This window comes from Salmo trutta, chromosome 28 (genome assembly GCF_901001165.1).
Source record: "Salmo trutta chromosome 28, fSalTru1.1, whole genome shotgun sequence".
NCBI lineage: Eukaryota > Metazoa > Chordata > Actinopteri > Salmoniformes > Salmonidae > Salmo > Salmo trutta.
Window position 1 is genome coordinate 35,500,195 of NC_042984.1, and position 288,358 is coordinate 35,788,552.

At 41.9% G+C, this 288,358-nt stretch overlaps 10 protein-coding genes across 30 annotated transcripts; 6 read left to right on the forward strand and 4 right to left on the reverse strand.

Moving 5' to 3' along the window:
* Positions 1-3,525: 3,525 nt before the first annotated feature.
* Positions 3,526-110,904, forward strand: espn (espin). Of its 4 annotated transcripts, XM_029719800.1 has the most exons (15): positions 3,526-4,616; positions 13,593-13,786; positions 27,784-27,970; positions 29,044-29,226; positions 33,299-33,430; positions 38,787-39,036; positions 41,621-41,901; positions 69,792-69,953; positions 72,541-72,772; positions 83,885-84,030; positions 94,815-95,177; positions 107,230-107,309; positions 107,478-107,486; positions 107,675-107,686; positions 108,477-110,904. In XM_029719800.1, exons 1-15 carry the CDS (start codon positions 4,323-4,325, stop codon positions 108,622-108,624), a joined length of 2,673 nt encoding a protein of 890 aa, XP_029575660.1. In that variant the 5' UTR covers positions 3,526-4,322; the 3' UTR covers positions 108,625-110,904. The 4 variants fall into 4 exon arrangements, with proteins under 4 accessions (XP_029575660.1, XP_029575659.1, XP_029575661.1 ...); XM_029719799.1 differs by lacking the exon at positions 107,478-107,486 and having other exon boundaries at positions 107,666-107,686; XM_029719801.1 differs by lacking the exon at positions 107,478-107,486.
* Positions 110,905-111,883: 979 nt separating this feature from the next.
* On the forward strand, positions 111,884-147,186 carry arhgef16 (Rho guanine nucleotide exchange factor (GEF) 16). Its single transcript, XM_029719803.1, has 15 exons — positions 111,884-112,034; positions 117,079-117,745; positions 118,603-118,654; positions 120,092-120,249; positions 122,101-122,157; positions 126,039-126,199; positions 130,219-130,371; positions 130,741-130,870; positions 131,557-131,631; positions 134,812-134,904; positions 135,095-135,249; positions 137,651-137,836; positions 143,757-143,821; positions 146,335-146,436; positions 146,807-147,186. The coding sequence occupies exons 2-15, from the start codon at positions 117,164-117,166 to the stop codon at positions 146,944-146,946; spliced, it is 2,109 nt and encodes a 702-aa protein (XP_029575663.1). The 5' UTR covers positions 111,884-112,034; positions 117,079-117,163; the 3' UTR covers positions 146,947-147,186.
* A 102-nt stretch (positions 147,187-147,288) lies between these two features.
* On the reverse strand, positions 147,289-154,192 carry ybx1 (Y box binding protein 1). Of its 2 annotated transcripts, none has more exons than XM_029719806.1 (8): positions 153,898-154,192; positions 152,141-152,204; positions 151,841-151,874; positions 151,616-151,705; positions 150,603-150,878; positions 149,837-149,922; positions 148,309-148,580; positions 147,289-147,611 (listed from the first exon to the last, which is right to left on the reverse strand). In XM_029719806.1, exons 1-7 carry the CDS (start codon positions 154,175-154,177, stop codon positions 148,334-148,336), a joined length of 1,077 nt encoding a protein of 358 aa, XP_029575666.1. In that variant the 5' UTR covers positions 154,178-154,192; the 3' UTR covers positions 147,289-147,611; positions 148,309-148,333. The 2 variants fall into 2 exon arrangements, with proteins under 2 accessions (XP_029575666.1, XP_029575664.1); XM_029719804.1 differs by having other exon boundaries at positions 150,540-150,878.
* A 7,431-nt stretch (positions 154,193-161,623) lies between these two features.
* On the reverse strand, positions 161,624-200,604 carry ppih (peptidylprolyl isomerase H (cyclophilin H)). 2 transcript variants are annotated; one of them, XM_029719826.1, is made up of 10 exons: positions 200,423-200,556; positions 197,741-197,817; positions 171,798-171,862; positions 171,514-171,537; positions 165,537-165,581; positions 165,149-165,191; positions 164,717-164,809; positions 164,456-164,543; positions 164,323-164,363; positions 161,625-162,373 (listed from the first exon to the last, which is right to left on the reverse strand). In XM_029719826.1, exons 3-10 carry the CDS (start codon positions 171,848-171,850, stop codon positions 162,305-162,307), a joined length of 456 nt encoding a protein of 151 aa, XP_029575686.1. In that variant the 5' UTR covers positions 171,851-171,862; positions 197,741-197,817; positions 200,423-200,556; the 3' UTR covers positions 161,625-162,304. The 2 variants fall into 2 exon arrangements, with proteins under 2 accessions (XP_029575685.1, XP_029575686.1); XM_029719825.1 differs by lacking the exon at positions 197,741-197,817 and having other exon boundaries at positions 161,624-162,373; positions 200,423-200,604.
* si:dkeyp-100a1.6 (uncharacterized) lies at positions 173,681-178,410 on the forward strand. The gene is made up of 2 exons (XM_029719812.1): positions 173,681-173,762; positions 176,570-178,410. Exon 2 carries the CDS (start codon positions 176,664-176,666, stop codon positions 177,735-177,737), a length of 1,074 nt encoding a protein of 357 aa, XP_029575672.1. The 5' UTR covers positions 173,681-173,762; positions 176,570-176,663; the 3' UTR covers positions 177,738-178,410.
* A 176-nt stretch (positions 200,605-200,780) lies between the features above and the next one.
* Positions 200,781-203,638, reverse strand: LOC115166117 (transcription initiation factor TFIID subunit 10). Of its 6 annotated transcripts, none has more exons than XM_029719823.1 (6): positions 203,549-203,638; positions 202,280-202,439; positions 201,793-201,950; positions 201,482-201,546; positions 201,243-201,357; positions 200,781-201,079 (listed from the first exon to the last, which is right to left on the reverse strand). In XM_029719823.1, the coding sequence occupies exons 2-6, from the start codon at positions 202,410-202,412 to the stop codon at positions 200,987-200,989; spliced, it is 564 nt and encodes a 187-aa protein (XP_029575683.1). In that variant the 5' UTR covers positions 202,413-202,439; positions 203,549-203,638; the 3' UTR covers positions 200,781-200,986. The 6 variants fall into 6 exon arrangements, with proteins under 6 accessions (XP_029575683.1, XP_029575682.1, XP_029575680.1 ...); XM_029719822.1 differs by lacking the exon at positions 203,549-203,638 and adding an exon at positions 203,457-203,502; XM_029719820.1 differs by lacking the exon at positions 203,549-203,638 and adding an exon at positions 203,282-203,396 and having other exon boundaries at positions 200,781-201,076.
* On the forward strand, positions 202,648-213,113 carry zgc:154075 (Gfo/Idh/MocA family oxidoreductase). Of its 4 annotated transcripts, none has more exons than XM_029719808.1 (14): positions 202,648-202,754; positions 203,906-204,017; positions 204,274-204,358; positions 204,624-204,697; positions 204,892-204,951; positions 205,174-205,281; positions 207,564-207,620; positions 208,010-208,140; positions 208,244-208,298; positions 210,620-210,712; positions 210,923-211,057; positions 211,474-211,575; positions 211,971-212,132; positions 212,536-213,113. In XM_029719808.1, the coding sequence occupies exons 1-14, from the start codon at positions 202,648-202,650 to the stop codon at positions 212,659-212,661; spliced, it is 1,407 nt and encodes a 468-aa protein (XP_029575668.1). In that variant the 3' UTR covers positions 212,662-213,113. The 4 variants fall into 4 exon arrangements, with proteins under 4 accessions (XP_029575668.1, XP_029575669.1, XP_029575670.1 ...); XM_029719809.1 differs by having other exon boundaries at positions 203,909-204,017; XM_029719810.1 differs by lacking the exon at positions 202,648-202,754 and adding an exon at positions 203,214-203,352 and having other exon boundaries at positions 212,536-213,111.
* Positions 213,114-213,308: 195 nt separating this feature from the next.
* Positions 213,309-238,157, reverse strand: LOC115166111 (coiled-coil domain-containing protein 114-like). The gene is made up of 14 exons (XM_029719807.1): positions 237,345-238,157; positions 226,606-226,685; positions 225,497-225,686; positions 224,687-224,809; positions 224,476-224,589; positions 224,312-224,379; positions 223,980-224,167; positions 223,514-223,660; positions 217,085-217,167; positions 215,930-216,098; positions 215,019-215,182; positions 214,649-214,752; positions 214,088-214,175; positions 213,309-213,863 (listed from the first exon to the last, which is right to left on the reverse strand). The coding sequence occupies exons 3-14, from the start codon at positions 225,569-225,571 to the stop codon at positions 213,762-213,764; spliced, it is 1,425 nt and encodes a 474-aa protein (XP_029575667.1). The 5' UTR covers positions 225,572-225,686; positions 226,606-226,685; positions 237,345-238,157; the 3' UTR covers positions 213,309-213,761.
* LOC115166114 (uncharacterized) lies at positions 218,351-223,012 on the forward strand. 7 transcript variants are annotated; one of them, XM_029719816.1, is made up of 11 exons: positions 218,351-218,599; positions 218,718-218,765; positions 219,222-219,320; positions 219,678-219,812; positions 219,892-220,028; positions 220,122-220,258; positions 220,344-220,437; positions 220,576-220,914; positions 221,002-221,185; positions 221,426-221,545; positions 221,767-223,012. In XM_029719816.1, exons 3-8 carry the CDS (start codon positions 219,227-219,229, stop codon positions 220,624-220,626), a joined length of 648 nt encoding a protein of 215 aa, XP_029575676.1. In that variant the 5' UTR covers positions 218,351-218,599; positions 218,718-218,765; positions 219,222-219,226; the 3' UTR covers positions 220,627-220,914; positions 221,002-221,185; positions 221,426-221,545; positions 221,767-223,012. The 7 variants fall into 7 exon arrangements, 5 of the variants coding, with proteins under 5 accessions (XP_029575676.1, XP_029575675.1, XP_029575674.1 ...); XM_029719815.1 differs by having other exon boundaries at positions 218,351-218,765; XM_029719814.1 differs by lacking the exon at positions 218,718-218,765.
* An 18,057-nt stretch (positions 238,158-256,214) lies between the features above and the next one.
* LOC115166119 (ERBB receptor feedback inhibitor 1) lies at positions 256,215-265,212 on the forward strand. 2 transcript variants are annotated; one of them, XM_029719828.1, is made up of 4 exons: positions 256,215-256,671; positions 259,422-259,626; positions 260,172-260,260; positions 261,482-265,212. In XM_029719828.1, exons 2-4 carry the CDS (start codon positions 259,580-259,582, stop codon positions 262,636-262,638), a joined length of 1,293 nt encoding a protein of 430 aa, XP_029575688.1. In that variant the 5' UTR covers positions 256,215-256,671; positions 259,422-259,579; the 3' UTR covers positions 262,639-265,212. The 2 variants fall into 2 exon arrangements, with proteins under 2 accessions (XP_029575688.1, XP_029575689.1); XM_029719829.1 differs by lacking the exon at positions 256,215-256,671 and adding an exon at positions 257,741-259,101.
* The last annotated feature ends 23,146 nt before the right edge of the window (positions 265,213-288,358 follow it).

The following is a 288,358-nucleotide window of genomic DNA, read 5'->3' on the forward strand; positions in this document are numbered from 1 at the left end:
AGTGTCCCAGAACATTTTTGAGTTTGTACTATAGGATGCACATTTTTGTTTGAAAAAGCTAGCCTTAGCTTTCCTAACTGCCTGTGTATATTGGTTCCTAACTTCCCTGAAAAGTTGCATATCATGGGGGCTATTCGATGCTAATGCAGAACGCCACAGGATGTTTTTGTGTTGGTCAAGGGCAGACAGGTCTGGAGTGAACCAAGGGCTATATCTATTCCTGGTTCTACATTTTTTGAATGGAGCATGCTTATTTAAGATGGTGAGGAAGGCACTTTTAAAGAATAACCAGGCATCCTCTACTGACGGGATGAGGTCAATGTCATTCCATGATACCCCGGCCAGGTCGATTAGAAAGGCCTGTTCGCTGAAGTGTTTTAGGGAGCGTTTGACAGTGATGAGGGGTGGTCGTTTGACCGCAGACCCATTATGGATGCAGGCAATGAGGCAGTGATCGCTGAGATCTTGGTTGAAAACAGCAGAGGTGTATTTGGAGGGCGAGTTAGTTAGGATGATATCTTTGAGGGTGCCCGTGTTTACAGATTTGGGATTGTAGCTGGTAGGTTCATAGATAATTTGTGTGAGATTGAGGGCATCAAGTTTAGATTGTAGGATGGCCGCTGTGTTAAGGATGTCCCAGTTTAGGTCACCTAGCAGCATGAGCTCAGAAGATAGATGGGGGGCAATTAATTCACATATGGTGTCCAGGGCACAGCTGGGGGCAGAGGGTGGTCTATAGCAACAGGGAAATGTTTTGGGTTTGGTTTCTTTGGTGAACTTCTATACCACACGTGGCGTGTGGGGTACCACATTCACCATATGAATGGTGTGATTGGTATGATGGAGCCGCAGTTATGGTGGTGGAGAGGACACTGCTTGACGCAAGGCAGGGGGATGAACAAACTCTGAAAGTGCAATTAGCGGAGAAAGTACTGAACAGCGATGTAAAGGACCTTCTCGGAGCCTCACCTGTCCACCATGCCGCCCGTGCTGGAAAACTGACTTGCCTACGTTTCCTCGTGGAAGAAGCGGGTTTACCCGGCAACAGTTTGGCGAATAATGGCGCCAGCCCCGCACACGACGCTGCTGCCACTGGTAACCTGGCCTGCTTACAGTGGCTATTAACTCAAGGTGGATGTCGTACTGCGGTGAGTGGCGTTATTTTCTTGCTACATAGCCTACAGTAGTCCTACATTGCTTTTTAAAAAGGCTAATAGTTCCATAATACAGCCAACATCATTCATCACACAGACCTCTTGTTATCATTTTAAGACCAGTCAGAGCTCAGAAGTCTATAGGACAACTTCTAGAGCAGCAAGGTCGAGGCCTGCAGTTACTTGAATTTCCAATCCATTAGTCCTGTAGCCTAGACCTGAAAAACACAAATTAGGTGTTTTGTCCCAAAAAAGTATTACTTTTTAAAACTATTTGAATACAGATCTCAGAAAGTTACTACTTTTCTAAACTATTTGAATACAGATCTCAGAAAGTAATTACTTTCTAAAACTGTTTTAATACCGATCTGTGAGAGCAACTACTTTTTTTTAATTCATATCTCAGGAAGTGACTACTTTTCTGAAACTACTGGGTTGGCTGCCTTCAACTAATGGCAGGGCTGTATCTGGAACTGCATGTTGGAGATAGAAATCAAATAGAATGAATAGAGTACACACAATCTTCTATACTATTCCAATCTATCTGACAGTCATATTTGATCTACACAATACATTTCTATCTGAATATTCTGTATATGTCCATTCTCCTGAATGTCCAATACCCCAGGTGTACATAATCAAGTCAAACCAATAAACCAATTATATTTTGTAGAGATAAGTGCAAATAAGTTGTAACGTTCAACTACTGTATGACTCTTTCAACATGCCGCTGAAAGGCTTGAAACCTGCAATTAATTTTGTGATACCTGAAAATACTGCATACTAATTCAAAGCCATTAGCAAACAGCAATTTGGATGCTTAGAAAAAAACGTTTTTTGTACTTCTTTGTCCATCTGAGGGTAAGTGTTCTTGTTTCAAACACACACTACACTATATTTAAAGGGATAGTTTACTCAGAATACAACCTAACATGAATTTCCACCTATCTTGGCTGTAGTTGATTCAAGAAGGCAGTTTTGGAATATTTTTTCCTTTCGACACTTAATAGCCATATTTTGTTACTGTTAGCATTCTCAGTAACACTTAACATTAAACTGTTCTTGTGCCTGTGTAATAAAACTGTAATTACTAATTAGAGGATCATTTTATTAGCATGTTGTTACATAATACTTAATTGCATTTTAATTGCATAGCAAGGAGCTGAGCGTTTTTGTAACTACTGTACACAATAGGAATAGTGACTGTTCTTTACTCCACTTATGTAGGGTGTGTTCGTAAATTCAATCTGCAGTGCCAGAGTGCGCTCAGAGTTGCCCTCTGGGTCTTCGTAAACTCAGAGTTTGTTAGATTATCCAGTCATAAATTCAGAGCGTTTTTCTCTCGAAGCGGTCAGAGCGCACACTGGACGCTCTGGCTGAGGAGTAGGGTTGATCGAGCGTTCTGGCCTCACAACTGCTGTCAAGCATCCAAGCTAACTGGCTAACGTTGGCTAGCTTGCTAGCTACTTCCAGACACAAATGAGAGAACACCTCACTCTGACCATTTTACTCGCCCTAGCAGAGCTGATAGGCTGTTTTCATGTTATCTAGAGCGTTGGCGACAATAACTGCAGCTGGCAATAATTTAATTACGCTGTTTTGCCAACGTTAACTGACACCGGCCAGTATTCAACGGGTGTTGAGCGTTCGTAAATTCCTCAGTTATTCTGCGCTCTGGCACACTCAGACGAGTGCTCTGAAAATGGAGTAGATAGCCAGAGCGAATTTACCAACGCACCCGTAATGATTAAATCATTATGCAATTATAAAGCAATTTCCAAAGTACTATGTAACAACAATGTTGCTATTGTAATACTCGCAAAGTTACTACACATATATAAGAACTTCATGTCAAGTGCTCCTATATTACCTTATGTCTCACTTATGAATATATATTTTTTTGTCATGTTGAAGCTGTAAAAGTGGTATACTCTAATGTTGAGGTGATTCCATTATCCTCGTGTATTTAATTAGGCTATAGGACATATAAATAATTATTTCTAAGAGCCCTCCAAACCATGTCCTTATGAATATATATTTAGACTAATTCAACTAACTTTTGTAGTTGTTGGTTCTTCATCAAATATTTGGCAGCCATCAAATACATATTTGGGGTTTTTAAATAACTAAATTCAAATAGCTTCAAATACTATTTGGTTTTCTGAGAGGTGTTCAAAATACTTTCAAATATAATTGGGTTTTCTGAGACCTGAATTTGAATATCAAAAAAAATAGTTCCATTTTAGTTTAAACTCGGTATAAACTATATTCGGCTACCTCAAGTATTTGAAATGTTGGTATGGTCAGCTCTCCTCCTGGAGATCAGCTGCAAGTTTTTGCTCCAAACCTTCTCTAACACACCTGATTCTGCTCATCAAGGTGCTGATGAATATCTCATTAGTAGCAAAAGCCTGCACGATCATCAGTATAGCTCTCAGGGAGGGTTGGCCACCACTGACGTAGGCTACTGTCCCTTTAACTACTGAGACGATTTCAAGCGACGAACATACTACTGGAGTGATCCTCCCCCCTATGGATTATTTATCAAGTGGTAAGTCCCATGTCGCGATTTGCGGCAATTGTGGATACGGGATCCAAGACAGCCGCCCGGAATTATATTCTTAATGTCCTACAACTCCGATAACGTTACCATAACAGTGAAATGATGAAGAAAGAAGTCGATATGAAGACCAAAGAATATCTCTGCAACAGGTGTTTGAGCTATGCGTGTTGAGGCAGAGGAGAACAAGGTAGTCAGCCATCAGGTCAACTTTATCGTTGTACGCAATTATAGGTTACCAGTATGCATGAATTATGTTAACTTTATTAACTCAATTACTAAAATGACTCGTAATTTGACAATTCTGTTGATATTATGTAAAACAACATTTGTTTTTGATAAGTAAAATGAACAAATACATGCTCATTGAAAGACACCTGTCCAAAGAAAGTATTTTTTTCTCTCACTTGGATGATGTATGCAGATCTCTGTCAATTCAACGAGATATGCTTCTAGATAGTGGACACACATTTGTTATCTTACTGTAATGATCACAGGACTGAAATTATATTGGTATCTACGAAGAAAATTGTTCAAGAGTTAAATAGAGGTTAAACCTCATCTAGATGCTGCGTTTATAAATACGGAGGAGTTGTCTAGACGCAGTTATGGTGGTGGAGAGGACACTGCTTGCCGCAAGGCAGGGGGATGTACAAACTCTGAAAGTGCAATTAGCGGAGAAAGTACTGAACAGCGACGTAAAGGACCTTCTCGGAGCCTCACCTGTCCACCATGCCGCCCGTGCTGGAAAACTGACTTGCCTACGTTTCCTCGTGGAAGAAGCGGGTTTACCGGGCAACAGTTTGGCGAATAATGGCGCCAGCCCCGCACACGACGCTGCTGCCACTGGTAACCTGGCCTGCTTACAGTGGCTATTAACTCAAGGTGGATGTCGTACTGCGGTGAGTGGCGTTATTTTCTTGCTACATAGCCTACAGTAGGCCTATATTGCTTTTTAAAAAGGCTAATAGTTACATAATACAGCCAACATCATTCATCACACAGACCTCTTGTTATCATTTTAAGACCAGTCAGAGCTCAGAGGTCTATAGGACAACTTCTAGAGCAGCAAGGTCGAGGCCTGCAGTTACTTGCATTTCCAATCCATTAGTCCTGTAGCCTAGACCTGAAAAACATAAATTAGGTATATTGTTTCCCAAGAGTAGTCATCTTGGACTAGGCCCGAGCCTCTTAGGTCAGTATTTGCTTGACTGTCAAATGGAGCATTTCGCCACATTTACAGCCTGGAAATGACATTCATCACTTCTTCACACCACTTCAGCATAACACAATTAGTCACTCAGACAGTTCATTGACCTGTACTGTAGGCCTAAGAGGATAACCCTTGTCTCTAGTACCCCTCAATGATTTATGTATAGGCCTACACTAGATGACTGATAGGGGGCGCTGTGTTGAAGCCATCTGCCTAAGAGGATAACCCTTGTCTCTAGTACCCCTCAATGATTTATGTATAGGCCTACACTAGATGACTGGTCGGGGGCGCTGTGTTGAAGCCATCGTGCATCATCTTGGCACTCCCCCACCATTGTAAAAAATATTTTGCATTTTATTAATATCTACATTCGTTTTTGCCGCATTTATTCTATTGCAGACAACTTAATGCATACTTTTACATTATATTATGCAAGCTAAACATACAAATAAAACATATAAAAAATATAAAACATTTTCATTAAAGTATCATTTTTAGAGACTACTAATAAAATAATTATATACATGCAATTTTGTCCTTGAAACATTTATTTAAAATACTGTAGAATTCCATTAATTCCTATGGAGGACTGCTCCTACTGGGGTGTACCAATATGGCCGACCAGTGGCTTCAAAGCCTCTCAATGGTCAATACATAGCATCAGACATCCAGGGTTTATATACTGTACATCAGGAACTGCACCACTTTTCTTTAGGCTTGTGCAGGCTTTTGTCTCAATGAACAAACATGGCCAGGATACTTGTGCTACTGTATATAAGGGCTAAAGGCACACCTGTTGCCATTGAGAATACCTGAGACTGTTATTAGTTATTACTCTGTAATTATCATCAATACCCTTTCTAAGGGAAGTGTATCATTACTCACCACAGCAGGCAGTCAGTCCAGTGTACTAAGTTCTATACAACAATGTCAGCTATGCTGGACTAATTTGATATGATTTTTACAACAGCTTGAGAAAAAATTCACCTCGACCCCAGGTCCTCATGCTGACTGTGTAGGGACTGGACCATTTGACAAAATGTGGGGAAAAAGTCATTTTGGTAAAAGCGCATTGATTTCCATACACAAACTTAACTCTGTCTACCCAATGGCACAGGTTACATAAATGTTTGGCCTCACTTCAGCATTCTGGGAAATATAAATGAAAAAATAATGAGTGTAATATTATTGTGTAAAACTGATTTTTATAGGGTGTAAAAGACATTCACTTTCCACCCTCTATATTAATAACAAGAAGTCTGACTTGTCCACATAAAACAGCGTTTCCACCCTCTATGTTAATAACAAGAAGTCTGACTTGTCCACATAAAACAGCATTTGAACCCAGTAATACATATTGGTCATTTCACACTTGAGTCAGTAGAGACATTGGTTACAAGATTTGACAAAATTCTTCTCGGTCAAAGAGTCACAAGGATGTATTCAGCTCTAATCATTATATCTATTAGCAGTAGAGTAGTGGTGTGCACCAATATTGATAATTCGATACTAATCATACGTCCCTGAATATTAATTTACAACACGTACTATAATGTCACACACCCACACTGTGGATCAAACTTCAGGATTCATTGAAATATTTGAGGACATGACATTTGACTTATGAATTACTGAATGGTATTGAGTACACCATTAGTCCAAATCACCTAAACACATGTCTGAAAGTAAACTATATAATGTACCTAATCACAGGAGGTTGGTGGCACCTTAATTGGGGAGGATGGGCTCGTGGTAATTGCTGGAGCGTTATTAGTGGAATTGTATCAAATACATCAAACACATGGTTTCCATTTATTTGATGCCATTCCATAGGCTCCGTTCCAGCCATTATTATGAGCCGTCCTCCCCTCCACTGCTTCTTGTTTTGAAATGTAACCACTGAAATAGTTTGTTTTGGCTCAGTCTAGAAGCATCTGGTAGCTGTGTTATTTCATTTGTGTACTTGAAGAGTGTTAAATCTGTACATGTGATGAAACTCTATATAGAGCACATTCAAATGGGATTACAAGTTTGGAAAGCGGTACGCCCCGATGACATTGTCCGCACAATTAATTAGGTTAATGACTTATCTTTCGATAACTCTATTCGCCATGTTCCAATCACTTAGTCTGGGCTGGGACCGAAAGACACTGGCATTCACACTGCTTTGTTCACTGACCGATTCAGCAAAAATGCGGTCGTAACAATGAGGAATCGATCGGTAGATAAAAGGTGCTCTAAGTTGACCCATTTTGCATACCCCACCATACCAGGAGACATCCATTTCTTCATCATTAGAAAAGATAAATGGTTGAGTTTGATATAATTTAAAAGCTTACAAACAGTGTTGTCAAACTATTTTATTACTTGGAATTTTTTTTAAATAGAAATTGTCCTTTTGAAACCTTTAACGGGAAAACTCAGATTTTTTTTTCATAAGCATATGTTGTAGCTTAGACCCTATTAAGCATCATCTGAGGTTTTTGTGTCATGCATTCCATGGCTTGAGACACAACATTCTCTTGACTATAGGGTGGGTGTCATTTCAATCATAGAAATCGAATTCATAGAATGGACCTATCCCTTCAGAACCCTGCAATTTGTTGGTAAACGATTGAAATGTAAATTCAGTTGAAATTGAAACTTCTAAATACTACCACAAAGATGACCGCTGATAAACTCACGTCGAATGTCAACTTAAATCATCATGTCTATTCTAATAAACTCAGCAAAAAAAGAAACGTCCCTTTTTCAGGACCCTGTCTTTCAAAGATAATTCGTAAAAAACAAATAACTTCACAGATCTTTATTGTAAAGGGTTTAAACACCGTTTCCCATGCTTGTTCAATGAACCATAAACAATTAATGAACATGCACCTGTGGAACAGTCGTTAAGACACTAACAGCTTACAGACGGTAGGCAATTAAGGTCACAGTTATGAAAACTTAGGACACTAAAGAGGCCTTTCTACTGACTGAAAAACACCAAAAGAAAGATGCCCAGGGTCCCTGCTCATCTGCGTGAACGTGTCTTAGGCATGCTGCAAGGAGGCATGAGAACTGCAGATGTGGCCAGGGCAATAAATTGCAATGTCCGTACTGTGAGACGCCTAAGACAGCACTACAGGGAGACAGGACTGACAGCTGATCGTCCTCACAGTGGCAGACCATGTGTAACAACACCTGCAAAACTACATCTGAACATCACACCTGTGGGACAGGTACAGGATGGCAACAACAACTGCCCGAGTTACACGAGGAATGCACAATCCCTCCATCAGTGCTCAGACTGTCTGAAATAGGCTGAGAGAGGCTGGACTGAGGGCTTGTAGGCCTGTTGTAAGGTAGTTCCTCACCAGACATCACAGGCAACAACGTCACCTATGGGCACAAACCCACCATCGCTGGACCAGACAGGACTGGCAAAAAGTGCTCTTCACTGACGAGTCGTGGTGTTGTCTCACCAGGGGTGATGGTCGGATTCATGTTTATCGTCAAAGGAATGAGTGTTACACCGAGGCCAGTACTCTGGAGCGGGATCGATTTGGAGGTGGAGGGTCTGTCATGGTCTGGGGCGGTGTTTGACAGCATCATCGCACTGAGCTTGTTGTCATTGCAGGCAATCTCAACTCTGTGCATTACAGGGAAGACATCCTCCTCCCTCATGTGGTACCCTTCCTGCAGGCTCATCCTGACATGACCCACCAGCATGACAATGCCACCAGGCATACTGCTTGTTCAGTGTGTGATTTCCTGAAAGACAGGAATGTCAGTGTTCTGCCATGGCCAGCGCAGAGCCCGGATCTCAATCCCATTGAGCACGTCTGGGACCTGTTGGATCAGAGGGTGAGGGCTAGGGCCATTCCCCCCAGAAATGTCCGGGAACTTACAGGTACCTTGGTGGAAGAGTGGGGTAACATCTCACAGCAAGAACTGGCATATCTGGTGCAGTCCATGAGGAGGAGATGCACTGCAGTACTTAATGCAGCTGGTGGCCACACCAGATACTGACTGTTACTTTTGATTTTGACCCCCCCTTTGTTCAGGGACACATTATTCAATTTCTGTTAGTCACATGTCTGTGGAACTTGTTCAGTTCATGTCTCAGTTGTGGAATCTTGTTATGTTCGTACAAATATTTACACATGTTAAGTTTGCTGAAAATAAACCCAGTTGACAGTGAGAGGACGTTTCTTTTTTTGCTGAGTTGATCTATCTTTCTATGATTTCAATAGGTTTCCTATGGAGGGTTTACAGTATACTTTAAAACAATGGATATCCCCATTCTAGTCAACATTCTCTGATGTGTGGAACTCCAACCATTTCAATTGTATTCCCATTTTAGTACATTTATCAGCCAAAACGTGACACCCACCCTTTATTCAAGAGCTGTCTCTACCCGATAGCGTCACAACACAAAAACCTTAGATGATGTATAATAGGGTCTAAGCTACAACGTATGCTAATATGGAGAAAATAACTGACGTTTACACGTTTTTTGATACTTGACATTAAAGGTAAAACAAAAAGAAAAATCACCAGAAATGATCAAATAGTTTGACAACCCTGTTTGTAAGCTTTTAAATGATATCAATCTCAACCGTTTTCTCTTTTCCAGTGATGAAGACATGGATGTCTCATGGTATGGTGGGGTATATAAAGTGGGTCAACTTTGAGCATATTTTTATGTTTTGGCATTCAGTTCCAAAAAGTCACTTTCTAAGTACTTCAGAAATAGGCAAATATGTATGGAAGGTTTCGCTCAAATCAAAAGGAGTCCTGTCAAAAAGTGATTGAATTCAAATGGATTTACCCAGTAGTGAATTTGCATAAACGTTTCAAAAGGTCTGAAAGGAAAGATGGAGAGTCTCTCTCTCTCTCTCTCTCTCTCTTTCCTCTGGCTGTTCTCGCATACATGTCCCAGGCTTTAGAGAGAGGGTACATGGAAAGGAGGGATGACTGACTTGTTATAGGGCAATTCCATGGTAATGCGGAGACGCCGATTTTTCACTTTACATGTATGCCAAACAAAAACCATTGATTTCAAAGTTTAATACACCACACAACTCAATGCACAAATACTACTTTTAACAATTTTCACTGAACATTTTACAGAAACATGCACTGGAAGAACTGTGCAGATGCAAAACACCCTTGGGGGGATGGAGTGAGAGTCAGGAGTTGGAAGGAAAGTCTTCAAAGGAAGAGGAGTGCCTGCTGGTCAGGGGAAAAAAGCTGGTGCTGAGTTCTTTTTTTGTGCTTTGGTTTTGAACAGTGTGAGATAGAGAGGAGCTGAGAGAGATAGAGGCTGAGAGAGACAGGGGCTGAGAGAGGGAAAGAGAGGGGCTGGGAGAGAGAGGCTGAGGGAGGGGGAGAGAGAGAGAGAGAGGCAAGAGAGAGGCTGGGAGAGAGAGAGAGAGAGAGAGGTGGGGGGACTTCATAGTTGGCATGCAGTGATTTAAAACATGTGACACCTTTTTATTACAACACATACTGGGCACTGGCATTTGCTCCGAATTAAGATTCAACAATGTCTGCAGAAAGAATGGGGTGTCAGCTATGACATGACACATTGACTTTGAAAAAATATTTTGGGGTTATTGAACTACACTAAGTGAAGTGGATTTATAGCCAGTAACGGAATTTCATCATGGGTCCCTGATCTGTACTACACAGAAATTAATATCCATAATTATGCGTACCATTCTCTTCATGGTGAAGTATCCTCAATAGGTACACAAAGGTATAAATAGGCAATATCCTCCTTTGCATATTTGGGTATTATTCTTCACACTGGCTATTATTTTAATGAGCTCTGCTCTCCAAACAAAACCAAATTTGGTTGGTCCAGGCCAGACCAAATTTGGTTGGTCCAGACCAGACCAAATCTGAACCAATCATAGATGTCTATGTTTCACAAGTTTGGACAGCAAAGTACAGCTCAGTAGAGTAGAGTTTAGTATAGTACATTAGTGTACTAAACTATAGTGTGCTGTACTGTGCTCTACTACACTGAACTCTACTTTCCTTTACTGTACTGTACTCTGCTGTACTGTAGTATGCTGTACTCTACTTTTCTTTACTGTACTCTACTCTACTGTGCTGTCCAAACGTGTGAACCCAACTGTGGTTTGTGACTGCTATAATTTCCCATTGTAGCAAATTAAATTAAATTGCAGAAATTCCATGACAGATCTTTTTCGGGAAATTGGATTGAACTAATATCAACACTTCTATTTAGTTTGAGAAATGTTACTGTCTTCTGTAAGTTTAAGAAACATTGCCTTGTGACTTAATTCCGTTAGCAAAAACCCACATAACTTTAAAATATTTTCACATTTCTCTCTCATGAGGGAGGATAATGAAAGTTCACAGAAGTAACAAGTAAAGGTAGACCAATCAATTAGTTAGTGTTTTTACTGATGTCGATGTTAACGGAATATCGCTTTTTAATCTCTTAATCATTAATAAACAAAATTGATATCAGTAAAAACACTAACTAATTGATTGGTCTACCTTTACTTGTTACTTCTTTGAACTTTCATTATCCTCCCTCATGAGAGAGAAATGTGAAAATATTTTAAAGTTATGTGGGTTTTTTCTAACGGAATTAAGTCACAAGGCAATGTTTCTTAAACTTACAGAAGGCAGTAACATTTCTCAAACTAAATAGAAGTGTTTATATTAGTTGGCAGGGGTCTCTACTTCAACATTACTGTGTTTTGATGTATTTCTAATACCTTTTAAGACTTTTTCTGCTAGATGTTTTCTAAGATTCCTTTTCCATCTGTTTGACCAGAAAGCCTTTGCTTATTCCTAATTTGTAGGATGTTAAATAGTAAAAATAAAAAGTATATATATGCCTTAATAAAAAATCAAAATACTCTTAGCTTTCATTTGACATGCTCCTATAAACTTCACATGTTGGTGCTCATGGGTCCTTTTACATGGAAATGACCTTTATGCCATCAGTCTTACTAATGCTATGCAAATCACCTCTTGAATAAGCTCAGCTAAACCCTCATGACAGACCGTCCAACAACATATTAGGGGGTTAAATGAGCGGTTACTCCCCCCAAACCAATGGAATGTCTACTACTACTACTATTAGTACTACTTTGTCCTTTCAGTATTTTTCTGTTCAATAAATTAGTGCTATAAAAAGGAGTAGACTAATAAGTGCTCCCTTCATTACCGCCACATACACTGAGTGTACAAAGCATTAGGTACAGCTGTTCTTTCCATGACTGATCAGGTGAAAGCTATGATCCCTTATTGATGTCACTTGTTAAATGAGTTCCCGAGTGGTGTAGTGGTCTAAGGCACTGCATTTCAGTGCTAGAGGCGTCACTACAGACTCTGGTTCGATTCCAAGCTGTATCACAACTGGCCGTGATTGGGAATCCCATAGGGTGGCGCACAATTGTCCGGGCTAGGTTTGGCCGTGCTAGGCCGTCATCGTAAATAATAATGTGTTCTTAACTGACTTGCCTAGTTAAATAAAGGTAAAATATTTGTTTTTATTAAATCCACTTCAATCAGTGTAGATGCAGGGGAGGAGACAGGTTAAAGAAGGATTTTTTTTTCTGTTCTGAAGGCAAAAGGGGGTGCAACTCAATATTAGGAAGGTGTTCCTAATGTTTTGTACACTCAGTCTACGTTCACCATTCACTGCTAGGCTTGAGTGGCTGGCTGACCATACAACCACAACAGAGTGTAAGTGATTGGCTGACATTTGTATATGCTCTCTCTTCCCATTAGTAATGTAATCTAGATGAGGATTGACACAGTGGGGGCTCCTTGTTGGTTTCCTCACGATGTCAATGGGTCACTGACATCGCTTCAGAGCATCCTTGACACACACCGCTTGTTTTGTGAAAGTGGTTTCTGGTGCAAACACTTGATACCCGAATCAGATAATAGATTAACGTCTATTAAAGTATTCATCAGGGTTACCCTACACTGAGTGTACAAAACAATAGGGACACCTTCCTAATATTGAGTTGCACCCCCTTTTGCCCTCAGAACAGCCTCAATTCGTCAGGGCATGGACTCTACAAGGTGTCAGAAGCGTTCCACAGGGATGCTGGCCCATATTGACTCCAATGCTTCCCACAGTTGTGTCAGGTTGGCTGGATGTCCTTTTTGTGTCGGACCATTCTTGATACACACGGAAAACTGTTGTGTGAAAAACCCAGCAACGCTGCAGTTCTTGACACACTCAAACCGGTGTGCCTGGCACCTACAACCATACCGTTCAAAGGCACTTAAATCACCCTCTGAATGGCACACATACATAATCCACGTCTCAATTGTCTCAAGGCTTAAAAATCCTTCTTTAACCAGTCTCCTCCCCTTTATCTACACTGATTTGAAGTGGAGTTAACAAGTGACAATAAGGGATCATAGTTTTAACCTGGATTCACCTGGTCAGTCGGTCATGGAAAGAGCAGGTACACTCAGTGTATATCTCTTCAACGATAGTTTCATATTCATTTTTCAATCACTTGTGTCTACTCCTTAAAGATATCTTGAATGCAGAGCATACTGATGATCAATGTCACCTTTGTGATTCAAGACCACGCAGGATGTTACCATTTAAATGAATCAGCATTAAGTCTTGAAACCTGACTTTGATATTTCCTGTGTCTTTCCTCTTTCGCAGGATCGGGATAGTTCTGGAGCCACCGTTCTCCACCTGGCCTCCCGTTTCAGCCATCACGAGATCACAGATTGGCTGCTGAAGAGCGGGGAAGCGGACACCGGGGCATCCACAGACACTGGGGCCCTGCCTGTCCACTATGCTGCTGCCAAGGGAGACCTGCCCTCCCTCCGTCTCCTGTTGGGACACAGCCCAAAGTAAGAGCGCCAATGCTAACGCTAAGCTAACTCACTGACTAGCCATTATCCATCCATATACTATCCACGCTAGGGCTGTGACAAATTGACAGTTTTGCTTAACGTTTAAACTTCCGATTTAAACAAAATAGTTTTGCCGTTAAAATGCAAAAAAAATCATACAATTCCAGACAGTAGAATTCCAGACAGTAGAATTCCAGACAGTAGAATTCTGCTCCGGTGTAAAATGTTCTGTATTCTTTCCCTAACAACATGGTATGGTAGCTAGATGTGTTTTATTTCTACTAAATAGCTTGGTAAGTTACGGTATTTAACAAACTTTAAAGTACTTAGGAGAGAGTTGTCTGCACGCAGGCAGCAGTCAAGCAGGCTGCGTGCAGCAGCTCGAGATTATTTGATTGACAGTTCTGGTTGAAAAGTGATGGATTTGAGTCCGGCTTCAGAAGTGGCATTCCTTTACAGACAATAAAAATGTCAGTTCATATCACCAGAGAAGTTTTCGTGTCAGCATTTTTTTTTAAAACATAGTGTAGCCTACCCTAACAGACAGACAAACAAACATGCCATAGTGGAGGATGCTTTCAAAGGGCCACATTCCATTATGTCTGAAAGCGTAATCAATACAGGCTACGGGTAGCCATTTGTAATTTCATATGAGGCAAAAACGAAGAGTAGGCTAGCCACAAGACTGGCCTGATGACATCGGTGCCATGAATAGGCTAGGGTTTTCTACACGCAACAGACCGAAGACTGAACACACGCTTGCATCATTAGCAAAGACACAGAGCAGGCAGGCCAGCATGAGGGAGTGAGAGGCAAAAGGCAGAAGCCTGCTCATATGTTTTGGTAATTTGCATCACGCAATGTCTTGTCTTGCATGCCTTGCAAATTCACCAAGTAGTCTAAAGTTCACCTCTTCCTCTGGTTTTATTTGAATTACACAACTTCCCCAGGCCTTTAAAGCCTATCGGCTGTAACACGGAATATAATTTGTTTTGTGATAACTGAACTGTGATTTGAATTAAGGTGCGGGGGGGGGGGAGGACAAAAAATGTTGTTTTTCAGTTAGGGATTTTTCTTAACGTAAAGGATCCCAACTTCATTTAAATGTTTTAACGTTTAAACGTTCACACCACTAATCCACACACAGGGTTTATGTAGCTAACCCTGACAGGATTTTGGGATGTTTGAGTGCTATTTATTTCTTATTTTACTGTGATTTAATCGTTACTAACATTTAAAGTTAACCCAAATAGGAGTCCCAACCTCAATCACCCTAACCAATGCCAAGCATTACTTCACAACCCAATATTTGTCCTTGTGTTAACACTTTCCCTGCTCCTAACTCTCACCTCTACTATGAACTTTTTCCTAAGGCTCAACTTAACACTAACAACTAACACTACCTAGACAATAAGGGCCCGTTCAGATTCACTAGACTTGTTACCAGCGGCAGTCTCGTCAACCACCAGATAAAAAAAATAGTGTTGACATTAGCTACACTTACCGTGGCTTCGGCAACGCTACTAAAGACACTGATAACTGCAAGCTACGTGGTACACAATCTTTTCAAGCCATTTTGGGCCATGCTATATGATGGCTGTAGTTTTCAGCACGTATACAGGGGCACACAGCGTCAAACGAGCCGAGCACTTGCTCAAGTCCGGACCGTGGAATCTATTTTCAACATTACCCGTTACTGTTTCTTCAGGGAGTAACAAAGATGAAGTAATGTCATCGCTGAATTCACGCTGTGTTTGCTATTTCATGCAGCTACCGAATAGAAAGCCACCGAATACAATTCACACACGTCATGCGTATCAATATATTTAGGCATGATCATTGATCATACTGACCTGAAGTATTGGTTAGCATCAGTCACAGAAAAGGGATGGGGAAAGGGTAGGCTAGACTCAGTTAATCTGATTTTGTTCATGAAACGCAAATCATTCATCTCTGATTGACAGTATACAGGTATTATTGCATGTTTACTAACCAATCGCAGTGAAATTAGATACAATTTAGTCATGATCAGTTTCATATTTCATTCAGTTAAGTTTTTAGATTGGCTTGATAGCGGCGTTGATGTTGTTGGTTGGCTAGCAAGCAAAACTTGACGTTACATATCATTCACTTTAGCGCAAACTTGCCCAGCCACTTGGTAGCTAGCTATCGTTAGTTCAAATAAAACAAAATTATGTACTAGTATGAAATTGCAATTGTAGACTATAAAGTATAAACTCACCATAATGATGTCGGTGAAGAAGTTATGAGTGAGGTCCCAGGTGGCAGGTCCTGCAATTCACCAGACAGTCCTTGCACTTAGAATACCACTGCCATCTTGACGTATAGCACTGCCCACTTCGTGAAATGGCATGAGATAGTGTGTCTACCTGCACACCTCTAGTACTGTAAATCTCACAGTAGACAGTTTGGAAGAATCCTATAAGAACAGCATCTAAACCATTAAAAACTTCAATAATACAACATGAAATACAGATACACCAATTCACAAGCATGTGCAGACATTTTAAGATTGTTTATTTTTCCATTTGCAAACTCAAATTACAGAACGAGTCAGACACAGCTAGCTAGGTAACAACATTATGACTAGTTTACCACTAGGGATGCACAATATATCGGTGAACATATCGAAATCAGACGATATTAGCTAAAAATGGCAACATCGGTATCATCCGATGTCTAGTTTAACACCCCGATGTGCAAAACCGATGTCAAAGCTGACGTGCATACCTATATAGCGTAGGTACATGACGTAAGGACGCCACGTATGATTTTGCGCTATACGTGCAACACAGCATTCCTAACCTAGCCCACAATGTCTGCTGTGTGGATCGAGCGGTCATTTGAAAGAGTAACAAAATTTCAGTGAGACAACTCAAAGGCGAAATCCATTAAAGCCAAGATAATGGAATTCATTGCCCTTGACAATCAACCGTTCTCTGTCGTGGGTGATGTTAGCTTTCGCCGACTGGTCGAGCACCAGTACACACTACCAAGTGCGCTGTTTTTCAGACGTTGCCCTCCCGGAGTTACACAGTAATGGTGTCACTGCTATTAGCTTCACGACATACATTTGGTTCTTTGCGTGTCAAAAAAGATACAGTGGCACTGTCAAAGCTGTATAAAAAAGTCTGGAAACAAGTAAACACCGGCCATGAATGATGTGTTTACAATACCGCATTGGTAATTAAGCATAATTTGTTCGACCGCAACTTCTGGGCAGTGGCGGTTCTAGACCATTTCAACTGGGGGGGCCAAGCTGGGGCCAGTTGTACTGTTTTGAGGGGCCAGTTACATTAGCCGTTATTGTTGTCATGTCGTTTTCTTCACTGCATTGCAGGCATTAGCAGGCAAAAGACCATGTTCCGCATTGCCACTGTCTAATAACGGATGTAAAAAAAGAACGATAGCAAAACTTAGTTATGTAATTATTATTATTATTTCATACTCCACATTTAGGGGGGCCACAAATGCAAATCAATTTATAACATTTTTGACATGCGTTTTTCTGGATTTTTTGTTGTTATTCTGTCTCTCACTGTTCAAATAAACTTACCATTAAAATTATAGACTGATCATTTCTTTGTCAGTGGGCAAACGTACAAAATCAGCAGGGGATCAAATGCTTTTTTCCCCTCACTGTATCTATAAAGTTAGCTAGCTAACTATAGCTACTGAAACAGATGTTGTGTTATTTGACACGTCAAATAGTGTTATTTGATGTGTATCTTTTTTGACACACAAAGACCCAAATGGCATTCCATAGAAATCCTGGTTGAGAAGGAAACGACTGAACAAATAAACAACGAAACAGCACAGCAAGTAAGTGAAAGAAATAGGTTTTGATTATGTTTTACTGGTAATGGGGACATAGGTAAATACCAACAAAATTACTTTTTGGTCTGTGTGGGTGTGTGTGTGTGTGTGTGTGTGTGTGTGTGTGTGTGTGTGTGTGTGTGTGTGTGTGTGTGTAACCTTTATTTAACTAGGCAAGTCAGTTAAGAACAAATTCTTATTTACAATGACGACCCGGACGACGCTGGGCCAATTGTGTGCCGCACTATGGGACTCCCAATCACAGCCGGATGTGATACAGCCTGGATTCGAACCAGGGACTGTAGTGAAGCCTCTTGCACTGAGATGCAGTGCCTTAGACCGCTGCGTACATTTGTGTGTTAACTATTTAACTACTAGAATGCTTAAAAGGCAGCTAAAATTGTAAATATTGGTTATCGGTATCAGAGTTTTTTTGGCAAGGAAAATATTGGCTATTGGTATCGGCCAAAAATGTAATATCGGTGCATCACTAGGTACCACCAAGTCTAGTTACAGTATATACATTTTTTTACTACAGCTCTCAAATACAGAAATGCATTAACATTATCATACAGTATCATATGCATTATACAGACCTCGGTAGCAAGCTAAACAAATAATGTAGGCTATTCCTCACATAATGGAATAATGTTGCTAGCTAGCTAAACCAGTCATCTAGATTATATTACAATTTAAGCTAATTACCTCCAAAACAAACCAGGCATTGTTTTATCCTATAGTGCAAATCATTCATGTTAGCATCATTAAATGGGATGTAGCTAAGCAACTTGCGCCTGAAGACATCAGCTATTAGCTAATTCAAAGTCTAAGGAGTTGTCTCACTCATTGAGCTATAATGTTAGCACTCGGACGCCAGGGTTTTTTCTGGATCAAAAAGGGGCTTAGGTGGTTGTGGCAGTGAGAGTGGCAGGGGGTGTGGCAATGGGCGCTATCGGTGGGGCAGAATTTAGAATTTCAGAGCCAATTTTCCTGCAATTCTAAGAATTGTTCAATGGAGCTGAGATAAATGTAAGTTAATTTCCTGCAATTCTACACATTTTGCCATGGAGCTTAGAGAACATCTAGCAGTTTTAAAAATAATTTCCTGCACTTCTATGCATTTTGCAATGCCCAATGCTGTTCTTTTGCTCAAACAAAAATCAATACTGTTAAATGAATTGTTTTTGGAATTTGCAATACCCCTGACTTTTTAGCTTTTATTTTGGTGATTGTTAGTTGTCAAAGATTATATAATAAAAAATACATAGGTCCATTATATTTTCTAGTCGTTTAAGTTTACACTGAAAACATTTTTCCATCCCAAAAAGTAATAATAATAATAAATAAATGAAAGAGTATATAATATTGACATGTTAAATACTTTTTACAGTTTAGACTTAGGTGTCCCGAAAAAGGGCTTAGCCAAGAGTTTCTATGGCAGAAAAATCCCTGGATGCACTTTTGCCAGCTGTTTTGTTAAGGCCACACAAACAGGATATTACTGCATTTCAAGGTAAAAGCCAAATAAAACATAAAAAAATATAAGTAAAATGTCTAGACATTTCAGCTGTTTATAAAAACATTGCTCCGCTATTAAGATTTTTACTGTAGGAGCATTTGGCTACACGAGACAATTCTGTTTACATTCGACGGCTCGGAGGGAGGTTACTGTCAAAAAAGGCTTGCCCGCGACCTCCGGAGTTGGCCCAGGAGATGGGACAATTTTGCAAGATTACTGTAAAAGGTCAAGCCGAGTGTATTTTCTCAAACTTTATTGAATCTCTTGCAGTGAGAATATACTTTAAGTGCACACTAAGACATGGCAGCCATATTTTTCTCTTAATTGGTAGCCTACTGTGGGCCTTAGATATTTCCTAAGTCAACAGGACTGCCACAGAATACTATGTTTTCACAGTTATGGGACATGTTGAGCATTTGTGGGGCATTACATGCAGATAATCATCTGCCTTAACTCATAGTTTTCCATAATAACGAAATGGTTAGCGCATAAGATTAATTAAGGCAAATAAGCCAATAACCCTAACCCATTTATAAGCATTTTTAATGACTTATTAATGAAAGCTACTGTAAAGTGATATTAAATACATTACAGAGACTCAGGCTCTGATGCATGTTTTGAATCAGTGATTTGTCTTTTGTCAACACTACGGGCTAACAAGGGATTTTCAAGAGATCACGGATGTTGCCAGGGAATCTGACACTTGCTTTTTTGGCAACAGTTGAGTAAACTAGTCACCTTCAGTTCAAATCACATGATGAAATACTTCCAAAAAGAATACGCTCAACCATGGCCAAATATGACATTTGCTGCCTTTTTTGCTGAATTGTCCTCAGGGGCTAAATGATCGATTGTCCTGGATTAATAATAATGCTGTCACATATAGGACATCCCCTGCTCATCGCTTGATTTGTCATGATAATCGTGCATTGGTTTTGTCGTGTAGAATCTAATTTGTGTGTGTGTGGACATGTGTGTGGTGTTTGTTGTGAGAGAGGTGTGTGTGTGTGTGTGTGTGTGTGTGTGTGTAATGTTATTGAATGTCGGTGCTAATCACTGTTGCACTACAGGACCCGTGGCACAGAGAGAACATGGAGCCATATGGCCTTACGATTGTCATGGACACATGCCAAGGCATTAACAACACTGAGTGCCCATGCAGGGTGTGATATTCAATCAAGGAACTGCAGTCTGTCAACATCAGTTCAATTGTGGTTAGGGTTGAGGAGAGGGTGGGAGATGGCATAAACAACATTTTGTCAATCTACACACTATACCCCATCATGACAAAGTAGAAACAGGTTTTTAGAATTTGTTGCAAATTTATAAAAAAAAAATATATAAACAGAAACACCTTATTTACATAAGTATTCAGACCCTTTGCTATGAGACTCAAAATTGAGCTCAGGTGCATCCTGTTTCCATTGATCATCCTTGAGATGTTTCTACAACTTGATTGGAGTCCAGCTGTGGTCAATTCAATTGATTGGACATGATTTGTAAAGGCACACACCTGTCTATATAAGGTCCCACAGTTGACAGTGCATGTCAGAGCAAAATCCAAGCCATAGAAGGAATTGTCTGTAGAGCTCTGAGACAGGATTGTGTCGAGGCACAGATCTAGGGAAGAGTACCAAAAAATGTCTGCAGCATTGAAGGTCCCCAAGAACACAGTGGCCTCCATCATTCTTAAATGGAAGAAGTTTGGAACCACCAAGACTCTTCAAAGAGCTGGCCACCCACCATAAACTGAGAAATTGGGGGAGAAGGGCCTTAGTCAGGGATGTCAACCCGATCGAACATCTCTGGAGAGACCTGAAAATAGCTGTGCAGCAACGCTCCCCATCCAACCTGACAGAGCTTGAGAGGATCTGCAGAGAAGAATGAGAGAAACTCCCCAAATACAGGTGTGCCAAGCTTATAGCGTCATACCCAAGAAGACTCAAAGCTTTAATTGCTGCCAAAGCTGCTTCAACAAAGTACTGAGTAAAGGTTCTGAATACTTATGTAAACGTGATATTGCAGTTTTCATATTTAATACTCTTTTTGCTTTGTCATTATGGGGTATTGTGTGTAGATTGATGAGGGGAAAAACGATTTAATGTATTTTAGAATAAGGCTGTAACGTAACAAAATGTGGAAGAAGTCAAGGGGTCTGACTACTTTCCGAATGCACTGTATATGAAGAGCATGTTTGCAGAACATAGAGAGAACAGTGTAATATTTGAGCCTATAGCCTAACCAATAGATAAGCAATGGGAATCAAGGCTGTCCAATGGGACTGTTCTGTTCACTTCAACATGCGGCACAGATCACTCACCTCTGCCATAAACCTATAGAAATAAGCTGATAAAATAAATAAAAATTAAAAAGTATGATCTCTAAGAGTGAGAGTGACAATAATGACCCCTAAATGGCTGAAGAGGTGGAGTCTGAGGGCTATAGGCTAGTGTTCTGGCCTTGGTGTTGGAGTTTGGGGCCTACCTACCAGGGACTCCAGTGTTGTCTAGGTGCAACCCAGACAGGTGCGTAGCTCCTGAATCTTTAATTGGCCCCAGAGAGGTGGCTGTGTCTGATAGCATTGCTCCATTCACTCCTGCCTCTTCCCTTCCCCCACCCCTCATGCTATTTACCGCTGCAGCCATGGTGACACACAGTAGCGAACCAGCGATAAGCTAATGAGGGAAAACAATACAGGCATGAAGAAGGGGACCGCTTTCTAGTCGTCTCTGGCATTGTTTAGCCGAGGCCTTTTGCTCTGGGGAGATAGCATTGTTATGTCACGGTTTATTATACGACGTAGAACAGAATGTTATCTTATGGATTTCAAAGGGTAATTGGCCTGTTTGACAGCTGTTACCTTAGCCCTCAGAAATCACAAGGGAGGCAACCCCTCACAAGGGAAGCATTTCTCCTTTATCATACGACACTGTTCCTTCATTTATTTTTATTGAGCACTAGTTAGCGGAATGTAAAAAGCTACATTCAGCATCATGCTTTAGCCCGCTATAGTTTCCCTTTCCTGTTGGTAGTAATCCGACTTAGCTAGCTGCACAGAATGTGGTAAGGATTGGATTTGTTTGGAGTACTTTATTACAGATGGATGGTTTCAAGGCCTTGGAAACCCACATGCTAAACATTTGCTCAATTTACAGTGCAGAAAAAAACATCAAAGGCCCTAGAATCCATTCCACAGATCCCCTTTAAAGCCCTTCGATGATTGACTTCAAGGCAAGCCATCAGTTAGGCTGACCATTCTAAAACTGTACGGTGAAATCGTCAATCTACATCACAGTTCTGACAGCACAACAATCCGTGGGAAGTGTTCCATTGTTTAGCCTAATATTGTACTGTGTTTTCACAAAAAGGATTACTAAAGTTATACAACTGTTTTGTGAAATGGCCGTTTAGTTGTGGTAACTTAGTTAGCTGTCAACTGTTTGTCTGGACAAGAAGTCAGTTCAGTCAGGCACTCCTCTGCAGCTATGAAGTGAAGCCAATTTTATTTTACCTTTATTTAACTAGGCAAGTCAGTTAAGAACATATTCTTATTTACAATGACAGCCTAGGAACAGTGGGTTAACTGCCTTGTTCAGGGGCAGAACGACAGATATTTACCTTGTCAGCTCAGGGATTCGATCTAGCAACCTTTCGGTTACTAGTCCAACGCTCTAACTACTAAGCTACCTGCCGCCCCGACAGGTAGCCTAGTGTGAGGTGTGTGTGAGCCTAGTGTAATGTGAGGTGTGATCAACAGTCAACATGCCAAGTTCTCAGCTGTCAGCAGTGTGCTGCTCATGAGGCTATGTCTGTCTGTCTTTTGTGGTAGAAAATGGGGATAGGGATGCAGGACTGACGCAGATTAAGTTCCTAGACAATGGTCACCAAATGTATGGGCCTGGGCTCAAAGGGCTGAATCTGTGAATTGTACTTCCCTGTCATCCTGTGTCTCCACAAAGCTAACAGGATGACGTGCTGTGTCGCCGCTGATAGTGCTGCTGGAACATAAAGAAAACAGGCGACGAACTGGCAATAAACCTCAGCGAGATGGTTGCACAGACTCACAGAGAAAGAAGGAACATGTTATGCAATCAATTACCACAGATTAAGAGCTTTGCCAGGGCTTAATTGCAGCATGGGGTCAAAAGGGGTGGGGCGACTGCTGCCGACTGAGGGCCATAAAATCTACTTTTGAGACATTATAGATGCCCAAGTGTCATGGTGGGTGAACTTTCAGCAGCATCTCGCTCTCTCTGGGTCTAAAGTAGGGGTAGGCAGCCCTGTTCCTGGAGTGCCGCGGGTACTGCAAGATTTTGTACCAACTAGGCACCACATCTGACTAATTTAGCTAATTTATCAGTTCAATGATTGCCTAAATTCAACACACCTGGTCTTCCAGGTCGGTTAAGTGAAAAACATGAAGTGCCTGCGGCACTCCAGGGTTGCCTACCCCTGCTTTAGACCCAGAGAGCGAGATGCTGCTGAAAGTTCACCCACCGTGGCACTCGGGCATCTAGAACGTCTCAAGTATATTTAGAGTGTAGGATTTGGATTAGCATAATGCACTCCCACTTTTCCCACATTCCTTTTCCATGCTATATTTTCTGCCTAGCCAATTATAGTAGATGGATATTTAGCGCAACTCTGTTAGGGTCATTGTTAGGGTCAAAGGAGGCATAAGTTGAAGGTTAAAAGCTATTTTGGGGGGGGGAATTAGAATCTTTAGCTTTCTCCGAATATATCTTGTTGAGTCTAGCAATGTATTGTTGTGTCTGGATTCATCCAAGTCTGTAAACTGTTATTGATGTTGTTTATCAAAAAACTAATATATACAGTCCCATCTCAAATTATTGGCACCCTTGATAAAGATGAGCAAAAAACACTATAAAATAAATAATAAAAATACTGAGCTATATTGTATGCTCAACAAATGGAAAATTATTTTATGCTTTTACAATTACTCAGAAAAAGAGATTGTTTAACAAGTAAAAAAAAAATCTCAAAGATAGGTGTCACAATTATTGCCCCTGTTTTCAATACTCTGGCACCCTCCCCTTTCGAGGATAACGGCACTGAGCCTTCAAAAAAACGAGATTGGTGAACACATTGGGATGGATATAGACCATTACTCCATACAGAATTTTTCCATATCCTTTATGCTTTGGTCTGCGCTTATGGACTGCCCTCTTCAATTCAAACTAGAGGTTTTCGATGTGGTTCAAGTCCGGATACTGAGATGGCCATAGCAAAATTGTGATTTTTTTTTGGGCCAATTAACATTTCTTTGTGGATTTTGATGTGTTCTTGGGGTTATTGTCTTGCTGTAAGATCCACTTGCGCCCAAGTTTCAGCCTCCTGGCAGAGGCAACCAAGTTCTTGTCTAAAATGTCCTGGGAATTTTTTTGTTACTAACAACCTCATGCTAATCACATTAGCCTATGTTAGCTCAAATCAAATTTATTTGTCACATACACATGGTTAGCAGATGTTAATGCGAGTGTAGTGAAATGCTTGTGCTTCTAGTTCCGACCGTGCAGTAATATCTAACAAGTAGTATAACCTAACAATTTCACAACAACTACCTTATACACACAAGTGTAAAGGAATGAATACGAATATGTACATAAAAATATATAAATGAGTGATGCCCGAACGACATAGGCAAGATGCAGTAGATGGTATAGAGTACAGTATATACATATGAGATGAGTAATGTAGGGTATGTAAGCGTTATATAAAGTGGCTAGTGATAAATTGATTACATCAATTTTTCCATTATTAAAGTGGCTAGAGTTGAGTGAGTATGTTGGCAGCAGCCACTCAATGTTAGTGATGGCTGTTCAACAGTCTGATGGCCTTGAGATAGAAGCTGTTTTTCAGTCTCTCGGTCCCCGCTATGATGCACCTGTACTGACCTCGCCTTCTGGATGATAGCGGGGTGAACAGGCAGTGGTTGTTGTCCTTGATGATCTTTTTGGCCTTCCTTTCGGGTGGTGTAGGTGTCCTGGAGGGCAGGTAGTTTGCACCCGGTGATGCGTTGTGCAGACCTCACTACCCTCTGGAGAGCCTTATGGTTATGGGCGGAGCAGCTGGTGATACAGCCCGACAGGATGCTCTCGATTGTGCATCTGTAAAAGTTTGTGAGTGTTTTTGGTGACAAGCCAAATTTCTTCAGCCTCCGGCGCTGCTGCGCCTTCTTCACCACGCTGTCTGTGTGGGTGGACCAATTCAGTTTGTCCGTGATGTGTACGCCGAGGAACTTAAAACTTTCCACCCTCTCCACTACTGTCTCGTCAATGTAGATAGGGGGCTGCTCCCTCTGCTGTTTCCTGAAGTCCACGATCATCTCCTTTGTTTTGTTGACATTGAGTGTGAGGTTATTTTCCTGACACCACACTCCGAGGGACCTCACCTCCTCCTTCCTGTAGGCCGTCTCGTCGTTGTTGGTAATCAAGCCTACCACTGTAGTGTCGTCTGCAAACTTGATGATTGAGTTGGAGGCGTGCATGGCCACGCAGTCATGGGTGAACAGGGAGGGGGAACACTGATCCCATAGAGGTTAAACTGAGATGAATTTTAAAATGTAGAATGTTAATGCAGATGTGATTTTGTTTGATTTTATTTCTAAGAATCTTTAGGTGTGCCAGTACTTTTGACCCATCTTTTTGAGGAAAAAAAGTATTGCTTAAACAAAATCGCTTTCCAAATTAATATAGTTTTCCAATTTTTTGGATCATTCGATACAGCTCAGTATACATTTTTTCGTCATCTTTATCAAGGGTGCCAATAATTTTCTATGTGATTTTATCTGTTGACTGTATGAGGGTGCAGATAACAGTAAGCTAGAAAAAAACAAAATAGTAACACCTAATAATTGTTGAAAATGTAAGTCATTTTACATTATTTTGGGTGGGGGGGGGTGTATGCTGGTTACAGTATGTAATTTCTTCAGTCCTCTGTAACACTATGGAGGAAAACTTTTCTCGTCATGAGTCACTTAATTATTTAAACAAGAAAAGCCACTGAGAACGCAATCAGCTTTTATCAGGCAAGAAGCCTATTAGTGTGACAACATCACTTACTTTGCTAATAATGAAGATAAGATTGCCCTTTGTTACATACGCTGAACGTGGAGGAGGGGAGAATGGTGTGTATTGTATCCAGTAATAGTGGAGGCAATTTCAAGTTGACAAGTTACAGACGAACAAAATAGCTTGTGTGCGTGTTTTTGTTGAGGGTGTGTGGGACGGGGTATCATCTATTGTCACACTTTGTATTTCTACCCTCGCACAAAGACAAGCCTCTTTATTAAACCCTTCTGAAATCTACACCTGTACTCCTAAAGCAATTCCTTTAGTGGAGTACCTGAGTCTGTGTAGGCTAAAGCTCAGTAGTCACCCTTGTCATGAAGCATCTCACAAGAGCACATAGACACCTTGATGCAGTTTCTATCCAGTGTTAAGGTGTATTTGAGGGGATTTGTGTGTTGCGTCAATGTTTGCATGTTAGTGTCAGGCCCTTTCCATAAACATACTGTATGTTGCGCACCCTCTCCAGACCCCAGGATGCAGGAGAGCTCCGGCCCGCTTTAGTTACACTCATGAATAATGCAGCCACCTGCCTACTTCCTGATGATAGAACTGCAGATTAGGTCCCCTTCCTGTGGTGAAATATTTAAAAGGCACTTGTTTTTACCTGAAACCTCGCCCCAAATGCACCCCAAGGATGCCCCGTTGGTCACGCCTAAGATTTTGGGGCTTTGTCATATTTTCAAGAAACAAAACAAAGGAAAGGAGGTGTTACTTAAGGTGTTACGTTTTGGATCCAGGAAACGTCTACATCGTCCAAATATAGCTTTAGTAACAACCTCGACTCAGTCGAGTAAGTTGTTGGCTTGGGTTCTAACTGCCGTCTTTTTCCGTGAGGGGAAACTGGGTGCAATTGTGTTTGGTTTGAGGGGAGATACCCCTCCCCTTCTACCTCTTTTCCTCCCTCCCTTTGGCCTGTCACCACTTACTGCCGCCTGGTTAACCCTGAGGTAGTGAGGAACAGAACCAGCAGAGTAGTAAGCCTCTTACTGGACTCATTGCCCGCTTGTCAGTCAGTGTCCAAATAAAGCAAGGCTATATGGGATTTAGAGGGGAAGCACTTCACTTCACTCCTTGAACTCCCTCTGTGACTAGGAGATCTGGGGCAAGCAGAGGCATTGTCATTGGATGGGGCAAAGAATTCTCCACTGCCAAGTTGGCCTTTGAGGAACGGGGAGAACAGGGAGGGCGGAGTTTGGCTCCAGGGGGTGGAGTTGGCTCGATGTGCTAATCAGAATACCCCTCCCAGTCATGGCTACTTGGACTGGAGCCTCATGGAAAGGATCCTTAAGGTGGCAACTCGGACCGAGCTTATTCCAAGGGCTGTTATGAAGTTATGTTGACCTGTCAGTGATTAGATTAGTTTGGGTATAAAGAAAACCTCCTAGAATAACATTACTGCCCAATGTTAGCAACCGGACACATGTTTATACACTCTTCTTGGCTAACCCAAAGTAGTTATGTTGTTCAAGAATCACAATGTAATAACATGGTAATTAATTAAATAAAGCTGAATACAGGTCTGTTATTTATTTCTTATTCTCTTTTAGTGTTGTCAATTCCCAAACAAAGAATGGTGCCACACCCCTATACCTGGCCTGCCAGGAAGGTCACCTGGAGGTTGTCCAATACCTGGTGAAAGACTGTGTGGCGGAACCAGGGATCAGAGCCAATGACGGGATGACACCTCTGCATGCCGCCGCCCAAATGGGCCATAACACTGTCATCGTCTGGCTGGTAGGTCAATGGTCCCCACTTCATGCTGTCTTTTGTTATTTCTTCTACTGTATTTGTTGTACTATTTTATAGTATATTTTGGTCCTAGACAAGCGCCAAAGATATCCAGTGTGGGTGTACATTAATATCCAGTAACCATAAAGAGCCTAATTCATGGCAATAAAATGCTAATGATATGAAATGTTATTAGCAACATCAGACAACTGCAATATGCAAATGAAATACTAATATGCTTAAAGCAAAGCAATGCATTATGGTGGAAAACAAGCTATAGCTAAAGGTTTAAACGAATGTTCTAGAAGGCTAGCAGGAATGTCCTACTGGCATACACCAGCGTCACCAATAGTGGCTCGCTTGCAGGCTAACATGTGGTAGCGTAGCACACATGTGGCAAGCAACAAAAAAGATAATGCTGGCAAGCAAGATTTATTGTATAACAGAAATTGCGTAAAACTGCTAGTCCAATGATTGTGCTTGAAATGTGCTCTTCAGTACATAGGCATAAATAACCAATATAGTTTTATAGTTCTTGCATTTGTAATACTCTAATTGTATGGGTAATGAATATTACAAACGGGAAAAAGCAGCTCCAGCTAGGAAACATGGCTAACGCCAATTAGTAAACTTAGCTAACGGCAGCATGCTAACAAAATGTCACCATTCAAACTCCTCTTCCCTGGAACAATAGTTCAAAAGTTATTAACTTACTTTTTTTCATGAACACGTTGGACTGGTTTCTTTGGTTGGGTTTAAGAACAATTAGGTGAGCTGTCTGAAGGTGTTTCCAGGAAAGACACTGAATAGAGACTCTGGGAATTAAGAACAGTGGGCCTATTACTGTATAATTTCAGACACTGATCGGTTTGTCCCACCTGCAATAGCAGACATCGGAGGTTACTCACGTAACCACGGTTCTAATGAACTAAGCTCCGCATTCAGTTGACACATTTTTTGTTTAATTTTCGAAATACACCGTGGGCCGCTTCTACAGTAATTGGCTGGTGGGCTGGATCTGGCCCGCGGGCCGTAGTTTGCCTCTGTCTGGTTTAACCTCTACTGTTGTCCCATTGCAGGTGAGTTTCACAGAGATCAGCCTGTCCGACCGGGATGGTGACGGTGCCACGGCTATGCACTTTGCCGCCAGCCGTGGCCACGCCAAGGTGCTCAGTTGGCTGCTGCTGCACGGCGGCGAGATCATCACCGACAGCTGGGGCGGAACGCCGCTACACGACGCCGCCGAGAACGGGGAGCTGGAGGTGTGTGTGTTTGTGTGTTGGTTGCCAGTTTTTAATGCGCTACCGTATAGATGACACCGGAGGGATGGCTGCTGTTTAATTGGCTCTTAACCAATCATTTTTTCGCATTGTTTAACTTATTTTGTACATCTTATGACTGAAAAGAGCTTCTGGACATCAGAACAGCGATTACTCACCTCGAATTGGACGATTGTTTTTATGAGTTGGACGGGAAGGATATACTCCAAACACCCGAACAGGCCCTCATCCACTGTCATTCGCTGGAGAAATAAACTGAGATTTTGCGGAAAGAGTGGCTAATCTGCCTTTGCCATCCATACCGTTAGCGAACGTTCAATCGCTGGGAAATAAATGGGATGAACTGAAAGCACGTATACCACCACAGACCGATGCTGGCACTAAAACCGCACTCAATGAGCCTTAAGAAAACAACAGGAAAACACTCATCCAGAGGTGGCACACCTAGTGGCCGAGAACTTTAATGCAGGGAAACTTCTCATTTTACCTTATTTCTATCAGCATGTTAAATGTGCAACCAGAGGGAAAAAAACTCTAGACTACCTTTACTCCACACAGAGACGCGTACAAAGCTCTCCCTCGCCCTCCATTTGGCAAATCTGACCATGATTATGTCCTCCTGATTCCTGTTTACAAGCTCAAATTTAAGCAGGAAGCGGATTCTTAGCTACAGGACTGTTTTGCTAGCACAGACTGGAATATGTTCCAGGATTCTTCCGATGGCATTGAGGAGTACACCACATCAGTCACTGGCTTCATCAATAAGTGCATCGATGACGTCATCCACACAGTGACTGTACGTACATACCCCAACCAGAAGCCATGGATTACAGGCAACATTCGCACTGAGCTAAAGGGTAGAGCTGCCGCTTTCAAGTAGCGGGACTCTAACCCAGAAGCTTATAAGAAATCCCGCTATGCCCTCCAACGAACCATCAAATAGGCAAAGCGTCAATACAGGACTAAGATCGAATCGTACTACACCGGCTCTGATGCTCGTCGGATGTGGCAGGGCTTGCAAACTATTACAGACTACAAAGCGAAGCACAGCCGAGAGCTGTCCAGTGACACGAGCCTACCAGACAAACTAAATAACTTCTATGCTCGCTTTTTCGGCAAGTAACACTGAAACATGCATGAGAGGATCAGCTGTTCCGGATGACTGTGTGATCACACTCTGCGCAGCCGATGTGAGTAAGACCTTTAAACAGGTCAACATTCACAAGGCCGCAGGGCCAGACGGATTACGAAGACGTGTACTCTGAGCATGCGCTGACCAACTGGCAAGTATCTTCACTGACATTTTCAACCTGAGTCTGTAATACCAACATGTTTCAAGCAGACCACCATAGTCCCTGTGCCCAAGAACATTAAGGTAACCTGCTAAATGACTACCGACCCGTAGCACTCACGTTTGTAGCCATGAAATGCTTTGAAAGGCTGGTCATGGCTCACACCATTATACCAGAAACCCTAGACCCACTCCAATTTGCATACCGCCCCAACAGATTCACAGATGATGCAATCTCTATTGCAGTCCACACTGCCCTTTCACACCTGGACAAAAGGAACACATATGTGAGAATGTTATTCATTGACTACAGCTCAGCGTTCAACATCATAGTGCCCTCAAAGCTCATCACTAAGCTAAGGCCCCTTGGACTAAACACCTCCCTCTGCAACTAGGTCCTGGACTTCCTGACGGGCCGCCCCCAGGTGGTAAGGGTAGGTAACAACACATCTGCCACGCTGATCCTCAACACTGGGGCCCTTCAGGGGTGCGTGCTCAGTCCCCTCCTGTACTCCCTGTTCACTCATGACTGCATGGCCAGGCACGACTCCAACACCATCATTAAGTTTGCCGATGACACAACAGTGGTAGGCCTGATCACCGACAACGACGAGACAGCCTATAGGGAGGAGGTCAGAGACCTGACCGTGTGGTGCAAGGACAACAACCTGTCCCTCAACGTGATCAAGACAAAGGAGATGATTGTGAACTACAGGAAAAGGAGGATCGAGCACGCCCCCATTCTCATCGACTGGGCTGTAGTGGAGCAGATTGAGAGCTTCAAGTTCCTTGGTGTCTACATCACCAACAAACTAACATGGTCTAAGCACACCAAGACAGTCGTGAAGGGGGCACGATTTAACCTATTCCCCCTCAGGAGACTGAAAAGATTTGGCATGGGTCCTCAGATCCTCAAAAGGTTTTACAGCTGCACCATCAAGAGCATTCTGACGGGTTGCATCACTGCCTGGTACGGCAGCTGCTCGGCCTCCGACCACAAGGCACTACAGAGGGCAGTGTGTTCGGCATAGTCACTTTAATAACTCTACCTACATGTACATTTTACCTCGACACCGGTGCCCCCGCACATTGACTCTGTACCGGTACCCCCTGTATATAGTCCTGCTATTGTTATTTACTGCTGCTCTTTAATTATTTGTTATTCTTATATTCTTATTTGTTATTCTTACATTTGTATTTTTTTTAAACTGCATTGTTGTTTAAGGGCTTGTAAGTAAGCATTTCCCTGTAAGGTCTACACCTGTTGTATTCTGTGCATGTGACAAATAAAATGTTATATGTGTATATAGGGAGTTGGTAGGTAGTGCATGACATTTGTCCACAGAACAGTCTGGGACACTGGGGACGGTTGCACCAATTGGTTGTAAAAAAAGTTGGTCTTAAATGCGTAGCTACGTCAGACTTTGTGATACAAATTTATACCTGTTGCACTAACCGAAAATAAGACTAGTCATAGCTGTCAAGCATAAACAATGCACATTCATGAGATTTGATGCTTCATAATGATGGTTTCTAGGCAGCGTCCATTACTAGGCTGTTACCAGCCTAGCCTAGCTAAGTTGAGGTGGGTGCTCATGATCACCTTGTCTAGTTTGCACATCTTAACAAGTGGATTTTTTTTTTTTTTTCATCTTTACTTGCATAGTAGCCTACTCGTCCAAAAGCCCATGACTTGCCTAATCAATTAATTGATCTCTGACTGGGCAAATAAGTGGAGGTGATGGCTCATCTATTCGTTGGCTCATCTATCATTGATCAGAAACAAACATTTAGCTTGTTAATGTAGCCTAAATCAAGTGTAGGCTATTATTTACTATTGACTCACATATATGCAACGCCAACAGCCCGCAGAGGTTGTGAAATATGAACCCGAGACTCGAATCCTTTTGAAAATATAGATTGCTATACATTTTCATGTGTTTCATGACGATCGTCCCAATTTCACACCCTACGCCTGCTTCCTACTAGGCGCTGAATTTACGCCCAGGTGGTGCAATGGGTATATTAACGGAAGTATCGTTACGACCCACTTACTGGTGTAACCGCCACCTGAAGTCTATGAGGCTGCTGATGTCACACTTGTAGCAGAGGTCAGTGACTGGCAGGATCTGTAGGAGGGGACAAGACAATGGGTCAATGGGTTTAGACACCATATGGGGCTGTGAAGCATGCGTGCGCTTACACAGTACACTCCCATTAGAGATCGCAATCTGCAGCGGTTGACATTAGCTGGTTGACTCGTAAGTTGACTCGTACGTGTTGTGGTGTTTGGCCGATGAGAGTAAAGCCCATATCAGCTTACAACCATTAGCAGGCCCAGGAAGATCTACTGTATTTCTTTTTTTAAAAGGTATTTTTGAAGAGTTCAAGTATTTGAAAGATGGGGAAGATAGGGGGAGGGTGAGTCAAAGGGCAGTGGGCCATACTGTATGTGATGAGAGGGGGTAGGAAGGGAGAGAGGCTAGTCAAGACACCAAGGGGATGGGAATAATGAACAGGTAACTTCATACAAGTACAGAAACTTGCCAAGTGAGAGCGGCAAGTTGAGATTGTCTCCCTTTCTTAGGTTAGACGCCTCACAGCTGTTGTGAGAACTCTCTTTACAACATCCCACACAGTTCTTTTTGTGACGAGCTGACCTCTGTCTTTGTCTCTCTCATTGTCTCTTTCTTCCTCTGTCTCTTTTTCGTGTTTTTGTCTCACTCTCACTCTCCTTCTCCCTGCTCTCTCTTTCTCTCTCAGTGTTGTCAGATCCTGGTGGTTAACGGCGTGGACCTGGGCATACGGGACCAGGACGGCTTCTCCGCGGCCGACCTGGCAGAGTACAACGGGCACGCCCAGTGTGCCAAGTACCTGCGCAATGTGGAGAACATGGTGAGAGACACGGGATGTATTCATTAGGACACACAGTAGCAAAAGCAGAAAGAGCGGGGGAGAGATGGAAATGGGGGAGGGGGAGGGGTGAGACGGGTTTCCCACAAACCTTGGGGAGTCTCAGAAGTGTTTATTTTTTCTCATGCCACCCACAAGGGCCATGCCAGGCAGAGAAGGTAAATAGCAGTAATTGTCATTAGTGGAGAGACCAGTGTCAGTCGGTGGACATGCTGGCTCCTGTGGCTACAGTTCCCACATTCACAATGTGTTGTGTCATCACAGGCTCCCTGTGAAAGGAGTTCACGTGGTGTGTTATGGGAAAGCAATAAGAGGGTATGAGCCCTAGTTTAGAAGAGGGGAGAGTACTATCACCACAAGGCTAGTTGGGTTCTCGCCACTGTCCGTGGGATGTTGACATTTTTAGGCCGTTTTCATTTGTTCCAAGATTTTGTTATGAACACCGGCTCTTTCCATGTCATAGACCGTACAGGTGACTCCAGCTGAATGCTATGATCCCTTATTAACATAATTTGTTTGATCCACTTCAGTCAGTGTACACTGCATTCGGAATGTATTCAGACCCCTTCACTTTTTCCACATTTTGTTACGGTACAGCCTTATTCTAAAATGGATTTAAATTGTCCCGTCCCCCCACCATCATTCTACACAGAATACCCTATAATAAGAAAGCAAAAAACGGGTTTAGTTTTGTTTGCAAATTTATTACAAAAAAAATACATTCACGTAAGTATTCAGACCCTTTATTCAGTACTTTGTTGAAGCACCATTGGCAGCGATTACAGCCTCGACTCCTCTTGGGTATGATGCTACAAGCTTGGCACACCTGTATTTGGGGAGTTTCTCCCATTCTTCTCTGCAGATCCTCTCACGCTCTGTCAGGTTGAATGGGGAACGTCTCTGCACCGCTATTTTCCGGTCTCTCCAGCGATGTTCGATTGGGTTCAAGTCCGGGGTCTGGCTGGGGCCACTCAAGGACATTCAGAGACTTGTCCCGAAGCCTCTCTTGCATTGTTTTGGCTGTGTGGTTAGGGTCGTTGTCCTGTTGGAAGTTGAACCTTTGCCCCAGTCTGAGGTCCTGAGCGCTCTGGAGCAGGTTTTTATCAAGGATCTCTCTGTACTTTGCTCCGTCATCTTTCCCTCGATCCGGACTAGTCTCCCAGTCCCTGCCGCTGAAAAACATCTTATAGATGACCTGGAGCCAGTGGGTTTGGCGATGGATAAGAAGCGAAAGCTAGCCAACGAGAGCATACAGGTCGCAGTGGCGGGTAGTACAGTTGAAGGCAGAAGTTTACATACACTTAGGTTGGAGTCATTAAAACTTGATTTTCAACCATTCCACAAATGTCTTGTTAACAAACTATAGTTTTGGCAAGTCGGTTAGGACATCTACTTTGTGCATGACACAAGTGATTTTTCCAACAATTGTTTACAGACAGATTATTTCACTTATAACTCACTATCACAATTCCAGTAGGTCAGAAGTTTACATACACTAAGTTGACTGTGCCTTTAAACAGCTTGGAAAATTCCAGAAAATGATGTCATGGCTTTAGAAGCTTCTGATAGGCTAATTGACATCATTTGAGTCAATTGGAGGTGTACCTGTGGATGTATTTCAAGGTCTACCTTCAAACTCAGTGCCTCTTTGCTTGACATCATGGGAAAATCAAAAGAAATCAGCCCAAAAAATGTAGATCTCCACAAGTCTGGTTCATCCTTGGGAGCAATTTCCATACACCTGAAGGTACCACGTTCATCTGTACAAACAATGGTATGCAAGTATAAACACCATGGGACCACGCAGCTGTCATACCGTTCAGGAAGGAGACGCGTTCTGTCTCCTAGAGTTGAACGTACTTTGGTGCGAAAAGTGCAAATCAATCCCAGAACAGCAGCAAAGGACCTTGTGAAGTTGCTGGAGGAAACAGGTACAAAAGTATCTATATCCACAGTAAAACAAGTCCTATATCGACATAACCTGAAAGGCCGCTCAGCAAGGAAGAAGCCACTGCTCCAAAACCGCCATAAAAAGCCAGACTACAGTTAGCAACTGCATATGGGGACAAAGATCGTAGTTTTGGAGAAATGTCCTCTGGTCTGATGAAACAAAAATAGAACTGTTTGGCCATAATGACCATCATTATGTATGGAGGAAAAAGGGGGAGGCTTGCAAGCCGAAGAACACCATCCCAACCGTGAAGCACGGGGGTGACAGCATCATGTTGTGGGGGTGCTTTGCTGCAGGAGGGCCTGGTGCATTTCACAAAATAGATGGCATCATGAGGAGGAAAATTATGTGGCTATATTGAAGCAACATCAAGACATCAGTCAGGAAGTTAAAGTTTGTTCATAAATGGGTCTTCCAAATGGACAATGACCCCAAGCATACTTCCAAAGTTGTGGCAAAATGGCTTAAGTACAACAAAGTCAAGGTATTGGAGTGGCCATCACAAAGCCCTGACCTCAATCCTATAGAAAATGTGTGGGCAGAACTGAAAAAGCGTGTACGAGCAAGGAGGCCTACAAACCTGTCTCAGTTACACCAGCTCTGTCAGGAGGAATGTGCCAAAATTCACCCAACTTATTGTGGGAAGGTGGTGGAAGGCTACCCAAAACGTTTGACCCTGTAACGGTCATTGTAGTGAATGGACCAAGGCGCAGCGGGTACGTGAATGCTCATGTTTATTTTCTAAACAAAAACACGGACGACAAACCGTCTTGCAGGCAACACACAGCTATGCAAAGAACAACCTCCCACAATTCCCAAAACAAACATACTCCTAATTATAGGACCTTCAATCAGAGGCAACAATAAACAGCTGCCTCCAATTGAAGGCCCCAATCCCAAATACCTAAACATAGAAATAAACACCCTAGAACAGACAGAAATATACAAACATAGAACATAGACCAAAACCCCGGAAATCATAAATCAAACACCCCTCTACATAAACACACACTCAAACACACCCTGAACCACATAAAACAAATACCCCCTGCCACGTCATGACCAAACAATAATAACAAATTACCCTTTTTCTGGTCAGGACGTGACAGACCCAAGTTAAACAATTTAAAGGCAATGCTACCAAATACTAATTGAGTCTATGTAAACTTCTGATCCACTGGGAATGGGATGAAAGAACTAAAGGCTGAAATAAATAATTCTCTACTATTATTCGGACATTTCACATTCTTAAAATAAAGTGGTGATCCTAACTGACCTAAAACAGGGAATTTTTACTATGATTAAATGTCAGGAATTGTGAAACTGAGTTTAAATGTATTTGGCTAAGGTGTATGTAAACTGCCCGTCTTCATCTGTGTATGGGGCTTTGGATGACGAAACGGTGACGAAACTGTAATAGACTGCATCCAATTTGCTGAGTAGAGTGGTGGAGGCTATTTTGTAAATGAAATCGCCGAAGTCAAGGATCAGTAGGATTGTCAGTTTTACGAGGGTATGTTTGGCAGCATGAGTGAAGGATGCTTTGTTGCGAATTGTTGTGAATCAGGCCTTCATGGTCTAATTTCTGTAAAGAAACCACTACTAAAGGTCACCAATAAGAAGAAGAGACTTGCTATGGCCAGGAAACATGAACAATGGACATTAGACCGATTAGAAATTTGTCCTTTGGTCTGATGAGTCCAAATTTGAGATTTTTGGTTCCAACCGCCGTGTCTTTGTGAGATGTAGAGTAGGTGAACGGATGATCTCCGCATGTGTGGTTCCCACCATGAAGCATGGAGGAGGAGGTGTGATGTTTGATGTTGACACTGCCAGTGATTTATTTAGAATTCGAGGCACACTTAACCAGCATGGCTACCACGGCATTCTCCAATGATACGCCGTCCCGTCTGGTTTGCGCTTAGTGGGACTATCATTTGTTTTTCAACAGGACAATTACCCAACACACTTCCAGGCTGTGTAAGAGCTATTTGACCACAAAGGAGATTGATGGAGTGCAGTATCAGATGACCTGGCCTCCACAATCACTCGACCTCAACCCAATTGAGATGGTTTGGGATGAGTTGGACCGCAGAGTGAAGGAAAAGCAGTCAACAAGTGCTCAGCATATGTTGGAACTCCTTCAAGACTGTTGGGAAAAACATTCCAGTTGAAGCTGGTTGAGAGAATACCAAGAGTGTACAAAGCTGTCATCAAGGCAAAGGATGGCTTCTTTGAAGAATCTAACATATATTTTGATCTGTTTAACACTTTTTTTGGTTACTACATGATTCCATATGTGATGTTTAATAGTTTTAATGTCTTCACTATTATTCTACAATGTAGAAAATAATAAAAATAAAGAAAAACCTTTTCAGTAGGTGAGTCCAAACTTTTGACTGGTACTGTATGCATACAGTTAAAAGTTTGGGCACAGCTACTAATTCCAGGTTTTTCTTTATTTTTACTATTTTCTACATTTAAGAATAATAATGATCTAGGATCATGTCACCCTTGTCCGTGTAATCATATTCATTATAATACAAATGCCGATACTGATCTTGGATCGGTAGTCCTACTCTGACTGAGACGCTTTATAAATAGGGGCTGCAGTCCAAGATATGTGCGTGCTGCATAGCCAACTCATTGTCATTGTCAAACATTGACAAACATAGTAGTTGGCTTAACAACAGATCTGGGACCAGGGTAAAGCTTCACTGGGTTCCTGGATCAACTAGTGAGAGCAGAAATGGGTTGATTGATTGCACAGCTCATCAAACACAGCAGGCACATCCACCTGCAGCCCTCCGACACCTCCTCAATGAACTGTAGTACCTAACTGATTGTCACTCAATGTCACCTCAACATTACCTTGGCGTTGAGGTGACAGATTACGGACAGTCAGAGCGATCGAGACTTTTAAAGTGTCAGTCTCAAGCTGCGTTAAATTCTAAATTGTGTGGCTTGTGCCAGCTAGAAGTCAGCACCTAAAGATGATCATTTGTAATTTGTTGTGGTGTTGTTTTGACTACTGACCTGGGGCCTGTTCAGGAGTGTTAGAGACCCTGTACACTCTGGTTGTTAAACACATTTGACACAACGTTTGGTTGTGATACAACTGATACTGATATTGAAGATTTGCACAAAAATGTTTGCACAACCATTGTACGGTGTTTCCATAAGGCTTTGTGTAATTATTTTCGATATATAACATTTGAAACGTTGAACGCGACCTCCCTGAACACCAGTTACTTCAAGACAAGCAAGCACACACATTTTCTTCAGGAAATGTTCATTTTCAGTCCCATGCTAGGTTAGCGGTGCTGTCCCCTAGGTTCTTGGTTGAGCATGTTTCGTTAACCCCTCATTGTGGTTGTCTTTCTCCAGAGTGTGGAGCACCGCGTGCTTTCCAGAGACCCATCGGCTGACCTGGAGTACAACAAGCAGCCTGACTCAGGTTTGTCGTCCCCCAACAACACCATGCCCCCGTCGGGGTCGGGGCAGGCCCAGCAACCCGTCCACTTCGACATGGGCTCGCCCTCCAGCACTCTGTCCAATTACGACTCGGCCAACTCCAGTCAGTCCAGCACAGGAGGGAAAAGGAGCGGCTCGCCCCCATCGTCGCGAGTCCCGGCTGGTCAGTCACAAACACACACTTTGTCACACATGGAGGCACTTAAAAATGCCAAATCACATGCGCGCAAACACACACGCATGCACGTGTACACACAAACACTTACACTATTTAAATTAACTTCCTGAAGTTGAACCCTGATGAAGATAATAGTTCAGATTTCACAGGAAGAAAAAGTCTGTCAGGCTATGGCAAGGCAATTGTGCCGAATACACCATTGAATACACTATTGAATACACTCTTTGTATGATTTTATGTGCTTTAGAGTGTGTGTGTGTGTCCCAAACATGACATGACATATTTGCTTGGGTAATACACCCTGCACGCTATTATCATAACAATGGTGGGAACTTCAACCGCTCATCTGACTGGAACAAATTCCATGTAACAGTTTGCATTCCTTTGTGTGGTGCCACAGCAGCGCTTTATACAAGTAGTACCCTCTAGTGGCAGATAGATTATTTATCCTGTCTGTGAATCAACCAAATTCCAAAACCCTGCACTCCCTCCAGAACAAGGGTCTGCAAATGCAATCCCGGAGAGATATTGGGTGTGCAGGCTTTTGTTCTACCCCTGCACACCTGTTTTTAAATAATGAAGGTTCAGACTGAAGACTGATTAGTTGATTGTTTGAAAAACGTGTGTCATAACATAATAATAGAATGGATTATTTAGTGTTTTTCCAGGTGCTTAAAGCACTTTACATATTATGTGGATGAAACTTGCATCATCCACCAGCTATATTGTGTAATACCCCACCAGGGTGATGCTACAGTGCCTTGAAAAAGTATTCATCCCCCTTGGCGTTTTTCCTATTTTGTTGCATTACAACCTGTAATTTAAATAGATTTTTATTTGGATTGGACATACACAAAATAGTCCAAATTGATGCAATGAAATGAAAAAAATAACTTGTTTCAAAATATTCTAAAAAATTCAAAACGGAAAAGTGGTGCGTGCATATGTATTCACCCCCTTTGCTATGAAGCCCCTAAATAAGATCTGGTGCAACCAATTACCATCAGAAGTCACATAATTAGTTAGATTGCACACAGGTGGACTTTATTTAAGTGTCACATGGTCTGTCACATGATCTCAGTATATATACACTTGTTCTGAAAGGCCCTAGAGTCTGCAACACCACAATGCAAGGGGCACCACCAAGCAAGTGGCACCATGAAGACCAAGGAGCTCTCCAAACAGGTCAGGAACAAAGTTGTGGAGAAGTACAGATCAGGGTTGGGTTATAAAAAAAATATCCAAAACTTTGAACGTCCCACGGAGCACCATTAAATCCATTCTTAAAAAATGGAAAGAATATGGCACCACAAGAAACCTACCAAGAGAGGGCCACCCACCAAAACTCACAGACCAGGCAAGGAGGGCATTAATCAGAGAGGCAACAAGAGTCCAAAGATAACCCTGAAGGAGCTGCAAAGCTCCACAGCAGAGATTGGTGTATCTGTCCATAGGACCACTTTAAGCCGTACACTCCACAGAGCTGGGCTTTACGGAAGAGTGGCAAGAAAAAAGCCATTGCTTAAAGAAAAAAATAAGCAAACACATTTGGTGTTCACCAAAAGGCATGTGGGAGACTCCCCAAACATATGGAAGTAGGTACTCTGCTCACATGAGACTAAAATTGAGCATTTTGGACATCAAGGAAAACGCTATGTCTGGCGCAAACTCAACACTCAATACTCAAAACTCTCAAATTCTCATCACCCCGAGAACATCATCCCCAAGCATGGGGGTGGCAGCATCATGCTGTGGGGATGTTTTTCATCAGCAGGGACTGGGAAACTGGTCAGAATTGAAGGAATGGTGGATGATGCTAAATACAGGGAAATTCTTGAGGGAAACCTGTTTCAGTCTTCCAGAGATTTGAGACTGGGACAGACGTTCACCTTCCAGCAGGACAATGACCCTAAGCATACTGCTAAAGCAACACTTGAGTGGTTTAAGGGGAAACATTTAAATGTCTTGGAATGGCCTAGTCAAAGGCCAGACCTCAATCCAATTGAGAATCTGTGGTATGACTTAAAGATTTCTGTACACCAGCAGAACCCATTCAACTTGAAGGAGCTAGAGCAGTTTTGCCTTGAAGAATGGGCAAAAATCACAGTAGCTAGATGTGCCAAGCTTATAGAGACATACCCCAAGAGACTTGCAGCTGTAATTGCTGTAAAAGGTGGCTCTACAAAGTATTGACTTTGGGTGAGGTGAATAGTTATGCACGCTCAAATTGTACGTTTTTTTGTCTTATTCCTTGTTTATTTCACAATAAAAAATATTTTGCATCTTCAAAGTGGTAGGCATGTTGTGTAAATCAAATGATACACCCCCCCCCCCCCCCAAATCCATTTTAATTCCAAGTTGTAAGGCAACAAAATAGGAAAAATGCCAAGGGGGGTGAATACTTTTTGTATGTCCATAGAAATATAATTCCTAGAACGGCTGTTGGTCCACCTATCGTCCACCCATCGACTTCAATGGAGATGTCCGTACAAGGAATTCTATTTCCATGGCCACATCAGCCATTTTGTGGCAGAAATCTCACCACTGACCCACCGTGTCCTTGTCACAGGTGGAGGCCCAACGGAGTCGACCATCAATGACATGCAGACCTACATGGACATGCTGAACCCAGACGTAGGTGGTGGAGTTCCCAACAGCAAGGACCCCGCCACCAACGCCGCCACTCAGCAGCCTCCCCCACCCCCGCCAGCCTTTCCACCACCCCCTCCCCCTGACTGCCCCTCCCAACTACCCCCACCCCCCGGCTACCCGCCACCCCAGCCCCCCGAGGACTCAGACGCCGAGATCTACTTGAAGGTGAAGAGCAACCTGAGGCATGTGGAGAATGAGGTGAGCTTTCTCTCTTTCTTTACTGGTGAAAAGCAAACGGTCACGACTCTGGTTCCTCAAGGGCCACAGTCCTGTTGTTTTTTTGTTAACGAATCCCTGGAGTAGAGATGCGCGCGTGCGCACACACACTATCAAGTCACTTGTACATGCAGTCCTTCACATGAATTAATGAGCCTTTTTGAAGACTACATCCTCTGTGTACATTGAGAGAACAGAACATGCAGTATCCAGGAATTAAGGAGATCGATTTCCTCTCAACCTAACCATTTGATGCCATTGAGCCCCCAGTCTAAAAATGTTTGCCCCATTTGTTCTCTCTGGATGCTGGTGACAGATGGCCAAGTCCTCACAGAGGGTGGCCTATCAATGCCAGGCTTTCCAGCTTGTCATTATCCTGATGACCAGTCCAGTGATCAGTGAAATCCTCTAAAAGCCTTGTGGCTAATATTCTAGCGTGAAATAGCATAGGACAGCAATATCCAAGACTCATTATGCCACAAGATGGCTGGACAGGGAGCCATTGGAGTGGTTGGAAGCCCTAGCCTAGTGGACTCAGTTGGTGTGATTGCGTGATTGAACCCTCCTCAGCAGTCTTATCTCAATTAACGAGCAGTAAGCTGATCAAACAGACCCCACTATTAGCCCCCCATAAGAACAAGCTCAGATACAGTTCAGATAAAATATAGGACCAGCTTACCCTCCCCTATATCATAACCTTAACCATTAGGAGAGGGAACACACAGAGACTTCTATTGACAAAGGCAATTGTGTATGCAGGATTTAATGGCTGTACAGATCTGTTTATTACTGTCCATCTCCTGTATCTGCTTGTTTATGGGTCTTAAAATGGTGGCCTGCGGGGCAGATCCAGCCCACAAGCTGGTTTTATAATGGGGCCCACAGTTGTCTTCGCTTGAAGTTGCTCTCTAGAATAGGGTTGGACAGGCCCTTAAAAAACAGCAGGTTGTGAGTGTTAGTGGTTGCATTCTCACTTTATGAAATCAGTAGCTACAACATAGCAATGACCCCCTGCGGATACTGTTTGCTCCACTGAGACGTTTCAAAATGGGGACTGAAAAGACGTTTCTGGATAGTTAAGCGGCTAGCAGAGCGAGGTGTTTAGGTTGCAGGGAGTCGAGGCGCCATTTTCCCTGTTGCGCCGACCACTAATCACTTGGCCAGTCAGTATAACAACGTCCCCTGTTCCCAGCGCGAAGGCAGACAAGAAGAGGGATTCTCCAGTCCACACTATTGTGATTGTACTAACGAGGATCCTCATTACGAGCCGGCCCTCCCCATTGGCACCTCTTGATGAGCAGAGTGATGGGCCCAATGTTAATTCCACTAATTACTCTGGCCACGTTGTGAGTGGGCTCCATAGATCAAAACAACTTCCCTCCGACTACTAAGCTTATATCATTGCCGATTTAAATAAAACAACAACAATTTAAATATATTTTTTTCCTTTTTTAAAGGAATGTAGAGGAGAGACCGATACAGAGGGATACCAAGAGGAAGGGCTGATATGGGATTCGTACCCACGTTGCCAGGAGTATAGGTACAGAGTCTTGGGGGATAACCACTACGCCAGACTCTGACACATGGGAGTTTTTTTGGTCCACAGATGTCAGTGGAGGCTCCTCAGAGGAGGAAGGGGAGGACCATCTTCCTCAGTAAATTTCATAAAAATAGTGAAACATTAAAGTTATGCTAAATACAGTACCAGTCAAAAGTTTGGACGCACCTACTCATTCCATGATTTTCCTTTATTTTTACTATTTTCTACATTGTAGAATAATAGTGAAGACCTCAAAACTATGAAATAACACATATGGAATCATGTAGTAAACAAAAAAGTGTTAAACAAATCACCCTTTGCCTTGATGACAGCTTTGCACACTCTTGGCATTCTCTCATCCAGCTTCATGAGGTAGTCACCTGGAATGCATTTCAATTAACAGGTGTGCCTTGTTAAAAGTTCATTTGTGTAATTTCTTTCCTTTTTAATGCGTTTCAGCCAATCAGTAGTGTCGTGACAAGGTAGGGGTGGTATACAGAAGATAGCCCTATTTGGTAAAAGACCAAGTCCATTTTATGGCAAGAACAGCTCAAATAAGCAAAGAGAAATGACAGTCCATCATTACTTTAAGTCATGAAGGTAGGTCAATACGGAAAAATTCAAGAAACATCAAGCGCTATGATGAAACTGGCTCTCATGAGGACAGCCACAGAAAAGGAAGAAGCAGAGTTATTTAATTTTTATTTAACTAGGCAAGTCTGTTAATCTAACCACACTGTCCGATTTCAAAAAGGCTTTACAATGAAAGCAAAACATTAGATTATGTCAGCAGAGTACCCAGCCAGAAATAATCAGACACCCATTTTTCAAGCTAGCATATAATGTCACATAAACCCAAACCACAGCTAAATGCAGCACTAACCTTTGATGATCTTCATCAGATGACAATCTTAGGACATTATGTTATACAATACATGCATGCCTGTTCAATCAAGTTCATATTTATATCAAAAACCAGCTTTTTACATTAGCAGGTGACTAGCATGTGACTAGCATTCCCACCGAACACTTCCGGTGAATTTATTAAATTACTCACGATAAACGTTCACAAAAAACATAACAATTATTTTAAGAATTATAGATACAGAACTCCTCTATGCACTCGATATGTCCGATTTTAAAATAGCTTTTCGGTGAAAGCACATTTTGCAATATTCTCAGTAGATAGCCCGGCATCACAGGGCTAGCTATTTAGACACCCAGCAAGTTTAGCCTTCACCAAACTCCGATTTACTATTAGAAAAGTTTGATTACCTTTGGTGTTCTTCGTCAGAATGCACTCCCAGGACTTCTACTTCAATAACAAATGTTGGTTTGGTCCAAAATAATCCATAGTTATATCCAAACGGCGGCGTTTTGTTTGTGCGTTCAAGACACTATCCGAAGTGTAAATAAGGGTCACGAGCATGGCGCATTTCGTGACAAAAGATTTCTAAATATTTCCTTACCGTACTTCGAAGCATGTCAACCGCTGTTTAAAATAAATTTTTATGCCATTTTTCTCGTAAAAAAGCGATAATATTCCGACCGGGAAAGCGTGTAAACGTACAAAGAGAGAGAAAATAAAAGCATGCTATCCTCTCGTGCACGAGCCTGAGTCTCATAGTACTGTTACTGGCCACTATCCAAACGCGCTAATGTTTTTCAGCCAGAGCCTGCAAAGCCACGATTCAGCTTTTTGCCGCCTTCTGAGATCCCATGGGAGCCGTAGGAAGTGTCACGTAACAGCAGAGATCCTCTGTAATGGATAGAGATACTCAAGAAGGGCAAGAAATGGTCAGACAGGGTACTTCCTGTACAGAATCTTCTCAGGTTTTGGCCTGCCAAATGAGTTCTGTTATACTCACAGACACCATTCAAACAGTTTTAGAAACTTTGGAGTGTTTTCTATCCAAAGCTAGTAATTATATGCATATTCTAGTTTCTGGGCAGGAGTAATAATCAGATTAAATCGGGTACGTTTTTTATCCGGCCGTGAAAATACTGCCCCCTAGCCATAACAGGTTAACGAGAGTCTTGTCTTTTAAAATGCTGTAAAATAGTCATATGTTTGAGAAATTGAAGTAATAGCATTTCTAAGGTATTTGAATAACGCGCCACGGGATTCAACTGGCTGTTGAGTAGGTGGTAGCCCAGAGAGGTTAAGAACAATGACGGCCTACCAAAAGGCAAAAGGCCTCCTGTGTGAGGAGGAAAATATAGGACAAAACACACATCACGACAAGAGAGACAACACAACACTACATCAAGAGAGACCTGACATTCTGACCAAACCGGACGTACGCATGCACCTGTGTGCGCCATCGCGCATGTTGATTTTGTACCCCCACACCAGACACGATCAGGACACACAGGTTGAAATATCAAAACAAACTCTGAACCAATTATATTAATTTGGGGACAGGTCAAAAAGCATTAAACATTTATGGCAATTTAGCTAGCTGGCTTGCAGTTGCTAGCTAATTTGTCCTATTTAGCTAGCTAATTTGACCTGAGATATAAACATTGAGTTGTTATTTTACCTGAAATGCACAAGGTCCTCTACTCCGACAATTAATCCACACATAAAACGGTCAACCGAATCGTTTCTAGTCATCTCTCCTCCTTCCAGGCTTCTTTTTCTTCTTTGGACTTTATATGGTGATTGGCAACTAACTTTCATAATAAGGTGCATTACCACAACCGACCTCAGTTCATCTTTCAATCACCCACGTGGGTATATGTTCCTAAAAACCAATGAGAAGATGGCAGGTGGGTATGTGCTTCTAAAAAACCAATGAGGAGATGGGAGAGGAAGGACTTGCAGGACATTCTGCGTCACAAATAGAATCAACTTCTATTTTAGCGCCTGGCAACGCAGACGTTCGTTGGCGCACATGAGCAGTGTAGGTGCAATGATTGAATAACATGTCTGTGTACATTTATTTTTCAACGCTCGCGCGCAGCTCGTTCCAGTCGGTAGCTGCAGCGAACTGAAAAGACGAGCGACCCAGGGATGTGGGTACTTTGGGGACCTTTATCAGAATGTGACTGGCAGAACTGGTGTTGTATGTGGAGGATGAGGGCTGCAGTAGATATCTCAGATAGGGGGGGGAGTGAGGCCTAAGAGAGTTTTATAAATAAGCATCAACCAGTGGGTCTTGCGACGGGTATACAGAGATGACCAGTTTACAGAGGAGTGTAGAGTGCAGTGATGTGTCCTATAAGGAGCATTGGTGGAAAATCTGATGGCCGAATGGTAAAGAACATCTAACCGCTCGAGAGCACCCTTACCTGCCGATCTATAAATTACGTTTACGTAATCTAGCATGGGTAGGATGGTCATCTGAATCAGGGTTAGTTTGGCAGCTGGGGTGATAGAGGAGCGATTACGGTAGAGGAAACCAAGTCAAGATTTAACTTTAGCCTGCAGCTTTGATATGTGCTGAGAGAAGGACAGTGTACCATCTAGCCATACTCTCAAGTACTTGTATGAGGTGACTAATGCCTCACAGGTAGTAACAAGCTCTAAACCCTCAGAGGTAGTAATCACACCTGTGGGGAGAGGGGCATTCTTTTTACCAAACCACATGACCTTTGTTTTGGAGGTGTTCAGAACAAGGTTAAGGGCAGAGAAGTCTTGTTGGACACTAAGAAAGCTTTGTTGTAGAGCGTTTAACACAAAAACCGGGGAGGGGCCAGATGAGTATAAGACTGTATCATCTGCATATAAATGGATGAGAGAGCTTCCTACTACCTGAGCTATGTTGTTGATGTAAATTGAGAAGAGTGTGGGGCCTAGGATCGAGTCTTGGGGTACTCCCTTGGTGACAGGCAGTGGCTGAGACAGCAGATGTTCTGACTTTATACACTGCCGTCTTTGAGAGAGGTAGTTAGCAAACCAGGCCAAAGACCCCTCAGAGACACCAATACTCCTTAACCGGCCCACAAGAATGGAATGGTCTACCGTATCAAAAGCTTTGGCCAAGTCAATAAAAATAGGATCGGTGGGTCCCCCGCGGGACGGTTGAGCTAACATAGGCTAATGCAATTAGCATGAGGTTGTAAGTAACAAGAAACTTTCCCAGGTCATAGACATATTTAACCATATTAACCAGGTGGCGAATCGCATCTCTGCATGTCTGGCAGACATATCAGTGTGGATGACGGATCACCACCTCAAGCTGAACCTCGGCAAGACGGAGCTGCTCTTCCTCCCGGGGAAGGACTGCCCGTTCCATGATCTCGCCATCACGGTTGACAACTCCATTGTGTCCTCCTCCCAGAGTGCTAAGAGCCTTGGCGTGACCCTGGACAACACCCTGTCGTTCTCCGCTAACATCAAGGCGGTGACCCGATCCTGTAGGTTCATGCTCTACAACATTCGCAGAGTACGACCCTGCCTCACACAGGAAGCGGCACAGGTCCTAATCCAGGCACTTGTCTTCTCCCGTCTGGATTACTGCAACTCACTGTTGGCGGGGCTCCCTGCCTGTGCCATTAAACCCCTACAACTCATCCAGAACGCCGCAGCCCGTCTTGTGTTCAACCTTCCCAAGTTCTCTCACGTCACCCCGCTCCTCCGCACACTCCACTGGCTTCCAGTTGAAGCTCGCATCTGCTACAAGACCATGGTGCTTGCCTACGGAGCTGTGAGGGGAACGGCACCTCCGTACCTTCAGGCTCTGATCAGTCCCTACACCCAAAGAAGGGCACTGCGTTCATCCACCTCTGGCCTGCTCGCCTCCCTACCTCTGCGGAAGCACAGTTCCCGCTCAGCCCAGTCAAAACTGTTCGCTGCTCTGGCACCCCAATGGTGGAATTAAGCTCCCTCACGACACCAGGGCAGCGGAGTCAATCACCACCTTCCGGAGACACCTGAAACCCCACCTCTTTAAGGAATACCTGGGATAGGATTAAGTAATCCTTCTACCCCCCCCCCACCCTCCCCCCAAAAAAGATATAGATGTACTATTGTAAAGTGGTTGTTCCACTGGATATCATAAGGTGAATGCACCAATTTGTAAGTCGCTCTGGATAAGAGCGTCTGCTAAATGACGTAAATGTAAATGTAACATATCTGATATTGGCAGAAATCTGAAATTATTGTTAATCTAACTGCACTGTCCAATTTACAGTAGCTATTACAGTGAAATAATACTATGCTATTGTTTGAGGAGAGTGCACAGTTATGAACTTGAAAATGTATTAATAAACCAATTAGGCACATTTGGGCAATTTTGAACAGGAATACAATGGTTCATTTGATCAGTCTAAAACTTTGAACATACACTGCTGCCATCTGGTGGCCAAAATCTAAATTGTGCCTGAGCTGGAATAATACATTATGGCCTTTCTCTTGCATTTCAAAGATGATGGTACAAAAAACACACGTTTTTTTCTTTGTATTATATTTTATCAGATCTAATGTGTTATATTCTCCTACATTCATTTCACATTTCCACAGACTTCAAAGTGTTTCCTTTCAAATGGTATCAAGAATATGCATATCCTTGCTTCAGGTCCTGAGCTACAGGCATTTAGATTAGGGTATGTCATTTTAGGTGAAAATTGAAAAAAAGGGGACGATCCTTAAAAGGTCTTAAAGAAGAAAGGGTCTAAACCATCTGACCCAGATGTTTTTTGGGGGTCAAGTTTAAGGAGCTCCTTTAGCACCTCGGACTCAGTGACCGCCTGCAGGGAGAAACTGTGTAGCGGGGTAGGGGAAAAAGAGGGAGGAGCATCGGGGCTAGTCACATTAAAAGGGGTGGGAGATGACGAAATGTTGGACAGGTAAGGAGGCATGGCTGAGTCAAATAGGAATCCTGACTTAATGAAGTGGTGATTAAAGAGCTCAGCCATGTGCGTCTTGTCAGTAACAACCACATCATCAACATTAAGGGACATGGGCAGCTGTGAGGAGGAGGGTTTATTCTCCTGGTCTTTAACCGTTTTCCAGAACTTCTTGGTTAGACCCACAGAGAGAGAACTGCTCCTTAAAGGAACTAACTGGCCTTTCTAATAGCCTGAGTGCACTTATTTCTCATTTGCCTGAACGAGAGCCAGTCAGCCTGAGTATGCGTGTGCCGAGCCTTTCGCCAAATGCAATTCTTGAGGTGGAGTAACGGCAAGATCACGGTTGAACCAGGGGGTGTACCTGTTTTTAATGATCTTTTTCTATATGGTTTGTGTTTGTTAACAATACCACTGAAAATATCAAAAAAGAAGGTCCAAGCGTCGACAGAGGGGATCACGCTGATTCTATACCATTTTACAGAGGCCAGTTCATGAAGGAATGCTTGCTCATTAAAGTTTTTTAGCAAGCGTCTATGACAAATCAGGACAGGTCGTTTCACTGAGCAGCCATTACGAACACAGGCTGTAAAACAGTGATCACCAAGATCATTACAGAAAACACCAGACTGATTATTGATTATTTGTGAGGATAACATTGAGGAGAGTAGCCTTGTCTGGGTGTTTGGAGTCATACCTTGTGGGATTGGTAATAATCTGAGAAAGATTTAGGGAGTCCTTTGCTTTAGGACTTGGTCAGGTGGTTTAAGCATGTCCCAGTTTAGGTCACCTAGCTGGACAAATTCAGACTTAGTGTAAGGGGCCACGAGGGAGCTTAGGGCAGGTAGGGTACAGGCCAGTGCTGATGGAGGACGATAGCACCCAGCAACAGTCAACAAAGAGCTATTTGAAAGTTTAATGCTTAAAACCAGCAAATCAAATTGCTTGGGGACAGACTTGTTGGAGACAGCCGAGCACTGAAGGTGATCCTTGGTAAAGATTGCCACTCACCCACCTTTGGAATATCTGTCTTGCCGAAAAAGTTTATAACCAGAAAGGTTAACATCAGTATTCAAAACACTCTTCCTTAACCACGTCTCAGTAATGACCAACACATCTGGATTGGAGCTGTGAACCCACACTTTCAATTGACCCATTTTAGGTAATAAGCTTCTAGTGTTAACGTGCAGAAAACCCAGGCTTTTATGAGAGGAGAAATTAGTGAAGCAGATATCAGAGCACAAGTCAGAATTAGGGCTAGCAACAGTAGATGGGCCAGGGTGTACATGCACATTTCCAGATATCATCAACAGTAATACAATAAAGGCACAGCAGAGGACAGGGAGAGCTCTGCAGTGTTGATTTATGACAATTGAATGTGCATTAGATGGCAACAAGATCATATTGTACCGCAATTTCATCAGGTAACATGAATACAAAGCCGGCGAGAGGTGGTTAGAATAGGATGGGAGGCCAAAAGTCTGTGTAGCCAATAGAGTCAGAGTCCCGAGTGTGGGAACAAACAGTCTGTCCCACGGTTGGGTAAACAAGAAAGTTCATATAGGAAATAGCAAAATGCATGAGATTTAAAAAAAATATATATATACTGATCAAAAAAATAAAGGGAACACTTAAACAACACATCCTAGATCTGAATGAAAGAAATAATCTTATTAAATACTTTTTTCTTTACATAGTTGAATGTGCTGACAACAAAATCACACAAAAATAATCAATGGAAATCCAATTTATCAACCCATGGAGGTCTGGATTTGGAGTCACACTCAAAATTAAAGTGGAAAACCACACTACAGGCTGATCCAACTTTGATGTAATGTCCTTAAAACAAGTCAAAATGAGGCTTAGTAGTGTGTGTGGCCTCCACGTGCCTGTATGACCTCCCTACAACGCCTGGGCATGCTCCTGATGAGGTGGCGGATGGTCTCCTGAGGGATCTCCTCCCAGACCTGGACTAAAGCATCCGCCAACTCCTGGACAATCTGTGGTGCAACATGGTGTTGGTGGATGGAGCGAGACATGATGTCCCAGATGTGCTCAATTGGATTCAGGTCTGGGGAACGGGCGGGCCAGTCCATAGCATCAATGCCTTCCTCTTGCAGGAACTGCTGACACACTCCAGCCACATGAGGTCTAGCATTGTCTTGCATTAGGAGGAACCCAGGGCCAACCGCACCAGCATATGGTCTCACAAGGGGTCTGAGGATCTCATCTCGGTACCTAATGGCAGTCAGGCTACCTCTGGCGAGCACATGGAGGGCTGTGCGGCCCCCCAAAGAAATGCCACCCCACACCATGACTGACCCACCGCCAAACCGGTCATGCTGGAGGATGTTGCAGGCAGCAGAATGTTCTCCACGGCGTCTCCAGACTCTGTCACGTCTGTCACGTGCTCAGTGTGAACCTGCTTTCATCTGTGAAGAGCACAGGGCGCCAGTGGCGAATTTGCCAATCTTGGTGTTCTCTGGCAAATGCCAAACGTCCTGCACGGTGTTGGGCTGTAAGCACAACCCCCACCTGTGGACGTCGGGCCCTCATACCACCGTCATGGAGTCTGTTTCTGACCGTTTGAGCAGACACATGCACATTTGTGGCCTGCTGGAGGTCATTTTGCAGGGCTCTGGCAGTGCTTCTCCTGCTCCTCCTTGCACAAAGGCGGAGGTAGCGGTCCTGCTGCTGGGTTGTTGCCCTCCTACGGCCTCCTCCACGTCTCCTGATGTACTGGCCTGTCTCCTGGTAGCGCCTCCATGCTCTGGACACTACGCTGACAGACACAGCAAACCTTCTTGCCACAGCTCGCATTGATGTGCCATCCTGGATCAGCTGCACTACCTGAGCCACTTGTGTGGGTTGTAGACTCCGTCTCATGCTACCACTAGTGAAAGCACTGCCAGCATTCAAAAGTGACCAAAACATCAGCCAGGAAGCATAGGAACTGAGAAGTGGTCTGTGGTCCCCACCTGCAGAACCACTCCTTTATTGGGGGTGTCTTGCTAATTACCTATAATTTCCACCTGTTGTCTATTCCATTTGCACAACAGCATGTGAAATGTATTGTCAATCAGTGTTGCTTCCTAAGTGGACAGTTTGATTTCACAGAAGTGTGATTGACTTGGAGTTACATTGTGTTGTTTAAGTGTTCCCTTTATTTTTTTGAGCAGTGTATAACGACTTGGGGCTAGCCATTGTAAGTTCAGAGTCACTCACCCCAACAGTGTGTGTGTGCTGGAGGCGAGCCAAAGCTTTGGAGAGAGGGGGGAGTGTGTTGGGGGTACCTGTACCAGACAGGGGGAGACAGGCCAGGGCAGATGGTGAACAGATCGCCAGGTGGAGTCCAAGCAGCAGTGCAGCAGGCAACGGGAGTAGGTGTCACACCCACTTGGGAGAAGCTTTTATTTCTGGAGGTAGATTTCTTGTAGAAAATGCCAGTGTATGGTCTCTGAACAGCGGGAGGAGGCTTCTAAGGCCTCTGGGTTTTGGTTGGGTAGGCTGTGAGAGACTCCTGCCATTTGTTGGGCTCAAAGGCTTCGACACCTCTCATTTCAACCCTCAGTTGTATCTGGTCTGTCCTAGCAAGCTTGGTAGCCTTAACTTAGCGTTCAGTCCCTATAAAGTAAAATATATCATTGTAATGTACTTTATTTTTTATTACCTCTGCTGCAGAGGATGAATTCATTAGAGTTAACTGCACCTCAGATTGCAGCCCAAATAAAGGCTTCACAGAGTTCAAGTAACAGACACATCTCAACATCAATTGTTCAGAGGAGACTGCGTGAATCAGGCCTTCATGGTCGAATTGCTGCAAAGAAACCACTACTAAAGGACACCAATAATAAGAAGAGACTTGCTTGGGCCAAGAAACACGAGCAATGGACATTAGACCAGTGGAAATCTGTCCATTGGTCTAATGAGTCCAAATTTGAGATTTTTGGTTCCAACCGCCGTGTCTTTGTGAGACACAGATTAGGTGAACGGATGATCTCCGTATGTGTGGTTCCCACCGTGAAGCATGAAGGAGGAGGTTTGGTGGTGCTTTGCTGGTGACAGTCTGTGATTTATTTAGAATTCAAGGCACACTTAACCAGCATGGCTACCACAGCATTTTGCAGTGATATGCCATCCCATCTGGTTCGTGCTTAGTGGGATTATCATTTGTTTTTCAACAGGACAATGACCCAACACACCTTCAGGCTGTGTAGGGCTATTTGACCAAGAAGGAGAGTGATGGAGTGCTGCGTCAGATGACCTGGCCTCCACAATCACCCGGCCTCAATCCAATTGTGATGGTCTGGGATGAGTTGGACCGCTGAGTGACGAAAAATCAGCCAACAAGTGCTCAGCATATGTGGGAACTCCATCAAGACAGTTGGAAAAGCATTCCTCATGAAGCTGGTTGAGAGAATGCCAAGAGTGTGCAAGCTGACATCAAGGCAAAAGGTGGCTACTTTGAAGAATCTAAAATGTGAAATATATTTGGATTTGTTTAACACTTTTTTGGTTTCTACATGATTCCATGTGTGTTATTTCATAGTTTTGAACTATTATTCTACAGTGTAGAAGATAGTACAAATAAAGGAAAACCCTTGAATGAGTAGGTGTCCAAATGTTTGACACGTACTGTATATTCACGTGTCACTAAAAGTCTACAGTAGCCTCAACAGCACTCTGTATAGTAGTACCATGGTGTAGGATCAGATAATTAATCTAGTACTGAAAGCATAAGATATAGCTAGCTAGCACTGCAGTGCATAAAATGTGGTATAGTTGACACAACGAGAGTGAAAGACAATAGTTGAACAGTTTTGAACCAATACATTGCTATAAAATTAAGGAGAAGCGAGAGAGAGGGAGAGAGAGTTAGTTATATGTTGTATTTTTCTCAGTTAGCTAGCGAATGCAGTTAGCTAGTTTAGCCTATTCAAACACTCGGTTCAAACAGAGGGGGATGCAATGTTAGCTAGCTGGCTATGGCTATCCAACACTGAAACTCTTCCAAGTCAAGGTAAGCTTTTGGTTTTATTAATTTATTGCCATTTGAACTGCTAAACTGCTTGCTGACTAGCTAATAGAACTATGTTGACTATGGCGTTAGCTAATATGGTGACAACGATGTAGGCTGTGTGTAGTGGTTAGCGGTAATGATATGAAGATTTGGCTTGGAAAGTTTTTTTTTCCTAGTCTCAGACAGCGGATGTGTTGTGCACTGAAGTCTACAAGCAAAGGGAACAAGTGAGAGGAGGAGAGCGCTTAAATGTGAGAAGGAATTATCCAACGATCAAAGGGCTCATGCTGTTTGTATGTGGCTGCTATTTTACATTTACATTACATTTAAGTCATTTAGCAGACGCTCTTATCCAGAGCGACTTACAAATTGGTGCATTCACCTTATGATATCCAGTGGAACAACCACTTTACAATAGTACATCTATATCTTTTTTGGGGGGGAGGGTGGGGGGGGGTAGAAGGATACTTAATCCTATCCCAGGTATTCCTTAAAGAGGTGGGGTTTCAGGTGTCTCCGGAAGGTGGTGATTGACTCCGCTGCCCTGGTGTCGTGAGGGAGCTTGTTCCACCATTGGGGTGCCAGAGCAGCGAACAGTTTTGACTGGGCTGAGCGGGAACTGTGCTTCCGCAGAGGTAGGGAGGCGAGCAGGCCAGAGGTGGATGAACGCAGTGCCCTTCTTTGGGTGTAGGGACTGATCAGAGCCTGAAGGTACGGAGGTGCCGTTCCCCTCACAGCTCCGTAGGCAAGCACCATGGTCTTGTAGCAGATGCGAGCTTCAACTGGAAGCCAGTGGAGTGTGTGGAGGAGCGGGGTGACGTGAGAGAACTTGGGAAGGTTGAACACCAGACGGGCTGCGGCATTTTGGATGAGTTGTAGGGGTTTAATGGCACAGGCAGGGAGCCCAGCCAACAGCGAGTTGCAGTAATCCAGACGGGAGATGACAAGTGCCTGGATTAGGACCTGCGCCGCTTCCTGTGTGAGGCAGGGTCGTACTCTGCGAATGTTGTAGAGCATGAACCTACAGGATCGGGTCACCGCCTTGATGTTAGTGGAGAACGACAGGGTGTTGTCCAGGGTCACGCCAAGGTTCTTAGCACTCTGGGAGGAGGACACGATGGAGTTGTCAACCGTGATGGCGAGATCATGGAACGGGCAGTCCTTCCCCGGGAGGAAGAGCAGCTCCGTCTTGCCGAGGTTCAGCTTGAGGTGGTGATCCGTCATCCACACTGATATGTCTGCCAGACATGCAGAGATGCGATTCGCCACCTGGTTATCAGAAGGGGGAAAGGAGAAGATTAATTGTGTGTCATCTGCATAGCAATGATAGGAGAGACCATGTGAGGATATGACAGAGCCAAGTGACTTGGTGTATAGCGAGAATAGGAGAGGGCCTAGAACAGAGCCCTGGGGGACACCAGTGGTGAGAGCACGGAGACAGATTCTCGCCACGCCACCTGGTAGGAGCGACCTGTCAGGTAGGACGCAATCCAAGCGTGGGCCGCGCCGGAGATGCCCAACTCTGAGAGGGTGGAGAGGAGGATCTGATGGTTCACAGTATCAAAGGCAGCAGATAGGTCTAGAAGGATGAGAGCAGAGGAGAGAGAGTTAGCTTTAGCAGTGCGGAGAGCCTCCGTGACACAGAGAAGAGCAGTCTCAGTTGAATGACCAGTCTTGAAACCTGACTGATTTGGATGAAGAAGGTCATTCTGAGAGAGATAGCAGGAGAGCTGGCCAAGGACGGCACGTTCAAGAGTTTTGGAGAGAAAAGAAAGAAGGGATACTGGTCTGTAGTTGTTGACATCGGAGGGATCGAGTGTAGGTTTTTTCAGAAGGGGTGCAACTCTCGCTCTCTTGAAGACGGAAGGGACGTAGCCAGCGGTCAAGGATGAGTTGATGAGCGAGGTGAGGTAAGGGAGAAGGTCTCCGGAAATGGTCTGGAGAAGAGAGGAGGGGATAGGGTCAAGCGGGCAGGTTGTTGGGCGGCCGGCCGTCACAAGACGCGAGATTTCATCTGGAGAGAGAGGGGAGAAAGAGGTCAAAGCACAGGGTAGGGCAGTGTGAGCAGGACCAGCGGTGTCGTTTGACTTAGTAAACGAGGATCGGATGTCGTCGACCTTCTTTTCAAAATGGTTGACGAAGTCATCCGCAGAGAGGGAGGGGGGAGGGGGAGGAGGATTCAGGAGGGAGGAGGATTCAGGAGGGAGGAGAAGGTGGCAAAGAGCTTCCTAGGGTTAGAGGCAGATGCTTGGAATTTAGAGTGGTAGAAAGTGGCTTTAGCAGCAGAGACAGAAGAGGAAAATGTAGAGAGGAGGGAGTGAAAGGATGCCAGGTCCGCAGGGAGGCGAGTTTTCCTCCATTTCCGCTCGGCTGCCCGGAGCCCTGTTCTGTGAGCTCGCAATGAGTTGTCGAGTCACGGAGCAGGAGGGGAGGACCGAGCCGGCCTGGAGGATAGGGGACATAGAGAGTCAAAGGATGCAGAAAGGGAGGAGAGGAAGGTTGAGGAGGCAGAATCAGGAGATGGGTTGGAGAAGGTTTGAGCAGAGGGAAGAGATGATAGGATGGAAGAGGAGAGAGTAGCGGGAGAGAGAGAGCGAAGGTTGGGACGGCGCAATACCATCCGAGTAGGGGCAGAGTGAGAAGTGTTGGATGAGAGCGAGAGGGAAAAGGATACAAGGTAGTGGTCGGAGACTTGGAGGGGAGTTGCAATGAGATTAGTGGAAGAACAGCATCTAGTAAAGATGAGGTCAAGCGTATTGCCTGCCTTGTGAGTAGGGGGGGGAAGGTGAGAGGGTGAGGTCAAAAGAGGAGAGGAGTGGAAAGAAGGAGGCAGAGAGGAATGAGTCAAAGGTAGACGTGGGGAGGTTAAAGTCACCCAGAACTCTGAGAGGTGAGCCATCCTCAGGAAAGGAACTTATCAAGGCGTCAAGCTCATTGATGAACTCTCCAAGGGAACCTGGAGGGCGATAAATGATAAGGATGTTAAGCTTGAAAGGGCTGGTAACTGTGACAGCATGGAATTCAAAGGAGGCGATAGACAGATGGGTCAGGGGAGAAAGAGAGAATGTCCACTTGGGAGAGATGAGGATCCCAGTGCCACCACCCCGCTGACCAGAAGCTCTCGGGGTGTGCGAGAACACGTGGGCAGAAGAGGAGAGAGCAGTAGGAGTAGCAGTGTTATCTGTGGCAATCCATGTTTCCGTCAGCGCCAAGAAGTCGAGGGACTGGAGGGTAGCATAGGCTGAGATGAACTCTGCCTTGTTGGCCGCAGACCGGCAGTTCCAGAGGCTGCCGGAGACCTGGAACTCCACGTGGGTCGTGCGCGCTGGGACCACCAGGTTAGAGTGGCAGCGGCCACGCGGTGTGAAGCGTTTTTATGGCCTGTGCAGAGGGGAGAGAACAGGGATAGACAGACACATAGTTGACAGGCTACAGAAGAGGCTACGCTAATGCAAAGGAGATTGGAATGACAAGTGGACTACACGTCTCGAATGTTCAGAAAGTTAGCTTACGTTGCAAAAATATGTTTTACTAAAATGATTAAAATTATACAGTACTGCTGGCTGGTGAAGTAGGCTAGCTAGCAGTGGCTGCGTTGTTGACTTTGTTTGAAAGTGTAGCTGGCTAGGTAACCTCGATAGTTTCAGTGCTACACCTTATCATGATACAAAGGCAGCTATGTAGCTAGCTAACATAACACTAATCAAGACGTTCCTTTGTAATGTATTTAGTTTCTACAATGCTGCTCGTCGGTAATAGTTGGCTAGGTTTGGAAATGGCGTCGCGGGGGACGAAAATAGCTGGCCAGCTAACCTCGATAATTACTCTAAACTACACAATTATCAAACTATGACAAACTATGACAAAGACAACTTATTGACTAAAATTACTAAAATGATACAGTACTGCTGGCTGGTAAAGTAGGCTAGCTAGCAATGGCCGCTTTGTTGACTTTGTTTGAAAGTGTATTTGGCCAGGTAACCTCGATAGTTTCAGTGCTACACCTTACAAGGCAACTATGTAGCTAGCTAACCTGGCTAGCTAACCTCGATAATTACTCTAAACTACACAATTATCTTAGATACAAAGACAGCAAAGACAACTATGTAGCTAGCTAACACTACACTAATGAAATCGTTCCGTTGTAATGTATTAGTTTCTACAGTGCTGCTAGTCGGTAGAAGTTGGCTAGCTCGCTAGCAGTTGTTGACTAAGTAGGAGAACGGTGGCGCGGCGGACGAAGATAGCTGGCTAGCTAACCTCGATAATTACTCTAAACTACACAATTATCTTTGATACAAAGACAGCTAAGTAGCTAGCTAAAAAATTGCTCAGATCAAACAAATCAAACCGTTGTAATGTAATGAGATGTAATATTACCTGCGGAGCGGAATGCAGCACGACTACTCGCTCCAAACACGGAAATAGAAAGTGAACTGTGTTTGCGTGTGATCAGGGGTGTATTCATTCCGCCGATTCTGTTGAAAAACGTTTCTTGAACGAAACAGGGATAAACATATCTGAATTTGTCCAGTAGAAACTCTCGTTTGCAACTGTTGGACTAATGATTACACCCTAGATCAGCTAGATGCAGGCAAGAGTGTGCAAGGCGGTAGGTATTGAATATGTCACTGTCTGTCACCTTGATTACACCAATTTGTCTCAACCTGTGCACCTACGTTGCAAGCTTTCATTCATAGGCTAGGTTGTAGCAACCTCATGGTGGGTATAGGGAAATGTTGAGTATCATGTAGTAGCCTAAACCTATCGATTTGACATTGAGCTGGATGAATGGATGAATGACGTTTATCCAATATGCAGTAATGGAAATAAGGCCATGCTCATAATATGTATCGCCCTCCCTCATCTTAAACTGCACCGACTGGCACTGACAGATGTTCAATTTGCCATAAAACACAATCTATTTTAAAGGTGACCTGTCACGCTCTGACCTAGGAGAGCTGTGTTTTCTCTGTTTAGCTAGGCCAGGGTGTGATAGGTGGGTGGGCATTTATGTTTTGTTTTCTATGTTTTGGCCGGGTATGGTTATTGTGAAGCTCAACAATAGGTTACCAAGTCACATCTCTGTAATAAGTGTCCCCTGAATGATAGAGAATGAAACATGGTTTAGGCTTACAGGTGTTTGATGACTGAGTTACTGGTAAATACCCCAGTCCAATTTACATACTGTAACAACATAACAATCTTGTTGCCATGGCACATTTCCATGGTGTGGTCAGTTGCCATGGTCTGAGTGTGTGCCATTCGGCCCAGGAGGGAGGGTCTTCTTAATGAGCTCCCCTCCCCCTTTCACGGTACCCAGGTGACGAGCCCTGTGCGCACCATCATTAACAATTAAACACACACACAGGAGAGAGGAGAGGGAGACCATAGACACAGGGAAAACAATCTGCCCGGCATGCCATAGAACGGCAAAGCAGGGTAACACTATCCTGGTAAATTGTTGATCTACCTATCAGCACCCATGGACTTATCTTCACAGAAGTTACGTTAAAGTGGCAGTCTTTAGTTGAAACACCCACTTCTTGGTTAAAAGCTGAGGGATTGGGCTAAAAAGCTGAGGGATTAGGCTGGAGAAATGTAACCAGTCTCAAATTCATAGACATAGCTAAGGATGCAAGGACTGACTATCCAGTATATAAAAATTATAGATTCAAGCATGTTTTGAGGCTATACATTGTTGGTTTATGTTTACGATGTTTACAAACAATGGCGTTAAAACAAGCTAATATTTTGTGTTCTGATGGGGTTTGACAGTTTAAAGCACAAGGTATTTATCTATAAGCTACAGTTGAAGTCGGAAGTTTACATACACCTTAGCCAAATACATTTAAACTCAGTTTTTCACGATTCCTGATATTTAATCCTAGTAAAGATTCCCTGTCTTAGGTCAATTAGGATCACCACTTTATTTTAAAAATGTGAAATGTCAAAAATAGTAGAGAGAATAATTTTTTTCAGCTTTTATTTATCTCATCACATTCCCAGTGGGTCAGAAGTTTACATACACTAAATTAGTATTTGGTAGCATTGACTTTAAATTGTTTAACTTGAGTCAAATGTTTTGGGTAGCCTTCCACAAGCTTCCCACAATAAGTTGGGTGAATTTTGGCCCATTCCTCCTGACAAAGCTGGTGTAACTGAGTCAGGTTTGTAGGCCTCCTTGCTCGTACACGCTTTTTCATTTCTGCCCACAGATTTTCTATAGGATTGAGGTCAGGGCTTTGTGATGGCCACTCCAATACCTTGACTTTGTTGTACTTAAGCCATTTTGCCATAACTTTGGAAGTATGCTGGGGGTCATTTTCCATTTGGAAGACCCATTTGCGACCAAACTTTGACTTCCTGACTGATGTCTTGAGATGTTGCTTCAATATATCCACATAATTTTCCTCCCTCATGATGCCATCTATTTTGTGAAGTGCACCAGTCCCTTCTGCAGCAAAGCACCCCCACAACATGATGCTGCCACCCCGTGCTTCATGGTTGGGATGGTTTTCTTCGGCTTGAAAGCCTTTTCCTCCAAACATAATGATGGTCATTATGGCCAAATAGTTCTATTTTTGTTTCATCAGACCAGAGGACATTTCTCCAAAAAGTATGATCTTTGTCCCCATGTGCAGTTGCAAACCGTAGTCTGTCTTTTTTATGGTGGTTTTGGAGCAGTGGCTTCTTCCTTGCTGAGCGGCCTTTCAGGTTATGTCGACATAGGACTTGTTTTACTGTGGAAATAGATACTTTTGTACCTGTTTCCTCCAACATCTTCACAAGGTCCTTTGCTGTTGTTCTGGGATTGATTTGCACTTTTCGCACCAAGGTACGTTCATCTCTAGGAGACAGAACGCGTCTCCTTCCTGAGCGGTATGGTGGCTGCGTGGTCCCATGGTGTTTATACTTGCGTACTATTGTTTTTACAGATGAACGTGGTACCTTCAGGCGTTTGGAAATTTCTCCCAAGGATGAATCAGACTTGTGGAGGTCTACAATTCTTTTTTCTGAGGTCTTGGCTGATTTCTTTTGATTTTCCCATGATATCAAGCAAGGAGGCACTGAGTTTGCCTTGAAATACATCCACAGGTACACCTCCAATTGACTCAAATGATGTCAATTAGCCTATCAGAAGCTTCTAAAGCCATGACATAATTTTCTGGAATTTTCCAAGCTGTTTAAAGGCACAGTCAACTTAGTGTATGTGAACTTCTGAGCCACTGGAATTGTGATACAGTGAGTTATAAGTGAAGTAATCTGTCTGTAAACAATTGTTGGAAACATTACTTGAATCATGCACAAAGTAGATGTCCTAACCGACTTGCCAAAACTATAGTTTGTTAACAAGAAATTTGTGGAGTGGTTGAAAAACAAGTTTTAATGACTCCAACCTAAGTGTATGTAAACTTCCGACTTCAACAGTACCTTCTATAACAATCAATTGGTATACAGTACCAGTCAAAAGTTTGGACACACCTAGTCAAAGTTTTTAGTTTTTTTGACTGTTTTCTACATTGTAGAACAGTTGTGAAGACATCAAAATGATGAAATAACACATATGAAATCATGTAGTAACCAAGAAAGTGTTGGATAAATCAACATTTAATTTATTTTAGATTCTTCAAAGTAGCCACCCTTTGCCTTGATGACAGCTTTGCACACTCTTGGCATTCTCTCAACTAGCTTAACCTGGAATGCTTTTCCAGCAGTCTTGAAGGAGTTCCCACATATGCTGAGCACTTGTTGGCTGCTTTTTCCTTCACTCTGCGGTCCAACACATCCCAAACCATCTCAATGGGTTGAGGTTGGGTGATTGTGGCCAGGTCATCTGATGCAGCACTCCATCCCTCTCCTTCTTGGTCACAGCCTGAAGCCCTTACACAGCCTGAAAGTGTGTTGGGTCATTGACCTGTTGAAAAACAAATGATAGTCCCACTAAGCGCAAACCAGATGGGATGGCGTATCGCTGCAGAATGCTGTGGGAGCCATGCTGGTTAAGTGTGCCTTGAATTTTAAATAAATCACAGACAGTGTCACCAGCAAAGCACCCCAACACCATCACACCTCCTCCATGCTTCACGGTGGGAACCACACATGCGGAGATCATCCATTCACCTACTCCTCATCTCACAAAGACATGACGGTTGGAACCAAAAATCTCGAATTTGTACTCATCAGACCAAAGGACATATTTCCACTGGTCTAATGTCCATTGCTCGTGTTTTTGGCCCAAGCCAGCCTCTTCTTCTTATTGGTGTCCTTTAGTAGTGGTTTCTTTGCAGCAATTCGACCATGAAGGCCTGATTCACCCAGTCTCATCTGAAAAGTTGATGTTGAGATGTGTCTTTTACTTGAACTCTGAAGCATTTATTTGGGCTGCAATCTGAGGTGCAGTTAACACTTAACTTATTCTCTGCAGCAGAGGTAACTCTGAGTCTTCCTTTCCTGTGGTGGTCCTCATGAGAGCCAGTTTCATCATAGCACTTGATGGTTTTTGTGACTGCACTTGAAGAAACTTTCAAATTTCTTGAAATGTTTCTGATTGACTGACCTTCATGTCTTAAAGTAATGATGGACTGTCGTTTCTCTTTGCTTCTTTGAGCTGTTCTTGCCATAATATGAACTTTATCTTTTACCAAATAGGGCTGGTTATCTTCTGTATACCACCCCTACCTTGTCACAACACAACTGATTGGCTGAAACGCATTAAGAAGGAAAGAAATACCACAAATTATCTTTTAACACACCTGTTAATTGAAATACATTCCAGGTGACTACCTCATGAAGCTGGTTGAGAGAATGCCAAGTGTGCAAAGCTGTCATCAAGGTAAAGGGTGGCTACTTTGAAGAATCTCAAATATAAAATATGTTTTGATTTGTTTAACACTTTCTTGGTTACTACATGATTCCATATGTGTTATTCCATAGTTTTGATGTCTTCACTATTATTCTACAGTGTAGATAATAGTAAAAATAGAGAAAAACCCTTAAATGAGTAGGTGTGTCCAAACTTTTGACTCGTACTGTATATTATTAATTTATTCCAAAATGTCCAAAAATGGATGTAGCAACTGCAGATTTCCACTCTAAGTACAATGTTTTAAAAACTCAGAGGGGCCATTTTGTGCTTTGCTGGTGCTATGTAGGTTTTTTTTTTTCTACAGTACAGGTTTGCTTGAATTCAACCCCCCCATTCAGTTTTTTTGTTTTGTGACAGGTGATGTTTTTGTACATTGGCCACTTAGACTCAGTATCATGTATTATGACTGACAGTTTTTATAGGATTGGCTCACTCTACAATTATAACAGTAGCAAAGAAAGTGTTGTCTGGCCTTTCATAGCTAATCAAAATGGAGCCGGCAGGAATTCTTCTAATCCATAAACCCTGGGAGATTTGAGTGTGGGCAGCCATGAGTGTTGTGCCCGCCCTGCCTGGGCCCTTTACTGCTCCGTACTTTGCTTAAGAGCTCAACGGGCGTGTGCCGCGCTGTGGTTGGTTGGTCGGCGGCCTGAAGCGCTGATGTCACGGGTCGCTGTAGGTGTGCCTTATTGATGAGGGCCTGTGGGTAAAGTGAGAGGGCCAGGTAGAGTGACACAGTAGAGGGCAGGGGAACGAGGAGATCTGGAAATGTGGTGACTGCTGCTCTCAGTGCACCTCTGAGCTTCTGGGTCGGATCTGTCAAGACCAAGAGTACTACTGAGGGGAAAGAACTTAAACTACGGTAAGAAGTGAAAAAAGTGACCACAGCCTTTTCTGTGAGTGACTTTGCTGTCTTAAAGGGGAACTGTTGCATTTGAAGTGTTAATGCGAGCAATCTCTTGGTTTATACCGACCTGCGTGGGTATTAGGGGTTGTTTTGTTAGGGGAGGATGTGCTCTTTGTATGAATGGTTGTGTTGTATGGCATCTTTGCATATGGGGAACATACAGTACCAGTGTTTCCCCAGGGCCACTGCTGGTAAATCGTTGCCGCTACTCCCATAATTTTCAGGATGGCAAAACGTTTTCAATGGAAAGAAATCACAAGGGAAACACTGATTACTCTGCATAGGTTCTTAGAGGGTTGTAGATTTGTCATTCCTAGTTGGCTAGATGGAAAAGGAAGCTGACAAGCCAGACAGATATTACTTTGCAAAAATATGTCTCAGACCCCTATCACTTTATCAAATCAAATTAGAGGTTGTTTTAAGGACCAGTCTTATGTTGCACAATGTCTTTTTTTTATTTATTAGTGGAGGCTTCTTCATGCAATGATCCCCTCACTGAAACATACTTCATATGTATGATATACTTGCTCATATCTTTCATATGAGCTACTGAATTATTGACAAAGTATGAACGGACACTTGAACGCTCATTGCTTCTCCAACCATGCACAACCAACCGTAGATGTATGTTTCTGATTTTCGTTCTTGTCCATGCAAATTAGATGTATGTTTCTGATTTTAGTACTCGTCCATGCAAATTAGATGTATGTTTCTGATTTTAGTTCTTGTCCTTGCAAATTAGATGTATGTTTCTGATTTTAGTTCTCGTCCATGCAAATTAGATATATGTTTCTGATTTTAGTTCTCGTCCATGCAAATTAGATGTATGTTTCTGATTTTAGTTCTCGTCCATGCAAATTAGATGTATGTTTCTGATTTTAGTTCTCGTCCATGCAAATGAGATGTATGTTTCTGATTTTAGTTCTCGTCCATGCAAATTAGATGTATGTTTCTGATTTTAGTACTCGTCCATGCAAATTAGATGTATGTTTTTGGTTTTAGTACTCGTCCATGCAAATTAGATGTATGTTTCTGATTTTAGTTCTCGTCCATGCAAATTAGATGTATGTTTCTGATTTTAGTTCTCGTCCATGCAAATGAATGTATGTTTTTGATTTTAGTACTCGTCCATGCAAATTAGATGTATGTTTCTGGTTTTAGTACTCGTCCATGCAAATTAGATGTATGCCACAACGCGACCACATTGACCCGTTCAACAGTAAAGTAAGAAGAAAATACAGAAATCCCCTAAATAAACACAGATCGTGGTGTCTATCAAACAGCCAGCTATCGGTGTGATGGGAGGTGTTGGGGTTAAGGGTGGTTATGGTGGAGTAGGGGTGGTGGTCTTAAGACTTTGTACACGGGTCTGCTACCTATTATGATGTCCCTCAATCCCTCAGAGGATGACCATTAAACCACCTGTGGATTTCCCTTCTCACATTACACACACGTACACACTTCGCTAAGTGCTGCTCTGGGACCTTGTCTTTGGCAGCAGACGTAAGTCAACAATGTAAATACACCCATAAAGCCACATAGGACAAGAAAATATAAAATAAACAACAGGACAATATAAAGGGAAAGCGGGACGTCACAGCCTTTGGGGATCACTGTCAATTATTTCTGCCTGCGTGTACATTGTCTAGGATTTTAGACATCTGTTGGATGTCTCTAGGTTGTGCCTCTCGAAAACGAAATGAATGCGATTCAAATGTAAATGTCGACATTTGCCGGTTGTGATGCTCTTGTTTTTGTGCGATTTGACAGGCAAAGTGAGTGTCTGAAATGAGGACGTTGACCCGGTAGCTTCGAATGTAATCAACCGCCTTCTCACTTTATTCACTTTCTATGAAAATAGTATAATCCTGTATCTGATTGATTGGTTATACTCTGTGGACTATAAACAATATACTTGTCTATCTATAGTGATAAGTACAGAGCCCAAAATAAGAAATTGTTTTCCCATTGTTCTACTGCTTGGTTGCTGGGTGGTATTTCGTAGAGTACAACTATTTCATGTGTTTTGTGAGCATGACTATTTCATGTGTTTTTGTGAGCATGACTTCTTTAAAAAAGCACACACTACGGAGTAAGCCTGGCCAAACTTAACTGAGTTGTGGAGATGGTAAGGAAAGAAAAGGCCCACACATCCCAGCTTTTAATGGTCAAGCAATGCTCTCAATGCAAATAGTCGTAATGCAATACTTTGCATTAGGTAAATACCCCCCCAAAAAAGACGTAGGTGGAAAAGCACTCCATTGGTGTTTAGTACACAAGATTAAAACATATTGAAGAAGAGGTTTGGGATCAACTCATATTTACTTACTTAATTGAAATAAAATTCCACTGGGTACAGGCGCCAGTTCAATGTCTAGTTTTGATTCACATTTGGTTGAGTTGTCAACTAACCGTGAAATCAACAACAAATGTCACCATGTCATATGATTTGGGTTAAAGGTTGGGTGAAAAAAAGACTAAATGCCCTTAGGTTGATGACTTTTTGCAAATCCATTCAGTTTTCTATGTTGATTCAACGTAGTCATATTGTTTGGTTTTTTTGAGGTTGAAATGACATGGAAACAAAGTTGATTCAACCAGTTTTTGCCCACTGGGATTGTCCCGAACCTTGGACTACAGCAGTATCTTCAAAGGTCCTAGCTATCTTTGAAACATGGGTCTATTGTGTCAGGTGTCCAATGAACTTTCTCCTCAACAAGTGGCATAGAGAGCTCGGAACGGGAAAGTGAGAACCCCGGAGATGAAGGAGCCATCCCACTGGGCACACCATGTCATTTCAACGGTGAAATTTGGGTAATATTTGGTTGATGTTGACCAATGAGATTTCAACCTTTATTTACCCACTCAAAAAGACAGCTAGAAGTTTGTTGAATTCCCAATTTGTTATAAGTATGCTTTCAACCATTTAAAATAACAGCCAAATTCCAATAGAAAACTGTATTTTTGGTTTAGTTGTCATCTAAATGTGTTATCTACTCTTTCAACTAGGGCCGGGACGATACCAATATCGTGATACTCGTTAGTATCGTGGCAAGGCAACAAAACAAGAAGCGGATTTAAGTTCTTTAGGAAAATAGCCCTAATGTTGAAAAGAAACATCATTATGTTGTCATCCAGAGTCACATTTATTTATTTTCCAAGCTATAGCACACAATATTTTAAATACAGCATGTTTTTAAAGGACCAAAGAGTTTGGTCTGCTTTGTGTTTTCATTTTTGCCCTGTAAAAAATATTTGGATACTGGTATTGTCCTGGCCCTACTTTCAACCATTTAAAAGCACAACAAAGGTCAAATGGGAATACAATGTCAGATATTTTGTATCTAATAGCACAACCAAATGACCTGGATGCCAGTTGAGATTACACTAAAAGTACATGGTGCAATTTATCAATGCTGTTTGAGATTCTGCACAGATATTTATATTGTGAAGATCTCCAAGGACCTGTAACCTTTGCGTGCCGTCTTGAACATGCATGCTTTCTATGATTATATAAGAAGACATTTATAGTTACAGTAGGCTTACCTCAGTGGCAATGGGTGTGTTACTCATTTTAAGGTTGAATAAATACAGTTACATTAGTTTGTAAGATAGCCTTAACGTTAGGATACTGTATTAGAAAAAGATTGAATTGTTTGGTTGAGCATAGTTTCATCTGAGCCGTGGCTCAATCAAATCTAACTTTAAATGCACTTTAAATAAAGTTTGATTTATTCCTATTCTTTAACTTACATTTTTGGTTTAGTTGGAGGCATGAATCCAACATATAATTTGTTAACTTGTCGATAGGCTATTTACTGTATTACAAAATTGATATTGAATTGTGTGTGGTTGTCAACAAATTCCAGTTTGTCTACAAGTTAATAATGGATATGTTGGATTTACGTCTCTATCTCAACCAAGAGTCAAAGTTGAAGAATAGGACTAAATCAAATCAAACTTTAAATGCACTTTGATATTTGATTGCGTTGACAACTGAAAACAATTCAATATCCAGTTTGTCTACAAATGAATCATTTATATATTGGATTTACGTCTCTATCTCAACCAAAAATGTAAGTTTAAGAATAGGAGTTAATCTAATCTAACTTTAAATTCATTTAAATCAAGTTTGATTTGATTTAGTCTTTTTCTTTAAGTTAGATTTTTGGTTGAGATAGACGTGGATCCAATGTATTAATGATTAACTTGGAAATTACATTTGGAATCGACCAAAGCTTGAATTCCTAGGCCTAGATGGATTGTATATTTTCAGTTGAACCCTGGGTTAAATTTAAACAATAACTGTTGATGACTTTGCAAATGCTATATAGGCCTAAATAGTATCATTGATGATATACTGTGTGACTTATAAAGTATGGTTACATTTCATTTGCTCTGTTAAACCTACTCTTTGGATGACTTTGAAAGGAACAGTGAATATATTTAGTAAGAGGTATATCAATAATCATTATCATGTAACAATTTCTAGATTTTACGGAGTTTCATTAGGCCCTATTTTATGGATTTCACATGACTGGTAATACAGATATGCATCTGTTGGTCACGGATACCTTTAAAAAAAAAAAGTAGGGGCGTGGATCAGAGAACCAGTCAGTATCTGGTGTGACCACCATTTGCCTCATGCAGTGCGACACATCTCCTTCGCATAGAGTTGATCAGGCTGTTGATTGTGGCCTGTGGAATGTTGTCCCAATGTTGTCCCCATCAGTGCCTGTGTGAAGTTGCTGGATATTGGCGGGAACTGGAACACACTGTCGTACACGTCAATCCAGAGCATCCCAAACGTGCTCAATAGGTGTCATGTCTGAGTATGCAGGCCATGGAAGAACTGGGACAGTTTCTGCTTCCAGGAATTGTGTACAGATCCTTGCGACATAGGGCTGTGCATTATCATGCTGAAACCTGAGGTGATGGCGGCGAATAAATGGCACGACAATGGGCCTCAGGATCTCGTCACAGTATCTGTGTGCATTCAAATAGCCATCGAATAAAATGCAATTTTGTTTGTTATCCGTAGCTTATTCCTGCCCATTCCATAACCCCACCACCACCAGGGAGCACTCTGTTCACAACATTGACATCAGCAAACCGCTCGCCCACACGACGCAATAAAAGGCCACTTTAAAATGGGCAGTTTTGTCACACAACACAATGCCATAGATGTCTCCAGTTTTGAGGGAGCATTCAAGTAGCATGCTGACTCCAGAGCTGTTGCCAGAGAATTGAATGTTAATTTCTCTACCATAAGCCGCCTCCAGCATCGTTTTAGAGAATTTGACAGTACGTCCAACCGGCCTCACAACCGCAGACCACATGCAACCACGCAAGCCCAAGACCTCCACATCTGGCTTCTTCACCTGTGGGATCGTCTGAAACCAGCCACCTGGACAACTGATGAAACTGTGGGTTTGCACAACCAAAGAAATTCTGTACAAACTGTCAGAAACCATCTCAGGGAAACACATCTGCATGCTTGTCGTCCTCACCAGAGTCTAGACCTGACTGCAGTTCGGCATCGTAACCGACTTCAGTAGGCAAATGCTCACCTTCGATGGCCACTGGCACGCTGGAGAAGTGTGCTCTTCATGGATAAATCCCGGTTTCAACTGAACCGGGCAGCAGACATGGGACCAACACTTTACAAGTTGCATTTATATTTTTGTTCAGTATGTTATATATTTACTCACTGCTCATTGGCCCCTTTCATGTTTCTACCCAGCAACTGACTCCAGGAGATCACCACGATCGGCTGCGCCGGGTGGACTCCAACAGAAAGTCTCGAAACTTCAACAAGCAGCCCAGCACCGGGGACTACTACAAAGCCCTGGGTAGCGACACGGTCGACAACCGTGGGATCAGAGCCATGGCGCCTAACGAGGAGGTAAGCAGGACCAGACAACAGGGGTTGTTCTCTAACTCCATTCCTGGAGAGCAAACTGGGTGTGCAAGCTTGTGTTCCAGCCCAGCACTATACACCTGATTCAACTTATCATGGTCCAGTTGATTGCCTGCAACAGGTGTGATAGTCCTGGGCTGAAACACAAGCCTGCTCACCCAGTATCCAGGACCATAGTATATTCACTGTAGAAGAGGCAGACGTTTGGGGGGGGGGGGTTCATGGGCTATTCCCCTCTTTTAACATTTTAAATATTTTGTCTGGTGGTTCTGTGACAAACACAAGATCAGTTCTGTAGTAGTCAAGTCAGCCGCACAGCGTTTTCAAGCTGTTGATAATCAAAATTGCTGCCATACCATGCCCCATTAGAGTCAACTGGCTGGCACCAACAGGATTGGCTCCTGTAGCAGTCGGTCAGACCAGTGCATCCCCCAGTGACTGCCCTCTAATCTAGCAGAACTCTGTTTCTCCCAGGCCCTAATCCTCACCTCAACCCAGGTCCTGCTGCCCCACCTGACAAGCCCGCATAGAGCAGCACAACTCTGTCGCGGGACAGAGAAAGAAACTGCTGTCCTAAAGGGCCACAGACGGCAGTGTGTCTCTGTGCAACATAACATAACATCCGATACCAACGGATACCACCTGATCTCCGCCCTGTTGTGAAAAACACAGGCACAAACAAACTGATTACTGTTCCATTATCCTCAAAGTGAAGCTAACCAGGACTGCACTGTACTACCAGGGAAATGACATTTTAATGCAAACTTGGTTTTATAATAAATCTGTGCTTAACCTTTCAAAGGTTGCACTAAGGTATACAATTTGGCTTTTCTTTGCTTCTTAATATTGCTGCTGCTGTAACATTGCTGCCACCCACTATGCGTTGTCTGTTTTCTGCTAGTCCACCACCACCCCTGTTTGGTTCTTCTTTTTGTTCCCGTTAGGGGGATTGGTATAACTCGGTCACTGCCTGTAGTTGATTAATAATGGTAATAATTGACACATTGCTCTGGCAGTAAGCTCCCCTGAATGAGCAGAGCCTAATGCCAAAACCACATGTATTGCAATCTATTTTCAAATAAATGGTTTAACGAATACGTGGGTTTCCTGTCTGAACAAAAAAATATAGTCTATAAAAACTAAAATTGTGTTTTAGATGTTGTGTGCTGAAAAAAACGCGCAGATACATATTTCCACAGACACGCATCATGAGGTCCTGCACGCACAGTCAACCGCCCCCCTAAGGAGTGGCCCCATAATCTCATAGGTATCGACAGTTTGGTGTCGAAGGCCACTATTGGGTGTAACCTACATTGAGCCAATTAGGACCTTGTGAGTCTACATGTAAAATTGGTGTGCACTCGGTGCGCAAATTATGTTCAGAGGTGCTAAGTACTCTCGGCCAGCAAACGCTATTCTGAACCCTTAGTGTCACTCAGTGGTGTAAAATGACTTTAAAGTAGAACTTAAGTAATTTTTGGGGATAACCTTACTATTTATATTTTTGACAACTTTTACTTCACTGCATTCGTATATAGAAAATAATGTACTTTTTACTCTACATACATTTTCCTTGACACCCCAAAGTAGTCATTCAATTTTGAATGCTTAGCAGGACAGGAAAATGGTCCAATTCAAGCACTTGTCAACAGAACATCCTACTGCCACTGATCTGGCAGACTCAACTAAACAACTAAACACACACGCTTTGTTTGTAAGTGATGTTGGAGTGTGCCACTGACTATCCGTACATTAAAATAACAAGAAAATTGTGCCGTCTGGTTTGCTTAATATAAGGAATTTGAAATGGTTTGACTTTTTTTATACCTAAGTATATTTTAGCAATTAAAATGTAGAGATGTTACAAAAATATCATTTTAAATACTCGGACACTTAATCAAAAGCAAATTTTGTTATTGAATCGCACACGCACTACTGTTAGCTTTAAACCCATTCATAAAATGGCTCCCTTTGCCATGGACATCGTAAAAGAAGAAATGGAGCTAATTATTTATTATTTTTGGTAAACATCTCCCAATTTTTGCACCGTCAAAAAAGAAAAGCCACCATGGTGATCTTTCTATCATCTCATTCCTTGACAGCTGGAAAGGAAGTTGTAATAATGCTAGGAGCCAATGAACCGTATCACCCGACTACACAGAAAGACATGCCAATAGACAGTCTAGCAGTGCTTGGCTGGGCCCATAACATTATTGTATGTGGGAGGAAAGGGAGAATGATACTGTGACAGATGTACAGTAGTTGACTCTATAATGACGGCCCAATTAGACACTTGCTGTCTAAAACACCCCGTGGGAATAATAATGCGCGCCCATAATAATGGAGTGAATATGGCATAATCTAGGGTCTTTCTGGGACAGGGACACCAGTGGTGGAAAAAGTACCCAATTGTCATACTTGAGTAAAAGTAAAGATACCTTAATATCAAAAGTAGTATCAAAAGTAAATGTAGAGACCCTTTTGAGACCCTTCATATTTAAGATGGACAGGTATCTGTTGTTTTGACTGGTGGGATACGAACTAACCATTTTATTTTTTATGATCCAATCAGGGTTCTGTGCTATTGGAGGAGCCAGCTGACAGCCCCGCCCCCAGCCCCGAGAACGGCACCACGGAGGAGTTGTCCCTCCCTCCTCCTCTTCCTCCTCTCCCGCCTCCCCTCCCCATCAGCAACCCCACCCCGGCACCCCCTCCTCCCCCACCACTGCCCTCGGAAATGCCCACCTACCAGTACAGCCCTTCCTCAAACACCAACCAGCGACGCCCCTCCTCCTCTTCAGGAAGTGAGTGCCCACTGCCGCTACCTCTAGCTCTTTTTCTTTATTTTGCTGTCCTCGCTTTCACTTTCTCTCTATTTTCACTCGCCCTTTCTTTCTAACATTGTGCTGCAGTTCATTCTGAATAAAAACATGTCATGTTATATTTGCTACTGTAGTTTAAATGGTTTATTATGTCTTTTTTTGCCTGGCTATTGCATTTCACACATGGCAAAACCTGTGCGAAGTGTCAGTAGACTCCTCCGCTTCCCCTGATAGTGCAGTTTTTCCTGGAAAGCTGAGTTGGGGCAGGCGCAAAAACAATGTTATCTCATTCTGTAGAGACAGAGAGATGAGTCTGGCCTTACCGTCCCAGATAACTGATTACAAATGTATGCCCTTGCTCAGGGCTACCGTTACCTTGAGAACCGGTTTAGTGTTCAGCCATTTCCTTAATTGCCCCCCTCTCTCTCTGCCTTGACTGACTGACGCTACCTGACATGGCTGCTCTTCGCCATGGTTGCTCGTCGCCCACGTCTGCTCCCTCTGTTCTAGCTACAAAGATGCTGGTTATTTTCTATGCTTTGGGGGGAATTTGAATTTGGGGAAATGTTCAGTTGAGTATTTATGCTCTGCCCCAAAGCTTGCTTCATCAGGTAGATGTCAAAGAACGTTTTGACCATAGAATGCAGATGTTGCTTGTTTAGAACTGTCCTCAGGTAAGAGGCCGACAAATTGTTCCATTCCAGAGCTTTGGGGATCTATGACGTCAGCCTCTATAGTTTTTATCTCTATGGTTTTGACTTTCTCATATTTGATTTGTCCTCTTGAACGTGAAACTCATCTGTCTTCTACTAATGAGCTCTCTTATTCCTCCTCCTTCAATTGTGTTCATGGTCCCATCCCTCTCCTCCCCTCCCCTCTGGAACACCTGCTATCTGACTGCATGTGTCTGCCCCCTTCTCGCTCTCCTCTTATCTCTCTCTCCACTGCCGCCTCTCCAAGGCGGGGCGTTTCTGTCCCCCTCTCCTCAGTCAGAAGGCGGCCCACTCATGGTGATGAAGAGTAAGTACTGGGAGCCCCAATTCAATCTTACTTTATTTATCCCCTCATGGGCAATTAAGGCGAGTCTCAAATCAACATCCTCGTCCTCCCTCTGGACAGATGTCCTGTCTTTTAACAGTTCACACCGTTTCCTTTCTTCCCCTCCTTTCTTTTACATCCACCTGCCGTGATGCTTGTCTCACTGTCTGCCTGCTTGAGACTGTCTGTCATTGTCGACACAGTCTATTGGGCAGAAAACGACAAAACCAAAGGGGTCGGAGGCTGTATCCTGGTCAGCTGGCAGGTTATAAAGGGTTAATAAGAGTCACATAAAAGTAATAACAGATGGGTGTGGAACAAAGAGACCAGAGAGCTTATTTAAATGAGGTGTATAGACGTATACAGTATACAGCGGACATGATTCCCCTGTTCAATAACATGGCTAAGAAGCGTCGAGCATACCCGTTCTACGGTACTTAAATATATGTATCTGAAACCGCCGAAATAAGTAGCCCCAATAGGATCAGCAACAAGTGTTTCCTCCTGATGAGAGAGGGTTAATGGTGGGGGGTAAAGGGGGGTAAAGGGACTTCAGATGCTTCAATGGCCCTTAGATGCGGCCTGCAGCAGTATAACCATTAGAAATTAACCATAAACCTGGTGCCATTGCATTCCCATTTCTGTACTATTGCGGTCCCATTGCTGTGCTATTGCGGTTCGATTTGGTTTCCATTGTGTTCCCATTAGCGTCACACACTCTCACACTCTCTCTCACACACCAGTCCACACCGTTCATCCTTGCCTCTAGAGAAAATATCACACCACACAAAACTGAGCTTTCTGCATTTGTAGACTCTGAATCGCTAAAGCTGAGCTTGAGCTCCGCAATGAAGATTTGCCAGGACCAAATAGACGAAGGTAGGCTCATCGGCGGGTAATACCATCAGTTGTCAGGGGCCGCTATTTTATGGATATTTTTGTGTATGGTCTGTGTGGATTTATATCTAAATATATATATATGAAACATACGTTGTTAATCTGTCAAATGAATCAGGTGAATGTGGCCTGTAACTTTTTGCTTTAGAATAGATGATGGGCCGTGATGGTGCCTTGGAGTTGAAAGGGGACTGCTTCTTGATCTCGCTTTATGTCAATGGTCAGGCTGGCTGGCTGTGTGTGATCAGGCTTCTCATTGGACTAGGCTGCTCATTAGCTTGCCTGACTGAGTTCTCTCCCTCCTTCTAATCTACCGGCAGTGCTAATGTGAGCAGGGGTGAGGAAGGGGTGGGGCTGGAGGAGGCAAACGGGGGAAGTGGGGTAAGGCTGGATCTTAAATCCAGGCCCAGTTTGGCAAGCTGCTCGCTGTCGGCGCCAATTACCACTGATTCCTTTGGATTTCTCCCCAACTACGACGGGTCCTTTATAGACAGCTGCTCTCTTTTCTCTGGGCGGAGAGGGAGAGGGGGAGAGCGCAGGAGGGAGAGAGGGGGGAGGAGGGGGAGTAAGAAGGGGTGGGTGACTGCATGAGGCTTTGCCCCGGTTTCTCGGTCAGCCTGTTGCCGTTGCCTCGCAGCAAGTCGGGTTTTTGCCTCCCCGGCAGGCAGGAATTAATGAACGATCCATAGTGTACTGGATCGTCAAGTTGAGAGGAGTTTTATAACTTAAACTCAGGTGATGTATCTATCCTACTGTTTTATTTGTTTTGGGTGAGCTTTATGCCTTGTCTGTCATTGGGATGTTAAAGATATGACCTTTGGTGTCTTAGAAAAGGCATGATGAGTCTTGTTATTTGGTTGTGGTAATTCTATTATTGTATAGTTTAGTGTTTGACCTGTTGATTGAGTTGTCAGTCTGATTTGGTTTTAAGGTTTCAGGTAGCCCTTGTTGATTTTACCTTTAATTGTTAATGTTATTTGAATATGTTTGTGTTATCTAAACTGAGTTAGTTGGTTTGCTCTTATTTGTCAGTAAAAAAATATTGAGCTGCACCCCATTTTGCCATTAGAACAGCCTCAATTCGTCAGGGCATGGACCCTACAAGGTGTCGAAAGCGTTCCACAGGGATGCTGGCCATGTTGACTCCAATGCTTCCCACAGTTGCCAAGTTGGCTGGATGTCCTTTGGGTGGTGGACCATTCTTAATACATACGGGAGACTGTTGTGTGTGAAAAACCCAGCAGCGTTGCAGTTCTTGACACACTCAAACCGGTGAGCCTGGCACCTACTAATATACCCTGTTTAAAGGCACTTAAATCTTTTGTCTTGCCCATTCACCCTCTGAATGGTACACATACACAATCCATGTCTCAATTGTAAAAAAAAATATATAAACTTCTTTAACTTGTCTCCTCCCTTTCATCTATACTGATTGAAGTGGATTTAACAAGTGACATCAATAATGGATCATAGCTTTCACCTGGATTCACTTGATCAGTCTGTCATGGAAAGAGGTGGTGTTCCTAAGGTTTTGAACACTCAGTGTATATACACAGTACACCCATTATAGTCACTTAACTAAGTGCCTTTGTCATATTTAAAAACCACTTTACTTGTTCAATATGACAGGCATTGCATAAATACATTTCTCAGGTAACTCAACAATTGTTTAATAACTGTTATTGTGTTAATAGACAGTCACCGTTGTCACTCGATGCATTCTTCAGACAAATCACCTGTTGGCATTGCAGGATGTGTTGTCTATTCATTTCTTTACCAGATAGAAACCCTCTGTTTCTCCAATGTCCTTTACACGAGTACAATGTCCAAACAAAGTGCTTTTGTTTTCTAGATTTAACAATTAATAGAAGACCCAATTTTTAGGGCACTATTCTGTCGTAAAGAGATTGGTGTTTGTGGCAGCGAAACAGGATTTTTTTGGTTTTACACAGTGGACTGTTACGGACGCTGTGCTGGAGCATTCTTAATCTGTGCATCTTGATTGTTTGTTTCGGTTAGTTCGCGTGAAATAATTTGCTGCAGCATTTTCTCAGTTGCAGCATATTGGCAGACTGTGTCAATATATCTCTACATTAGCTCTAGAGTGGTGCAAAGTCTTGTTCTTTCCCTTGGAGCTGCACTCGCAGATTATTTGCAGATTTGCCTAAATATATCATCCGGTGCACATGACCCTTCTGGCCAAAATAGTTTTTCGCTTAGTTTCCAAACCATATGATCATTGGAGATGAATTGAGTAGAACCCAAAAGTGGAGGCTCCATTATGGTCCTGTCACAAGGGTGTCATTTTACTCCCAAGTGGAGCCAAGCAGGCACTCAAAAAATTATACAAAAAAACTGCATCAAGGCTCCTCTGCACTCATCTCCTCTTTTGCGTTTCATACAGGCCTCAGGTCAGTATTGTGTCTGCCACTGACCGATGGGCAGATGAAATATTTAACAGCCAGGTGTCTGCCAGTGCCCAGTGTCAATCGTCACCAAGTGTCTCTCTCTCTCTCTCTCTCTCTCTCTCTCTCTCTCTCTCTCTCTCTCTCTCTCTCTCTCTCTCTCTCTCTCTCTCTCTCTCTCTCTCTCTCTCTCTCTCTCTCTCTCTCTCTCTCTCTCTCTCACTCTTTCTCACTCTTTCTCACTCTTTCTCACTCTTTCTCACTCTTTCTCTCTCCCTCTCCCTGACCGATTGGCAGATGAAATATTCAACATCCAGGTGTCTGTCAGTGTCCCTCGCCACTAGGGCTGTGGCGGCCACATAACTTTGTCAGCCGGTGATTGTCAAGCAAATAACTGCAGGTCTCACGGTAATTGACACTGTTAATTAACATAAACACATTTAGCATCTCTTGGCTTCTACACATATCCTACAAGCCACTGATGTAGACCTTTGGAGCATCTACATTTTTAAAAGTCTGATAAATCCATGTAATATAGCCTACACCTTCACAATAAATCCATTACTTATTTTAGACAGGTCTAAAGAAACATGATATGAAGAAAATGTAGTCTATTGCAGAAGAACAAAATAGCATACTCTGAGTTGTCCTGATCTGGCAATGCCATATGGCTGTGGTTTACACTCATGTAGCAGACAAGATTTGCTTAGAATTCCGTAGCATTAATTTGTAGTATTTTATAGTATGAAGAATACAATTGAACAAAGCTGAATAAAATAGAAAGGATATTTTCTCCAAATGATTTGAGGGAGCTACTCCTATATGCTTAATTTAGAGTTATTTATGTAACTTTAGTTGTAATACAAACAGTGGGCTATATGTAAAAAAAATATATACATTCTAAGGCTGCAAAATGCGACTAATGATGATTTTTAAAAAGTTGCATGAAAGGCATGAGCTCTGCTTTGTTTTTTGTGTAGGCTGTACACACCTCATCAGTCTCTCATTCACAATTTGACAAGCACTTGATAATGCCTCGAATTTCCCAGCGGTATCCCCTTTGTGTGGCCGTAATGCCCCCTAAAAGAATCCATGCCTTTTGCGGCCAGTGGCCGTTTTGCCCTTGGGCTGAATATAATAATTTGTATTCCCTTCTCCATGCGTGCTGCGTGCTCCAAAGCACCTCTCACGCACATGGCTCTCCGTCACGTGATCGGGTCTTTCTCACAGGCTACAAGTGAAGATGGACACATCGGGGACGCAACTGCACGCGTATTTATCCATTTCCAAGGCGCATATTGAAGATATTGGAAGAACTGTCCACACTTCCTTTTCAGCCAAGAAGATGAGTAGGCCTAATGAACGGCAAAAGTACTAGCCTATGTCAATCTACTATCCCCATAGTACAAAAGTTTACCTATTATTTTTTGTGCGAGAAATAAATATTCCAAACATAGTCTGGGACAGGTGTGGGATGTGATAAATGAATACAACCACTAGCATCCCCCAAAAAATGTACGCAATGAGGCTGACGCAACAGATCAGAATGTTTAGCTTAAAATGTTGATCAACTATTGGGTTATTTCTTCACATTATAAGCACAGCAATGCGCACACGGCAGTAGGCTATAAGCACGAATGTTCCATTAGCGGGAAAACGCCATTATCAGAAGTGACCGCAAATGCGATTATGCATGTAATGCTTTTATTATGAAGGTGCTATGGTGAAAATGATCTTCCTCAAACTTGAAACTCATGCGCCGCCGCGTATGCATGTCAGTTAGGCTCTACACCCGTTGTAAAGCGGATTAATGTGCTTAATTTTAAGAAGTTGGCCACTTTTAGTTGTGATATAAACCTTATCAAAACATATAGGCCTATGGACTAGGTAGGCTACATGAGGTGTGGGACTATGATTTTAAAAAGTCGCACAAAAAAGGTTTGCATTGTTTCTTGCTTTACGCTGGGCATCATTCACAAGTGATAATATACAATTGATAATATTGTCACCCATCCCACTATTGTTGATTTAATCTTGTCTTTAGATATACTAAATAATATGTGTGAAATTTGTTTTGATTTAGAATTGACCATTATCATGCACCTGTCTCAAAGCAGAGGCAGGGAAAAAAATACATGTAATCCATGCACTTAAATAACAAGTGGAGGACGCTTTTCCCGTGGTTAATTTTCATGCCAGCCAGGTAGGCTATACTCCTGTTGTAAAGACAAGCAATGTGCTTAATATTAGGAAAGTTAAGATATAAATATAATAGGCCTAGCCTATAGAAAACTGATGGGATCCTCCTCTTTTTAATAGAAGCCATCACTGTTTTCTCATGCAATTGCATAGCCTATAGAAATGTTGCGCAACATGAAGTGTTTGATTCGATTTTTGATTACACTTGCATTGATGTCAGAGTGATTAGAGGGACAATAGAGTGCTGAGTTCCAGGCAGTTAAGTTAGCAAGTATGGTAGGCTACTAAAGACCATTAGCAGCATCAGAGCTTGGCGGTCACGTGGAATTGAACTGCCTTCATGACTCGTGACTGCCGGTGTGGCGGTAATACGGTCACCGTTACAGCCCTGCTCGCCACCAAGTCTCTCTCTCTCTCCCCTCTCTCCTAGCTCTCTCCCCTGAATCAATCAATCAGTCAAATGTATTTATAGAGCCGTTTTTTACAACAGCAGTTGTCACAAAGTGCTTATACAGAAACCGAGACTCAAACCCCAGAGAGCAAGCAATGCAGAGGTAGAGGCACAGTAGCTAGGAAACACTACCTAGAAAGGCAGGAACCTAGGAAGAAACTTAGAGAGGAACCATGCTCTGAGGTGTGGCCAGTTCACTTCTGACTGTGCCGAGTTGAGATTATACTATAAGAGTACATGGCAAATGAGTACATGCTGGAAAGGGTCCGGTGAACAGGTCAGGGTTCCATGGAGGCAGGCAGAACAGCAGAAACTGGGTCAGCAGCACGACAAGGTGGACTAGGGACGGACAGCCAGGAGTCATCAGGCCAGGTAATTCTGAGACATGGTCCTAGGGCTCAGGTCCTCTGGGGGGTGGGGAGATGGGAGGATTAGAGGGTGCATATTTAAGATCACGTAGGACACCAGATATAAGACTGACCCTAGCCCCCCGGCACATAGACTATTGCAGCATAGATACAGTAGACTGCGACGGTGGGGTCGGGGGACACTGGTCCCGTCCAAAGTTACCCCTGGATAGGGACAACCAGGCAGGATATAACCCCACCCACTTTGGCAAAGCACAGCCCCCACATCACCAAAGGGATATCAACAGGCCAGTAACTATCTACCCTGAGACAAGGTCGGGTATAGCCCGCGATGATCTCCCCACCGCATGAGCCCAAGGACAAGAAGGATGGAGATGCGCAAGCAAGCCAGTGATTCAGCCCCCGTAATAGGGTCGGAGGCAGAGAATCCTGATGGAGATAGGGGAGCCGGCCAGGCAGAGACAGTAAGGGAGGTTCGTCACTCCAGTGCCTTGCCATTCGCCTTCACACCCCTGGGCCAGACTACACTCAATTATAGGATCTACTGAAGAAATGAGTCTTCAGTAAAGACTTAAAAGTTTAAGACTGAGTCTGTGTCTCTAACATGGAATGGCAGACCATTCCATAAAAATTGAGCTCTATAGGAGAAAACCCAGCATCCAGCGGTTTGCTTAGAAATTCTAGGAACAATAAGGAGGACTGCGTCTTGTGACCATTGCATACGTGTAGGTATGTACGGCAGAACCAAATCAGCGAGATGGGTAGGCTCGAGTCCATATAATGCTTTGTAGGTTAGCAGTAAAACCTTGAAATTAGCCCTAGCCTTAACAGGAAGCCAGTGTTGCGAGGCTAGCACTGGGGTAATATGATCACATTTTGGGGTTCTAGTTAAGATTCTAGCAGCTGTATTTAGCACTAGCTGAAGTTTATTTAGTGCCTTGTCCAGGTAGCCGGAGAGTAGAGCATTGCAGTAGTCTAATCTTGAAGTGACAAAAGCATGGATGAGTTTTTCTGCATCAATTTTGGACAAAAAGATTACGATTTTTGCAATGTTACAAAGATGATGATAAAAAGGCTGCTCTTTAAATATTTTTTGTTTGTTAAAGGAGAGATCAGGGTACAGAGTAACACCAAGGTCCTTCACAGTTTTATTTGAGATGACTGTACAGCCATCGAGATTCATTTTCAGATCTGACAGCAGATCTCTTTGTTTCTTGGGACCTAGAACTAGCATCTCTGTTTTGTATGAGCTTAAAGTAAAACATTTGCCGCCATCCACTTCCTTATGTCTGAAACGTAGGCTTCCAGAGTCAAGGTTTGGCTTTTCCAGGAGAGGCTTTATTACTGCTACTTTTAGTGAGTTGTGTATACATCCGGAGGATAGGGGGTTGTTTATTATGTTCGACATAGGAGGCCAAACACAGGAAGTGTCTATTTTAGTAGTTTAGTTGGAATAGGGTCCAGTAGACAGCTGGAAGGTTTAGAGGCTATGACTATTTTCAAATCACATCAAAGTTTATTTGTCACGTGCGCCGAATACAACAGGTGTAGACCTTACAGTGAAATGCTTACTTACAAGCCCTAACCAACAGTGCAATTTTTAAGTAAAAAGTAGGTATTAGGTAAACAATAGATAAGTAAAGAATTTTTTTTTAAAAAGTAAAATGACAGTGACAATAACAGTAGTGAGGCTATATACAGGTGGTACCGGGACAGAGTCAATGTGTGGGGGCACCGGTTAGTCAGGCTAATTGAGGTAATATGTACATGAATGTATAGTTAAAGTGACTATGCATAGATGATAAACAGAGAGTAGCAGCAGCGTAAAAGAGAGGCTTGGCTGTTGGGGAGTGGCGGGATACAATGCAAATAGTCCAAGTAGCCATTTGATTACCTGTTCAGGAGTCTTATGGGTTGGATGTAAAAGCTGTTGAGAAGCCTTTTGGTCCTAGACTTGGCGCTCCGGTACCGCTTGCCATGCGGTAACAGAGAGAACAGTCTATGATTGAGGTGGCTCAGGTCTTTGACAATTGTTAGGGCCTTCCTCTGACACCGTCTGGTGTACAGGTCCTGGATGGCAGGCAGCTTAGTCCCAGTGATGTACTGGGCCGTACGCACTATACTCTGTAGTGCCTTGCGGTCGGAGGCCGAGCAGTTGCCGTACCAGGCAGTGATATAACCAGTCAGGATGCTCTTGATGGTGCAGCTGTAGAACCTTTTGAGGATCTGAGGACCCATGCCAAATCTTTTCAGTCTCCTGAGGGGGGATGGGTTTTGTTGTGCCCTCTTCACGACTGTCTTGGTGTGTTTGGTCCATTCTAGTTTGTTGGTGATGTGGACACCAAGGAACTTGAAGCTCTCAACCTGCTCCACTACAGCCCGTCGATGAGAATGGGGGCGTGCTTGGTCCTCCTTTTCCTGTAGTCCACAATCATCTCCCTTGTCTTGATTACGTTGAAGGATAGGTTGTTATTCTGGCACCACCCGGCCAGGTCTCTGACCTCCTCCCTATAGGCTGTCTCGTTATTGTCGGTGATCAGGCCTACCACTGTTGTGTCATCGGCAAACTTAATGATGGTGTTGGAGTCCTGCCTGGCTATGCAGTCGTGGGTGAACAGGGAGTACAGGAAGGGACTGAGCACGCACCCCTGAGGGGCTCCAGTGTTGAGGATCAGCATGGCAGATGTGTTGCTACCTACCCTCACCACCTGGGGGCGGCCCGTCAGGAAGGCCAGGATCCAATTGCAGAGGGAGGTGTTTCGTCCCAGGATCCTTAGCTTAGTGATGAGCTTTGAGGGCACTATGGTGTTGAATGCTGAAATATAGTCAATGAATTGCATTCTCAAGTAGGTGTTCCTTTTGTCCAGGTGGTGAGGTGCTGCCAGTTCTGTGCAGACTCAGGACAACAGAGTTTTTGTTGCCTGGTGTTTTTATTCTCCTCAATCAAGTTTTTGTTGCCATTTTGTTTTTATTCTCCTCAATCAAGTTAGAGAAATAGGCTGATCTGGCAGCAGTGAGGGCTTTTCGTCATTGCATGGTTCCGTCTTTCCAAGCTAGTCAGAAGACTTACAATTTGGTGGAGCGCCATTTCTGTTCCAGTTTTCTTGAAGCTTGTTTCAGGGCTCTGTATTTTCTGTATACCAGGGAGCTAGTTTCTTGGGACACATTTTTTGTTCGTTTTTAGCGGTGCGACTACATATAGGGTATTACGCAAGGTTAAGTTTACATCCTCGGTTAGGTGGTTAACTGATTTTTGTACCACAATGTCCTTTGGTAGGTGGAGGGAGTCTGGAAGGGCATTAAGGAATCTTTGGGTAGATAATCTTTGGTTGGGGTTAAGCAATTTTTTTGTTACCATTCAACATAATAAGATGTGGACTTCTCCATGTGAATATTGAAGTAACCAAAAATGGGAATGTTATCTGCCATGACTACAAGTTCCGATAGGAATTCAGGGATCTCAGCGAGGAACGCTGTATACGGCCCAGGAGGCCTGTCAACAGTACCTATAAAAAGGGATTGGGTAGGCTGCCTAGATTTCTCCCCCCTCTCCCTTTCCTCTCTCCCCTCACACTTTCTTTTCTCTCTCTTTCACCTCTCTCTCTCTCTCTCTCTCTCTCTCTCTCTCTCTCTCTCGCTCTCCTCTCTCTTTTGCTCTCCTCTCTCTCTTGCGCTCTCTCTTGCTCTCTCTCTCCCCCTGCCACACTTTTCCATTCATTTTTTTTGTCCTCCCCAGGCAACAAATCTTTCAACATGATGTCCCCCACCGGAGACAACTCGGAGCTGCTGGCAGAAATAAAAGCGGGGAAGAACCTGAAGCCCACTCCACACAGTAAAGGCTACACCACTGTCTTCTCCAACAGCGGCCCGCCGGGCAACAACGTAGGTGGCACAATATCTACAGGAAAGGGAAAGGGGGATACCTAGTGAACTGAAATGTGTCTTCCGCATTTAACCCAACCCCTCTGAATCAGAGAGGTGCGGGGGGCTGCCTTAATCGACATCCACGTCATTGGCGCCCGGGGAACAGTGGATTAACTGCCTTGCTCGGGGGCAGAACGACAGATTTTTGCCTTGTCAGATGATATGTTCATTGTAGCAGACACTTTATCCACACTCAACAAAGACTTATGATTCACATATTCTGTATGGGTCAAATCCTAACTTCAATTTAAGTCACATTTTCACTTGCTTTGGTGTCAATGTGAGACTAAGTGAAAATTTGACTTAAGTAGAAGTTAGGATTCGCCCCAAGTACGTATTCAAGGAAAAATAGGGTGCTGTTACAAACACCAGCATGCTCCAACCAACTGAGCCATCAGAATGGATAGCGTAGTATTAGCAAAGCAGTTTGACTCATTCTGGAAAATTAGGTTCAGTAATCTGTGTTGTAGGTAATATGGGATCACTAGTCACTTAGTCCTTCATTAAAAGCGACATTCAAACAGCATTCTATCATTTGGTCTGTTGTCGTTGACAATAAGAAATGTTCAAACAAACTGTGCCATCATATCTACTTGCCAACGCAGGAGTTAGCGGTTGTAGCCAGAGTAGGACAGCGAGACGCATCCCCTTTGACGTTGTCCAAAAGTGCTCGTCTTACTACTGACCGTTGGAAAAGCAAAAGCCAAAACACAGAAATATTAATACAAAATATATACTTGTGAGTCAATCGTGACTTTTTAGCTCAGACAGTAGTAGAAGTAGTCAGAACTGAGTATTAGGAGAGACCGTAACTTTGTGTACTGCCAACATAGAATCATTGTTTGCAGTAAGCCAAGGGAAACGGTTATGTCATTATAACCAGGTTGCACAGCTAAGACTGGAAGTAATTCTAGTCAATATCCACAAAGCTACCCCATCTGAAACTGTGTTCAATTGTAAAGGCTTCTGCTGCATAGGCAAATATTTGGATTTGCCCAAAATACTACAGTTTACTATATAATACTGCAGTACTTACTATAGAATTCTGTAGTATACTGTAGAATACTATACTACACTGTAGTATCCCTCGCATGTGTAGTACTTACCACTGAATGTTGTAGTATACTGTAGACTATTATAGTAAATACTACAGTATTATCTGCAAAAGAACATTGTAGTAAATACTACAGTAATGTCTGCAAAAACACTACAGTAAATACTAAAGTATATTACAATCCGCAAAAACACTACATTAATTACTATAGTATATACCTCCGTTTCCTTTTACTACAGTATTTATACTATAGTTAACTGTAAATACTACAGTAAATACTGTAGTATAGGATCCCAGATTGAGTGCACACTGTCGATTGACCCGTGAAACCTCATTGATGTGACTAGACACACTCTGCAACATGAGACCCGCTCGCATTTCACATGATCAACATACACTGTGTGTGTACTGTACAGTGTGACCATTGTCCCTTTGAGACTAACCAGACAGTGACCTCAGCCATTTGCACATATCACAATATGATCATTTAACACATGGTCAAATGATGACTCACTGATGGCTGGACAAACATGTCACTGGATGGTGGCTTTTATTGCTGCTGACTGCACTCTGCTACTGTGGAGAAGAATTGAGGAAGTCTAAAGCTCTGTGACCTGACTCGAGCCATTGTTCTCCTCCTGGTAGCAGAGCTGGCCTGGCCTCCACCCCCATGCTTGGTTGCATAACACAGAGTCAGCCCAAAGCGTCCACTCAGCGAACACAATAAGCAATTCAATACTAGTGGCGCTCTGTGTGGGCGTTGTCTTGTCTTCTTAATTGCCGTGTGACACATCAAAGCAACGTGTTAGGTTCTCCAGTTATTCTATAGGCACTCTGGCTCATTTCAAATACACTCCCCTACGTATTTATTTGGACAGTGAAGCTAAAATGTTTTATTTGGCTCTATACTCCAGCATTTTGGATTTGAGATCAAATATTTTTTTGAGTAGACAGTACAGAATGTCACCTTTTTTATTTTAGGGTATTTTCATACATACAGTACTTGCCAAATATATTGGCACCCTTTCACTTTTCCTAAATAATTCTCTATTTCTTCTAAAATAAGTTGAAATGTAAAAACACTTTAGTTCCTTGTTATTAGATTTGAAACATTTTCAACAATATTTTTGTAAACTTAAAGGGAAATTTCACTGCTGCTCTATTTCACCATATGTCCATTTAATATGTTATTAACATACCATGTGTGTCATAAAAATTGCAACACGCAAATACGAGCGTTTCTGCATCTCACTGGTGTTAACAGACCGTCTACATGTTCTGGTTGTAAGCAAACCACAATATCCAGAATTCATAGCGATTTCAGGACATGCAGAAATATCAAAATGTCTGTGTTTGTAGTTAGCACTTCCAGCCAGAGGATTTCGAAACGGATGGGGTTGCCAGGTGGTCGAAAGTTAAAGTGACGCTATTCCATTGATTTTCCCCTTTCACTTCAAAGAGGAAGGCATGCGATCAGCAAACATCAGTGCAGCAGAAAATAAGTCAAGCGGAGGTAAAGGTAGCTAATGTTACCTAGCGAATTACATTTGTTTTCTAAATCAAAATCTATCTAGCTAGCTTTCATAATACACTGGCTAAACATTCCAAAGCAAGTCAATGTAAATAGCCAGCTGTTATCTGGCGACGTGATTTGAAACGTTGCGATGTGAGCCTCATTAGGTTAATTTCGCTAGCTACGGCCTACCGGACTGTATTTAACCGTTAACTAGCTAGCGATCTAACTACCACAGAGGCTAACGTGATTATGTGTTTAGAGTCCGATCCCATCTGCAGCAGCATCAACATCAAGCTCATCACCAGGAACTATAGTAAGTCACCTTTGTTAAATATTTCCATGACTCCATGATGAGCAAATACATATACTGGAGCTAGGCATAAACATGTTCTGTGTCTTGTTGTCATGGAAGCTACAACTTCTACTGTAGTTTTCTCTATATTATGGCGGCTTAGTTGATCGTTAATGTTTGAAAATGGAAGAGGAGATATTAGGTGTGTGTGACTGACTGGTGTCGGGGGTGAAGGTTAATATGCATGATCTATTGACATAAGGGGTGTGGGTATTGATGGGGACAAAGTAGTAAAATGTTGGCTAATCACTGACTACTGTGTGTCCTACAGACTAATCCTGCTGCTGATGACGATGAACTTAACACCAGCTTTAGTAGTACAGAGCCCGTAGACCCATTGGATGAACGCTTTCAGCCGGGAACAAGCTCAACATCATCTGACTTGGAAACAAGCCAGGACGGCCAAAGGCATTTATGAAAGCACAAATACCCTCTTGAGAAAACAAAATCACCAATACACTAAACTGTCTACAAGCCAAGTGCTCCTCAAACTTGTCACACCCTAGTCAGTTCTTTGGCATGGGGAGAGGGGCTGTTAGTGTACCCTTCTAGCCTATTCACTCCATTGTTGGCAGTGCTTGTCTACTCAACAGCACAACTGTAGGTGCTCATACACAACAATACACAACTAGACTGTCTACATGTCAAGCCCCCCTCAAACTTTTCACATCTGTTAGCAGCCCATCTCAAAGCCCCATTATTGACTCTGAGTGTAACAAAACACATACCAGTCTACGGTTCCATATTGTGTTTACAGATTAACATGGTTTATTTTATGATTATACATCCTCATGATCAGTCGTCATGTCTTTCCAGGATACTTACAGTACAAACAATTATTCTACAAGAGGTCAAAGAAGTGGGTGGTGAAGAAAGTGCACAAGCCCAGAACCCACCACTTCAGGGAGACACTTGTCCACCTGGTTGTGGAGTACAGAAAATAACAGACTGTTGTCTACAAGAAGCCAGACTCACAGCTCCCCAAACCCTGCTAACATTGCCACAGCGCCAAAGCCTGCTAAACCAGCTGACATTACCCAACAGTAGAGGAGGTGCACCAGCTGAAGAACATTCTGGAACCTGCCTGGAACATTCAACCAACACCCATATTCAGTTAGACTGATGTTTTAGTATAATATAGAATACCTAATATGCTCACAACTGCATTGTGGTATAGATATTGCTGCCTCAAACGTTCGTACACACCTACTCATTTTCTACATTGTAGAATAATTGTGAAGACATCAAAACTATGAAATAACACATATGGAATCATGTAGTAACCAAAAAAAGTGTTAAAAAAAATCCTAATATATTTTATATTTGAGATTCTTCAAAGTAGCCACTCTTTGCCTTGATGACAGTTTTGCACTCTTGGCATTCTCTCAACCAGCTTCATGAGGTAGTCACCTGGAATGCATTTCTATTAACAGGTGTGCCTTGTTAAAAGTTCATTTTATGGAATTTCTTTGTTAATGTGTTTGAGACAATCAGTTGTGTTGTGACAAGGTAGGGGTGGTATACAGAAGATAGCCCTATTTGGTAAAAGACCAAGTCCATATGGCAAAGAACAGCTGAAATAAGCAAAGAGAAACGACAGTCCATCATTACTTTAAGACATGAAGGTCAGTCAATCTGGAAAATGTCAAGAACTTTGAACGTTTCTTCAAGTGCAGTTGCAAAAACCTTCAAGCGCTATGATGAAACTGGCTCTCATAAGGAAAGGAAGGAAGACCCAGAGCTACCTCTGCTGCAGTGGATAAGTTCATTAGAGTTACCAGCCTCAGAAATTGCAGCCCAAATAAATGCTTCCCAGAGTTCAAGTAACAGACACATCTCAACATCAACTGTTCAGAGGAGACTGCATGAATCAGGCCTTCGTGGTCAAATTGCTGCAAAGAAACCAGTACTAAAGGACACCAATAAGAAGAAGATACTTGTTTGGGCCAAGAAACACGAACAATGGACATTAGACCGATGGAGATCTGTCCTTTGGTCTAATGAGTCCAGATTTGCGATTTTTGGTTCCAGCCTCTGTCTTTGTGAGATGAGTAGGTGAACGGATAATCTCTGCATGTGTGGTTCCAACCGTGAAGCATGGAGGAGGTGTGGTGGTGCTTTGCTGGTGATAGTCTGTGATTTATTTAGAATTCAAGGCACACTTAACCAGCATGGCTACCACAGCATTTTGCAGCGATATGTCATTCCATCTGGTTTGCTCTTAGTGGGACTATCATTTGTTTTTCAACAGGACAATGACCCAACACACTTTCAGGCTGTGTAAGGGCTATTAGACCAAGAAGGAGAGCTGCATCAGATGACCTGGCCTTCACAATCACCCGACCCAACTGAGATGGTTTGGGATGAGTTGGACCGCAGAGTGAAGGAAAAGCAGCCAACAAGTGCTCAGCATATGTGGGAACTCCTTTAAGACTGTTGGAAAAGCATTCCTCATGAAGCTGGTTAAGAGAATGCAAAGCTGTCAAGGCAAAGGGTGGCTAATTTGAAGAATCTAAAATCTAAAATATTTTGATTTATTTAACACTTTTTTGGTTACATGATTCCATGTGTTATTTCATAGTTTTGATGTTTTGACAATTATTCTACAATGTAGAAAATAGAAAAATAAAGAAAAACCCTTGAATGAGTAGGAGTGTCCAAACTTTTGACTGGAACTGTGTATAATGATGTTTTATATAATATTCTTTACAAGTGTACTGACAGGTGACTAAATGATTCCCGCTGCATCAGAAACCAAGCGTTGACTTCAACTTCTGGTTCAATGCATTGTGATATTCATGAAGTGTGTTTGGATAAACTGGTGTTGTGACGTTGCTATCATTTGTCATGCTGGTATAAAGGATTTGGAGACAGGCGCAGGAATACACAATAGCAGTTTTTGATACACCCAAAACAAACACTACACAAAACACTGGGCTGTACCCAAACAAAAGAGCGAGGGTAAACCTCGTTGAACGACACGGGACGATCTCTGTAAAACACACTATATATAGCACGCAGCATAACAGCTGCACCAACGCATAGGTACTCACACGACCAACGGACATGGGAACAATAACCGACAAAGACAGAGGGCACATATATAACATACTAATCAGGGGAAATGTGAACCAGGTGTGTGTAATCAGACAACACAGTCCTGGGTTGATGATAATGAATCCCGTTCAGTGATGCCTAGAAAGCTGGTGGCGTAGACCTCCGGAACTGGTGAACAGAATGAGGAGCAGTGCCGGGGGGGGTCCATGACATCATTCATGTGTTTGACAGTTATTTGATCAAATCAATTAACTACGTTTAATTATTTTGATGACTAAATTAATCATGTAACAATTCGTGATCTTTTGGCACCATGGGAAAAGTTATTTAACGAGTTACTATCTCCCGACTAAACTCTAAACTCTCTTACATCAGTCACAGTCAATTCATTAATTCTTATTTACCTCATCAGTCTCATTCTGAACGTCGAATAATCCGTTAAATCTGCAGAAACCCTATTCTCCATGATGAATCAGTTTACACAAATTGGCTTAATTATTTATTTACTAACTAATGAAATAATCACACAGAAATACATAAACATGGCCTCCCGAGTGGCGCGGTGGTCTAAGGCACTGCATCGCAATGCTAGCTGTTCCACTAGAGATTCTGGGTTTGAGTCCAGGCTCTGTTGCGACCGGGAGACCCATGGGGCGGCGCACAATTGGCCCATCGTCGTCCGGGTTAGGGGAGGGTTTGGCCGGCAGGGATGTCCTTGTCCCACTGCGCACTAGCGACTCCTGTGGCGGGCCGGTGGCAGTGCACGCTGACACGGTTGCCAGGTGCACGGTGTTTCCTCTGACACATTGGTGTGGCTGGCTTCCGGGTTAAGTGGGCATTGTGTCAAGAAGCAGTGCGGCTTGGTTGGGTTGTGTTTCAGAGGACGCATGGCTCTCGACCTTCGCCTCTCCCGAGTCCGTATGGGAGTTGCAACGATGAGACAAGACTGCAACTACCAATTGGATACCACAAAATTGGGGAGAAAACGGGGGGAAGAAACAAAAAAGAAATTAACAATAGAAATACATAAACACACACACAGGATAGATTATACACTGATTATTAACATGATGCAATGAAAAGTCCCTACTGGACTAACCCGATATGACGGCTTGTTACACAATGAAAGGGGGTGGAAGAAAGTGCAGGAGGAGGAGAGACAAAGGAATTCAACTATCATACATACGGTTGAATAATACGCTCATCGTAAGTATGGATATTTAGCACCCCAACAACTGCTCATTCGTGTTTTTAGAAATGCAAGGTACATATTTACGCTTGTATGTCTTTGTCGTCTCACCCTGTTGAAAACGCCCAATCAGTCTGTGGAGTCAGTCGACAGAAAGTCTCTGTGTAAGTCTCTGGTTGTCCACCAGAGATCACCACGTCTTTTGTAGTCTCAGAGTGTCTGCTATAACTGATCTTCCAGAGGTGTACCACGCCTTGTTCAGCAGTCCTTCTCATTCGCTCTGTTTGTTTAGAATAGATACCCTAGAGATACCTATAGTGGTGAGAGGAAATTGTTCTTTGTTTCTCGTCTTTGGTCGAGGTTCCTAGGCTAACAGTGCATAAACAGCTGCAGACTATATGTCCCTGTGTAGTCTTCGAGAGAGAGTTTCAGAGGGTCTTATCATTTTCTGGTATTGTAGTCTTTAAACCATTTCGTAACGTGTTGAGCTCACTGCACATATACAAGTCTTTAGCTTTAAACCATTTGTGACGTCCAGCTTACCGTCCGTATACTGGTCTAAATGGTTGATTATTCAGGGTACAGCTAAGACTACTGTCCACACCGGCAGCAACCCAGCATGTTTTGGTCTCTAGAGATTCCAATTCTCACCATTTCAAACGTGTGGATGATCCTCACGTTCTCTGGTCTAATGTAAATTTGTTAGGAGTCCTTTTATAAACACTTGGGGGAAAAGGGTGTTCCCTCCTTTTGTCATAATGTCTGTGTCTGTGGTGTGTTTACTGACTGGGTAAAACTTCACATGAAAGACAAGTCTCATTTAGAAGGCTCAAATCACATTTCATCTTCTCACAAATAGTTTCATATTTAATCATATATGTTCCACAGCATTTAGATGTAAATCTGATAACTGGGACAAATACATTTGTAGAGTTACCATTATTTGGTTATACAGTTCTTAATTATATCACAAAACAACAACTTATTTGACATGATTATTGTTTAGAGCCCCACCAACCGTTTCCCACATTATTTACGTTAGAAATATTGTTTCAATGTCCAACCTTTTGATGTTTACAGACAGACATGAAAAACAACAGGTAATCCAGTAGAAAACCATTGAATTCACAAGAGTATAACAAAATCATAAAACAGCAAATTAAAAACATTGACAGGTCAGGGAATCAGCCTCAAAATCCTTCATCAATGATTTAAAAACACCAATCGGGACAAGTTCTTCAAGTTTAAAAGTATTTTGTAAGGCTTTCCAAGCTGATGGCGCAGAGGACATAAAAGCCCTTTTACCAAATTCAGTTTGGACATTTGGAACAGTTAGCATGATAAAGTCCTGTGAATGAAGAGTACCCACCACATTTCTGAAAAATAAAAATGGCCAAATAAAATGGTAGAGTCCCCAAAATGGCTTTCTAAATAAAAGTATACCAGTGACTGAGCCTACGATTGACTAGAGAAGGCCAGCCAACCCTGGTATTTAAAGCGCGGTGGTGTGTGAGGGTTAATTTCTAACACAACCAAAACAAACTGCAAATGCATCCAACAAGTTTGTAGAATTACAAGCAAGCTTGATGTGGTCATTGCGTACTAGGAATATGAAACTTTTGAGTACTTTAATACTAAGTGATTTTTTCCAAATACTTATGATACCTTCAAATGGGGGGATTAGATACATAAAGTGCTTTCATTTCTAAACGGTAAAACATATGTATGAAAATACCCTCAAATAAAAAGTGACATTCTGTACTGTCGCCTCATATAAAACATGTGATCTCAAATCCAAAATGCTGGAGTATAGAGCCAAATTAAATGTTTTAATTTCACTGTCCAAATAAATACAGTGCCTTCGGAAAGTATTCAGACCCCTTGATTTTTTCAAAATGTTGTTACGTTACAGCCTTATTCCAAAATGTAATAGTTTTTTTACCTCATCAATCTACACACAATACCCCATAATGACAAAGCAAAAACAGTTTTTTAGAAATGTTTGGTCATTTATATATATATATATATATAAAAAACTATCACATTTACATAAGTATTCAGACCCTTTACTCAGTACTTTGTTGAAGCACCTTTGGCAGCAATTACAGCATCGAGTCTTCCTGGGTATGACGCTACAAGCTTGGCACACCTGTATTTGGGGAGTTTCTCCCATTCTTCTCTGCAGATCCTCTCAAGCTCTGTCAGGTTGGATGGGGAGCATTGCTGCACAGCTATTTTCAGGTCTCTCCAGAGTTATTCGATCGGGTTCAATTCCAGGCTTTGGCTGGGCCACTCAAGGACATTCAGAGACTTTTCCCAAAGTCACTCCTGCGTTGTCTTGGCTGTGTGCTTAGGGTCATTGTCCTGTTGGAAGGTGAACCTTCAGCCCAGTCTGAGGTCCTGAGTGCTCTGGAGCAGGTTTTCATCAAGGATCTCTCTGTACTTTGCTCTGTTCATCTTTGCCTCGATCCTGACTAGTCTCCCAGTCCCTGCCACTGAAAAACATCCCCACAGCATGATGCTGCCACCACCATGCTTCACTGTAGGGATGGTCCCAGGTTTCCTCCAGATGTGACGCTTGGCATTCAGGCCAAAGAGTTAAATCTTGGTTTCATCAGACCAGAGAATCTTGTTCCTCATGGTCTGGGAGTCTTTAGGTACCTTTTGGCAAACTCCAAGCGGGCTGTCATGTGCCTTTACTGAGGAGTGGCTTCCGTCTGGCCACTCTACCATAAAGGCCTGATTGGTGGAGTGCTGCAGAGATGGTTGTCCTTCTGGAAGATTCTCCCATCTCCACAGAAGAACTTTAGAGCTCTGTCAAAGTGACCATCGGGTTCTTGGTCACCTCCCTGACCAAGGCCCTTCTCCCCCGATTTCTCAGTTTGGTCGGGCGGCCAGCTCTAGGAAGAGTTTTGGTGGTTCCAAACTTCCATTTAAGAATGATGGAGGCCCCTGTGTTTTTGGGGAACTTCAATGCTGCAGATTTCTTTGGGTACCCTTTGCCAGATCTGTGCTTCGACAGAATCCTGTCTCTACGGACAATTCCTTCTACCTCATGGCTTGGTTTTTGCTCTGTCATGCACTGTCAGCTGTGGGACCTTATATAGACAGGTGTGTGCCTTTCCAAATCATGTCCAATCACTTGAATTTACCACAGGTGGCCTCCAATCAAGTTGTAGAAACATCTCAAGGATGATCAATGGAAACAGGATGCACCTGAGCTCAATTTCGAGTCTCATAGCAAAGGGTCTGATTACTTATGTAAATAATGTATTTTTTAAATGTATTTTTATTTGCAAAAAGATCTAAAGACCTGTTTTTGCTTTTTGTCATTATGGGGTATTGTGTGTAGATTGCTAAGGAAAATGTTTTATTTAATCCATTTTAGAATTAGGCTGTAACCTAACAAAATGTGGAAAAAGTCAAGGGGTCTGAATATGTTCCAAAGGCGCTGTACATAGGCGAGTGTCAATGTTGTAGATTCTATGAAGTGTATGTATATTGCAACTAAGCCCATGTAGTTTAAGCCATGGACAAATTCCAGTTTGACTTTTATACCCCTTTCATCCTCCAGGAAGAGAGCCCTACGTCCCCGCCCCAGACCCGCACGGTCAGCCCGCCATCAGCCAAGCCCATGTCCCCGCCCCCTGCTGCCAGCGCCACTTCGCCACCCACCACCCCCAGCCCGGTTGGCACCGGCACGCCCCGGACCCTCTCCACCTCTCAGAGCAGCGAGCAGCTCCTCAATGGGAATGGCAGCGGAGCAGCGTCGGCATCTAGCCTGATGGGCCAGACCCGGAAGGGTAGCCTGGCGGACGTGGAGGCCCTAGTGCCCACACACGATGAGCAGGGCCGGGCCATCCCCGAGTGGAAGAGGCAGGTGATGGTGCGCAAGCTCCAAGTCAAGATGCAGGAGGAGGAAGAACACAAACGCAAGGTAGGCGTGAATGGAGGGGGTGTGAGAGAAAGATAGAAGTCCAAGTGTGATGAGAAAGATTCACAGTTTCAGCTCTCCTTTTTGTGCTGCTGTCACAGAATTGGTGCTCGGGGGAATACCACGGTCAAACGTGGTTAAAAGGGATTGAAAGCACAAGAAGGATGGCTGAAATGTGGGTTGGTGTGCGATTTTGGTGGGTTGGTTTTGTTTGAACGCATGCTCAAGCCTTTGCTGTGTCTTTTGAAAGAGATTGATATGGCCATCACTGCATGTCAGAATATAGTATATGGATTATATTCCTTAAGGGGGGCTAAATTTGGTTTGAGTAAGAACATTTGTAGTGCTTGTAGTGCTTCTGATGTTTTATGGGTGTTGCAGTATCTCATGGTTGAGTTTATAATCTGAATTCATTGTTCATTTTATAATCTGTTTAGAAGTAGGCAGGTTGTAGTCAGATGGTTTGAGGACTTCTACACGAGCAATCTACTTTCAGTCATTACTTTTAAGTTTTAATATACAGGGCCTTCGGAAAGTATTCAAACTCCTTGACATTTTTCATATTTTGTTACGTTAAAGCCTTATTCTAATGTTTATTTTATTTTTTATTTCCTCTCATCAATCTACACATAATACCCCATAACGACAAAGCAAAAACAGTTTTTTTTAAATGTTTGCAAATGTGTTACAAATAAAAAACGGAAATATTACATATACATTACATATACATAAGTATTCAGACCCTTTACTCAGTACTTTGTTGAAGCGATTACACCCTTGAGTCTTCTTGGGTATGACGCTACAAGCTTGACATACCTGTATTTGGGAAGTTTCTCCCATTCTTCTCTGCAGATCCCCTCAAGCTCTGTCAGGTTGGATGTGGAGCGTTGCTGCACAGCTATTTTCAGGTCTCTCCAGAGCTGTTAGATCGGGATCAAGTCTGGGCTCTGGCTGGGCCACTCAAGGACATTCAGAGAGTTGTCTCCAAGCCACTTCAGCCTTGTCTTGGATGTGTGCTTAGGGTCATTGTCCTGTTGGAAGGTGAACCTTTGCCCCAGTCTGAGGTCCTGAGCGCTCTGGAGCAGGTTTTCATCAAGGATATCGCTGTACTTTGCTCCGTTCATCTTTGCCTCGATCCTGACTAATCTCCCAGTCCCTTCCGCTGAAAAACAACCCCACAGCATGATGCTGCCACCACCATGCTTCACTGTAGGGATGTTGCCAGGTTTTCTCCAGACGTGACGCTTGGCATTCAGGCCAAAGAGTTAAATCTTGGTTTCATCAGACCAATCTTGTCTCTCATGGTCGGTGAGTCTTTAGGTGCCTTTTGGCAAACTCCAAGCGGGCTGTCATGTGCCTTTACTGAGGAGTGGCTTCCGTCTGGCCACTCTACCATAAAGGCCTGATTTGGTGGAGTGCTGCAGAGATGGTTGTCCTTCTACAAGGTTCTCCCATCTCCACAGAGGAACTCTAGAGCTCTGTCAGAGTGATCATCGAGTTCTTGGTCACCTCGCTGACCAAGGCCCTTCTCCCCCGATTGCTCAGTTTGGTCGGGCGGCCAGCTCTAGGAAGAGTTTTGGTGGTTCCAAACTTCTTCCATTTAAGAATGATGGAGGCCACTGTGTTCTTGGGGACCTTCAATGCTGCAGACATTTGTTGGTACCCTTTGCCAGATCTGTGCGGCGACACAATCTTGTCTCGGAGCTCTACGGACAATTCCTTCGACCTCATGGCTTGGTTTTTGCTCTGACATGCACTGTCAACTGTGGGACCTTATATAGCCAGGTGTATGCCTTTCCAAATCATGTCCAATCAATTGAATTTACCAAAGATGGACTTCAGTCAAGTCGTAGAAACATCTCAAGGATGATCAATGGAAACAGGATGCCCATGAGCTCAATTTCGAGTCTCATGCTTATGTAAATAAGGTATTTCTGTTTGTTTTTTTTAAGTCTAAAAACTTGTTTTAGCTTTGTCAATATGGGGTGTTGTGTGTAGATTGCTGAGGACTTCTTTTTATTTAATCCATGTTAGAATAAGGCTGTAACTTAAAAAGTCAAGGGGTCTGAATTCTTTCCGAAGGCATTGTACATGTTTTGTGATTAGATGAACAGCAATCCTTTTCAGAGGTTATGTTTTAAGTCTTGTTATGGGTCAATAAGTTAGTATGTGTAGTCGAAGTCTCTGGTCTGCCTGGCTGCTTGGTACTAGTACCTGTGTGAGCTTGAACATAAATGATTCTTCACAATGGCAGCAGTTTTATCATAATACAATTAAAAACATGAATAATTGATTGACATGTTAGAACTGTGCATGTATTCCCCATGGTGAATGTCCCTAGAGCAGTTTGAGGGGTTCTTTGCTCTTGTCCCTCTTTTAGAACTAACAATACCAGTCAAATGTTTGGACACACCTACTCATTCTAGTTTTTCTTTATTTGTACTATTTTCTACATTGTAGAATAATAGTGAAAACATCACTATGAAATAACACATATAGAATCATGTAGTAGCCAAAAAAGTGTTAAACAAATCAAAATATATTTTATGTTTGAGATTCTTCAAAGTAGCCACCCTTTGCCTTGATGACAGCTTTGCACGCTCTTGGCATTCTCTCAACCATCTCCTTGAGGTAGTCACCTGGAATGCATTTCAATTAACAGGTGTGGCTGTTGTTGTTAAAAGTTTATTTGTGGAATTGATTTCCTTCTTAATGCGTTTGAGCCAGTCAGTTGTGTTGTGACAAGGTAGGGGAGGTATACAGAAGATAGCCCTATTTGGTAAAAGAACAAGTCCATATTATGGCAAGAATAGCTCAAAGTAAGCAAAGAAAAACGACAGCCCACCAAGACATGAAGGTCAGTCAATCTGGAAAATTTCAAGAACTTTTAAAGTTTCTTCAAGTGCAGTCGCAAAAACCTTCAAGCGCTATGATGAAACTGGGTCTCATGAGGACTGCTACAGGAAAGGAAGACCCAGAGTTACCTCTGCTGCAGAGGATAAGTTACCAGCCTCAGAAATTGCAGCCCAAATAAATGCTTCATAAAGTTCAAGTAACAGACACATCTCAACATCAACTGTTCAGAGGAGACTGCCTGAATCAGGCTTTCTTGGTCGAATTGCTGCAAAGAAACCAGTACTAAAGGACACCAATAATAAGAAGAGACTTGCTTGGACCAAGAAACACGAGCAATGGACATTAGACCGGTGGAAATCTGTCCTTTTGGTCTGACGAGTCCAAATTTGAGATTTTTGGTTACAACCGCTGTGTCTTTGTGAGGCGCAGAGTAGGTGAACGGATGATCTCTGCATGTGTGGTTCCCACCATGAATGGAGGAGGTGTGATGGTGCTTTGCTAATGACACTGTGATTTATTTAGAATTCAAGGCATTCTTAACCAGCATGGCTACCACAGCATTCTGCAGCGATACGCCATCCCATCTGGTTTGCTCTTAGTGGGACTAGCATTTGTTTTTCAACAGGACAATGACCCAAAACACCTCAAGGCTGTGTAAGGGCTATTTGATCAAGAAGGAGAGGGATGGAGTGCCGTATCAGATGACTTGGCCTCCACAATCACCCAACCTCAACCCAATTGAGATGGTTTGGGATGAGTTGGATCGCAGAGTGAAGTCAAGACTGTTGGAAAAGCATTCCTTATGAAGCTGGTTGAGAGAATGCCAAGAGTGTGCAAAGCTGTCATCAAGGCATAGGTTGGCTCCTTTGAAGAATCTAAAATATATTTTGATTTGTTGAACACTTTTTTGGTTACTACATGATTCCATATGTGTTATTTCATAGTTTTGATGTCTTCACTATTATTCTACAATGTAGAAAATAGTCAAAATAAAGAAATACCCTTGAATGAGTAGGTGTGTCCAAACATTTGACTGGCACTGTAGGTGTTTGTTCATTTATATAATCTATATTTTATTTAAACATATCACTATCAGATTGCTTTGTTTTGACTGGAACGTTAAATATGATTTCAGATACTTAAGTCAGTTCCTGTTCCATGCAAGATGGTGGGCGTTGACTACTGTACTAATATAGTGACAGATTGAGTTCATGGTTCACAACAAATGCATGCATTTTTTTATTTTACTTGACTTTTGTGCTGAACCCAGGCCCTGCAGAGTGTGGTGAAATGGATACTTACAGGCTACGGTGCCCATTCCAGTTCTAGCCCGTTTAAAAGCCTGACATGCAGTAGGATCTGGCTGATGGCTTCACAGTGTGGCTAGTACTCGGAGATGGAGCAGTGCAGCTCTAAGTCGTTACATGCTGATTCAGTGGTGTGATGCAAGGCCTATTCACACTAGCTCCATGTCCATCCATACACTCCACGTTATCTACTTCTTTGAGGATGCTTCTCTGGGTTTCTTTTTTGCTATGGATAAGCCTATTAAAACTCCTATAAAACCAATAGGGATTTATAAAACAACCCTGTTCACACACAATTATAATGAAATACTAACTAGGAGTATAATTAATTTGCCCCAGTGATCAAAACAGAAAGGGAACTTTTTTCATCATGACATAAAACTTGAACATTCTATTTCAAGGTCTGCTTATAAACTGCTTATAACCATTAATTGCATATTTTGTTAACCAGATACATGCATAAGCCTAATCCTCTCCATCATTATTTATTTATACATATACAAATGATATTGAATGATTTACAAACGTTATAATAGTATATAATAAACTATTAAATAATGAATTATAAGCAGTTTAAAAGCAGACCTCCAAATAAAGTGAACCCATACACCCAACCATATTCAGCCAGCAGTTGTGCGCAGAGGATTTTTCCACCCTGCTTTCATAAAGGAGTAGCCTGTGCCCTGACTCTCAGCTAATCTAGGAGTTATGAAGCTTGTACTGAGGCAGTGCCATTGCACCACTAAATCCATGTAAATCCTGTGTGACGAGGAAGTATGAACATGCGCCGTGTGTTAACAGTACACCAGGAAGTGCAAGCTGAAGGAACTTCCCCCTTCCCCCCTCTTTTCTGTTGTTCTTTGCTGTCCCTTGAACTCTAATCTAGTTTGCGGCCTGTGGACACTACCAGCCTCAGGAGTGGCACTACTCTCATGTCCACAATGCCATCCTGGGCCCCTTTGGAGAGCTGATGATGGAGGATGACCTCATCCGCATTGAGAAGCAAATCGAGAACCTGCAGGTCATGCACAAGGTGACGGAGGTGGAAAAGGAACTGGAAGAGTTGGAGCGAGAGCTTCAACAACTTCTTCCCGTGTCTGCCGCCCTCAACCAGGAGCACTTCTACATCAACCCCAAGCAAGTTCACGGGCAAGCGGAAGATCTACCAGCCTGGTGCAGCAAAATCTCAACGCTGCTCAAGAGCATGGCTATTCTCCTGGCCACCCTGGGAGGCAAGACGATAGACATCTTGGATTTGATATCTCCCGGATATGCTCAGGAGGAAGGGAGTAACAATAGGATGGGCCAGATGACCCCAGCAGGGTCCATTGCCACTGGGGTCATCGGACGATCCCAGTCGTTCTCCACTAGGGAGGAGGTGGAGAAGGAGATCAAGCAGTGTGGCGTCTCTGTGAAGAACCTGAAGGCCAACTATGAGATTCAAAACCAGTTCCAGTTTGCTGACGACAAAACGAACCGGGTGTACAAGCGCAAGAGGTCCCTCCCTGTGGTGAGCGAGTCCAGTTATCGCCCCGAGCCGATTCAGGAGGATGAGGTCCCATGTTCCCCTGCAGAGGGTCTCCAGTCCCCTAACAATGGAGACCTTTCTCCAGTCCAGGAATCTCTGCCGCTGGTGGAGGAACCTCTAATCATGCCATCTCATGCTCCTCTTACATACCAGTCTTCTGATGTGATCCCTCAGTCTGATCAGTTCAACCAGGTTCTGTCTACAGACCCTATACTGAACCACGAGCAGCTGACCCGGAGCCTGGAGGTGCAGACGGACATGAGCTACGTCCAAGAGTGCATTGAGATGAGGAAGGAACGCATCGTCTTCTTGTTCCTGGAACACTGGAGAAAGTACACCCTCTCAGAGTCCTACAGGCCAAAGTACACAGGCAAACAGGGAAGTCTAAGGGTGGGTCTGGATGACTATAACCGGTTCACCGCTGATCTGGAAGGAGACACACCGAGTGAGGATGACAAAACACTCCTATTCATGAAGTCCAGGCAAGTGGTAGGGAACCTGATTGGCCACTGGAGGACCATCATGAGCCAGGTGCCCACTCGCCAGATCCGCCGGCTCAGTCGGGCCCAGATGATCTACTGGCCGGAGCATTTCCTGCCACACGTTAATGGAGCACCGGTCAGCTACGAGACCCTGACCCTAGACCTCTTCATGCTGGGCTACTTCCAACTCCTAGAGATGAGCATGTCGCGCAGCGAGCGGAAGTTCCGCCACCTACTGTGCTACGAGATGTTCGACCGCCTCGGAAGCTATAGCTGGGAGCTGATTCGCCAGTTCCACCGTGAGGTCATGGAGGAGATTGAGCAAGGGAAGCGGGACTGGGCGGACAGCTTTGAAGACATTAAGCAAAAATACTTTGGTGATTCTGCGGACGGGGGAGGAATGATGACCGCCTCGCTACTTTCAATTGCTCCTGAGGTGTCGGTAGTGCCAGTCCAGGAGCCGTTGCCTGCCCCAGAACCAAACATGTATTTGCCTTCGAATGCTGTACAGGATAGTGTCCAGCTAACTGCTCAGGACTGCATTGACCATGCAGAGCAGAGTGCAGTGAAGGACACTGTGGAGGACACTGTTCAGGCAGATGTGAACACTTCTGAGCCGAGTCCAACGAATGGGCCTATTCAGGATGCCGTGAAGCCTGAAAGTGTAGCACAAGAGAGTGTTCCAAAAGACACAGTTCAGACTTCTGTGCAGGATTCAGCGCAGACAATTGGGCAGGATACTGTTCAGGAGGCTTTGCAAGACTCAGTAGACCAGGTTGTGACAACTGAGACCACAGTACAGAGTGTAGGGAAGTGTGTGACGCAGGACATTGCACCTGCTCCACTTCAAGTCACCATAGTCACACCCGTATATGAACCTCCACACAGAGAAGAGCCCATTGAAGACTCAATCAAACTGATCTACGAACTGAAAGAGTTCAGCAATGAGGAGATCAGCAGATACATTGAGCGCAGCTTTGCCTTCTGGAAGGAAAAGGAAGCTGAACTGTTTGATATCTGACCATCAGAGATAAGCAGAAGATATGTGGAATAGTCTTTACACAAAAGTGTTAGGCTAAACATGCTTGGACAAAGCAGGCAACAAAGCCACGAGGGAAAGTGTCAAGGAAACTAACCTCCTATGTGGAACATGCTAGGGAGAGAGCTAATCTGTGTTTTAGCCTTGCGGCCTCAGATAACACAAGGAACTGTGACATGGTTTCAGTAAGGAAAGGAGCATCCAGCCTGTGATTGGATGTCCGGCAGTCAAATCACTTTGTCTTGTCAACCACTGATATGCAAAAAACTATCAGATGTAATGATACAGTAGAAGAGGGAGTGCTCTAAATGTGCTACCAGCAATGACTCCCTGAATTCTAATTAGTCTTTGGAACAAATCTTTTTTATTAAAGTTTCTTATCTGTTATTGGTTTGCTAGAGTAGTTTTTTGATATCCAAAGACAGGCCCTAAAGTTGGAGAATGTAGTGTATGAGGTGGTTTTTCAAATGTAATATAACATGTTATACTTAAGCAAGTCCATTTGGACATAATGCAACCTACTGTATGTAACATAATTTGATCAAACAGGAATAATGTCGTTTTTTTATGTCATAATGTAGAGAAGAGTTGGGCAAGGTGCCCCCTGACCCCCCCCCCCCCCCCCCCCCCCCCCCCAAGAAACCGCACCCTTGGCATGCTCGAGTGTCATTCTAATGATATTTATACTAGTGCATTTTTAGGGTGTATGCTGTTTCGCCTTTATTAGTTATTAGTTAAACTTCTACATGAGATACACTATGCTATCATTAAGCAGACACACATACAGTAGGTTGGCCTCATTATATAGAGTTGACAAATATTCCCTTAAAACTCTACAGTTACAATTGACTATCAAGCTCTATTCTTGCATATACAATTATTGATTATGAATAATAGCTTCATATTCAAGAATTATGATCACTTTAGCTTCTACAAATTGATAACCAGATCAGGGCCATATATTCCTTGTCCTCAAGTTTCACACATAATGCTTGACGCACTAGTTGTTGCATGAGCTCAAAGGCAAGGAAAGTACAGTAGGTCTCCAGTGTTAGGTTTAAGTGTTCCTCAACGGCTCACATGCTATCTTTTTACCCCAGCCTGTGACCTTATCGGGATGTATACATTGCACACCTTTCAGTGAGGAGCATGTTGATGATAGCAGGGTTTGTATGAATTATGCTTTTGTTGCGGTATTGTTTTGCATCAACACTTTCACATGCTGATATACCAGCAAACGATTTGGTCAGCCGATTTAATTTTCATTCTTAAATCCTTCAGATTGCTGATGATTCATTGGGTAGAGTAAGAATATATACAGTATATCTTCACACTTTTATGTAGATATTACAGTTTATACTTTTTGATGATTTATTATTCAAACTGTTTTGCATTTAGATGTGTGTTTCTGGAAAAACAAATCTCATTTGTTACATAATTAGTTCCTATCAATAAAGTTTGAGTAAGTAAGTTTTTGTTTGATTTGTTTGACATTTGTATGCTTTGTTTAGGAGCAGGTCAAAGTCAGATTCATGAGGTGACAAGAAGCTGACCACTTCAGTGGGGTGCAATATTCCAAACGTTCCAAATTGAAATGTAATGTGCAGAGCGGCTATAATTCAGTTTTTTTTACATGACAAAGGACCATGTATTTTCTACACAAAACATATCTATCTGATCGATGTGTAGCACCTACATGTAGCACCCTCCTTAATTACCCCCAGACATTTACGTGCTTTTGTCATTAACGATCAACGGTCTAATCTTTCTGCCTGAAACATAAAACGTACTTTTCAAGAATCCCCTGTAGAGCCTGTTCATGATTGGTTCTCTACTGCCTTTTAAAAGGTCATGCAAAGCTCCCCGTTCCCAGTTAGCCTAGTATCATTTGATCCGTGCAATGAGCCTAAATTGAGTAAGAGTATAGTGCGCTTAAAAAACAAATTGTGCTTCCTTTCGCCATACTGGAGTACTACACCAGTATGCACAACAAGGGAGCAAGTCGATGTGGGTATTTCTACATTCGTCAACCAACATTTATTCCTCTACTGCGACAGACAGCCATGGCAGCAAAGACACATTTTGTCATAGCGTTTTCTCTTCATCCAGATTAAATTCCGCCCCCCTGGGCTAGTAACCCTCTTACTGTCACCTGCTGTCATGCTAGTGAGAGGTGGCTTATACTGAAGCCACAAGGAGGTTACTCCTTACAGGGGACGACTTCTGATCTACTTTAAGCCAATCAATCCGAGGTGGGAGGCACTCTTGTCTCGTGGTAACCATAGCAATAGGTCTATACATAGATTTGAGTACAGGATGGAGTCAAGATTGTAGACTGGAGACATGGTTGAGATTGAGGGTAGATGTCCGGAAACCCAACAGACTATTATCTAAGGCAATTTATAAACGCAAACACCGGCACCCCAGCCAAATATTGATTATTAATTTGAACAGAATGATTGTCAATTTACACAGAACAAAAATCTAAACGCAACATGAGGTGATGGCAGCGGATTAATGGCATGATAATGGGCCTTGGGATCTCGTCACGGTATCTCTGTGCATTCAAATTGCCATCGATAAAATGCAATTGTGTTCGTTGTATGTAGCTTATGCCTGCCCATACCATAACCCCACCATGGGGCACTCTGTTCACAACATTGACATCTGCAAACTTATCACCGACGTGACGCCGTACATGCTGTCTGACATCTGCCCGGTAGAATTGAAACCGGGATTTATCCATGAAGAGCACACTTCTCCAGCGTGCCAGTGGCAATCGAAGGTAAGCATTGGCCCACTGAAGTCTGTTACGACGCCGAACTACAGTCAGGCCAAGACCCTGGTGAGGAAGACGAGCACGCATATGAGCGTCACTGAGACTGTTTCTGATAGTTTGTGCAGAAATTCTTTGGTTGTGCAAACTCAGTTTCATCAGCTGTCCAGGTGGCTGGTCTCAGACGATCCCCGCAGGTGAATAATCCGGATGTGGAGGTCCTGGGCTGGCATGGTTACACGTTGTCTGCAGTTGTGAGGCCGGTTGGACGTACTGCCAAATTCTATAAAACGACAATGGAGTTTGTAGTAGAGAAATGAACATTCAATTCTCTGGCAACAGCTCTGGTGGATATTTCTGCAGTCAGCATGCAAATTGCACACTCCCTCAAAGCTTGAGACATCTGTGGCATTGTGTTGTGTGACAAAACTGCACATTTTATAGTGTTCTTTTATTGTCCCCAGCACAAGGTGCACATGTGTAATGAGCATGATGTTTAATCAGCTTCATGATATGCCACACCTGTCAGGTGGATGGATTATCTTGGCAAAGGAGAAATGCTCACTAACAGGGATGTAAACAAATTTGTGCACAAAATTGGAGAGAAATAAGCTATTTGTGCATATGGAACGTTTCTGGGATCTGTTATTTCAGCTCATGAAACAGGGGACCAACACTTTACATGTTGAGTTTATATTGTGCCTGTCGTTTTTCCCCGCTAACGTTACGAGTAACTTCATCCATTCGCCAACTGTTGCTTTTATTATAATTATTTTTAAAACAGTTTAACAATTTTGATGACCGTTGCAAGTTAAATATGACAATATATAATTTTTACGTAATTAGAGGAATTTCCTTGCATCCCCTAAACAGCAATAGTTGTTGTTACTCCTCGAGGTATGCATGTTTGAATGGATGCAAGCCGATATTGCGCGCTGAACGCCTATTCTGATGTATATCCAACCAATTAGTATCCAACCATGTCAATCTAGAATGGATGCGCTCCTGTTGTATTGGTAACATTAAACTGGCTTTGTCTCACTTTCCTTGCATGTCTATCAAATGACCCCCCCCCCCCTCCAATGTTATAATTCCCTGGGGAATCATTAAACATGCAATGTGTAGAGATAAGCTTACCAGGATACTGTTGGCTAGGGCCAGTGAAATGGTATGTGGGGGTGTGGTGTAATAGATCTGTAGCTATGTAAATATTAGAAATCCAAGATGGCTCCTCAGCCCCGCCTCCAATTACGACCTGAAAGAGGGGAGTCGGTCAAGTTTCAGGTAGTGTGTGCACACGCCTCTGTGTGCGTGCACAGTCCACAACCTGTCTGCAATGAACTGGGTTTCAGTCGATTATAAATGTGTCTCTCTATGCCGCAGCCTGGCTGATAGGGTCTTTATACTAGACCTGGGTTCAAATACTATTTGAAAATGCTTTATCCTGTCTGGAGTGCCAGATGGGCGGGGTTTGCAGTTTTGCAACTACTCTATTGGTTACCTTGCACCAGGCAAGCTCAATCAAGCCCAGATAATACATTTGAAATTATTTCAAATAGTATTCGAAGCCTGGTCTGCTCTATACAATATTCATCTCCAGCACCACTTCAACATCAATGTATGTGAAAATGGCACGTTTCTATGTTTTGTAGTAAAAAAGATAGGGGAAGATAAGTGTTTCCAATGACATCGTCATCCAATTAATTAGTAGGCAATGCCTATTCATAATTGGTTAAAATCCCATGATGCACACCAACATAATTGGAAATACTTATCTTCCTGTATCTTGTTTTACTACAATACATAGAAATGTGCCATTTTCACATATGTTGATGTTGGGGTGGTGCTGGAGATGAAGTTGATGCTTAATCTAATTTATGCTTAATCCCATTAGGTGTGTCACCTTTGTGAGCTACATCATAGAAACAAGAAAGGATGGGAAAGTCTCAGTTCCTGGGAGGCTAAAGGGATGACTGTAGTAGTGGAGTTCGAGACGGGCAGGGACAGTGTTACCAGTGGGGCCCCATTGTGACAGATGTTGGCTCCTGTGTGTTTGGTCCTCTGCAGGTGGACGAGGAGGCGGCGCGCCTGGCATCCATGCCAGCGTGGCGGAGGGACATCATGAAGAAAAAGCTTGATGAAGAGAAGTGAGTGAGAGACGGCGCTACCCGTCCCATTCCTCCAATCAGGAGCCCTCGGGGTCTCCACTGTCACTCTGCTCTCTGATTTGTCCTCACTTCTGTCAATTTTTCTGGTTGTTTATGTCTGTCTGGTTAATGCTTTATTTCTTTTTTCTGTCTTTTCCCCACCTCAAGTTCAGTTGGGTGGGTTGATTCTAAAATTTGCAAGTCATGTAGATCCTGAAATGTTTAGAGTATATAGCTAGCTACCTACTGTAACTGCTATGCATTCTTTCCTGTAGTCATTAAGTAATGTAACATTTTGAATGCCATGGATTAATACTGTAATTACTTAAATTCCCCATTGTGCTTATCTTCTCCGGGTCGGGCAGGGAGCAAAAAAGGTAAGAAAAAAACATTTGTTATTATCATTGATGCCATATGGCATTTTTGGTTTCACATCATTGCTGATTGTTGATCAGAGTTAGTTCACTAACACATCAATGCTGCTCCATGAAATACCATACATGCATTAAAGATATAGTTAAAACATCCATGAGGCATAAGTCTATTTACCTGGTATGTATTTATAAATTACACCGTAACGTTGGTTTACCAGGTAGTTACCAGAAGTACCAAAAGTATCCATTGTTACCAGACCTGTGTCAAATACTTGAGCTGTGCTTGATTTGGTACAATGGAATAGTCCCAAACTCCTAGCTAATTCAAGAACACCTCAAATACTTCAATGTAACTTTTTGTTTTTGACCTAGGTCTGATTGTGATCTGGCCTGAAATTCAGAACCTGTTTTGTGTTTACATGCTACTCCTTGTACTCTGTGTCACTCCAAACATGGCAAGGAGTGTATTGATAGCTAAACAGACTGCTTATTGTGACCTTGTTATTCATACAACAGGGCCAAACCGAGCGAGCTGTACTGGGCTGGCCTTGTTACACATCTACCATAGTTTCTGGAACTGAGCTGGGAAGGACAATGTAAAAATAAAATATCAGAGCAATCACAGTACGGTTCGGTTTGGCTCTACAGTGTGACTCAGACAATTATTTCTTAATACCAGCTGAAACAGGACTGTTGAAGGAAGTGTTACCGGCGACAGTCACTTGTTATGGTACACAAGCATTGAATCATTCTGACACCTTGTATTCTCCTTCCCTCTCATTGGTGCACTCAGAAAAGAGGAGGAGCGAGCAAAGAAGGAGAAGGAGAGCGAGGAGAAGACGGAGCAGGAGCGACTACGGACCCTGGGTTACGACGAGAGCAAACTGGCGCCATGGCAACGGCAGATCATCCTAAAGAAAGGAGACATAGCGAAACCGTAGACAGCCCTTCTCCATGGCAACCCCAGGTCCTCGCCCACATCAACCCCAACCCTACTACCATGAAGACCCTAAGTCTTGAATCATATACACTAGCTTACTTTACGTCAAGTTGTTTAACATGACACTTTGTAGGAAGTTCCCACACATTACACTATCACAACCTTGCTCAATGTTGGTCTCTCTTGTGGGGCATTGTGGGAAAAGTAGTTTTTTTACTGTGGTGATTACATCTGTCATGGCTATATGTCCAGCCATTTCTCCTAAATGTCATCTGTTTTCCCTGCATCTGCCACACCCACTACTTACATTGATAACTGAGCTCTTAAACTAAACTGTTGTAGGCTACTGTACGTTTGCTTTTAGGATGGAAAGCGTCATGGTCAACAGCTTGTTGAACATAACCTCCAGTAAAGTGTAATTCAGAGTGCAATGACGCAGCGACGCGATAGTCCGGCATCCCATTGTGACATAGCTACGAGGCTCTGAGGCCACCGTCAGCGGGGGGATGCGCAGCCCGAATGCGCACCTCCCCCATAATTCCCAACCAACGCGGCTCGTCATACACGTCCTCCATTCATTTGAATGTGTTGATAGTTGGAGAAATTGCTTGAACTGTACTGAGAATTTGAAAAGGAGGAAAGCCAACGGTCCAATATTCTAGAACACTGCTGCACGTACACATACACGTTTTGGACTCCGATAGATGCTTAAGACTTTAATATTTGTTTTCCTATGACAGCAGGCATTTCTATACTGCGTATATCCTAATCTGCATTTAATGCACAAAGACATGGAATCAGGCCATTCTACGTAATGATGCTGTTTCTCACCGAGCCCATCTGAACTGCAGAGATATTATTGAAACAGATGGGAAATTGATAGAGGTCCCTCCTTTACATTTTATCAGTGGACATGAATATCATATGGTTTTTAACTGCAACCATAAACATTTTTAAAATGGGTTTAATTTTGCTAGTTCTGGGAAACGTAATTTAACTATCGTATCATCTTAAATGAATAATTAATATATTGAGCATATAACCCTTTTTTATTTTTCAATGAATGTCATTAAATGTTAAGTTATTGTGATCATGGTGAATTGTTTGTGTCTTGCATATTGTGTCTTATGGATGTCATAATTTTCTGTGTTGTCAAAACAAAAGCACGTCTCTTGTTATCCAAGAGAATTGAACACCCCAGACCACATTTCACAACCATGCCAAGAAATATCCATGCAACTTTGAAAAAAGACTATTTAGCAAATCTCTGAGTTCAACAAGCAAACATGTTTTTTAAAGTGATCTGGGAAATATTAGGGGCACAATCGTAACAAGTCTAACCAGCAAACTGAATGTTGCAAAAGTCCCCAAAATACATCAGTGACTCCTGTCCTGTGACCTATATCTGGTTTGCCCCAGTAAACCTTGGAAGTTAATATTTTATGAGCAGATCCCTTTACTAGAGGAGAATGTTCTCTCTTTCTTTCTCTCCCCCTCTCTCTCTCTGTGTGTGTCTGAGAAACACAAGTCCTCATGGATGCCCTTATTCTTTGTGTGTTCTCCGGCTAAAATTAAACACTCCTTCAATTATGCTGCTCTGTGTATAATACCATTATGTGGATCACAGGAAAATGTTGGCTTTCTATTCTTTCTCATTGTTTTCCTATTCACCTACATTATTATTTTCAATCCACCTACAGCTTTTAATTTAGGCAAATTGTGTTTTTTTTGCCAGGGGACCAAACTAAAGGTAACTCGGGCATCATCTTTCTCGGAAATGACCATAGACACATTGTAGGTTTTCTAGGTTGGTAGACTGTGCACTGTAGTTGTTGTGGCTAGAGTTGTTGGACCTCAGAAATGTGCCAGATGTGTCTTTCTGAATGTGTGTATATAACAAATATATGGGAACCCCTCAATGTCAGAAAATGTGCTGTAGGTTTACTTTGTATATTTTGGGTGTATCAAACATATACATTACATACATAATATATTAGGAAGTGCATGGTCCTTTGTTGAGAAATCATTTGGAAATATTCAATTCATTGGATGCCATATTGATGTTGAAATTTAAAACTATGTAAACGTCATTGCCATTAGAAGATTTTCTATACATAAATACTGTATATAGTAACCCTCAATACTTGTTGTTTCATTGTTCCAAAATTGCATGATATTACAGTTCTCAGCCTTGCTTACATAGATTATTGCTTCATTAATGTAAAACTATATTTTCAGACTGTCAAATGGAATTAAATAAATAAATTACAATTTACTGCAATCTTTGATATTTTTCAGTTGATTCTCTACCACTGCCTTGCACATGTAATATAGCTGTAAACACACTAGATGGCACTCCAGTCATAGCAAACTCTTCACCAGAACAGGGGAGACCTTTATCCTGGAGTTGGCCTCTAGAGCAGGTGGACCATAGGGGTTATATAAGGGTCTGTAGGCCTACTAGTCAGTCAAAACATACATCTGTGCGATTTTCAGTCGTTCATTGGCCATTTCAACTAATGAAAATATCAATTTATGCTATAAGAATGTGATTTACAGTATTATAATGCCCCATCATAATACCAAAAATGGGAATCTACTCCATTGTTTTGGTTGCCATAAGAGATTTGTAAACACATTATGGATAGCTTCAAAACAGGTGGATAAATAATGTTGTCATGCAATGTTACTTTTAGCACAGAGACTGCTATTTCAAGTGGAATTTGAGTTTGAAAATGTAATGAAATGCACCTTGTAGGGCAGGCTAAACCCTATTGCTCTTTTGTTTATGTAGGTTTATTGGTGGGTCATATTTTATGGTAGACTAAACAAGCAAGTTTGTCGCTTCAAATTATGTTGTAATTGTTTTTCTCTCAATTTAATCCACTGAAATTAAATTTCAAAGGGATAATCTATCAATTCAGTTACATCGCAATGTCTTCATATTTAACCAATGCTTCTCCGGAAAATATTCTGACATTGTCAAAATCTCGCTGTTTTGACAGCAGATTTAAGGTCGCGTTCACCTGCTCAGACGTTGCAAGCGTCAACCAACGTTTGCGTGTTACGTTATAGACTGTGTCATCCACTGACAGATTGCTATAACATATATGGTGAGCTGATACTTAAAATACCTATCCAGGCATTGTAAGATCTGGTATTCTTCAGCAACGCCTGGGCAGAGGAACGCGCCCTCACACACCTGCAGTGACGTAGCATGCACAGATTGATGGGCTCTGTTATATATGCAAACTGAGGAGGAAGAGAAGGAAAAGCAGTCTTCAAGGAAAGGAGTCAATTTAGGCAACTTTTTTTTTTTTTTTTGAAATTCCGCGACTGTTCTGCTGGACACATGCAAGATATATAACACTTAGTTGTTTGGAAGATGACACATTTTTCCGAGTTGGACAGGTACAGTAGTACTACATTTTATAAATAGTTTTTAATTACGTTTAGTTTAGAGCTATAGAGGCCGTGGACCGTGTGACTGCGACGCTCACATCCTTTCTAGTCCATTTATAAACGGTGAAGTTTTCAGGTGTACCCACCGTGCGTAGGCTATTGTTTTATTGAAATTATCAACATAAAACACGAATGTGATAAATGGGGTTGTTCCAAATACAGCATCGATACACATTCGTATTTTTGTCCTTACAACGTTGACTTTGCAAATTATAGACTAGCTACCAATTTGAGTTCCATAGTCTACAACAAACTATAAGTGTATTTACCATATTTACATTTAAGTCATTTGCATACTTGCATTGTAACTTTTTTTAAGTGTATAGTCATTATGATTTATAAACCTACAGTTACACAATCTACCTGTGTGGTAGGCAGACATGAAACACACAGGTTCGGGTGGTGATTGGCTGCAGTGCAAGTCGTTTTTCCCTCAAGGCTATACATGCCTCGGTAAAGTAGCCTACTCGGTTTATTACATGAACTGTTATAAATGCAGTTGTCAGTTCACAGATTTGTGTTGGATGTAGGTAGAGGGTAGGCGTGAACGGTGAGTCATGGGTTGATTGCCATGTTTTTCTGTTGGGAACGAGCACGGTTAAAGTTGCAATATGTAACTTTTTGGGCGACCCGACCAAAATCACATAGAAATGGGAGTTATAGATATACCATTTCACTTGAAAGCAAGTCTAAGAATCGGTAGATCTGTTCTGTCCAATTTCTATGCTTACCATTCTTACGTCTTTGTTTTTGCTTCTTTTTTACTTTCGGTTTCAAACAGCTGAAAATATAATTCACAGCAGTTTAGATGGTACAATAATTCTCTACACTATACTATTGGCGTTTTAGCAACCAGGAAATGGCAGAGCGATAGAACAATGACATAAATGTGAAGCATCCGCTTGGCGTTTCCACTCACTACCAAATATGGTAGTGAGGAACCCCAGTGGCCGGTAGTGGAAGAAGATTCATTTTGGCCGACATTCTGCAAACAATGAAACATTTGATCTCCGTGCAGTTTTCTGTTCCCAAAACTAAATCTGCTTTGGACAGAGTGGACTACTTTTTGTAGACTTTACCCATTTCCAGAGTTTTACAAAATCGCAATGTTTAGAAGGAATGCAAAGGCGAATTGAGTTATTGCACACATGCACTTTACACAGTAGGCGTTCCCTAACGGAAATATGCAAATGTGGCTAGGACGGGCCAATAGGATCTCAAATTCAATATTATTCTTGATCAAATAACATACAAAAACTATTTTTGTGTGGTATTAATTTACCATCCTTACAAACCACTTAATGTACATTACTGTATTTTACATAGACTGGTCATCTAGGTTTGTACCTGTAGACTTTCCATTGTCATGAAAAAAAACTCTCCATAATACAGTAATTGAGTACAATGAGACAAGTGGTTTGTGATGCTGTAGCTCAGTTGGTATAGCATGGTGCTTGCAATGCTAGGGTTGTGGGTTTGATTCCCATGGGGGACCAGTATGAAAATGTATGCACTCACTACTCTAAGTTGCTCTGGATAAGAGTGTCTACTAACATGGAAAAGGAATGAATAGACCATTTCAGTTTTCACATAGAAATAAATTGGATTTGCAAAGTGTCAAACTGTAAAACATAATTTTTTTTTAATATTCCACAAGTGTTTTCAGATTAACTGTTTTGTACAGATAATTATCAGACTTACAAATGTTGGAAAACACTCATACATTTAGTATTTAAAAAATAAAAAATAAAAAAAACGCAAAAATACTGCACTGGGCCTTTTAGTAGTCCTGTATTAGTGGACCGATATAGACGTCTTCAATGCAGGCAATTTTCGGCATCCCCTCCCCCAAATCACTGCACCCCCATTCCCAAACTGCTTCCCGTGGCTATGTTGCCATCATTGGTCGCTCCAAAAAAACAGGTGTTGTAGAAAACAAATGAATGTATATCCAATCAGAGTATCAAGCCAATGACACATTTTCCAAACACTGCTGTACCCATGTGTTCTGGCTCTGACCCAACATACTGGTTTCGGGGACCAATCAGAACGGTTAGAATGTGTTTTATAGAAATCGATGGGTAGCGCTCGGATGGGTAGCGCTATCTGGGATCCTTGGGACATGCCTACCCTAACTTTAACCCTTACCTAACCCCAATGGTAACCCTTATGTAACCATTTTAGGCTGAACAAAATATATACATTTTCTATACCCTCAAAGCTTATTTCTCTCACATTTTGTGCACAAATTTGTTTACATCTGTTAGTGAGCGTTTCTCCTTTTCCAAGATGCCACACCTATCAGGTGGATGGATTATATCAAGAAGCTGATTAAACAGCATGATTATTACACAGGTGCAGCTTGTGCTAGGGACAATAAAAGGCCAATAAAATATGCAGTTTTGAGGGATCATCTGAGGGTTTGCACAACTGAACATTTTCTGCACAAACTGTCAAACTGCTTGTCGTCCTCATCAGTCTTGACCTGACTGCAGTTCGGTGTCGTGACTGATTTCAGTGGGCAAATGCTCACCATCGCTTGCCACTTGCATGCTGGAGAAGTGTGCTCTTCTGTACCGGGCAGATGGCAGACAGCGTGTGTGGGAGAGGGTTTGCTGATGTCAACAGAATGCCGTATGGTAGAGTTATGGCAATTTGAAAGCACAGAGATACCGCAACAAGATCCTGAGGCCCATTGTCGTGACATTCATCTGCCGCCATCACCTCATGCACAGCCCCATTACGCAAGGATCTGGACACAATTCCTGGAAGCTGAAAATGTCCCAGTTCCTGCATACTCACCAGACATCTCACCCATTGAGCATGTTTGTGATGCTCTGGATTGACGTGTCCGATAGTGTGTTCCAGTTCCCGCCAATATCCAGCAACTTCACACAGCCATTGAAGAGGAGTGGGACAACATTCCACAGGTCACAATCAACAGCCTGATCAACTCTATGCGAAAGATGTTTCGCGCTGCATGAGTAAAATGTAGGTCACACCAGATACTGACAGATTTTTCTGATCCACGGCCCTACCTTAAGGTACAGTGCATTCGGAAGTATTCAGACCCCTTCCATTTTTCCACATTTTGATACATTATAGCCTTATTCTAAAATAATTTAATACATTTTTTTCCCCCCCTCATCCATACACCATAATGACAAAGCGAAAACATGTTTTAGATTTTTTTGCACATTTCTTAAACAAACAGATACCTTTTATTTACGTAACTATTCAGGTCCTTTGCTATGAGCCTCAAACTTGAGCTCAGGTGCATCCTGTTTCCATTGATCATCTTTGAGATGTTTCCACAACTTGATTGGAGTCCACCTGTGGTAAATTCAAATGATTGGACAGGATTTTGAAAGGCACACACCTGTCTATATAAGGTTCCACAGTTGACAGTGCATGTCAGAGCAAAAACCAAGCCATGAGGTTGAAGGAATTGTCTGTAGAGCTCAGAGACAGGATTGTGCCAAGGCACAGATCTGGGAAAGGTACCAAAACATTTCTGCAGCATTGAAGGTCCCTAAGAACAGTAGCCTCCAACATTCTTAAATGGAAGTAGTTTGGAACCACCAAGACTCTTCCTAGAGCTGGCCAAACTGAGCAATCAGGGAAAAAGGGCCTTGGTCAGGGAGGTGACTAAGAACCTGATGGTCACTATGACAGAGCTCCAGAGTTCCTCTGTGGAGATGGGTGGTCCTTCTGGAAGATTCTCCCATCTCTGCAGCACTCTACCATAAAGGCCGGATTGGTAGAGTGGCCAGACGGAAGCCACTCCTCAGTAAAAGGTACATGACAGCCCGCTTGGAGTTTGCCAAAAGGCGCATGAAGAACTCTGACCATGACAAACAAGATTCTCTGGTCTGATGAAACCAAGATTGAACTCTTTGGCTTGAATGCCAAGCATCACGTCTGGAGGAAACCTGGCACCATTCCCACGGTGAAGCATGGTGGTGGCAGCATCATGCTGTGGGGATGTTTTTCAGCGGCAGGTACTAGGAGGCTAGTCAGGATCGAGGGAAAGATGAATGGAGCAAAGTACAGAGAGATCCTTGATGAAAATCTGCTCCAGAGCGCTCAGGCACTCAGACTTGGCCTTCACCTTCCGACAGGACAATGACCCAAAGCTCACAGCCAAGACAGCGTGGGAGTGGCTTCGGGACAAGTTTCTGAATGTCATTGAGTGGCCCAGCCAGAGCCTGGACTTGAACCCGATTGAACATCTCTGGAGAGACCTGATAATGGCTGTGCAGCAACGCTCCCCATCCAACCTGACAGAGCTTGAGAGTATCTGCAAAGAAGAATGGGAGAAACTCCCCAAATACAGGTGTGCCAAGCTTGTAGCGTCATACCCAAGAAGACTCGAGGCTGTAATTGCTGCAAAAGGTGCTTCAACAAAGTACTGAATAAAGGGTCTGAATTTGCAAACATTTCTAAACCTGTTTTTGCTTTGTCATTATGGGGTATTGTGTGTAGATTGAGGGGAATTAAAAATATTTTTTAGGTTAAGGCTGTAATGTAGTCAGACTGACTTCACTTTGTTGCTTTCCGAATGCTCTGTTCAAACTCAGTAAAGCCTTTGCAACAATTGCAAAGATGTTTTATACTTTTGTTCAGTGTACACTTTTAAACTTTCAATGTGGTAGGGCTGTCCCAAGGATACTGGATTGCAAGGACCCTAATCAGATCCAGACTCATTGCAAGGAACTAATGTCCGTGGGAGTGGCACAGCGTTTGGCCGGTGCAAAGGGTTTGGGTAACCAGGGAACATCGGTTGTCTGGCATTTGAGCAGAAAATGAAAGCAGGACATTCACATTCAAAGCCTCTATCTATTTCCACCCATAATTACCACATTCCATGGAGTTTAATCTTTGAAACATTAATGCCATAGTGAAACAAATGTTTATTTTTATAGTTGCATTCAATTGCAAAACTGAAATCCCCTACCTGGTTCCAGTTGACATCCTGTTTTTGTCCCAACAGTCTCTATGCTGCTATGGTAGCCTGATGCTGCAGAGAAAACCAAGCTCACAGGCAGACGTTGAACCAACGGGACCACAGACCAGGAATGTCCAACAGACAATCAGACGGCTCCATGGGCGACCACACTTCCCTCCTGCTGGAGCAACGCTTCTCTTCCGACCTGCAGCTGGACTGTGACTCGCTGGACAACCACCACGGCCAACCGCAGGGCTCGCCCACGTCCCAGGCCGAGCCGCCATTGGCCGAATGCTCTATGGGGCGGACGCCGGTGGTCCTGAGCACTGAGAGCGCGGCGGCGCGGAAGCTGGGCACCCAGCAGCTCATCCCCAAGAGTCTGGCGGTGAACAGTCGGCCCAGTAAGCCCCGCCACCACACCACCGTGGTCACCTTCCCCTTGGGTCTGGAGGCCAACTCCACCACCTCCTCCTCCAGGAGCCGTCACTCCGCCATGGAGCCTGATGTGTCCTGGGAGGACTACAACAGCGACGGGGATGGGGATGGCTTGTCATTGAGGAGGAACCGCAGGAACCAGTCGTACCGGGTGGCGGTGACCAGCCTCGACATAGGCGCCATGGCTGTGAACGACAAGGGAGCAAACACGCTCATGCCTGTAAAGGAGGACAGCAGAGCCTCCAGCCCAGGGCCGGCGCACCTTCCCAGACGCAAGGCAAGTGTGAGCGAGTCGCTGGTTGAATTTCACCTCCAGCCCCCTGCTATCCCCTAGGGGTAGGCAACCCTGTTCCTGGAGCTCCACAGGCACTTTATGTTTATGATTGAACATGTTTGCTTTACACCTGGGAGACGAGGTCTGTTGACATTAGCCAATCACTGAACCTGTGGTAGAACAGTTCTGTGGTTCTGGAAGGGATAGTTGTATTGGACACCTCACTCCTCAGTGTGTCTATTCAGAAACATAGCTGTCTTGAGTCATCAGTGCCAAAGTGCTGGTGATAAGTCCCTAAGTTAGAAGTCATCTCTTTAGTTAGAATGAGGTCAAATTTCCAGGACAGCTTTCCATGCATAATCTGTTAGTGTTGTCAGTTGAGGAAGTCTTGCACTATGGTTTTAACATGGAGCAAAACATACTGACAAAATTGAGGGCTCCATGTCCTTCTGTGGAGGCCCTCTCCCACATTCATTCCTCTGTGACAATGTTCCCCAACTGGTGGCACGTGGGCCAAATTTGTCCCGGGGCAAGTTTTATTTTATTTTTTGGCGGGGGGACAAGACTAAGAACACCAGCAAATCAGCTCCAAGTGATTTTAATTTTTGAAATATGTTTCACAGTATTCCCACACATAATCGTGAGCTATACAGTATGTGATCGTATACCAATGTAAGCAAGGTTTGAAATGATGTCTTAGCCAAATATTATATATGTTTGGGCTTTATGCAGTCTACAAATGATTTGTAATTATGTTCCGGCCCCCTGACCATCCGCTCAAGAAAAATCATCCTGTGGCTGAATCTAGTTGATGATGCCTGTTCTATGATTAACTCATGTTTCCACCATCTCCTTTCTAGAGAACCTTGGGGAGAAAGAGGAACCAGAGGCACGGGGGCTCATTCAAAGACGGTACTTATGTGTCACTCCTCCTGGCTGACAGGGCTTTGCCCCTAGAGATACAGATGACTAGTCATGCCAGTGTATTTCTGCATAAGTTTGCAAAAGAGCAGAAACAGACTGGCACCCAGCCTAGCAGATGACAGGAAAAGATCAAATGACAAAACAGTTAGCATCTTGCTTGTTCAATACATTTTTAAATATGGGAAAGTCGGGATTAATCAAAATCCAGTTCATGAATCTATAATTGCGCATTATTTATTTAGAGTGAAGATTTCTGTCATTTATTTTCAATTCACTTCTTGAAGTTCAAATCGAATTGGTTGACCGTCATTCCTGGTTAGCATGTGGCTTCGTCCTGCAACGAGCCATTGTTTACAGACAGATGGCTCATTGTGGACGCTTCCGTAGCCTGGCGTCCTTGATCAACCAAATCTAAACTACTCGGTTTCACCAAAAGAACGTTAGAGGCATATCCAGTATTTCTAGGAACAATAATTACGATTCTTCGGGTTGAATGTGTCCTTCACTATCAAATAAGCATTTAAAACTCGTTTTTATCCAGGGTCTCCCATTTTCCGCCTGTAGAAGTGGGAGATACTCGTGTGCCTGCGTGTTCTACAATGGCGGCCCACAGGCAGAAAATGGGGAAACCCTGGATAAAAACATGTTTTAAACGGTTATTTTATAGCTAAGAAAATATTCAACCCGACAAATCGTAACTATTGCACCTAGAGATACTGGATATTTCTCATGAAGTACCTTAACATGCACAATAAATCATTCAATATTAAACTGATTATGGCAGAAGGCGGAGTATGGTATTAGTCATGTAAGCACCTTGATCTGCTTATCTTAATCACGGTAACTTTATGAAATTAACATATGCCGATTTTTAAAGCAACTGGTTTTCTGAGCAATCTTCTGAATTATTAGGACATGGCACTGGAATGCTTAATCAGCTGTATATTTGATCTATGCACATGCCAGCACCTGGAGTGCAATCCTCGCTGTTGTGTGCAAGTAAAGTGAGTGCAGAATAAAAGTATATGCATCTTAAAATGTCTGTGAGAACTATGTCTCAACTCCAAATCAAATAGTCTTCGCAAAAATAACATGGTCAGTGTGGTAGAAAGCCAATGTTTTGCATGTATCAAAAGGCCCATCAATAGCCTGATTTCAGACGTGCTGTATACAGGCTTGTTAGGAGAAATTATTCTTCTTGCAAAGCATGTAAATGTAAAAAAAAAAGTGTTAATCTGACTATCCACAATTATTGTGTGCATGTAACCTGCTGAATGTGTCAAATTAAGTGTTCTTAATGACAGTGAAGTGAGGACTTGAAGTTCTTCAAACATTTCAACATTTTCCATGTCAGTATCACATAACTACAAAAGCCATTTCAACATTGCATGGAACAATAAAGTTATTCCTTTCTCTTGCCCGTAGATCCTCGGCTGTACCAGGAGATCAGGGAGCGGGGGCTGCAGCCCACCACTATTGCGGATGATGACGACTTTGTCCACGTGGAGCCACCCGGGGAGGACCAGGCCATCGTGGTAAAGAGCTACAGGCCAGCGCAGGTCACCTGGAGCTCGCTACAACAGGTAAGCAGGGAGGAACAGAGGGGTCTTCCAGGCCAGCGGGGACTGGTAGGGGCACAGATGTGGGGTCTGAACCCTGTCAGCAGATGTGCGTGACTGTGCATCAACACCGAACTTCGGTGGTCATACGCTTTAAAGAAGGCAGTAAAAGGGATGGGTTTCTGAAATTTGAACCCAATCTTAATTGTTTTGTGGCTGTCTTAGAATTTTAATTCAAGTGCTACAGAAAGCCTTGTGAAGTAAACAATGCATTGACTGCGTGTATGAAAATGTGGCCTAAAAACATCCTAAAATAACTTGCATTCTTCAATTCAACTTAGTCACCATATATCACTCAGACTTCAAATTAAAGATTTTAGGAACAGAACTGTTATCATTTTCCATTTAACTTTTTATAGTTGCCTAGTTTCATAAAGACAAATATACTGTTTTAAATTAAAAGGTGGTGTTTAATTCTATTTGAACCATTATCTATGAATGAATTCTAAACGAACTCGCCTGACAGTATTGGCCATTTCATTAATAGAGGCTCAATTCCATCCAAACTCTAACTCTGCATTTTACAACATTTTCAGTGCAATTGCATTCCCATATGGATACAATTTTCTGACTCCGTGCTCTGTCATATTGCTTAAGCAACATATTAGTCAGGTCCATAAGTATTAGGACAGTGACAATTTGCATAATTTTGGCTCTGTACATGAACACAATGGATTTGAAGGGAAACAATCAAGATGTGCTTTAAGTGTAGACTTTCATCTTTGTCAATTATTGTCTGAACCGTGTAGGAATTACACATTTTTTTGTACATAGCCCCCCTCCAATTTTAGAGGCTCAAAAGTAATTGGACAAACTAACATAATCCTTTGCAGTCAATGACTGCCTGAAGTCTGGAACCCATAACATCACCAGTTGCTGGGTTTCTTCCCTGGTGATGCTCTGCCAGGCCTTTTAGTGCGGCTGTCTTCAATTCATTCTTGCTCTTGGTGTTTTGCCTTCAGCAACTGAAATGCATGCTCAATTGGATTTAGGTGATTGACTTGGCCATTGCAGAACATTCCACTTCTTTGCCTTAAAGTATTGGGTTGCTTTCGCAGTACGCTTCGGGTCATAGTCCATCTGCACTGTAAAGCGCCGTCCAATGAGTTTTGAAGCATTTGGCTGAATCTGAGCAGATAATATAGCCCTAAACACTTCAGAATTCATCCTGCTGCTTTTGTCAGCAGTCACATTATCTATAAATAAATACAAGGGAACCAGTTCCAGTGTCAGCCATACAATCCCACGCTGTAACACTACCTCCACCATGCTTCACAGATTAGGTGGTATGCTTTGAGCAGTTCCTTCTCTTCCCATCATTCTGGTACAAGTTGATCTTTGTCTCGTCTGTCCATGGGATGTTCCGGAACTGTACAGGCTTTTTAAAAATGTTTTTTGGCAAACTAATCTGGTCTTCCTGTTTTTGACGCTTCCCAATGGTTTACATCTTGTGGTAAACCCTCTGTATTTACTTTGGTGAAGTCTTCTCTTGATTGTTGACTTTGACATAGATATGCCTACCTCCTGGAGGATGTTCCTGATCTGGCCAACTGTTGTGAAAGGGGTTTTCTTCACCAGGGAAAGAATTCTTCTGTTAATTCTTCTAATTCCTACACCATTCACCCGATTTGGATGTAAAAGTCTGCACTTTCAGCTCATATTCATTATTTAATTTCAACTCCAATATGCTGTGGTGGACAGTTAAAACAGTAACTTGGTCAATGTCCAAATATTTATGGACCTGACTGTATGATGTAATGACAGCCAGTTTATGTACTAATCATTTTGCTGTAAACATCTTCCTCTATGCCTCAGGTGAAGGATAATGACATTCTTCAGATGATCTCTGCTGAGGAGCGGAAGCGACAAGAGGTAAGGGACTCTGTTTTGAATTTACAGCAGGGTCTTTGAGAGTGCCTGCTCTGGGACTCTTTTATTGGTAGTCAGAACACACTATTGTTTAAATATCAAAGTCCACCCGGTACTCTCTGTGTGCTAAATGCAGCCACTCCCTCCATTTGTTGGCTGCCTTAGTCCCTCCACTCCTACTGGCTAACCCTGTAATGTCAATAGCACGATCACCCTTCTCAAAAGTCTTTGAAACTCAGCTAGCTGCTTCTAACTAGATTTCAGTGATTAATCTTCTGTAAGGCGAATACGTAAAGCTATAGCTAGCTTAACTATTAGTCCATATTTTATTGCATTAAAGTGTCCTTTGGAAGCAACAACCATTAATGTACAGGCATGGCTCCTTTGTGTATGAACTGGACATGGTCCATTCAAAATGGTAAAAGACGTGTTCCCATACAAGTTGGGAACACATATTAGACGTCATTAAAATAAAGTTCTTTCAGCGACCTTTTTGGTTTCCAAACAAGTGGCCTTTGCATCCTATTCACAATTATCTCATTTAATCCTTTACACATCTTGTAAGGTTATTTTACTATAATAGTTAACTCGAGGGACGTGTCTGCGAATGAAACAAACGAAATGGCGATGCTACGTTCTATCATTGCTGCTGTTTGCTAATTATTGTCGTTAGCCGTATGCGTCCAGTTGTCTCTTTTGAATGCTGATCTGCTCAGACCTTTGTATATGTATACCACTATATTTGTAAAGGCACTAAACAAAAATATAAACGCAACATGTAAAGTGTTGGTTTCATGAGCTGGAATAAAAAAAAAAAATCCATATACACAAAGCGTATTTCTCTCATTTTGTGCACAGATTTGTTTACATCAGTGTTAGTGAGCATTTTCTCCTTTGCCAAGATAATCCATGTGGCAAATCAAGCTGATTAAACAGCATGATCATTACACAGGTGCGCCTTGTGCGGGGGACAAAAGGTCACTCTAAAATGTGCAGTTTTGTGTCATAACACCATGCCATAGATGCCTCAAGTTGAGGGAGTGTGCAATTGGCATGCCACCAGCGCTGTTGCCAGAGAATTTCATTTCTCCACAATAAGCTGTCTCCAACGTCATTTTAGAGACTTTGGCAGTACATCCAACTGGCCTCCCAACTGCAGACCATGTGTAACCACGCCAGCCCAGGACTTCTACATCCGGCTTCTTCGCCTGCGAGATTGTCTGAGACCAGCTACCCAGACAGCTGATGAAACTGGGGTTTGCACAACCGAAGAAGTTCTGCACAAACTCCGAAACCGTCTCAGGGAAGCTCATCTGCGTGCTTGTCGTCCTCGCCAAGGTCTTGACCTGACTGCAGTTTGGTGTCGTAACTGACTTCAGTGGGCAAATGCTCACCTTTGATGGCCACTGGCACGTTGGAGAAGTGTGCTCTTCACGAATGAATCCCGGTTTCAACTGTACTGGTCAGATGGCAGACAGCATGTATGGTGTAGTGTTGGCGAGCGGTTTGCCAAAGTCAATGTTGTGAACAGAGTACCCTATGGTGGGGTTATGATATGGGCAGGTGTCAGCTGCAGACAACTAACACAATTGCATTTCATCGATGGCAATTTGAATGCACAGACATACCGTGACAAGATCCTGAGGCCCATTGTCGTGCCATTCATCCGCCGAGATCACCTCGTTTCAGCATGATAATGCACGGTCCCAAGGATCTTGACACAATTCCTGGAAGTGGAAATGTCCCAGTTATTTTATGGACCGCATACTCACCAGACATGTCACTTATTGAGCATGTTTGGGATGCTCTGGATCGACATGTATGACTGCGTGTTCCAGTTCCCGCCAATATCCAGCAACTTCGCACAGCCATTGTGGAATGTTGTCTCACTCTTCAATCAACAGCCTGATCAACTGTATGCAAAGGAGATGTCGAGCTGCATGAGGCAAATGGTGGTCACACCAGATACTGACTGGTTTTCTGATCCACACCCCTTTTATGATATCTGTGACCCAACAGATGAATATCTGTATCCAGTCATATGAAATCCATATATTAGGGCTTAATGAATTTTTTTCAATTGACTTATTTTCCTTTATATGAACTGTAACACGGGCTGTGGTGCCCATATTACTGCCACACTGGCAGTAATGAGTCATGACTGCAGTAAAATTCCATGTGACTGTTGAATCATGCAATCTCATTTTATGCACTTTGGACATGCTTTGGTAGTACCCAACTTGTTAATGACCGCCAAGTCCTAATGACCTGGTGCTCAGGGCTCTATTGTCCCTCTAACCTCTCTGACATCAATGTAAATGCATTTGAAAATCACATTAAACACTTATCAAAACAGTAGGCCTATAGTACTTTTACAACTCCCCTCAATGTGATGATCGATTTGAAGAAAACTTCAACAGCAGGTTGAAACAGTGTAAAACTTTTTTTTTGTGGATGTTTCAAAGCCTAACAATGAAATGGCGCTTTCTAAGGTGACTAATTCAAAACCTGCATATGATAGGCTTATGAGCCCAAGCCCCAAAATATACTCCTCCAAAAAACGAACATTCAAGTAATCACGTTGAGTGTGGACTGTAGTATTATTATGCATACTGGATTGACTGGTTACCTTATGCTACACTCCAATGTATATACTCTCGAGTCTGGGGAAAGAACGTATAGCCCTAGGCGTATAGCCCTAGGTTTGTTGATTGTGCAGGGTTTGCCTATAATTAGTGATTTTGAATAGCCTAGTAATAAGGATTTATATATTTATTCATAATGAATTGTGACATTACCATAAGCTATACTGAATATCTCACCACCATGCATTTCCATCTCTCCTTTATTCCTTGAGCGCACAGACGGACTGTCAAACAGTTTATTTAGTGAAATGTTTCATTGCGAAAACGTGTAACTGCACAACAGGAATATCAGTGGCTGATGCATGTTCTTATATTATTTCTCAGCTGCTCATATTAAGCACATGCTCCGCTATAAAACCGAAGTATCGTACAAAACAGACTTGCGGAAAAGCCATTCTAAATTACTAATATGTACAATTATTTTTAAAGACAAGGCTACATTGAAAATAGACTGGGTCAAAATATGATCACTTGAGAACAAGGCAAGGAACAGCAAGTGTTTTTATATTTTTTTTATTTTTTTCTGTCTCAAATCAATTGCCTATAGTCGCATCATGCAGCCCAAATATGTTTTGATCTAAGAAATTCTAAGGTTTGTATCATTTGCAACTAAAGTTGCCGAATAACTCCAATCTAGCATATAGGTCCTGTTTCAAATTATCACAATTACGCTCAACATAGCCACTTCGTACGTGCACTTGCCCTGTAATGGGAAAAATACCCTTTCAATTTTATTCAGTTAAGTTGAATTCTATTCTTCTTACAATACAATTGTCATGGGACTTATAAGCATATCTTGTCATCTTATGGCATGGCACATAGCCAGATAACGTAGGCCAACTCATATTCTGTTCTTCTTAAATACATGTTTCTTTAGACCTGACTAAAATAATGGATTTATTGTGATGTGTATATTAAATTGATTTTATTCGAATTTTTTTAAATGTAGATGTTCCAAAGGCACGTAGCAGTTGCTTGTATGTGTGGAGGCTTGTAGATGCTAAACCTGTTTTTGTTAATTAACGGTCAATTTACAGAAACTGCCAGTCTTTTGCATGACATAACCAGCTCGCCACAGCCCTAACTGTAACTCAGTAAAGTCTTTGAAATTGTTGGGTTTTTTAAATATTTTTGTTCACTAGTGTTCATTGCACAATACAGGTCTTCTTTTTGGGATTCACCCTGCCATATAAGGGGCCTTTTTTTCTCCACTGACATTCTCTCACGTGGTTTTGGCAGGCCATCTTTGAGATCATCACCTCAGAGTTCTCGTACCTCCACAGCCTTGGAATCCTGGTGAGGCACTTCAAAGGGAGCGAGGCACTGCGGAAGACCATAACTGCCACCGAGCACCACCACCTCTTCTCCAACATTGCTGTCATTGAAGGTGTCAGCAAAAGGTACAATATTTCTCCGGACTCCAGTTGGAGACCGCTGGGTTAGGATGGTCTCAGTATGAAGGTCACAACATTTTCTATCTGGCCTGCAATTGGAATAGTGAGGTTATTAGGTGGCAAACATTCAAATTGCAAACGGGGCCGTGGCCTATATACAGTACCAGTCAAAAGTTTGGACCCACTGACTCATTCAAAGGTTTTTCTTTATTTTTTACATTGTAAGAAAATGGTGAAGACATCAAAACTATGAAATAACACATGGAAATCATGTAGTAACCTAAAAAAGTGTTAAACAAATCAAAATATATTTGAGATTCTTTAAAGTAGCCACCCATGTCTTGATTGCCAACAGTGTGCAAAGCTTTCTCAGTTGTTGGTGCAGGTACAGCCAACTAGCACAATTTTATATTGTCAAAGCGATACGCTATATCGTCCATAAATAATATCCTGATATGTAACTATCTTTTTTTTTTTTTTTTAATTTATCACTAATGCATAATAGTCAGATCCGAGCAGTTGGCTGACGCACACGCGTACCTGGACTAGGCTAGCACTAGGAGATCTCACCATAAGCATCAAATTCCACAAACCGAGCAGCTGGAGGCATTCAGAAGTGCAGGCTGAGGCTGAAACATGTTCCTTGACTCATCTTTAGGTTGGTGTTAGTCAAGTCATTCATTACTTATGTGACTTTGATGGTGGAAATCATTATTGGTGGAAATCATCATTTCAGTTATCTTGCTTGATCTCCGAGAAACTACAGGCCATCTAAAGAGTGAATTTGCATCTTATCTGAGGTTCAATGAAAGTTAGCAGACCTGGCTCTTCTAGCTTGGACTAGTAAAACAGACATACCTAGAGCAAAATGATTGTTATTAATGTTTTGGAAATGCTTGTATGGACAAACATTGAAACATCTGTGAGAGTAAAGAAATCTGTCTAATCTAGTAATTAAATGCAGTACTGTTATTCCCATTTTAGATTTGGTTGTTTGCCCGGCTTAAAGGTTCACAATGGGTTAATTTTAGGCTGCCTTTACACAGCTGGCTCAATTCTGATATTTATTTCACTAATTGGTCTTTTGACCAATCAGATCAGCTCTAAAGATCTGATGTGATTGGTCAAAAGACCAATTGGTGGGATATAAGATCAGAATGGGCTGCCTGTGTAAACGCAGCCTCCGATGGAATGAACATGAGCAAGTCTCCTGGAAGGACTCACTGGATGTGTTTAGACATGCTGGCTCAACCGGTTCTACTGCCTAGTAGGTCAGGTGGTATTCAGCAGAGCTTAATAATGATGTTGTGTTCAAGGCTACAATGTTATTGTTTGTTACTGCTGCTTTTTGAATGAAAATGGATCTAGTCTCTGTCAACGGCAATTGCACAAATCGTTATGCGGCTTCCCACAGTTAAAATTGAATGGAAAGTGTGCCGTTCTAATGAAACTGATGGGTGGAACTTGTCTTGACAGGGTTTGCTCGACTATCGTGTGGGAGTGTGTGTGACATTGCTGCTTCAGTTGAGCTGTTGTTTTGGGTGTCAGTTTACTCAAGGTTTCTCAGCAAAAAATGAGTCCCTGTAATGGGTGGGGCTGGAAGTAACAACTGTAGCTTATAGCACATTGGAAATTGTACTATTAGAAGCTAGGGCTGGGTGATATGGCCAAAATGTATCACGGTATTTAAAAAATATATATATTGGACGCTTTGACGGTATTTGTAGTTTTTGAATAATAAGTTGTACATTTGCTTTATGATTAGTGAGTGATCCTAGGGTGGCAGAACACACATTCTAAGTGATTTCAATTAGTCTTTCTGCATTCTGATCGTTTTGTACTCAATTCAACTTCAACCAAAAGCACTTTTCTGCACTCAATTGCAGTGGTGGAAAAAGTACCCAATTGTCCTACTTGAGTAAAGGTAAAGATGCCTTAATAGAAAATGACTCAAGTGAAAGTCACCAAGTAAAATACTACATGAGTAAAAGTATTTGGTTTTAAATATACTTAAGTGTGTAAATAATTTCAAATTCCTTATATTAAGCAAACTAGATTGCACCATTTTATTTGTTTTAATTTATGGATAGCCAGGGGCACACTCCAACACTCAGACATAATTTACAAACAAAGCGTTTGTGTTTAGTGAGTCCTCCAGATCAGAGGCAGTAGATGACCAGGGATGTTCTCTTGATAAGTGTGTGTGTGAGAGAATTGGACCATTTTCCTGGTCTGCTAAGCATTCAAAATGTAACAAGTACTTTTAGGTGTCAGGGAAAATGTATGGAGTTAAAAGTACAGTATTTTCTTTGGGAATGTTGTGAAGTAAAAGTTGTCAAAAAATAAAGTACAGATGCCAAAAAACGGCTTAAATAGTACTTGAAAGTATTTTTACGTAAGTACTTTACACCACTGCTCAATTGAGAGAATTTCCACACTGCCACGTAGGGCTGCACGATGTGGGCAAATCTAGGACTTATTTTTTAACTAAATGTTGCGATTTGACTTGCGAATTAGAGCAAAACTGCTGGAATCATGGAAATAGAATCACTATTCTATAATGGTGTTTGAGATGACAACGAATTAAAATGCCAGGGAGGAGTTATTGCGACATGGTAGGATCTGGTGTTGACATGTGTTTCCTAGGGGACCCTATAAGCTTTGGCTACATTGCATGTTTTCTCTTAGCTACTTCATGTAGCTAGCATATTCCTCTTTGTTTTAGAAGATACTGTTGCACAAACAACATGCTGATTTAGGTCTACGCCATCAGGCTGTATTAGCTAGCTACGTTTGCTCTTACTCAGTAGATTTATTAGTATTAGCGGCTAACAAGATTTAGGGCAACTTTAGGGCAGCTAAGAAAAGACAAACTAGCAGTGTCATTATAGAAGAAGTAAAGTTGTCATCAACATGTGCAGCATTGCCCATGCAGACTGAACGCAAGTGTCTCGTGGTTGAGGAACGTCTAGTGCGCTCCTTGAGTGACAGGGGGCGTGGCACTGGGAGAAAGCGATGATTCAAGTTTATTGAGGCAAATTCTTTAAGAACATTCTTATTTACAATGTTGGCCTAGGAACAGTGGGTTAACTGCCTTGTTCAGGGACTATATATATATATATATATATATATATACCTTGTCGAGGATTCGATCTAGGAACCTTTCGGTTACTGGCTCAACACTCTAACCGTTAGGCTACCTGCCCAAGTAGCGAAGTAAAGTACACATGGCATTTAACAAACCAAACATTCAAATACCGGTATAGAAGGTAAAGTAAAAATCCAAACCATCATTTTCGGGATATCATAAAATATGGTATACGCCCAGCCCTATAATACATCATTGGCCTTACTAGCTTAGCTAATTTTGTTTTTGATTTCTTTTAATGCTTTCCTGGCTCACATTTAGTGTAGTAGATTGTGGTATTTTCATTAATGTGCACTCTGAGATAGTGGAACATCAATTTTATTACCACCATGTGCCTTTTTGAAAGTGGACAAACTGTTTTTACATCATTTGCTATCTCCAATATCAGTTCACAACCAAATAAAATCAAAATATCCCCTCTCCCTCCACCCAAGTCTTTAGATCTGTTCATTATGACATGGTTTTTCAAACTGGGTCCTGGTTCATGCCACTCCCACGTGCACATTTGTTTTTCTCTAGCACTGATTTTTAAATAACAACCCATCAACCAACAAGCTTTGCTTATTTGAATCAGCTGTGTTGTGCTAGGTCAAAACCCAAAATGTGCACCTGGGGGAACCCTGCATTATGACATGCTATCAGTCTCTGGTATTGAACTAAAAGTCTAAGCAATCAAAAGATCACAAGTGCCATTTTCAGGGCAGCACTAAGAGGTCAATTACAACCTTTGTACAATGCTGCTGCTGGCTGCGCTTGGAATATTCTCAACGTAACTGCCTTAGTCACTGCGGTTATTATTAAACGGCGGCTCCGGTACAGTAGCTCTTATGGTTAGAGAGGGAAGGGAACAGTTATGCATGTGTTCTGTTCTCGATAGGTTTTTCGACGACCTTGAAAGGCGTCACCATGACAACGTGGTGATCCAGGACATCAGCGACATAGTGCAGAACCACGCCGCCCACCACTTTGAGCCCTACATCGTGTACTGCTCCAACGAGACCTTCCAGCAGAGGACGCTGCAGAAGCTGCTGTGAGTAGGACAAATTAAGGGCCTTGTTCGAATACCTCAGAAATGCATCCTTCCTTAAAGTACAGATCTATAAGTGATTTGATTGGTAAGAGTACACCTAACTTATTCAGATCTGTGACTACATCAAGTAAGGTTGAAAAGAAGTATGCATTTCTGAAGTAATCGAACAGGGCCAATAACAGAAACCCTGATTAAATACTCTTAACATGGTTGGATAAATAAATCAGGTTTTCTACTACGTAGGTTATACCAATCCAGTCATGTCCGATCAGTGAATGGGCTAAGTATTAAAGGATAATGCAATGTTGAAATGACTCAAACATGACTTATAGTGGCTTCCTTCATCTTCTCTCCTTGTGTGTCTCTCAGAACGAGCAACAATGCTTTTAAGGAGGTTCTGAAACGGATTGAGGGGAGTGGCGAGTCCCAAGGCCTGCCCATGATCTCCTTCCTCATCCTTCCAATGCAGAGAGTCACCCGGCTGCCGCTGCTATTAGATGTAAGTCCCTCACAATTCCTCTGATGGGAGTCAACAGGTGAATCCCAAAAGTCTGTCTTGATTCCTTGCATCCTCCTTTTCAAAACGTCAAGGGTAAGCGAGGAGAAAATTAGGCATTTTCCTCTGATCTCGTAATGTCCCTCAAGGAGAGAGGTCCGTGAGATTCAAACATTGCAGAATTGCTATGACACACTGCAGAGAGGCCTTGGGCGCACCCTAATGGAGAGATTTGACACCAGACCAACAATAGTCAAAGCCCTGCCACTGGTATAGGAAAGGGTTCTCCAACTCCAGTCCTGGAGAGTGCTGCTGGGTCTGCAGGCTTTTGCTCAACACCAACACTCATTATTCAACTAATTGTTTAGTTGATTATTTGAAACAGATGTGTTGGGCTGGAATTAATTCCTGCACACCCTGTACCTCCACAGGACCAGCATTGGAAACCCCTGTTGTAGAGGGATTGGGTATCCGTACGGACAGGAGTCTCTCCTGTCGACGTGACCCGACTAGGCTATTACTATAGGGCCTAGAGGTATTCATTGTTCTATAAGCAGATTCCCAGGGTGAACCAGTTGCGACGTCTGGTATCCAGGGGTTGAAATCCGGATGGGCAATAGGTGGTTTTGTAGTAGTTGGGAGAGCCTCCCTTCCCCAACCTCATCCATCTCTCTCTCTCTCCCAACCAGACAATCTGTCAGAAAACTCTAGACACAACGGCGGAGCACTTTGCTGCAGTGTGGGCCCTGAAGGCCATCAGTAAGGTAGGCTGCTCCACAAACCCTGCATGTTCATTGTTGCGTCCGTCCTCCAACATTTCTAAATGTCGACCTTTTTGAACGCTTCACAGGCCCGCAACAGACATCCATTTTGATTTGTCATATTGTTCTATACATCTAACTTAATCGCGCATGGTGTATTGTTGGCATGTTGCAGTACTGCTACAGCTGTACCCTGGCGCTGTAGCAACTTACAGTGCATTCGGAAAGTATTCAGGCCCCTTTACTTTTTCCACATTTTGTTACGTTACAGCCTTATTCTAAAATTGATTGAATTGTTTTTTTTCTCAATGTACACACAATGCCCCATAATGACGAAGCAAAAATGGGTATTTAGACATTTTTGCAATGTATTAAAAATAAACTGAAATTACATTAACATAAGTATTCAGACCCTTTACTCAGTAATTTGTTGAAGCACCTTTGGCAGTGACTACAGCCTCAAGTCTTCTTGGGTATGACTACAAGCTTGGCACACCTGTATTTGGAGTTTCTTCCATTCTTCTCTGCAGATTCTCTCAGGTTGGATGGGGAGCATCGCTGCACAGCTATTTTCAGGTCTCTCCAGAGTTATTCGATCGGGTTCAATTCCGGGCTTTGGCTGGGCCACTCAATGACTTTCAGAAACTTGTCCTGAAGCCACTGCTGTGTGCTTAGTGTCGTTGTCCTGTTGGAAGGTGAACCGTTTCCCCAGTCTGAGGTCCTGAGCACTCTGGAGCAAGTTCTCTGTACTTTACTCCATTCCTCTTTCCCTTGATCCTGACTAGTCTCCCAGTCCCTGTTGCTGAAAAACATCCCCACAGCATGATGCAGCCACCACCATGCTTCACCGTAGGGATGGTGCCAGGTTTCCTCCAGATGTGACGCTTGGCATTCTGGCCAAAGAGTTTAATCTTGGTTTCATCAGACCAGAGAATCTTGTTTTCATGGTAAGTTCTTTAGGTGCCTTTTGTGGCAATCTCTAAGCGGGCTGTCATTTACTGAGGAGTGGCTTCCATCTGGCTACTCTACCATAAAGGCCTGATTGGTGGAGTGCTGCAGAGATGGTTGTCCTTCTGTAAGGTTCTCCCATCTCCACAAAGGAGCTCTGTCAGAGTGACCACCCTGACCAAGGCTCTTCTCCCCCGTTTGGTTGGGTGGCCAGCTCTAGGAAGAGTCTTGGTTGTTCTAAACTTCTTCCATTTAAGAATGATGGAGGCCATTGTGTTCTTGGACCTTCAATGCTGCATAATTATTTTTGTTTTGTAACGTTCCCCAGATCTGTGCCTTGACACAATCCTGTCTCTGAGCTGTACAGACAATTCCTTCAACCTCATGACTTGATTTTTGCTCTGACATGCACTGTCAACTGTGGGACCTTTTTTATATAGACAATTGTGTGCCTTTCCAAATCATGTCCAATCAATTGAATTTACCACAGGTGGACTCCAAGTTGTGGAAACATCTCAAAGATGATCAATGGAAACAGGATGCACCGGAGCTCAATTTCAAGTCTCATAGCAAAGGGTCTGAATACTTATGTAAATAAGGTATTTCTGTTAATAAAGTAGCAAATTCTAAACCTGTTTTTGCTTTGTCATTATGGGATATTGTGTGTCGATTGAGCTTTTATTTAATTAACTGCCTTCCAAAGATAATTTGTAAGAATCCCAAACTTCACAGATCTTCATTGTAAAGGGTTTAAACACTGTTCCCCATGCTTGTTCAATGAACCATAAACAATTAATGAACATGCACCTGTGGAATGGTAGTTAAGACACTAACAGCTTAGACAGTAGGCAATTAGGTCAGTTATGAAAACTAAGGACACTAAAGAGGCCTTTCTACTGACTCTGAAAATCACCAAAAGAAGGATGCCCAAGGTCCCTGCTCATCTGCGTGAACGTGCCTTAGGCATGCTGCAAGGAGACATGAGGACTGCAGATGTGGCCAGGGCAATAAATTGCAATGTCCGTACTGAGATGCCTAAGACGGCGCTACAGGGAGACAGGACGGACAGCTGATCGTGTGTAACAGATGCACAGGATCGGTACATCTGAACATCACACCTGCGGGACAGGTACAGGATGGTAATAACAACTGCCCAAGTTACACCAGGAACACACAATCCCTCCAGTGTTCAGACTGTCCGCAATAGGCTGGACTGAGGGCTTGTAGGCCTGTTCTAAAGCAGGTCCTCACCGGTAACAACGTCGCCAATGGGCTTAAACCCACCGTCGCTGGACCAGGCAGGACTAGCAAAAAGTGCTCTCCATTGACGAATTGCGGTTTTGTCTCATCAGGGGTGATGGTCGGATTCGCGTTTATCGTCGAAGGAATGAGTGTTACACCGAGGCCTGTACTCTGGAGCGGGATCGATGTGGAGGGTCCGTCATAGTCTGGGGCTTTTAAAAAAAAAAAAAAAATTTTTAACCTTTTTTATTTAACTAGGCAAGTCAGTTGAGAACAGTCTTATTTTCAATAACGGCCTAGGAACAGTGGGTTAACTGCCTTGTTCAGGGGCAGAAGGACAGATTTTTACCTTGTCAGCTCGGGGTTTCGATTTTGCAACCTTTCGGTTACTAGTCCAACGCTCTAACCACTAGGCTACTTGCCACCCCAGGCCATGTGTGTCACAACATCATCGGCCTGAGCTTATCTCAACGCTGTGCGTTACAGGGAAGACATCCTCCTCCCTCATGTGGTACCCTTCCTGCAAGCTCCTCCAGCATGACAATGTGACCATGTTCGTTCTGTGCGTGAATTCCTGCAAGACCTGAATGTCAGTGTTCTGCCATGGCCAGGAGATGCACTGCAGTACTTAGTATCTGGTGTGGCCACCAGTTGCATTGACTGTTACTTTTGATTTTGACCCCTCCCCCTTTGTTCAGGGACACACTATTCCATTTGTTAGTCACATATCTGTGGAGCTTGTTCAGTTGTTGACTCTTGTTCATATAAATATTTACATGTTAAGTTTGAAAGTTGACAGTGAGAGGACACATTTTTTTTATTTGCTGAGTTTACACTTTAGAATAAGGCTGTAATGTAACAAAGTGGAAAGTCAAGGTCTGAATGCGCAGCACATTTTCTTTGCTGTGTGTTGGATTACTGAGCATTGTGCAACCAAAATATATCTGTAAATTAAATGTATTACTTTTGTTACATGTGTTCTCATCCCATCAGTTGGTGAATAGCTGCAACAACGGAGCAAGGCGAATGGAGAGGACTGAACAGATGTACACTATTCAGAAGCAGATGGAGTTTGGCAAGATCAAGGTACGGCCAAGCAGACCTTCACTCACAGCACTACATTTCAAGAATTTTTTTATGTTTGTCTTGTTAGCTTTTTTTACTAATTTATTTATACTTATTGTTTGATCCATTTTATTTTAAATGTGTTGTGACCGAGTACCTTTTTTAATTTATTTTATATATAATTAAAAAATAAACCTGAATCTGTCCTCAGCCTTTCCCACTGGTGTCGTCATCACGGTGGCTGCAGAAGCGCGGGGAGCTGGCCGTCTGCACTGAGGAGCTCAGTATCTTCTGGAAGGCCTTCAGCCACAGGAGCTACTACCTGTTCCTCTTCAACGACGTGCTCATCGTCACCAAAAAGAAGAGGTGAGGGAGCCTCAGCCTCTGACAATACCAATCTTTATGGGCTGAGATGAAAAGTGCAGTTTGGTGTCAGCGCAATGTGGTTCGATTTTAATTCTGGCCTCCGTCCATAACATTTGTCCCAAAGCGTATTCATACAACAGACAAATCACATTTTGATGTAACAGAATAAGTTCTTATGCTGGTTTCACACTCACATCCAACTCATTCATTTGAAGAGGAGTCATTTATCTGCTGTCCTTCTACTTAAGCCAGTGGAGACAGAGGTCATGACCTCTGGGGGGGGGGGGGGGGTGTTGAGTAGGGCCAGCTGTGACCTGTCATGGAAAGTAGGAGAGGATGGAGGGAGGGAAGATGTTGCTGAGCATGCCTGGGATTCCTAGAACCCCCTTACACCATGTCTGTTCAGCAGACTCCAGTCAGTGTGTGTGTGTCCATGCGCCTGAGTTAGAAGGCTATATCCATGTCAACAGTGAGAGGAAGCGATATGCCAGTGTGCTGGCGTCATGTTCAGAACTGTGTCTCGAGGCCATCTTACAATCTTCAGGTCACAATGACTGTCTAGAGAAGCCTGGTCCCAGATCTGTTTGTGCTTTTGCCTACTTCGTTGTCATGCCAACTGTTGGATCTTAGCGCAAGACAATAACCCCAAGCACTAATCAAAATCTACAAAAATGGTTAATTGACCACAAAATCAACATTTTGTAATGGTAATCTGTCTCCGGACTTGTACCCCAATTGAAAACCTATGGTTTTAATTGACGAGGGCAGTTCATAAGTGCAGAGGAAGGATTTCAAGGATCTGGAAAGATTCTGTATGGCGGAATGTTCTAATTTCAACTCAATGTCTTCTCTAATCCCACAACCTTTTAGCAAAAGTCTGTTTTTACCCTCGTGAGGGGAGGGTGCTAGAGTATTGAAAAGGGGTGGCAATTTTTAACCCCCTGATTTTGTTTTAGTTTTTTTTTTTTTAATGACTTGTGATTGTATTAGTATAAAATATATCATACTAATACAATTTCACAAGTCTTTTTTTTTTTTTTGCATATAATATAGCTCAGTATTATTATTATTTTTTTTTTGCCCATCTTTATCAAGGGTGCCAATAATTTATAGACCTGACTGTATACAGTACCAGTCAAAAGTTTGGACAACTACTCATTCAAGGTTTTTTTTAAAAACATTTTTTTTAACTGTTTTCTACATTGTGTTAACCCCCCCAAAAAATAACAAATCAAAATATATTTGAGTAGCCACCCTTTCCCTTGATGACAGCTTTGCACACTGTTGGCATTCTCTCAACCAGCTTCATTAGGTAGTCCTTAATGAATTTGAGCCAATCAGTTGTAGGGTTGGAATACAGAAGATAGCCCTATTTGGTAAAAGACCAAGTCCATATTATGGCAAGAACAGCTCAAATAAGCAAAGAGAAACGACAGTCCATTACTTTAAGACATGAAGATCAGTCAATCTTTCAAAACTATGAAATTTAAGTGCAGTTGCAAAAGCCATTAAGCACTATGATGAAACTGGTTCTCATGAGGCCCGCCACAAGAAATGAGGACCCAGAGTTACCTCTGCTGCAGTGGATGTTCATTAACTGCACCTCAGATTGCAGCCCAAATAAATGCTTCCCAGAGTTCAAGTAACAGACATCTCAACATCAACTGTTCAGGAGGAGACTGTGTGAATCAGGCCTTCATGGTTGAATTGCTGCAAAGACGCCAGTACTAAAGGACACCAATAAGACGAGACTTGCTTGGGCCAAGAAACACGAGCAATGGACATTAGACCGGTGGAAATCTGTCCTTTGGTCTGAGTCCAAATTTGAGATTTTTGGTTCCAACCGTCTTTGTGACGAGGAGTAGGTGTAGATCATCCGTTCACATGTGGTGTGATGGTGTCGGGGTGCTTTGCTGGTGACACTGTCAGTGATTTTATTTACAATTTAAGGCACACTTAACCTGCATGGCTACCACATCATTCTGTGACCTGGCCTCCACAATCACCCAACCTCAACCCAATTGGGATGAGTTGAACCGCAGAGTGAAGGAAAAGCAGCCAACAAGTTCTCAGCATCTGTGGGAACTCCTTCAAGAAAAGCATTCCAAAAGCACACCTCATGAAGCTGGTTGAGAGAATGCCAATAGTGTGCAAAGGGTGGCGACCTTTGAAGAATCTAAAATGTATATATTTTGATTTTAACATATTTTTTTTAACTACTACATGATTCCATACGCGTTTTCATAGTTTTGTCTCAGCCTATTACTCTACAATGCAGAAAATTGTAAAAAAGGAAACCCTTGAATGAGTTGGTGTCCAACTTTTGACTGTGGTGATATCCTGTACATGCATGTATAATATGTTTCAAACACACATGAACATGTAATTCATGTGTGTCCAGTGAAGAGAGCTATGTGGTGATGGACTATGCCACGCTGGTGAATGTGGAGGTGGAATCGGCAGAGGAGATGGAGGGACGGACATCACCACCCGCCAAGGGAGGCTCCGCCCACCTGTCTCTACGGCTGCTGATGTCGAGGAACAGCGAGGGGAGACCGGAGGAGATCGCTTTGGTCGCTGAGTCCAGGTATCACTAGCTCTTTCACTCTCATTCAGTCCAATACTGGTTACAGGCATGTATGAGTCATTAAAAAAAAAAAAATCTGAAGGCTTATGTTATCAGAAAATTGTATTTAGTCAGGATCATCATAAGGCATATACAGTGCATTCAGAAAGTACTCATACCCCTTCCCTTCCACATTTTGTTACATTACAGCCTTGTTCTAAAATTATTTAGTTAATCCATCTATACACACACTACCCCATAATGACAAAGCAAAAACAGTTGTTTTTTTAGGAAAGGGGGGTACCTAGTCAGTTGTCCAACTGAAATGGTTCTTTCACATTTAACCCAACCCCTCTGAATCAGAGGTGTGGGTGGCTTTTTAGAAATGTTTGCAAATGTATTCCAACAAAACAAACACCTTATTTACATAAGTATTCAGACCCTTTGCTATGAGACTTGCAATTGAGCTCCGATGCATCCTGTTTCCATTGATCATCCTTAAGCTGTTTCGACAACTTGATTGGAGTCCACTTGTTGTAAATGCAACTGACTGGACATGATTTGGAAAGGCACACACCTGTCTACATAAAGTCCCACAGTTGACAGTGCATGTCAGAGCAAAAATCAAGTCATGAGGTTGAAGGAATTGTCTGTTGGGCTCAGTGACAGGATTGTGCCAAGGCACAGATCTGGAGAAGGGTACCAAAAAATGTATGCAGCATTGAAGGTCCCCAAGAACACAAAGGCCTCCATTCTTAAATGGAAGAAGTTTGGAACAACCAAGACTCTTCCTAGAGCTGGCCACCCAGCCAAACTGAGCAATCGGGGGAGAAGGGCCTTGGTCAGGGAGGTGGCCAAGAACCAGATGGTCACTCGGACAGAGCTCCAGAGATCCTCTGTGGAGCTGGGAGAACCTTCCAGAAGACCAACCATCCATGCAGCATTCCACCAATCAGGCTTTTATGGTAGTGACCAGACGGAAGCCACTCTTCAGTAAAAGGCACATGACAACCCGCTTGAAGTTTTCCAAAAGGCATCTTAAGGACTCTGACCATGAGAAACAAGATTGAACTCTTTGGCCTGAATACCAAGCGTCACATATGGAGGAAACCTGGCACCATCCCTACAGTGAAGCATGGTGGCAGCATGCTGTGGGGATGTTTTTCAGCAGCAGGGACTGGGAGACTAGTCAAGATCGAGGGAAAGCTTAACGGAGCAAAGTACAGAAAGATCCTTGATGAAAACTTGCTCCGGACCTCTGACTGGGCTGAAGGTTCACCTTCCAACATGACAATGACCCTAAGCACACAGCCAAGACAACACATGAGAGGCTTGGGGACAAGTCTCTGAATGTCCTTGAGTGGCCCAGTCAGAGCCCGGACTTGAACCCGATCGAACATCTCTGGCGAGACCTGAAAATAGCTGTGCAGTGATGCTCCCCATCCGGCTATGTAGACTAATTTCGTCACTTCCTTTTGTACGAGGAAGAGCTTGGTTTTGTTTGTTTAAAAGTATATTGGAAAGTTCTTGGTAGCTACCTAGCTTATATTGGTTCCCGCGACGCAGTTGGCATCAGTTGCTGGGACTGCTTGTATTGTTCCAGTGATCCTGCCGACTAAGGACGGGTCTGAGGAGCTATTTGGCGTCGCTGCTAGCTAGCTGGATGTCAAGCTAGTGCGGTGTTCTTGAACACAGCCCGTGACGCGGTTAGCCATTGTGGCTGGTACTGCAGATTGTCCGGGGTTTGACTAGATCACTGACGTTTTCAATTTTCCCTGTCTGGAACTGCGAGGATTAACAGCCTAACTTAAGTTGCTGGCTACCATGACAAGGACCAAAACCGGTGGGAGTACCGTTGAGGACAGTGCCAGTGGTGTCTATCACACGTGAAGGATCTTTTAAACAAAAAGAGACCTATAAGCAGTTGTTACAAGAAAATTGTTTCAAGTGTTTTGTCCAAATATTCGTGGATTCTACTAATAAAAGAATGGACGACCTGACCAGAGGTCCAGGACCTGAAGAACAGTTTGCAGTTCTCCCAGGGTCAGCTCGACAAGTTGAAAAAGGAGAACGGCAAGATGACAGCAATCTGTGTCATTTTAGAGAGGACATTAGTTCTGTGCGTGAATCCATGTTAACAATGACCGCTAACAATGACAACACAGGACTGGAAAAACCACCACCAGCCCAGGTGATAGGCCCAGGCCGACAGTGGTCAAATTCCTGAGGTTCAAGAACAAGGTAGCTGTTCTGGAAAGAGCCAAGAACTTGAGAGGAACGTATATCTTCCTCAACGAGGACTATCCTGAAGGTGTGCGCCAGAGGAGAGCACTGATCCCAGCCATGAAAGCTGCCAGAGCGTGTGGGGACATTGCGTACATCTGCTACAACAGGCTCATTGTCCACCCTCCCTCCCAGAAGCCTGGAAGTGATGAGCCAAGCCTATGGGTTCGTAACCTCAACTCCACAGCGCATGCACACAAATTGATTAATGGACTGCTGTATGTATGTATGTATGTATTAATTTTGCTTTGTCTCTGTGCTACTCAGGAAAGTGCTGAGTAGTCTTATAAATAAGGTTCATGAAATCAATTACTTGCTAACATCAGAACATTCACATTAGCCATTTCTGAGACTCACTTAGATAATTAATTTGATACATCAGTAGCAATACAAGAATATAATATTCATAGATGAGACAAATTCTTATGGGGGAGAAGTTGCTGTATATATTCAGAGCCATATCCCTGTAATGCTTAGAATATCTTTGTTTATTAAGGTGTTGTGGTTGCAGGTTCACTTGGCACATCTAAAGCCTTTTTTCTTTTGGGGTGTTGCTATAGGCCACCAAGTGCTAACAGTCACTATCTAAATAATGTGTCAAATGCTTGATAGTGTATGTGATGTAAACAGAGGACTACTTTCTTGGGGACCTGAATAGTGACTGGTTTTCATCAAGCTGTCTGCTCAAGAGGAAGCTTCTTACTGTAACCAGTGCCTGTAATCTGGTTCAGGTTATTAATCAACCTACCAGGGTGTTTACAAACAATACAGGAACAAGATCATCCACATGTATCGATCACATCTTTAGTAATGCTGTAGAACTTTGTTCTAAATCTATATCCGTACCCATTGGATGCAGTGATCACAATATAGTGGCTATATCCAGGAAAGCCAAAGTTCCAACAGCTGGGCCTAAAATAGTGTATAACAGATCATACAAAAGATTTTACTGTGACTTATGTGGATATTCAAAATATTTGTGGGTCTGTGATTAATGAGGAGCATCCAGACGCTGCACTTTAATTTATTAAATTGCTTCTTCCAATTATTGATAAACGTGCACCTGTTAAGAAACTGACTGTTAGAACTGTTAAGGCTCCATGGATTGAGGAATTAAAAAACTTTATGGTTGACATCTGACTGCCTTACTTACTGCAAATTGAGATTGTGACTAAACTCAATAAAAAGAACTATTATGAAGCCAAGATCAATGATATAAAGAATGATGGAGAAAAAAAACTTGGCAGAAAGACATTCAACTCCATCTTTCGTCGATGGCTTATTCATCACAAAACTATTTGATGTTGCCAATTATTTTAATGATTATTTCATTGGCAAAGTGGGCAAACTTAGGCAGGAAATGCCCACAACACACTGAGCAATTATATTCATGCATTAAAGAAAAGCACTGCAAGTTTGAATTTTGTAAAGTTGGTGTGGGAGTGGTGGGAAAATTGTTACCGATCAATAATGACAAACCTGGCATTGACATCTTAGGCATTGCTATAGTCAGCCACCATACTCCGTAGCTTTCTCTGTCATATTTTTAATCTGAGGCTAGAGAAAAGTCATTGTCCTCAGGCCTGGAGGGAAGCCAAAGTAATTCCGTTACCCAAGAGTGGTAAAGCGGCCTTTACTAGTTCTAACAGCAGACCTATAAGCTTGCTGCCAGCTCTTAGCAAACTGTTTGGATTTTTTGACAAAATACAATGCTATTTCTCAAAACAAATTAAGACTTTCAGCATGCTTATAGAGAAGGGCACTCAACATGTACTGCACTGACACAAATGACTGATTTGTTGAAAGAAATTGATATTATTGACCATAACCTGTTGAGAACTTAAGTGCTATGGGTTTTCAACCTCTGAAATATCGTGGATTGAGCTATCTATCTAATAGATCTCAAAGGGTTTTCTTTAATGGAAGCATCTCTAATGTCAAACATGTAAAGTGTGGTGTACTGCAGGGCAGCTCTCTAGGCCCTCTAAAAATAGAAATGAGTACCAATGACCTGCCACTGGCATTAAAGCCACGTGTCCATGTATGCTGATGATTCAACCATATACGCATCAGCAACCACAGCTAATGAAGTCACTGAAACCCTTAAAGAGTTGCAGCCTGTTTTGGAATGGATGGCCAGTAATAAACTGGTCCTGAACACCTCTAAAACTACGAGCATTGTATTTGATACAAATCATTCCTTAAGTGCTAGACCTCAGCTGAGTGTGGTGATTGAACAAGTTGAGGAGACTAAATTACTTGGCATTACCTTAGATTGTAAACTGTCATGGTCAAAAAATATAGATTCAATGGTTGCAAAGATGGGGAGAGGCTCTGCTTTTTTGACACCACACTTCAAAAGCAAGTTCTGCAGGCTCTAGTTTTGTCTAGTCTTGTGGTCCAGTACTGCAAGGAAAGACCTAGTTAAGCTGCAGCTGGCCCAGAACAGTGGCATGTTTTGCTCTTAATTGTAATCAGAGGGCTGATATAAATACTATGTATGCCAGTCTCTTGGCTAAGAGTTGAAAGACTGACTACATCACTACTTTTTATAAGAAACAATGTGTTAAATCCTACATTTGTTTGCATATTCAACTTACACACACTTATGCCACCAGGGGTCTTTTCATAGTCTCCAGAACAAATTCAAGAAAATGTACAGTATTATATAGAGCCCTTATTGCGTGGAACTTTCCATCTCATATTGCTCAAATAAACAGCAAACCTGGTTTCAAAAAACAGAAAGCAACACCTCGGCACAATGCCTCTCCCCTATTTGACCTAGATAGTTTGTGTATGCATTGATATGTAGGCTACGTGTGCCTTTTTTTTTAATGAATGTAGTTCTGTCCTTGAGCTGTTTTGTGTGGACCCCAGGAAGAGTAGCTGCTGCTTTTGCAACAGCTAATGGGGATGCTAATAAAATACCAACCTGACAGCGCTTGAGAGGATCTGCAGAAAAGAATGGGAGAAACTCCCCAAATACAGGTGTGCCAAGCTTGTAGCATCATTCCCAATAAGACTAGAGGCTGTAATCGCCACCAAAGGAGCTTTAACGAAGTACTGAGTCAAGGTTCAGAATATTTATGTAAATGTGATATTTCAGTTTGTTTGTAATCTATTTGCAAACATTTCTAAAAACCTGTTTTTGCTTTGTCATTATGGTGTGTGTGTGTGTGTGTGTGTGTGTGTAGATTGATGGGGGGGGGAAACAACTTAATCCATTTTAGAATAAGGCTGTAATCTGGAAGGGGTCTGAATACTTTCCGAATGCACTGTAACTGCATTATACCACATGCTTATAGGGATAGTTTTAGCTTACAATTCATTAACTAGTAATTTAGCAACATCCAGAATATCATGGCTAGCATTTTTGGATAAAGTTGTGGAAATAAAGTGGGGTCACACCTTATTTGGATAGGCCATCTGTAGGTATTCTACAGATGGTCATATCTGTTGATAAGCAACTGCTTGCTAGGGTTATGGATAAGGGTTAGTAGGTAGTCTGTAGCGCATCTTTACCGAAAGTGAAACTGATCATCTCCTCACCCGCTTTCCCCATGCTTTGGAATGCACCACTAACTGATACAATCAGTTTCTACTAACAATACCATGTTCTTTAATCATTTGAGTGTCTGATCTTTGTCTTAATTTCAAGGGTCGACCGCGCTCGTTGGGTAAGTGCTCTCCGGGAGCACAAGCAGAACAGGACCAGTGCAGACGGTAGGATTATTAGATGCAATTGACCTTGATGGTGATGTCAGTGGTGGGGGAAGCTACTCTGAAAATATAATTGACCAACTACTTCACACTGGAAGACGTTAAGCTACACTAAACCTGCCCTTAAGAAAAATATAGTTAACTAACATTACTTTGGATCTAGTGATCTACTTTCTGAAAAATCATATGTAAATCTGAAATGCCTTTATTACAAATTGCAAGAGACTAATCTGGGGTCATAGTTTATCAGAATGTGTAATTTGGCCTTTTAAACACAAACATGTTTTAATGAGAATTAGGCAGGTCTGATGCCGAGACATGGGTGAAGGGCAATCATTTTATTTTAGCAAAAAAAGTAGTGTAGTTATCTAGACCGCTACATGGAAAATCAGTAATTTATCTACTGAAAACACTACCAATATTTGGAATTTAATTAAACTACCACCAAGCTACTGCAAAATGTAGTTAAATTACTAGTTGATGCATCTAGTCCACCAGTGGATATTGGCCATCTTTTGGCTATTTACCGTAGATAACATAAGCAGTATGTTTCCAAACTTTTCTGAACTGCTGCACAACTTGATGGAATAAACTTTCCTGAGGCACACATTTTCCCTTATCAAATTACTTGCACCTTTTGGCTCAAATTGAAGACACTGATGGCACGTATAATCACATCTGAAATGATTGGCACCCTTGATAAAGATAAGCAAAAAAGACTATGCTATAAAAAGTATTGCACACTATATACAGTATAAGCTCGCAGTAATTTATTAGGTAAACCAATGTTTTGGGATCAGTGCCTTCTGCAGGGTAATAGCATGAATTCTGACTATTTACATTTTTAAAACTTTTACCACTTTCTCCCCAATTTGGTAGTTAGTCTTGTCCCATTGCTGAAACTCCCATACGGACTCTGTAGAAGTGAAGGTCGAGAGCCATGAGTCCTCCTAAACACAACCCTGCCAAGCTGCACTGCTTTTTAGCCACTGGTGTGGCTAGCTTCCGCCTAACCCGGAAGCTAGCCAAACCAATGTGTTGGAGGAAACACCGTACGACAAGTTAGTGTGCACGCGCCCTGCCCGCCACAAGGAGTCGCTAGAGCGTGATGGGACAAGAACATCCGCCCTGCCAAACCCTCCCCGGACGACGCTGGGACAATTGCATGTCGCCTCATGGGTCTCCCGGTCACGGCCAGCTGCACACAGCCTGGGATTGAACCTGGGTCTGTAGCGATGCCTTAGACCACTGCGCCACTCGGGAGGTCCTCTATTTTTAAAGCCTACAGTTCACTCACCATTAGTCAGGGGTGTGTGCCAGCTCAAGGATTTCCCCCCCCAAAAATACTTTAATTTATTAAAATACTGCGCTACATTGTATTGGGAAGTGTCATTTTATACTAATACAATTAATAAAAAAAATATCAAACATGGATGTAAATTATTGCAACCTGTTTTCAATACCCTCTTGCAAGGATAACATCACTTAGAAAAGGGTTAAGTTTCATGAGATTGGTCTAAGATCCCAATATGTTCTTCAATCTTTCCAGAGCCATACTTCGGTCTGAGCCTATGGCCTGCCCTCTTCAATTCAAACCACAAGTTTAAAATGGGGTTTAAGTCTGGAGACAGATGGCCATTGCAAAATATTGCTTTTTTTTTTGGTCAATAAAGTGTGGATTTGAGGTCATTGTCTTGCTGGAAGATCCATTTGTGGCCAAGTTTAATATTTTACAGTAGGTATGAGGTTTTCTGCATATGCTTCCTTTCGTGGCCAAAGAGTTCTTTGTCTCATCTGACCATGAGCATCCCGTTCCAATCCAGGTACCAATGCCATGGAGAAGGCGGCGGCTCATTGTAGATTTCAAGACCCCAAGATGCGACTAAGTTCTGTAATTCTCCCAAATGTAGCCATTGCCTCCCGAAGAAAAGTCCAAAGTATTTTCCTTAGTCATCCCAAACTTACTTGTTCCCCTAGTGGTAAAGAAGTTTGCAATTTTTGTACCCATTGCCTGTTTTATATGAAGGTCAACCATGAAAAACAGAAGGGATTCTACATGCATGTTACCCATTTCTATACCCCAGTGAAACAGGAAGCCACAATAGTTCCTTGAACTTAAAGAATGTTAGATTTTATCTATACGATAAAATATACAATAAAATTACTTGTTATACATTGTATGCTCAATTGTTTTTCTCAAGGGTGCCAACAATTTCAGATGTGACTAGCAGTGGTGGTTCTAGACCATTTCAACTGGGGGGGGCCAGTTACATTGTCTTCACTGCGTTGCAGGCATTAGCAGGCAAAAGACCATGTTCATCATTGTTGCCACTGTCTAAACGGATGTAAAAAAAGAACAATAGCTAAAATGTATACAAATTTCATACTCCACATTTAGGGGGGCCAAAAATTGTCACAGGGGCACTGCCCCCTCCTCCCAGAACTACATGTATCTGCTTTCGTGCAATGACATTGGTTAACTTATTAGTGGGCCTTTTTTTTTTATGGTGTTTCAGGCCTGCCGCAGTACGAGGCCACCAAAGCCTACATGCCCAAAGAGCCAGATGAGCTAGGCCTGCAGCAAGCAGAAGTAGTCATCCTCCTGCAGAAAGAAGAGGGTAAGTCTGGATAGAAACAAGTAACCTAGCGCTAACACTTAAGGGGCAACCTGCAATAGCTACATCAATTTTTGGACTTGTAAATTAGTATGTACCCATTGATTTTTAAAGAAATGCCTTGTTTAGCTCAACTGTCATACCCAATGTTTACACTTAATTGGTTTGAATCAAAAGTATAGCTTCACCCATGTCAGTCCTTGCATTCATAGCTCTGGCTGAATTTGCTTACTTCTCAAACCCCATCCCTCAGCTTTAGTGAAACCATGAAGTGCAGTCTGCTGCTTTAAGGCAAATAATGCATTGACTTGTCATAAGTGTTAGGATAATCTTAAATCATATTGCTACCAAAATATCTTCCTTCCTGTTGTAGACTGGTGCCATGGGGAGAGGATGAGGGACGGGGAGAGAGGCTGGTTTCCTGCCAGTTGTGCCACGGAGATCACCAACCGCATTGCCAGGGAGAACAATGTACAGCGTATGAAGCGTCTGCGCAAGGAAACCAACGTTTAGCCAACCAACATCCCTGCCTCCAAATCAGTAACAGACCTCGCTTGGGCAGAAAGTAGTTGCCATGTACATTTGAAGTGGCAGAGTTGTATGAATTTAATGTCAGTTATTCTGTAAATGTATTTCTATTTTACATTCATTTGAAACATGCCATGGTGGTGGGACTTAGCATCAGTAATGCCTTCCATCAATGTTAATTGTGATGCCTGCAAGTGCCAAATAAATATTCAAACTTGTATACACTAACTACAGTATACCCACCCAAGTCCTTGGTTGACTGAAGGAGTGGTTGTCATGTATTTGGACAGAGCAGATCATTTGGTGCAAAACAAAAGTTGAGTCAAGTTCTCCTTTGACTTTTTATTTGAGCTTGCGTTGTTAAAATTCATGTTTGAATACATAAAAAGTTATTTAAAAATGTCAACTGACCAGATATCAAATTACTTTTAAAAACCATTTGGTGTAAAAACTTAGGACCGATTTTAGAAAAACATCTGCTGTTTCCCCCAAACTTTTTTAGCTGTCACAAAAATAATGGAACAAAACAGGTCTGCATAGATTCTGCAGGCAATCGGTGGTAATCTGGTCAAATTCATGGTGCAAGCTTAAGACGATCGTCAAGTCAAATCTGTTTCTTATTGCTCAGATCTTTGTTTCTTCTTTGACAACTGTAGAGAAAAGAGGGAGACTGTTAAAGAAAATACATTACTGGTCAAATCCCTTTACTGCATCAGTCAACTGATATGAATGTGCAACAGGGGCAGAGGTTGACGCCAGCATCAGACATGGCACAATGGCAGGACTAATCAGGCAGCCAGTTTGCTTTATCAAATCCATGGCATTACCTCATTCTGCCCCTGCCTTGGGCGATGGAGCACAGTGTCAATAGAAAGTGCAGACTGAGGCTGGCTTTAGAACTCGAGTAAACTGGCCCAGGACACACCAATGGCCATCTGATATGGCCTTTCCACTGAATCAGGGGTCTCAAACAGACTGCCCGCAAGCAGATTTAATGCAGCCTGTGGTCCATCATTCATTTCATACAAGAATACATGTACTAAACGGTCGTAAAATTCCTGGAATATTTATTAACACTTGTACTTCCCCCCCTCCACTAGACACTCAACACTAAATTGAAATTGATTGATCTTTAAGGACCCGTTTCTCCAACCTACACAATGCCAGTGTGCTTGTGGGAAAAAAGTTGAATTTATTTGTACATTTTACCATGAATAATCTTGCAGTCCTATATTGAACAAACTAAGCTTGGCTGCATTGAAATTTAATCCAGCATGCTTGCTGCATAGGATTCCCCCCCCCCCAGAAATCGGGTATGCTGAGTAGCAATGTGTGTGTTGGACTCACCCGGACGATGGTATGCCGGCAGTTTCTACTCAGCCCCGCCCTGCTCGGCCGCGGGAGCGGGCGTTTTCTCTGTAGATGGTTCGCCGTCGGTCTTGGCCTCTTTGCCATCCTGGGGCTTGCCGCCAGTCTGTGGGCGTCTGCGGCGATAGTTGAAGTTTCGGCGGTAGCGGCGCTGGCGGGGCTCCTGGTTCTCACCATCACCATCCTGGTTCTCCTTGTTTTCCCCATCGCCGTCCCGCACCGGTCTGGGACGGGGTGGACCGCCACCCCTGCTGTAGGAGTTGAGGGATACACACTTTAACACCAGCCTCATGTCAAGATGGCCCCCAGCACCCATAACTTCAGAACATGACAGCTAATTCCATTTTAGGGATGGGAATTTGAAATGTAGCCACTAATAATTACATTTTCCCCCAGCTGGAACCATTTTCTCAAGTGGGGTTACAAGTTCAGCAACTTTCAAAGCAGAATTATTTTCCAATTATTCCTCAACTGCAATGTATGAGCTCTGTCTAATCCAAAGTATAAAAAGTTTTGCTAAATAAGACAATTGAGGTGGATTCAGCCACACATTGCTGAAAGGTGTATAATAGTAAATGATTTAAATCGAGCACACAGCCATGCAATTTCTGTAGATAAACATTGGCAGTAGAATGGCTTTACTGAAGAGCTCAGTGACTTTCAACATGGCACTGTCATAGCATGCCACCAAGTCAGTTGGTCAAATTTCTGCCCTGCTAGAGCTGCCCCGGGCAACTCTAAGTGCTGTTATTGTGAAGTGCTGTTATTGTGAAGTGGAAATATCTACAACCAACAGCAGCTCAGCCAAAGTGGTAGGTCACAAGCTTATGGAACAGGACCACAGAGTGCTGAAGCATGTAAAAATCATCTGTCCTTGGTTGCAACATTTGCCACAGTGTGGTTGAAACGAGTAAAGAATTGTCCACGGGCTAGCAGCGCAGCATGCATTTGAGCTTAAAACAAGTGTTGGCGTGCAAGTTGTGGCTGTGCGCTCAACCATTTCTGATTAAGTTCAATTTAAATACCATGCCCACATACAAGTTCATCATTGAGGCATACTGGCAGAGCGAAAGGCCTGGTCATAACATGGACCACAGGTTTGACAAAATAATGACACTCAAAATAGAAACACAAATATTCCTCAAATTAAACAGGGTTGTTGAGGGCAAGTAAATGTGAACATGCTGAGATCAGAGGTGTTTATGCTCTCTCCATTATTCTGTCAGAGAAGAGACATGAGAAAATCATTTCAACAGCATTGATATTTACAAAGATCGTTTGGTTCTGGAATCATTTAAAGATCATAGTCCATAGATACAGTTTGGCCAATTCACCAGGATCATGCATTTCATAATACTTATATCAATTATAACTATAGGGATAATCTTGGTTAACCCAGAACTAAACTCTGGTGTAATAGGTCAGCTGCTCGATGAAGTTCTGGGTCCATTCGTGTTGAGGTTATAACCCCTTCTTGCAGCCTTGTGTCAATAAACAACATGCGAACCTTGGTCGGAAGCCTCTGTAGTAGTTCTGTCTCATTGGTTTGTTGCCCTGGTCTGGACCTCCCTGGTTCTCATCACCTTCGCCACCCTAAAAACAAACAGAGTTAGTCACAGTCAAATCACTCAAGGCTCACGAAGTCCTGACTCAACCTAGATCCGGGTCTGAAACTCACTAATGTATAGAAAGAATGTGAAAAAACAGGAAAAGATAAGCTCTGATGACAGTTGACTGACAGAAAGCTTAGCTACTATTAAATGAATTTGCCTGTGGGGAGACACTTCTCTGTTTTTCCAGTTTTGCCAGTTGTGCCAGTTGTGCCTTGGTGTGCAGTAGATTCTACCTATTATCTGGATAGAAAGAATCACCAGCCACTATTATATTTTAGTCTCTGCAGGTGTAACGCTTTGGGGTTTTTGTGACAGATTGACAGACCTATTTTGGTCAACGTGTATCGGTCTGTTGACCGATACCCTCAGGGTTTAATTGTAATCTGTTGACTAGTGGTTTGGAGCCAACTTTAGGTCCTGTCAGTATATAGACTATGTAGACCTATTTTGGTGAACCTGTATTGGTCTGTTGACTAATACACTTGAGGTTTGGTTTTGTCCGGCCAAAACCAAGTGTGGCGCGCGTATTCGATGAGAGTGTGTATGACATCACTGGAACGGGGCCGGACTGCTTCAGGAGTGCCTGTGACAGCGTACCTCAGTCATCTCTCCGCGAGGTGCGTTGGTGTACGGGGGCCGACGGCCGTAGCGTCTACGTACAAAGTATGGGGGGTAGCGCCGTCTCCCGGGGAAGGGGGGCCTGCGCTGCTGGGGCTGCATCTCTCCTTCTGGGGCACTCTCAGCACACTCGCGGCTCTTGCGGGGGGGGCGCTCTCCTTCACCCTCGCCGTCACTCTGGTAGTTGTCCGGGTATTCGCCGTCACGGGCAGGGCCCCTCCTGCGGGGATACCGCCTGTAGCGGTTCCGGTCAGCTGCATACTTGCTCCCCTGGACTGGGACACCCGCTGGGCCGGTCACATTGGCTGCCTCTGCTCCCTGGGAAGAGATTCAAACACACTGTTTGGACCACTGGGGGGCACACTGCCATTCTGGAGAATCAAGTTTAGGACAGCAGGTAGCCTAGCAGTCAAAGAGCATTGGGCAAGTAACCGAAAAGTTGCTAGTTCGAATACCCAAGCAAATAAAGTGAAAAATCTGTCAATGTGCCCTTGAGCAATGCACTTAATCCTAATTGCTCTAGGGAATTGATGCCATACCCCACTCACTGAGGGTGTCTCGGGGAGTTGGGGTATGCAAAAAAAACTTTTCTAATACACACATTACTTAATAGGACAAATATAAGCACCCACTAAATGATTTATTAGGTTATTTTGCATAGCATTGATGACTAGTCAAAACTAACCTCGCACATTAGAATCACTGTTTATCATAACTGAGGTGGTACGTGATGTTAGAGTAAATTTGAATGCCTTAAAGGTGCACTAGGCAGAAATCGCGCAGCTATTTCCTGATTGCCAAAGTTATAGTTTGTCTAATTTCGGTTTGTGCCAAAACAAGCAAATATTACGTAGAAAATGATTGTACAGCCGAAACCACTGAAATATATTTTCCATAACGATTTTATTTTCAGCTGGTGTAAGTAAAACTACACTTAACGGGAAGCACACAGAACAGCTCTACCACTTGCTTTGAACGAGAAATCTAACTCATATTTAAAGCTTTAAATATTCCAAAATATTAAGGCATATTAATGTATATGAGCCTGCAACTACCTTCTCCCCCTCAACCACATCAAACTCCACAGTTTCGCCATCTCCAACACTGCGAAGGTATTTCTTTGGGTTGTTTTTCTTTATGGCAGTCTAAAAAAACAACAACATTTTATTATAAACTTTTGCCTTTGGGACACCAACTGCAATCTGATTTTGATTGCAGGAAAAGGGTAAAAAGTTACACAATACATTACTCGATCCATGGAGAATTTTGGAGCTTGTTACCTGGTGGACAAAGACGTCTTCCTTTGTGTCATTCCTTGTGGTAGAAGGGAGAATGCGATTAGTTACATTTAGGCCAATAACCACTGGATTAAAAGGTATGTCTATTTTATAATTGAGGCTAACAGCTTTTAACAGAACCATCTGGCTTAATTGTGACACGACAACAAGAGCATGCCACAGACAGGCAAATCTGCTTCCCAGCTTTGTAAGTAAATCAAAGCCATAATAGGATTGAGATGGTTCCTTCACACACACTTCATATTTGCGGCTTTTGGACATGCCCAGGAGGGTGCAACATACCTGTTGATGAACCCGTAGCCATTTCTGACGTTGAACCATTTGACTGTACCCAAAACCTTAGTTGCTGAAAAAGACAATGTAGCCGAGTTACCAACTATAACTACAATGCAAAGATGTACCGTGCACATTAGCTGCTTTCATTCTCGTTCAAATATTACTCAGGGGGAATGGGTCAAGAGCACTTCATGTGGGCAATCAAATGGCAAGACTGATAATGAAGGACTACAGACACCAACCAGGAAAGGAAAATACACTGGGGAAGCAAGTTATAATTAACTGCTGCGCTTTTTATAGATTCGGCCGCTAAACCCTTGGTGTTTGTCTGCCAGCTGCTATGGCATGGTCCAACGCATATTATTAGCTTGCAATAATGACCGTCCTACGTGACGAGGGTCTTATGAGGCCAGAGCTTACCGGTACCAGCCTAGACGTTCAAAGTGTTCTACGCCATGTACACAACTGATCAGAGTGTCTGGTATAATGTGTAACCTGGGCGGATAATCATTTACTGCCCGGAACTAGAGATGCAAAACCATTACCCCAGTTTCAATACGCACAAGGAAGTGCTTGAATCTTTACACGTGGTGTCGCGCCCTAAGATGCTAGCTAGCGATTTAGCAAGCAAGCTAGCTACATAGCTAAATTAGCTAGCAGATTGCCTTTGGTCTCAACCATGTGGTTGGATACGGGCCAGGATGCTTAAACCTGTTATTCAACACCTCAAATAAATACCCATGGGCACCGAGTGAGTATTTCTTACGCGTGTGATGGGTAAGGTTTTAGGCGCGATAACAGTGAAATTGTCTGCCAAAGATGGACAAAAGAAATGAATAGAATCCGAACATCGAGGCGGACATTTTGGTCGCCACTATCCACTCGACATAATGGGAAGCTAGTTGGTTGGCTAACTACTCCATCTGCAACTTAATTAAGTTAACACAAAATACTACTTTTGGGGGAGGTGAAACATAACATTAGCTAGTTATCGAAATTTAGCAATATAACGTTAGTAGCTAGCTACCATAGCCTTAGCATGATGCTATCAAGCAAGCTAACCATCTAGCTAGTATGTGCATCTCCGCGAACAAAGGGATATCATACGATTGCAATAGTGGCTCTGTGGTGCAGTCGTTGGCCTCCAATTCATTGTTACAAGTCCCTAAAATGGGCTACAATTAATTTAGAAAGGGGAATTGCGTAAAATACAAGTTGTATAGTACCTATCCTGGTCATGGGATCTGTGTTATTTTGGGAGTCCGGTAATCGGTCACGAACAAGGCCAATATCAACTCTTTCAAGCCATTTAGCAGAAAGGCTAGCTGCGGTTGGCTAAAATCACTATTAGGACATAGATGCCTAAGACAGCGGATATGGAGGAAAGGCTAACTTCCAGTATTCATTACCTCGGAACTTGACTCTCAGATATATTGTCAGCCTATATCTAAGCACTATAGTTAGTAAATTCTGAGTATTTGGCTAACGTCAGCTAGGTAACTTATGAAGTAGATACACGTTAAACCAACTGACATTTTGAATTGGCACTTTAGTTAACATACATCTGAGAACATAACGTTCGTTTTAGTTAACGATTTCAAGCTAGCCATCCTAGTTACTAACTTAGTTAACTACAATTATTTAGACATTTCGACGTAACTAGTTTGATTCATGTTTGAAATCAACGTTACCGTGCCAATAAAAATCTAATTTGGCATTCAATAATGTTCCACTTGGCTAACGCTATTGTAGCTTAACGTTACCGATGACCTTCTTATCCCCCGCGGAAGCTGTAGCTGGCGGGCTGGGTGGGCTCTCCGGATCCACAGCAGGCTCCGGCGGTTGTTGTGTCTCGGCCTCGCTGCTCATGGTTTCTGGTTGGTAATGCCGGCGGTGGCTCTCTAGTGTATTTCCCGGTGCTAGATGGTAACCTGGGCCGGCGGTGGTGGGGGCTGCTGCCTTCGGGCTCTCAACTTTCCTCTCTCCCGTTGCCGATCGAACTGGGAGGAACGAAAAACGATGCAGTGGACTATCCCCAGCCATAGTCCCGCCCACTCTAATATAATTGGTCAATTATTTCCTCTCGATAAACGTAACAATGGGCGGATTCGATTATACTGAACCGCGGGGCACCGGTCTATGGCCCGTGACGTGAACGGGAAAGTAAAGTACATACCGTAATGAAACAGCAGGGAGCAGGTCTCGAACCCTCGACCTTCAAGCCCGAAGGCCAGCGCGCTATCGACTGTGCCGAAAAATCATGCTCGAGCGGCAGAGTCGATTTATAAACCCAGGGTCGCCACAATACGTTTGAATTTGCAAACGATTTTTAATTGGGAAGTCACATCAAGCGTTTTTATCAAAAGCAATCACTTTGTTTTTTCCCCCACAGTCCTACTCATTACTCCACGTGCTTAATTATCCGACTTTTGTTTTGAGCAGACTTCGCAGTGGGTTTTGAACAGGGTACCTGGCTCACGCCCGGGAGTCAGCCCGATTCCAAAACGAATGCTATCAAATTTCGCCCGGCGCAAAATACGACTACCGGGCGCTCGGGCCAGATTCATAGAATCCCCTCATTGGTTGCCAGTTTTTCAGAAATATGGCTGCCCTGAAAATTAATTGGTACAAGAGAAATTATGTCGAAAACCAACACCGCCTACAAGACAGAGTCAGACCTATGAGCTGGAGCCAGACAGACGACCAAGACAGGGGATTAGATTAATCTGGCCCGGCAAAGCGAGTTTTGCACCGGGTGAAAGTTGATTGCATACGTTTTGGAACCGGGCTGCCTCAATGGTGAAAAAACAGTTCCCCTGTTCAAGCCCACGGCGAATTCGGCTCAAAACCCAAGTGACGTGGGAGCATGTGGAGTAATGAGTAGGATTGTTTTCACATGCAAAAGAGATTACTTTGGATAAAAACGCTTTATCTGCCTTCTCAATGAAAACTAGTTTGAAACATATTTTATGGAAAAGAGATGTTTCTGGAAGCTGCACCTTGTTGACAACATGGCTGAGATTACAGTTCGATTTGAGAAGGCGCTCCTCCCTCACCACTTTTGCTCGTTCACGTCCCAGGCCATATACCGGTGGCCCGCGACTGAGCATAATCGATTCCGCCCATTGTAGCTAAACAATTTTGTAAAGATACATTGTACAGTGCTCCCAGCAACTACAATAAAGAGAAAACATTAACCAGGTTTAGTTCAAAGTTAACATAAAACCTGAAACACATGCTAAGTCTAAACCTTGAAATGTTATTTCTGACCCAGAAACCTGATTGGTATGCATGTTTTTAAATCATTGCTACTAAATTAGGTGTGCTTTTAATTTTTAAATACCTTATTTGTAGGTGTAAAGCAGGGTCCCCCCTGGGTGCCTCTTTTTTTGCCATAGCACTACACAGCTGATTTAAATAACCAATTCATCATCAAGCTTTGATTATTTGAAAATCAGCTGTGTAGTGCTAGGGCAAAAAACAAAATGTGCACCTAAGGGGGGCCCCTGGACAGAGTATGTTATTTTTAGTATTACATTGTTATTGATTACTGCACTGATTCAACTCATACAGAGGCTCGAACCCAGGACCTCTGCCTCGCAAACACACTTGACCGCCCTTTAGAAGTCTCTTAGTCACACCCCCGAAAAGCTAGCTATTCAGCGGCGCAAGACACTTCAGGTTTCGGAGTGAGTTTCACGCATTCCCATGTGATACATTCACCCCCCATTTTACTCCACAGTGACCCCAGTGTTTAGTAGAGCGCAATTGCTGATGAGGGTCCCGGCACCAGTGTAAAGGAAGTCACGCTGCTTGCTTTGCGAGTTCCCGCTTCCTCCTGATTCGGTTCATACAAAGGCTTGACCACGGGGCCTCTGCCTAGCAAACGACTGCTTTCCTGAAGCATCTTACCTAGTAGCACCACCGAAAAGCGAGCTATTCAGCAGTGCAAGTGGTGACACTTCAGGCTGAGGAGTGAGTTTCACCAATCCCCATGTGTTACATACAGTACCAGTCAAAAGTTTGGATACGCCTACTTATTCAAGGGTTATTTATTTATTTGTACTATTTTCTACATTGTAGAATAATAGTGAAGACATCAAAACTATGAAATAACACATATGGAATCACGTAGTAACCAAAAACATGTTAGAATAATCTAAAATATAAAACATTTCGATTTGTTTAAGTAACCACCCTTTGCGCACTCTTGGCACTCTCTCAACCAGCTTAATTTGGAATGCGTTTCCAGCAGTCTTGAAGGAGATCCCACATATGCTGAGCACTTGTTGGCTGCTTTTCCTTCAGTCTGCGGTCCAACTCATCCCAAACCATCTCAATTGGGTTGAGGTTGGGTGATTGTGGGGGCCAGGTCATCTGATGCAGCACTCCATCCCTCTCCTTCTTGGTCAAATAGCCCTTACACAGCCTGGAGGTATGTTGGGTCATTGTCCTGTTGAAAAACAAATGATAGTCCCACTGAGAGAAAACCAGATGGGATGGCGTATCGCTGCAGAATGCTGTGGTAGCAATGCTGGTTAAGTGTGCCTTGAATTCTAAATAAATCACTGGCAGTGTCACCAGCAAAGCACCCCCCACACCTCCTCCTCCATGCTTCACTGTGGTAACCACACATGCAGAGATCATCCGTTCACCTACTCTGCGTCTCACAAAGACGTGGCAGTTGGAACCAAATATCTCAAATTTGGACTCATCAGACCAAAGGACAGATTTCCACCGGTCTAATGTCCATTGCTCGTGTTTCTTGGCCCAAGCAAGTCTCTTCTTATTGGTAGTGGTTTCTTAGCAGCAATTCAATCATGAAGGCCTGATTCACGCAGTAGTCACTGAACAGTTGATGTTGAGATGTCTGTTACTTGAAGTCTGTGAAGCATTTATTTGGGCTGCAATTTCTGAGGCTGGTAATTCTAATGAACTTATCCTCTGCAGCAGAGTTAACTCAAGGTCTTCCTTTGCTGTGGCGGTCCTCATGAGAGCCAGTTTCATCATAGTGCTTGATGGTTTTCTCGACTGCACTTGAAGAAACTTTCAAAGTTCTTGAAATCTTCTGGATTGACTGACCTTCATGTCTTAAAGTAATGATGGACTGTCGTTTCTCTTTGCCTATTTGAGCTGTTCTTGACATAATATGGACATGGTCTTTTACCAAATAGGCCTATATTCTGTATACCACCCTTACCTTGTCACAACACAACTGATTGGTTCAAAAGCATTAAGGAAAGAAATTCCACAAATGAACTTTTATTAAAAGGTACACCTGTTAATTGAAATGCATTCCAGGTGACTACCTCAGGAAGCTGGTTGTGAGAATGGCAAGAGTGTGCAAAGCTGTCAAAGGCAAAGGGTGGCTACTTTGAAGAATCTCAAATATAAAATATATTTTTTTAACACGTTTTTGGTTACTACATGATTCCATGTGTGTTATTTCATAGTTTGATGTCTTCACTATTATTATACAATGTAGATTATAGTAAAAATAAAGAAAAACCCTGGAATGAGTAGGTGTGGCCAAACTTTTGACTGCTACTGTAGGTCTGTATAAAATGTTGGGCCTCATCATTTTAAACTAACAACGACTTGAAGGGTTTATAGAGCATTCATAAAGTCTTCATAAGCACTACATACATCATTCACCAATCACATAAAGGCCTAAGCAAAGTCGTATGAGTGATATAAAAGGTCCTTCTGGTGATTTGCCAAATATGACAGTGGCACAAGCCTTTTGTCACCCTTTTATAACTATAGACAATTGCTTATGAATACCTTAGTCATTTTTCATTTTAAGTGGGATCAATCATTATTATACATGAATTAATGAAAAATAGTGAATGTATAATAATAAAATAATGAATACTTTTCATTTTGATTCTCTGTGAATCAAATATTACATGAGCTTGTTGAGGAGTATCAGTCTTTAAACTCTTAAAGGGTTGCTTTGAGTTAACTGTACCCTTCACGTTGCTATTTCACAATTACCAGTCTCCACTAGCTATGAACCACTCTGCCTGGTAGCTACCTAGCCTATCCTTTAGTTGTTATACAAGTTGGACGTTTCAGTTTGGTTATCATGGCCGGAGTGGAGCCAAAATCCCCACTGGAATGGCTGTGGGTTGGAAAAAGAGAATAGGAAGGAGGTAGGTTCCAGGGTGCTCTCATGAATGTCAAGTGTCCTGTTGTGTCCCAGCATCATATAAAAAAACAGAGTGCCCTTAAACAATGCAGGCTATTAGTCAGTTACTGTAACCTTATAGTAATGTCTATTGTTGCTGACATCAAAACTAAAGAGCAGATTATTCTAGGAGCTATTAATAGAGTGCTCCAAGGCAATTTCTAAGTATTTTCCAGATTTTTCTTGAAATCCGTACGCATATTACTGTCAAGTGGTAAAGCGGCTTTTAGCTTTTACAACCCACAACTGGAATGCTGTACCACGTCATCTAAAAAGGAGAGAGGCAAAAAACAGTAAAATTTTTTTTACAAGCAAGGTTCAGGTTCAACCTCTTTAGTTTGGCTTGTAATTAGTCTTGCTAACTTTTGTCTTCCTTTTTAACATCTTATTCCTATGTGTTTGTATTAATTTGTATTATTCTATGCTGCTTTTATCATTTATGTTTCATTGTTTTTATATGCATTCTTTATTATGACAAAAGTTGGCCACTGTATGAAATTGCTCTTTACAAATAAAGGATATTATTCAATAGCCATATGTACTCCTAGGCACATCTCTATCATGTTACAGCTTTTATGTATCATTTTTGGCTGATATGTATACAGTCGGACGTTTACATACACTTAGGTTGGAGTCATTAAAACTCTTTTTTCAACCACTCCACAAATTTCTTGTTAACAAACTATAGTTTTGGCAAGTCCATTAGGACATCTACTTTGTGCATGACACAAGTAATTTTTCCAACAATTGTTTAGACAGATTATTTCACTTATAATTCACTGTATCACAATTCCAGTGGGTCAGAAGTTTACATACACTAAGTTGACTGTGCCTTTAAACAGCTTGGAAAATTCTAGAAAATGATGTCATGGCTTTAGAAGCTTCTGATAGGCTAATTGACATCATTTGAGTCAATTGGAGGTGTATCTGTGGATGTATTTCAAGGCCTACCTTCAAACTCAGTGCCTCTGCATGACATCATGGGAAAATCAAAAATCAGCCAGGTCCTCAGAAATAAAATTGTAGACCTCCACAAGTCTGGTTCATCCTTGGGAGCAATTTCCAAACGCCTGAAGGTATCATGTTCATCTGTACAAACAATAGTACGCAAGTATAAACACCATGGGACCACACAGCCGTCATACCGCTCAGGAAGGAGACGAGTTCTGTCTCCTAGAGATGAATGTACTTTGGTGCGAAAAGTGCAAATCAATCCTAGAACAACAGCAAAGTATCTTGTGAAGATGCTGGAGGAAACAGGTACAGTTTGCAACTGCACATGGGGACAAAGATCATACTTTTTGGAGAAATATCCTTTGGTCTGATGAAACAAAAATAGAACTGTTTGGCCATAATGACCATCGTTATGTTTGGAGGAAAAAGGGGGAGGCTTGCAAGCCGAAGAACACCATCCCAACCGTGAAGCACGGGGGTGGCAGCATCATGTTGTGGGGGTGCTTTGCTGCAGGAGGGACTGGTGCACTTCACAAAATAGATGGCATCATGAGGTAGGACAATTATGTGGATATATTGAAGCAACATATCAAGACATCAGTCAGGAAGTTAAAGCTTGGTCGCAAATGGGACTTCCAAATGGACAATGACCCCAAGCATACTTCCAAAGTTGTGGCAAAGTGCCTTAAGGACAACAAAGTCAAGGTATTGGAGTGGCCGTCACAAAGCCCTGACCTCAATCCTATAGAACATTTGTGGACAGAACTGAAAAGGCGTGTGCGAGCAAGGAGGCCTACAAACCTGACTCAATTACACCAGCTCTGTCAGGAGGAATGGGCCAAAATTCACCTAACTTATTGTGGGAAGCTTGTGGAAGGCTACCCAAAGCATTTGACCCAAGTTAAACTATTTAAAGGCAATGCTACCAAATACTAATTGTGTATATTATGTATAAAAGCTGAAATAAATAATTCTCTCTACTATTATTCTGACATTTCACATTCTTAAAATAAAGTGGTGATCCTAACTGACCTAAAACAGGGAATTTTTACCTGGATTAAATGTCAGGAATTGTGAAAAACTGAGTTTGAATGCATTTGGCTAAGGTGTATGTAAACTTCCGACTTCAACTGTATGTCAAGTGTTTCTCTTTAATCTCTAGCAGCACCAAGAGGCGTTTCTATCCAAAAAGATTTCTGGCTCATTTTCATAGGAAGGGACTTGGGTTTCCTATCAACAATATACCTCAAATCAAACAAACCCGATATTGCAGTGGTGGAAAAAGTACCCAACAGTCATACTTGAGTAAAAGTAAAGATAGAAAATGACTCAAGTAAAATTCACCCAGTAAAATTCTACTTGAGTAAAAGTCTAAGTATATTTTAAACCAAATACTTTTAAAAGTATAAAAAGTAAAAGTATAAATAATAAAAAATTCCTTAAATTAAGCAAACCAGATGACACCATTTTCTTGTTTTATTAATTTACAGAAAGCCACAGGCACCCTCCAACATTCAGACATAATTTACAAACGAAGCATGCGTGTTTAGTGAGTCCGCCAGATCAAGAGTCAGTAGGGATGACCAGGGATGTGTGGTTGATAAGTGCGTTAATTGGACAAATTTCCTGTCCTGCTAATAAGCATTCAAAATGTAACGAGTACTTTTGGGTGTCAAGGAAAACATATGGAGTAAAAAGTACAATATTTTCTTAAGGAATATAGTGAAGTAAAAGTAGTCAAAATATAAATAGTAAAGTACAGATACCCCAAAGTAGTACATTAAAGTATTTTTACTTAAGTACTTTACACCACTGCTAAAATGTCATCATTGTCCTCGATTAAAATCCAACATTTAAAAGGATCCACTTGCCAGTGTGGTAGACTAGACAGCCAGCCAGCCCAAGCCTGAGTGCGAAACAGCCCCAAACCACTCCCCATCTTTTGTCATGTTAATGCCCTGCTGGCACGGTTTATGAGTACTGGTTGATGTGTGAAGAGCCTGTTGTTAATGGTCGATCCCTGTTGTCCCACACAAAGACGGCCTTTAACATTGACCCCAGAAGCCTCCCACCAAGTCCCCCAAAAACTGTTCCTGCTCCATAAGAGAGCCGAGCTCCATGTGAAAGGATTCTTTTGTACTGGGAGGGAAAGGGTCCAAGGCAAGTTCAGGCGTGGGGGTTGGGAAGCCTATTTTTTTAAAGTTCTGTTTTAAAAAGGTCAGATTTTACTTAGTCCATCCATTACCTGAGGAACTTTGTGAATGCCTTTGAGATTGCTTCTCAACAATAATATATAATATGGTTCATAGGTTTAAATGTCTTAATAAATTAGAATACCAGCAGTAGTTGACAAAAATTGTAATTTATTATACCTGACAAATTGATAAACATCAATATTGTCCATATGTGGAATCTATTCTGTTTAGGCTATAAGAAAACTCAATGTCTTGTTACTCACATACATTGTTGGTGGGGGATACCAAATAATTGTTGAAAACCTGACATTTCGAAAAACAACTACTGAACAGAACCGCTGCACCAAAAAGCACATTTATATTATCCATTTATAAAAAGGCAAAAGATTCCATACAAAACATTGCATTTCCAATAATTGTTATTCATAGCTAAGCATTGAGAAAACATTTGGGTAAGCTACAGTAGTCTATACATTTACTAGTGAGTTATCGAATTACACATAGGAAATGTATCGATTGGTGATACTTGGAACAGAATTTTTTTTTTTGTAAGGAGTAATGAGGCTCAAGTCTAGTTGATGTCCAAGATGTCTTACATCCTAGATTTACAGTCTGTGAATTTTACCGACTCAAGCAATGCAATTTGTATAGCTATACTATTTATAGGAGACGTCATGATTGTGTGGCAAACTGACTTCCACTCAACTTACAGAAGTAAACAGAATTTGGTTGATGTCTATTGAGCGCAAACATGGGAGAAGAACACACTTATTCAAGTAAAAAAAGAGGTTATGTGGCTGTCCTAAAAAATATCCTTGCCCTGTAGTTGAGTCACATTTCCCCACACTGAGCTATGAGGATGGGAAGCTTGGGCTTGTTGTTTGGGCCGGTAGGAACGTTCTGTGGGAAAAAGGAGTCCAGATAACGTTCAATATAACATTCTAAAATGGTACAGTAATTTCTACCATACGACATTTGTTGGAAAGGGTTGTGATTCTACTACCAGCAATAGACGTACTGTATACAAAGAATTCTGACGTATATTAATCAGATGGTTGTTGCAAACAGCTTGGGACCGGCGACAGATATTCTCATGTCTAAACAGTGTGTAATCTGAAGTGTAGAAGGGTTTTGAGGTTAAACTAAGATATTTTTTCCCAGCCAGATATGTATAGCCAAATCTGACTGACTATACAATAACATATGTCTGCTTTCAAGAAACACAATGGGGAAGTTTCCAGACACAGATTAAAGAGCGGATTAATGATTCCACATGTTTTTCTGCTGCTCGTTATGAAAAATATGATTTTGGTCTTGGGTATGTGGTACGATTTTGGATGTGTTCGCTTTATCGTACCCTGGCAGTTGTTTTTTGTCATTGACACACAGTAGCAACAACATAGTCACTACCACATCCTCAAAAATAGTCCGAATTAATCTAAGGTAAATCATGAAATCTGAAATTTTGACATTTTTGCAGAGGTGTTAGTCACACAATTTCATATCTAGCTAAGGTGTTTGGTGCAGTATTTCTCAAGTTAAAAACATTTGCATAAAAAGTGCACTGCAGACAGTATGGAGTCAGCTTCTGCTAGCTGCGCTCAGGACTGATTTCTGAGAACGTCTACAACTTCATCAGCAGCAAGCTGTCAAACGATCGTAAATAAAGCACAATCTGCTACCTGCAGTGTATCAGTGCCCAAAATCACTAGCTAGCTAGCAAAGTTCCATCTCTGTTTGTCAATGAAGCTAGCTAGTAGCTGCCCAGGTTAGCTAAATTAGCTTATCAAGCAACGTGTGTGCTTCGGTGCCATTTAGTTTACAACTTTCTCACTATCTATTACTAGAATATACGTCTGTCTGGCAGTGTTTCATTGCAGATCATGTTATAAAACAGGTTGCGGCAGGACACAAAATGCTTGCAAATGATTTTAGAATTTTTTTATATTGACAAGTGGCAGTTGATATATATAAGTGCGCATCGTCCAAATTCTCATTTTGCCCAAAATAGTGGCAGACTGAAGTGTTCACTATGAAACACACCAGGAAGTGGCCACTCCATAAAGGGCTAAGGGCCAAGTGTTCTTTCAACATAACATTGGCGACGTGTTGTCCTATGTAAACAGGTCCAAGTCCAAGGCGCTGTGTAATGGGCAGGTCTGTCTCAGTGTCTGTGGAGGTTCACTGCTATGATTGAATAAAGCGCAGCTGTTTCTCTGTGCATGAAAATTCTCCCTAGGCGTTACAATCCTGTGTTAGTAGGCATGATTGTAATCCAAACCCAAACCTCATGTAAATCGTGACGACCTCGATTACACAAATCTCACAAAACTATGTTTTGGAGTATATGGACTCAATAACCACAATGAACCTACTTACACTTTTTAAGTCCATTTTGGTTCTGGAATAACTTTTTCTGACTAATATCAATGCCACATAAGCTATTTTTAGATAAATTGGTGTTTGCATTCAGTTTCCCTTTAAACCTAGTCCTGGAGTAAAAAGCAAACTCAATGGAGAATTCTCTGTAGTCCAGGACTAGGCTTAATCTGTGTCGAGAAAACAGCCCCAATGTTATTTAGATCTACTAAGCGACTAATTCAGATAATAAATTAGCCTTGTTATTCTCTAGCACAGTCAAGGACTCAATAATCCAATACTATGTAATCCAAGGTTAAAACATGGCTCTGAAATCACATTTCTAAATCTGGATTATCTAAGAACAGTATTCCCTGATTCTGCTTCTACTTCCATGGAACCCACCAGCCCTTAAAGTTTGATCTTTGTTGAGGATCATCATTATATATCTTGCCCTGGGCACAAACCCTTATCAAATGAAGAGCTTTTACCTCAATTTTTCTCATGACGAGCAAGCCGTCGACCACTTTCCCTGAAATGTTGAAATAAAATATTTTATGAGCCAAATACACATACAGCATGTTAAATCTTACCCATTGTGATCCACAATATAGTAATACTCACCGAAGACCACATGCTTTCCATCTAGCCAGTCACATTTTGTACAGGTAATGAAAAACTGACAGCCATTGGTTCCGGGGCCACTGTTTGCCTGCAGAGGACGGATTGGAGGGTTTTTACTGTATGCTTCACCTACATCAACCAATAACATCAGTTATAATCAATGTCTATTCATATCAATGTTTAAATGTCTCCAATGGAACATGTGTGTATGAACAGCAGTGTGTGTGCAAACGTGTGGTTTTTTGTCTGAAATAAAGGTACCATGGATAGGAGACCAGGGGCAGAGTGCTTCATTCTAAAGTTTTCATCTGCAAATGGTCCTCTGTAGATGCTGCAGATACCTGTACCATCGCCCTACAGGTGCACCACAGGATCAAGGGAAACAAAGGAGGACAAATTAGATTAGAAGTAGATTGTAATGCTAATGTATTGCTAATTTAATACAGAGTCCAGAGTCGCAGAGAGCGATAGTCCGCCGGCCCGTTACATATTTCGCACCATATTTAATTGACTTATCGAATAGCAGATATGTGCGGCTTCCAACTCTGTAGCACACTATTACAGTTGGGTACCTGCACCGCAGTGCAGATAAAGGACATGCTGCAGAAAAGTAGTTAACTGCATAAACTAACAGTTTGGCTGGAATTCTAAAAGAACAAATCAGAAACAATAAAGAGCAGTGAATTGACTTACATTTACAAAGTCCCCGCCTTGGATCATGAAGTCCTTTATCACCCTAGTAGAGGAAGCAATAAAAAAACGTTAAAACTGGCAACAGACTGAGGAGCTTTTTATCTAACAATCAAATTCAATTATACAAAAATATTCATATTGTATCTTACCAAATCATAACACGTAAGAATGTGCTTGCGAAGAAAAGCATTACCAACACAAAGACACTAAACACCCCATCAAGATATAGGTTTTATGGATTCAATAATTACTTAATATGCATGTTGTTGCTTCTAAGAGACAATGCCTAGCCTATCACAATATCCATTATTGTGATTTGATGTCAGATCAAAAATATATGTAAAGTAACACTTGTCACATCTTCTTCCATCATCCCACTCAAGCATACCTGTGGAAGGTGCAGCCTTTAAATCCGATAGGGACACCATCTTTTCTGTAGGAGAGAGTTTGTACAGATAAATTAACATGGTACTGCCTCCTTTGCTGTATTGATATAACAGTCAGCAGAGTATACAGAAAGCCTCTAAAGTTTAAGGAATAGGCTAGTTCACTAAAACAAAACCTTTTTTAGGTTTAGCTAATTTTACACCTCCAAGTCAGCGCTAGGTAGTTAAAGATGGCGCATTCACATGAAAAGTAATAAACATTAAGTTTCACAAACCAGACATATATCCTTACTGTTAACTGGGAAATATACAGTCGCTAGTGAAAGTCTACGCAGCCCTTGCTGCCTTAAAATTAAATCCCAAATGAAAATAAATTCAATTATTTTCCTATTGCACATTTTCAAATTACAGAAAATGTTGCGAAATTATTTAAAACTCAAATATCTTAACTGCGCACGTCTTCACACCATAGAGTTAATACCAGGTGAAATCGTATTTATTTTATTTAACCTTTATTTAACTAGGCAAGTCAGTTAAGAACAAATTCTTACTTACAATGACGGCCTACCAGTCATTGTAATAGCTGCCAAAGGTGCTTCCACCAACTTTGCATAACTCTGAGGACAACATTTTACCATTTTATTTGGTCAAACAGCACATTTGGTTGGGAATCATTGGACAGCAATACTCTCAGATTTCAAGCAAATTTAAATAAGGACAGACTCGACCACTTAGGAACACTCAACACCTCTTGGAAAGCCATTCTGGTGTCTTTGGCATTAAAATGTGTTAATTGTCCTGCTGAAAAACAAAACTCTCAGGAACCAGGTTTCAATCCAACCATTTCATGTGGATGAATTACCTGTAGCATAAAAAAAAGTCACGGCCGGGCTGACGGAAACAGGAAATGTCGGTACAATTTCATAAATGTTGACCAACAATTTGTTCATTCGACATGGCGGGAATGGAATTCATAACGCAAGAAATGGCAGTGGAAACGCCTTTCTGCTCAAATATTAATATAATAACCATCATATTGAAGTAAACTTGAAGTCACGTGATGATATGTTGTGTGGTGCACGCAGTTTATTAGGCTACAGATTAAATACATTATGAACTTCACAGGGTGGTGAGTGTCTTGGTGACATGATGATCGATGCTTGGCTGCTGTTTGACAAATAAAAAAAATCTCATTCATAATATTCTCATGTAGGCTAGTTCACCCACATTGTCTCTGCGAGCTGTTGGCTAAAGCGTACGTGCCAAGACCAGAGTGTGCACATTTGCTATTGAAAGCAACAGTTTTAGTGACAAAACTAAAAATCGGTAGAGTTGAAAATGCCCTGGAAAAATATTGAACTTTACATTTTCATTCAGTACATGAAAACTTAAGCAAAAAAGTACCTTTTATGTGCACTACGTCATCACGCACTGCTTTTTATCCACAACAAGTCACTTTGGTGGAAACACCACTGGTGGGAAAACGTGCATATTTTCCTTTATGCAGATGTTTTAATATTTGCAGGAAAATCTGTCGCCAATTGGATGGAAACCAAGCTGGGGTTAGGTTTTCAGAAGAATGAGGGGGATTTTTTCTAACATTTTGATCATCAAACTCCCCTGTCCCTGCCGGTGACAAGCATACCCATAACATGATGCTGCCTCCACAATACTTAAAAATATAGAGGATTTCACCCTGTAGTGTGTAGTATTTGACCCAAGCCTGTAGTTTTTAATTTAGGCCAAAACGTTCATTTCTTTGCCGTGTTGTCTTACAATATCACTTAACAGCCTTGTTGCAAAAACAATGGATGATTTGGAGTGGATCTTTAACACAGGAGTGGAATTTTTTCTTTTCACTTTGCCATACTGGCCAGTAATGTGACGTAAATGCAATGTTGTTGATCATCTGTATTTTCAAGTATTGTGGTGGCAGCATCACGTTATCGGTATTGTTGTCACCGGCAGGGACTGGGGAGTTTGTCAGGATCAAAAGAAATATGAAAGGAGCAAAGCCCTGATAAAAAGCACGAGAAAACTCTGTCTCAGTCTTCTGAATACATAAACGTAGCAAAAAAATAAACATCCCTGTTTCAGGTCCGTCTTTCTAAGATAATTCGTAATAATCAAAATAACTTCACAGATCTTCATTGTAAAGGGTTTAAACACTGTTTCCCATGCTTGATTAATGACCCATAAACAATTAATGAACATGCACCTGTGGAACGGTCATTAAGACACTAACAGCTTACAGACGGTAGGCAATTAAGGTCACAGTTCTGAAAACTTAGGACACTAAAGAGGCCTTTCTACTGACTCTGAAAATCACAAAAAGAAAGATACCCAGGGTCCCTGCTCATCTGCGTGAACGAGCCTTAGGCATGCTGCAAGGAAGCATGAGGACTGCAGATGTGGCCAGGGCAATAAATTGCAATGTCCGTACTGTGAGACCCCTAAGACAGCGCTACAGGGAGACAGGACGGACAGCTTATCGTCCTCGCAGTGGCAGACCACGTGTAACAACACCTGCACAGGATCGGTACATCCGAACATCACACCTGCGGGACAGGTACAGGACGGCAACAACAACTGCCCAAGTTACACCAGGAACGCACAATCCCTCCATCAGTGCTCAGACTGTCTGCAATAGGCTGAGAGAGGCTGGACCGAGGGGTTGTAGGCCTGTTGTAAGGCAGGTCCTCACCAGACATCACCAGCAACGTCGCCTATGGGCACAAATCCAGCGTCGCTGGACCAGAGAGGACTGGCAAAAAGTGCTCTTCACTGACGAGTCGCGGTGTTGTCTCACCAGGGGTGATGGTCGGATTCGTGTTTATTGTCGAAGGAATGAGTGTTACACCGAGGCCTGTACTCTGGAGCGGGATCGATTTGGAGGTGGAGGGACCGTCATGGTCTGGGGCGGTGTGTCGCAGCATCATAGGACTGAGCTTGTTGTCATTGCAGGAAATCTCAACACTGTGCGTTACAGGGAAGACATCCTCCACCCTCATGTGGTACCCTTCCTGCAGGCTCATCCTGACATGACCCTCCAGCATGACAATGCCACCAGCCATACTGCTCGTTCTGTGCGTGATTTCCATGCAAGACAGGAATGTCAGTGTTCTGCCATGGCCAGCGAAGAGCCCGGATCTCAATCCCATTGAGCACGTCTGGGACCTGTTGGATTGGAGGGTGAGGGCTAGGGCCATTCCCCCCAGAAAGATTTGCAGGTGCCTTGGTGGAAGAGTGGGGTAACATCTCACAGCAAGAACTGGCTAATCTTGTGCAGTCCATGAAGAGAAGACTGTTACTTTGATTTTGACCCCCCCCCCCCCCTTATTCAGGGACACATTATTCAATTTCACATGTCTGTGGAACTTGTTCAGGTTATGTCTCAGTTGCTGAATCTTATGTTCATACAAATATGTACACATGTTAAGTTTGCTGAAAATAATCGCAGTTGACAGTGAGAGGACGTTTCTTTTTTTGCTGAGTTTATATTGTTATTTTTCAGTGGGACAATTAAACACATTTGTATGCCAAAGACACACCAAAATAGCTTTCCAATAGGTGTTGAGTGTTTCTGAATGATCCAGTCTCAGTCCTGACTTAAATCTGCTTGAAAATCAGAGACAAGGTTTGAATATTGCTGTTCATCACTGACTCCCAACCAAATTTACTGAGCTTTTGCAATGGGTTGGTAGAATCTTATTCAAAATGATCCACAGCTGTAAAGGCTGTCAAATGAGATTATACCAAGTATTGACTCTGGGGTGTGAAGACATAATCAAGACATGTTTGTTGTTTAATATTAATTAGGAAACATTTCTATTATTTGTCTTTCACTTTGAAAATGTGTAGTACTTTTCATATTTTAAGGCAGCAAAATGTGAAGACTGTGCAAGGGGTTTGTAGACTCACACTAGGTACTGTACATGCAAATCCTGGTCGAGGGATTCACTTTTACCCTATAGCAGGGGTACTCAACTACTATGTACTATTTGAGAACACACACACATTTCCTAGGTGGAAAAAGTGTGAATGGATATTCTAATTTAACAGCGTAGTAACAAACCCCACCTTGCAGCCCCATACTGTTCAAATTTCTCTTGTTGGCATAGAATTTTAGCAGTTTTAAATCTTATTTCTACACATTTTGCCATGTCTTATGTGTGTTCATATGATGCCCGAGTGACTCAACAAATTAAAATTGGGTGCCCCCTAGGGGTCGAGGGTCCAAGGCACGTAATCTGGCCATGCTAACTAGTTTACAAGATTTAGATAGCTAGGTAGGTTAGCCTAATTTATCTAACATGGGCTACTTGATCAACTTTTTAATTTATTTTTTCAAAATGTTGTCGGGACCCATGGTGGTCCCTATTGACCCCATTCTGGGTCCAGATCCGGACAGCGGTCCGTCTGCCTGTTGAGAATAGCTGCCCTAGAGTAATATTACCACATAGGTTTTTCTTTAGGCTCACTTGTCAGATAGGCGTATGTGTGTGACAGTGTCATAACAGATTACAAGATACATTTTCAACCATGTTTGAGTTTCAAAATAGATTGAGTCTGCAAAACATTAAGAACACCTTCCTAATATTGAGTTGCACCCCCTCTTTTGCCATCAGAACAGCCTCAATTCGTCGGGCATGGACTCTACAAGGTGTCAAGCGTTCCACAGGGATGCTGGCCCGTGTTGACTCCAATGCTTCCCACAGTTGTGTCAAGTTTGCTGGATCTCCTTTGGGTGGTGGACCATTCTTGATACAAAACGGGAAACTGTTGAGCGTAAAAAACCCAGCAGCGTTGCAGTTCTTGACACACTCAAACCGGTGTGCCTGGCACCTACTACCATACCCCGTTCAAAGGCACTGAAATCTTTTGTCTTGCCCATTCACCCTCTGAATGGCACACATACACAATCCGTGTCTCAAATTGTCTCCAGGCTTAAAAATCCTTCTTTAGCCAGTCTCATTCCCTTTATCTACACACTGATTGAAGAGGATTTAACAGGTGACATCAATAACGGATCATAGCTTTCACCTGGAATTACGTGGCCAGTCTGTGTCATGGAAAGCTGTACTGTACACTCAGTGTTTATTTAGAATAAAGTACTCGTCCTTTCCATTTTTATTATTTCAAATCACAGTAATATTTACTGATGTAAAATAGACAAGGGGTTTACCTTTTAGCTAGAGTTTGACTAATGACAACGACAAAATATTTTTGCAGTTTTTCCCCAAGAATGCCTGAATATATCTTGTATAGTCATCATAAAGAGTCATTGTTTGTCTCCATAGTTGGAATGTTAAAGAGTTGCTGTCTGTGGGATTGTTTCTCTTCCCTCAGAAAATCACTATGCAAACTACAATTAAAAACAGCAATTAACACAAATGGTTTAATGCCTAAAGAACAAGTGGAAAGGAAAAAGAGATAGAGGTTGTGGTCTGATTCCCTACCATTCTCCTATTAGGGTGCACAGAAGGTTTCGCATTTTGCAGAGTTGAAAGGAACCGGCCACGACTACTGTCTTTTAATTTGTGCTCAACAGCCTAAACAATAAGTGAAAAGGGACATTTGCCACAATTAAAACACCTGTACTGAGGAAAAGAATAACACTCTATACACCTGTTCCACTAAGTGGACACCACGGCCAGTGAACAGGCTGCAGGTACATTCTTTTAATCAAATACTGAACTCTCTTCAAGGGTGAACTGTGCTAGTTAGGTGTGAGGAAGGTAGTGGAAAGGGTTCTACAGCTCCAGTAGATGGCGTTATAAAGCCAACACCTTTTTAACCTGCTAGATACTTGTGTCAAGTGAGCAATAAAACCTCTCCTGACTACAGCCTTTCACACAGTGACTGTGCTTGTAACTGTAGTAGTACATGGGTACAGTTGGGTGGTCAGAGCGAGTAGATAAGCAAGTGTACCAGGAATCAATATATAGCTTACTCTAGTGTCCATAGAGATGCCCTTACCTGAATTCCCCTGTGCAGAACTGCCTGTAAAAGACAAAAGAAAGCATTTATTCTTCATTGGAAGTGCAAAATCACCTCTACTAATCATCTCTAACAAATCTTTAATAATTCAGTATGGTGCAATGTACTAAACATTGCAGATACGTCAGAGGCATGTCTCTTCTACAGAATCACTTTCTATCCGACATTCTACAACATTATGCCATACTGAATGTGGCCTTGATGTGAAAGTTAAGGCATGATTTTGCACTAGGAAGTCATGAAATTTGTTTAGGTAAAATTACCGAAAGTTCTCAGCCGTCTTTGGAACCACATCGGCAAAGAGTTCTACCTTCATTCTCCCAACTTCCTGGAAAACAGTAAGTCAAAGGGCTGATTTCTGTAAACACTCCACATGCAAATATTGACAGGAGTACAATAGTCATCACCTTGCTCGACCGGGTTTTGAAAGCCGCTTTTGTCCACATTCATATTTCCTGGTATGCTTAACAATTAGTATTTCTAAACTACATTCATTGTTCTGCATGAGAAATGGTTTTCTGGAAGCAGTGTAAAATGTATATGACAAAACATAGTCTCTATACCTTTTGACCAAAGAACTTCTGGTTTCTTGTATTCAACAATATTTTGTAATCATATCATATCTTATTCACATGGTAAGACACTTTACGCAAATTAAATGACTAATAGGCTACTTAATGAAAACCTGTTCCCAATGGATTAATTAAGCAGTATCGACTGGTCGGGTTGTCATGATACTAGTTGTTATTGAGGTGAATAACTCCAGTCCGACGGCCTGATTGGTGTCACACCTTTTCTCCATCCCTAGCAAAACACAGCTGATTAAAATCAAATTGCATTCTAAACTGAAGGTCATGATTAGGTGACTATTGGAGTCGGATGTGTTAGCTGGGGCAAAAAACTGTGACACCAAATCAGGCCCTCTAGGACTGGAATTGCCCACCCCGTAAGACGATACTCAAATTTTCCATGGCAAAAAGGAAAATAAGAAGCGGACTAAACTCTTTCGAAACCTGCTTTATGTCAAATATTGTGCTACCGCTTTGAAATCCACCCCCTCTGAAAAGAGCCATTTGTCCCCAAGGCATCCCCGGAGAGCTTCTGTGTTGTTAAACAAATATTGGAGGTGCAGGAGTCAACAACACCTCGCACACTTTGATTTTCTCAGTAATTTCCTCAAATCGCCCAGCGGATCCTTTGTGCCGTGTATACCGGATAGGCCATAAATAAGCTTTTACCCCCTAGTATAGGTGTTCCTTTCATCACTGTTAATTAACCATTTGTTCAGGTTGAGAAAGACATCTAGACCTGGCCTTTGTTCCCCTTGGAGACAGTACATTTCACTTCCCCTGGACTAAAACAAACCACGTGACTCCATAATATCCTGAACATTTACAGAGATCAGCAAGCAAACACTGGCAGGCCTCTGGCTGCTCTAATGCAGGGGTTGGGTCACTGAGGTGGTAGGGAGGTCTTTATTGCATTGAACAGACAGAGTAGATGTGTTTTCCCCCTCCTACACACCTTACATAGCCCTCAGCCTGCTATGCAAAACAGGCCATTACATTTTTTTTTAAATGCCCAACCAACATATGCCAACCTATTAGCAGCACATCATGAACGTCAAACTACTTTGTCATACTTTTTTTTTTTTTTAAACCTGTTACACCGCTCAGGCCATACATTTACAGTACACATGCATTTACAAAACAGTTCACATCGATAGCCTGATAGGGGAGGGGGGGGGGACTAAATGGAACTCTCTAGACCATAAGCTTAGACTCGATTTTACAGGAATCATTCCTGATGGATGTCTCGGGTTTGAACAGTGTTGTCCCCATATCGGCATCACAGCAGAGGAGCATGTTTGTAAGACACACTGACTCTTCAACAAAACAACAGTTTCTGCATGGTCTTAGTGGTGAATCTTCACCCCACCCAAAACTCAACAGGCTATTCAAAACTGAGAAATGGTAGTACCAGAGGGGGGAAGGGCAAGGAGGGTGGTTGTAACCGCCAGGTAGAATTACAGGTGTGTCAGGTTGGCTACAAGGCTAGTTTCTCCCAGAAAAGCCTGAGCAGGTAATAGACCCACCCACAATGTAAAATGACCATATAATAAGGAAGTGCTCGCCAAACACTACTAGCCTGTTGCTAAGAGTAAAGCACACACCTGCTGATGCTGCCACTGGGATCTCAAACTACACATAAATTACCACGATTAAGAGGTAAGGCCTACTTGCAGTGTTCGAAAGATCACAGTATTATGTGGATTGCTAGCTTTTTCCATTGTCATCGTAAAACAATTCTTAATTAGATTTATTTGTATTATTAAGTATAAGGCAGCCCTGTCCCTGGGTTTGCAATAGAGCTGAGGGGTGGGGCTGGCTGAATGTAGCCTAATCATGCTCAAATTTATAGATGGAGCTATGGATGCAAGGACTAATATTCCATGACATCAACTTGATAGTTGATAAGCTTCAAAATATCGTTTCATCTTTGAAGATTCCCGTATCTGGAAATATCTGGGTTGAGCGATAGCACTGTATCAAAAGAAGGCACACATTTCCTCCTACCCGTAAACAAACCTGTTTTTTTATAGGAATGAATAGTAAAACGGATTGGATTGCCATACCTGAAATATTAGCTTTTGTCTAGCCTCAGGCTGTCACCAGTTAAATATATAAATAATAGGCTACTGTATTTCCTAACACTTGAGGTTGGTGGACTCCAATGAGTGTTGAGGCATGTTACATGAGCGATTCCACGCCAGTGGGAGTGGAAACTATTTTTTGCATCTTAGATTGTGATGAGAATTCTCACATAGGAACTTCATTGGGAGGACAGATTTTTAACATACTTTTGTATCACAAACCATTTTTGAGAAAAGCATAATCAAATTGGCAATTTTAGGCCCTTTTTAGACATATACATGTCTCCTGTAAGACCCTATGATCTGTGAACCGTACATGATACAGGCAACATATTGGTGTCATTATAACATTCTCATAAATATGGAGTAAGCCTATGTATAGATTTTGAAATACATATTTTCACATTAATTTATTCAACATAAAATAATAATATCTTAAAACTACCCTTTTTGATTTTTCTTATTTTAAAAAGACATATTGTTTGTAGAAATATACCCTTCAAACTAGGGCTGGGCAATATGGCCTAGAAATCATATTTATATTTTTCAAACTTATGGGCGATTCATAACATACAGTGCCTTCGGAAAGTTTTCAGACCTCTTTACTTATTCGACATTGTTACATTACAGCCTTACTCTAAAATTGATTACATTGATGAGGAGGAAAATAAAATCAATCTGCACACAATATCCCATAATGAGAAAGCAAAAACAATTTTTTTGAAATGTTGGCAAATTTTTTAATAAAAAAACTGAAATATTACATTCACATAAATATTCAGACACTTTACTCAGTAATTTGTTGAAGCACCTTTGGCAGTAATTACAGCCTCGAGTCTTGGGTATAAAGCTACAAGCTTGGCACACATGTATTTGGGGAGTTTCTCCCATTCTTCTTCTCTGCAGATCCTCTCAAGCTCTGTCAGGTTGGATAGGGAGCGTCGCTGTACAGCTATTTTCAGGTCTCCAGAGACGTTCGATTGGGTTCTGGCTGGCCCACTCAAGGACATTCAGAAACTTGTCCCGAAGCCACTCCTGCATTGTCTTGGCTGTGTGCTTAGGGTCGTTGTCCTGTTAGACTTGGGCGAAGGTTCATCTTCCAAGCTCCCGAGTGCTCTGGAGCAGGTTTCCATTAAGGATCTCTGTACTTTGCTCCATTCATCCTACCTTCAATCCTGACTAGTCTCCCAGTCCCTGCTGCTGAAAAACATCCCCACAGCATGATGCTGCCACTACCATGCTTCACCTTAGGGATGGTGCCAGGTTTCCTCCAGACGTGACGCTTGTCATTCAGGCCAAAGAGTTCAATTTTCATTTAATCAGACCAGAGAATCTTGTTTCTCATGGTCAGAGTCTTTAGATGCCTTTTGGCAAATTCCAAGTGGGCTGTCATGTGCCTTTTACTGAAGAGTGGCTTCTGTTTGGCCACTCTACCATAAAGGCTGGATATGTGGAGTGCTGCAGAGATGGTTATCCTTCTGGAAGGTTCTCCCATCTCCACAGAGGACTCTCCACAGAGTGACCATCGAGTTATTGGTCAGCTCCCTGACCAAGGCCCTTCTTCCCCGATTGCTCAGTTTGGCCGGGCGGCCAGCTCTAGGAAGAGTCTTGGTGGTTCCAAACTTCTTTCATTTAAGAATGGAGGCTACTGTGTTCTTGGGGACCTTCGATGATGCAGACATTTTTTCGCACCCTTCCACAGATCTGTGCCTCGACACAATCCTGTCTCTGAGCTCTACGGACAATTCCTTCAACCTCATGGCTTGGTTTTTTCTCTGACATGCACTGTCAACTGTGGGACCTTAGAAAGGCACATACCTGTCTACATGTCCAATCAATTGAATTTACCACAGGTGGACTACAAATCAACTTACAGAAACATCTCAAGGATGATCAATGGAAACATGATGCACCGGAGTGTTATAGCAAAGGGTATGAATACTTACATAAATAAGGTCTCTTTTTTTTTTGTTATACATTTGCAAAAATTTCTAACAACTTGTTTTTGCTTTGTCATAATGGGGTAGTGTGTGTAGATGGCTGAGGAAAAAAATGTATTTAATCCATTTTAGAATAAGGCTGTAACGTAACAAAATGTGGAAAAATGGAAGGGGTCTGAATACTTTCAGAAAATACTAAAGTCTGTGAGAAATGTGAGAATTTCCAGAACAATCTGAGATACCAAAAATATTATCCGCTCACACTGGTGCCAATATACATTAGGGAGAGTTTAAGTTTCTTATTTTCGACTTCCATAAGGTGTTGTTATTTCTGTAGACGAGTCATGAAAAGCCAGGTAGTACTGATAACACTAGAAACAGTCTAATTTCTTGGTAAAAGCTGTTTGTAGATTACTGCTAACTGCTCCACTCTCTCTGACAGCTATTTCCTGAGCATGGTGACGTCGACAGGAACATCACAGACCCAATAGGTTACTTCTGGGGCTGGGCTCAGTCTCAACGGCAAAAGCTTCAACATGCTGGCCATCATTGAGTCGTGGGAAGAGGAAGGGAGCTGCATCAAGGACAACACCAGCCAGTTTCTCTTCATCTTGCTGTTAAAGGTGGGCATGGACTGTATGGTCCTGTTCATCAGCCTGCGCCGGCTTAACACCTCCTTCATGGGCGTCTGTGGTCTCTCCGTCTTCCTGGTCGACGTGGCGTTGGCATGCGCCTTTGTGGCCGTTTGGCTACTAGGACCTGCCCGCTCCCCAGTGTCCATCTGCTTCCTCTTGGCGCAGGCCTCGGCCGTGTTCAACGCGCTCCCTCTGCCCGTGCTGGGCCTGGGGCTGCTGGACTACGCCACAGAGTCACGCTACACCTCCTGCCATGGCGCCCCTTGCAGGGCCTTGTGGAACTGCACCCTGACGCTTCTGGTGTGGGTGCTGGCCGGCGTGCGCTCCGGCTGCTCAGCCTTCACCAACCTCATAGAGGTGGAGTACGAGGGAGGGAGGCATGCTTTAGGGTGCGTGGTGCAGGAGTCTGTGTTTGTAGTAAATTTCTCAGTGGGGATCTCTGTAGCCATCTGCTGTGTGCTGATGCTGCACTACAAACGTCTTCCCTCGTGGCTGAAGGAGGCCAACAGGCTCTCAGAGCATAGGGACGACGTCAACCCAACGCTGCACAGCGACTTGAGCTTCAGGTATGCCATGTTCGGCCAGCCAGGGGCTGACAAGGACGAGGAGAAAGCACTGGCGGTGGAGACCGAACGGCAGAGGCACCCCCTTTACCTCGGACTGACTTTGGGCTTCAGCACAATGTGGGCATCATACCTGGTCATGTGCGTTGCCTGTGAGCTCTTGGGCCTTGCGGTTCCCGCCTACATTGCAGTCAACCTCCTGTGGTTGGAGTGTGCCAACAGCTTATTGGTAGGGCTGGTGTTCTGGCTCAAGAGCGACTGGCTGGGGCCGTACAGCGATCTTCCGGACGACATCTGCCAGTGGCAGGCTTACTGGCACTTAAGTAGAGGACCCGTTAGAGACTCTGAGAAACTTCCCAAGACTGTGTTCAGCCTGTCAGGCAAGGACAGAAACCCACTCCTGCATGTCTGAATTAGGCCAATCGAAAGCGGGCTTGGCTCATGATGCGAGATAAGCCTACTGTATTACCTTTACATTCCTTTGATGACGTTTGTTTCAGATATGAGGACAAAGAAAGCAATTATGCTGTTACATACTTCTACTGATAGCCTTGTTAGTAAGCCTAGCCTATATGATTTTCAATAGTTCCTGCCCTTGATATGTTAACTGTATGAAGGGTGGTGCCGTTTGTTTAGACTAGCTCATTGTTACAACAAATACTTTCACTCTCACACACATCCAACAACATGGGCATAATAAAAGGCCCTTTGTAGTAGTGTACTTTGTATGTTTGCTCTGTACTGACTCCCACTCCTCGAGTTTCATGTTTCTCTGTTACAGGTTTTTCAATATGCTTTAGAGAAACTCATTAAACTAGTTTTAACTGTCTGTAGCAAACTGAGTGACAAAACCATGATGCATCTGCAAAAAAGCAACTATCATTCTGAAGACTAAGATGCCTAGTTTTTGGTAAAGTGTCTTATACATTTTAGATTTCTGCCTGAATTTTGTAAATTTACACCCCTAATTCTCATTACCAAAATGTGTCTGGATTAAATTCTCTGGTCATTTTCAATCATTTTTACTTGTTTGAATAAAAACAGTATGCTGTAGTTTGTCCATAAATAATAAAAATTCTATACTAGTTGAAGTTTCCATTAATCTATAGGTATTATGGAAAAACAGTGTCTGTGGACACGTCTCTCATTAAAGTAACACTTTTTCAAGTTCCTGTAAAAACAGTTAAATACATATTTATTCTCCCATGATGCATCATCTAGAGGAGTAGTCCTTACTTTTGTATTGATTATATTCCTGTGGTCCAGCAAAATTAAGGCAGTTCACACAATTTTAAAAACATAATACATTCACAGATTTCACAACACACTGTGTGCCCTCAGGCTCCTACTCCACCACTACCGCATATCTACAGTACAAAATGTGTGTATAGTGCGAATGTTATCGTGTATGTATGTGTCTATGTTTGTGTTGCTTCACAGTCCCTGCTGTTCCATAAGGTGTATTTTTATCTGTTTTTTTACTAATCTAATTTCACTGCTTGCAACAGTTACTTGATGTGGAATAGAGTTCCATGTAGCCATGGCTCTATGTAGTACTGTGCGCCTCCCATAGTCTGTTTTGGACTTGGGGACTGTGAAGAGACCTCTGTGGCATGTCTTGTGGGGTATGCATGGGTGTCCGAGCTGTGCACAAGCAGTTCAAACAGACAGCTCGGTGCATTCAACATCTCAATACCTCTCATAAAAACAAGTAGTGATGAAGTCATTCGCTCCTCCGCTTTGAGCCAGGAGAGATTGACATGCATATTATTAATATTAGCTCTCTGTGCACATCCAAGGACCAGCTGTGCTGCCCTGTTCTGAGCCAATTGCAACTTTCCTAAGTATTTTTTTGTGGCACCTGACCACGCGACTGAACAGTAGTCCAGGTGCGACAAAACTAGGGCCTGTAGGACCTGCCTTGTTGATAGTGCTGTTAAGAAGGTAGGGCAGCGCTTTATTATTGATATACTTCTCCCTATCTTAGCTACTGTTGTATCAATATGTTTTGACAATGACAGTTTACAATCCGGGGTTACTCCAAGCAGTTTAGTCACCTCAACTTGCTCAATTTCCACATTATTTACTACAAGATTTAGTTGAGGTTTAGGGTTTAGTGAATGATTTGTCCCAAATACAATGCTTTTAGTTTTTGAAATATTTAGGACTAACTTATTCCTTGCCACCCACTCTGAAACTAACCGCAACTATTTGTTAAGTGATGCAGTCACTTCAGTCGCTGTAGTAGCTGACATGTATGCGGATGACTCAACTCTATACATAGAAACTCTGGCTTTACTCAAAGCCAGTGGCATGTCATTAGTAAAGATTACTTTTTTTTCGCCAATGGGCCTAGACAGCTTCCCCAGGGAATTCCTGTTTCTACCTGGATTATGTTGGAAAGTCTTCCATTAAAGAACACCTTATGTGTTCTGTTAGACAGGTAACTCTTTATCCACAATATAGCATTGGGTGTAAAGCCATTACAAACATTTTTCCAGCAGCAGACTATGATCACTAATGTCAAAAGCCGCACTGAAGTCTAAGAAAACAGCCTCCCTCAATCTTTTTATCATCAACTTCTCTGAGCCAATCATCAGTCATTTGTAAGCATGCTGAAAGTTTGTTGTCAATTTGGTTACTGTAAAATAGCATTGTATCTGGTCAAACACAATTTTTTCCAAAAGTTAACTAAGGGTTCGTAACAGGCTGATTGGTCAGCTATTTGAGCCAGTAAATGGCCTGGGGGCACACACATTGTAGTAGGCTGAAATTTAAAATATGGCAAATAGGAGTGGCAATATCATCCACTACTATCCTCAGCAATTTTCCATCCAAGTTGTAGGACCCCGGTGGCTTGTCATTGTTGATAGACACCAATACGTTTCTCACCTCTTGCACACTCACTTTACGGAATGCAAAATTATAATGCTCGTCTTTCATAATTGGTCAGATATACTTGGATGTGCAGTGTCAGCGTTTGTTGCGGCCATGGCATGCCTAAGTTTTCTAATCTGGCCAATTAAAAACAAAAAATGAAAGCAGTTAATAGGGTTGCAAAGGGTCGGAAACTTTCTGGTAAATATCCATGGGAAGTTAAGCCCAGGAATTTGGGGAATTTTGCTTAAATTCATCAAAAACGTTAGCTTACAACAGTGAACCTTTTTTGTGGGATACACATAAGGCAATTCTAGGTCTTGTGGCATATTTTTGTTAAACTATCCCCAATTCAATGGAATTGGAACCCTCTGCATGCACAGTGAATTCTTCCATCACATGTGCTGTGCACTCTTCCATCAAACGTACAGTCGTGGCCAAAAGTTTTGAGAATGACACTAATATTAATTTTCACAAAGTCTGCTGCCTCAGTTTGTATGATGTCAATTTGCATATACTCCAGAATGTTATGAAGAGTGATCAGATGAATTGCAAAGTCCCTCTTTACCTTGCAAATGAACTGAATCCAAAAAAAACATTCTCACTGCATTTCAGCCCTGCCACAAAAGGACCAGCTGACATCATGTCAGTGATTCTCTCGTTAACACAGGTGTGAGTGTTGACGAGGACAAGGGTGGAGATCCCTCTGTCATGCTGTTTGAGTTCGAATAACAGACTGGAAGCTTCAAAAGGAGGGTGGTGCTTGGAATCATTGTTCTTCCTCTGTCAAACATGGTTACCTGCAAGGAAACACGTGCGTCATCATTGCGTTGCACAAAAAGGGCTTCACAACAAGCGCCAGGACCGCCTCCTAAAGTTGATTCAGCTGCGGGATCGGGGCACCACCAGTACAGAGCTCAGGAATGGCAGCAGGCAGGTGTGAGTGCATCTGCACGCACAGTAAGGCGAAGACTTTTGGAGGATGGCCTGGTGTCAAGAAGGGCAACAAAGAAGTCACTTATTTCCAGGAAAAACATCAGTGACAGACTGATATTCTGCAAAATGTACAGGGATTGGACTGCTGAGGACTGGGGTAAAGTCATTTTCTCTGATGAATCCCCTTTCCGATTGTTTGGGGCATCCGGAAAAAAGCTTGTCCGGAGAAGACAAGGTGAGCGCTACAATCAGTCCTGTGTCATGCCAACAGTAAAGCATCCTGAGACCATTCATGTGTGGGGTTGCTTCTAAGCCAAGGGAGTGGGCTCACTCACAATTTTGCCTAAGAACACAGCTATGAATAAAGAATGGTACCAACACATCCTCCGAGAGCAACTTCTCCCAACCATCCAGGAACAGTTTGGTGACGAACAATGCCTTTTCCAGCATGACGGAGCACCTTGCCATAAGGAAAAAGTGATAACTAAGTTGCTTGGAGAACAAAACATCGATATTTTGGGTCCATGGGCAGGAAACTCCCCAGACCTTAATCCCATTGAGAACTTGTGGTCAATCCTCAAGAGGCAGGTGGACAAACAAAACCCCACAAATTCTGACAAACTCCAAGAATTGATTATGCGAGAATGGGCTGCCATCAGTCAGGATGTGGTCCATAAGTTAATTGACAGCATGCCAGGGCAGATTGCAGAGGTATTGAAAAAGAAGGGTCAACACTGCAAATATTGACTCTTTGCATCAACTTCATGTAATTGTCAATTACAGCCTTTGACATGCTTGTAATTATACTTCAGTATTCCATAGTAACATCTGACAAAAATATCTAGACACTGAAGCAGCAAACTTTGTGGAAATTAATATTTGTGTCATTCTCAAAACTTTTGGCCACAACTGTACAGCTGATTCTCAAAATCTTGCACACTAATGAGATGCTATTGAGCCCACACTACTACACTGTCTGAGCCAAGGACTACATGCTTTCTGGTAAGTTTTGATTACAATACTGGGTGTGGTGAAAATATTTTATATGACATACATGATTTTTTGTTAACTAGTAAATAGTAGTAGTAATAGTGTGTTTAAAATAGTGTGTTTAAATCATTTATAACTTGTTAGCAATTTCTGCTAGTTTGTGTTTGCTACCATGTGGGTTTAGCTTGCTTGAGCCTTCTAACTGAGGAGTGCTCATTCACCTGTTTCCATACATGCTTCATTTTAAAACATTTATCTTACAAAGGAGTTGTTTAATCTAACTGCTTAGCTATTTATCTGTACATGGAATTGTATTTGTTTTACTAATTTTTTTCAAATCCTTACAGGAAAATGCCACGGGCACTATCTGATGTGTGGAGACATTTCACTGCAGCTAATGTAGAAGGAAAAGCTGTGTACATTTGCAAATACTGTGCCAAATCATATGTGAAGAATGCAACAAAGATGTAGAATCATCTGGCCAAGTGCATAAGGTTCCCTCAGCGCTCACAACAAGCAACCTCTGACAAAAGTCCCTCTACTTCTATTCGAGGTGAAAATGATGAAGCAGGCACCTTATCTATAGCAACAGCTCATGGTCCTCCTTGAATCAGAAGTTTTTTTGACTCAATGGAGGAATGTAGTCAGAGAAATGCTGATGAAAGTCTTGCTTTGGCTTTGTATGCAACTGGTTCACCTCTGATGCTCACAGGCAATGAGTATTGGAAGAGATTTCTGAATGTTCTTTGCCCAGCATACACCCCTCCAACCAGACATGCTTTATCTACTCATTTGCTGGATGCAGAGTTCAACTGAAGGTCAAGCAAATCATAGAGAAAGCAGACTGTATTGCAATCATCTCTGACGGGTGGTCGAATGTTTGTGGGCAAGGAATAATTAAATACATTATCTCCCCCCCTCAATCAGTATTCTACAAGAGCACAGACACAAGGAACAGACACACCGGTCTCTACATTGCAGATGAGCTGAAGGCAGTCATCAATGACCTTGTACTACAGAAGGTACTTGCACTGGTGACAGACCAAGCAGCTTTCATGTTCGCAGCATTGTCTAAAGTGGAGGAGTTCTACCCTCACATTGGCTGTGCTGCTCATGCACTGAACCTGCTCCTCAAGGACATCATGGCACTGAAAACAATGGATACACTCTACAAGAGAGCCAAGGAAATGGTTAGGTATTTGAAGGGGTCATCAAGTTATAGCAGCAATCTACCTCACCAAGCAAAGTGAGAAGAATAAGAGCATCACATTGAAGCTGCCCAGCAACACCTGTTGGGGTGGCGTTGTCATCATGTTTGACAGTCTCCTGGATGGGAAGGAGTCTCTCCAAGAAATGACCATATCACAGTCTGCCGATATGGACAGCCCCATCAAGAGGATCCTCCTAGATTATGTATTTTGGGAGAGAGTGGTAAGCAGCCTGAAAATCCTGAAACCTATAGCAGTAGCCATTGCACAGATTGAGGGAGACAATGCTATCCTGTCTGTTGTTCAGACTCTGCTTGCAGATGTAAGAGAAGAAATCTGTACTGCCCTGCCCACTTCACTGTTGCTCCAAGCAGAGGAAACTGCAGTTCTGAAATACATCAAAAGGTGTGAAGACTTCTGCCTAAAGTCCATACATGCCGCAGTGTACATGTTGGACCCCGGGTATGCTGGCAAGAGCACCCTGTCAGGTGCAGAGATCAACAAGGCCTATGGTGTCATCACTACCGTGTCTCGCCACCTTGGCCTGGATGAGGGCAAGGTTCTTAGCAGTCTGGCGAAGTACACTTCCAAGCAAGGGCTTTGGGATGGCAGTCGTGCCAACATATCTCATCAGCCACCTGGTGGAAGGGACTTTGTGGATCTGAGGCTCTTTCCCCTGTTGCCTCCATCATCCTCCAAATCCCACCAACATCAGCAGCCTCAGAGTGCAACTGGTCCTTGTTTAGGAATACATACACACCAAAGCACTCAACAGGCTGACCAATAAAAGGGTTGAAAAATTGGTCGCCATCTGGGCAAATTTGAGGATTTTTGAGCCTGACAACAAGCCATCCTCAACCAGGTTGGAAAGTGACAGTGAAGACGAGGCCTCAGAGTCTGATGTTCAAGAGGTGGACATTGAGAAGGTCCAGGGAGAAGACATGGAAGCCTGACACGGAACCCAAAGCGGCTGCGCGCGTGCGCCATCATGCATAAATGTATTTTGTCCCCCCACACCAAACGCAATCACGACACGCAGGTTAAAATATCAAAACAAACTCTGAACCAATTATATTAATTTGGGACAGGTCGAAAAGCATTAAACATTTATGGTAATTTAGCTAGTTTGCTTGCACTTGCTAGCTAATTTGCCCTATTTATCTAGCTTGCTGTTGATAGCTAACTTGTCCTGGGATATAAACATTCAGTTGTTATTTTACCTGAAATGCACAAGGTTCTCTACTCCGCCAATTAATCCACACATTAAACGGTCAACAGAATCGTTTCTAGTCATCTCTCCTCCTTCCAGGTTTTTTCTTCTCTTGACTTTATATTGCGATTGGCAACTTCCATTAATTAGGTGCATTACCGGCACTGACCTTGGTCGTCTTTCAGTCACCCACGTGGGTGTAACCAATGAGGATATGGCACGTGGGTACCTGCTTCTATAAACCAATGAGATGGGAGAGGCAGGACTTGCAGCGCGATCTAGGTCAGAAATAGAACTGACTTCCATTTTAGCCCTTGGCAACGCAGATGCTCGTTGGCGCACGCAAGCAGTGTGGGTGCAATAATTGAATAACATGTATGTCTAAATTAATTTTGCAAGGCGAGCGGTGTAGTCGGCCTGTGAGAGTAAGACAACCAAAGTTTTAGTTTCTAGACTATCATTTAACAAATGTTTGTTGAAAATGTTTTTGGGAGATGCAATGGATCATTGGGGATCATTCAATATTCCCTTTCTTTTGTTGTTCAGTGAAATCATCCCATGTGAAGAGTCAACTCATTTAATTAAAGTTAAATTTGGAACTATATACTTTGTTGATTTTTATTGGAAGGATATAATCATTTACAAAATGATGTCTACTTATGAGGTAAAATATTTAGGTTTCTGTCTCCATATGATATGGTAAATGTATCCAATGTAAAAAAACATCTACATTTAAATGGTATTGATATTCATTTGCATATATTTCTGTTAATTCCCATATATTCCCACGGAAAGTTTCCACCTCTGAATATTCCCCAAAATGTGCAACTCTAGTTGGCAATGTCAGTTGGTTTTGTGATGAATGAGCTATCTGATTCAATGAATGATGGAGCTGAATTAGCATTTTTCCCCAAAATTTCATTTAAGGTGCTCCAAAGCTTTTTACTATCATTCTTTATGTCATTTATCTTTGTTATATAGTGTAGTTTCTTCTTCTTTTTATTTCAGTTTAGTCACATGATTTATCACTTTGCAGTATGTTTGCCAATCGTTTGTGCAGCCAGACTTATTTGCCATTCCTTTTCCCTCATCCCTCTCAACAATTCAATTTTTCAATTCCTCATCAAGAATGTGGTTGTTTGAGACGCTGCAGCTTTCTGCAAGTCCCGCCTCTCCCATCACCTAATTGGTTCTCACATCGAGCATACTTCCTCTAAACAAAAGCCAACGTGGGTGCTTGAGAGAATGACAAGAGATTAATCGTGGAAGGATAGAAGTACTTGCTTTTAAATGACAAGGCTTCAAAATTCTACAAGGATCCAGGGAAAAAAAAGATGTGGTCTAGAGAGAATGCAAGAACCATGCTAATTTCAGGTAAAGTAGAAATCCTCCATAGCCGAGAGAGTTAAGCAAGAGACTTTTTTAATTTCCTTGGTTGTTTTTTTAGTTGGTGAAATAATGGTGGAATGGTATTTTTAAAGTGTAGCCTAAACAAAGAAAACCAATGAAGATGTCAAAGATGAACATACTGTCACATTTTAATAAACAAATCAGGTAGAATTATTTTAACTAGAGACATACACAGTGTAAGTAAGTAGGCCTAGCTCCAACCATTCTGTCTTGGAAAACAATTCTGCCTGCCAGAGGTGAAATACTTGATCAACTTTTCCCTGACAGAAACGGCCTCCTGGCCTGCGTTGTTGGCCTGGATGGCTATGCCTCATCCCTGTCCCACTCTGTTGTAGCCATATCTCCACACCACAAGGCTTTGTGAGGAAGATATATAGGATCTATATACAGTGGGGGGAAAAGTATTTGATCCCCTGCTGATTTTGTACGTTTGCCCACTTACAAAGAAATGATCAGTCTATAATTTTAATGGTAGGTTTATTTGAACAGTGAGAGACAGAATAACAACAAAAAAATCCAGAAAAACTTGTCAAAAATTATATAAAATGATTTGCATTTTAATGAGGGAAATAAGTATTTGACCCCTCTGCAAAACATGGCTTAGTACATGGTGGCAAAACCCTTGTTGGCAATCACAGAGGTCAGATGTTTCTTGTAGTTGGCAACCAGGTTTGCACACATCTCAGGAGGGATTTTGTCCCACTCCTCTTTGCAGATCTTCTCCAAGTCATTATGGTTTTGAGGCTGACGTTTGGCAACTCAAACCTTCAGCTCCCTCCACAGATTTTCTATGGGATTAAGGTCTGGAGACTGGCTAGGCCACTCCAGGACCTTAATGTGCTTCTTCTTGAGCCACTCCTTTGTTGCCTTGGCCGCGTGTTTTGGGTCATTGTCATGCTGGAATACCCATCTACGACCCATTTTCAATGCCCTGGCTGAGGGAAGGATGTTCTCGCCCAAGATTTGACGGTACATGGCCCCATCCATCGTCCCTTTGATGCGGTGAAGTTGTCCGGTCCCCTTAGCAGAAAAACACCCCCAAAGCATAATGTTTCCACCTCCATGTTTGACGGTGGAGATGGTGTTCTTGGGGTCATAGGCAGCATTCCTCCTCCTCCAAACACGGCGAGTTGAGTTGATGCCAAAGAGCTCCATTTTGGTCTCATCTGACCACAACACTTTCACCCAGTTGTCCTCAATCATTCAGATGTTCATTGGCAAACTTCAGACGGGCATGAATATGTATTCTTGAGCATGGGGACCTTGCGGGTGCTGCAGGATTTCAGTCCTTCACGGCGTAGTGTGTTACCAATTGTTTTCTTGGTGACTATGGTCCCAGCTGCCTTGAGATCATTGACAAGATCCTCCCGTATAGTTCTGGGCTGATTCCTCACCGTTCTCATGATCATTGCAACCCCACGAGGTGAGATCTTGCATGGAGCCCCAGGCCGAGGGATATTGACAGCTCTTTTGTGTTTCTTCCATTTGCAAATAATCGCACCAACTGTTGTCACCTTCTCACCAAGCTGCTTGGCGATGGTCTTGTAGCCCATTCCAGCCTTGTGTAGGTCTACAATCTTGTCCCTGACATCATTGGAGAGCTCTTTGGTCTTGGCCATGGTGGAGAGTTTGGAATCTGATTGATTGATTGCTTCTGTGGACAGGTGTCTTTTATACAGGTAACAAGCTGAGATTAGGAGCACTCCTTTAAGAGTGTGCTCCTAATCTCAGCTCGTTACCTGTATAAAAGACACCTGGGAGCCAGAAATCTTTCTGATTGAGAGGGGGTCAAATACTTATTCCCCTCATTAAAATGCAAATCAATTTATAATATTTTTGACATGCGTTTTTCTGGATATTTTTGTTGTTATTATGTCTCTCACTGTTCAAATAAACCTACCATTAAAATTAGACTGATCCTTTCTTTATCAGTGGGCAAACGTACAAAATCAGCAGGGGATCAAATACTTTTTTCTCCCACTGTATCTGGCCGCAGGGATCCCGAACAGAGACGATAGTTGAATATTTGTTTCACGTAGCTGATGTTGTGCCCGGCCTATGGCCTCATCAGGTAGGGCCAAGGCTTTACATTAAGATTTTTCATTGGTAGCACCGGTGCGCCCAACTTAAAAAAGTTAAGAGCACCACATGAAATTTAAGAGAACCAGAAATGAATACTTCCTTGATTGATTGAGATACAGCCTTTATGAATTCTAGCTATTTTCGAAAGCACACTTTATGCCCCTACAAACTAATACAGGGCATTCAGAAAGTATTCAGACCCCTTGACCTTTTTCCAAATTTCTTACATTTCAGCCTTTTTCTAAAATGGATTAAATTAATTGTTTTCCTCATGAATCTACTACACACAATACCCAATAATTACACAGTGAAAACAGGTTTTTAGAAATGTTTGCAAATGTATAAAAAAAACAAAAAACAGACACCTTATTTACAGGCACACACCTGTCTAAATAAGGTCCCACAGTTGACAGTGCATGTCAGAGCAAAAACCAAGCCATGAGGTTGACGGAATTGTTGATAGAGCTCCAAGACAGGATTGTTTCGAGGTACAGATCTGGGGAAGGGTGCCAAAACCACTATGCAGCACTGAAGGTCCCCAAGAACACAGTGGCCTCCATTCTTAAATGGAAGAAGTTTGGAACCACCAAGACTCTTCCTAGAGCTCGCTGACGACCAAACGGAGCAATCGGGGGAGAAGGGCCTTGGTCAGGGAGGCGACCAAGAAACCGATGGTCATTCTGACAGAGCTCCAGAGTTCCTCTGTAGAAATGGGATAACCTTCCAGAAGGACGACCATCTCTGCAGCACTCAGCCAATCAGGCCTTTATGGTAGGGTGTCCAGACAGAAGCCACTCTTCAGTAAAAGGCACATGACAGCTCGCTTGGAGTTTGCCAAAAGGCACCTAAAGACTCTCAGACCATGACAAACAAGATTCTCTGGTCTGATGAAACCAAGATTGAACTCTTTGGTCTGAATGCCAATCGTCACGTCTGGAGGAAACCTGGCACCATCCCTACGGTGAAGCATGGTGGTGGCAGCATCATGCTATGGGAATGTTTTTCAGCGACAGGGACTCGGAGACTAATCAGGATCGAGGGAAAGCTGAACGGAGCAAAGTATAGAGATATCCTTGATAAAAAACCTGCTCCAGAGCGCTCAGGACATCAGACTTGGGCAAAAGGTTCAACTTTCAACAGGACAACGACCCCTAAGCACACAGCCAAGACAAAGCAGGAGTGGCATGGGGACAACTCTGAATGTCCTTGAGTGGCCCAGTCAGAGCCCGGACTTGAACCCAATAGAACATCTCTGAAGAGACTTGAAAATAGCTGTGCAGTGACACTCCCCATCCAACCTGACAGAGTTTGAGAGGAACTGCAGAGAAGAATAGTAGAAACTCCCCAAATACATGTGTGCCAAGCTTGTGGCGTCATTCCCAAGAAGACGCGAGGCTGTAATCACTGCCAAGGGTGCTTCAACAAAGTACTGAGTAAAGGGTCTGAATACTTGTGTAAATGTGATATGTCCAGTTTTAACAAAACTTTTTTTTTTACGGTTTCTGCTTTGTCATTATGAGGTATTGTGTGTTGATTGAGGGGGGAAAACTATTTAATCCATTTTAGAATAAATCTTTAACAAAATTTGAAAAAATAGTCAAGGGGTCTGAATACTTTCCGAATGCACTATGTAAAACTGTAAATACATTAGTTTATTATAAAAGCTAAAATGTTGATATGAATACCTGTCATTGAAATTTTATGTCATATAAGCCATATGTGGAATATTAGGTTTTTACATTTTACGCCGTCTCTTTAAAAACATTATGTTTGTCATGAAAGATCTGTTATTTAATCATTGATCTCCTGAAGAAACGTTGTTTCTGTGACCCCAAATGTTCGGATATACTGGTAAAGTTAGTCAATGAGGTGACATGACTGAACAAAATCTATATAAGAATGTCGCGTGGGTAATATAGGTCAAATCCGTTAACCTGGTTGGGCTAGAGGCAAGCAGTTCTCTGAAGTAATTGTGCAACCATGACGCTAACGATTTTCTCGGGCACTCGGAAACAACGGTAGAGCGATGCCTTATCATTACCACAATTATCTGGGAGATCTTCTTCAAAGTCGCACAGTGCTCCCAAACAAAACTCCTGGTCGCACAGCTAAATATTTTGCCGCATATGCAACTAAATCGGTCGCACTTTAGAGCCCTGGGTAGGGCTTTAGAGGGAATGCAGCATCCCCCACCATTGCGTATGGTATATTTCCCAACTCTTCACACCCAGGCAGAAAGGCATCTTGGGGCACCTGCAGGGTTTTTGACCACATTCCCCTTCCAATTGGAGAGTTGGCATAGACTCCGGCGTTTCTCCAAAATCCCCCAACTTGAATAGCTGTGAAGCCTTAGTTGGCATCCACAAGGGCGAGTAGCACCACAGAAAGGGTTCCTTTATAATTAAAGAAACATCGCCCTGAGTTTGGTGATCATAATAGGTTCTGTCAACCAATCCCAAACAATTGGGAAAGTCCAATTTCTTCTTAAGCTCGAGCAGTTTGTATCTAGGTTTCCTCAGTAGGTCACGGCAGATTGAGAGGAGGATGGATGCTGACGACATATGGCCTCAAAAGGTCTCCATAATCGATTCAAAGACGATAGGTGAAGGCCAGGCTGAAAATAGAGCCTCCAGATGCCAAGTACCTGGTAATGACAAAATAAATATTTGGTTATTGGTTAACAATCATGTCTATTTTACTCTTCACAGATGTTGAATTGTGCAAAATCAGACGGAAGTCCCCCCATGACACTTTTGTAAGGCATCTACGTAAGACCCAACCCAACGGTTCTGGGGTAAACAATCAGAAAGAATGGAAATACATGAAAATATGATCATTCTTGATACCTTCTTGGCTGGATGTAAGCTAAGTTATAATACATTTGAATTGATTACACATTTTATTGGGCACTGAATACTGAACCTCAAGGTCTGCTGTATTGCTAGCATTATTTCCTACCTGCTAAATCACTACCTGATCAATTAATGTCAACTGAATTAGTGATTATATCTCAGTCCCTTGTACTTACCCATGTTACCACTCCTCAATCGTGGTGAAATCAGAAGAATCGGAATACATTTTCCAGTCAAAAATGTAACCAGGAAAAGGCACTAACCACATCGTCCTGCCCCCAAAGTAATATAATTGGTTCAGAGTTTGTTTTGATATTTCAACTTGCTTGTCCCGATCGCTCCTGGTGCAGCTAGACAAAAGCAAAATGTGCAAGCCTGCGTACGAGTGTGGCCGGTTTAGCCAATATTTAAGGGCCTCATTACTAAAACACAAATTTGATTACCATGTAATTTTGAGGTCCGTTTTGGCAACGAGAACCTTTATAATTTAGGTATTATGCTAATTCTAATGTATATTTAATGGGTGTGCTGTGTTGGTAACTTTATTTACTAGAACCACTATTTACAACTATTGTATAGATTTTTGGGTAAAACAACATTAATTTGAATAAGTATGGTTTGTCCCCCCCAGAAAATGGGGTGTACAAACCCCATGTAACTTACTTCAAGACAAAATCTGCAGTTTGTGTTTCAGCAAAGAGCAATCCCATTTTACATTTTAGTCATTTAGCAGACGCTCTTATCCAGAGCGACTTACAGTAGTGAATGCATACATTTCATACTTTTCCCCCCGTACTGGTCCCCCGTGGGAATCGAACCCACAACCCTGGCGTTGCAAACACCATGCACTACCAACTGAGCCACACGGGACCCAATCCCATCACTTAAAGGAGGATATCCCCCATTTTGACTGTTATCGGTTTTCACACTTACATATAATGCTGTTCGATAACCCAAGACAGTTTTTGGTCCATATCTCACATATTTAGATACAATATGCCTATAAAGTATTATCCAATTTGCCCATAGGATCCCATTCAATCCAGAAATGCATCGAAAAAACCTTACAACCACACCTATCCACGTCCTAATACACCAATATCACCTGTAAAAGACTTAAAAAAAAACATTTTAATTCCCTTTGTTACCCTTAAGTCATGCATGTAATTACAGTACTTATACTGAAATAAGGGATATTTTAGTATGATGCAAATAATTTGGGATTAACAAATGACGCTGATCATTTGTTGGATTACTGAATCTCTGAAAGAGATTAGTACGGTTTTTCAATGGCAAACACTCATTACTGAAACATGCAGTCTCATCTCCAAAACCTGCTCATCATTACCGTAATGCACCAATATAAAGGAAAAATACAATTTAAAACCTATACTTTAGCAATGTATACTTAATGTAATAGTGTGATTTTGTTCTTTATCCAAATGTGAACATTAATCAGACAACAGTTTTCAGCTGTGCTAACATAATTACAAAAGTGTGTTCTAATGATCAATTAGCCTTTTAAAATGATAAACTTGGATTATCTAACACAATGTGCCATAGGAACACAGGAGTGATGGTTGCTGATAGTGGGCCACTGTACACCTACGTAGATATTCCATTTTTTTTTTTAAATCTGCCGTTTCCAGCTACAATAGTCATTTACAACATTAACAATGTATACTGTATTTCTGATCAATTTGATGTTATTTTAAATGGACAAAAGAAAATAGCTTTTCTTTCAAAAAACAAGGACATTTCTAAGTGACCCCAAACTTTTGAACGGTAGTGTATATATAATAATAACAGTAATGAGATAAATTAAATACATTTTAATAATGACATTTTCAATATTTTTATTTTCAGTGTTATGTTTAACTCCGGCCTTTTCATTAAGTAAGAAATGTTTTTAAAATATTACACATTGATTTGTTTAACTTTTTTGGACTTGGTAATGAGCAGTAATGAGAATCTTTGCGTTGGTACTGGAAATAGTGGTAAAATGAATAATATCTGATCAATAAATAAAAAGTATGAAATAGATAAGTGATCAAAGAGGAAATTGTGAAAAATGACACTTGAGAATTGTTTTGTCAAATGTCAATTTTGTGAGAATGACCTTTCTTTTTAGGACAATGGTAGAGACTTTCTTGTAGGTCTGGTTTGTCCAGAAATATGTGGTGTATAAAACAAACTCTCATAGGTCTATTTCTTGTTTTACAAACTAACTTCCTCACACTGACTACACCATTTGCAAATTCAATGATGCATTACAACTAAGGATACATCAACCTAAATCTTTCAATGGCAGCCAGGCCTATTGTGCAGGAATAAGATGGAGTATCCTATATCCACAATGTGCCAAATGACTCATGCTTACTTTTTTCACTCATATAGCTTCAACCGAGTATAATGAAACAAAGGTAGTGTGTATAATGTACGGTTTACAGACCATTATGTCTTACAGGGGGCATGTATAGGTCTAAAAAGGGCCTAAAATTGCCACTTTCTCAATTTTCTTAAATATGGTTTATTTTACAAATGTAAAAAGCATATCAAGCATCCTTCCCCCCCAAATATACTGAACAAAAATATAGAAACGCAACATTTCACCGAGTTACAGTTCATATAAGGAAATAATTCTTTAGGCCTTAATCTATGGATTTCACAAGACTGGGGAGCCAGGCCCATCCAATCAGAATTAGTTTTTCCCGTACAAAAGGGCTTTATTACAGACAGAAATACTCCTCAGTTTCATCAGCTGCCCAGGTGGCTGGTCTCAGACGATCCCGCAGGTGAAGAAGCCGGATGTGGAGGTCCTGGGCTGGCATGGCGTAGACTGCGGTTGTGAGGCCGGTTGGACATACTGCCAAATTCTATAAAACGATGTTGGAGGCTGCTTATGATAGAGAAATGAATATTAAATTCTATGGCAACAACTCCGGTGGACATTCCTGCAGTCCGCATGCCAACTGCACACTCCCTCAAAACTTGAGACATCTCTGGCATTGTGTGACACCTGTGTAATGATCATGTTGTTTAATCAGCTTCTTGATATGCCACACCTGTCAGGTGGATGAATTATCTGGGCAAAGGAGAAATGCTCACTATGAGGGATGTAAACAAATTTGTGCACAACATTTGAGAGGAATAAGATGTGTGTGGAAAATGTCTGGCTTTTTTTTTTCAGCTCATGAAACATGGGACCAACACTTTACATGTTGCGTTTATATTTTAGTTCAGTATAAGTTTCTGTGAGAATTGCCAGAACAATCTGAGACACCAAAACATTTTGGGCTATGCAACCATGGAATGGCCTATATTGACCATGAGGAAAGACTGCTACTGTACAACAATGATTGAATTGAGCCCCTAGTGTAGTCCTACACACAATTAAAAACCAGCTTTAAGTCATCAAATGTGATGACACAGTCCAGCCCTTTCCTGCCAAGTACGCTGTGTGTTTTTCATAAAGCGACAAATGTCCAACTGCCCTAACAAAATTCACAATATTGGTAACAGACTCCATCTGCTGGTCATGTCAAACGGGCAATGTCCTCATGAGTCATGACCAAACTTTCTTGTGTCAGATTACATTAAAATATGAATGGCTGCCTATTATTTAGTGTATCTGGTGGAGAGGAAAGAGTCAAATTCCAAATTCCTCTTACCAAAGGAAACCTCGAATCTGGACCTCAAAACCAGCCCAGTTCCACTGCTGATTTTCATTCATTCTTCCCCTCTAAACAAGGACTGATTTAGACCTAGGAGTGGACGCCACACAACTCTGTGCAGTGGGTGCAACAGAAAACCAGCACTATTAGTCTGGACCTCCAGGCTGGGATTCGAACACCCCTGACCTATAGTCCTGGAGACCCATAGCCATGCTGACTAGGCTAGGAGAGCCACAATGCTAGCTAATAAATTATTGGCTAGTCTGATCATTACTATCTGCGTTCCAGCTGAGCGATACTCGTTGATAAGTAGCTAGTGTAAAGCATTCCAGGCAAATGTTCTACTAACCTGTGCTTACCTACTTTGTTCTCAATTCGGAAGAAAATTGTATCTTCTAAATGTGTGTCCAGTTGCAAATGGTTCTCGATAAACCAGACAAAATTCAGAAAAATATTAAATCCACATTTTGCACTGAGTGAGTAGTTCCCTCACCATTTCACCTGCCAGACATGTTGCATTTCACAACATCTTTGCAGGAACTAGTCGTTTCTACGCCACGTGGCCACGTTTAGAAGTAGATAACAGTGCATCAGACAGTGCGACCAAAACAAAGACACACGAAAGCAACATTTTTTATTTGATACAAAATGTGGATTTAATATCTTTCCGAATATTCTGTTTTTTGGAGAACCACTAGCCCTTACTCATAAAATCAATTCCATTGCATTACATTGAACCATTGGACATCCCCTTGAGCCTTGTGAGGGAAATGCTCTGTCGAAACACAAATACGCCTGGCATGCGATACAACTTTAAAAACACTTGGAACTTAACTTTCATATAGGCGAGAATTAAAATATATATATATATAAATAATACTTGTAAAAAGATACACTTAACTGTACGCAGTTTAGGAAAGTTGCACCCTGCTGTATTTTGAGAAACGCGATCTAGACGGAAATGTGAAATTGAATGGTCCATTGGAAATGCAACCGCAAAGTCAGAGGATGTGTCATAGCGAAGCGGTGTGTAAAAACAGCTGGGCGCTACTTTGCTAAACCGCACACAGTAAGCCTATCTTTTATATTTGAAAGATTATTTCTTGCTTATATGAAAGTTCCAAAGGTTTCCGAAACCTTAACTCTAGTGAGGATTAATAACCTTTCTTAACTTTAAAACAGAGCGTTGGGATTGTAGTTCATTAATTTCTACATTAACTTTGTCCAACGAACCATGGCGGGGTTAGTGCATACAAGTTAGTGCTATTCAATCGTCACTGCCTGCACCTGCTCGCCCGTCCAGCATCACTACTCTGGACGGCTCTGACTTAGAATACCTGGACAACTACAAATACCTGGGTGTCTGGTTAGACTGTAAACTCTCCTTCCAGACTCACATTAAGCATCTCCAATCCAAAATTAAATCTAGAATCGGCTTCCTATTTAGCAACAAAGCATCCTTCACTCATGCTGCCAAACATACCCTTGTAAAACTCACCATCCTACCGATTCTCGACTTCGGCGATGCCATCTATAAAATAGCCTCCAACACTCTACTCAACAAACTGGATGCAGTCTATCACAGTGCCCTCCGTTTTGTCACCAAAGCCCCATACACTACCCACCATTGCGACCTGTACGCTCTCCGTTGGTTGGCCCTCGCTTCATACTCGTCGCCAAGCCCACTGGCTACAGGCTATCTACAAGTCTCTGCTATGTAAAGCCCCGCCTTATCTCAGCTCACTGGTCACCATAGCAGCACCCACTCGTAGCACGCGCTCCAACAGGTATATCTCACTGGTCACTAGAGGTCGACCGATTAATCGGAATGGCCGATTAATTAGGGCCGATTTCAAGTTTTCATAACAATCGGTAATCGGTATTTTTGGCCACCGATTTGCCGTTTAAAAAAATAATAATAATAATAATTTTTCAATGTATTATTATTATATATTTTTTTATACCATTATTTAACTAGGCAAGTCAGATTAAGAACACATTCTTATTTACAATGACGGCCTAGAAACGGGGGTTAACTGCCTTGTTCAGGGGGGATTCGTTTTTGCAACCTTCGGTTACAGTCCAACGCTCTAACCACCTGCCTTACATTGCACTCCACAAGGATTAACAGGCTGACTACTTGTTACGCGAGGGCAGCAAGAAGCAAAGGTAAGTTGCTAGCTAGCATTAGACTTATAAAAAAACTATCAATCTTAACATAATCACTAGTTAACTACACATGGTTGATGATATTACTAGTTTATCTAACGTGTCCTGCGTTGCATATAATCGATGCGGTGCCTGTTAATTTTCATTGAATCACAGCCTACTTCGACAAACGGGTGTTGATTTAACAAGCGCATTTGCGAAAAAAGTACTGTCGTTGCACCAATGTACCTAACCATAAACATCAATGCCTAACAGGAATATTTAGACTTAGCCACCCGTTAGATAAAATACGGAACGGTTCCGTATGTCACTGAAAGAAAAAAACAAAAAACTTTGGTTTTCGAGATGATAGTTTCCGGATTCGACCATATTAATGACCTAAGGCTCGTATTTCTGTGCGTTTATTATATTATAATTAAGTTTATGATTTGATACAGCAGTCTGACTGAGCGGTAGTAGGCAGCAGCAGGCTCGTAAGCATTCATTCAAACAGCCCTTCGCTGTGCTTCAAGCATTGCGCTGTTTATGACTTCAACCTGGGTGGGTATAATTTGTGGAACGTTCCAACAGGAATCTATTCCAAAAACTTCGTAAATAACAAGGTTTCCAAAAAACAACGCATACAAAGTTGTATAGCTGCAGAATCAGATACCGGGTAGGGAGTGGTCTATTTCATTGCGTCTTTCACTCATCACGTTTATTCCGAAAAATGTCTCTCCTCACATGTCTGTTTGCCTATGGACAAACATTAAGAATAAGCTACGTGGTGAGTTGATGCCTATTCGGCAGCTAGTTAGCTAGGTTTGTATGCGTTGCTACTTTGTATGCGTTGTTGGTTGGCAACCTTTTACTTTACATTTTTTGGAACAGATTCCTGTTGGAACATTCCACAAATTATACCCACCCCTTCAAGCCTGTCAACTCCCAAGATTAGGCTGGTGTAACCGATGTGAAATGGCTAGCTAGTTAGCCGGGTGCACACTAATAGCGTTTCAAACGTCATTCACTCTGAGACTTGGAGTAGTTGTTTCCCTTCCTCTGCATGGGTAACGCTGCTTCGAGGGTGGCTGTTGTCGATGTGTTCCTGGTTTGAGCCCAGGTAGGAGCGAGGAGAGGGACGGAAGCTATACTGTTACACTGGCAATACTAAAGTGCCCAAAATAACATCCAATAGTCAAAGGTATATGAAATACAAATCGTATAGAGAGAAATAGTCCTATAATTCCTATAATAACTACAACCTAAAACTTCTTACCTGGGAATATTGAAGACTCATGTTAAAAGGAACCACCAGCTTTCATATGTTCCCATGTTCTGAGCAAGGCACTTAAACATTAGCTTTCTTACATGGCACATATTGCGCTTTTACTTTCTTCTCCAACACTTTGTTTTTGCATTATTTAAACCAAATTGAACATGTTTCATTATTTATTTGAGGCTAAATTGATTTTATTGATGTATTAAGTTAAAATAAGTGTTCATTCAGTATTGTTGTAATTGTCATTATTACAAAAAAATAATAAATCGGCCGATTAATCGGTATCAGCTTTTTTGGTCCGCCAATAATCGGTATCGGCGTTGAAAAATCATAATCGGTCGACCTCTACTGGTCACCCCCAAAGCCAATTCCTCCTTTGGTCATCTTTCCTTCCAGTTCTCTGCTGCCATTGACTGGAACGAACTGCAAAAATCACTGAAGCTGGAGACTCATATCTCCCTCACTAGCTTTAAGCACCAGCTGTCAGAGCAGCTCACAGATCACTGCACCTGTACATAGCCCATCTGTAAACAGCCCATCTATCTACCTACCTCATCCCCATACTGTATTTATTTATTTATCTTGCTCCTTTGCACCCCAGTATCTCTACTTGCACATTCATCTTCTGCACATCTACCATTTCAGTGTTTAATTGCTATAATGTAATTACTTCGCCACCATTGCCTTAACTTACCTAATTTGCACTCACAGTATATAGACTTTTTGTTTTCTTTTGTTCTACTGTATAATTGACTGTATGTTTTGTTTATTCCATGCGTTGGTGTATGTGTCGAATTGCTATGCTTTATCTTGGCCAGGTCGCAGTTGCAAATGAGAACTTGTTCTCAATTAGCCTACCTGGTTAAATAAAGGTGAAATAAATAAAATAAAGAAAGAAAGCATTACTATTTCTTTCCTATGTCATTGCCTACAAGTGTAATCGGGGATTTCTACTGGAGCAGCACTTTCTGGCTATCTACATACTGTACTGTCACAGATGGAACAATGAACCAGATATTTCACCAGATGTATAAATGTGAAGCATCCAGTTGGCATTTCCACTCACTATATGTTAATGAGAGGAAGCCCAGTGGCCAGAATGCTGCTAATTTACTCATCGATGAAACATTTGATCTCAATACAGTTTTGTTTCCAAAACTATCTGCTACAAACAGAGTGGACCACGTTTTGTAGACTTTGCCCTTTGCCAAAATTTATATATATATATATATATATATATATATATATATATATATATATATATATATATATATATATATATATATATATATATATATATATATATATATATATATAAAAAAGGCTGAATTGAGTTATTGCAAACACGCACTTCACGAAGTAGCCATTCCCAAACGGAAATATGCAAATACTTGCTAGAACGTCCCAATAGGATATTGCTAGCTCATGCTTTGCTCTGCCCATCTCCTCGCTTGTTTTTATTTTGTTTAACTAGGCAAGTCAGTTAGGAAGAAATTCTTATTTACAATGACGGCCTACCCCGGCCAAACCCTAACGACGCTGGGCCAATTGTGCACTGCCCTATGGCTCTCCCAATCACGGCCAGTTGTGATACAGCCCAGGATCGAACCAAGGTCTGTTGTGACGCCTCTAGCACTGGGTTGCAGTGCCTTAGACTGCTGCGCCACTGATTTTCTCCCATTGGAAACGACAGGCTGTGGTCCATCTTAGGTTATTAATAAAAACCTTTGATACTGTTTTTGCCTTTCTCAAAGACAAAACAGTATGAAGATAGGCTAAAAACGTATTCTCCAATAGAAAGCTCCAATCACACTTGTAGGCGATGTAATGACGTTGGCTAGCTAAGTTCATGAAGAGAAACGTCATCCGGCCTATCTCACGACGAACTGCGCATGATTACGTGTTCTCCGCATGAACTTAAGCCAACGTCGCCATGACATCGCCCACGAGTGTGATGGGGAATTTCTATTGGAGAAGCAGTTTGACGAAAATGAAAACGTGTCAGTTTGTCTCTTTCTTTATAACATGTTAAAATAATTAAGACATTAGCTCGACTCTACGTTGCATCTTCAGAGTAGTTCGTTTTCTCAAAGGGAGAATGTTTCACTTCTCTCATTCCGCAAAGCTTGATCTGTTTCGCAAGCGTTCCCGGAAGTCTCGCGATGTTGCGCCTTTGGGTTTAGAACATTCGTAGTTACTACAAATCAACTATTATCACGTAACGTTAGCTAACGTACGAAGTGCTATCTATTGCTTGAGACCACATGTCTACATATTATATGGGATGTTTTTGAGCCTCAACGTGATGGCTAGCTAGATTTGTCATAATTACATTTTTGGGGGAAGTTAACTAACGTTAGCTGGCAGGCTAGCCAACAACGTGCTAGCTGGCCATTTCATAGCTATGAAAGCAATAAAACTAGTTACTCACTTGTCCTCCAATGGTGACATCAAAGAACACAATCGGGTTGTTGGGGTTAGAAGGCTGAACATTCATTGTTATTTATTTTCACGCACAAGTAAAACAATACGTGAAACTATTCAGTGGTTAGCCGAAAGCATGCCATTAGCGAACTAATTCAAAAAGAACTGCGGTTCCTAAATCTACGGTAGCCGCGGGTAGACAATTACTACGGCTCACTTCCATGGACAAACATTACTGATTGCCCTCACTCAAGAAAACATTTTGTGGGGGTACTCGTGTTATCGCGTCCAAATCAATAGAGTTTATAAACGACCCATAACTCTTCTCCTTGTACATAAATAAAAAAAGCACAAAGTCAGAAATAAGTAATTGCTGAACATTTTATTTGTCTCAATAAAATATTACAAGCTCAAATTCATACAAAGCAAAGCATGCTCTACTTGGAAGAAAAAAAAAACAGAACAAAAGAGTGACTGCAATTAACATTCCATGGCCATCCTAAAGGACCATCATAAGGGGTTTATGAGGCGCAAAAACAGCAGAAGCTGCCAGACTGCATATGCCAATATCCTATGTGAAGTAGTGAGGTTTCTTTACGTTGATGCCATACTCAGACAGGGCAGGGGAGAGGTCCTCCATGGTCAATGTGTACTTCTTGTCCTGCTTTGGGAGAGAAGAGGTGGGATGACGTAGTGAGAAACCAATCAACAATACAGTCATACTTGTGCATGAATAATTCTGTGCAACTCATGTAAACAGTTAATGTGTTCATTCACTGAGATGTATAGCCCATGTTATGTTTCAATACCATCAGAAATACACCAACCTTTGTCTTGTTCCTGGAGCTCCCAGAGGCAGTGCCCTTCATTTTACAATGCTGCAGGGCATCGTTAGCAATGTCTGAGATGAATTTCTGAGCTGCTAGGGAGACCAAACGGATTCTGAAAACGATGGGCATATATAATGTTTACGTTTGGCGCTCAAATTAGTTGCTATAACTGGTGTAAAAGCTAAAAGATGGAGAGGACACTTTGCAGGTAAAGAGGTAAACAAGATGAGGCTTACATTCGCGGATCAGACGCCTCAAAGCCGGCCCGGTTGAGATAGTAGCCTGTCACTGCATCAGGGATCTGGCAAACAAATGGTTGGACTGAAGTCATTGTGATGTGTTTTGGTATGGTATTTTGTACCCTAGCATCACCACAATTGATACCGGAAGGACATTTATATGCTAAATATAAACTACTTAACCCAAATATGCAATATGTACACAAGTAAATTGACTGTCGACATCAGCCTAGGTATGCGAAAAAAGTAATCTACATTTGTCTTCTCGTGAACTAATGTTACGACTTTAAAAAAGGGGTATGACTCACTGTAGGAGTGTAGTCCTCCAATTGCATGAGAAAGTCAGCCAGTGGTGTGGTGGAGATTACAGGCTTCACATCGCCGTTGGCAATGCCACTGGGAACATAGACACCGTTGGACACTGATGTGTCAGATGATGGCGTGGCCATGGTAGCCGAGGTTGGAGCTGAAACAAAAAAACATATAATGACATGGTTTAATATCTTCCTAAATGTAGCTGAGATGTTGATAGCCAAGGTCCAGCTCTGGGCTAAGCTATGGACTGTTCCACAAAGCAGCAAGCAATGAACGTGCTAGATCTAAGATGGGTTTCAAGTTTTGTATAGTGCTATATGATGTGTGGGCTACTGTACTTAAAGAATTTCAACAGTTCTGAGTCACTTTTGATCTAGTTTGCTTAGCTAGTAAATAGCAGACCATTCATGTGTTGTGTAACCGTGTCTAAAGCCAGCTCATAAAGCTGTTTATAACCTCAAAATGAGTGGAAATACTTACCATTACTTATGGCAACCGAGGGGATACTGCTGACATTAGTTGCTGCATTGTTGTTAGTAATGCAATTACTGGATGTCGAGGAAATTGAATTAGAGCCCCCTGGTATGACTGGCTGTGGAGTATCAACGTTCATATTGGTTGCTGGCTGCACCGCAGTTCGCTTGGTGAAATAGACAAAATCAAAAAATTAAGTTAGCTAGCTAGCTATAGTGAAAGGGTTAAATTAACTGCCAAAAACACCCTTTTACAACAGTGTATGGGCAAATAGCGAAAAATAAAGAGCATTCGTACACTATAATCGTGCTAGCAAACAGTGGCGTTAGCTTACGAAAATTGTATTTTCACGCCTTCCGTGTGCATCGATTTCAATGTCCGGCATAACCATGTCTTATCCTACTATTCGTTCCCCCCCAGAAGAATGTGCTCAGATGCATCCACCGAATCTTGGATTCACTGAAGACCACCGGTTTTTAAGGTAGGTAGCCTATATTGTATGCACACGTTTGTAGAAAAAAACGATAGATCTGAATTTCGCGTTTTTTGTACACGGTCAAAGATATACTCTGGCGTGAATAATGGTCGTTGTGTTTTTGTTGTTGAAACATTGCATCCACGTTTAACCTTCAGCCTACTATTGCTGATTTTTATATGATCATGTGACAGTCACTTTATATTGTCATTAAAGGAAAACAACGTTCATGCTTTGTTTAAAAGATCGTCACTAGTTAACACAGTCACAGTTATAATTATGGCTAAACCCCGCCTATTTCTACAATTTATTTTCTTACATATAAATGTACACATACATGTTATTCAATCATTTCACCCAAACTGCTCGCGCGCGTCAACGAGCTCCTACGAGATAGGTCTGCAATAGGTCTTGGTTCTATTTTTGAGGATTGACGCACTGCAAATCCAGCCTCTCCCATCATAGATTTTTACTAGAAACTATCTAAATTTCCCCATTTATCTGTGGATTAATTGTCGGATTAGATAACTCACGATTTTGTGTGACTCAAAATGGGTCACAGTTCTACAAAGATCCAGGAAAAATAGGATCCTGAGCATTTCAGGTAAAATAACAACCCAATGTTTATATCCCATGACAAATTAGCTAGCAACAGCAAGTTCGCTAGCTTAATATAGTTGGTTCAGAGTTCGTTTATGATATTTCCACCTGCATGTCCTGATCGCGTCTGCTGTGGATGGACACAATCAACATGCGTGCCCGGTGTAATCAGCAAGTTAAAATCAGATTTGAAACCTTACCTTAACAACACTGCTAACCTTGAATGAAGACCAAAAACCTCATATTTGTTTGCATGAATTTTTACAACATGGCCAATTTTGACTTTGTGGCTGTGTTAACTAGTGACAACCTTGTTTAAACGAATACATTATTATTGTAAAATTAAACAAAGGAAGTACAACTAGGAAAACAAGAAATTAGTCATTCTTCAAATATAACAAGGCACAATAATATTTGTTTTATAATAATTTTTTCACCATGAAAATGATCTGTTACACAAACCTGTTCAGTCAACAAAAAAACAATAGCATTAAACATCATATACATCAATAAATGAAACATGGCTGGTTTGAACTGGCGTCTTTGTCATTTTGAAGCAGGGCCCAGAAAGACAGGATGGCATCACCTGTGGATGTCATTGTGGTGGGAGCTGGGAACCGTGGGGAGACATACTCACACTTTGCCTCCCTCCAGCCTCAACGCATGCGAGTAAGGCTCCCCAAGATCTCTCTACATCTGATCTTGTCAATATTGACTGAAATAACTTAATGAGTAGACCATCTGATCTTAGTAAGATATAGGCTTTCATCCCTGCTAGGCTAAATCATTCATCACTTCTTTCCATCAGAATTGAAGTGTGCTACCGATTAGTAGCCATTCGGTCTTGACTAAGGTTTTACATAAAAGTCATGATGATGATTATGATGATAATAATGGAAACAATGATAACTCAAATTAATTGTAGGTCATTGGAGTGGCTGACCCCAGGAAATTTGCACGGGAGAAACTTCAGAAACAACACAGAATAGCAGATGTCAACGTGTTTGCTGGTATGAGTGAAAAATATTTAATTGTCCGTCCACACCCATTTTCTCCCTCTCCTTTTTGATATACGCTGGATTGATTATTTGGTAGCACTTCATTTGAACTATACGTCATAACAGCGTCATATTATCACAAGCATGTCATAACAAATAAGCTCTCGTGGCATCTTATGTCTCTGAATGTCAAGTACAAACCAGTATAATTTTGCATGCATTGTAATCAGTTATGAAAAGTGTTATGACATATGTTACCTATATTCCTCTTTCCCAGATTGGCGTGGTATAGTACAAAGGGACAAGTTTGCAGATGCTGTGTTCATTTGTACCCCAGACCGCCAACATAAGGTAATAGTAGTAGAGCATACTTGTTACTCAATTAATCAAATTTGGTATGTCACAGAATCTGAGCAACCATTTCAACAGAACTATTTTAGGATGCTCAGTGTCTAGTATTTTGCCCATTGATGCTACAGCAGGCTTAGATTGAGAATCCATGATGGCTGTTCTGAGTGAGTGTGCGTTCTTGTCTTCTTGCCAAGAACCCCGCTGTGGCACTGGCAAAGAAAGGCTACCATATTCTTCTGGAGAAGCCCATGGCTGTGAGTGTTCCCCCAACCCCTGTGAAAACGATGTATGTTGTTGTGATGTCTGATCAAGACGAGATAATTTAAGCTATCCTATACCAGCCCAGTACACGTAGTTTATACAATCAATCATATCTAGAGATATAGAAAGAGTGTGTCTGTGTCTGTCCGTGTTTGTTTTTGTGGGCGTGCAGGCGTGTGTACGTGCAGTGTCAAATTTATATTTTTTCATATTAGGTAACTGCTGAGGACTGCACAGAGATTGTAAGAACTTGCATTCAAAATGGTGTGATGCTAACAGTGTGCCATGTCCTCCGATATGACCCTGTCATACACAAGATAAAAGTAAGTGTATATTCATTTATTTGAAATATTACAGTATGTTTTGCACAGATCTGTGCTTTTTGCGTGGCAAATGTTTTTTTCACCCAGCATCATTAGGATAGTGGCTATTGTGATTGGATTTAATGCCCAATCAGAGCTCGAGTGAAAATATGCCTAGTAACAAGGTACTCCTCGTGGGATAGAAGCAGTCAAATCAATCTTGAGAAGGGCTGCCATATAGTGTGTTTTTTTTTGTTTTGTTTTTAGGGGTGGATCAGCTTAATATTGCGGAAAGAATATTGCTTCCATCAATGTAATTGTCTGCATCATTTCCAATCCCCCATATATTTTTTGGGTAAATATATAAATCCATACACGCATGCATACATATACACATATATACATACACCTACCTTTATAGACATACATACTTTAAAAAAAATATACCTTTATTATTCCCCGCAAACCCTACCACCGATCCCCCAATTGGAGTAAACTAATAAACACTTCGGCTTTTACCTTCAATTTATTCATCTTATACACATTTTACAGACACAGTCTATTTTACAATAGTTCTTTTTTGTTTGTTTTTAGTCCTTCCTCTATTTCTGATGTCCATCTAGTTTGATTTCTATTTGTAACTGTGCTATTTCACAAAAAGTTCTGAACCTATATACATTTTACAGACCCCGTATGTTTTACATTGTTTATCTTGTTATTAGTCCCACCCTTCAGGTCCATTCAACCCCTCCCATCTATCTCTCAACACCATCCATTTCGGATTTGTATTTGCCATATATTTTTCAACTGTGCTGTGATGCTTCACAAAACAATTGAACCTTTCTATTCTCAAAGCTTCTACAGATTGTAAATTAAAAATAAACATTTTTGCTAAAATAATTATTATATTAGTGATTGATTGTCTATGGCTTTTCAAATCACCCAGTATTGCTATCTGCAGCCTTAGTTCTAGGCAAATGTTGCAATTCTTCAGCCATTCCTGTACCTGTGACCAAAAACGAGCGGTGACCTGATCCTGTAGGTTCATGCTCTACAACATTCGCAGAGTATGACCCTGCCTCACACAGGAAGCGGCGCAGGTCCTAATACAGGCACTTGTCATCTCCCGTCTGGATTACTGCAACTCGCTGTTGGCGGGGCTCCCTGCCTGTGCCATTAAACCCCTACAACTCATCCAGAACGCCGCAGCCCGTCTGGTGTTCAACCTTCCCAAGTTCTCTCACGTCACCCCACTCCTCCGCACACTCCACTGGCTTCCAGTTGAAGCTCGCATCTGCTACAAGACCATGGTGCTTGCCTACGGAGCTGTGAGGGGAACGGCACCTCCGTACCTTCAGGCTCTGATCAGTCCCTACACCCAAAGAAGGGCACTGCGTTCATCCACCTCTGGCCTGCTCACCTCCCTACCTCTGCGGAAGCACAGTTCCCGGTCAGCCCAGTCAAAATTGTTCGCTGCTCTGGCACCCCAATGGTGGAACAAGCTCCCTCACGACACCAGGACAGTGGAGTCAATCACCACCTTCCGGAGACACCTGAAACCCCACCTCTTTAAGGAATACCTGGGATAGGATTAAGTAATCCTTCTAACCCCCACCCCCACCCTCCCCCCAAAAAAGATATAGATGTACTATTGTAAAGTGGTTGTTCCACTGGATATCATAAGGTGAATGCACCAATTTGTAAGTCGCTCTGGATAAGAGCGTCTGCTAAATGACGTAAACGTACATATGGACAATACCAAAATAAATGATCTAATGACTCTGCCTCCTCACAGCAGAATCTGCAGAGCTGGGAAGATTGTATCCGCCATATATATAACATTCTATTAGTTGCAAGAAGTTTGTATATTAATTTAAATAGAAAAATTTGAAGTTTTGAATCCGGCGTTGTTTTGCGTATCAATTCATAAACCTTGTGCCATGGAATGGGTATATCAAATCTCTTCCCAACTATTTTGCAATTTATATGGCACAGCTGTCAGTTTTTTGGTCCTTAAATGAAATTGGTATATGTTTTTATTTATCACACTTTTCTTTAACCATTTATGTTCTTTAATACAGGGCCGACATACAAGTTCCTTACTTTTTTCCCCTTCTACTTGCGTCTTCCATTTTTGTGGTAATGCTGCAATTAATTGGTTGTAAACTTTGGGTAGAGCAGACATTTCCATATGTCTGTGTTAGCTGCATGTGTGACATCACTCCACCAGTCATATTTATAATATCATTCACTAAAATTATACCATATAGTGTGTTGCCAACGCTTTGGAATTGACCCCACAGGTGCTGATGGACAGTGGAGCGATTGGAGACCCGGTCCATATTCAACACCTAGAACCGGTAGGGATGTATTTACAATACTGTGTCAATTTTACGTAATTTACATAGAGCATAGCCAGACCTGGGTTCAAGTGCTATTACAATAAAGTAATAATACTATTTAATTTATCTGTGTTTGAGCGAACTTGCCGTGCACAGTGGAACCAACAGAATAAATAAATAAACTTCACTTACTAGAATAGTTGCAAAAATGCAAAGCCCGCTCAACTAGGCTCTCCAGACAGGCTATCGCAAACGCTTATATTTATGGACGATTTCAAATAGTATATGAACCCAGGTCTTCGTACAGTATTGTACATTTGAATAGTGGCCTCCACTCTACTCTCAATGCAGCCTGCATGGGTTGAAGTATCTGCAAAGATTTCCATGGTTACTTTCTTCTGTTCTAGGTTGGTTTCTTTCACTTTGCCCACTCTTTTGTTCGAGGGAACTGGAGGAATGAGGCGGAGAGCTCTTTTGCACTTCTGGCCAAATCCTGCCATGACATTGACTTGATACATCACTGGGCTGGAGGACGAAGGTAAAGAGGCAATGTTTTAATTTTTTTTATAAATAAACTAAGTTAATCAACTAATTTATTTGATCGACTGACAGCCCTATTAAAAAAAGCTTGTTCTTCACAGGTGTTTGAAAGTGTCATCATTTGGATCTCTCAGTCACTTCCGCAAAGAGAAAAGGGTGTGTGGTCTTCTCATATACGTTTGGAAAGTATTCAGACTCTTTCACTTTTTTCACATTTTGTTACATTACAGCCTTATTCTAAAATGGATTAAATCGTTTTCCCCCTTATCAATCTACACACAGTACCCCATAATGACAAAGCAAAAACAGGTTTTTAGACCTTTGGCAGCAATTACAGCCTCAAGTCTTGAGTATGACGCTACAAGCTTGGCACACCAGTATTTGGGGCATTTCCCCCATTCTTCTCTGCAGATCCTCTCAAGCTCTGTCAGGTTGGATGGGGTGCATCGCTGCACAGCTATTTTCAGGTGTCTCCAGAGATATTCTATCGGGTTCAAGTCCGGGCTCTGGTTGGGCCACTCAAGGACATTCAGAGACTTGTCCCGAAGCCACTCCTGCGTTGTCTTAGCTGTGTGCTTAGGGTCGTTGTCATGTTGGAAAGTGAACCTTCGCCATAGTCAGGTCCTGATCGCTTTGGAGCAGGTTTTCATCAAGGATCTCTCTGTACTTTGCTCCGTTCATCTTTCCCTCGGTCCTGACTAGTCTCCCAGTCCCTGCCGCTGAAAAACATCCCCACAGCATGATGCTGCCACCACCATGCTTCACCATAGGGATGGTATTGGCCAAGTGATGAGTGGTGCCTGGTTTCCTCCAGATGTGATGCTTGGCATCAGGCCAAAGAGTTCAATCTTGGTTTCATCAGACCAGATACTCTTGTTTCTCATGGTCTGAGAGTCCTTTAGGTGCCTTTTGGTGAATTCTAAGTGGGCTGTCATGTGCCTTTTACTGAGGAGGGGCTTCCGTCTGGCTATTCTACCATAAATGCTTGATTGGTGGACTGCTGCAGAGATGGTTGTCCTTCCGGAAGGTTCCCCCATCTCTACAGAGGAACTCTGGAACTCTGTCAGAGTAACCATCGGTTTCTTGGTCACCTCTCTGAACAAGGCCCTTCTCAACCGATTGCTCAGTTTGGCCAAGTGGCCAGCTCTAGGAAGAGTCTTGGTGGTTCCAAATGACACAATCTTGTCTCGGGGCTCTACGGACAATTCTGCCGACCTCATGGCTTGGTTTGTGGGACCTTATGGGGGAACTTATTTAGACAGGTGTGTGCCTTTCCAAATCATGTCCAATCAATAGAATTTACAACAGGTGGACTCCAATCAAGTTGTAGAAACATCTAAAGGATGATCAATGGAAACAGGATGCACCTGAGCTCAATTTCAAGTGTCATAGCAAATGGTCTGAATATTTATGTAAATAAGGTATTTTTTAAATTGTTTTTATTTGCAAAAAGATCTAAAAACCTGTTTTCGCTTTGTCATTACGGGGTATTGTGTGTAGATTGATGAGGGAAAAATGATAATTTAATCAATTTTAGAATGAGGCTGTAACGTAACAAAATGTGGAAAAAGTAAAGGGGTCTGAATATTTCCGAATGCACTGTAATCAGAAAGAAAGTGGTAGAACTATGTTTGTCTGTTTTGGACACTGAATGAACTCAAAATAGTTTTAAACAATGGGTTTGGCATGCCATTGAACAACAATACAGGCCCTGGAGTGATGACAACCATTGTTACATACACATGAATTGATGTGTTACTTTAACATATTAGCATCCAAATTCCTGTACCATCTCAAATACTTTATATATCGTTTAGTTTTTAATATACTGGAATCACTGATTTCACTACTTTTTGGACCCTAACTAGGGAAAATATGGATCGGTAAGGAAAACATTACAGCAACAGCTGATACAACCTTTACACAGAGTCACTGTGTCAGAATAACAGTACACCACAGGCGATACGGTGGGAGAACAGATGCTGCCCCATAAGCCTGAGAACTGACTGTAACTAACTCCTGGTGATTCTTTGTCTGAAAAAACATAGCTGACAAAGCATTGCATCACACAACCACAACCCCAGTTTCCTGCCTTACATCCACCTCTCCCAAAGCAGCTGATGTCCATGCTTTTACATTTGATTTCCACTTTTTAGTTACCTTCTAATCATACTGTATTCATTCTGTGATATCACTCGTTGTATTAATGTTTGTTTATAGATCGTTTTTGATTCTGTCAAAGGTACTCAACCCTCTTTGGCCCCTTTGGAACATAAGTCCACAATGAGCTTGGAAATGGAAATTTTGTCCTACATAGTATAATGGTGGGTTTCCGAAAAGCTTTGTAGCACTAAGATCATCTTTCGTCCATTGCCTACAACGGATTTGCTGTAGATGATGTGAATGCTACGACGCTTTCGGGAAACCCACCCTAGAATAGTCAAAGGTGATTCAGTGCTAAAGAGTTTTTCCTCCAGCCACCAGGTGCTGCAGACCGCTGCCTAGACTGCCCTGTAGAGGAATCTTGCCCATATTCTGCACGCAAGATCTACCTGGACAGAGTCAAACAGGTTTTTCCATTCATGTCAATTACATTTGATTTGTCCCACGAGGGGCAATTATTATTCAGGGCAAGCAGTGTAAATTAGAAGGCACATAGAAAATGACCGTGTGTGTGTGTGTATCTGTGTCAATCAATCAAATGTAATTATAAAGCCCCTTTTACATCAGCAGTTATCACAAAGCACTTCACAGTAACCCGGTCTGTGTGTGTCTCTCAGGGCTGTGTGGGCTGGCCCGTGTCTGTGATATGTTCCAGCTCTCTCCCAGACATTGAGTCTGTGACCGAGGCTCTGAAATCAGGGCCGTACGGTCGCTGTGTCTACCAGTGTGACAACGACGTCTGCACCAACCAGGTAAGACTGACCACCATCTGGCTAGCCGCTAGCGCAGAGAAACCATGCTTCGAAAAAGGGTTATCCTACATTTATACATCTACACTTATTATTTATTACTCGGTATTTCACCTTTATTTTAACAGGATATCTCCGTTAGAATAAGTGTCTCTTTCGTAACAGACCATTCCGAGTATCAGAAGAGAGGTTACAGAATTGTAAATTATGTCCTGCACACTTTTGTTGTATTTAAATTAAGTTTATGCTTCGGTCAGAAATAATAAGGATACAAGCATTTCACTTTACCCGCAATAACATCTGCTAAACACATGTGACAAAGAACATTTGATTTGATTTGGATTTGATATTGGCTCAAGTCGACGCAGCTCCTCTCGCTTTATCTCTCTTCTCTCACCTTGTTGTACCTGTGTGTACAGGTGGTGAACATGGAGTTTGAAGGGGGTCTTACAGCTGCTTTTTCCATGGTGGCATTTACAGAGGAGATATGTAAGCGGAGAACCACCATCTATGGCAGCAAGGTACTGTAGCACTCCAGTCCAGACACAATCTTGAATAATCCAAGATCAAGTTAAATCATTATGAATAATTAATTGTTGATCATTAATATGCCACTTGTGTGATTGAAATCAATGTGATATGATAATAAGATAGGGATATGGATTGAATAGAAAGAGAGAGATTATGAATATTGATTGGACACGCACAAACTGCAATAGTTTATTGACCCCGAATTTCTGTGTCATAGTTTATGAACTTTATCTCTCTCTGGAATATTTACCCTTATAAATAATCATCTGTATTTGTAGTAGCAGTAAAGCTAGAGCTGGATGTATCTGGCTACTGTCTGATTTTAGTACATAAAGATAACCTGCAAACATATTCTTATCATGTAATGATTGCTTTGTTCCTATAGGGGGAGCTGTCGTGTGACGGACATGAGATTCGATTGTTTGACTTCCTCACAGGGAGGGCCACCAAGCACACAGCAGAGACTTGCGCCCCAGGGGCCTTTGGCATGGGCGGGCACGGCGGGGCGGACTACCAACTGGTGGAAGCCTTCATCTCTGCTGTGGCGGTGAGTGCTGGGAGCCTGTGTGAATGTCAACATTTTGAGGGACAATATTTTTTTAAACTTCAGATCTGTGCTTTGACTTAGGCTTGTGTTAATCATACATTGATGTCGTGGAACAAAATGTTATTTGAGTTATCTAGATCTTCGTTAGGATTCAATCAAACCCCATTGCGAAATTTACACTGTTGCAGTACCTGGTTCAATAAAATCACAGAATGGTATTGGGTGCTGTAAAAACTCTTAGCCTAACTCTTTACCTGAAGGGGGTATACAAAAGGCATTCATAACACCTTTAAAAAACCAGTCATGACACCTTTGCAGTATCACTCATAGTAACCTTACATTACACTCATGTGGATGGAAAAAATGTGACTCGTGTTTGCGTGTGTGTGTGTGTTGCGTACAGAGTGGAGATGCATCTTTTATCCGTTCCGGACCAGAGGAGACTCTACTGAGCCACAAGCTAGTGTTTGAGGCTGAGCGGGCTCGACTGGAGAGCAAGGTGGTGTTCTGTGGGACTGACCAGGACTAGACGGCTACATGAACGGTGACGTGAAGGGACATAATCATTTTGATCATCAACATTAATGATTCAACTCTAATGATTATGACAGAGCTCACTCAGGCAGCACATTAACATTATGAAGTAACTGGATATTTCATTTTACTGTATGTAATTTGTAGCTAGGCCTAGTGTTGAGATTGTTTAATTCTCAAGGATTGTTTCATGTGCACATTCCATAAAAATGATTTTCTTAACTAAATGTGATGATGTATGTACCGTTTGCCATGTCAGCAACTGTTTTTATGTGAGAAACTGATTTTCAAAGAATCAGATATTTAGCCAGTTTTCTAAAAATGTTGATTGTGTGTTTGTTCTAATATCTTGTATGAAACTGGAATCAAAGCCCCCTCGAAAGTGCTTTTGAAATTACACACATGTAGCCTATCTAAGCAAACATCTATAAATACGCCCCAAAAATGCCTCTTTTGCCGTATTGTACTTTGCTCTACATTACTCTTCTTTTGTATCGTCATTAGCACAGTATAGATGATACCAATTCTTGCTCCAAGACGCTGCCAATTTGGAAAACCGAAAAAGACGATTGTGCTGATTTATTGGCGCGTTGAACCATGTTGCATGCCATTGTAAAAAGAAAATTCAGAGGCTGACATTTATTCTGATTAAAATTATTTATTTTATTATACATCTTTAAACGCTTACACCACACAATATTTTATTTGATCAACAAATAATGAATACTTCAATTCATTTTAACTCAATTTTGCAACTAACGAAGCATTATAAAAGTAACAGATTATGAATGGCTCATGAAAGCAGGGCTGTGATACTGCTTTCCACAAAAGTGGGCCTCCTGCGGTCCCCCAGTCTGCAGCTACCAGGGACGAGGTCAAACTACCAGGGACGAGGTCAGACTACCAGGGACGAGGTCAGACTACCAGGGACGAGGTCAGACTACCAGGGATGAGGTCAGACTACCAGGGAAGAGGTCAGACTACCAGGGACTAGGGCAAGGTAACAAGGATGAGGTCTGTCTATCTACCAGGGATGAGGTCAATAAACTATTTCCGTTTGTGTGTCCAATCAATATTCATAAAGGGATGATGAGTTCAGAGTCTTAGGGAGCCATGGTGGATTCTGCTGGCCACAACGCTGAGTTTGGAGGCTGATTTTCGGACCTCTGGTCGGACGATCTTTGCCTTCCTCTGCATCTGTGGCAGAAAACAACCCAATGAGACAGTATTTTGTTATGTGTGCGGTAGGAAATTCAGAATGCTATCAACCCATAGTATTACAATAACAATGATCAGGTATGGATGATATTTCTAATTGTGGACACTATTTTGCTACCAATTGAGGGTTAAACTAGAGTCAGGTAGGCCATCTCCGGCTATATGGTTGTGGTGGTCCATGTTGATTGAAGGGAAGGCCTCACCCTTGTCATTACCAGCGGGAGCAGCTCGTCCTTGGAGAGGGGCTTCAACTGGTCTTTTAGCAGGGACTCCTCTGGGTCGTTGTCATCCCTAAAATAGTAGTAGTCTTACATTACCACCATAAAGTTAAACTATAAGTTATATTTCTATGGTTAACACACTTCCAAGTATTGCTTTCACTTACTATTTCCTTATGGACGTGAGAAAAGCTGAAAATGTAGGTCCTACTCCTAAAATAGGCTCTTAAAATAGGACACTATGCCCTGGAATAGCACCCTAGTTTGTCCTCCGGCAAGGTTGTGAATACAGTTGGGTTGGTTAAAAAGTTTCTCTAAGCTGCAGCACAGGTAAAACAAAAAAAACATGAGCTGCAAAGTGGATATAACTGCATCGTCGGGGATATATTTCAGAAACAGAACCACATGTTTTTTATAGGTTATTGTTACAGGATTGCAAACAAACTTGCCGCTGTCTCATTGACTGTTCATTGGCATCCCTTCCCGGCATTAGATATAGCAGCTTCTATATTGAACACACACACACACACACACACACACACATACCCAGAAGTGGGAGGCTCAACTGTTTTGTTTTGCCTAGGCAGTGGTGGACTTTGCCCTAGGATGTGCCTGGCAACCATTCTAGGATTGTAATCTTTATCAAGGTCCTGGAGCGGAGACAGAGAACAACATAAAATGGTTCAAGGGCAACACTTCACTGAGGCTCTGTTCACTTCTAAAATCCATACTTCCACCCTCCCTCCACTGATGTAGCCTATCCCTGATCTGACACAATTTGATAGTAGTAGTAGTAGGTTTCCACTACATTACAATAGCTTTCATCGATCCAGTCCTATCGGATCCATTTTTACTCCAGAGAAGTAATGAAGGAGGGATGGATGCATTTTAAATAACCTTGTGATATTGAAATGACCTTGGAGCTGAGGAAAGACTGCAAAGTCAGCAGCTCGTTGGTCCTGCGCTCCACCAATCCCAGGTAAGTCATGATGGTGCTGTCCCGGATCCCGGTCGAGGAGCCTAACTTGTCTTCGATCACTGACCGGTCACAGTCTATGTTGTGGCACACACTGTCTATTCCTGGTGCATGGAAACACACAAGAAGAATTTAGGGTTCTCAATCTGGTTGTCTAAAGAAGCAGAAAGAAACTGTCACTCGGTGAGTCTCTTCACTGCAATGAGAGACAAGACCACCAGGAGGAGCACATTTTGTTACAGCCCAGCACTAACACACCTGATTCAACTAACACACCCTTGATTTAGTTGAATTTGAAGGAAATAGTAAATTAGTAGTAATAGTTGTATTAGTTATAGTAGTATAAGTACAAAAAGTCATAGTAAGTAGCTTATTAAGGCCTCCACAGGAAGGGAAGTCATAGTCGTAAGATGTTGTCACGACTTCTCCCGAAGTCGATGCCCCTCCTTGTTCGGGTGGTGCTCGGAGTTCGACGTCACCGGTCTTCTAGCCATCATTGATCAATTTTTCATTTTCCATTGGTTTTGTCTTGTCTTCCTACACACCTGGTTCCAATCCCATTCATTACATGTTGTGTATTTAACCCTCTGTTTACCCTCATGTCCTTGTCAGAGATTGTTTGTTATGTGCTCGTGTATTTTGTATTGGTGTGTGATGGGTTAATTTTACCCATGTTATTTTATTTATGTATGTTGGTTTTGGAGTTTGTTTTTATTTCTTTATTAAACTACTCCAGTTATACCAAGTTGGTTTCTCCTGCTCCTGACTTCCCTGCCACCTACACACATGACGATGACAGATGTAGATAATTCTGGGCTGAAACAAAACAAACCATTCTTTCCCATCCATACCTGTCTTGAGCTGGTTGAGGATCTTTCCCACTGAGGTGATGCGTTGCTGGTAGCCCCCCACCTGCTGCTCTGTGGCCTGCTGCTGCACACTGACCCCCAGAAGCACGGCCCTGCGCTCCTCATGCTGCCTGCGCTCCTCTCTGGAAAACACCTCCATCTCACAGCGGATCTGTGGCACACACACACCCACCAAAACACAACTGCCTGGTCTCATAGACTAGATGTAACATAGTAAATGTAAATCTGGGACACTCAAATTGGTATGATATTTTACGTTTGGTATGGTTACATAAGACAAGTAGTTACTTAAGGCAAAAACGAAACTAGGGTGGTTGGTCGGGGTGGATGGGTAAGCACATAACTGACAATCTCATCACGGACAATCTTAGCAACTTTTCAACTACTTAGCATGTTAGCTAACCCTTCCCCTAACCCTTTTAGCTAACCTTAACCCTTCAACCTAACCCTAAGCTTAACCCTTTAACCTAACTCCTAAACTTAACCCCTAGCCAGCTAGCTAACGTTACCCACCTAGCTAGAATTTGTAACATATCATACGTTTTGCAAATTTGTAAGATATTGTACGTTTTGCTAATTCGTAACATATTGTACAAATTGTAATTCATAACATATACAAAATGGGTGACGGACATTCACAAATTAATACATACCATACGAAACGTAGCATATACTAAAATGTCTCGGATGTACATACAGAATAATATGAAATGCTCTGAGATCAGGTTGAACACAAAAGTAGAAGAGGCACCTAATGGACACATGAATGCACAATAATACACACACGCACACACTCCTCCAATTAGTTGGCTACATTTAACAAAGTGTCCAAATAGAAAGGAAGGTGCCCTGTAGTTTACTGTGTGCATTTTTATTTTACCTTTATTTAACTAGGCAAGTCAGTTAAGAACAAATTCTTATTTTCAATGGCAGCCTAGGAACAGTGGGTTAACTGCCTTGTTCAGGGGCAGAATGACAGATTTGTACCTTGTCATCTCGGGGATTCAAACTTGCAACCTTTCGGTTACTAGTCCAACACTCTAACCACTAGGCTACGCTGCCGCATTAAAGCACAACATCCAAAGAAATTACTTATTTCAAAGGTAAACATGCATGTAGTTTCAATTTCATACAGACCTGGTTGATTTCGTCCTTCAAGGTCTCGGCTTCGTTGTTCTGTTCGTTAACAAAGTTTAGCAAAGCAAAGTTCTTGTCTTCAACTGTAGGATGCAGAAACACAAAATATATTTATCCCAGTTACAAATATAACAGAATAGATCTTAGATGGCCTCTTGTGTCAACACAGACCTTGTTTAACCCTCAAACTACCGACTGGGATATATATTTTTTTATCATACCCTAAAGGTGGTTCATTAAATTCTTCAAATTTGTCAATCAACTTGTTCATAATATCAAGTCATACATATCCCCAGAGGGTGGAGCGATCTTGACCGGATAAACAGATCACATGTACCTTATGTACTCGCCTATGGTTATAACTACTAGGTATAACCGTGTACAAAATCTAAATTAGTTATATGCTTAGTTGCAGTCAAAACAGCTCATAAAAGTGCCTTGCTCAAGGGCACGTCGGCAGATTTCCCACCTAGTTGGCTGCAGGGATTCGAACCAGAGAACTTTCGGTTACTAGCCCAACGCTCTTAACCGCTAGGCTACCTGCCGCGTATTGGTGTGTATTCTACGAACAATTTGATGATATGGAAAATGTTATAGAAATACCAGAATTCATACAATACACTCCTGGAAAATGTTATATAAATACCAGCATTCATATAATACCCTCCAATATTCTATATTTGCAACTTGTTATGGTATTTTGGTTGCTATAACATTTGGTTGGAAGTGAATTTGAGGGTTTGGCTTGCTTTTTGAAGCATTCTGCCATAGGCCCTACCACTCCCATTGTTACACAAGCAGCAATGCTACTGTTGGCTGTGGGGTAAGTAAATAAAGAAAACTAAGCCATCTCTCCGGATCATTCACTTTTTGTCAATAACATTAAGTATAGGCTATTTCAAATGTTGGTTTTTACCACAAAAATATGGCAACGTTAATATTTACTTCAAAATTATAAAAAACGAAATGATACTACAATCAAATGGTTGTAAATTTGCTTTTTATTACTAATGTGGATTATACTTTTGAAAAATGCTGCACATTATAGAAGGGAAAAATGTATATCTTAATTTGACAGATTATGCTAATTAACTATACTTTTACTGGTTATTTTTATTGTTTTACTTCAGATAACATTATTTACATGTCTAATGATGTTTTAAAATAATTAAGGTGATATTTTGCTACGATTGTTGCTTTTTCCAATAGTTTCTTCTTAAATGTTCTAGGTAATAATCCATGTATGTAAAATATGTTGGTACACAGCAAAAATTGGAGTGTTGAAATTTCAGGGTTAAACATTTCCGAGTTGATTTTCACTCCCAGAGTGTAATTTTAACACATTCTGATTTAAATGGTGTTCAGTGTTGGAGTTATTTGACAGAGTTGATCCGGTCAGTGTTAACCCAACTCCGCAGAGATGTAATTAAGCTCCGCCCATGCATTTCACTTCGTCGGTTGGAGACAGAGGAGACAAGTCGGCGCCATTTTCTCCCTCCCATGCAGTACTACACGGTAAGTGCAATTAACTCAAACTTACTGAAACAATTATAAATTGATGCTGAGAATTTCAGTATGAACAATGAAACATCTACAGAGAATATATGCCTAACAAAACCGTGTTTGTTGCCAGGTCTGAGCAGCAAATTTGTCCTGGTGATTAGCTAGCTAGAAGTGTATGGTAAGCTAGCTAACAGTTTGTTACTTAAACCGTCTCCAACTTTATCAATGATGATTTATTGAAAGGAAAAACAAAGCGTTATGTTTTTTTACTGTATAAAATCTTGTTTGAGGCAGGAGCTAACGTCTTTTCCCCCCCCTTCACCAGTTAATTGTACTGAAATTACTAAGTTAAAGCTAAAGTACAAAATTAGCAGAAAATCGGGCTGTGACTGATATTAAACGTTTATTAAACATTTAAGTGCTTCATTAAATACTGATGAGTCAATGCATAAGCAGCATTTTAATATCTCAGTCACAGCGCGATTTTCTGAAAATTAATACTTTTTCCAACAGTGCAGGTCACAGAATCTGATGGGTCACCAAAAATGGTGTAACACTGTCGACTTAGCTTTAATCTTTATCGTTCTTCCTTTAAATGTTTATTTACTTTGTCAAACTTCCTTGCATGTCTCAGTCAAAATGCTGGTCCAGGTGAAGTACAGCCAACAGCAGAAATATGTGAAGCTGGATGAGGATGAAGGACGGTTTGACTTTATGCAATTCCATGAAAACGGTTAGCATGGCTTTAAAAACTCGTTGTGCAAGCTCCTTAATGTTGTCGATTCTGATTTTCTTTACATGCCTTTATCAGACTCTTTTATACGGTAAATGGGGTTAAATTGCTAATCATTTTCAGTTCTGTAATGTGTGCTTCATAGAGTGTAAAGTATTAATATACACCAAAACAGTCACGAAAAAAAGCCAATCATCAATTTGGACTTAAGAGGGAATGGGTTATGTGAGGGAAAATGCTCTAGGTCTATTTAAGGGTTATACAGTGTGTATTCAACGTGAAGAGTTATTGGCTGTGAGGCAAGAAACAGTGCTGACTTCAAAGGCACATTCAGTTTGACCTTACTATCTTTTCCAGTCATCGAGAGATTTTGCCTGCCACCTGATGCAAAAGTTATATACAAGGATGCAACAGGGACAGAAGTTGATGCAGAAATATTCAGCGACCTCGTTGGACAAGGCAATGTGGTGCTGACACTATTCTCAGATCAGGGTGAGATATCAAGGCAGGTATAATAAATAACTTTACACCTTACATAATATAATTATTTGCATTTTTTCTATTCCTTTAGAATTCTCTGATTTCTCCTTGGCTTCTGAGACGTCTGACTCAAGCTTCAGCTCAAGTGCATCAACTATAATCCTAGATGATGTCCCTAGCAAGAGACAAAGAATTGAGGATACACATGATGCTGTGTCTGCTGAACAGGTTTCTTAATGCTTTCACATTTTTTCACTCTGAGTCTCTAGAAAAGCTATTTATCACCATGTTTTGTATTGTAATGTTTTTGTTTTGTATTAGTTGATTGAAGCTGTGCTAAGAGGCAAGTCTGGGGGTGAAGAAGTACTACAGGAGTACCAAACAACAGAAACCCTAACAGATGCTGCAAGAAGAAAAATGGTTAACATCCTGGTGGCTTACATGATTGACAATCATGGGTATGTTTGTTTCACATTGTTTTTATTTGTACCAGATAACTGCATGGCCATTGCATAAATGTACTAATTTAATATCTCCTCTCAGCCACCGCCCCACTAAAGCAATGAGAGAAGATTATGCGCGTGGGATAGTGATGTTGTTCCCTTCCCTCAAGGATCCATACTCCAAGAAGGGCTATGTAATAGGCATTATTATTGTTAACTCTTTCATGTCATGTTGTGACACAAAACTGTGGATGACATTGATATTTGAATTCCGTGAGATTTCTCATGAGCCTGGTATGACAACGCATTTATTTTCTTTTTTTCCATTTCAGGAACACTTCTATGATGCTGCAAGCAGCACAGGATACATTTCTGGCGTCTGAAAACAGTCCAGAGGAAGATTCGTAGAGGATCTGCACTGCTACCAAATAGCCCAATTGACTTTTCTCCAGGGGGCCCAAATTTCCAAAGGACTGTTAATGTTGAAAGGCAGCTTGATGGTGATGCTTGCCAAGAGGCCATGTCTTTGCTCAACCATACCACAGACAATTCCCTGATTTTTCCAGAAGATGAGAGAGACCTTTCAGCACCGTCAGAAGCTCGTTAATGACCCAGGCAGAAGTGTTGATATCCTCTCCAGCTTCCCAAGATTCCTGGATACAAAAGGATTGGTAAGTTTGGGATGAGATGTTTAGAATGGCTTGAAATTTGAAAGTATTTCCTGAAGTAGTAGTAGATGAATATCTTCTTTCTTAAAGGTGAACCAAGACTTCCCTCTCCTATTTGATGGTGCCACATCCTCCAGGCTTCTTCAGAAATGGGATTTGTTCTTCAAGCCAAATGTCATAAAAGAGGCTAAGCGGCTCACCTCAACACCAGAGTTGCGTCGCTTGGTGCAGTCAGCAGAAAGTCCCCCAGGAAGTGATCTTGATGAGCCAACAAGTGAGTTTTTATTTTATTTTAATAAATTTGCTATAATTGCAGTTAAATTATAACTGCAATAATATTTCATTTGTTTATTCTGTGTATCTCTGAACGTTGATCTGATTTTTGGGATAAATGTGACTAATAGATGGATGACTGTTTAAAACGTTCTCATAATGCCTCCCTGTTCTCATTCAAACTTTAAAAGTATTACATTTGAAGAGTTTTCAGTTAATTCTTGTGACTCTTTGTCCTCAGCCTACGACCAAGAAATGGCTTCCCTGTTGCTGTTACATCTCCTTCCACCACCTCCAGGGGGACTGAAGTCTCCAAAAATTAGTGCATGTGATGCAGTTGAGACTTGTTGTCTTTCATAAGGTAATTATATTATTAACGTGATTATAATAATTTGTCACGTCACCTTCTTAGCCACATATGTAAATGAGGGTTGTTAAAAAGTGGATGGAATTGTAATTAAGTCTTCATTCCCATCTTGCACTAGCCAATGAAAGCTGTTTGAATAATCACTTCTATAATGTAGTTTTCTCTGGCTGCACATTATTCTTGTCTAATTTTCAGTTTTCTGATCTCAACCCTAGTCATGCTGCAGTTTGGAGGAGCATCTCCGCAACCAGCAGGATCGGCAGCCGTACCTCCTCGCTGTTGGGCGTCAGAAGAGCAAGATTGAGAGCTTCTACATCCCAATGGATAAGCGTCTCATCCCATTTAAGGCAAACCGTTTAATTCATTGAAGTATTTCCATGTTTGTAATAACTATTCATTTGATATCATGCATGATCTTCTTGAGGGTGTGGTTCAGTATGAGATCAAATTGCTTTTTGGATATCTCACGCAACACTATGTCAGAACAGGACTTGCTTTCCAGGATTTATTGTTTTGATTATGGATTTTTAGAATGAAAAAATCTTCCTACAAATATTATTTTGGAGAGTTTTGGCAATGGCATTGGTTTGAATTCTATTCAGACATTGTCTTGTGAAAAACATCCCACTGTTTGACATTATTCCTGCAGGAAACAAAAACTGGAATTTGTTACTGTTGTTACTTCAAATAATGAACATAGTTTTTTCACCTTCTCTCACTCTAGGTATGACAATATATTTAAAGCATTTGATTGTTGACCACCACAAACTATTTAAGCACTTGTATCCACATAGAAACTTGATACCTAAGCATCATTTTATGATCCATTACCCATCTTCTATAAGGAAAATTGGCCCCTTATTATATACGTGGTGTATGAGGTTTGAGGCCAAACACAAGCTGTTTAAAGATTGTTTTAAAAATTTCAAAAACATAACCAAATTGCTAAAAAGCATCAGATGGCCATTGCTTATCACTGGGAAACCTTCAACCTCAAACAAAATGAGTATGGGCCAATTAAATCTTTTCTCTTCAGAGATGAGAATGTCGTCAACAATGAAATGCTTGAAACGATCTTGTCAAAAGATGTTTTCTCAACTAGTTGGGTTAAAGTTGATGGTGTAGAATATAAAGCTGGACTAGTTATTTGCAGTGCAATGGAAGAAGACATGCCAGTCTTTTGTCAAATAAGTGATGTACTTTTGGTTGAAGATCTTTTTTTTTTTTTTTGACAAACAAGCTATTTACAGAGAATTTTGATGACCATCATCATGCATTCAGAGTATTACGAAGTGTGGAAAGATGTCTACTAAAAATGTCTGAGCTTAAATTTCATAAACCGTTTGATATTCAAAGCTCATACAATGTTTCAGATGAAAGTATGTACATTATACCTTCATTCAATGTTTTAATTCAACTGACTGCAAGGGAGAAGGCACAAATAAATGTTTTTGACAATGATTGTTTATTGTGATTCATTATTATTATTATTATTATTATTATTATAAGTATATATTTAATTAAATAATATTGAATAAATTAACAATTCATTTTAACATTTTTTCAGTGTAGATAATTGACACTTTAGGGAGTGAAATTAACACTACCCAAATAGTTAATAAAAATTAACTCGGAGCAGTGTTACTTTAACTCTGTTTTGCGAGTTAAAGAAGGAACTCTGGCAGAGTGTTAAATGTTTAACTATTTTGAAAGTGTTAATTTAACTCTGGAGAGTGTGGACCTATATAAACCCTCAAAAAGTGTTGAAATCAACTCTGTGGGAGTTAATTCAACACTGGACTTTTTGCTGTGTAGTTTGAGAGTTAAGGAGCATACTCTTGAGGGCCTAAGATATGAGGACGGCATATTTCCTTATCATATTTCCATAATAAAGTAGTAAATGCGATTATTTTGAAGTTAAGAGGTAACCCTTTGCTGAGGAGACATGGCTTTGTGACTCACTCTGAATGAAGGTCCCCACCAGCTTGTGCAGGTCCTCCTCCCCTGTGACACAGTGGATCTTGTGGAAGGTCTCCTGCAAGGAATCGAGAGTCCCAAAAGTCCCTCCCTGAGTGTCCAGTCCCAGTTTCCTGCGCTGCCTCTCCTCAACTAAAGACAGAAGTTAGAGGTCAGAATCAGACAGATATAAGTCAGACTTACATAAAGCAGTACACCATCAACTCAGCGCCCCAAATCAGAACTACTCAACTATTGCTTATTCGGCGTTGCATTCGGCTATTAAATAAAATAATCGGTCTGCTGAAAAGCCATGGCGCTGTGTATTTGATTTAGTAATTTGTAATTTTGTAATTGTTGTCATTGTGTGAATTAAAGCATACAGGTATAATGCTCTGTCACTTGTCATAAGCATGTATAAGCCTTTATAATGTCTTATAACAAGGCTTATAATAAGTATCTCATCTATGACCCTGTCTGCGGCTCAGGTCCTCGCCCTCCTCCTGGCTGCTGGACTCGTTGCCCTTGATGCTCATGAAGGTCTTTAGGCGGTGGTCGTGGGAGATGACCCGCTGCAGCTCGCTCACCTCCGTGCCATACTGGGTCAGGTCCTTCACCTTTTTCTCCTTCAGCAGCATCCGTTTGCACCGAGCCTCCACTCTGAAGGGTCATATTCATGAGGGCACACCATCGTAAAAAAAAAGTTCAGGTAGTCTCCCTGTTTTAGTCTGTTTTCTATAATGCAAACCAAATAACCTTTTTCTACTCAAAAACATATCAACACAAAAAAGCTGTATATATTACCTGGCCTCAAAAGCAGCAGTGGACTGAGCCATCATGTCTCGGATGTCCTTGCGAATCTCCTGCAGCTCCTGAATGACAAACAGGAACATTGCTCAGTGAGTTGGGTGAATCCCAATTCATTACCCATTCTAGTAATTTGATTTCTATGGTGCTGTGAGCCCTACCCTCTCCATCCTGCAGTAGAGGTGGAGGAACTGCTTCCTCTCCACGTGCAAGATCTTCAGCTCCTCTCTCAGCTGCCCGTTCTTGGCCAAAAGCTTGTTGAAGCGAACACGACCCTGGTGCAAAAATATGGGTGGCATGTCAACACCATGACAATTCCATAATGAGTTGGCAAGAGCGCAGAAACAGACTGACACTCAGGCTACTGCTAACCCTGTCCAGTTTGTTCTCCAGGATGAGGCTGTTCTTCTGTGTCTGGTTTGCCTCCGACTTCTGACTGTGGCATGTGGTGCTCCCTCTCCTCTGGCCAGCCAGCTTACTCTCCCAAGTCAAAATCTACCACAGAAGAAGCAGATAAAAGCAGATAAGCGAATAAATCTGGTTACCTAAGGAATATCACTAGGTATTTGAGCAAGAATTGTCAATTGGAGCTGATTAAAATAAAATGAATTAGAAAAAGATATAGGCCTGTATAAAGGACTTCATGCTGTTTGCTTAGCGCTTCTACCTGATTCAGCTTATACCAAGACTCAAATTTAGGAACTGCGCTATTGAAAAAAAGGCCTTATTCAACAGAGCTAGGGGCGACACTGCAGGCTGAGGAATGAGTTTCACAGGTCCTCATCTGCTCCAAACTCACTCCACAGCAATCCCAGCGGTTGAGCTGAGTGCAGCTGCAGATCCGGGTCACAGCACCATTGTAAAGGATGTCACGCTTCTTGCTTAGTGAGTACTGCTTCTCCTCTGATTCAGCTCTCAAACTCACAACCTCCCAAACACGTGACCGCCCTCCTAAAAAGTTCCAACCTATCGCGCTATTGAAAAAAGCCTTCAACAGGGCAAGGGGAGACACTTCAGGCTGATGAATGAGTTTCCCAGATTCCCATCTGCTACACCTGCAGGTTTGGGGGTAAAGTCAGTTTCTAGCATGGGTAGGATTAGGTTAAACTATCATGAATTCCTGATTATCTGGGCAATTCACATCTATGATGTTTGTAACAAAGCAATCGTCAATACAAACACCTCCTGTCTGAGATAAGCCATTTTCCCTTGTTCAGAGTCGAGCTGCTCCACCACCCTGTCGCGGTACACCAGCATGCTGCTCAGATTTTGCGTGGCGTCTGCGTCATCCCGGCATCGAAATTGACTCTCTGAGACACACAGGCTACGGAGAAGTTCCTCGCGTTCACCATGGAGCCTTTGGATCTCCCTCCTGATTGGGTAACAGACATGCATCGTTTCAGTGTCAAAGGAAGAAGCCATGTGCTTGTGTCATACTGGACTTAGTGCTCTTACTAGAGACATATTGTTTTTAGCCTTGATATGGAGGAACACTGTACTACACTTAATCATACTGTTTTAAAAACCTTTTGTTAGCAATTAGGCCAGTTCAATTGACAGTGGCTGGGCTGGGCACATTTCTCCAACTAAACTCCTTTTTAATACATTTTGCATTTACATTTTAGTCATTTAGCAGACGCTCTTATCCAGAGTGACTTACAGTTAGTGTGTTCATCTTAAGAAAGCTAGGTGAGAAAAACAATATCCCACGTATAAATACAGTAATGAACACACACATAAGGATAAAATAGTATTATTTTGAGCAAATAATGTTTTTTCAGACAACTGCAAACTTCAAGGAGTAGGCCATTCAAGGAGCTGGTCTTATGGCGCTCTCTGATGTCCCCCTCTAGCAATAGAGAACAAAACAAAAGTGACCAGAGGTGGCAGAACGGAGTTCACATGTCCCACAATAAGTTGTCATGGGCGTACACTATAGTTTCAATGTCCAGGTAAACATAGCAAAAGACAACTTTAGAGGTACACTGAATCTTAATAAGTAATCTTCAATGTTTTCAGTCTTTAAGACGAAAATATCCTCACAGCTGTCTGCGAATGAGATCCTTTGATTCTACGCTGTACGCCTGCCTGTCTCCTTCCATGATGCGAAACTGTCTCTGGAGTTTGCTCAACTCTGTCTCAGCTGCAACACACAACTTTGAAAACTGGTAAGTGTAGCCTAATGTTTTATGGGATAAAAATGGGTAGGATATCAGATAAAAGGACATGTCTTAGTCATGCAACAGATGCTATTGAGTGCTTGTAGGGAGGTGAACTGTGAAAACGCATACCTAAGAGATCAATATCGATCTCACTGCTGTCAGAGTTGACACTACAAGCTGATCTTCTGCGACGCATGGTGGTGATTGTTCTGGAGGAGAGAAATTCAGATTACATCATGTGATATGATAAAGGGGACCACGTCTATGTTCCCTCAGCACTATGTTCCATGGGCCCTATGTTCCCTCAGCCCTTTGTTCCCTGGGCTCTATGTTCCCTCAGTTCCCTGGGCCCTATGTTCCCTCAACCCTTTGTTCCCTGGGCCCTATGGCTGGGGGAACATAGGGCTGAGGGAACATAGGGGTGAGGGAACATTGAGGTGAGGAAACATTGGTGTGAGGAAACATTGGGGTGAGGGAACATAGGTTGAGGGAACATAGGTTGAGGGAACATTGGGCCCAGGGAACATAGAGCTGAGGGAACATAGGGCCATAAGGCTGAAGGAACAGGGTGGACCCCTGCTAAAGTTAGCTATGCCTAACATCACTAATTGATATATGCTTACCTGATATGCATTTAGTTACAAAATGTATATATACATATTTAGCTAGATCAGAAGAAATATGAAGGAACAGCCTTTGGCCAATGACCACTAATATAAGGCATATTGTCCAACGGCCATAATTACAATCAACGTTATTTGCAAACTGCCTCATTTGGCTGGCTGGCTGCAGCGAACACTGGTTAACTTACATTAACGTTGGCTAACAAAAATGTGTGACTTTCTTACTGTTATCAGGATCTTGAAGCTTCCTTTTTGACAACCTGTACTTGGTCCTAGCCTTGTAGTTTGTAGATATTTGAGAAAATAATATGCAACACATTTGCCTATGACTGGCTAGCTGGCTTTCTCTCCAATGTCAATGACCGATTGTAACGGTTGACGACGCTTGGCTACTTGATAAGTGAGCACGCGACACACGTAGCAAAATATCTATTGACAAAATATGTAGCTAGTTGGCTAGTTACAATGTTGCAATACTGATAAGTTACGTTCAATTTCTAGATTTGTATCGTTCGTTTTAGGTGGTTTAGATGTGAGTTTGTAAATAATGTATGCAGCCATGATATTGACAAACAAACAATGGGTCATAGACCAATGACAGTATGTGTACACAGTGTACAAAACACGAAGAACACCTTCCAAATATTGAGTTGCACCTTCTTTTGCCCTCAGACCAGCCTCAAGTCATTGGGAGCATGGCATCTACAAGGTGTCGAAAGTGTTCCACAGTGATATTGGCCCATGTTGACTCCAATGATTCCCACAGTTGACAGGATCGAGTTGGGTGGATGTCCTTTGGTTGGTGGAGCATTCTTGATACACACGGGAAACTGTTAAAGCGTGAAAAACCCAGCAGCGTTGCAGTTCTTGACACAACCCGTTGCGCCTGGCACGTACTACCATACCCCGTCCAAAGGCACTTAAAGATTTCGTCTTGCCCATTCATCACCATCTGAATGGCACACATACAACCTATGTCTCAAGGCTTAAAAATCCTTCTTTAACCTGTATTCTCCACTTCATCCACATTGAATGAAGTGGATTTAACAAGTGACATCAGGGATCATAGCTTTGACCTAGGGATCATAGGTCAGTCTGTCGTGGAAAGAGCCCGTGTTCTTAATGTTTTGTACACTCAGTGTATATGAAGGATCTTGAAGCAAGGATATTTTATAGAAGGCACTGTGAGACCCACTTATTTGTTTTGCAATTTCAGTGACTGCCACTGGGTGTCAGAGTTGTTCAACCTCTACGCTTGTCTGTCAAGCACCTTTGGCACCTTTGATGTTTGTCTGTGTAGGCCAAAACAGACATTAGGCCTGGCCTATGGATAGTTATGCTACAGCTGTATTGTATTAGACAACCTCTGTAATGTGTGTGTGTGTGTGTGTGTGTGTGTGTGTGTGTGTGTGTGTGTGTGTGTGTGTGTGTGTGTGTGTGTGTGTGTGTGTGTGTGTGTGTGTGTGTGTGTGTGTGTGTGTGTGTGTGTGTGTGTGTGTGTGTGTGTGTGTGTGTGTGTGTGTGTGTGCGTGCGTGCGTGCGTGCGTGCGTGCGTGCGTGCGTGCGTGCGTGCGTGCGTGCGTGCGTGCGTGCGTGCGCTGGTGGAAAAAGTACCCAATTGTCATACTTGAGTAAAAGTAAAGATACCTTAATAGAAAATGACTCAAGTAAAAGTGAGTCACCCAGTAAAATACTAAATCATACTTAAGTATCAAAAGTAAAAGTATAAATCATTTCACATTCTTTATAAAAAGCAAGCCATGATATATATATATATATTTTTTTTTTTAATTTACATTTGTCCAGGGGCATGCTCCAACACTCAGGCATAATTTATAAATTAAGCATGTGTTTAGTGAGTCTGCCAGATCAGGGGCAGAAGGGATGTTCTCTTGATAAGTGTATGAATTAGGCTATTTTCTTGCCCTGCTAAGCATTCAAAATGTAACGAGTACTTTTGGGTGTTAGGGAAAATGGAGTAAAAAGTACATAATTTTCTTTAGGAATGTAGTGAAGTAAAAGTTGTCAAAAATATAAATACTAAAGTAAAGTACAGACACCCAAAAATAGTACTTAAGTAGTACTTTCAACTATGTTTACTAAAGTACTTTACACCACTGTGTGTGTGTGTGTGTGTGTGTGTGTGTGTGTGTGAGTGTGTGTGTGTGTGTGTGTGTGTGTGTGTGTGTGTGTGTGTGCGTGCACGCTCCAGCACACCCCAACTGACAACCAGTGAATTGATGTGCAAAGAGAGTGACAGTACATGTTCCCCCAATGTCAGAGCCTACATGGCTAACAATGTATGATGCTTGATATACATTTATTAGATATAGATTTATGGTCAATGACCCACTAAACGTTAATGAAGCTAGGCTACTTGAGCAGTGAGCACGCAACACCAGCCTGGTCTCATAGACTAGACATAACATAGTAAATGTAAATCTGGGACACTCAAATTAGTATGATATGTTACATTTGGTATGGTTACATATGACAGAAGGTTACTTAAGGCAAAAACGAAAGATGGATGGGCGTATAACACGAATGTCTAGCAACCCAAAGGTTGCGTGTTTGAATCTCATCATGGACAACCTTAGCATTTTAGCTAATTAGCAACTTTGCAACTACTTACTACTTTTGTAGCTACTTTGCACCTACTTAGCATGTTAGCTAACCCGTCCCCTACCTCTTCTTCTTTAAGGTTTTATGGCAGACTACACCTATTGTTAAGGGGTGTTGATAAAAAAACTATTCCATTGCGGGAAGACTTGCTCATCCACGCTCATAATGCCCTTTTTTCTCAGATTTCCTCTCTGTTTGCACTGTGCCGTTGACAACCAGTGCAATAAACGCTACAAAGTCCATCTACTTGACATGCAACATGTCAGGATCCCTCTGTTGACAAGGAACATTATCAGGTGTCTCTACACCTACTATCATTATTTCTTCAAGTTCACTCCTTTCTTCTACTCTTCTCACTGCCTCCGCATAGGAGACATGCTGGACAGTCCATATTCTTATCACCTCTGTCTCCTTCACCCTTCAGAAATTTGGGTGCATGTCGTCGTCCCCCCCCCCCCCCCCCCCCCCGTGTAGATACACTTGACACATGACCAAATATCATAAAACCCAAATACACGTGAGAAGGGAGAGACTCTTCATAAAAAAAACAATAGAATGGATGGAGTGGGCTTCACTCCATCCACCATGCTGGTCAGTCTGTGCGCACCAACCACTTCATCCAATTCTTTATATACAGTGGGGGGAAAAAGAATTTGATCCCCTGCTGATTTTGTACATTTGCCCACTTACAAAGAAATGATCAGTCTATAATTTTAATAGTAGGTTTATTTGAACAGTGAGAGACAGAAAAACAACAAAAAATTCCAGAAAAACGCATGTCAAAAATGTTATAAAATGATTTGCATTTTAATGAGGGAAATAAGTATTTGACCCCTCTGCAAAACATGACTTAGTACTTGGTGGCAAAACCCTTGTTGGCAATCACAGAGGTCAGATGTTTCTTGTAGTTGGCCACCAGGTTTGTGCACATCTCAGGAGGGATTTTGTCCCACTCCTCTTTGCAGATCTTCTCCAAGTCATTAAGGTTTCGAGGCTGACGTTTGGCAACTCGAACCTTCAGCTCCCTCTACAGATTTTCTATGGGATTAAGGTCTGGAGACTGGCTAGGCCACTCCAGGATCTTAATGTGCTTCTTCTTGAGCCACTCCTTTGTTGCCTTGGCCGTGTGTTTTGGGTCATTGTCATGCTGGAATACCCATCCACGACCCATTTTCAATGCCCTGGCTGAGGGAAGGAGGTTCTCACCCAAGATTTGACGTACATGGCCCCGTCCATCGTCACATTGATGTGGTGAAGTTGTCCTGTGAAGTTGTCCATCTGACCACAACACTTTCACCAGTTGTCCTCTGAGTCATTCAGATGTTCATTGGCAAACTTCAGACGGGCATGTATATGTATGCTTAAGCAAGGGGACCTTGCGGGCGCTGCAGGATTTCAGTCCTTCACGGCGTAGTGTGTTACCAATTGTTTTCTTGGTGACTATGGTCCCAGCTGCCTTGAGATCATTGACAAGATCCTCCCGTGTAGTTCTGGGCTGATTCCTCACCGTTCTCATGATCATTGCAACTCCACGAGGTGAGATCTCGTATGGAGCCCCAGGCCGAGAGAGATTGACAGTTCTTTTGTGTTTCTTCCATTTGCGAATAATCGCACCAACTGTTGTCACCTTCTCACCAAGCTGCTTGGCGATGGTCTTGTAGCCCATTCCAGCCTTGTGTAGGTCTACAATCTTGTCCCTGACATCCTTGGAGAGCTCTTTGGTCTTGGCCATGGTGGAGAGTTTGGAATCTGATTGATTGCTTCTGTGGACAGGTGTCTTTTTTACAGGTAACAAGCTGCGGTTAGGAGCGCTCCCTTTAAGAGTGTGCTCCTAATCTCAGCTCGTTACCTGTATAAAAGACGCCTGGGAGCCAGAAATCTTTCTGATTGAGAGGGGGTCAAATACTTATTTCCCTCATTAAAATGCAAATGAATTTCTAACATTTCTAACATGCGTTTTTCTGGATATTTTTGTTGTTATTCTGTCTCTCACTGTTCAAATAAACCTACCATTAAAATTATAGACTGATCCTTTCTTTGTCAGTGGGCAAACGTACAAAATCAGCAGGGGATCAAATACTTTTTTCCCCCACTGTATATAATTTGCTTTTACTTCTGGCGCCACCCCAGAGATACCGTTGATAGGCGCCCTGCTTCGAAGATCCACACACCACACAATACATTACAATCTGATATCTTGAGGTGCAGAGCACGCTCCTTCTTTTTCATAGATACACAAAAAAAATTTGATTAGCACACTTCTTGTTGCTCTCATACGCCAATTTTTATAGACTTCAATCAGATCTCCCAGATAACATTGATCCAAAACCCTTACTCCAACCAAAAAATTATCATAACTAGGCTTTCATTTACTAGATTCCACTACCACTTTACTTCTCTTATTTCCTTTTGCAATTCCTCTCACGCGCATCTCCACTCGGCATGCCATCTGATTCAAACATAATATCCGCTTCCGCCGAGTTGCTGAGCTGTTAGCGGTCACCAACCCTTCCCCTAACCCTTTAATTTAACTCCTTACCCTAACCTTAACCCCTAGCTAGTGTTAGCCACCTAGCTAACGTTACTAGGTGGCTAACGCTAACTTCTCTACCCAATGTCAATCTAGTACTGAAAGAAAAATTAATTGGGAGTGTTGAGATTACAAAACCTGTGGTTTTTATTGGGGATTCCAACCTTGCTCGCATTCCTAGTTTCACTGACACTAGCATACAGATAGTTTCCCTGGAGCAACTTTCAGACATATTTCAGGAGTGATAGGCAAGCTGGAGCCACAGCTGAACACACAGGTTATTCTATCAGTGGTTCTTGTTAATGGTCTGAATCAGGAGTACACTACTGCAGTCAAACAGTTACAACAGCTACTGAATAGAGCAGCTAAAGTTTCTCATGCACACTCATACACTTTTCGGATGAGCGTCCATGGGAATTGCAGGAGGAACTGAACCAACTGAACATATCCAGACATTTTTACGGAACTGAGCTCAGATTCCACACAGCGCATTACGATTCAGTGCATTGGAGACCAGATGCAGCTGTGAAGATTTTGAACTACTGGCTAGACCAATTAAACTATTAAGAGGGGAAGACAGTACTAGTGTCACTCCCCAACACACCAATCTCCTTAACCTAGCAGTTACTTTTAGGCTTACAGCGGCAGAACAGTAACTTCTGGAGAAAGGCCTCATGTTTATCCCTACACCCGCTAAGATCGCATGGAGCTCAGGAGGGATCTTCATACTTAGCACAGGAAATTAATACTTGATCATTTTAACTATAATAGTGATGATCAAAGATCACCATTTATTAGTCCATCCCACTGGGAACCCAATCTGCAGTCAGTGTCTCATACAATGCAGACCTTATGACTGAGGGCTAAATAAAAGGTAGGTAATCAAGGTGATGATGAAGTCAAATCAAATCAAAGTTTATTTGTCACGTGCACTGAATACAACAGGTGTAGACCATACAGTGAAACGCTTACTTACAGGCTCTAGCCAATAGTGCAAAAAAGGTATTAGGTGAACAATTGGTAGGTAAAGAAATAAAACAGTAAAAAGACAGGCTATATACAGTAGCGAGGCTATAAAAGTAGTGAGGCTACATACAGACACAGGTTAGTCAGGCTGATTGAGGTAGTATGTACATTTAGATATGGTTAAAGTGACTATGCATATATGATGAACAGAGAGTAGCAGTAGCGTAAAAGAGGGGTTGGCGGGTGGTGGGTGGGACACAATGCAGATAGCCCGGTTAGCCACTGTGCGGGAGCACTGGTTGGTCGGCCCAATTGAGGTAGTATGTATATGAATGTATAGTTAAAGTGACTATGCATATATGATAAACAGAGAGTAGCAGCAGCATAAAAAGAGGGGTTGGGGGGGACACAATGCAAATAGTCCGGGTAGCCATTTGATTACCTGTTCAGGAGTCTTATGGCTTGGGGGTAAAAACTTTTGAGAAGCCTTTTTGTCCTAGACTTGGCACTCCGGTACCACTTGCCATGCGGTAATAGAGAGAAAAGTCTATGACTGGGGTGGCTGGGGTCTTTGACAATTTTTAGGGTCTTCCTCTGACACCGCCTGGTGTAGAGGTCATGGATGGCAGGCACCTTAGCCACGGTGATGTACTGGGCCGTACGCACTACCCTCTGTAGTGCCTTGCGGTCAGAGGCCGAGCAGTTGTCGTACCAGGCAGTGATGCAACCAGTCAGGATGCTCTCGATGTTGCAGCTGTAGAACCTTTTGAGGATCTCAGGACCCGTGCCAAATCTTTTTCGTTTCCTGAGGGGAAATAAGGCTTTGTCGTGCCCTCTTCACGACTGTCTTGGTGTGTTTGGACCATTCTAGTTTGTTGTTGATGTGGACACCAAGGAACTTGAAGCTCTCAACCTGCTCCACTACAGCCCCGTCGATGAGAATGGGGGCGTGGTCGGTCCTCCTTTTCCTGTAGTCCACAATAATCTCTTTAGTCTTGGTTACGTTGAGGGACAGGTTGTTATTCTGGCACCACCCGGCCAAGTCTCGACTTCCTCCCTATAGACTGTCTCGTCGTTGATCAGGCCTACCACTGTTGTGTTGTCTGCAAACTTGATGGTGTTGGAGTCGTGCCTGGCCATGCAGTCGTGGGTGAACAGGGAGTACAGGAGGGGACTGAGCACGCACCCCTGGGGAGCTCCAGTGTTGAGGATCAGCGTGGCAGATGTGTTGCTACCTACCCTCACCACCTGGGGGTGGCCCGTCATGAAGTCCAGTTGCAGAGGGAGGTGTTTAGTCCCAGGATCCTTAGCGATGAGCTTTGAGGGTAATATGGTGTTGAACGCTGAGCTGTAGTCAATGAATAGCATTCGCATATGTGTTCCTTTTGTCCAGGTGGGAAAGGGCAATGTGGAGTGCAATAGAGATTGCATCATCTGTGGATCTGTTTGGGCGGTATGCAAATTGGAGTGGGTCTAGGGTTTCTGGGATAATGGTGTGATGTGAGCCATTAACAACCTTTCAAAGCACTTCATGGCTACAAACATGAGTGCTACGGGTCTGTAGTCATTTAGGCAGGTTGCCTTTGCGTTCTTGGGCACAGGGACTATGGTGGTCTGCTTGAAACATGTTGGTATAACAGACTAATCAGAGACATGTTGAAAATCAAATCAAAGTTTATTGGTCACGTGCGCCGACTACAACAGGTGTAGACCTTACAGTGAAATGCTTACTTACAGGCTCTAACCAATAGTGCAAAAAAGGTAATTAAAGAAATAAAAACAGTAAAAAGACAGTGAAAAATAACAGTAGCGAGGCTATATACAGTAGTGAGGCTATAAAAGTAGCAAGGCTACATACAGACACTGGTTAGTCAGGCTGATTGAGGTAGTATGTACATATGGTTAAAGTGACTACGCATATATGATGGACAGAGAGTAGCAGTAGTGTAAAAGAGGGGTTGGTGGGTGGCAGAACACAATGCAGATAGCCCGGTTAGCCAATGTGCGGGAGCACTGGTTGGTCGGGCCAATTGAGGTAGTATGTACATGAATGTATAGTTAAAGTGACTATGCATATATGATAAACAATGGTGTGCGTAACGAAGATTGATAGGGCCGGTGGTTAGTAGACCGGTGACGTTGGGCGCCTGAGAGGGGTAGCAGGAGTAGGCGTGACAGCCGAAACCACTCATCCACCGCAGGGGCCTTGATCTGGCTCAGGGTCCTCGGGGCCAGGATGCACTGGAAAGGAGTCAGCCCGGTGGAGGAGTGACGAAGTGAGTTGTGGGCGTACTCTGCCTAGGAAAGGAACCGGGCCCACTCCCCCTGCCGGTCCTTCTAAGGAATCTTCCAGCTCCTGGTTAGTCCTCTCCACCTGCCCGTTGGACTGAGGACGGTACCTGGAAGTGAGGCTGGCTGTGGCCCTCAGCTGCTCCATGAAGGCTTTCCATACACACAATGTGAATTGGGGGCCACGGTTGGAGACGATGTCCTCTGGAAGGCCATCGTGTCAGAAGACCTGCTGGAACAGTGCCTTAGCGACCTGGAGAGCGCTAGGGAGACCAGAGAGGGATAAAACAGCAGGATTTAGAGAATCTGTCCACAACAACCATAATAGCTCTGAAACCATCAGACGGAGGGAGATTAGTAACGAAGTCTATGGATAGATGGGACCAAGGTTGCTGAGGCACGGGAAGGGGAAAGACTTTCCCTGGTGGAGTGTGCCAGGGAGATTTTGTTTGGGCACATACAGAACATGAATTGACGTTGCGGGCGACGTCCTGTACCAAGTTGGGCCACCAGTACTTCACGGAGATGGATTGATTGCTGGGGGTGATACCTGGGTGTCCAGAGGCAAGGGATGTGTGTGCCCAGGTCAACAGCCGATCCCTCACCGTGGGGATGTAGATGTGCTTAGGAGGGCAGGTAGCAGGCGCTGGTTCCCTCTCCAGAGCCTGGCGGATGTCCACATCTACGTCCCAAAACACGGGGCCAACAATACGGGAGGGTGGAATGATGGGCTGGAGGGCGCTCTCAGGACTCTCAACCGACGTGGAACCACAAGGGAAGGGAAAGCAGGTCTTCAGGCATCCTGGTGCCCAGACAATGATTTTCATCCTCAACCAGACTACTCTTTCTTACTGGGGCAGGATGGTGCATTACCTCGGTGAGCAAATCAATGAAACATAATGTAATGTGATTTACATCATCCTCTAGATAAATCAGCTCCCAGGGTACAGCAGCCAAATAATTTTGAAATACTCCTGATTAAGTGTTAACATTTCTCTTGACCACAATCTTGGAGGTTTCTTTGGAACCTTGGTGTTCATGGTTATGGTCACAATATTATGGTCTGTCCAGCCCACTGGCATTGATCTGGCTTTTAAGCATTGCAATGGTATATTACAGAAGATCAGATCAATACACGTGTCTGAACAGTGACCTAACTTACTTGATGATCTAGTAGCATCATTAACCATTTGTTTCAAACCACAGCTCTCTGCATATCTCATTAATTTAGTTATATTTTAATTATGATGCTTCCAATTTATATTGAAATCACCCAAGATAAATACATCCGTTACTGTAGCCTTGTCAAACCCAGTGCATAAGTCATCTAGATAGGACACCTTAGAGCTTGGTGGCCTACACACATCCTACCAATATGGGTGCCTGGTGAGGCAGATGTACTTGAGCCCATAGTGCCTCTATTTGACATACATTAAGGTCGACCCTCCTCTTAAAAGGTATATGATTCTGAATGTACAGTGTTACAACCCACCATTCCTATCTCTTCTAAGTAGACTATATCCATGAAAGTTAATTTGCCCATCCTTTAGAGATTCATCCAAATGCGTTTCAGTCAAAGCTAAAATATGAATATTATTTATGTTGACCAAGTTAAAAACCTAATGTATTTTGTGAGGAAGGCTACATACATTAACCTGAGCAATATGCAACCCTTTCCTTGGCAAGTGAAGATCAATAGCGCATGTATTGGTTATAGTTGAAGTTGTCATTATACACTACAACACACAAACTCAGATTTGAACATTGGCTTAAAATAGCCAGGGAGTTACTCTAGAGTCCCGATATAGTTGCCCATTGATGTAAATACTCACACCTACCCTGGGAGACGGATGATCACGGGGCCGTCCCTCTGCCCTAGTGGACCTCGGTTTGGGATGCACCAGACACCGCTGGAGTTGGTGCCCTCCTGGCCGCAATAGGGACACAGCCCCAGCTGTCTCTGGTGATGCCGCTCTGCCGCGAAGACGTGTGTGACCCCTAACTCCATGGGTTCAGGCTCTGCCTCAGGATGGCCAAATGAGGAGGGCAAGGGGTGAGGAAGGTGCCGGCACTCCTGAAGGAGGTTGTCCAGATGGATGGCCATCGCGAAAGGTTGTCATCCAGGCACGCCAACTCCATCTTGACCTCCTTCGCAGTCCTCTATGGAATAGGGTTCAGAGCGCCGGTTCGTTCCATCCGATGGAGGCTGCCATGGTCCGGAAGGTGAGGTACTCCTCAGCTGTCTGTGCACCCTGCCGGAGTTGGAATAGTCACTCACCTCCCTCTGCTGGATGGTTGAAGACCGCCGGGAACAGAGCCATGAACCTCTCGTGGGAACTCTTCCTCTCCCCTAGACGGCTGTAGCCCACTCCACCGCCCGCCCGGTCAGTAGGGAAGTGACCGTGGCAACCTTGGACCTCTCGGTGGTGGGGCTCCTGTCTGATGGGTGAAATAGAGGGAGCACTGGAGTAGGAAGCCAAGGCATTTGGATGGAGTCCTATCCTACTTGTCCAGGAGGGACAGTCGGGCATCACCTCCCTGAGCAGACTGCTGGGTAGGCTGGGGGGCTGGCTCACCGGGACGACTCGAGGTACAAGGCCCTCCGCTAGTTTTAGGTGAATCCTCTCGGGTGGTGTCGAGGCAGTGGAGGACGCAGAGGACCTCATCCATAGCCGCACCCCGTTGAGCCAACTGTTGACGGAGTAGCTGTCCCTGTTCACCGACTGTCTGGGAGATGTCTTTATCTTCTGCTGCTTCCAAAATTTGTGAGGCAGTATTCTGTCACGTATGCGCCGGGAGCCCAGGAAGCAGGTGAGTTTAATAATGAAGACTGCAGATAAACAAAACATGAGAAGCATACAGACCATGAATGAAAACAAACCAATATTGCCTGAGGCTACTGAGGGCTAAATAAAGGGAAGGAAATCAAGGTGATGATGAAGTCCAGGTGTGCCTAATTAAAAAAAATAAAAAACATTCACCATTATTTAACCAGGTAGGCTAGTTGAGAACAAGTTCTCATTTACAACTGTGACCTGGCCAATATAAAGCAAAGCAGTTCGACACATATAACAATACAGAGTTACACATGGAGTAAAACAAACATACAGTCAGTAATACAGTAGAAAAATAAGTCTATATACAATGTGAACAAATGAGGTGAGATAAGGGAGGTAAAGGCAATAAATAGGCCATGGTGGTGAAGTAAATACAATATAGCAATTAAAACACTGGAATGGTAGATTTGACAGTAGATGAGTGTGCAAAGTAGAAACACTGGGGTGCAAAGGAGCAAAATAAATAAATAAATACAGTAGGGGAAGAGGTAGTTGTTTGGGCTCTGCTCTGACAGCTGGTGCTTTACGCTAGTGAGGGAGATAAGCGTTTCCAGTTTCACAGATTTTTGTAGTTCGTTCCAGTCATTGGCAGCAGAGAACTGGAAGGAGAGGCGGCCAAAGGATGAATTGGCTTTGGGGGTGACAAGTGAGATATACCCGCTGGAACGCGTGCTACGGGTGGGTGCAGCTATGGTGACCAGCGAGCAGAGATAAGGAGGGACTTTACCTAGCAGGGTCTTGTAGATGACCTGGAGCCAGTGGGTTTGGCGACGAGTATGAAGCGAGGGCCAGCCAACGAGAGTGTACAGGTCGCAGTGGTGGGTAGTGTATGGGGCTTTGGTGACAAAACGGATGGCACTGTGATAGACTGCATCCAATTTGTTGAGTAGGGTGTTGGAGGCTATTTTGTAAATGACATCGCCAAAGTCGAGGATCAGTAAGATGGTCAGTTTTGCGAGGGTATGTTTGGCAGCATGAGTGAAGGATGCTTTGTTGCGAAATAGGAAGCCAATTCTAGATTTAACTTTGGACTGGTGATGTTTTATGTGAGTCTGGAAGGAAAGTTTACAGTCTAACCAGACACCTAGGTATTTGTAGTTGTCCACATATTCTAAGTCAGAACCGTCCAGAGTAGTGATGCTGGATGGGCGGGCAGGTGCAGGCAGCGATCGGTTGAAGAGCATGCATTTAGTTTTACTTGTATTTAAAAGCTGTTGTAGGCCACGGAAGAAGAGTTGTAGCATTGAAGCTTGTCTGGAGAGTTAACACAGTATCCAAAGAAGGGCCAGAAGTATACAGAATGGTGTCGTCTGCGTAGAGGTGGATCAGAGACTCACCAGCAGCAAGAGCGACATCATTGATATATACAGAGAAGAGAGTCGGCCCAAGAATTGAACCCTGTGGCACCCCCATAGAGACTGCCAGAGGCCCGGACAACAGGCCCTCAGATTTGACACACTGAACTCTGTCGGAGAAGTAGTTGGTGAACCAGTCGAGGCAATCATTTGAGAAACCAAGTCTGAGGATGTGGTGATTGACAGAGTCAAAAGCTTTGGCCAGGTCAATGAATACAGCTGCACAGTACTGTTTCTTATCGATGGCGGTTAAGATATCGTGGCTGAGGTGCACCCATGACCAGCTCTGAAACCAGATTGCATAGCGGAGAAGGTACGGTGGGATTCAAAATGGTCGGTGATCTGTTTGTTAACTTGGCTTTCGAAGACCTTAGAAAGGCAGGGTAGGATAGATATAGGTCTGTAGCAGTTTGGGTCAAGAGTGTCCCCCCCCTTTAAAGAGGGGGATGACCGCAGCTGCTTTCCAATCTTTGGGAATCTCAGACGACATGAAAGAGAGGTTGAACAGGCTAGTAATAGGGGTTGCAACAATTTCGGCAGATAATTTTAGAAAGAAAGGGTCCAGATTGTCTAGCCCGGCTGATTTGTGGGGGTCCAGATTTTGCAGCTCTTTCAGAACATCAACTGACTGGATTTGGGAGAAGGAGAAATGGGAAAGGCTTGGGCGAGTTGCTGTGGGGGGTGCAGTGCTGTTGACCGGGGTAGGGGTGGCCAGGTGGAAAGCATGGCCAGCCGTAGTAAAATGCTTATTGAAATTCTCAATTAAAGTGGATTTATCGGTGGTGACAAGAGTTTCCTATCCTCAGTGCAGTGGGCAGCTGGGAGGAGGTGCTCTTATTATCCATGGACTTTACAGTGTCCCAGAACTTTTTTGAGTTTGTGTTGCAGGAAGCAAATTTCTGCTTGAAAAAGCTAGCCTTGGCTTTTCTAACTGCCTGTGTATATTGGTTTTTAACTTCCCTAAAAAGTTGCATTTCACGGGGGCTGTTCGATGCTAATGCAGAACGCCACAGGATGTTTTTGTGTTGGTGAAGGGCAGTCAGGTCTGGAGAGAACCAAGGGCTATATCTGTTCCTGGTTCTAAATTTCTTGAATGGGGCATGCTTATTTAAGATGGTGAGGAAGGCATTTAAAAAAAATAACCAGGCATCCTCTACTGACGGGATGAGGTCGATATCCTTCCAGGATACCCGGGCCAGGTCGATTAGAAAGGCCTGCTCGCTGAAGTGTTTCAGGGAGCGTTTGATAGTGATGAGTGGAGGTCATTTGACCGCTGACCCATTACGGATGCAGGCAATGAGGTAGTGATCGCTGAGATCTTGGTTGAAAACAGCAGAGGTGTATTTAGAGGGCAAGTTGGTTAGGATGATATCTATGAGGGTGCTTGTGTTTACGGCATTGGGGTTGTGGTAGGTTCTGGTAGGTTCATAGATAATTTGTGTGAGATTGAGGGCATCAAGCTTAGATTGTAGGATGGCCGGGGTGTTAAGCATGTCACAGTTTAGGTCACCTAGCAGCACGAGCTCTGAAGATAGATGGGGGCAATCAGTTCACATATGGTATCCAGAGCACAGCTGGGGGCAGAGGGTGGTCTATAGCAGGCGTCAACGGTGAGAGACTTGTTTTTAGAGAGGTGGATTTTTAAAAGTAGAAGTTCAAATTGTTTGGCTGCAGACCTGGATAGTAGGATAGAACTCTGCAGGCTATCTCTGCATTAGATTGCAACACCGCCCCCTTTGGCCATTCTATCTTGTCTGAAAATGTTGTAATTAGGGATGGAGATTTCAGAGTTATTGGTGGTCTTCCTAAGCCAGGATTCAGACACGGCTAAGACATCCGGGTTGGCAGAGTGTGCTAAAGCAGTGAATAAAACAAGCTTAGGGAGGAGGCTTCTAATGTTAACATGCATGAAACCAAGGCTTTTACGATTACAGGAGTCATCAAAAGAAAGCGCCTGGGGAATAGGAGTGGAGCTAGGCACTGCAGGGCCTGGATTCACCTCTACATCGCCAGAGGAACAGAGGAGGAGTAGGATAAGGGTACGGCTAAAAGCCATGAGAATTGGACGGGAACAGAGAGTAAAAGGAGCAGGTTTCTGGGGGCGATAAAATAGATTCAAGGTATAGTGTACAGACAAAGGTATGGTAGGATGTGAATACAGGGGAGGTAAACCTAGGCATTGAGTGATGATGAAAGAGATATTGTCTCTAGAAACATCATTGAAACCAGGTGATGTCATCGCATGTGTGGGTGGTGGAACTGAAGGGTTGGATAAGGTAAGGTAATGACGGGGAGCATTTGGTCCTATTTGGTAAAAGACTAAGTCCATATATACAGTACCAGTCAAAAGTTTGGACACGCCTACTCTTTCAAGGGTTTTTCTTCATTTGTACTGTTTTCTACATTGTAGAATAATAGTAAAGATATCAAAACTATGAAATAACACATTTGGAATCATGTAGTAACCAAAAAAAGTGTTAAACAAATCAAAATATATTTTGTATTTGAGATTCTTCAAAGTTGCCACCCTTTGCCTTGATGACAGCTTTGCACACTCTTGGCATTCTCTCAACCAGCTTCATGAGGTAGTCACCTGGAATGCATTTGAATTAACAGTTGTAGGGTTGGTATACAGAAGATAGTCCTATTTGGTAAAAGACTAAGTCCATATTATGGCAAGAACAGCTGAAATAAGCAAAGAGCAATGACAGTCCATCATTACTTTAAGACATGAAGGTCAGTCAATGCGTACTGTCGCAAAAACCATCAAGCGCTATGATGAAACTGGCTCTCATGAGGACCGCCACAGGAAAGGAAGACCCAGAGTTAACTCTGCTGCTGAGGATAAGTTCATTAGAAAACAGTACACATAAAGAAAAACCCTTGAATGAGTAGGTGTGTCCAAACTTGACTGGTACTGTACATACCAGTGATTATTTGCTCATGTCATGACCTAATGTCATTGTCTACAGTGCTGGGAATGTCGATGTGAGTGATCACACTTCTAGTGTGAGTAATCCTAGCTACGTCACAATGTCTACATTACCAGTAGAACCACATTTCATTTCTTGAAGCAATTGACACAATTCCTACATGGCTGTGACAATATACGTGGGTGGGTATAGTGTAAACAGATTAAGTCACTAAAGAGGGATAGAATCAGAGGAAATACTCTAGCCTGGCTCAAGTCAGGGGCTTCTTTGGGTCAAAATAGTATTTGTTGTCATTCAAATATTATAGATGTGTTTGATTTAGCTTGCCCAGCAAAATGGAGCCAATGGAATATTCCCAAAAGTGCAAAATCAGTCAAACTGTCACGCCAGGCAAGCTAAATCAAGTACCTATTGACCCAGGTCTGTATGTGTGACGGCTGCACTGCACAGTAAAAAACTGCCAAACAGATATTATTTATAATTTATACACAACACTCACATTGCACTATCCACATGGCGATACACTTAACACATAATATATGAATAGCAACGTGACAAATATATTTTGTTTCTTATATCACATAACTTTATCGCAGAAATTCAAAAACGCAATCTTGACATTTGTTAACAGCGTTTCTTGAATGCCTGCTTCATAGTTTTACGTTAACAGTCACTGTTATAATTTAACTTAATCATCTAACTTTGTAATTTAAACATTATCATTACCAACAAACAGTAAAAGTTACCCATAATGTCTTCACCTCCATGTCTCTTCAGAGTTACCAGTGTTATGATACTGATGGTTTGTCGAGACTGAGGTTTGTACGGTTGTGGCTACCAGTACAGCTCTATCTAGTTGTCACGTCCGGGATAATAATTTTCGCTAAACCTCACCCTTACACTTTTCCTAATCTGCTACGTTAAGTCTCCTATCCTGCTACGCTAATTCCCCTAACCTGCTGCGTTGTTCTCATAAACTGCAGCGAAAAGTCACTTTTGTCCGTAGTAGGTTAGGCTTAGCTAAAATGCTACTGCTGTCAACAAACCATCAGTATCACCACACCGGCAACATGTACCCGCAGCATGAATGCCGGTTGTGTTCTGGTAAAGGAATACTGAAGTACGAATACTGAAGAAGGGATCTGGAGAAATGTTGGGAAATGCCACCCCTCTATTCACCGCGGGGGAATGAATTTCCCTTAAAGAGTTTAAAATAGCTAAGTAGTTTGACACATTGATGTTGTGTACTAATGCTAAAATAATGTCTGTATTTCAAATCTGATCAGTACATAACATTTTTATATAATGTTCGTCTGTATTTAAAATCGATGTTTGCAGACTTCCCCCTTCAATCTGAGAATGGAACTGGCCACTCCCAAATTCTCTGTGTGTAGTCCTCTCTTGTGAGTTGTATGTTACGCTCTGTTCCTGAACCTTATCCTCAGTTATTTTTTAAATTGAGGCTTTTGGGACGGTCTGTTTAAAAAAATATATATAAATCGTTTATATATTTTTTCAATTTTTTAAACACTTTAAAGCACTTTGTTCTAGTTTTAATTTGTATTTTGCAAATTTGAGAAATAAAACCCTTAATTTGTTTGCACCCTATCTCAGTGTTTCTCGTTCCCTAACATTATGTGGGCTACATATATGGTAAAGTAACTACTAGAGAGCCCATTTGCGAGAAATGTCATTACAACATTGTCCAATTCTGTCCAATTTTGTTGCCTCAAACATTTTTCCTCGCTATAAAAATATTGCATACTTAGACTTTATACAAGCATCATTACATTTAATAAAAACCATGTGGTAACAAATTTGGCAGACAGAGGGAAAGGTCTATGGTGAGGCAAAGGGAGGGCACTGTGTAATGTAGGCTACGTGCTTGTATGCGTGTGGGAGGACTTGGAAACACTAAGGGCTCAGTGGTTGCCTGGTTGACTCATTTAAAATACTGCTGCTGACTCAGTTGGCTGCTGTGCCTCCACACTAACTATGTATCAGGGTGTGTGTGTGTGCCTTTGAATGTGTTTATGTTGATACATACCAGCACTTAGGATGGTTACAATTCACGGATTCCCCTCTATCCTCTCTTTACGGTATAATATTGCCGTTGAATATTCTCTGCAAAGCTCATAATTCAATGATCCACTTTGTCATGCACTGTACCAATGAACTCTGCTGAACTTCAATTGCCAGGAATGGATACATACTGTACACTCATACCATCTGCTATTCATTGATTTTGCTTTCTGCCAAGGGAAAGATATTTCCAACTCATTCTCCCTCTGTAAGGGATTGAACAAAACGAAAGACAGAGCAGAAAGAAGGGAGGGAGAAAGGGATGAGGGGAGCTGTAAAAGTGTAAAACATGGTTCTGTCTTGTTCTGTGACTCAACAGGAAGTGGAGTGTGAGGTGGATGGAAAGAGAGGGTGGGAGTGAGTAGGTGGGAGAAGGAAAGGAGGGAGGAGGGGGTGCGGCTATATTTTGTAATGCCTCTGGATTCCAAAACAAGTTCCTGCCAGAGAAAGAGGCCAGAGGACCTCAGAGGAAATTTGTGGGCCGAAAATACATAGACGTCCCAGTCACTGCTCCTCTAACTTTATCAGATGAATACATACAACAGAACTTCACAAACACTCATACACTAACACACACGAGCACCACCACTACCACATTCACCAGGAGGTGGTTTCCCACGCTGTGTACACACCGTCACCCTTATCCACTCACAGCGTCCCTGAGGGAAAAGAAAACAAGTAAATATAAAAATGACATAGTATGATGAATATAAGCATTTGACATTTTACAAAGTAATTTCTGTATACAGGTAAATGAGGTGGAACTTAACATGAATGTGCTCATCATATTTTCAGTGTTGGTGTGGAAATACATTTTTACTTTCCAACTCACTCATCATAAGCCTACATATCTCTCTTGAATTAATCCCAAATAAGCCTATCTATGTCTCTCTGTCTCCCCACTCGCCCTCTCTTCCTCTTTTTAATTGGGAGTACTTCAGTAGTAGTAGCCCCATTAAAAACATTGTGGATCATACAAGAATGTCAGTGTGCTGGAGTTTCTTTTTCCCAGTCTTTCACTGGTAAATTAATGCACTGGGCCTTTCTCTCACAATGGGCTGCGGAAGGCCTCCTGCTGGGCCTGCAAACCTTCTGCCCTGGCCATGGCCTGGAACTACGGGTAGGGAAGCTGCCCAGGCCTCCAGTGCTGTATCCTGGGCAAACAGCAAAGAATCACCCCTTTCATTTAGGAGATCCTACATAAACTCGCTTTCCACAGTTGGCCGTCACCATGAAATAATTTGTGTTGTGTTAAAATCACTTTAATCCATGCCCACTTCCTTGCCCAGTTGTTTAGTCACTGATTCACTTTGTTTCACCCTCTCTCAGCATCCTGTGAAAGTATGTGTATGTGTGTGTGTTTGTGTATGTAGTCTAGTGCTAATCTTTTCATTTCCAATCTCCTGCTGGCAATTGAAACAATTATCCTTGATTAAAAAACATACTCTGTTCTATTGGAATCCCAGCATTACGATACGGACTGAATACTCTATACTTTTCACTAGGGTTTAACTACCAACTTTTTATACCAACCATGGAATCCAGTGGTGTATTCATTACGTCTTGCAACGGAAACCGTTTATCGTTTATGAACCAAACAGAAGCAAACAGAATGAAACGTGGAGGGACCTATCTGAATTTGTCCAACAGAAACTCTCATTTTTGTTGCAAACCGGTTTCCGTTTGGAGTAAACGATTTATGTTGCTAAACATTTGTAACAGACAAAACGTTTTGCAACAGAATCGGCGTAATGAATACATCCCTGTATACACTCACACAACACAACAAAATGATATAGAACCATATTTCAACATTTCTAACCACAGCTGGCCATGATTGCAAACAACTGTGTGTAACTGAAATGCTGTATATGCAGTACAATGCCATTCATACTGGTTGAATCAACGTTGTTTCCACAACATTTCAACAACAAAATAATATGTGTGAAGACATTGAATCAATGTGGAAAACTGATTGGGTTTGCAAAAAGTATTTTTTTCACCCAACTTTTAACCTAAATCCAATAACATGTCGATATTTTTTGTGGTTTTCATTTTGTATTCACGTTAGTTGACAACGCATTTTCTTGATTTTGTGTACGTGTTTAATTCAGTGTAAAGAATAAACATGTGTTCGCTCCCAGCTGCGTTTTGGTCCGCTTCCTCGTCACCAGGCGACGAACGTTACAGCCTAGTGGGTTTTCCCATCTTCATTCAAGTTCCCTCAATATGATAGAGTGCAGTGTTCTGATTAGGTTATCCGGTTGAAATGACCAATGCATATACACAACACAGACACAGAATATTGGTACACTTGTGTCATCAACTTTAAAGACTCGATATTGTTACAGCCCTAATGCATACAGCATAAAGTGCTTATTCACAACTTTCATTGGTTCAGGTATATCAACCCTATTCCACATCTGTGGGCTACCGGAGCTCTTCTCCCACCTCCTAGTTGACTCGCAGAAGAAACACAAACATCATCCATCCTCTGTCCATCCTCCTCTTCCTCCCCGTGGTTGATGTCTCAGCCCGCCACCCTCCTGTGACAGCTGTTCTCTTCTGGGTCAAGGTCAAAGGTCAAAGGTCATGGTATAAGCCCACGCATACATCTAAGGAGTCCAGTTCCTTTTCATGTTGGACCAAAGCAGATATGCCAAGCTTTCATTCAGCCAGGCTTATTTCATGAATAGTTTATTTGGATAGGGACAGATAGGTTCATGTTGACACATTGATAAACAAGCATCCGATTGTTCAAGCCTCTGTTATTGAAATCACACTGTTAATTAGTGCATGTGTCTGCATTTTGACATTGTGTGTATTTTGACATTGTGTACTGTATGTGTGTGTGTTACCATGGGGTGACAGTGGCAAACCACTCCCTCCAGCTGACCGCTTGATCATTGGATGGTTCGCCACATGTAAAAAGGTGTTCACTGATTGGATATGACTCAAATGTACCAATTCTTCTTTAGTACAACAACAGGAAGTACAAGTTATCCAACTGTCCAGTCAGGTTCCACTGCTTAAACAAGATTGGGCTCTATGATATTGCCCTGGTATACATGTTATTATTTGAGTCATACTGCAGGTGTGACATGGCTGTGATTGGTTGGATCTCCCTAGAAATACACCAGTCAGATACTGGTGTGTATAATGTTAATTTAAAGAAAATGCACAATGAATAGATACGATACAGGAAATCTAGCTATGAATTGGCATAAGACAAATAATTTCCATAATTAATGAGATATTTCATCAGCATATGAAGTCTAAATAAAAAATCCCACAAAAGTGGCACTATTGGATGTTAGCTACAACGATTAGGACATGTAAGTGGTGATAGTGTTGGTGAGAGGAGAGGAGATGAAGACTGATAAGCCAAAACCATTTAGCAGAGAAGCTCTCTGGCGCGGTAATGTCATTACCACACCACCACGCTAGACCATCCCTACAGCAGCCCACCCTCCAGAACTCACAGAACGGAAGAACAAGTTACAGTCACCTGGCTACTCTGGCTAGCATCCTCCCCAGAGCGTAACCCGAGGATGTAGGCCTACGGGCAGACATCAGTAAACACATAAAGGAGAACTCAATAAGGAACATCTGAGAGAGAAGGAAGTGACTTGTGAGTAGAGGGAAAGACTATCAGGATATTCAGTTTACAGCACACTGAGGAATAGAGCAGTTATTCATTCAATGACTGGGTTGCCATATTGGTAGCACTCCTGGAATGATTTGTTCTTAAGCTTACTTTATTTCAAATAACCATACAGTACAAGTCAAACATTTGGACCCACCTACTCATTCAAGGGTTTTTCTTAATTTTTTGTTTTCTACATTGTAGAATAATAGTGAAGACATCATTACTATGAAATAACACATACGGATTCATGTAGTAACCAAAAAAGTGTTAAACAAATCTAAATATATTTTATATTTGAGATTCTTCAAAGTAGCCACCCTTTCCCTTGATGACAGCTTTACACACTCTTGGCATTCTCTCAACCAGCTTCGTGAGGTAGTCACCTGGAATGTATTTAAATTAACAGGTGTGCCTTGTGAACTTTTAGTTCATTTGTGGAATTTCTTTCCTTCTTAATGCATTTGTGTTGTGACAAGATAGGGGTGGTATACAGAAGATAGCCCTATTTGGTAAAAGACCAAGTCCATATTATGGCAAGAACAGCTGAAATAAGCAAAGAGAAACGACAGTCCATCATTACTTTAAGACATGAAGGTCAGTCAATGCAAGAACTTTGAAAGTTTCTTCAAGTGTAGTCGCAAAAACCTTCAAGCGCTATGATGAAACTGGCTCTCATAAGGACTGCCACAGGAAAGAAAGACCCACTGTCTGTGATTTATTTAGAATTCAAGGCACACTTAACCAGCATGGCTACCACAGCATTCTGCAGCGATATGCCATCCCATCTGGTTTGCGTTTAGTGGGACTATAATTTGTTTTTCAAGGGCTAGTTGACCAAGAAGGAGGGTGATGGGGTGCTGCATTAGATGACCTGGTCTCCACAATCACCACACCTCAATCCAATTGAGATGGTTTGGGATGAGTGAAGGTAAAGCAGCCAACAAGTGCTCAGCATATGTGGGAACTCCTTCAAGACTGTTGGAAAAGCATTCCAGGTGAATCTGGTTGAGAGAATGCCAAGAGTGTGGAAAGCCATCATCAAGGCAAATGGTGGCTACTTTGAAGAATCTCAAATATAAAATATTAATATTATTTTGATTTGTTTAACACTTTTTTGGTTACTACATGATTTTATATGTGTTATTTCATAGCTTTGATGTCTTCACTATTATTCTACAATGTAGAAAATATTAAAAATAAATAAAAACCCTTGAATGAGTAGGTGTGTCTGTCACAAGCGTCGATGAAAGGGGACCAAAGCGCAGCGGGTAAAGTGCTCATCTTCTTTTATTATTTAATAAAGTGAACACTTAAACAAAAATAACAAACCGACAATCAACAGTTCCATAAGGCACATATGCTATACCGAAAACAACCACCCACAAACCCAAAGGAAAAAACAGGCTGCCTAAGTATGGCTTCCAATCAGAGACAACGAAAGACACCTGCCTCTGATTGGAAACCATACTCGGCCACACATAGAAAATGAACATAGAAAAAGAAAACTAGAACATATCCCCTGGGAACAAACAAACCCCAAAACACACAGAAACAACACCCCCCTGCCACGCCCTGACCATACTACAATGACAAATGACCCCTTTACTGGCCAGGACGTGACAGTGTCCAAACCTTTGACTGGTACTGTATATATAACACACATAGGGCAGGGTTCTAGGACCTTAAGCCTAGTCCTGGCCTGGACAAAAAAATGATATATCAACAATGATATTTCATCCAGGGCTACATTTAATCTCTGGGTAAGGAAAACTGATCCATATAGACCTACATTTTGTGAAGGACAATGATTCATCTTGTGCTCAAGAGGAGGCTTTATGAGAGAAAAAAGCAGTACATTATAAACACATACCAGGAAAGGGATAATACGAACAGTGGAATAAATTGATAAGTGAGTAAGTAAGAACGTAATATGGACATTAGTCATGGCCCTCATCACACAGTTTAGTCACAACCTTTGTGGCACATTTCCTGGATTCTGATTGTGACATCGCCCATTGAGAATGAGGCGGATCACTTCAAGTGGTCATGAAATAGTGAAATGCCCATTGCATACTATACACCTACTTTACACAATACCATTTTGATATCGCAAAGGAGAGGTTTGAGTGTAGTGGAGTTGGAATGCAAGGCTGTGTGGACATTGTTTGCTTAGGAGCATACAGTTACGACTATCAAGGCTCAGGAGAAGATGCAGACAGTTTTGAAGTAACAAAAGTTTATTACAGAAACAGGGGGGCGGTCAAGGGCAGGCAGAGGTCAGTAGTCCAGAGCAGAGTCCGAAAGGTACAGAATGGCAGGCTTAGGGCAGGCAGAGGTCAGTAATCCATGGTGGTGTGACAAGGTACAGAACGGCAGGCAGGCTCAGGGCAGGCAGAATGGTCAAAACCGGGAAAGCTAGAAACCAGGAACTAGAGAAAGACAGGCGCACGGGAAAATTGCTGGTAGGCTTAACGAAACAAAATGAACTGGCAACAGACAAACAGAGGACACAGGTATAAGTACACTGGGGATAATGGGGAAGATGGGCGACACCTGGAGGGGGGTGGAGACAAGCACAAAGACAGGTGAAAAAGATCAGGGTGTGACAATGACCATAAACTCCTATCTGTCTCATCCTATCTTAATCCTATAAAGGTTCATTGTCATGTTTCCCACAACATGTGACCTACTTTTTGCTGGTGAATGAATTTTACTTTTAGGTTTTTAATTTTATTATTTTTAAACATATTTCAATAATTGAAGAGTTTCTTTCCAAAACACTATATATCCATTTTCAGAAATGTTACATGGTTAGTTGTTATTGTTTGAAGAACTTATGAAAGGCATAGGTGTTTTTTTTTAACCATCTAATCATAGCATGGGGTTGTTGAATGACAGACATGTATTTCTTTTAAATCTATCACAGAGACAAATAATCATGATTTTTTGCAAATGCTATACTGTATAGCCGCCTCACTCTAAGAGAAGTAAGTAGTATTGCTAGGTTTTACACAGCAAATGAAACAAATAACTACATTTTTATAAAGAACTGTACAAATGATACATGTGACATCTATATATATATTTTTTATTTTTTATTTTTTTATGAATCAGTACAGTAATATGAGATCTGTATGTAAAACATTTACATTTGACATTTTAGTAATTTAGCAGATGCTCTTATCCAGAGTGACTTACAGATAATGTCACGACTTCTGCTGAAGTCGATGCCTCTCCTTGTTCGGGCGGTGCTCGGCGGTCGACGTCACCGGTCTTCTAGCCATCATTGATCCATTTTTCATTTTCCATTGGTTTTGTCTAGTCTTCCTACACACCTGGTTCCAATCCCATTCATTACATGTTGCGTACTCTCTGTTTCTCCTCATGTCCTTGTCAGATATTGTTTTGTTTGTATGCTCGTGAATTATGGATTGGTACATTGCGGGTTCTTGTACCCACTTTTATTTATTATGTACTTTGGTTTTGGAGTTTTGTTAAACGCTATTAAACTACTCCATTTATACCAAGTTCGATTCTCCTGCGCCTGACTTCCCTGCCACACACACACACACACACACACACACACACACACACACACACACACACACACACACACACACACACACACACACACACACACACACACACACACACACACACACACACACACACACACACACACACACGACATTACAGATAATGCATTCATCTTAAGATGGCTAGGTGAGACAAATCAAATACCACAGTCAAATATACAGGGAATGACCTTTCCATTCAAGCTCAACAATGGATATACAGCGTTTTGCAAAAAAAAAACAGATTTTAATACACACCTTGAATCTATGAATTGAAAATCTGAGAACAGTAATATTTTACACATACATGAAGGTACCCATAGGCAATCATTTCTGATGAAGAAACACAAATGTGAAAAATTGGTGGATATAGTGTTTTGGAAATAAACGTTTTAATTGATTTGAACGTACTTTAGGAGTCTATTTGACTGGTAAGTGTATTGAGATCAAGTTGGATTTAATGTTGCAAAATGAACGTTTTCCCTATGTCACGCTCTGACCTAGGAGAGCTGTGTTTTCTCTGTTTAGTTAGGTCAGGGTGTGATAGGTGGGTGGGCATTCTATGTTTTGTTTTCTATGTTTTGGCCGGGTATGGTTTCCAATCAGAGGCAGCTGTCTATCGTTGTCTCTGATTGGAAGCCATACTTAGGCAGCCTGTTTTTCCCCTTTGTTTTCGTGGGATCTTGTTTTTGTGCAGCTGTGTGTGAGCAGCCCCAGAACGTCACGTTTGTTTCAGTTTTCACCTGTTTTCTTGTTTTGTTCGAATTCACAAATAAAAGATGTGGAACTACCGGGACACTGCGCCTTGGCTAATTTATGACAGGGAATACGAAGATAGCACCCGTGACACCCTACATGTTGTTTTCTCATAATGTATTTCTCTTAACAGCACTAACTGTATTAATTCTTAATTACTGCATTAGAACTTTTACAATCAGATTCAAGGACATTATTTAAATATCACTTATAGTTAAATTCAAAGTTCATCCCAGTCATATAAAGTCCGGTCCTGGAAATGTAAATGTTATGTCATGTTTGTTCATAGGTGGTTTCTCTATAAGGAAACTCCTCTTGACATGATGTAATGAAGCCAAGCCTACACAATGTATTTACCAGAATGGATGTGTACAGTTGAACACCTTTAATCAAGACAGCTGGGATATTTCACCTCCTACACATGTCAGCATGGCTAACTGCCAGCCAGTAAGAGAATGAACATTCAACATTCCTACAATGTGCAGATTCTTGATTTCATGTTAAGCTTTATTGCTAAAAAACCTAAAAAACGTCTCTTTGACTTCAAACAGTTCAGACCAACTGTTTGAAGTCAAAGTGCTTGAAGATTTCTTCACGGCAATCTATCCATCATAAGACTTTGATGGAGTCGAGGAAGTTGCAAATGGGGGATCTGCATGGCACAAACAGATGTGAGGGACAGAGGTCTCAAAGCAGGAAGTGACTCGACCTCCCCCTGTGGGAGTTCAGTTGGGCCCACCCCATACCGTAGCTACAACCCACAGAGCTCTCAGTGGAATGGCCCATTGTTAGAAACTGCAGTAGGGGGAACAGGGGGAGAGGACCAAGCCATATATCATGCATGTCTGTTAATGTCCTCTCACTAAGTGGACCTCAAGATCCATGAGATGATTGAAGACTTAGGCTAAAATTCAATCAAAACTGCATGGAAAAATGTTCTGCAAAAAATTGTTGATTAAAATCAAAGTAACTTCATATTACTTCCAACAATTTATATTTGCCAATAGTTACCTTGATATAATCTTACATTTTAATGGCACATGACATGAAAACAGGCATTTTTCCAGAGTGCAGTTTGACATCAGTGCCAGTTTGATTGATTGAATCCAGCCAAGCCTTAGAGAATAGTTATGTTGTGTTTAGGCATTGAGTGCTCCAGCCAGTGGGCAAAAACGGTTGCAATGATGACGTCATTATGACATTTTTTTATGGTCAGGTTGTGTAATGGTTGTATAAGAAATGTTTGTTATTAACTTATCTGGTTTTTATATGGTTATTTGACTGATAACAACCAAAATATAACGTCTTTCCAATAACATCTTTATCTTGTAATGAAAAAAGACAAGATACCTGGTTATAACAGAGATCAGTTGTTTGTAATCTGTTATATGATGTCTTTTCAACCACAAAACCAGTTTACAAGTCCCAAAAGTATTTTTTACTGGTTGCTAAAAATACATAAAATAATCATTATCCTAGCAGAAAGCTTGGCAGAAAGAAGCCCAATTGACGTGGAGGTCGCAAAGATGCTTTGATGACACTGCAGATGTGAGCTGTTCAGTTACTCAAATCAAATCAAATGTTATTGGCAACACACACATGGTTAGTGTAGCGAAATGCTTGTGCTTCTAGTTCCGACAGTGCAGTAATTCCACAACAACTACCTTATACGCACATATGTAAAGGGATGGAATAAGAATATGTACATATAAATATATGGATGAGCGATGGCCGCGCGGCATAGGCAAGATGCAATAGATGGTATAAAATATGAGATGAGTAATATAAGATATGAACACATTATTAAAGTGGCATTATTTAAAGTGACTAGTGATCAATTTATTAAATAAATACTGTGTGACATTAGTGAGAAGAACTGACACAGATAGACATGACAGGTCTATTTCACACTTCAAACTGTCAAACCACCAGATGATTCTGCTGTTAAGCTGTTGTGCTGCTGGAGCATTTGCAGTGGATCTGTATAGTCACTCTGTTCCTCTGCAGCCTGGCTGCAGGTGCAGTAATAAATGTCCTTATATGGCAGTTCCTGTCTCTATGATGTCAACACATCAAACTCCTGGCCAAAAGGAAGGGTGAAGGGTTAGGTGGGTAGTATGTGTGTGTGTGTGTGTTTAGTTTGGTAGAACAAAGTTCATGGATATTATATTGGTCACAACAACAGACAAGTTAGTTCACACAGAGGTTTCCAACCTGCTCACATGGCCCTTCCACTGTATCTTTATGGATCACACACATTGTACTGTACTTGTCTTGTAAACACTTACTCACACACACTCGCCCAAAGCCACCCACACACTCGCCCATGAACTTCCACCCACACACGCTCTTGGGTCCCCACACCCTCACTCCTACATTGTTATTTGACTTGCAATAGAACTTCACTTCATCAATGTCCATACTGTATTTGTGATGATGAGGATTTCTGATGGAAGTACTTTAGTCAAGGGGTCTCTTCACAGTCCCCAAATCCAGAACAAATTCAAGGCAACGCAATGCACAGTACTATATAGAATAAGGATCATCAACTAGATTCAGCCGCAGGCCGATTCTTTCTTGAGCGGATGGTCAGGGCGCTGGAACATAATTACAAATAATTTGTAGTCCACAAGAAGCACAAACAGATGTAATATTTGACTAAAACAAGAATTCCAAACGATTACATATATCTCTCTATAATGCATGGGAATACTTTGGAACAGATTTCCAAAATTAAAATCACTTGATATGCTGATATGCTTGTGTTCTTGCAGTCATTTATGTCCAGAAAACTTGGGGAGACCAAATAAAATCACCCATGGGCCAAATTCAGCCTGCGGGCGGCAGTTAGGGAACCCTGATATAGAGCTATGATCATTTGGAACTCCCTTCCATCTCAAATTATCCAAGCAAACAGCAACATTTGCTTTAAAAAACAAATAAAACCACACCTCACAACACAACGCCTCTCCACATCTGACCTAGTAAACCTAGATAAGGAATATGTATAGGTAACGTGCCTTCAGAAAGTATTCATACCCTTTGACTTATTCCACATTTTGTTGTGTTACAGTCTGAATTCAAAATGGATTAAATTGATGTTTTTTTTCTCACCCATCTACAGACAATACACCATAATGACAAAGTGAAAACATGTTTTTATAAAAATGTATTGTGACTAAAATACAGAAATACCTCATTTACATAATTTTGCCAATTTCTTTCAAATGAAGCAGCACCCTCAGCACCCCTACTTCCCGAATGCTGCCTTTGGCGTTGGGGATCCCAATCAAATCTAAATCTAGAACTCATGTGGTGGTAAACAAAGTTGGTGAATGGTGATAGTACCTACAGTCATCAACACCTCGTCCCCCACTGACTGAAATAAATGTTCATATAAATTGGTATAATCGAAAACGACTTATTAAACTGTAGCCTAATTACTCTGGAACTGTTTAACACGTCAGTGTTATTAACATGTCATGTACAGTTGACCAGTATTTACTGTAGTGTCCTCACAAGATAATCGGGCCTCTCCTGTTGGGTTGAAAAGTTTGTTCCAAGAATCCCCGCCCTCCTTTGCTATGCTGGTGTCAGAAGTGTCCAATTGGTGTCAGAAGTCGGAACAGGTTACTATATCAGACTATTCTAGGTGGTAGCCTGTCTTTACACCTCGGAACAGTGCTGTATTGGAGATATATCAAAGAGAGAGGATAGATACAAGTAAGTGGAACTGGTCACTTTAAGAGCAAGGCGCGGGTGGAGCAAATGTTCAAGCGTTGACCCATGCTTATAAAAAGATAGAGAAACCGCGTTGCTGCGAGCAAATTAATTTCCCGAGCGAATGTTGTCGGAAAAGATATAGCACGTGCACGTTTTGTTGTCGTCAGCAGTCGGCCAATAACTGGATCGACCTGCTAGAAATCGAAGGAGCTACTATACTACGAAACCTCTACTACACAGCAGCCTACTTTGATGGTAAGTAGCCTACTAAATTCATTTACAATGACAGTATAGTAGCACAATATTACAATCAAATAGGCTGTTTTAACCTAGTAGACTACTATGCTAAAGCCTGCTGCGATTGAAATGAAAGTATTGTGTCAATAACAGACACTAGCCTGTTTGTGAATGAGAAGATTATTAGACCAACAGGCTTATTATTTAAAAAATAAAAAAAAGTTATATCTTAATACTATTGTCGGAAATAAGCGATTAGGCATTTCGTTGTAGCCTACTGTGTCGCCTACCATGTGTATCCTGTGCAAATGACAAATAAACTTGACTTGAACACAGTAATGGAATAATGTAGAGGGCCTCTATTTGGGAAATGATTTGCACCTGAGTCACCGGTCAGCTGGGAGAGTCTGCCGGACAGGGTGTGTTATTCTATTCGTGCTTCTTTACCTGTTGCATAGGTAGAGCAGGTTTGGGAACATTTGACAGTGACAAAATACATTTTATTTCGTCACAGTATACGTTTGACAGAAATGTATAATAAGAATGTTGCTATTGACCTGTAATACGCCATGATAATAATACGCCTATTATATTAGGCTAGGCCAGGCCAAATATAATATTATAGTGCCATATTCTGGTCTTGTTTAAATATATATATTTTTTTATCTATATTACCTTGAATTTTATTTGCTTTGCTCTTTTGCCACTTTATAAAACAAATCACAGTATTGTAGGCCTAGTTGCAATATGGGCTCAATGAAAAGAGAAAATAGTATGACGTAGTCTGATGAAATTGAGATAGTTTTAGGCTTGAATACGAATAACACCCCTTAAGAACTATCAGAAGTGAGTTACTCCATCTTAAAATATAGTTTATATTGGTGTAATATTGCACAAGCTATCACCGTTCTTCACTTTTCTCTTTGCTGCCAACCTTAATTTGGGCAATAGTCCACAAATGGCTGAACGCCAGAGAAGCTTGATATGTGATGGATAGCATCATTTACACCTGTTTCAAGGGGGAAGAGTGAGAGGCCTATCAATGGTGTAATGTTTACAACCCCCCCCCCCCCCCTATCCTACAGCCCCTGATAAACGATAAACACATATCTCTTCTAATGGGCTTAGTGCTAACCGTGTTTTAGGCTAGTTTCCCCTTCCTCAAACGGATCTCTAGATGCCAATGGCAGGTCATAATCTCACCAGGAATCTCTCTCTCTCACACACCTCTGCCATCCCTGGATGTCTCCATGGCATGTCTCAGGCCTGACCTCATGGGAGAGTTTGCTGGGATTCGCAGGCCTCTCTCCGCACAGCCAAAATACAAAGGGCCATTCATGGCCCAGAGTGGCCCCATTCATGACCACTGAGTTATTTTCCGGTAGAATTCCTTATTGTTTGGTTTCTTGCATCTCTGAGCTCTCTCTTGACATAAATTACACAGAAGGTTGTTTCTTGTACTTGAAGGTACATAAATGTTATGTCTTGTCTAGAGAGCGTTCCATGGATGGTATATGCATACGCTTCCCACACCACACGTTAACCAACTTTTCACCATTACAATTATAGTTCAAATCCCCCTTTGTCACACTGACACTTGTTTACATAAAGAGCAGCTTTTCGCAAGACCATGACCCGTTCGTGGTGCAAGGAAAGGGCCTAGGAGGTTGTGTAGCATGTGGTGACACTTTGTCCGGTCTTCCTCCCCAGTGGACTTGTCATTATCAATACTGTTGTCAGCTGTCAGTGTTTTGAACTTGGAATTGAACCTTTTTTTCCTGGATACTATGAAGACTATGTTCAAAGAAAAAAGTTGACAAGAACACCTGGCTGTACAGCTCTGAAAAAAACATGTTGATCTCTGTGGTATCGGAGACATTCACTTTTTTCATATGACACATGGAAAGTACTTGAACTGTTTGCCAGTGGCGCTCTCCTCCTAACCAAGTAGGTATTTACTGTGTGTGTGTGTGTGTGTGTGTGTGCACGCTTGTATGTAAATGTTTGAGGAACTTTGCGCACATTCGGCCACGCACGCACACACGGTAAAGCGTGTGTGTGAGTGTTGGCGCACTGTCACACTGGGAGTGTTTGTCATTCCAGCGTCACAGGAGCTTGTTGCACAATGGCCTCTGTTGAAAGGGCTCTGTTGTGGCCCCTTGGTGTGGGCCTACGCTGCAGCGCTGCAATAAGAATGACTTCAGAGTACAGAGAGCAGAGCACAGCCTCACAGGCCTGGGAGGGGAAGAAGGAGTGGAGAAAGTGCTTAGGCCTGCCCACTGTTGACCCAGAGGTTGTGCAATGCAACTCCATGCCTCAGTCAGACTCAGTCAGGCTCTTTGAGCTGGATCTACAAAGGAGAGACACACATGACAGGCTTAGCTCAGTAAAGCAAGGCAAAGCAACCGCTGGTACAAGGAGTGTAGTGGTCAGGTTATGGTTAAAGGGGTAAGAGGTTATGATTACATTTTATTGGTAATTTATTTGGTGTTTTCAGAGAAATTACGTTGTCAAATGGAAAGTACATAGTTTAATAATTACTTTGTTGTTGACTGGATTTATTATAACAAGGCACACTATGTATTTAGTACCAGGTAGCTTACCTGCAAAAATACCAGGCAAACGGAAGCTGAAACAGACCTGTGAAATAAATGGTTAGCAAAATGGTTAGCAACATAGTTGATGAACACTTGAATGTTTGCTTATTTCTTCTCACTATCTTTCTCTCACCCTCTCTCTTTTCCTCTCTCTCTCACTCTCTTATTCAGGTATGCCAGCACCTAACAAGGAGACAGGATGACTACTGCTGGTTGGCTGGACTGCAGTAAGCAGATGGACAGTGTCTCTGTGAGGACTGGGTGCTCTATGGATCTACGTGTACTTGTCCGTTAGGAGCAGCCTGCCTTCCCCCAGTCTCTGTCACAGCATGGCCCGAAACAAAGCTTACTGGGGACAGCCACATGGCACAAACAGGTGAGTGGGTAACACTTTACATTAAGGTACACTTTAAGGAATTATTAGTAGTTGATAAACATTTCATACATTTTTTTTTAACATGTAGTTCAGAAATACTTGATAATCAGTTGTAACGTCATTGTGTTCACAGGAATGTCCCTGAATTGATGTGTAATATTGTTATTATTGTTGCAATAATATATATATTTTTTTAAATCATTCAAATTGTGTAATCGATATTGTTATATTGATGCATTCAAATATTGACACGCATAGTATGGTTATTGCAAAAATGAGAATGGGTTTAGTGTAATCATGTTACTGAATGACGAATCCTGGCTAGCGTCCAACTCTCACAAAAATCCTGCATTGACTTCTCGTTGAGTTCATTTGAATTACGTGCGGTTGTCTGAAGTTAGAATTCGGACTCAAGCTTAATGCATACATAATGCATGACATTACAGCCACAATGACAAGTGTAGGACCAGTCTACATACTGTATCTACTATCTACATGGCCAAGTGTTAAATTCAAGCATTCTTCTGTGTGTCTTTGTGTTTCAGCCTGTGCTTTAGCCTGGATGCTGACGACGCGATGGAACACAACTTGAGAGAGCATCACCAACACCACACAGTGTCCCAGGGCTTTGACAGTGAGTGAAATACTTTTGCGGCAGACATTTGCAATATTTTTGCACTAGCAAAAACAATTCAATTCAATCAGTCTGAGGCTGCGTTTACACAGGCATCCCAATTCTGATATTTTTCCACCAATCAGATCAGTTATTTTGCCAATAATTGGGCAAAAGATCAGAATTGGGCTGCGTGTGTAAACGCACATTTCCCCAGTGTCTTTGTTTACAAAGTACTTCCTACTGTGGACATGCCATGTGTCTTATTTAGAAAAGTGAACCTTCCACAATCCTAGTGTCTACCTAGGATTGTTTCTGATCCAAAGCTGTTCTGTTGTGTTTTTCGACAAATGGAATTTTAATTTTATTTGCCACTGCGTTAATACTAGATTGTAGATTTGATTGAGCCTAGAGTTGAATTGAGTCTGATCAGACCTAGATTGAAATAGTAGTTTTTTTTGTTGAGCTTTGCCAAGTATAATGGCAACAATGGAATAGTCCCAAAAGCGGAAATGTAGGAGGGGTTTGGTTCCATTATGCCAGGTCAGCTAAAAGCTAAATCAAGTTCACCTAAAGTATTTGAAAGAAAATAAATACTGCTTCAACCCAGGTCTGCTGTAGTCTACACTGGGCTCAGGGATGGGAGAGAGGGAGGGCTGGGGCAGAGAGAAAGGAAGAAGGCTATCTCTCGCTGTCTGGTCACTGGCTGTCCCTGAGCTCTGTGGCGGAATCAGAATCGGATGTTTTCATTGGAGGATGTTGTTCAGGAAGCTCCAGAAGGTTATGGGAAGCTTCTTAAAGATTGTCACTTGCGTCGCTGATAAATTATTCGTCAACTAATCTGGGTGTTGTTGTGGCTGATGTTTTACAGAGAGCAGAGCTTCCTCTCAGAAAGTGGTCTGTCTGTGGAGGACACTCCTTCCTTGTGATGGAAATTGATGCTCTCTGTATCATTTATATGTAGTGTGGTTGTGTATTGTACACTATTGTTGAAGAAATTTGGCTCAAATCTGTTGTTTTGTGGGAGGAGATAAGAGTGAAGGTAATATAATCCTAAGGCTAAAATGTTTCTGTTTTCTATTTTCCATATTCAATAATTTAATGTTTCTCCTTTGCTCATTCTCTTTTAATTTGACTGTAAATTGTTAGTATTAAAAACATGATCAGATTCATGCTGTTTAGCAAATATGACCCTTTCATTCAAGTTATGTTGAATGTTCTCTCTATTTGCTGTCTTTACAGAGAAAATTCCCCAGCCCCACCATCCACTGTACTCTAGCAGCCATCCCTTGACCTCTCAGTCCACTATGCCCCGACCTCCTGAGGGGGACCAGGTGGTCCCCTCCTTCCAGAGACTATCAGTTTACGAGCAGGGTCCGTCTTGCGGCCCCAAGCCCCTGCCCCCTCTCCCTGACCCAGAGGATAACTCCTCAGATGAGGCGGCGGACAGCGAGGTGGAATTCTTCATCGACGAGAGGCGGCACCTACTCCCCCAGCGCTGCTCCACGAAGGCCCTGCCCCTCCACTATGGAGCCACCGGACGACGCAGCTTCAGGGGCTGTGGCCAGGTCAACTATGCCTACCTTGAAGGGCCCCCCGGGGCTAGCGGCTCGGCTAAGGGTGGAGCCCAAAGTGGAACCCAGGAGCAGCAGGCCCAGTTTGGGGGACAGAGAGGGCCAGGGGCCGTGGTGGTAGCGACGAGGGACATCTCTAGCAAGCAACCCGATCGGCCCCAATGGTCCAAGCTGCGGCGCTCCCACTCGGGCCCTGCAAGCTCCTTCAAGCCCTCCGGCCTGCGCCAGTCGTGCCACCTTCACCTTCACCACCACCACCATGGCAGCTACAGGGGCCACCCCCAGCTGGACAAACCTGAAGTTCCTCCCCGCATCCCCATCCCCCCACGCCCCTCCAAGACTGCCAACTGCCACCGTTGGTCTGTCGCCGAGGACCAAGACAAGGACAAGCCTCCCAAAGTCCCTCCCAGGGAACCGATAGCGCCCCCTTGTGGCTCCTGTTGCACCCCTAGTCCCAAGAGCCTCCCTATATACGTGAATGGGGTGATGCCCCCTACGCAGAGTTTTGCCCCCAACCCCAAATATGTCAGCAAGGGCCTCCTGAGGCCACAACAGCAGCCTAGGGAGTGGTCCACTGGGCCCTTGGTGGGCCCACGCTCCCCCTGTATCGTGCCCATCATGGAGGATGGGAGGAAAGTCAGCGCCACGCACTATTTCCTCCTACCCCGGCGGCCATCCTACATGGACAGGTTAGAAAGGTTCTTGAGGGAGAAGGAGGCAGACGGTGTCCAGCAACACTCCCAGCTCAGAGTGGGGTTGCCAGAACAGGCAGAAACCCCCTGTCATCATATAGAGCTTCAGCATTGCGGGAAGCTTGAAGACTGACCCCCCACACACTAATGTGCATCTTTAATTGCACCCTATTCCCTATATAGTGAAAATAGGGTGCCATTTCGAGACGAACCCTTAGTCATTCAGTCTAGGGTGCTACCACTAAAACTTTTGCCACCTCACTTGATGCAACAAACATAATTTTCGTAAAGATAAACCATAGATGCCTGGAGGCTTCAAGTGTCAGATCTGTACTGTCACTGCATTCAAACAGAAAACAGTGTAATGGATTGGTATAAGGTGGTCTTTGTTGTGCTCTGTGAGTAGTGTTTTGTTAAATGGTATGGGTTAACTGAAGACATGCATGTGAAACATTTGTTGTACATTATTTTGCAGTTGAAAGACCAATCTGTTGAGGGATTCATTTGAAGGTATCGGTTTACTAGACATGTTTAGTGTTAAACTAATCGATCTAGGTCTAGTTGGTCCCTACTGTTCATGGTTATGTGTAAACTGATGTAAAATGTTCTACTCAATGTGGGGAAAGGTCTATTTAGAATATTCCAAATCTAGGGAGTATGTGCCCACTAATTAGCTGTTCACAAATAATATATATAGAAATCGTCCCTTTTCAGCCAGAGCCGTATTAACTAGTCACCAAATGGAAGAAACCCGACTGAAACAGGGAGGGACTACCTGAACTTGTCCAATAAGAAACATTCATTTTTGTTTTCTGTTGGTAAATGATTTGCTAGTGTGTGCACTGATGAATATGATCCAGTATGACAAGAGTTGGACGTCACAAAGATTTCCCCCCTAGTAGGCATCCTATTGGATTACCTGACACAGATTTTTACAGTGGATGGCCTTGACTCAGACATTTTATATTTTATTCATTTAGCAGATGCTCTTATCCAGAGCAACTTATAGATACATCTTAAGATAGCTATGTGGGACAACCACTTATCCCAGTAAGTAAATGTTTCCTAAACAAAGTAGCTATCAGCAAAGTCAGAGCTAGTAAGAGGGGAAAAGGTCAAGTGCGAATGTTAGTTCACGAAAGGCATTTTTTGGGGGTGACTGTTGTTTTGTTGGCCTTTGCTGTACATCAAAGTTACCCCACAATCTATGTGATTACATTAAAAGGCCCAATGCAGCTGTTTTTATATCAATATCAAATCATTTCTGGGTAACAATTAAGTACGTCACTGTGATAGATTTCCATTTAAATGGGCAAAAATTGCTTCTTAGCAAAAAACTATTTCTCAAGCAAGAATTTAGCTAGGGCTGTCTGAGTGGGGAGGGGAAAATCGAAAACTAGCTGTTATTGGCAGAGAGGTTTGGAACGCTTTCGGAAAGCTGAAACCCACTGGGTACTGACATCAGTTCAATGTCTAGTTTTGATTTACATTTTGTTGAGTTGTCAACTAACGTGAATTCAACGTGAAATCAACTAAACATTTCACTGTGTCATGGGTTTAGGTTAAAAGGTGGGTAAAAAAAATGACTGACTTTAAAAACCCAATCAGTTTTTTGAGTTGATTCAACGTCATCACATTGAATGTTTTACAAATAACTTTGATTCAACAGGTTTTCGCCCAGTGGGAACTCCCAGCCATGCAAACCTGCTGATTAGAAGCTCCTGTGTAGAATGTATTTTCAACCAGCAACTATCAGGAAAGAACACTGATCACATTTTTTTTTTTTTTTACTTTTACAGTGTTAGTTTCATCAGCTGTTGTACAATATGATATAAAACACAGGGCCTTTAACAATTTATGGAGATTGGGTCGCTCCTCCATTTCGAACAGCTGGTCTGTTTTCAAGTATTACACAAAGTGAATGTTGTGGATTTTTTGGTTCTATAAATAAGTCTCTCTCTCATAATTGTATCTACTTTTTTCATTTAACATTATTTATATTATCAGAATTTGGCCAAGTTTAACTCTTGATTTCACCTCACAGTATTTTCTTTGTAAATGTATTTGAAAATTGCCTATATTAAAGGGAGATAGAATGAGGGTGTGATATTAGTTGTGTTGGTTACACTTCCCTATGCAGTGATTTCCCACCCAATGATAACCAGGTAAATACTATGGATTTAAATCTGTACTTAAATTGTTATGAGTTGGTAGGGCTACTTAATATGATCAATGCAATTAACATGGAATATAATTCATTATAGTATTTTTTAAGGACTGTATGTATGGTGACTTTGTAGTTTGTACAGTTGTGTATTGCAGCATATATTTATTTTAAGGGATAGAGCATGAGATTGATAACCATTTTGATTAGCCAATTTCATGACTTCAATTACCAAACTATATTATTTCAAATGGATATGGGGTATTTACCTAGTTTTTTTTTTTTGGGGGGGGGGCTATGGAGGTGCTGTAAATGAGAGTGTTACCTGTCATTCTGAAGTTCAGAAAACTGTTTACATGATATGATACTTGTTACATCAACGGACGTTGAAGTTTGTCCCATAGCAGACATGGTTAGATTCTGCTTTAAAAAGTGTTGTCATTTCATGGGTAGTTCTCTACAGTATTTAAAAGTGCTTGTGTTGGACAAAAATGTTGAACGATGTATTCTTAATCTATTTAAATAAATATCTTATTTATTAAATGTTTTTTGTGCGTTTCATTTTCAGGCTATCATATGGTATTCAATACAATAATGCTTTATGGTAAATTAGTTAATTAACCCGTTAAAATCATCATAACATGCACCGTGGTTAACCCCATACATACACAGATATTTATTGCAAACACGTTTTGCTAACATTTGTAGTATAGTAATGGTTCAACTTACCAGTGTTGAACATCGCTAAACAACTGGATTGTCACAGGACACTCTTTTCAATCTATACTTTTTATTAGTTTCAGTATGAGCTGAAAGGAACGAGAATATTTTATCACGGCCAGTGGTGGAAAAAATACTAAGTTGTCAGACTTGAGTAAAAGTAAAGATACCTTAATAAAAAATGACTCAATTAAAAGTGTAAGTCACCCAGTAAAATACTACTTGAGTAAAAGTCTAAAAGTATTTGGTTTTAAATATACTTAAGTATCAAAAGTAAATGTAATTGCAAAAATATACTTAAGTATCAAAAGTAAAAGTATAAATCATTTCAAATTGCTTTCATTAAGCAAATCAGATGGCACAATTAATTTTTTATTCACGGATAGCCAGGGGCACACTCCACACTAGGCAGTATGAATGACCAGGGATGTTCTCTTGATTCTTGTGAATTTGAAAAAATGTTTGTCCTGCTGAGCATTCAAAATGTAAAGAGAACTTTTGGGTGTCAGGGAAAATGTATGGAGTAAAAAGTACATTATTTTCTTTAGGAATGTAGTGAAGTAAAAGTAAAAGTTGTCAAAAATATAAATAGTAAAGTACAGGTACCCTCAAGAAAACTTAAGTAGTACTTTAAAGTACTTTTACTTAAGTGCTTTATACCACTGATTATGGCACTAAACGAAACAGAGACACCATTGTCCAAAAAAGAGACACAGTGTTACATTTTTGTGTTGATGTATCAACACAACTAGTTCTCATAGGGTTATCATTATTTAGTGTAAGAACACATCTCCTATCGTTGTTGTTATTACCAGCTGTAGCCTAATCTGGCTAAGTCAAGTGATAGTGAATATTATGAAAGTGTGTTTTGTAAGAGAGCATCACTTCCTTTTGGCACTAAGGCAACTAGCCATACAAAATGTCAAGGTAGATAGATATCAGGTTTCAAAAAACAAATAAAGCAACACCTCACGGCACAACGCCTCTCCCCCATGTTATCTACTTGTTGTGTGTACTGACATGTGTGTGTAACTTATAGATGCACACAAACGCACACTACATGTTAATGTTTTTAAATGTATGTAAATGGTAAAGTCTTTTGTCTGTTATGTCTTTTTCGTGATGTGTCGGACCCCAGTAAGACTAGCTGTTGCCATTGGCATCGGCTAATAGGGATCCGAAAAATAAGAAAAAAAAGTTGCAGTAGGTTACACACAATCCATAATATAGGTCATCCATAATCCATACTATAATACATTCCAACCTAAAGGTTCTACTGTTTTATCAAGAGTTACTACAACTTCTAAACATGTACAGTTCAACAACATGAGACATAACAAAACCATATTACGCTAACTGCACTTGATCCCTGCTATTTAACAGGCTACTGGATACAGTTCCCTTACAGGAAAAAGCAGGGTTGAGGGGTTGCACACAGTTCTTGCACACAGACTGCACACTGTGTTGCACACAGTTCTTTTAAATTATGTCCACATCAAGGTCTTAGGCACCATCTAGTGGACAATAGTTTGCAGTGACAACCATAGAAAAATGATCTAGTTAGATTATATTTCTATGGTGACAATACTGTGATGCCACTGAGGTGGTGCATGTACACGGACGTCTCTAGATTCCCCCTAGTGTACATTTCTGATAAGGCAAGTAAAGTGACTTTGGAACGTCATTAAAACCTTTGTTGTGTTCCAAACACCAAACTCGGAGCAAGCCAATTTTGAAACAAGGGAGATACCTAATCGGTTGTACAACTGAAATGTGTCTTCTACATTTAACCCAATCCCTCTGAATCAGAGAGGTGTGGGGGGCTGCCATAAACAACATCCACATCTTCAGCGCCCAGGGAACAGTGGGTTAACCGCCTTGCTCAGGGACAGAACAACAGATTTTTACTTTGTCAGCTCAGGGATTCGATCCAGCAACCTTTTGGATACTGGCCCAAAAATCTAACCACCAGCAAGCTAAAGACATTGAGTAAAAAGACTGCAAATAAGGAGAGATTTACCCTCCGGGGCGGCTGAACTTCCTGATTTAGCCTCAGTTTCAATTATCCTTAGTAGGAAATGCTACTGAGAATGAGATTTGGATTTTGGAGGCGTGCTTTGATGTGGGGTGTCTCTTGCATGTGTGTTCGAATGTGGAAAGCGTTTGTACTTTCACCCTGCCAAAACAGTACACAGTTACAGTCACTCACCCTTCTAAATAACTTGAAACATTCTAACCAGGTCTTGTATCTGGAAGAAGCCTAGACTATCTAGCAAGCTAGCTTGCCAACTTCTTTCACCATTTAGCTTCAGTCAGCTGGTGTGCGACCTTGGCAAAATTGGATTGACTTTGGATAGCATATCTGTGGGGCTCGTTAGGGACCGTCAAAAAATGACACAATGTAAATGGGAAAATATTTTCATGTTGCACACCTTTTAGTTGTCTTATTAAATGCTTTCAATATTTGTATATTCATTTCTATAATATAGTTGGTTTGTCCCATGTATGGGGTGACAGGTAGCCTAGTGGTTACAGCGTTGGGCCAGTAACTGAAAGGTTGCTGGATCGAATCCCTGAGCAGACAAGGTAAAAATCTATCGATCTGCTCCTGAAAAAGGCAGTTAACTCACACTTCCCCGGTAGGCTGTCATTGTAAATAAGAATATTTTCTTAACTGACTTGTCTAGTTAATTAAAAGTGTAAGTTACTGATGGTCCCTAACTAGCCTCATAGGGATGTCAAACTGAATTGACCATTGGCGTTATGATTATATCATGTGCAGCTGGGCTCCAAAGTGATAATTACTTGGGTGCTGCCAGCTATGGGCAGGGTTGAAATAAACCCAACCCAAGGAAAACTGTTATGTGACACAGATTGACAAGTGCCTGTGGTCGAAAAGAGCAAACAAGAGCTATCTTGGTTTGGCGGATTTGGTGTAATTGTACTGTGACTGTGGTCGGCATGGCAGATAGTTCAGATGGTAGCATTAGGGTAATTAATAATGATGATAAAACCAGTGATGATCAGCTATTTACACCTTTTTTGTAAATAGGAGGAACAGGAGTAAGATAAATCTCAATGAGGGTGATGGAGGGATGAATACTGCTGGGGAAACAATGAGTAGTGTTGAGAGTAGACCTGTAAAGAGCAGATAAAGTTATGGTAGTGTTCCCAGAACCAGCAGGTAAGTAGTTCCATCCTTTGCATTTGATTGACAAAAGCAATTAGGGAAGAGATTGGGGTGATTAAGGATGCCAAACCGATGGGTTACGGGAAGGTCCTGATCATTGCAAATAGTAAAATTCAGCAGGAGAAAGTTTTAAAATTGAACTCACTCAATGGGGGTTGAGTGAATTGTCACATTCCTGGTGCTATGTCTAAAAGTATTAATTGAGGAGGAGTAATTGCTGGGATGCCATTGGAAATTACCATGGAAGAAGTTAAGGCTTCCCTGAAAGGAGGAAAAGTTATTGATGCGAAAAGTATGAAAAGCAAAAAGAGTTGAATGGACACTACAACTGCATTGTTACAATTTGAAGGGAACCTGCCGAATAGGGTGCAGCTAGGATAACTACTCAGTTAACCGGTTAGAGAATATGTGCCGACTCCACTTCGGTGCTTTAAGTGCCAATGGATGGGGCATGTTGCTAATGGGTGCAAAGGTAAAATGAGATGTGCAAAGTGTGGTGGGGATCACGAGTATGGGAAATGTGGGCCTGATGCTAAAGTTAAATGTTGTAACTGACGGAGAACAGTGCAGCATATGGAGGATGTGAAGTACAACAGAAAGCCATGGAAGCGCAAAGGTACAAAATTACAAACAATGTACAGTGCAATCGGAAAGTATTCAGACCCCTTGACTTTTTCCACATTTTAAGTTACAGCCTTATTCTAAAATTGAGCAAATTATTTGTTTTACTCATCAATCTACACACAATACCCCATAATGACGAAGCGAAAACAGTTTTTAAAAAATTTGTGCAAATGTATTTTTTTTTTTTTTTTAAATACAGAAATATCTTATTTACATAGGTATTTAGACCCTTTGCAATGAGACTCGAAAGAGAATATAGTGGTATAGATAAATTGTGACAGGCCTCACACTCCAGTACAGTAAGTGGCGGTGTATGCAGTTGGTTGCGATTCGCCAATAAAACTCGAAGAAGAAACTGTTACGTACCCTTCATTCTGTGACATACCATTTTTTCCTAATTATCTTGCAAATCTTATCCTCAAAATTATCCTATTTACACTTTGTAGTCAATTTTGACACTAGAATAAATGTTTCTGACTCATCGATTGTTTAGCAACAAAACTATGGGGCAAAACAGACAGGGTTGGCTTAGACTGTTGACAACATGTAAATATGATTTAGTCTCAATTTTGATTGAAAACATAAATACATTTGCAAAATGAGCACTTGCTGTCTCTCAAATACATTGTTACAGTCGTTGGTTAGATAGCTAGCTATTTTAATCATATTAGCATAGACATGAGTCACCTAAAACACCTAAAAAAGAAGAAATGGTATCAATAACAAGATTCAATGAGCTGAAACGAGCCACCTACGAGTCCCCACACGGCAGCTTCTTGTCATTGTTCCTAGCTATCTGACCATTCAGAATCATAACAACGCACATCATTTACATAATTTTCGTGACAATGTCAGCCAACCTGTCAATAGGCCGTTTTCCAAAGTTGAAGTTGCTTATTACGTTCAGTTGCTCTTTAAAGTAGTACATTTCTTCTTCTTATACTTGACTAGGTAAACAAACTGAAAGGGCGCATACTGCCACATGGATTGTGTTTTCTGAACAGGTGTAAAGCTAAGGTTGTTGATTTACTGCCACCTGCAGTTATGGAATATTTGCTCAGGAGTATAATTAATTGACTTGCCTAGTTCAATAAAGGTTAAATAATAAAAAATAAAAACATCTCTCCTTATGACCTGGATGAAATTATGTGATCCTTCCTTAACCCATAGAAAGTCCCATCCACTTGACTATTGAAAAAAAGTCTAAAACAAGCTTTGGTGCATTAGAGCTGTCATAAACCTTTGTAATCTCCATATGAAATCTAATTTCAGCCTTATAGACGGGTTGGTTGTTTAGCAACACAACGGGGTAAAACAAACATGGTTGGCTCAACTACACTGAACAAAAATATAACCGCAAAATGCAACAATTTCAAAGATATTACTGACTTACAGTTCACATAAGGAAATCAGTAAGGCCCTAATCAATGGAGTACAGATATGCATCTCATGGTCACAGATACCAGTCAGTATCTGGTGTGTCCACCATTTGCCTCATGCAGCGCGGCATCGCCTTTGCATAGAGTTGATCAGGCTGTTGATTGTGGCCTGTGGAATGTTGTCCCACTCCTCTTCAATGGCTGTGCGAAGTTGCTGGATATTGGCGGGAACTGGAACATTGTTCTACATGTCGATCCAGAGCATCCCAAACTTGCTCAAGAGGTGTCATGTCTGGTGAGAATGCAGACAATGAAAGAGAACTGGGACATTTCAGCTTCCAGGAATTGTGTACAGATCCTTGCATGGGGCCATACATGATGGCGGCAGATGAATGGCACGACAATGGGCCTCAGGATCTCGTCACGGTATCTCTGTGCATTCAAATGGCCATCGATAAAATGGAATTGTGTTCCTTGTGCCTGCCTATACCATAGCCCCACGGCCACCATAGCCCCACGGTTCACATCAGCAAACTACTTGCCCACACAATGCCATACACACGGTCTGCGGTTGTGAGGCCGGTTGGACGTATTGCCAAATTCTCTAAAATGACGAAGGCGGCTTATGGTAAAGAAATTAACATTAAATTATCTAGCAACAGCTCTGGTGGACATTCCTGCAATCAACATGCCAATTGCAAGCTCCCCGAAACTTGAGACATCTGTGGCATTGTGTTGTGTGACAAAAATGCTAATTTTTGAGTGGCCTTTTATTGTCCCCAGCACAAGGCGCACCTGAGTAATGATCATGATGTTAAATCAGCTTATTGATATGCCACACCTGTCATGTGGTCACCATAGCAACACCCACCCGTAGCACGCGCTCCAGCAGGTATATTTCACTGGCCATTCCCAAAGCCAACACTTACTTTGGCCACCTTTCCTTCCAGTTCTCTGCTGCCAATGACTGAAACGAATTGCAAAAATCACTGAAGCCTGAGTCTTATATCTCCCTCTCTAGCTTTAAGTATCAGCTGTCAGAGCAGCTTACCGATCACTGTACCTGTACACAGCCAATCTGTAAATAGCACACCCAACTACCTCATCCCCAAATTGTTATTTATCCTTTTGCTCTTTTGCACCCCATTATCTCTACTTGCACATCATCATCTGCACATCTATCACTTCAGTGTTAATGCTAAATTGTAATTATTTCGCCTCTATGGCCTATTTATTGCCTTACCTCCCTACTCTTCTACATTTGCACACTGTACATAGATTTTTCTATTGTGTTATTGACTGTACGTTTGTTTATGTGTAACTCTGTGTTGTTGTTTTTGTCGCACTGCTTTGCTTTATCTTGACCAGGTCGCAGTTGTAAATGAGAACTAAATAAAGGTGAAATAAAAAAATACAAAAAAATAAAATGTGGATAGATTATCTTGACAAATGAGAAATGCTCACTTACAGGGATGTAACAACATTTTCACACCAAATTTGAGAGAAAGAAGCTTTTTGTACTTATGAACATTTTCTGGGATCTTTTATTTCAGTTCATGAAACATGGGACAAACACTTTACATGTTGCGTTTATAATTTTGTTCAGTGTTCATCTGTTGGTACAAACTTTGAGAAATTATGATTTCATTAATAATTTTTTTGCGCTCTCTCACCTAAAAAATAGCACTACACCAATGTCCACGTTGCAGCTTCTTTTAAAATAAGAAAAGGGGAAACCTAGTTAGTTTCTAGTAATCTCTCCCAGGTCAGTCTTCTTTTTCTGTGGATGTTATATGGCATTGGCAACCAACTTTAAGGTGCATTACTGCAACCAGCTGGATTGGAGTGTGGACCTTCTTCATCTTTCAATCACCACATGAGTATATGCTCCTAAAAACCAATGAGGAGATGGGAAAGGCAGGACTTGCAGTGCATCAAGCGTCTATTTGGCGCCTCCATACGCAGGTGCTTGTTGATGGGCGGGAGCAGTTTGGATTAAATTATTCAATAATGTGTGTACATTTATTTTGCAACGCTCGCGAACGCAACGAGGCCGGTGTGGCCAGCATGTAATTGGAAGCGCATGACGCTTTTGACGGCGTTGACGCTCACGGCCCGTCAGTTTTCTGTCATTCAATACTGTGCATACTAATTCCAGCGTGTACATGCTCGTTCGCGTTTCGTTTGTTCTATAAAAGATCCTTGCTTCAATCAAGTAGATGCTTTCAAATTGTGAACAGCAGATGGCAGTATAATATCAGAAATCGAAGTAGAAGCAACACTCCAGTTAAATGGATCTATCTGATGAATCCAAATATTCTTACATGATTTCCTCCTTTTTACCTCTTTCTTATGAGATTACTTATTTGAAACCAGTGAATATTTAGAATCAATGAAAGTTTAGATTGTATCATGCCCAACAAGTCTCAACTGCAATTGAATGCCATTTCAGATCACTAGTCACTAATAAAATGAGTCTGAAAAAAAAATATTTTTGTTTACATACCCTTTCACAGCTGAGAGATGAACAATATCTCAGTTTTTCTCAAATGACGTATAAAATATTTGTCCTAATTAAAATGTATTGCTTTCACATTGAGTCCATGAAAAGATTTTCAGTAAGAAAGGTTCAAGCCGCAAAGTAGCAATTGTTTGTAGCAGGTCAACCAAGTAAAAAGTAATGCCATCTTCCTTAAAATACGAGACATTGGCATAAACATTACCAATGCTTTGCAACCTTCCCAACTCTATATATACAAGTGAAGAGTTCCGGACTGCCATCAACACAAAAGATGAGCATCCTTTGCTTTGCACCTTGAAGCCTAACTGACATACTGTTCCAACAGTCCCAACTGTATAGTCCAAAGCTGTTGCATTTATGATCAGCATCATTTTGAAATACAACATTAAATTTGTTAGAAGGATAATATCACAGTGGTCTTATGTTGTAACCATTTCTGTGTAGAATATGAATACATTACCTCACAGAGCCAGCAATCAATTTTGGTTTACATTTTTGGTAAGGAGAGTGACTGGTTAGTGTGTTTGTTTTGGGACAAGAAGATCAGGAGTTTGGTTCTATATGCACTGTCAACACCCCAAATTCACTTCAATATGATAGATGATCAATGCATGTGTAGCAGAGATGGGTTTAGGTATATGCTCTAATGCCTAAACTTTAGCTCAGTGGTCTAGCATGGTCTTGAGCTGTCTGGACGACCCAGGTTCGAAACCCGGTCAGTCAAACTTGGTGACCTGTCTTGGATCACACAGGTAATGTGCCAATTTCCACAAAAGGAATTGATTGTGTGTCTGCTGTAATGTGCTTAACACCAGTGGTTGAAAAGTTCCCAATTGTCATACTTGACTAAAAATAAAAATACCTTGATAGAAAATGACTCAAGTGAAAGTCACAAAGTAAAATACTATTTGAGTAAAAGTATTTGGTTTTAAATATATTTAAGTATCAAAAGTAAATGTAGTAGCTAAAATATACTTAAGTATCAAAAGTAATAGTATAAATCATTTCAAATTCCTTATATTATGCAAACCAGACGGCACCATTTTCTTGTTTTTTAAATTAACGGATAGCCAGGGGAACGCTCCAACACTCAGACATCATTTACAAATGAAGCATGTGTTTAGTGAGTCCGCCAAATTAGAGCCATTAGGGATGATCAGGGATGTTTTCTTGATAAGTGTGTGAATTGGACCATTTTCCTGTCCTGCTAAGCATAAAAAAGTAACAAGTACTTTTGGGTGTCAGGGAAAATGTATGGAGTAAAATGTTTCTAATTTTCTTTAGGAATGTAGTGTAGTAAATGTAAAAGTTGTCTAAATATAACTAGTAAAGTACAGATACCTGAAAAAACAAATCAAAGTATTTTTACTTAAGTATTTTACACCGCTGTGTGTCAACAGTGTGCTTACTTTAGATATTCATCTCTTTGCTGTTACCCACTGGACAGCAGGTCATTAGTATAGCTACTAGTAAGCTGTTTCAACCTGGAACACTATTCTCCTGCTTTGGTCTGTTTCAGTCATTGCAGGAAGTCCTGAAGAGCAGGAATGTGTAAAGGGTTTTGTCCCAGCTCTAACACCTGACTTAAATATCAACATCACGAATCATGGCGATAAGCTTTGTTTTGTAATCAGGTATGAGCTGGGTGGGAACAAAAGTGTATATACACTCCTGACATTCAGATCTGCAGATGTCCACCCTTTTAAGTCATTATTCTGTACTGTGGGTAAAAGTAAAAGTTGTCAAAATATGAATAGTAAAGTACAGATATCCCAATAAACTACTTCAGTAGTACTTTCCAGTATTGTTACTTAAGTACTTTACACCACTGGTATAAAGTACATTATTTTCTTTAGGAATGTAGTGAAGTAAAAGTAAAAGTAGTCAAAAAATATACATAGTAAAATAATGTACAGATACCCAAAAACAACTTAAGTAGTACTTTAAAGTATTTTTACTTAAGTACTTTACACTACTGCTTAACACCCCTGATACAGGGTAACCTAAACATTTGGAGTGAACCTGTAGTGGGCTTTCCTTTATTTTACATGTTAGTCATTTAGCAGACGCTCTTATCCTGAGCGACTTACAGTTAGTTATATGCAATTGATTGAAATTGAGGCATAGTCGGAAAACACTTTAAGAAAATTACATTCAAAATTTGAATCAAAAAACAATGCATATTTTACCCAGATCTGGTTGAAACTTCATAACCCAAAGTATGTCTAACATTGTCGGCCACAGCATTGCATAGCAAACTTTGGTTCCCAATAGAAATGTGGAGGCTCTCTAGATGGACAAATTGAAGTATTGCCTTCATCGTCTAGTTTAAGAGAACAAAGTACACAAAAAGCAATATCTGTTTTTGTGCTACAACGATAGCAGTCAATAGACTAAAGAACTTTAATAACCTTATTGCTTGCTCAATGACGCCAAATTGGTGTTGTCCATGCATGCAGACTTGGGCCTACTGACTGGACACACCCTTTAAAGTAGATCAGTTGAGGAAGAGTAAGAATACCACAGCAGTCCGTCCACAGTAATAACATAATATAACATTGTGCCAAATAAAGACTAGAAATGTTATTCAACCCATCAGCGTCATCATCACGCTGTCCACTTTTTCCTGTGAAAAATCGCCCAATGAATAGGCACTTCAGATAATTACTTAGCAAACGAAATGCATCTTGCATGGTGGATCTGCGTTGGTTGATCAACAAAATGGCTACCATTGATCCCAGAGGTGCCTCGCGCCCCTCATGGAGGTCCCATGCTCTTCTGGACTCTGAGACAGCCTGTTCCAGCAGTAATCGCCTGTGAAAAACAAGTTAGCGATGCTTGGATGGGGCCGATAACAAGCCGGAGAATGGTAAAAAATACCCCACCATAAGAAATTAGCTATGTTTACGATACTGGCCTGCGAACATGAACTTTGTGTTGGGTTTAGAGTGCTCTCAATATGGCAATTGGATGTTTTTGTTGAGTGTCTAACTGAAATGTGCAGAAATGCAATTTTACTCCTGTGCCATTGCATGAATCTACCAGGTCTAAAGGCAGAATATAAAATAGGTATTTTCTATGTTTGAGAGACTGATTGATTTTCAAAAAGTATCTAAATGGTATTACGTGCTTCTAAGGATTGCACATACTGTAGGCCTAATGCCGGTTCCATACTTTTATACACATGTAGAACCAGATGACTAGCTCAACAATGAGAACATGACAGTGGCTGTAGAGGAGATGGAAGTTGCGGAAGTAGTAGTAGTAGTAGTAGTCATGGTCATGCATTGAGTGCTTCCATCATAAAGCATGGTTGCAAAATGACTGAGATGTATAACACACAAAGAATGTTTGGGCTGTCACTGAGGTCGAAGTTGATGTCCAAATTGCTTAAAAGGGGGTATGGCAGGGTTTATGCACCATCTCTGTATCCAATACCGCACTCCTAATTGAGATTACTGGGGTTGTCTATGGTGACCATAGACACAGTGGCCCCTAAATCTAGCGAACGCCTCATTTAATTGTATGGGGAATCGTTTTCTCCATTTTCAATCGGATTATCGGTTTGCACTAACATTTGTGTTTCAGGTCGTTTACTGAGACCTCCATGCTCTCTGAAACCAAACGGTCATGACGAGACAGCCGAAAGATTGAGAAGAGCGATTTTGCAGAGTAATTTGGTCAGACTCAATGGATTACTTCCTGTCCAATGGCTTCCAACGCATTTGGAAAATTGGGGGAGAAAAGTGGGATTTAAATCAATGTTTTGCCTCTCTAATCGGCTTGGTCTCTTTGCTGAACCAGTGTTGTGATTGCAATGTCAGTCTGGCCTACCATACTCACTATAAAGGAAACTATCCAGCTTTCTCAGTCTAGGACCCTCGACAGGGAACAATGAACTACAATGTGACCATGTCCAGACTCTCAATTCACAGTCAAACAAGCATGGCTATTGTGCCCGAACATGTCATTTTAAACTAAGCATGAACTGGTTGTTGAAAAAGTTTCATTTTTGCAATAATGTTTATACATATTGGTGTAAGTTGTGGCAAGTGGACTCACTTTCAACACACACTCTATAGTCCCGTAAGATTTCATTGCAGAAATGAGGAAGAGCCTAAGACATACTAATATACTAACATACTATTCTCACACGTTTCATGAAATATGTTCTCCATAGATGTATCAATTTCACATGTTTGGGGGCCATTTTACTTGTACTTCTCATCTTTTCAGGATAATTGTCCATTAACCCTTAAACCTGGAAAACAAATGGAATTGTAAAATATAAAATTACCACCAAATAAAATGTGTATTATACACAAATAATTGTATATTTCATCACGTGTTCACTCACTCACCCACACACTTATACAGCAGAAGTGAAAGTTGGGTTGGGAGTGAGTGGGAGGCATATGGGGCATCAACTGATTCACTTTTCATGGGTTGGTCACCCAGATTGATTTAGTGAAACCAATTGAGACAGCATGTAAAATTGAGGCTGTAACTTTCATCTTTGTTAAACAGAATCCTTTCTTTCTGACATTTTCAAAGGCAGCCTGTGCTAACTGATTATAGAAAAACAACCAACCAGTCTATCACATGCCAGGGACCGGCTTGTTGGAGAGGGGGTCTTCAACTTTGCTCTCGTCTTGAGACATGCAAGAACTCGGATGTCTTAACATTTCATATAATGTTGAAAAAACATGAAGAATAGTACATGTTAAATATCTGTGTTCGTCACTGCACCTGCATTTATAGTTGACACTTTTGAGAGCGCTCCATAAATAAAATATTTGTATTCATGATTAATTATGATATGCATGAGTGTACTGTGTCTTATTAAGAGTGTAGTTCAATAGATGAAATACAATAGGTGTTGGCGCAACAGAAACTCCCATTAAAATCCCAGTACATAGATATATGTTCTTTCTGAATTGGGGTTCCTAATTTGAGTGACATGAGTATTCATGCAAATTCAGATATTTAGTAATGCTAATCATAATCAGACATGTAGTATTTGCTTGAGATAAATCTGTACTCAGTAAGGAGGATTATGAATATTATTTTGCCTTGTCAGTGTCCCATTAGCAACATTTAACTTTGTTTTACAGAAATTAGTTTACAGGGATGCCCAGCCGTCCTGTGTGTTGACACAAAGGAGACACTACAGTCCTCTTCACCATATATACACTGAACAAAAATATAACCCCCCCCCCATCAAACAATCCCACAGGTGAAGAAGCCAGATGTGGAGGTCCTGGGCTGGCGTGGTTACAAGTGGTATGCGGTTGTGAGGCTGGTTGGATGTACAGCCAAATTCTCTAAAACGATGTTGGAGATGGCTTATAGTAGAGAAATTGACGTTCCCATCTCTGGCAACAGCTCTGTTGGACATTCCTGCAGTTAGCATGCCAATTGCACGCTCCCTAAAAACTTGAGACATCTGTGCCATTGTGTTGTGTGACAAAACTGCACATTTCAGAATGGCTTTTTATTGTCCCCAACACAAGGTGCACCTGTGTGATGATCATGCTGCTTAATCAGCTTCTTCATATGCCATATCTGTCAGGTGGATTAATTACTGTATATTGGCAAAGGAGATATGCTTTGTGTGCCCAAAATCTGAGAGAAATTAGCTTTTTGTGCGTATGGAACATTTCTGGGATGTTTTATTTCACCTCATGAAACATGAGACCAACATTTTACATGTTGCGTTTATATTTTTGTTCAGTATATTTGGGCAGTGAAGGAAACAGTTTAATTTGGCTCTAAACTCCAGCATTTTGGATTTAAGATCAAATTATAAATATGAAGTGACAATGTCACCTTTTATTTGGGGGTATTTTCATATATATACATATATGTTTTACCATTTAGACATTAAAGCATTTTATGTCTATAGTCACCCCGTTTGATAAAATCGTATCATCCAAATACAGAGGGTGAGGATTGTAAATGTTGAGTTTCCCACCAATTCACACCATTTCCCACTGTTATCTACAGTGCTTTCAGAATGTATTCACACCCCTTTACTTTTTCCACATTTTGCTGTGTTACAGCCTGAATTTAAAATAGATTAAATTTAGATTTCTGGGTCACTGGCCAACACACAACACCCCAAAATGTCAGTGGAATCATGTTTTTAGAAATTTTTACAAATTAATAAAAAAATGAAAAGCTGAAATGTCTTGAGTCAAAAAGTATTCAACCCCTTTGTTATGGCAAGCCTAAATAAGTTCAGGAGTGAAAATGTTCTTCATCACTCTGTGCAATAATAGTGTTTAACATGATTTTTGAATGACTACTTCATTTCTATACCCCACACATACAATTATCTGTAAGGTCCCTCAGCCGAGCAGTGAATTTCAAAAACAAATTCAACCACAAAGACAAGGGATGTTTTCCCAATGCCTCACAAAGAAGGGCTCCTATTGGTATATTGGAAAACCTTTAAAAAGTAGACATTGAATATCCCTTTGAGCATGGAGAAATTATTAATTACAATTTGGATGGTGTATTAATTCACCCAGTCACTACAAAGACATAGGCGTCCTTCCTAACTCAGTTGCTGGAGAGGAAAGAAACCGCTCAGGGATTTCACCATGAGGCCAATGGTGACTTTAAAACAGTTACAGAGTTTAATGGCTGTAATAGGAGAAAACTGAGGATGGATCAACAACATTGTAGTTACTCCACAATACTAACCTAATTGACAGAATAAAAATAAGGAAGCCTGTACAGAATACAAATATTCCAAAAAATGCATCCTGTTTGCAACAAGGCACTAAAGTAATACTTAAAATGTTTATTTTGTCCTGAATACAAAGTGTTATGCTTGGGGCAAATCTAATACAACACATCACTGAGTGCCACTCTACATATTTTCAAGCATAGTGGTGGCTGCATCATGTTATGGGTATGCTTGTAATCGTTAAGGACTGGGGAGTTTTTCAGGATAAAAAATAAATGTAATGGAGCTAAGCACAGTTAAAATCAGAGGAAAACCTGGTTCAGTCTGCTTTCCACCAGACACTGAAAGATGAATTCACCTTTCAGCAGGACAATAACTTAAAACACATGGCCAAATCTACACTGGAGTTGCTTACCAAGAAGATAGTGAATGTTTCAGAGTGGCTGAGTTACAGTTTTTACAGTCATCCACATGACCAGGGCCTGTATTCATAAAGCATCACAGGGTAGGAGTCATCTCACCACCACCCGTCCCCCGTCCCCACACCACCCGTCCCCCCACCCGTCCCCACCCGTCCCCGTCCATATGTAGGAGTCGCCGTCCCCGTCCATATACGCCTATTAATCATGATCTAAAAACAAAACTGATCCTAGCTCTGTGACTCTTTAGCCTTGTTCACACTGGCAGTTTGAAGTGACTCAAATCCCCCCCAAAAAATGTTGCATATCAGATTTCAATCTGATATATTCCCTGCCATCTGAACAGCCAAAAAGCACATGGAATTACACATTTTCAAAGCAGATTAAAACCACATTCATAGGGGTTTTGAAATCAGATAGAATTCTGATTCCTGGCCATGTGACTTGGTTCTGCGCTATCCTTGGGACATCCCTACCGTATTGAAGTTGACATTTAAAATGGGTAAGGTAAGGGTTAAGGTTAAGTAAGGGTTATGGTTATGGTTAAGGTTAGGGTAAGAGTAGGGTTTAAGGTTAGGGTTTAGGGTAGGGATATCCCAAGAATCCCGAACAGCACTGACCATGCAACGTGTGCCTGAAAGGTTAAATTAGATTTTTGTTGCCCTGAAGTGTTTTTTAAAAACTTTTATAAAGTACTACAGTATGCGTCATAATACCTACAGTTGAAGTCGGAAGTTTACATACACCTTAGCCAAATACATTTATACTCAGATTTTCACAATTCCTGACATTTAATCTAGGTAAAAATTCCCTGTTTTAGGTCAGTTAGGATCACCACTTTATTTTAAGAATGTGAAATGTCAGAATAATAGTAGAGATAATGATATATTTCAGCTTTTATTTATTTCATCACATTCCCAGTGGGTCAGAAGTTTACATACACTCAATTAGTATTTGGTACCATTGCCTTTAAATAGTTTAACTTGGGTCGAAGTTTCGGGTAGCCTTCCACTAGCTTCCCACAGTAAGTTGGGTGAATTTTGGCCCATTCCTCCTGACAGAGCTGGTGTAACTGAGTCAGGTTTGTAGGCCTCCTTGCTCTCACATTGATTGAGGTCAAGGATTTGTAATGGCCACTCCAATACCTTGACATTGTTGTCCTTAAGCCATTTTGCCACAACTTTGGAAGTATGCTTGGGGTCACTGTCCATTTGGAAGATCCATTTGCGACCAAGCTTTAGCTTCCTGACTGATGTCTTGAGATGTTGCTTCAATATATCCACATAATGTTCCTACCTCATGATGCCATCTATTTTGTGAAGTGCACCAGTCCCTCCTGCAGCAAAGCACCCCCACAACAAGATGCTGCCACCCCCATGCTTATGGCGGTTTTGGAGCAGAGGCTTCTTCCTTGCTGAGCGGCCTTTCAGGTTATGTCGATATAGGACTCGTTTTACTGTGGATAAAGATACTTTTGTACCTGTTTCCTCCAGCATCTTCACAAGGTCCTTTGCTGTTGTTCTAGGATTGGTTTGCATTTTTCGCACCAAAGTACATTCATCTATACAGTGAGGGAAAAAAGTATTTGATCCCCTGTTGATTTTGTACGTTTGCCCACTGACAAAGAAATGATCAGTCTATAATTTTAATGGTAGGTTTATTTGAACAGTGAGAGACAGAATAACAACCAAAAAATCCAGAAAAACGCATGTCAAAAATGTTATAAAATGATTTATGTAAACAATTGTTGGAAAAATTACTTGTGTCATGCACAAAGTAGATGTCCTAACCAACTTGCCAAAACTATAGTTTGTTAACAAGAAACTTGTGGAGTGGTTGAAAAACGAGTTTTAATGACTCCAACCTAAGGGTATGTAAACTTCCGACTTCAACTGTAGCTGCATTTAGCATGGCTTCCTTATTTTGAGTATGTTTATAATTTTGCTAGAGTTGACTTGATATTTTATATTAAACCCACCTTACACATTCAGTTGTTTCTCAATTTGTAACTTTCTCAATTTGTAAAATACGTTGTTTTATATATTGTCTTATTTGTGCTGGTCTAATTCCTAAAATGGAAACGCAGAAAAATCTGTTCGCTCTAGGATAGTAGTAATATTAATATGGTGCTCTTGAGTGTCTCAGGTTTGTGCCATTGATCAATAAATCATTTACTCTTTGCTTCGTCAGATGTTAAAATGTTATGTATGAAATGCATATGTATTCCTTTTTCACTATTTTGATTTCTTGAATTCAAGTGTTTGATGTGATTGATGGGTGACTAAGGGCTTTCTTGTCTAATAATATGCTTATTAATTCATGCTTTGAATCTGCAACATAATATGTCAACAAGTTAGTTCTGAATTGCTTCAATACAGTACTGCATTCTGACACCATGAATTGAAATATATTTCACCTCGTTGATATAGTTGTCATAAATTATAAGGGATTAAATATGGACCTCCCACCATCTGAAGGAGAAGAGAATCTGATAAAATAAGGGCATGTTGCTAATATCATCCAGGTAGGTAGCTAGCTAGCTAGCTTCTTTGCAAGAAATGAGCCTAGTATTCATGGTACATTGTAAATATCTGACTGCTACTAGGCTAGTATTCTGTACAAGACACAATACCAAATGCATAAATATGCCAACAACTATTTGTTAAATAAAATATTGAACAGAAAATGAAAATGTTCAATATATCTTTAGTTTTGGATCAAGGTTGCTAGTAGCTAGCTAACAGCAAAGGTGTCAGAGATTATGACGTGCAGGAACTTGCAGGGATTTGTAGTCTTGCATGAGGTCTATTTGATGCTAATTAGCATTTTCAAATCTGAGAGTAAATAGAGCCAAATATATTGATAAAAGTCACCTTGTACTAGAGAGATATAAAAATGAATGGTGAAAAAATTATTGAAACCTTTTACGTGTTTTACCGCTAGATTTTAAGGGAAATACTGTGGGGCTCTACTTGGCATATCTTGTTGCTTGCTAGCTACTCTGTTTACAATTTGACAAGAACATGTGGTAGTTAACTACCTTTTTATTTGTTTACAAACAAATAAGTTCATGTGTGCTAGCAAGCGAAACAGCTACCTAGCTTGTTGACTATTGTGTCTAGCGAAAAAAGCACTTGTTTTGAAAGTTTGATTCATCTTACCCTTTGAGGCTTTAAATGTGTACTTACACTATGATTTCGAACATTCAAAGCAACTGGGAAACTTCCATGGAAGGACGTTCCTTAGCTTGCTACATAACAACTTCTGAGTGAGAGGAAGCAGGAGCACCAACATCAATCAGCAATGACAACTAGTGTAGCCATATCAGCAATGACTACTGTCTGAACACATACAAATCCAATTTGGTCACTTGTAACTTGCTGTTTGGACAGTTAGTCTTCCAAAATGGATAAAAAAAACAAAAAACTGAGCATTGTAGCCTGTAGATTCAGGCCCTGGTCATTAAGGTTACAGAGGTGTCACAGTGCTTCCATTAGGAACCAAAGTCCAACCAGTGGAAAGGATTGGAAAGTCCTCCGACAAAACCTCTAACCTTTTCCTTTTCATACATTGATTATATGAGAGCCAGGGCGCTCTGTCTGTCTTTTACAGATACCCAGATGTACTTTTACTCTAATGATCTTAGTATGACATCCTGAGGAGAACCACTCACTGTGGAATGTTTGATGGGGACCAACATACTCAATGGTAAATCATTGAGGTAATGCAATAGGAGAGCAGATTGTATGTAGTATGGAGAGAGAGTTTGTGACAGACAGACAGACAGACAGACAGACAGACAGACAGACAGACAGACACACACACACACACACACACACACACAAACACAGCGTGTGTGTGTGTTCTACCTAGTGGTTCTACATCACTTACATTCCTGGAGCCCATTGGTGATGATATATGGTGAAAGGGTGTAACGGCAGAACCCAGTGATTTAACACCGTTTAACACGTCCAGATGGAGGGCCCCAGCTCGGCCCCCATTGGCCCCCATGCTAAATATGTCATGTGGCTTCCAACTCTCGTTCCAATGATGTGGGGGTAGATTTTCGGGGCACCTGCTCTCTCCACACTCTTGGCTGTTCCTTCCATCCTCCATTTTTGTTTTTCAGAGCACTTACATCCTCTCTTTCAGTGAGTCTTCAACTCCACTGTCTATCTTTTGAGGTCTCAAGCCACATGTATTACTTTTTTTTTTTTACAATCGCTTGGACCCATTTTTCAATACTTAGGTCACTTTTTCAAAACTCTTCACACAGTTCTCCTAACTAAATTTCAGCTTGGCACAGCAGTTAATTTCACGTTCAAAATGCCCTAAAACTACCAAAACACTTCATACATGTCTCAAATCAACTCGTTCTTCCATAACACTAGCAAAGGTTGTCACCCAACAAGCACACGTTGTCACTCATAAAACAATAACCTAAACAACACTAACAACAGGTAGCATTACACAATGTTTTCTTTACAAAACAAGAATGACACCTCGCTACTGTTTAGAATTCACTGCAGTATATGTTACAGGAATGTATCAGACATGATGCAATATGCTTCAATATGTTTTATGTCATTTTATGGCATTGAGTGATTCCAAAATACAATAATTTGTATATTCACCATCTACCGATACAGATAGAGTAGCAATACTAGTCAACCCTGTTTTATGCATTTGGCCACAGGTTCTCATCCACGTCAAATCTTATGTCATCTTGCAATACACCTTGGAAAGAATCTTTTGGCATGCCTGGTCCATCCCTGGCAATCTTCTGCAGATATGTCCAGGCATCCAGCATTCATTGCGTCCAGGAGGGACATTTGATAATGTGGATGGTGGTCATAAACCTTCCACCTCCATGAGGAAAATAATTCCTCTATGGGGTTGAGGAATGGAGAGTAAGGAAGGAGGAAAAGTGACATCATCCTGGGATGGGCTGCAAACCACTTTGACTGCACGGGAGTGGTGAAATGCCACATTGTCCCATACAATTACAACCGTTGGCCGATTTTGCCTCACTGAAGCCCTTTTCTCACCTGGCACAACCCTTCCATAGAGGTCATCCAGGAATGAAATGAGACGCTCGGTGTTGTATGGCCCAATTGGCGGTTTGTGTAACAGCAATCCATCAGAGGATACTGCTGCACACATTGTGATGTTGGCACCCCTCTGGCCCGGGACATCCACTGTGGCTCTTTTCCCAATAACATTCCTTCCTCGCCGCCGTGTTTTGGCCAAGTTGAAACCAGCCTCATCCACAAAGATGAATATGTGGGGTGTTTGCCTGGCTTCAATCTCCATGACTCTCTAAAATAAATCCACAAGGCAACATAAGAGTTAGGCTATTACGGTAGTTTACATTATACCTTAACACATGCCATTGTGTGCCTCTGCCCTGTTTGGTTTTGTTCAAAACCATTTCTGTATTTTATAGTCATCTTACCTGGACTTATTGGTTCCTGAGTTGCTTGACTTGTTCAGAGTTCCTCTCAAAGGGGACAGTGTACAACTGCTTCATCCTGACTTGATGTTGTTTCAGGACTCTAATATTTGTTATGCTTACATTGTCTGCCAACACTCGTCCCGAATCTCTGTGAGTTTTATGCCATTGTTTCTGATGACCATATTAACGATTGCAGTTTCCTGCACAGCAGTGAAAATCCTACCTCTCCCGCCTGTAGGAGAGTAGGTTTGGAGGCTTTGCTCAATTTACTTCTGTAATGTGCAGTTCAGTCAGATGACCTTGCAGAATGCACATATTACCTGTTGTTTTGCTGGAAATTTCTCAGAATAGATGCCACTGTTGAGCGTTGCAGATTTGGCTACACTCTCAGACCAGCCTCTCTCATTGATAGACCATGATTTATTACATGATCAATTATAGTAGCCCTAATCTCATCTGAGACTACAGCTCTTGATCTTCCTCTCAGTCTTCTTCCACCACGTACGTACTCCTCTCCCTCTCCCTCTCCCTCTCCCAGCCACTCTTCTTCCTCTGTCAGCCACTTCTCTATCTCTGGCTGGGTCCATGTTTACATTACAGTACGGCATTATTCCTAAAATGTCCCCTTTTGTATAGATAGTCATGTAATTGAAAGACTAACACTTGTGTAGGTGTTCAGCTACAATGGGAATCAGCTGTGGTTGGTCTAATTGTTTTGATAGTATTTCCTTTTTTAGATTTGGAATATATTTCAACACGGTATTACTGTAGAAATGTAGCAAATTTATGTCTTATTAAATGTTGTGTTATTTTAGGTTTTGAACTTAAGTTTAACAGTTTTGAAAAGAGTATGTAAACATGTGCAAATTGGCCTGTAGGTACATAGAGTTTTGGTGGTGGTTGTGTCTGAGTGAGAAAAGAGTTCATGAAAATTGAAAGATGTAGTCATTGAATGCATTTTGTGCCAAAGCAATGAAAAATGAAAGACTCCTGCATTGTCTTGGCTGTGTGCTTAGGGGTCGTTGTCCTGTTGGAAGGTGAACCTTCGCCCCTGTCTGAGGTCCTGAGCACTCTGGAGCAGGTTTTCATCAAGGATCTCTCTGTACTTTGCTCCGTTCATCTTACCCTCAATCCTGACTAGTCTCCCAGTCCCTGCTGCTGAAAAATATCTTCACAGCATGATGCTGCCACCACCATGCTTCACCGTAGGGATGGTGCCAGGTTTTCTCCAGACGTGACGCTTTGGCATTCAGGCCAAATAATTCAATGTTGGTTTCATCCGACCAGAGAATCTTGTTTCTTATGGTCTGAGAGTCCTTTAGGGGTCTTTTGGCAAACTCCAAGCGGGCTGTCATGTGCCTTTTACAGAGGAGTGGCTTCCGTCTGTCACCTCTACTATAAAGGCCTGATTGGTGGAGTGCTGCAGAGATGGTTGTGCTTCTGGAAGGTTCTCCCATCTCCACAGAGGAACTCTGGAGCTCTGTCAGAGTGACCATTGGGTTATTGGTCACCTCCCTGACCAAGGCCCTTCTCCCCAGATTGCTCAGTTTGGCCCCTCGGCCAGCTCTAGGAAGAGTCTTGGTGGTTCCAAACTTCTTCCATTTAAGAATGATGGAGGCCACTGTGTTCTTGAAGAAATTCAATATTGCAGACATTTTTTGGTACCCTTCCCCAGATCTGTGCCTTGACAAAATCCTGTCTCTGAGCTCTACCGGCAATTCCTTTGACCTCATGGCTTGGTTGTTGCTCTGACATGCACTGTCAACTGTGGGACCTTATTTAGACAGGTGTGTACCTTTCCAAATCATGTCCAATCAATTGAATTTACCACAGGTGGATTCCAATCAAGTTGCAGAAACATCTCAAGGATGATCAATGGAAATAGGATGCACCTGTGCTCAATTTCGAGTCTCATAGCAAAGGGTCTGAAGACTTACGTAAAGAAGGTATTTCTGTTTTATATTTTTAATACATTTGCAAAAATGTCTAAAAACCTGTTTTAGCTTTGTCATTAATTTAATCAATTTTAGAATATGGCTGTAACCTAACAAAATGTGGAAAAGGGGTCTGAATACTTCCCAAATGCACTGTATATTAATATCATTATTACAACACACCTATCTGATCTATTTAAAATTAGGGGCACATTCACTATATAACACAACATTGTTTTGTGAGAAAACCATCAGTGGAGTTGAAAATGCAAAGGAAACCCATTTCATTTGTAGTTTTTATTCGGTACAAGGGAATTTAAACTCAGAAGGTAGTTTTATGTGCACTACATCATCACACACAGCCTCCTATCCGCAACAAGTAATTTTGATGGAAACACATCTCTGGTGGGAGATGCACATATTGTTTTTATATTGATTTTAGAATATGCGCATATAAATATTTCGCCAATTGGATGTGAACTATTGACACCTTTGTTCTACATTGTATATATGGCGTAGGTTTCAAAAATAAGATAACGTTTGTTTTAGATGCTCAGCTATATAGAATGAATAAATACTGATCATTTATGAAGTTGTGAAAATGTGGTCGTAATTCTGCTCAAGGGGAAATCCTACAGATTCCCATCTTTCAATAGTTAGGTTCCCAAACAATTTACTTCAGGTTTTAATGCGAATATTCAAAAATACGAATAAAGAAAATATGCTAATTTCCCCACCAATGATGTGTAGGCC

Bases quoted from the DNA above. Each gene is read 5' to 3' on its own strand.
- espn (XM_029719800.1), top strand. From the start codon at position 4,323: ATGGTGGTGGAGAGGACACTGCTTGCCGCAAGGCAGGGGGATGTACAA. The intron at 27,971-29,043 runs GTAGGTCAATGG...GTCCCATTGCAG, and splicing joins ACACTGTCATCGTCTGGCTG to GTGAGTTTCACAGAGATCAG. The intron at 39,037-41,620 runs GTCAGTCACAAA...TCCTTGTCACAG, and splicing joins ATCGTCGCGAGTCCCGGCTG to GTGGAGGCCCAACGGAGTCG.
- arhgef16 (XM_029719803.1), top strand. From the start codon at position 117,164: ATGTCCAACAGACAATCAGACGGCTCCATGGGCGACCACACTTCCCTC. The intron at 137,837-143,756 runs GTATCACTAGCT...CTTAATTTCAAG, and splicing joins GCTTTGGTCGCTGAGTCCAG to GGTCGACCGCGCTCGTTGGG. The intron at 143,822-146,334 runs GTAGGATTATTA...ATGGTGTTTCAG, and splicing joins GAACAGGACCAGTGCAGACG to GCCTGCCGCAGTACGAGGCC.
- ybx1 (XM_029719804.1), bottom strand. From the start codon at position 154,177: ATGGCTGGGGATAGTCCACTGCATCGTTTTTCGTTCCTCCCAGTTCGA. The intron at 150,879-151,615 runs GTAGTTGCAGGC...ATCTCTTCCCAG, and splicing joins ATGTGGTTGAGGGGGAGAAG to GGAGCAGAGGCAGCCAATGT. The intron at 148,581-149,836 runs GTTCGCATGTTG...CAACTCCTACAG, and splicing joins TACAGAGGCTTCCGACCAAG to CAGGGGTGGCGGTCCACCCC.
- si:dkeyp-100a1.6 (XM_029719812.1), top strand. From the start codon at position 176,664: ATGCTGGCCATCATTGAGTCGTGGGAAGAGGAAGGGAGCTGCATCAAG.
- ppih (XM_029719825.1), bottom strand. From the start codon at position 200,488: ATGAATGTTCAGCCTTCTAACCCCAACAACCCGATTGTGTTCTTTGAT. The intron at 171,538-171,797 runs GTAATTTTACCT...TGTCTTTTACAG, and splicing joins AAGACGGCTGAGAACTTTCG to GCAGTTCTGCACAGGGGAAT. The intron at 162,374-164,322 runs GTAAAAGCTCTT...TTTTTCCCACAG, and splicing joins TCGTCATGAGAAAAATTGAG to AACGTTCCTACCGGCCCAAA.
- zgc:154075 (XM_029719808.1), top strand. From the start codon at position 202,648: ATGTCCGGCATAACCATGTCTTATCCTACTATTCGTTCCCCCCCAGAA. The intron at 202,755-203,905 runs GTAGGTAGCCTA...GTCATTTTGAAG, and splicing joins GAAGACCACCGGTTTTTAAG to CAGGGCCCAGAAAGACAGGA. The intron at 212,133-212,535 runs GTGAGTGCTGGG...TGTTGCGTACAG, and splicing joins CCTTCATCTCTGCTGTGGCG to AGTGGAGATGCATCTTTTAT.
- LOC115166117 (XM_029719819.1), bottom strand. From the start codon at position 203,383: ATGGGATATAAACATTGGGTTGTTATTTTACCTGAAATGCTCAGGATC. The intron at 202,440-203,281 runs GTGAGTTATCTA...TATTTCACCAAG, and splicing joins ATTTTGAGTCACACAAAATC to CGAACTGCGGTGCAGCCAGC. The intron at 201,080-201,242 runs GTTGGTGTATTT...TCTCTCCCAAAG, and splicing joins GCTCCAGGAACAAGACAAAG to CAGGACAAGAAGTACACATT.
- LOC115166114 (XM_029719813.1), top strand. From the start codon at position 219,119: ATGGGTCACCAAAAATGGTGTAACACTGTCGACTTAGCTTTAATCTTT. The intron at 219,321-219,677 runs GTTAGCATGGCT...TATCTTTTCCAG, and splicing joins TATGCAATTCCATGAAAACG to TCATCGAGAGATTTTGCCTG. The intron at 220,029-220,121 runs GTTTCTTAATGC...GTTTTGTATTAG, and splicing joins ATGCTGTGTCTGCTGAACAG to TTGATTGAAGCTGTGCTAAG.
- LOC115166111 (XM_029719807.1), bottom strand. From the start codon at position 225,571: ATGCTGGTGTACCGCGACAGGGTGGTGGAGCAGCTCGACTCTGAACAA. The intron at 224,810-225,496 runs GTGTTTGTATTG...CTTCTGTGGTAG, and splicing joins TGGCTTATCTCAGACAGGAG to ATTTTGACTTGGGAGAGTAA. The intron at 223,661-223,979 runs GTCATAGATGAG...TTCTGTCTTTAG, and splicing joins GGACCTGAGCCGCAGACAGG to TTGAGGAGAGGCAGCGCAGG.
- LOC115166119 (XM_029719828.1), top strand. From the start codon at position 259,580: ATGGCCCGAAACAAAGCTTACTGGGGACAGCCACATGGCACAAACAG. The intron at 259,627-260,171 runs GTGAGTGGGTAA...TTTGTGTTTCAG, and splicing joins CAGCCACATGGCACAAACAG to CCTGTGCTTTAGCCTGGATG. The intron at 260,261-261,481 runs GTGAGTGAAATA...CTGTCTTTACAG, and splicing joins AGTGTCCCAGGGCTTTGACA to AGAAAATTCCCCAGCCCCAC.